This window comes from Lagenorhynchus albirostris, chromosome 12, assembly GCF_949774975.1.
Source record: "Lagenorhynchus albirostris chromosome 12, mLagAlb1.1, whole genome shotgun sequence".
NCBI lineage: Eukaryota > Metazoa > Chordata > Mammalia > Artiodactyla > Delphinidae > Lagenorhynchus > Lagenorhynchus albirostris.
Window position 1 is genome coordinate 49,675,343 of NC_083106.1, and position 288,358 is coordinate 49,963,700.

The 288,358-nt window shown below is 43.4% G+C and overlaps 1 protein-coding gene and 1 pseudogene across 1 annotated transcript; both read right to left on the reverse strand.

The window, feature by feature from the left end:
* Positions 1-1,030: 1,030 nt before the first annotated feature.
* On the reverse strand, positions 1,031-189,287 carry ARMC2 (armadillo repeat containing 2). Its single transcript, XM_060167399.1, has 19 exons — positions 189,233-189,287; positions 149,317-149,430; positions 101,435-101,695; positions 100,880-100,952; positions 92,325-92,496; positions 84,971-85,172; positions 71,759-71,835; positions 67,308-67,406; positions 62,983-63,158; positions 57,823-57,925; positions 56,008-56,231; positions 41,159-41,304; positions 37,116-37,215; positions 22,417-22,732; positions 10,649-10,771; positions 10,223-10,336; positions 8,117-8,249; positions 7,604-7,764; positions 1,031-1,303 (listed from the first exon to the last, which is right to left on the reverse strand). Exons 3-19 carry the CDS (start codon positions 101,650-101,652, stop codon positions 1,146-1,148), a joined length of 2,595 nt encoding a protein of 864 aa, XP_060023382.1. The 5' UTR covers positions 101,653-101,695; positions 149,317-149,430; positions 189,233-189,287; the 3' UTR covers positions 1,031-1,145.
* Positions 133,897-135,796, reverse strand: LOC132530476 (large ribosomal subunit protein eL43-like; annotated as a pseudogene).
* Positions 189,288-288,358: the final 99,071 nt, after the last annotated feature.

The window sequence follows — 288,358 nt, forward strand, 5'->3', positions numbered from 1 at the left end:
GGATGCCTGCCTTCATCCCATTAGTCTTGGTATTTTGTCAGTGTGAGAGATGAGCTTTTTGGTTATTAATGGCTCATCTCTCACCCTACAGAGTAGAGTAGTAAATCTACTTTTATTTCCAAATCGCCTTTGGCTAATATGGGACAACAACGGTTATCTCAATTTCTTTGGTTTTTATCATTTATTCAAAGGCCAAACTTATCCTACAAAGAGTGGCAAACTAATAAACTAACTACCATCATAATTCATTGAGCACCTACTATACATCAGTCACTGTACTGGACAATTTGCCCATTTTGTTTTTTTCCCTTAAACTACACGATATTAAAATATATATTAATGCCATTTTACAGTTGAAGCTAAAAAAAATTAAGTTATTTGCCCAAGGCCCAAGCAGGAGAGAGCTAGGATTCAAATGAGATCTGCCGTACACTTAAGCCTACACTCTTTCTAGTACATTATATCACCTCCCTAGTCACAGAGAGTTATAAGTAGAAGAATTGTCTGGTCTACTCATTTTATTTCAAATGAAAATAAAAAGGTAAAATACTTCCTTTTCCATCTATTTTACTTATTTAGTAAAGAGTAGATGGCCACAGGCAATCTTCTCTAAACGTTTCTGCTTACCCCTTCTCTTAATATGACAACCAGAAAAATACTGGTACCTAACCAGAAAATTATTATTAGATGCTGTAAGAATTAGTGCAGATGCTTATGTAGTAATGTATTCCTAATAGTGTTGACCACCATTATTTCTATACACAAAACCTAATAGTCTTCATTGCACAGTTGATTTACTGAACTGACAAGCACTTAAATTCTAGAATTGTGAAGTCAGGATTTTAAGACTAGAACTAAATTATTTAATAGAGAATAGAAGAAAAAGTCATTTACTTAGAAATCCCACGCATATATTTTCATCTTACATTTCTCATAGCAGAAAGTACAAAATGTATATTCATTTTTCCATAATACCTAACAAGAAGAAATGCTTATTTCTTTTAAAATACTAAGACTACTCACTAAAATCAGTACCTGAAAAACTTTCAATATTTGTTAATACTGAAAAAAAGTTCACATATGTTGCCACTTCTTAAGAATGAAGGAGACCTGACTTCCTGTTTCTGTTGTTAATCTGCATCATGTTAGAAAGAAGGAACAGGCAGGGGTTCCAGGAAGGTGTGATGACTCTGAATTCGGTTTAGAAGCTGCTGTGCCACCGGTTTGAATTCTGTTTCCCAATGTAGTTTGTGATAGTTTTTTAGGTCTTGGTCAAAACTCCCATTCAGTGCTAGTTCTTCATCTGTATCAGAAAAATTAACATTACAGCAATTATTTAGAAACATAATCCTACTGAATTAAGTTTAATTTTTGATGGCATGAGTTAAACTCATCCTGGATCATCTCTAATTCCAACAAGGCTTTTTTTTTTTTTATGGGAGTAGTTCTTTAACTCTTTTCTGTTCTTTACAAAACTTTTAAGTAAGTATAGGTTAGTCTCTTAATTTAAAAAAGATAATAATCTTCTCAAAAAAAAATCCTAGATTGACTTGAGCTCTTACTTCAATTTATCCCTAACGTTTACATGTAAGTCTACATCCAAAAGTCAGATCACAATTCCTCAGAATAAACAAAGTATTAATAGTTTATTTCCTCATCTGCACATTAGAAAAGTTAATTACTTCAGTGGTTAACAGATATAAAAGAAGTTAGGAAATCTTTGGGGAAAGTAGCACAGCTGAATTTGACACTGTAAACTTGATTAAAAATCAAATTGCTCATTTCAGAGCAAGCCAGACATACTTCTTTGAAAAGACAACCCCTCTCCCTGCCACCTTATGCTCTCACCAATAAAAGTGAAAAGTGGGAGACTGAGAATCCTAAGGAGTATCAGAATCCCAAGTGAGTCCATGGATAATGCAGAAAAGCACTTGTAAAAAAAAAAATGCAATATTACAACCTTGATTTGCTTCTTTTTTTTTTTTTTTTTTTTTGCGGTACGCGGGCCTCTCACTGTTGTGGCCTCTCCCATTGCGGAGCACAGGCTCCAGACACGCAGGCTCAGCGGCCATGGCTCACGGGCCTAGGCGCTCCACGGCATGTGGGATCTTCCCAGACCGGGGCACGAACCCATGTCCCCTGCATCGGCAGGCGGACTCTCAACCACTGCGCCACCAGGGAAGCCCTTGATTTGCTTCTTAATCCAAGGGCACTCTGAATTCTGTGAATGTCATAAGTATATCCAACCCACGTAGGAAGACAAATGGCTACTGAGGTTTCTGCACCGACCTGCCACTGCATTTTTCTTTGTTTATATTGGACCCCATGTGAAGGACTTCAGGACAATGCACTGGCCTGCCAGTCAGAAGGTTGCTCTGCTACTTCCTAGGTCTGAGGCCTTCTTAAGTGGTAACCACTAAGTCCTAAAGTGACCACAAATATTGCTACTTGCATAATTCGCAAACTTTTTTCACAAGGCCAATTAAAATCCTACCATAAAATGCTTCATTAGTGTTTACATCGCATTTTCTACCCTGAATATTTTCAGTACACAGAGTGTACTTTGGCACTATTGGTGTTAGTGTCACCATCCAGGATGAGATAAGTCTGGAATCCCAGTCTGTACCTTCCCCTCCTCTCCTCCAGCCAAGTGGACAGCTATGCAGCTCTGAGATAAGTTCCGGGCAGACACACACACTTCAGCGAGGCTCTCCATGGAGACCCCTGTAAGCAAACCTGGCTCTCCCCACCCATTTGATAATCAGGGCCTTGAAAGAAAGAGAATACAGATGGTGTTCAATGCCTTCAAAGTCCTTCACGTTGGGCTACTTCCAAACAAAAGGAGTCTGTGAGACTCTGAGTGCTTTTGAATTTCTAGATCTTCTTCCTGCTCACTCTTCTCCAGATTTTCTGAGCACTAAACTTTCATTAAAAATGAATTCTCTTGTTTCATGCCCTTCTTACCCAAGCAGCTTAGGGCTGAGGGCTGCCCAGGCACCCCACAGTCCTTTCCTCTGCCCAGGGCTTTTGGTTGGATTTGATGGTTTTAGCCAAGTCACTATTTTAGTGTTTTAGGGTTTTTTAATCTAACGTCAAGACTATGTTACTTTTCTTGAGGCTTAGCACATAATTAGTTAATCTACACTCAGACCCTATTAATTGTAAATTGGGTTAGGCAAGATAACAAAAGTGGCCAAATACCTATAGGTAAGATAAAAGCAGTCTCAAGTTTCAAAGTAAATACAGCAAATGCCTAAAATGTGTCATATTGCACTAGGTATTAAATTTTGGAACTTGTACTGCAAAGAATAGCAGAGGCTAATCCAAGAAAAATTTAGGTCTATGATTTTCAAACTTTTTTTTTTACTGTGACCTAAGAAGTCCATATTACATGATGACTATATATGCACACTTAAATATTCATATACAAATAGCAAATGTTTCACAATAGAATACTTGCTTTACTTATTTAACTTATTTATATATTACTACATGTACTATATATTTTTTTAAATAAATTTATTTATTTATTTTTGGCTGCGCTGGGTCTTTGTTGCTGTGTGTGGGCTTTTTCTAGTTGCAGTGAGCGGGGGCTACTCATTGCAGTGGCTTCTCTTGTTGTGAAGCACAGGCTCTAGGCGCACGGACTTCAGCAGTTGTGGCATGTGGGCTCAGTAGTTGTGGCTCGCGGGCTCTAGAGGTAGGTCCAGTAGTTGTGGCGCACGGGCTTAGTTGCCCTCCAGCATGTGGGATCTTCCTGGACCAGGGATCGAACCCATGTCCCCTACATTGGCAGGAGGATTCTCAACCACTGCACCACCAGGGAAGCCCCATGTACTATATTCTGATATTCTGTTTCTTTGCTACTTCATTTTTTAAAGATGCTGGTCACAGTGTGAAAAGTGCTGATTTAGATAACAAATTATTCTTAAACTTTCTTTGTGCACAACATACTTCCAAATACTAGAATTTTAGGTAAGATATTAGAAAGGATTAAAGGACTCAAAACAAGTTTGTCAGTGACCATTATAACACAATCTCTATCTATTACAGTTGAAGGATCCTGCAGCAGCAATAAAAGCTTCCTCTACTCACTGCACCATTTCCTAGCTTGCTGTTCAGCACCAGGTGGCTCTTGAAGGTTCGATTATTGTTGTGACTATTAGAAGGCACAGTCCTTACATGTTCCAGAAGCACCTGATGGCTCTTTGGCATGGCCTTGGTGGTGTGATCCTCTAACTTGAACACTGGGTCCCCCTCTACCCCGTCATATAACCTAGGTGCTAAGTTCCACATACCACAGACGAACGTAAAATAACCTAGTGTCGTTTACATTCACGATAACAAACTGCACACACTAATCACCATTTTCAGGCAATCCTGAGAGAAGCTCACAGTAGCCTAGTGGGCCAGGGCACACCACTTAAGAACTTCAAGATAAACACATTGCTAATGAGTTTATAAGAAGCGGCCGCAGTACATCAGGAAGTTTCAGACAACATTCTTTTTAAGCCACTTTTCTAAAAGACTGTCAACATCCCAACCACATTGAGGACCATTACTTTCTTTTTCCAGTTCCCCATCAAGAAAAAGTTGGTTAACTTATTACATTGCTTTATCAATTACCCTACCATTATTTCTAAAAACAGTGCTCACACTTCAGTGTGGGACTTTTGTGATCTAACAGCTCATCCTGTTTTCAAAATGGCCTGTTTTTCAGCTCTTTTTGTAGAAGAGTTGAAATTTAAGTATACTCTCACTCATATATCAATTTCACCTGGTGCCACCCAACTGGCCAGACGCAGCTACAACCCTGTCAGAAGTAAGGGTCTGATGCCCACACCGTGGAGAGAAGAGCCAGCAAGCAGCCGGTCCTCCACAGTGTGATGACCTGGCTCCCTGATGCACTATGTTGATTTTTGTTCCCCATGCCTCTGTCCCCTTCCACGGCAGGGTAGGGTAAGGGTATACTATGTAATGGAACAGCAGAAAAACACAGGGGCTAGATGTTTACTTTCAGATGAAGAGCCCTGGCCTTGCTACAGTATGATCTTACACAAGTCACCTAACCCTCCTAGACCTACCTACCTCATCTGTCACCTAGCTGATGACCTTAGAGAGATCTTACAAGGATAGAATGAACGTGCTTTTAAAAGTATACAGCACTATTAAAGATACCACTCTTGTCAGTTAATCCACAAGCATCAAGAACCTGCTTTGCACAAGGCAATATCCTTCCCCCAAAGTGTCTCCACCGGAGTGGGGAAAAAGAGATAAAAGTTACAAAACAATAATACAGAACAAGTTACACAGCTCATGATTAATTGCTATATAAGTAGTATAGATTTCTTATGACCGTGGGCTTGAAAAGCTCATGGGAAGGGCCTGCAAGGGCCGGCAGCATTGGGCCAGGTAGGTAAGGGATACGGCACGAGCAAAGGTACAAGGTTAGGGAAGCACGCGAAGCCCAACCCGGCTGTAGGGAAGGTTGGGGGAGGGAAGAGGTAGGAACAGGCCCGTTACAGTCGAGTGTCCGCCCGGTGTGCTGCCCCTTGCCGCGCAGCCGGCCGTGCCCACATCCCTTCAAGGTGCCACACGGCCCCACCATTTTGTTATATATCATTGACTGCCCCAGACTTAGGTGCCAAAGCAAACCACAGACAGCCTGTGGTCGAGGCAGCTGCTGCCTGAGGCACGAAAGCCCGACACCGCAGGAGAGTGACTCACGGAACCAGTCACATCTCCCCAGTGGGACACAGAAAGTCATGCCAACAACAGAGGAGACAGAGTCCCACTCACGGAGCGCGGCAAGAAGAAGACTCAAGGCAGCTGAAGCCACGGCCATGCAGGAGCCTAGAGGGAACGAGGGGGAGGAAGGGCTTTTCCTACAAGAGCTGACAGAGCACGGCTGGGTCTCAGCAGGGTGGAGCAGATGACGCCCGCTACTGAGGGGGCCACTGGGGGGTCTCTGGTTCCACCTGGAACAACCTTCCTGGTCCTGAGTGCCTGTCCAGCAGGCTCTGGGCAATGCGCTTGTTTCCCAGCTTCCTTCTTCCCCAGACATCCTCACCTTCAACTCCTTCATTAACCAGGGCAGAGGTTCTCAGTGCTGCCTGAAGAGCAGACTCACCTGTGGAACTTTTTAATGGTGCAGATAATCAGCCTCCCACCCAGAGCTCCCGAATCAATTCCGGGGGATGGGGCCAGGACAAGTGTTTTGTTGTTGTTGTTTTTGTTTTTTAATTCCACAGCTGATTCCAATGTTCTGCCACAGTTGAGAACTGAATTAAGGCAAGTTGAGCAGGCTTCTGCTCCTGGCAACCTGAGAAAGCTTCACGTCCACGGAGCAGACTGTGAGCCTCAATGATTTAAAGTCACGCTCATTTTTCCTACTCTTATGCAAAATTTTATTTACCTGGAAAAAAGCAAATTTCACATCAACCTAGCACACCCGATTCTTTCAAATAGCTTCAGGTTCCGAGTTCCTGTTTAATAACATGTCGTTACGACACAGCGTTTATGAAGCACTTTCACAACCGTGATTTGAGGCCTTGCTGTCTGTCAGGCTCTGGTATCAGGTTCTTTGTACAGGTCTGCTCATTTATTAGCCTTACAGGTCTGCAAAGTGGACATCAATCATCCCCATCTTAGACATGAGAAATATAAGCTCAGAGAGGTTAAGCCCAAGGTTAAAAGCTTGATAAAGCGAGGCCTTAACTCAGAATTGTCTGACTACAGCCTTCTGGTCTTCCTGGAGTGTTCTTAGGATGCTTGTTTGATTTTCACGACTCTCTGCAACAGGGCAGGGATATCACGTCCCCATTTTACAGACGAAAAGACGGGTTCTGAGAGATTCTCCTGTCGAGTCACCCCCCCCCCCCGAGAGAGGCTGGATTTGAATCCACAGCCTCTGAGTCAAACCGAGTCTTTCCACACGGCCTTGCTGATCCAGCACAGTGCCTAGGCAATGGTAGGGACACCTCCGTTTTGGAAAAGAGATTATTTAAACACTCAAATTCATTTACTGACCCAAACCACTGCTGTTAGACCTAACCCAGGATGAAAAAATTATCCTAAAAATAGAAATTTTTCAAGGTAAGACACTCTCATCTTTCCTTTGGTTTGCATCAGTGATTTCCCACCGTTCAATGTAGGGCCCCACTGTAATGTCACATAGTTTCACAGACCCTCCCTCACATAATTAACATAGATGCTAATGAACACGTACGGGTTCATGAAAAGCGTGACTTAATTCAGAGTAGCTTTCAGCTGTATTTCTCAATTACGACAATGTCTATATACTTTTTAAACAACAGCAATACATTTATGCCTAGATCTTCTATTTATGCAGTTTACAGAAAATGCAAACAAGGGGGAAAAGCCACAGAAGAAATCATGACATCAGGCAATGAGTTAAAAGTCCTTGCATCCCACTGTAAATAACATTCAGCCTCTTCCAGAGAGCTCCAAATTATAATCATCTTTAACATGCTCTTGTTATTTATAGAAACAAAGCCACCCAAATGCCTACCAATCTTTACCCATACAGGTCACAGAAAACAATTTTTTCTCATTTTGATAAAGCTCACAGTCAGGGTCTTACCTAAAAACGATGAGAGCAGGACTAAGAGTGTGTTGGCGGCCTCATCTCCAAAGCATGACGAAGCACTGGTGATATTTTCACTGAAGTTCCATAAAGTTTTGCACACCAAGCAGGCCAGCTGCCAATCAGTGGGACCAAAATCCCTTAAACAATCCACTAACCTGAGTTAATAAAAGTCAAATTGAGAAGTTATTAGGACAGGATCTCTTTAATTTTTATATTTTTAACATGATGCTTAACTTTCTGTGATATTTCATATGCATTATATATAATTCAGTGTTATTAAAATTAATTTCATATCTACAAATTTAAGCAGCTCTAAAGTAGCAATAACCTACTTCTGAATTATTTTAAACATCCAATGGAACCTAAATCCCCTCTTTAGCCCTAGCTTGGCACTTCCAAATGTTGAAATACCTCTGCCTGGGAGAAGTGAGGAGAGGGACCCAAGCTCCCCGGAATACTATGTCCTCTGAATCCTGACAGAGTCAGGACTCCATGCCTTGAACTTACTTTTTAATGCCACCTCCTTCTTTTAGGATGACACGCTTGTCTTTATCCACGGTGAGGTTTAGAAGAACACCACAGGCAGAAAAGCAAATATCCTGACGCTTAGCATCCAGCAGAGCAATCATGAACTTGTGAACTGGGAGGGCAGAGAACGAATGCAGGCCAGTAAAGCTCAGGGGCCCCAGCTGTGTTTCATTTCTCAAATGACAAAGGGGAAATGGGGAGCAGCTTGCAAAACTGGAAACCCTGCTCGGGGACTCGGTCCACTCTTCCTAAGTGGACTTCACCCACTGCTCAGAAGCACCTTCCCCAACATCCACCACTTCAGAACCTGCTCCCCGCCCCCCAGGCCCCCTGTCCCCTGATATTGCTGTATCTGCCGCAGGCATCAGCTCCCCCTCCCAGGCAGTGGTAGAGCCCCCGCCCATGGAGAGGAGGGAACCACGGGCCTTCCAATCACACAGGTGCCATTCATTTCATCTCTACACAGGTGCCATTCATTTCATCTCTAACTTCTGGTTGTTCTCCAGGGCCCTTATGAACCTCCAGCAGCAACTTTGTTTAAATACACAGCCCTGGGAGAGGGGAGCACAGGCTCCAGTGGAGATCTTCCTGGAAGTCTTCCAGAGCCACAGTTTGTAAGAGAAGACTCACGCAGACCGCAGGAAACAAGCCTGTAGTGAGGCCGGACTTCCAGGGTAGGGGATGTCTCGTATCAGGACAGGCTCCCAGCCTTCCCTTACTCCTAGAAATGGAACTGTTTGTCCTGTCTTCTCATCCCCCAGCAGGGGCTCGGCAAAGGGTTGGGGGAGAATGAATAAGGTGTGTGCTCTGTTCTACTGCTCACCTGAGAGGTGGCCACCCTGTGCTGACCTTGGCCTACTGATGTGTCACACAGTGAGCTTGGCAAAGGCTGCATCACATGTAAGTGTGTTTTTAAGAGTCTAAAGAATATACACTAGGGCTTCCCTGGTGGCGCAGTGGTTGAGAGTCCGCCTGCCGATGCAGGGGACGCGGGTTCATGCCCCGGTCCGGGAAGATCCCACATGCCGCGGAGCGGCTGGGCCCGTGAGCCATGGCCGCTGAGCCTGGGCGTCCGGAGCCTGTGCTCCGCAACGGGAGAGGCCACAACAGTGAGAGGCGCGCGTACCGCAAAAAAAAAAAAAAAAAAAAAAAAAAAGAATATACACTAAAATGTTAACAGTTATCTCTGGGGTAGTGTTTTTTTTAATCTGTATTATCCAAAGTTTCTATCACGAACATAAATAATTAGGTATTTTTTACCGTTTTTACATGAAATATTTAAGACATACAAACAGTATGTTTAGTATACACTCTTGTGTACCTGCTACCCAGTTTAAGAAATAAAACATTACAGATTCAATTTTATATTTGGGGGCAACCATTCAAATGTAACTTTGTCTTAAATGTGGAGTTTATCATTTCCAACTACATTTATACCCTATTCCATTACCATGTGAGTATTACATAAATAATATCCAAGGCTGTTTTGCAGGTTTTAAAACTATCTTAATGGCATTATTTCATATATGTCCTCCGATTACTAGCCTTTTTGCTCCTATATTACACGTTTGAGGTTGACGCAGGGTGATACATGAACTTCTAGCTCATTTATTTTCATTTCTGTAGAAGCTTGGTTGCATGAATATACTGTAATGTATTTATCCTCTTACCTGTCGATGGACATTTAGGTTATTTCCAGTTTTCACTATTACAAGCAGTACTATAATAGACATTCCAGTACATGATGGAGAATGTCTTTTGAGTCCATTCCCATGGACAGAAATGATGTGTACAGATTACTTGTTTCTCTTAAACACACGCACACGCACACACACACAGGCACACATGCGCCATCTCAAAACTCAGAAGACCACTTGTGAAGGAGAGGGAAACGCTAAGAACACAGCCTAGGTCCGTCTTGGCATCCTGAGCTGAGAGCCTTACGGATGGACGGAACAGAATGTGAGGCATCACTTGTCCCAAAGCAGAAACAAGTATCACGTTGTCATGACCCAAGCTGCAAAACCGCTCAGCTGTTTATTGGCAAGACATGCCTGTTGATGAATGTGAGTGTCATTAACTCACCATTTTTCTGCACAATGAAATCACAGATGTCATGGTCCTGGGAGAGATTTCCAAAAACGCGCACAGCCTCCAGGATTCCATCCATGTTGTGACTCACAAGGAGCTTTAAGAGCACTGGGTTTTGTGACCAGAGAAATAAAATTAGTGAACTTAAGTTTCAATTTAAAGACTACTAGAAACCAATATCATGCTAAATACTGATAATTTTCAAATTAAAAATGATAATAAAATTCCAACTATAGGGGACTTTAGCCAGAACTAAGAAACTAATGTGTCCCCATATTCAACTTTCTTAGAATTAAATCAGGCTCTTAGATAGTAGCACCAGAAATCAGAAAATATAAATGCCTCCAGTTCTGTGTTTAGTTAGTAAAGTCAAAACCTTAAATGAACATGCATCTACCCAAACCCGACTCTGAACCTTACATTCAGCAATATATAGCTTTTTGTCTTGAATTATGGAATTCTTCACTTGGTAGTAAGATAAGTTGTTGATCGCTGCCGTAGTGTTGATCACCAGCTCCTCACAATCATCAATGGACTTAGATTCTGAAATAAAGTGAGGACAAGGGTGTCAAAGACTCACTGCAGGGCAGAAACCACAACATCCTCACTGCAACCCCAGCAGTGGCAGGGACAAGCCGTTGTCCCAGGCAAGGGCTGTGTGAGGGCAGTGTTTGCCCTCACTGTTTGCTGCTTTATTTCCCATGACTCCTCCTGCAGGGAAATGCGCCAAAGGCAGGGGACCACTCTGGGCCAGGGTTTGGAACACTCTAAGCTCAGTCCCTCCAGCCAAGGGTCTGGAAACGTCGGGCTGATCTAGTTCCTGTGTACAAAGGTGCCAACACCACTGAGCAGAGCTTGTTTGCCCTGACCCAGAGGTCCCCCGGGCCCCCCACCCTGGACGTCTGTTCCCCAGACCTGCCCCCCTCCCAAAAGAATGGCCCTCAGGTCATAATCCATCTACAACTCCTATCAACGCTGCCTTCGAAACACGCAGTCTGATCGCCTCTCAACTCCTCTGCTACCACCTAGTCCATCTTTCACCTCCTTACTGGCTTCTCTTCTTCTGCCTTTGCCTCTCTGAGCCTGTCCTCAACATGGTGGTCCTTTAAAATTCACTCACATAACACCACTCATCTCATCCAGCCCACAGGCCTGACCCAGCTGCCCCAGTCCTTACCTCCCTGGCCTCATTTGCTGCTCCAGCCCCCAGCTCCCCCCATCCCCATGCCAACCTCACCAGTCTTCTTGCTCTTTTTGAGCATGTCAGCCCGATCCTGCCCAAGAATCTCTGCACTGATAGTCCCCCTGTCTGGCATATTCCTTCCTCCAGTTATACAGGCTCACTCCTCATGTCCTTTGGGCTGTTGCTTAGCTGTCACCTTATTGGACATACTTTCCTCAGCCACCCTATATAAAATAGCACTGTTACTCACTTTCCTCTCCCCCTCTTCTCTGTAACACATGTGACCACCTGACTTGTTATGTGTTTAATGTCTGTCTTCCAGCTCTAAGGTGTAAGCTCCACAAGACTAGGGACTTCTTTTATTCATCACTGCATTCCCAGCATCTAGAACAGTGTCTGCACAGAGCGGTGCTCAATAGATAACTAATAAGAACCTACTGTACAGCACAGGGAACTCTACTCAATACTCTGTAATGACCTACATGGAAAAGGAATCTAAAAAAGAGTGGATGTGTGCATATATATAAACACAATATTGTAAATTAACTATACTCCAATAAAAATTTTAAAAAAGAAAAGAAATCATTCCCTCTGGAATTCCCCCCGGAAATATCGACTAACAAAACAGAAAACTGTAGCATTTCAGTGTCTTGGGGTGGATCAGAATAAAGCCTAGATGATAAATTTTTGAAGCAAAATAATAATAAACTTCATTGTTGAAAAAAAATAAGTGTTTGCTGAATGCAAGAATGAATGAATGAATGAACCTTTAGCTTAGCACATAAGACCCTTAGTTATTTTGTCCCTGCCTTCCACTCAGCCTCCAGACTCATCTCCTGGTGACTGAGACCACAGTGCAGAGAAGGGCAGATGCAGGGATGCCAGTCCGGAACCTCCTGTGGTGTTCCAGATGGCAAATAAAGCTGAGGCTGGGGTGACGGCGGAGATGGAACAGGGTAAGCCAGGCTGGAAAACTATTTAGGGAGGAAAACGGACAGTGTGTGGTGAAGACTAGATTGGGGGATGAGGGAGAGGAATCACTCAGGATGAGCTCTGGGTTTCTGGATTACATAATTGGATGGACGGCAATCCCATACTCTGAATTAATGGGAAGAAAGGCCAGGTGGAGGAAAGGTCATGAGTTAGACATCTTGAGGTGCTTCTCAAGTACCCACAGTTGATGAGATTAGGTAAGGCAGGTGGACATACGGGTCTGGGAGTCAGAGGAAAACGCCAGGAGTCTGGTTATACTAAACTAGCTATAGCAGCCTCTGCCTCTCACCTCTGACCCTGCACACGCCCCCTCCACTTCACCCCCCGCCCTGCCCCGTGCCTGGAGTACATTCGCCCCCCTCTCCACCCAGGCATCGGTCACCGCCTGACTGGGAAGCCCTTCCCCAGCCTGGGAGGGAATAACCTCAGTGCCCACGCATGTCTTGGGCCCTGATTTGCCCACTGGGTTTTACTGGTTAAGAAGTGCCTTGTACCTCTTTTTTTAAAAAATTCAAGTATGGTTGATAAACAATATTACCTCAGGTATAGAACACAGTGATTCAATATTTTTACAAATTATACTCCATTTAAAGTTATTATAAAATACTGGCTATATTCCCTGCGCTGCATGATATATCCTCGTTGCTTATCTATTTTATACACAGTAGCTTGTACCTCAATCCCCTACCCCATCTTGCCCCTCCCCCTTGCCTCTGCCTACTGGTAACAACTAGTTCTCTATCTCTATGAGTCTATTTCTGTTTTGTTGTCTTCATTTGTTTGTTTTCTTTTTTTTGGATTCCACATATAAGTGAAATCATTACAGTATGTCTTTCTCTGTCTGACTTATTCACTTAGTATAACACCCTCTAGGTCCCTCTGTGTTGCTGCGAATGGCAAAATTTCATTCTTTTTTATGAGTAAGGAAGTGTCTTTTATCTCTTGTATGAAACCAAAGTTCCTCCGGGATAAGAGGGAGGCTGTGAGCTGAGCAGGAGTACTCTGCTGGCTCTTACATTCTCTGATTTAATTCTCCCTCCTTTCGGCCTTCTTTTCATTAAAGAGAATGACCTTTCTACAGTTTACTCTATTCAAAGGGAAATTCAGGCATTTGTTACGCTACAGAAAACACGTACTGGCCCTTCAGCCAGTGGTTCCTGCACCCACAGCAGCCAGCATGGGTCCAGTACCTGGCAGACACTCAATGAATACCTGGAGAAAGAAAGAATAAATGAGGCCCTAATTGCCTGGTTTGTTAGTTTAAATACATGGGAAGGGAATAAAGAAGAGAGTTATCTTGGACTTCAGTATGGATTCTACAGCAAGGAAATATCCTAGTGGCCTCAGGTTTCTAGGAGATCTGTAAAAAGATCCCAGGTGTTTTTGAGGGAGGCAAGGTAAAAGTAGGGACATAGGACCCCCAAAAGTATCCTCGCTTGCTTCGCTGCGACTCTGGAGCTGGAATCCTGATCTTCTACCTGCTGGCTGCGTGACCTTGTTCAAGTCATTTAAACTCCTTGGGCCTCAGTTTCCTTGTCGGCAAAGTGGGATAATAACTGCACCTACATTACAGATTTGTTACAAAGTTTAAATGCGTTAATACTTGTGAAGGGCTTATAAAAGTGCGTGGCACACTGTGGGTGCTAAATAAACATCTGTTAATGAACAGGAGGGCTGTCCAGAATGATGGCTCATGGGGAATGGCTTGAGTGAATGTCTAAAACTTAGCAAAGAGGAATTCTCATCCCTGGTTCCCTCCATCCCTGGACTGATGACAAAAGATCTTGGGCAGTGTCTAGGAATCTGTTTTTTTCTCTTGCCTTGGTAGGAGAATTTATTAGTTTGCCCAGAAAAAGGAATGTAGCTCTTATGTGTCACCACCCCGCTGTAGGACCTCACGTTTGGGAGCAGGGATAACGTCTGGCATCTGGGGCAAGAGGAGAGACATTCACAGCTACTAGGCATCTATCATGAACAGCACCAAGCACTTTCCATGCATTTAACCCCACAGAAGTTATTTATTAATAACGCTTTAAATGCACTTACATTTAAACCCACAATAATTAATACTCTAAAGGTGCACCTGCTTCAGTCAGCTCAGGCTGCCATAACAGAATGCCGTAAACTGAGTGGCTCAAACAACAGGAAATTATTTAACAGCTCTGGAGGCGAAAAGTCCAAGATCAGGGAGCCAGTATGGCTGGGTTCTGGTGAGGGCTCTTCCTGGCTTGCAGATGGCTGCGTTCTCTCTGTGCCCTCATCTAAACCTAATTATTTCCCAAATGCTCCATCTCCAAATACCATCACCCTGGGGGTTAGCGCTTCCACACATGAATTTGAGGGACACAGTTTAGTCCACAGCAGCCTCCTAATAGCCCATTTTCTCCTCCCAGATGAGAACATTGAGGCTTAGAGAAAAATACCTTGCCTGATTTCATAGAGCACACATGTGAATCCAGGTCTGCCTGACTCATCCATCCTGCTCTTTCCACAGCATCTTGCTGAGTGCCTATCAGAGCCAGTTGGGGCAATAATTTGCCTCCAAAGAGCATGAGGCACCCACCCAGCCCTCTGTAGCGGACTCATGAATATAAGAGAATCTGGAATTTGGAGATTCCACTCAGGCAGCAAATCGCTGCATCTGGGCGCTTGCTGAGAAGGCTGGTCCTTACTAGAAATATTTTTTATTTTAAAACACCCTCTGCAATGAGACTGGCCTCTGGAGGGGAGTCCTGGGGTACAAGCAACTCCTCTGTGAGGGGAGTAGGGCTGGGGAGAGGTGGAGGACAAGGTCCCTAGGGATGCCTTTCCCACGTGCCTGGGGGGAGGGTGCAGTGCAGCAAAGGTGTCAGGCTGGGAGGAGTGAGGACTAAGTGAGCACTGGGGACTATCAGGGCAACAGCTGCCTTGCCCTCAGGCAAGTGAGCAGGTCAGAGTCAAGCCAGCCCTGGCCTGCTTTCCAAAGCCACTACCAGGCTGGCTAAGGGAGGCAGGCGCTCTGAAGACCAGCTCCCTCTCCCAGGATCTGATCGCCCTTCTGCACTGATGCAGAGACTCCAGGTAGGAACCAGCAGAGACCAGTTTCGGGGGGCCTCGTAGGGCTCAGGACATTCGTCCCTGCAGCTGAGCTGCCAAGGGGAGGGTGCAGGCGTATGATCCTCTGTCAAGGTCACTTCACCCCACTACAGCTTTCCGTGGGAGGTCAAATCGTTCAGGAGATAAAACAGACAAGGGATCCCACTGCCTGCCCAAACAACTGCCCAGCATGGCAGGCTAGAGAGAAGGGTTTCTTCACTTGGGCTTAACCTCAGACGGCACTGAGCTCTAACATGCAGAGACTGAAGCATTCTCAAGTGAGACCTTCCACCACCCACATCAGGACCAGCCGGGGAGCTTTAAAAAATGCAGACTCCTGGGTTCCACACCTCACTTGATCAGTCACAACTTCTGAGGGTAGGGTGAAGAATCTGTGTCTTTCATAAGCTCCCTGCATGATTCTACGCACAAAGAAGTTTGAGAAGTACCAGATTTGAGTTTCACTGATCGCTTTAGAGCAAAAGAAAGAAAGTAGGCTATTCCCGAGTGACAGTAACCTCAAGAGGGTGCACTGGAGAGACCTCACATGGGAATACCCCAGTGACCAAGACAGAGCACCTACCCTCCCAGAGGACTTGGTGATGGAGGAACGGAGGGGACAGGCCCTAGCCTCCTAAGGACTCTAGCCAGGCCCCCCTGGTTAACCCTTTCAGCTCTGGCCAAATCTGCTTCTCAGCCTTTCTTCTGCCTCCAAAGCATCAGTTTCCTAGAAGTCAAACACAAATTATCCATTGTACCTTTAGTTCATAGGAAGAAATGTAATTTCTAAGCTCAGAAAATACATATAAGACCAGGAATTTTCTCACTTCACATGTGAATATTAATAATTGCAGGAAAATGAATCATGCAGAGCTTTATTTCTTGACTATCCACAGTGATGTGTCCAGGTGTCTAAGGGCAGGTCCTCAGGCTCTCCCCAGGTAGCTACAGTCAGGTGAAGCGATCTGGCCTGCCAGCAGATGAGAACCCACCGGGTGGGTTTCAGACACCTGCCAGCGCCTCACTAGCCAGAGAGGCTAAAGGTGATTCTCTGAGCAGTGGGTTTCAACATTTAAGGGGCAGAAGAATCAACTGGGAGCAGGGGAGTAGTTGAAATGCATATTTCAAGACCCTAAAACCATCCCTCAGGGGTAAAGCCTTTTTCTGGGTAAGACCAGAAACTAGAAAGGGTATTTTAATGAGCCCCATAGCTGACTCTGAGGCAGCTGGATCCCTGACTTCTGGGTGGAGAAGAATTGATCCTCCAGATGCAGAAGGATCATCAGAAGACAGGGAGATAGTATGGTCCAAGTGCTGGAAGTTTTGAGGTTGTTAGAGAAACTGAATTTCTGGAACAGCTCGATGCAGGTTTGCACAGACGGTTTAACGTGCCGTCAGCAGCTTGGAAGACAGTCCCACACTAAATGTGTAGGTTTTTGAGTTATCATGTGGAAGTGATTAAGTCACAAGGAAAGACCTCAGAATTTAATAATCCTTCCTTAAGACTAGCAACATGTAGGGACTTCCCTGGTGGTCCAGAAGCTAAGACTTGGAGCTCCCAATGCAGGGGGCCCGGGCTCGATCCCTAGTCAGGGAACTAAGATCCCAAGTGCAGCAACAAAGATCCTGCGTGCCTCGACTAAGACCCCGCAGAGCCAAATAAATAAATAAACATTAAAAACAACAACCAAAAAAAAAGGATCAGCAACATGCAGAGTAACCCTGTCACTTACTAACTTTGTGACCTCTAAAAGTCACTTTATCTCACTAAGCCCGTTTCCTCCTCTGTGAAATGGCTAAAATAACAACAACCTACTGTCGCACAGCTGCTGTGAGGTAACAGTTGTGAACATGCTTCTTAAACTGCGCAGCTATGATAGTGATCATTTTGTAATGTACAGAAATATCAAATCACTATGTTGTATACCTGGAACTAACATAACGTTTTCGGTCAATTATACCCCAGTTAAAAAATAAATAAAATAGGGCTTCCTTGGTGGCGCAGCGGTTGGGAGTCTGCCTGCCAACGCTGGGGACACGGGTTCGAGCCCTGGCCCGGGAGGGCCCCACATGCCGCAGAGCAGCTAGGCCCGTGCGCCACAACTGCTGAGCCTGAGCTCTGGGGCCCACGTGCCACGGCTGCTGGGGCCTGCACGCCTGGAGCCCGTGTTCCACAGCGGGAGAGGCCATGACGATGAGAGGCCCGCGCATCGCGGCAAGGGGTAGCCCCCGCTCGCCACAACTGGAGAGGGCCCGCGCAAGGCAACGAGGACCCAACAGAGCCAAAAATAAATAAATACATAAGTTTATTTTAAAAATTAAATAAGTAAATAAAATAAAAATAAATCACACAGCTCCACAACAAGGGAAGGCAGCTCCACTACACTCCCACACGCCAAAAGCTGGGCTCTGTGGCTCTGTCCTCTCAGCTTCCATGTTCTGGGCACCCCATGCTGCTGGCACTTTTCATAAGCTTCTTGTCTATACACCTGATATTCCTCCTCCACGTACCCTGAGTTCCCTGAAAGCAGATACCACCCTATACTTTTTTAAACATTGTGCTGGCCTGAGTGTTTGTGTTCCCCTCCAAATTCATATGTCGAAGCCCGACCCGCAACGTGACTATATTTGGAGATAGGGCCTGTGACGTGGTAAAAGTTAAATGAGGTCGTAAAGGTGGGGCCCTCATCCCACAGGGCTGGTGCCCTTAGAAGAAAAGGAGGAGACACCAGAGCTCTCTCTCCACCATGTGAGGACACAGCAAGAAGGTGGCCATAGACAAGCCAGAAAGAGGATTCCCACCAGACACCAACCCTGCTGGCACCTTGACCTCGGAATTCCAGCCTACAGACTGTGAGAAATAGATTTCTATTGTTTAAGCTACCCAGTCTGTGGTATTTTGTTATGGCATCCTGAGCAAACTAAGACAAACCTCTTTTAACATACAGCATAGGACCGATTATGCAGTGAAGACTCAATAAATGAGTGGCAAAGGGGCAAAGTTCAAAGATTACCCCAACACACCATTTTCATCAGGCATGAATGCTTCTTCCACAACAACACAATCTTTCAGAGTCTGGTAAGTAGTGGCGAAGTAGATCACTCTAGATGGCAGTCAATTTCCTTGCACACTAGTAGGCAGAGGTGCCCATGGGAAATGACAAGGCCTAAAAAGTGGAAGGGGGGTGCTATGGACTGAACTGTGCCCCTCCCAAATTTGTTTGTTGAAGCCCTCACCTCTAACGTGCCTGTATTTGGAGGTAGGGCTGTTAGGAGGTAATTAGGGTTAGATGGGTGAAGTCCTTATCCAATAGGATTGGTGGCATTAGAATAAGAGGAAGAGAGAGAGAAGGCAGCCGTCTATAAGCCAGGAAGAGAGGTCTCACCAGAACCAACCACACCGGCACCCTGATCTCAGACTTTCAGCCTCCAGATGTGTGAGAAAGTGTCTGTTGTTTGAGCCACCCAGCCTATGCTATTTTGTTGTGGCACCCTAAACAGACTGAGACAGGTTTGGGTGCCTAGCAGTGAGGTGCTACTGTAACAAATACCTAAAAGTATGGAGGTGGCTTTGGAACTGGGTAATGGGTAGAGGCTGGAGGAGTTCTGAGATGTATACAAGAAATACGGATGTTAAAGGTTGTGAAATAAAATTCATATTTTATGCCAAGACAAGAAAAATTTAAACATAGAACTTCTTCTCTGCTCTTTGGCCTCCTCTCTCCCCACACTGCGCTTTGTGTATCTGCCTTATGCATCGACCAAACCTCTCCCATCGGTAGGAATACCTGTTCAACCATAAAGAGCAACATTCTCCTAGCATCAAGACGACTCCCTCCTTAAAAGATAACATTCCTTCTTGATCTTGTAAGGGGTCACATGACCCACCAGGATGATGCTTAGATCTGGATTATGTAAACTGTCAATAACACATCTTTGACGTACAGCCTTCTGCCTCAAAAAAACTTATGTAACTGTGCCTTGATTTCTAACCAGTGGAACAGTTCTCAAAGCTTTCTGAGATGCTCTTCCTGGGTTATAATCCTCAAATTTGGCTCGAATAAAATTTTCCAATTCTTTCTTTGATCCACTGATTTTTTTTTTAATATAAACTTATTTATTTATTTATTTATTATTTTTGGCTGCGTTGAGTCTTCATTGCTGCACGCAGGCTTTCTCTAGTTGCAGCGAACGGGGGCTACTCTTTGTTACAGTGAGTGGGCTTCTCATTGCAGTGGCTTCTCTTGTTGCGGAGCAAGGGCTCTAGGCTCACAGGCTTCAGTAGTTGTGACACACGGGCTCAGTAGTTGTGGCACACAGGCTCTGCAGTTGTGGCTCGCGGGCCCTATAGCGCAGGCTCAGTAGTTGTGGCGCATGGGCTTAGCTGCTCCGCGGCATGTGGGATCTTCCCAGACCAGGGCTCGAACCTGTGTCCCCTGCGTTGGCAGGCGGATTCTTAACCACTGCACCACCAGGGAAGCCCTCTACTGATTAATTTTTTGTCAACAGGGTGATTCCGGCAAAAGCTCAAAGACAAGAGAGAGCTGGAGAGAAAGCTTCCATCTTCTTAGAGAACACAGAAATAATCATGAATACAATGCTGTTAGAAAGACGGACATTAAAGGCCACTCTGACAAAGTTTCAGATGGGAAGGAGGAACAGGTCCTTGGAAACTGCAGGAAAGACGATCCTTGTTATAAAGTGGCAAAGAATTTGTCTGAATTGTTTGTGTTCTAGTGTTTTGTGGAAGGTCTAGTTTGCGAGCAACGATACTGGGTATTTAGCTGAGAATTCCAAGCAAAGTGTTTAAGGAGAGGCTTGGCTCTTCCTGACTGCTTACAGTAACATATAAGAAGAGAGGGATGAACTGAAGAAGTTGTTAAGCAAAAGGAACTAGAACTTGAAGATTTGGAAAATTCTCAGCCTGTCCATATTGCAAGAAAGAAGAAAGCATGTGCTGGAAAGAATACCAAGGGTGTGGTTGGCCTATCACTCAGTAAAGAGTTTACGGGATTACGTGAGCAGAAACACTGCCAATTTGAACTGAAGCTAAGACAGGACCAAACGAAGGAAGGCTGTCAGACTCCTTGGATTTGACAGGACAGAGTGTACAGCTATTTGGCTGTGAATATGCACTATTCTTCTAGTAGAGAAGAGAATGTCCCCAGTGGTGATTCAGAGATCACCAGGGCCACTGCCTCAGTTTCAACAGGCCACACTGGCCTCCACCCCAAAGGTTTGAGGGCAAGACTGCCCTGCAGAGCCCTGGTGGCCTAACTGACAGAGCTGTGGAGGAAGGGCCACTGTCCCAGTGGGTCTGCAAGGCAAAGCATCTAACCAAAGAGGATTATTCTCAAGCCTTAAGGTCTGATGGGGGCTTCCCTGGTGGTGCAGTGGTTAAGAATCCGCCTGCCAATGCAGGGGACACAGGTTCGAGCCCTGGTCCGGGAAGATCCCACATGCCGTGGAGCAGCTAAGCCCGTGCACCGCAACTACGGAGCCTGTGCTCTAGAGCCTGCGAGCCATGACTACTGAGCTCACATGCCACAAGTACTCAAGTCCACGCCCCTAGAGCCCAGCTTCACAACAAGAGAAGCCACCGCAATGAGAAGCCCACGCACCGCAACGAAGAGTAGCCCCCGCACTGCAACGAAGAGTAGCCCCTGCTCGCCGCAACTAGAGAAAGCCCGCACGCAGCCAAAAATAAATAAATAAAATAAATAAATTTGTTTTAAAAAAAAAAGATCTGACGGAATTCGCCTTACTAGGTTTGGGACTTGCTTGCGACCCATCACACTTTCTTTTTTTTCCTATTTCTCTCTTCTGGAATGGGAATGTCTATCCCGTGCCTGCCCCACCATTGTATCTTGCATATAACGTGTCTGGTTTCACAGCTTCAAGCAGGAGAGGAATTGTTCCTCAGGATGTATCATATCTATCTGATTTAGATGATATTTAAATGAGATTTTCGACCTTAGACTTTAGAGTTGATGCTGGAATGAGTTAAAATCTGGGGGGCTGTTGGGATGGAATGAATGTATTTTGCATGTGAGAAGGACATGAAATTGGGGGACCTGGGGTAGAATACTATTGACTGAATTGTGTCCCTTCCCCCAAATTCATACGTTGAAGCCCTAACCCCTAATGTGATTATTTTTGGAGACAAGGATTTTAGGAGGTAAAGTTAAATGAGGTCAGAAGGGTGGTGTCCGTATCTGATAGGGTGGTCTTATAAGAAGAGAAAGATCATTCTCTTTCCCATGTGCACATGCACACATTGAAGAAAAGTCACAGGAAGACTTAGTGAGAATGTAGCCACCTGCAAGCCAGGAAGAGGGCTCTCCCCAGCACAGAATCAGCGGCACTTTGACCTTGGATTTCCAGCCTCCAGAGCTGTGAGAAATAAACTTGTGTTGCTTAAGCCACCCAGTCTGCAGCATTTTGTTACGGCAGCTCCAACTGACTCATGTGGGGTGGGCAGGGGAATGGGACCTGAATGACCAGGAGCTCTAATTACTGATAATGTAAAAAGCTGAAAAAATAAAAAGATAAATAAACTTTAATCGTGTGGACTACCCCAGGAAAAATTTGGGATTTTAAACTCTGTGGTTACTTTGGCCAATTTTTTACAATTTGATTGGTATGCTTTCAAAAGAAATTGTGATATAATTCACATACTGTAAAATTCACTCTTTTAAATTGTACAGTTCAGTGAGTTTTAGTAATAATTTGTATTACTATTTTTTCTTTTTTATCTTTTTTTAAAAAAATCTGGACGACTTTTGAGGCAGTTCTGAACAGAAAAGGAATGAATTTTCCTTCACAGCTGAGAAGGCCTGTTAAAGCTAGCCGACTGTACTGCTACAGCCCCCATGGCACCCGAGCCCCGGTCCATCTCCCGGCAACGCCCTTGCCGCCAGGGGGCCTCATTTCTTACCCAGCATGGCGAGGAGCAGGCCCACGATGCGCGGGTGGGCAGCGATGGCTGGGCCCACGCTAGGGTGGATGGCCAGGTTGGCGAGCACGCGGGTCAGCTTGATGAGTACGTCCTCTGCCTGGGCCGGCCTCGGCGCCTTGGGCCTCTCTTCTCCTTCCCCCAGGGGCTTCTGGGAATGCAGATCCAGTTTGTAGAATGTATGGAATAAAGACAGCAGAGTTGGGATGCTCCCTTTCTCTCTGGAAAACTGCTCACGAGCCTGGTTATTTTTCGCTGTCAGGTTGCCAAGAATAAAAACAATACGAACGACTAAATCCTGCAATAAATTAAAGACAAAGAGTCACAAGACCGAAGGAGTTGGGACAAGTTGTTGGGAAGAAGGCAGTATTTAATTAATTCACAATTTAATTAATAGTAAAATGGAACACATCTGGCTTCTTCTGACTTGTACAGTATTTGATTCCCAAGATTGGTGCAAAGTGACAGAGGAGATTAAAAGCATTTGGCAACAATGAAAGAATACAAACTGATTGATGCTGTTAGCAAGGTCTATTAACTTCAGATCCTTCATCTGAAATGCTGCCTGGCCTTTTTTTTTTTTTTTTTCCTGGAGAGCAATTAGTTGAGCAGGATGACATTACTAACAATGTGTCATATAAATCTAAGTCTTGACCCAAACAGGTTTCTTGAGTATCCAAATCTTTTCCTAAAAGTTCACCTCTTGCTGAAGCACTGTGTTTCTAAACCCAGTGTTTGTCCCATAGTGGCTAATCAGCTTGTGTTACAGCAAGCTTTCTCAGCCTGGGCACTGCTGACTTTGGGGGCTGAATAATTCTTTGCTATGGGGGGCTGTTTATGTTTAGTGGCATTCCTTTCCTACTAGATACCAGAAGCACTTCCCCAGATACCACAACCAAAAATGTTTCAACGTCCCCTGAGGGCAAAATGGCCCCCAGGTGGGAACCACTGTTACAAAGTGTTCACCACTTTCAAGCAGTATTTGTCTTTCTTGACCAGGGTAGTGGTTACATGGGTGACACTTTTATAACTGTTTGCTAAATGGTACAAATGTGTTTTGTGCACCTTTCTGTACATGAGCCATATTTCACAATAAATAAACGTTTCTAAAAAATCCCAAGCTGAGAACACTTTACAACTGAACAAGAAGCAGAAACAATTATGTTCTTAATTTGACAATAGCAGGCAGACATACCAGTTCAGTTGTTAAAGGAACACTTACTGAGGGGCTACAACTGGCCAGGGTGCTAATGCTCACTGTGCAGGCGCTGTGCTATTTACAGACAAGAAACTGGCTTGGAGAAGCTGCCTTGGTCACACCGAGTGAGGGGTGGAGTCAGGATTTGAACCCAGGATTACCCAGACCAGGAGTCCTTCCTACACCCATGCCTCTCACGTGGCCTGTTATTTACGAACCTCCTTCGACCTACCCTGCTTTCAGAGCAGTAAAGGAATTACCTCCTTTTAAATGTAAATATGTCACCAGGAGGGATTCTGATAAAGGTTAATTTATCAGATCTGTAGTCAGCAATAGCCTTAAGGAACTGGGACAAAGGGCAAAGGGCTGGGTTGGTTTTTCTCCAGGTGGGACCTGGGGGATGGGAGCAGCACTGAGCACTGTGTGTGGTCTAGAGAGAGTGGATGATCCAGGACAAAGGACAAGACACTGGGGTTTGCCTGGGTCTGCTCTGCCAATACCAACTTATTCCTGCTTGTTCCTGAAAAAGTCTTCCCTGGCCCTGGTGAAGAAGCAGCCAAGCTGCTGCTTGTGAAGCTGGGAATCATTTGCCAACATTAAGAAAGGATGGAGTCTAACACGATGCGCTGGCCCAGGAGAGCATTCACACCGGGGGTGGGGGTGGGCGGGGAACCTCAGCTGGGCAGTGTGCAACCAATCACAGCAGGTGGTCCAGTCAGGGGACCCACTCCTGCCCCCACCCCAACTGGAATGCTAGTCCTTGGGTATATCTTGAATGCTGGGGTCTGGGGGAAATACACACACACAAACAAGGATAAGGCAAGGTGCTCTGAAGAGTTAGAATCGACTTGAGAAGACAAGGCTAGTGCATGAGGGGACACAGCAAAGACTGAAAGGCTAATAAGGAAGAAGCTAGACACCCTAGGGGATTACGACTCCCAGCAAGAGAGCCAGGCAGCCTGCGTCACACTTCACTTAGCTTCTTTGTGACTCGATTAACTCATCTGTAAAATGGGGGGAATATTGTGTTGCAAAATTAAGACAAAACAGATAAAGCACAGGGACTTCCCTGGTGGCTCAGTGGTTAAGAATCCACCTGCCAATGCAGGGGACATGGATTTGATCCCTGGTCTGGGAAGATCCCACATGCCGCGGAGCAACTAAGCCCGTGCACCACAACTACTGAGCCAGCACTCTAGAGCCCGTGCGCCACAACTACTGAGCCTGCGCTCTAGAGCCCGTGCAATGAAAAGCCCGCGCACCGCAACGAAGAGTAGCCCCCGCTCACTGGAACTAGAGAAAGCCCTGCGCACAGCAACGAAGACCAACACAGCCCAAAATAAATAAAAATAAATTCATTTAAAAAAAAGAACAGGTAAAGCACAGGTTGTGGTGAGTGATGATTCAGGCACTGTTTTGGGGTTTTTTTTTTTTTTTTTTTTGGTTACACCACGTGGCTTGCGGGATCTCAGTTCTCTGACCAGGGATTGAACCTGGGCTACGAGAGAGCGCCGAATCCCAACCACTAGACCACGAGGGAACTCCCCTCAGGCACTGTTAAGAACCCTTTACTATCAATAAAATGTCAGTAGCATTAACCATGATAAGTTCAACCTTGAAAAATGAATGAAAGCAGAGATGTGGCACGGGGAAAAGGAGCACGTCTTGAGACAGAGGACCTAGAGCCGTCCCTTTCCGGGGCCTGGGGTCACCTTGTTTGTGTCTGATCACCAGACAGTTCCCTAAAGAAGCTGAAGCCTGTAGGCCTTAAATCTAAACCAAGCACACAAAGTTTCGTTACAATACTCCAGTCTCCCTTCGCATGAAACCAATGGTTACTTCATGTAATTCCCGATGGTGCAGGCTCCTCCCTGGGCTCTGGAAGGAGTGCACTCCTCCACCCTGGCAACACCCAGCAGCAAAGCAGACCATTTTCCAACCAGGACAGAGGCTATTTCTGAGAGCTAGTCTCCCTGAAGGAAAATTCCACTGTATTTTCTAAAGTGAGGAATATGAGCTTTTCACACAAACTGATACAAGATTTCTGATTAAACACACTCTACACTAGTCCTACCTCTGAAAACTGTAATAATTACTATTACTACTGATAGTAGAAGCAGCAACTAATACACTGTGTTTATGAGGCACCAGGCACTGTTCCAAGCACCTAGGTACACAAATTAACTAATGCACTAAAAGTGACAATTTGCAGTTCTTTAATTTGAACAAAACGTTCCCAATCTCCACAATCTGGAGAGCCACCTCCCTCACGCCCCAGACAGCAGTTATGGCCAATATTTTTGGACTTCCCGGTATTCCCTGGATTGTGCTCTTATTTCCACAAAAGCACATTAAGCAGGTCAGGAAAGACATGATCGGTGCTCTTAAATGACTTCACAAAGAATACGATAAATAACTGCATTCTATTGGTTAAATCATTACCAGGACTAATCAAGTTACCTCCTAAAATGTCACTGCCGTCTTCTGAAGGATGCTAGACTCTTTTTTTCTCCTTTCTCCCTCTTCCTAGCTCTGCTGCTTTACCTCCACCTCTGTTGTTTGTTTTTCTGGTTGGTCTAACTCAGAAGGCTTCTCTGACCCTGTACCACCTCCACCTGTCCCTGCTGATTTGCTGACCAGATCCCTGGCTGCAGGTAAAAAAAAAAAAAAAAAAAAAAAAAAAGCAGGTTTCCTTAGAGGTCCTCATTCTTCATAATTCAAATGACCTCTACCCCCTGTCACATGTGGTCAAATCTGGGAAGACTGATGCTGCTTTTCTTGTTTGAAAAATCGCCTCGGGCCCCTTCCACTTCTAAAATTCTTGGATTCAAATATCTCTGTGGGTCCTAACATGGCACAGATTATTGAGCCTGATGTGGGAAGAAGAAACTTTAGGCTTCAGGGCAGGAAGAGTTAACCCTGCCGCAGCACCTCTCTCCCTTCCTTCAGATGGAAAAAGGAGGGGGTGGTTCCTGGCAGCAGTGGTGCCAACTGAAGGATGGCATGCAGAATCAACAAATGGGCTGGCAGATTGCAGCACCAAACTTGCAGCGACTGCTGTGCTTGCTGTTTCTGTCCTCTTTCTCAGGGTTGGCTAAGGCATCTTTTTTTTTTTTTCTCCCCCCATCCCCTCTCTCAAATATATTCTCTGTGAATCGAGGGAATAGGCCACAAGAGCAGCAGTCTCACAGGAGGCTGGCGGCGGTGGTGTTTCCTTACTCCCATGCCAGTGCTTGTCTGGACTCATCTGGAATCTGGAACAAGGAGGCTGACCAAGAGGGCTTAGCAGGGCCCCCTCAGCTCCCTGCGGGTGGCCTCTGCGCCGTGCAGAGCACTGCCCCTGGATGGTGTACAGAGAGGTGGTTTCTTGTTCCACAGCCCAATCTATCTCAAGTCTACCAAACATCACTTAGTTAAAATCCTGTAAAGATTTGAAAAATCAGGCAAAGGCCAAAATCATCAATCTGTAGAGAAACAATGTGCAGAAAACGATTTCATCGAGGGGCCATTCTCCTTTGAGGTACAGAGGCTCTCCTTTATTCTTAGACAACATCTGAGAACCACCTATAAATCAACACTGCACTTTTTATAGCCTTCTTATTAAACTGAACACAAAGTTGCATATTCATACCACAACTATGTAGTTTTGAAACAGCAAAATGAAGATGAATCAGGAGACAGAATCTTATTTTTCTTTTTTAAGAAGGCAGTCTAGTATGACCAGTTCGTATCGACTCTAATTTTGCTTAAAATGGAATCAGCCCAGCAACAGCTCCGGCCAACCAGAGCTCAGACAGGTACACCTACCGGACAAAGCCTGACTCAACTGTGCATCCCAGGTATAGCCTATGGGATGTTCTCCTTGGTTTAGCATAAGCTGTGCCCTCATGAGCAAGCATGTTACTCAGTCTGAATGGGCTCCCCATGCCTGTAAATAAAATTAACTGGAACAGAACAAGGAGCAGGACACTGCTGAAAAGAATGGTCTCTGTCAAGTTCCAGCAGCAGTCACCGTGTTGACTGTTACTTTCCATGTGAGAACGACTGGCCTAAAGTCAACGGAGGAGATTCCCCCCTACTCAGAGATGTAGAAACTGAGGCTTCAAGAGGCTCCCTGGCCCCAAAGTCCCACACTGGTGAAGAGAAGAGGCAGGACTTGGACAATCACTTCTGTACTCACAGATGGATTCCAAAACCACCTAAGCGCACCTGCTCACCTTCCCCAGGCTCAGCCCCAGAGGCATCTTCCATTCCTCCCTATCTCACTCCCCTCAGCAGCCAGTCACCAAGTTCCCTCCAACCTGTCGTCTTAAAATCAACCCTGGCTCCCCCGTCTGTAGACTCTTGTCAGAGACCCTCGACGGGCTCCTCCCTCTGCAACCAAGGTTAACTCCACTTCTTGAAGCGCAGCTCTTACGTCATCCCCTTGCTCAAAAACATCCACTGCCTATTAAATGCCAAAGCCAGCATCTAACGCGCCATCTGGCCCCATGTGACCACTTCTACATTGCCTCACGTTATTCCCCACCCACGGCCCACCAATGGGATCGCACTCCTCCCCCACTCCCACACGCTTCCTACCGTAGTACCTTAAAATAACCCTTCAAACAGCCCATGTGCATCATGTTGACCATGGGGAAGGAACCCTATCGAGCTGTCACAGAAAGAATCAACGATGTTCAGCAGACTCCATTACTTACTTGGGAGAGGACTACTTCTTCTAAGTCAAGGAAAACATTTGAGAAAGGTTTTCAAGAATGGGTTGAAATTGAAAGAGCTGTAAACAGACTTAAAATCAGAACGCTCTCTTAACCAGAAAATTAAACTAACCAAGATGCCCTGTTTAAATCTGGGTTAAAAAGTTCTCGTGCAGTCTGGATCTGACAGCTCAGTCAGGATTTGCAATTTGCAACATTTATCCAACTTCTCACCCTCAAACAAAACCCCAACATTAATTGAGCTTATAGGGGGCTTGAAGAACAGATAAATGTTACCAATCGGGAAGACAGACTGCAGTGCTGCAGAAATGCTAATTAATCTTAGGCGACTGAAAGTGGGTCAATGGTTTGCTGAAGTGCTGAGCCATACAAAGCGAAAGAATCTGAGATGTTGGAGACGCAAAACCAGAATCGAAGTAGAAAATCATCTGAAAACCAGAAGAGATCATTCCTGATGCTTCCATCCACCTATCCATTCCGTCAACAATCGTTTACTGAGCGCCCACTGTATGCTTCTGAAGGCGGCTATCACTCAAAAGCACCAGGACGATGCTAGAATTTCACTGGGCTCAGTTCTTTTCTAAGTCAGCAGACATAAATCAGGCTTTTGGGTTCCGTGCTGAGTAGGGGGAAGAGCCAGTTCCACAAGGGCAAAGCAGCAGGAGCTGGAAAGAATGAACAAGCTAAGGGCTTATTGTGCTGCCCGCCCGGTCAGGGGTACAGACCAAGGCCAAGGCCGAAAGAAGGAGCCAGCTCAGCCAAACGCTCGCGGCACCCACTGGGAATGTGGCTGCAGAGGGGCTGGGAAGAGAGCCACGGGCGCTCCTGCCAGGCAGGAGGCGGAGGGCAAGCGGGGAGCCAAGTCACCATATAAAGGCGCCAGGGGAAGGGGTGGAGGCGCCTCCCTCACCAATCCTCTCCGGCCCCAGAGAGGATGGAGGGGAGGCAGAGAGGTCGTGCTATCTCTGGCCTGCTCCTTGGCTGTGGCTGCATTGGAGGTGAACAGCTCCAAAAAGGGCAGATGTTTTTGCTTTAGCCTATACTCTCCAGACATTCCAGGTCTCGTTTTCGACATCACGCTGCCTGAGCGCTCCAAATCAGACAGTGTTCATCATGGCTGGAGACAGCTGCTTGCCCAGGAAGAGGTCTAAACGGGACGAGAGAGGCATGACTTTAAAAGCAGCACAAGCAAGGACATGTCGGGGGATTCCCAGACAGTGCTCTCTGAGGCGCTGATGATTGCCCTGCATTTGGAGGTTCTGTTTAAAAAAAGAAACACAAGAAGTTGACCATATCTAAAAGTGGAGAGGGTTAGACAGACGGTTGTTCAATGGACACAAGTGATGGGAATGTAGGTAAAGGTTATTCCTTTTGGACTGTGACCTTTGCAAAATAGTGCCAGTCTTATAAGTCTTATTTGAGACATTTTACCAGATCTCCTGCCCAGTAGATATTTACAGGAGAAATGGGGGAAAATCCTTTCACGTTTTTCCAAAAAAGCAAACCCAAACGTATTTTGCTGAGCTGCTAAATGCGGCAATGCTGACGTCAGAGGCACCTCCTGAGGCGGGTCTGCTTCGCAAGGCTGCTATGGCCAGCCCCTGCCCATGCCTTCGACACTAGGCCCATCTGTTTGCACATTTGGTTGTACCAAACGCAGTTTATACCATAAAGCATACAATATGTGCTTGTTTCTAAATGAGATTTGCCATTTAATTGAATTTCAGTCAGCGTTCTAAATAGATGCTTTACCTAATGTTAGAGTCTAGCTTACACACTGCACCCAGCTGATGGAAGTGCTGCATTTTTCGGTCTCAGGTTCTATGTGTGTAGGAACTGGGAGTTACTAGTTGGACCACGGATCTTGGACAAATCAACCTCAGAGACAGACATGAGCCAAAGCAGTTTCCCTTGTTCTCCTTGGGGAAGTCCTTCGTTAGAGCTGGGAGGAGTGGATTCCTTTTCTCTGAGACTGTTGATAACTAGAAACCCTTGGTTCGTACCACAGCCATCATATTCTGACATGCCCCCGTCACTGACGGGCTGTGTGTGGCGGGGGCTGTTATAAACCAAACCCTGCGTTATTTAAAATGAACAAATCGCCCTCAACTTTATCTGTTGCAAACTTACACAGTTAAGGTATGGCTATCTACTGAAATGTTGCAAAGCAGACATAAAGGTGGTGGTTGTTTCACTGACAAATGCATCAACAGCAGCTCGTGCTTGTCTAGCTAACGGAGGATAACGAGCCCTCCCTTCTGCAGCCAATTCAAGGGTCCTGGGGGCCCGTGCTCACCTCTCCCCGTAGCCAACTCTGACCAGTGCCTCAAGCCCCATCGGTGCAATGGCCTAGTTATCAAATTGGGTTTGGTCTCAGGATGACTTGTTTGGACACAAATCTGGCAGAGAAAATTCCTGTAAGGGTCTAATGACCCATCTCATTTTCTCTGGCTAAGAAAGTGCTCCTCAGCTATTGTTGCAAACGGCACAAGGCATGTGGTTATCACCACTCACTGGCGAAACCTACACCAACACCTGGCATGTCTTGCTAATTTGGTTCCTACTTTGTGAGGCAGATTCAGTTTCAGCCACATGCCTGTAGAGAAAGACTGACCCTGTGTGGCTGCTTTTTTTTAATCACTTTAAAATCTCTTGAGGTTTTGCAGAAAACCCTCTGCTGTCGATACGGGGGAAAAAATTGTTTTCAGGAGCCATCTTAAGAATGTATACCACAGGTTCTCAACCTGCTCTTCATTTGAATCACCTGTGGAGCCTCTTAAAAATAGGTTCTTGAGCCCTGTCCCAGATCTGAATCAAGATCTCCCAGGTGGGGCCTGAGAACCTCTATTTTATTTTTTGTATTAGAGTATAGTTGCTTTACAATATTGTGTTAGTTTCTGCTGTACAGCAAAGTGAATCAGCCACACGTATACATATATCCCCTCTTCCTTGGATTTCCTTCCCATTTAGGTCACCAGAGGGCACTGAGTAGAGTTCCCTGTGAGAACCTATATTTTTAAAGCTCCGCAAGTTTAGGAGACACTGATTCAAATCAAGAAAGAATTAGAAATCTCACCACCTTAATACCTACTAACTGTTCTTATAATATCATGTTTAAACATAATATGAATCCATGTTCCTTGTAAATAATTCCCACAACACAGATGTGTAGAAAATAAAAGTGAAAATGCTCCTCCTACCCTTCATTATCAACTGACTCAACAGAGACAGATTAAGGACTTTCCAAAAAGACCCGTTCTCATATGCTGGTCAGACTTTACCCTTGAAAAGAGATGAATATGAATAATGTAAAAAAAAAAAAACTGGAAAACAATTTTTACTTTTGACATTTTCTCAAACAATTTCGTTTCTTTTTTTTTTTTCCTTTAATGGGAAACAACATCGGATGGGGGAGGAAATATCCTACTTCTCCCATCAGCCATCAGCTCTCGTACTACCTAGTTCCAAGCAGGATTTCCTCCCCAGTGGACTGTGGAAGTGGCTGGGCAGTTTCCTGCCAAGCTCCTCACCTGGTTGATAAAAAACACTTAAAGAGGTGTGTGTAGGTGACAGTTCATTTATTGCTAGAGAGGATTTTTCTTTTTCTTTTTGTTTGTTTTAGATTTTTGTTTCTATGTTCTTCGAAAATATACTTAGCCATAACATGAATTATGATTTTTTTTTACATCTTTATTGGAGTATAATTGCTTTACAATGGTGTGTTAGTTTCTGCTTTATAACAAAGTGAATCAGTTATACATATACATATGTTCCCATATCTCTTCCCTCTTGTGTCTCCCTCCCTCCCACCCTCCCTATCCCACCCCTCCAGGTGGTCACAAAGCACCGAGCTGATCTCCCTGTGCTATGCGGCTGCCTCCCACTAGCTATCTATCTTACGCTTGGTAGTGTGTATATATGTCCATGCCACTCTCTCGCCTTGTCACAGCTTGCCCTTCCCCCTCCCCATGATTCATGATTTATGTTACGGCTAAGGCCCAGAAAAATGAAATCTCCCAATTGCCAATGTAGTCTTCAGACTTTTAAGACAAAGGCAACACTAACCTCTCAGAACAAAGTCTATAGACTCTTTCTGATTATTAATCCCTGGGTGATATCTGTGTACATTAAGAGACTATAAAGCCTCCAAAGTACATATGTGTCCACAATCCAAGTTAGCCTAAGAGAAACATTTCCTAGAGCTGAAACAAAAATAGTTCCAGGAAGTAATGACTCTATTTTAAAAGTTGCTGGAGAACTGGTGTATGTTTCAAAGATCAGTTCAAAGCCTCAGCGTCCAAGTAAACCTCAGATGGAGCAAAGTTTGAGCCACCAAAGATTAATACACTCACATCAGAATGTCGTGTGCGGTTTCTGAAAATCACTTTTATCACTAGGCAAAGAGGAAAAACAAATCTTATCCAACTGGTCACCTGGGCCAAGGGGTACAGGAACCTAAGATGTTGTGCTGGTCCAAAGTAATTTAAGATCCATCATTTCTGTTTTGCCATTGTGTATGGCAGCCCACCGATGTGAAAAATGTGGGGAAAATTATTATTTCCTCCTCCAAAGTAGGAAGAAGAAAGTAAACATTTAAGGAAGAAGTACTAGATGACTAGAAAAAAATACTGTATAATACTTTACAGATTCCAAAGCATCTCACATACTCAAAATTCATTCTTTCAGCACTTTTATCATGAGTCTGTTATGCCAAGATTCATCTCAGGTTTATAAAGACAAAGACTGTGTCCTTAGGAAATCCCAACAGTGGGTGAGGTAGCTACGCAAATGATAACCATTTGGAGAATCACAGAAGAAATATTTACAAAGACCTATGAGAGCTTCTGGTTAGTGATTTTAGGAAATAGTTGGGACACATAACTACTTCCTTGTAGCCTGAACAATTTCCCTGCTCTTCTAAAATATTTTGGTTTTGAGGAGAATATGAATTATACATATTTTTTCTTACTAGAAAAAAATCAAAGATGGTTCACAACTGTAATATTTCATTCTTCTACATAAGTAAAAGACAATATAGAGTCAAAGTATAATTTTTAAAAAGTTAACATGGCTCTCAAAGAAATATAAAATTAACACAGTTAAAAAAATTATCTCATTTAATGAGGGAAGCCAATACAATGGTAAAGTGGGCTCCACGAACAATCAAAGAACAGGGGGGTTTACAGGCATTAAAAAGAATGTTAGAATTAAGATTACTAGGTTAGATACACACCTGGCTAATAGCCTAAAGGTAACAAAACATAACTTTGAGGTTATCTTGTCTACCAGAGAGAAATCTACAAATTAATGTGTAACTTTATAGTGTCTGGGTTCTAATCAAATAGTAAACAGCAAGTTTAAACAAAGATATATTCTCCTTGAGAATTAAGCCCTGCCCATTAATGCCCTAGCATGACTTTGTCAGGACATCTAGGCTCCTACCCCACACCCTAGTGCTAAGTTTTTGTTAGTTTTTCTTAATAATAGTGAAATGGTTGAGGTCAGGGACATACTGCTTGGGTCCTTAGCTCTGGCTATACTAACTGGGTGTGCTAGCTACATTAAAGTCTTCAAAATGATGCATGCAGTATGTAAACTTTTGGGATTGGCTTTTTTTCACTCAGCATAATTGGAGATTCGTCCAAGTTGTAGTATGTATAAATAGTTCACTCTTTTTTTTATTGCTGAATAGTATTCCATGGTATGGATATTCCACAGTTTGCTTAGCCATTTATCCAGTGAAGGACATCTGGTTGTTTCTAGTTTTTGACTATTACATATAAAGCTGCTACAAACATTTTAAAAATAAAAATAAAATGAAGCACTGATGAGGGAAAAATTGGCTGGTCTTAGAAGGCTTCACAGAGAAGGGAACATGAGTGCTACATCTTGAAACATGAATTGTCTTTTGAAGATGAGAAGGGACAAGAGAAACTTCATCAGAGAGTCCCTCAAGCCTTTCTCGCTAAGAACCTATTCATGTTCAATTTTTAGACTATTTAGGTGTTACTTTTAACAAGTTTGGTTATGAGGTTCCCCTGCTAATTGCAAATAAATGCAAAAGACAGTTAATGATTACCAAAGGCAAAGTTAACAACCACGGAAAGGGAGAGAGAAATCTACAAGAAGAACAGACATTAAAGAACCTTATCAATAGACTCATGCTCCCAATGTAGGACAAATAGCCTCTAGAGTAACAATTAATACCTGTAATATTGACCTTTGGCATCAAGAAGAGGTTAAATTATTTTTAATATCCTCTAAGAAGGCAAGGAAATATGCAATATATTTGAATATGATTTCACCACAATGATTAAAATAATTTTGGTGATTAAGGGGATAAATTACACATTTCCTTGATGGTTCTGAAAACAACATATTAATGTACTTAGTTTGCAAGGTGCTCTTTATTCTTCTTTGGACCAAAATAACTTTAACAGGAACACAAAATTAAAACATAAATCAATAGAGAAGAATATGGCCTTTAAACACCAATTTTGCATTACAGACAACTATTGGTCCAAAGTGAAAAGTAGTTCAGTAAGAAGTGCGTTAAAATTTTATGCCAATTAAACTTTAAGACATTTAGTCCCTTGAGCCAGAAAAAGCATATCCTTAACCACACTGACATCTCAAGTATCTAATATTAGCGGGATACCAGGACTTTTCACTGTTTATTAAATATGACCATCATCTAAGCTACAATCAGAGAAACAGTTATGTGCTCATAATGCCGTAAGACAACAGGGCTATTTGTCAGTACTGAATTGATGGGTTTTCTTCCTTTTCAAACAGATTACAGGTTACGACATAACTTGAAATCAAACTGTAAAACAGAGGTGTTTTCTTTCATCCACATTTGAATACATCTTCTCCGGTTATGTCTAATCTAAGTCATCCATGATCAAAACACCAAAGCAAAAGAGAAACAATGATGATAAAATAATATTACAATTAAAACCCATAAAGGAATCCCATAAAACAAAACTACAAAATAAAATCCATAACTAAATCCCTTTTTAGATATAATATTGAAAATTTCTTTTAATGTTATAGCAAACTATCTTTTCTACCCTTTTAATTTTTTCCTTAAAAAAGAAAACGAGGACTAGGAGTGCCTAAGCTCCTATGGGGTTAATTCACTTGTCTAAAGATTAGAGTTCTGGTAATACATTGTACCAAAATCTAAATCAATAAATGCTTAATGGACACTTAAATTAACACTCTGACTACTTTAAGGTACATTAATCAAATTCATTCTCCACCTGACACAGCAAATTCTTATACCAGGAAATCTTTCAAGGTATGTAATTTAAAGAAAATACAGAATACATAGGGGAAAGCATTTGTAATCCAAATACTCAGAATCAGGAACTCAAGTGCCTATTTGTGAATCAGTTTTTTAAAGTTAAATAGAAACATTAACACTTTAAGCAAAGTTTTATCACCTTTAAAATGTAGTAATGGTGTAATATGAGCACAGAAATTTCTCTACCATCTATATAACCAAAAAGACACTAGTAACCATTTAATAAATAGCTGATAACAGTGTAAAATATGACAAATTTAGTCATTCTCAGCAGAAGTACTTGGCTGGGTAAGGATAAGTTCAATGCTGTTTGTGGCAAACAGGGATTATATTTTGAGGTGGTTTTGATATGGTTAATATAAATAAACACAAAGCTTTATATTAAAATGGTCTTATATATACATAAATTATTTGGTTTTAAACTGGTGATACCTACTATGTGATTTTGAAAATTTACTGTATTTCAAATGAATATATATTGTCTTCATGTATAAACCGTCTCCACTAAAGAGTTGATGTCACTTTAAGCATTTTATTTATATACTGCATTTAACGAATATTCAAAAACTTCTAATAAAACTTAACATTTGCACTATTATAATTTTATTAAGGGGAAGTCATTTGTGAGTTCTTCCTTTTTTTTTCTTTTTAAACAGCTATACACATTTTTGTCCGATCCATTAAAACCAAATTATTTCCTTTAAATACTTACCTAGAAATGTCATCTTCTAAATACAGCAGTGTCAAGGAATTAGAGAATTTCAGGGCCAGAAGAATCTTTAGACTATATCCAGCGTAGGAGATCCCAAACTTTAGTCTGCATCAGGAGTCCCTGCAGTTCTTGTTAAAGTGCAGATGGCTAGGCCCATGTGCACCCAGCTGGCTCAGCAGGCCTGGGGTGGGGCCTGGAAATAACCCGGTTAACCCCACCCCACCCAAAGATGACTCTCATGTACAGGTCCACAGATCACTGGGAGGAGCAACACTGGGGGGGGTCCACCCACCCTGCACCCCAAATCGTGAATCCTCCTACTGCATCCACATCCTACTGAGGCCATTTCTCCCTCAAACTACTCCCTCCCCACCTCCTCCATGGAACTCTGCCTCCTGGGGAAGCTCGTTACACATCGGATGGAAGCTTCTAATAGAAACCTATACATTCAAAACATAAAGTTATTCAACATGGGATTACACAGGGACTTGACTGGCAGTCCAGTGGTAAAGAATCTGCCTTCCAATGCAGGGGACGCAGGTTTGATCCCTGGTCAGGGAACTAAGATCCCACATGCTGCGGGGCAACTAAGCCCACTGGCTGCAACTACTGAGCCTACGTGCTGCAGCTAAGACCCAACACAGTCAAATAAATAAATATTTAAAAAAACAAAAAAAAACATGGGCTTACACAAATACACCGATGCAAAGACACACTGAAGAATTAAATGTATGAAAAACTGACCTGCTTCTTCTGGTATTTGTTTATCAGATTCAAAAACAAGGCATAACATCTGGAGTAGTTGGCCAAGGCTACACAGCAGTCATGATAAGTAGTAACTTTGCTGCAGAAATGTCAAATGGAAAAAATAAAAATAAACTTTGTTTTTCAATAAAGTTCAACTATACCTAGGGTCACTTTAAATGCAGACCTTCAAAGCACTGTTCTGTGCATGAAAAGCAGTCTGGAAATACTGTACACACCGGTCCAGAGAAGCCTCAAGGAGGCGCACTGTCTGCTCTAGACTCCGGGGGCACAGAGTGGGAGGAGGGAAGGTTTTTTTTCAAGTTCTTTGAAAAAGAGAAACCTGAAGCCTCTAACACATGTACAAGGTATGAATTTACACTGCCCATGTGGTTCAGAAAACACAAGCGAAGAAATTTACACAAAATCTGGCTGGATATCAACCAATCTCCTGGGACTCCAGTAGAAGTAAATGTTAAAATGCTCAAATATACTAGGCTGTTAGTGGTATATTAATATCAGGCAAGATAGACCTTAAGGCAAAAAGCCTTGAAAATAGCTTCAAATTTTCAAAAGTAAGCAAGAAAACAATGAAACTCACAAGGTGGAGTTGACAAACCTACCTCAAATTGGGAGATGTCCATAAATTTCTCATTAAGTGATAGATTAATAGGTAAAACATCACTAATATTTTAAAAACTTGATTATGTGCCAGGCCATTAACAAGTCTCAGTAAATTTTCAGAGAACCAGTGTCTCAGATCACATTCTCTGGTCAAAGTACAATTAAATTAGAAATCAATGAAAAACACATTGTTTAAAAAACTTACTTTTGGAAATTTAAAAACACATAGCTTGTGGGTCAAATCAATAAGAAAATAGAAAAACACATATCTGAATAATAACAAAAACACTACAAATCAAAATTTGTGAGATGCAGCTACAGCAGTATTTAGAGGAAAATTTATAACCTTAAGAAAGCTGAAAAGAAAGGAATTTCTAATCAAAACAGAAGAAAATATAATGTATCCCCAAAGAATAGAAGATAGGGATTATTAAGGATAAGAACAGAAGGAATAAAATACAAAATAAACATACAACAGAGTGGTTCAATAATCTGTTGATTCTTCACAAAAACTAATAAATTGTCAAACCTTTGGCAAGACTCATCAAGAGAAAAAGAGAAACATCACAAATCATCAAAATAAGGAATAAAAATCAATATCAAAATGAAGAGGCGGTGTAACATAGCTTTTAAATGTATGAATTCTAGAGCCATACTACCTGGTTTAAATCATGGCTGTGTGACCCTGGGAAAACTACCAAACCTCTCTATGCCTCAGTCTCCTCATATGTACAATGAAGATAATAGTACCCACCTTTTAAAGCTGTTATAAGGAATAAATGAATTAGTATTTGGAAAGTGCTTAGAACATTGCCTGGCACATAGTAGGCACTGTATAAGTATTTCTTAAATAAATAATATAAACAAAAGGGGCATAATTAGAGCTAGAATAGAGATTAAAAGGATAATAGAATATTTGGGATGACTTTATACAGTTTGAAAACTTAAATGGACAAATTCCTATAAAAATATAACTTTTAGAAACTGAATCAAGTAGAAATAGGAATATGACTAGACATATCACTATTAAAGAAAGTGAATCAGTTGTCAATGACATTCACACATGCATGCATGCATGCATGCACACACACATATACACACACCAGGATAAAACAGCTTTCAAGCAAGTTCTACAAACTTTTCAAGAAACAGGTAAGTTTAATTTTCAGAAATTCTTCTAGAAGAGAGAAAATGTTGGAATATATCCCAGCTCATTTTATGAGGCTGGTATAAACTTGACACTAAAACCAGACACGGACAATATGAGAAAGGAAACATACAGGTCAATGTAACTCATAACCATAGATGAAAAATACTAAACAGAATATTAGTTAAGCAAATCTAGCAATATATAATGGCTTAACATGAGAAAATCTGTTAAGAAAATCCACATAATCAAAATACATTCTAGGCAAGTATTCAAGGAAACTTAAAATCCATTAATGAGAGAAAATTATTCCTTAACTGTCCAAGGGTGTCTACAGAAACCTACAACAAACATTAATTTCAACTGGCAAAACGACAAAAATATTTCCTTTCAACTCAGGAGAAAGTCAGCTGGTTCAACACTCTCACAACTTTGTATTGGACATCCTAAGCCACACACCCAAGAAAAAGGTAGGGACAGGGGCCAAGAGTTGTAATCATCGGAAAAAAACCCAAAAGTAGACTTATTTGCATATAATTTGCATAGAAAATCGAAGAGAATCTATACACTAACTCTTAGACCTAATGTTAATCAAGATGTCCTGGGGCTTCCCTGGTGGCGCAGTGGTTGAGAGTCCGCCTGCCGATGCAGGGGACACAGGTTCGTGCCCCGGTCCGGGAAGATCCCACATGCCGCGGAGCGGCTGGGCCCGTGAGCCATGGCCGCTGAGCCTGCGCGTCCGGAGCCTGTGCTCCACAACGGGAGAGGCCACAACAGTGAGAGGCCCACGTACCAAAAAGATGTCCTGGATACAAGATTAATAAGCAAACATCAATACTATCCATATACACTAGCAACACTCATTAGAATTGTTTTTTTTGAAGACTGCATTCATAATTGCACCGTGAAGAAATGTATCTAACAAAAGATGTACAGAATCTTTTTGGAGAAAGTTATACAATTTTATTAAAAGAAGAAGACATCACAAATGTTTGTGGATGGAAGACTTGATATCATAAAGATGCTAATCAATTATCCCCACGTCTGTCCCAGATACTCTACACAGTCAATGTAGTTTCATGAAAAAAAAATCCAAAGTTCCTGTCATGGACTTTAGCTTATTCTCCAATTCATGAGGAAGAGAAAATAAGAATTTGGATCTTAAAGGAGAAAAGAAGTGAGGGATTCATCTTATCCTACAGTAAGACTTAAATCCAGAATAGTAAAAACAGCATGGAACTGGTCTGAAGACGGACCAAACAGAATGTCCACAAACAGGCCTGCAAGTATATGGAACCTCGTGTTCTACTGACTAGGCATTCAAACACAGTGAAAAAAGAATGGTGTATTCAATAACATGTGCTGGGAAAACTGTCCACGTGGGGAAAAAATAATTAAATTGGATCTCTACATGCCACCATATACAAAAATAAACTTTTTATGATTTTATAGTGCTTCAAAATGGGACTAAGTACCCAGAATGAAGTACCCAGACAGGAAAGCACAGTGCTAAAAGATCAAAGCTGGACTCACATCCTCATATTGGGGTCAATTACCAATTCAGTCTTCAGGAAATTTTGTATTTCATTAAACAACTACAGTATTATAGTTCAAGAAAGACCCAGGTCTCTTGAGAAGGATCATTATGTAAAAACAATGGCAAAGAGCAGTGAGGGAAGAAATATAAATGCATAATTTAAAGACAGTTCCGAAATTTAGCCACATCTTGCTTTGAGGCAGCCTGGATTCAGGTGATCATTGCTTCTGGAGAAAAGTAAGTATAAACATGACTAGCGAATGTGTGAGCCAAAGTTCAGCCAAACAGCTGAAATAAAATGACCTTCAATTACAAATTAAGTCAGATCAGTCTTTCTAAGCAATGGCCTCCGTTTTCAGTTAAAATCTGTAAGCATTGCTTCCAAGCGCACCAGAAGGTTTGCCATGTTTTGTGATATAGCTCTTTATCTCCAATAAGCTGAGAGGAAGTTTTGTTTGTTTGTTTTGTAAAAATACTAGGACAACTCACAACTTTAGTTACAGTAACTTAAAATCAATGAGTTTAGAATCACAACAGAAATACATAAGAAATGAAGTCATTAGTTTAAATCATTTTTTTAAAAACTCAGGCCACTAGGTTTACCTTTTCTTTGAGGTGACATAAAAAGTAAAAACAGGATTCCTTGCCAGTCACACACACAAATATTAAAAACAACCCCCTAAATCTAAACATTAGCATTTTTGTAAGGCTACTTTGTTTTCCTAGTCTACCTACCTGAATATTCTGGCAACATTGGTGCAGACCTCCTTGTCACCTATGTACTGTCCCATCACCGTGCAGAGCTGGGGAAGGGCACTGATGCTTAGCAACTTACTTCTTGCTAGTGGTGAGTCAACCAAGTTTCTCAGCGTAGCAGTCATCTATGAAAAAAAACACATTAGTGTCATTTTTTAAAATGAGAAAATACAGCAACACTAATCGGCACAGCATAATTCATACCATACGTTTCGCTACATAAGTAGCTAAACCGAGGCCCTGTTATGCATCTCCCATCCGAGAACATGGGCCTTATATGCACAAGTAGCACAAAATGAAGACCAAGAAATGAATACAAAGAAAGCCTACTTTGGTTCAAAAGTAATGAATGAAATATTCGTGTTAAGAAGCAATTAGTATACCAAAACCCCAGGGTTAAGCAAATCGTCATCTGGGTTTAGTAGAAGTCATAAGATCATCCACTGACCCTGTGACATGCCACATGAGTTCCACAGGACAGAAATTCCTTGTTCCATATTCTTATAAATACCATCAAATAACAATGCTGTAGCCAAAGAATATTTAAGACTGTTAGTCTCATTCTCTTCCAAGTGGCAAGAACTGATGTCTTGCAAATTTGTCTTATTTTGTAAAAAAATGTTCAGAAAAGCTATGTACTTTAACCCTTGTCTGAAAGTGGAGAACAATTTAATAAATCCATAAAATGAAAGTTGCTGTTATCTAATAATTTTAAATATGCAGGGTGATCTTTCCTCGTGAGATAGTACAGGCAGGCTACTGGTTAAGAGAGTCAACTTGGAAGTTGGATGGCCTGGTCAAATCCCAGCCCTACCACTCACCAGTTTAGGTTAGTTAACCTCCGAGAGCACATTTTTCTCAACAGTAAAGCGGGGATGGTGATAATTGCCCTGGAGTTATTAGGATTCAATGAGATGAGATGCATGAGTGGCATTGCCACTGCTGATTAACTAACAGGAGCTCAAAAGTCATGGGTCCCATCCCCGCCTTTGTTGTGGGTCTTCACACCCAAAATGCAGAAGAAGGGAGATCGCTGGCCGTGGAGTGAAAGGATGGAGATTCAAGTCCGAAATCTCTTCCTAAATAAGTGACTGAGGCACTCACTCGTTCCTCAGCTCCCTCAGTTCCTCATCTGTGAAAAGGGGGTTACAACCCCTGCTCACCAGCCAGGGTTGTGTGTATCAGGTGGAAAAAATGTAACACTGTTTTTGTACACTGTAGAGCATTATGTAAATATAAAGCCATAATTAATAAACTTTGAAAACAATTATTAAGATGACATGTACCTTTGATTAGTTTTCCTTTGTAACAACCGCAACAAAAAGATTTTGTTAAAATATAACCCACTACATTTTAAAGCAGAGAAAATAAAATTAATGTTTCAAATAAATGTGTGCAATTCTTTTGTAGTCAATTCACTTATGTAGCAATTTAGTAAATTCTTCCCGGAAAGGTTCAGTATCCAAAACACTGGAGGGGAAACAAACTATTCTAGCATTCCACTTTACCAGGGATCGACAACGCAGTCTATTAAGCTAAGTCTATTCAAGCCATCACTGCCATAAAATGGAAAACTCTCATCATCGGATCCTGGCTCTACCTGTTCTCCTTCTTCAGAGACAGCCCAGGCACTGGACCACTGCTGGTTTATGTCAATCCAAAGGGAAACTCAGAGGCTTCCCCACTCCGACACCAAACAGCACAGATGCCCAAGTGAATCCTGGCCTGAACCAGACAGACAGAGACCGTGGCAGATCATGGAACATTCATTCCACCCACGGTGCACACAAACGCCTCCCCTTCCCTGGCCCCCAAGGCTTCACAGATTGGGCACCTCAATCTGTTGTCATCTTCTGGCTCCCTAACTCAACCTCTGGCAGGGGGCCCTGTCAGCAGGAGGGACCAGACTTTTCTTAGGAGATTTTCTTGTTTCAACCTCAGTTTTGGTGGAGTTTTTTTTCTGCCTTTCAACCCTTTTTCTCACCTCATTAGAAAAAGTTAAGACAGCTCATGGTTCTTTTGCCCCGAATACATAACTTTTATAAATGGCCCCAATCAAGAGTGGAAGCACACATTTATATGTGACACATCACCTGATTTTAAATCCCTATCTATTTACTGCCTGTATCAAACACATTGTATGGAGCACAGGGAGTTGAGTGAGTTGAATGTTTCCAAATTTGTCAGTTGTGATGCTAGCAGAATAATATACATGAAACATATACCATGCACTTGAAAAATACATAGTGATGCCTCAATATATGACACTAGCATCAACACAGTGTCTCAAGTTGCAAAACTTCAGACACATTCCAGAATCTTGCCTTTCTGCTTTCTGTCACCCTAAGCCCTACTGGCTTTTTGTCTATTGCTCCTAGAATATGACTCCATTTCCTGACCTTGGTGTACAGGGCCTGGTATGGTCTGACTCTTGCCAACCCCTCAAACTTCATCTCATACCACACACCCCCCACAAACTACTTCATGTTAGGTTATTTAATATTATGTTTTATTGTCTATTTCTCTATACTAGAAGCTTCAGTGAGGGGATACACTTTGTCTTTTCACCATTGTGCCCCCCAGGCCCAAATTTAGTGCCTGGCACACAGTGGGTCCTCAATAAACATTTGTTGATGGAATGGACGAATGGATTAATACCTACAAAGGAAACACTGGTATAAATAGAAAGGTTGGGATTCAGAAAACCATGGATGAATCAGACAATATCTCAGGTAGATGGATTTTAAGATGATTTAAAAGGAGCGGAGGAATAAAAAAATAATCGATGAAAGAAAAATGGACTTCCTGGAGGGGGACTAGTGTATTCCCTACTCATCTCATTCATGACAGCAGCTCCTTCCTAGGCTCCTAACTCCTCTCCCTCCTTCCCTTTCAACAGCTGATTGATCACCTGTTCTACCTCTTCTTCCCATCTTCAAGGCTGCTGGTTCTGTTTAAGCCCATTTCATCTCTCTCCCAAACTCTACACTCCCCGCATGGGCTCCTTCCACTCTCTCCACTGTTGGGCTCATCTCCCCACAGCATCTCCCTGCTGCCAGAGGGAGCATCTTGAAACCCAACCTTCCCTGTTCAAAGACTTCCTCTGACTTCCGGTGGCCTACTGGGCAAAATCCATATCCTAAAGGCTATTCACTCTCTAAAGCGCGGTCCACCCCCCTCAAGCTCATCTCCTTCACCTCCCCCTTCCTCCCTCTCTATCTTTCAGACTCTGCACCTCATCCTTTCACAATTCCAAGCCTTTGAACAGACCACTGCCTCTGCCCAGAATGTCCCCCTCCATCACACTCTGCCGCCCCCTCTCCAACCTGCTCACCTCCTGCTCGGGTTTATGGACCCAGCTCAGGCTCACTTCTCCTCTGTGAAGACTTTTCAGCGGTTGATTGCTTCTCTTCCAGGTGAACAGACCTTCCTGCTCCACACCCATCACAGACTCCTAACCACTAGTTTCAGGTACCTTCTCTCCCACTGTGAGCCCCTCCACAGTCCAAACAGTTTCTTATTCCTTTTCCTACCCAGAGGAAAATAAATATGCCCATAAAAAGCTTACTGGATGGGGCTTCCCTGGTGGCGCAGTGGTTGAGAGTTTGCCTGCCAATATAGGGGACGTGGGTTCGTGCCCCGGTCCGGGAAGATCCCACATGCCGCGGAGCGGCTGGGCCCGTGAGCCATGGCCGCTGAGCCTGCGCGTCCGGAGCCTGTGCTCCGCAACGGGAGAGGCCACAACAGTGAGAGGCCCGCGTACCGCAAAAAAAAAAAAAAAAAAAAAGCTTGCTGGATGATACACATCAGGAGAAGGGAAGGAAGAGGGGATGAGGAAGGGAAAGAAGGAAAGGAGGAGGAGGAAGGAAATGAAGGGACAAGGGAGACAGGAGACAGAAAAGGAGGCTTTTCCCCTTTAAGAAGCCTCTGACAAGAAAGTGCCGGCATTAGCAGAGGGCTGGTGGTAAACCAGAGCTTAAATCCCCGGGGAGGAGGGTCAGGAGGAGGTCGCCAGGCAGATGCAGCCATGAAGGCCCCCCATTTGAAAGGCTGGCTGTGAGCCAATGATCTCACTGCGGGAGGGGCTGGGGCTGAACGCTGAGCACAGACAAGTGGCTTTTTCTGGGAAAAATATAAAGAGATCAGTGGGAGGAGAGTCTAGCTAAATACTGTGGTAACAGTAAAAGCAAATTCCAAGTCAACCCACCTAACTCTCAGCCTCGCTCCAACTTTTTAACAGAGATGTATTTGCAGAAATTGTTAATGAGCTGTGTGCTCTGCCGCTGAGTCTTTGTTTTCCACCCCGCAGGAAAGCCCACCCACTGGGCCTGCACCCAAAGCAGGAGTTCACCGAAGTCCGAGCTTCATGCTGGGAGAAATGTATCTGTTCCTTTCTTAACTTTCTATTCTAGTTTATATTGTTCCTAATTCCACTGAGTTATGTACTCTTCTATTTTACTGCATATAATCTTTTAAAGCCATGTCAAACACTTTATGACAAAAAAAAGAAAAAGAAGTAGAAGTTAGATGCATACACAGATGCTTGTTTAGCTTCTAAAGGACTTTACTGGAACAATTCCCAACCTCTTAACTGTCATCTCACCAAGCAATAGCAAACTGAAAAACAGGAGTTTCCATTCTTCTTTTTCCCATCACTTAATGTGCAACCCCTTGGGACAGATATACTGAGTCAGAAGGCGACCAGTGGGAAGAAGAAAAAGGAGAAGAATATGGAACTGGTAATCCACAAAAAGGATTGATAAAAATTTAAGTGTCCTTGCTTATTAGCAGCTGTTAGATGATGTCTGGGACAAAAGGGGACCTAAATGTTTGGTATATATCAGGGAAGAAACATGCTGGTGTGATTCTGGTTGCTAATCTACTGCTGGAAAATGACTGTGCCACACACACACTCTACAGCTTTGTGGTGCTCACTTTTCCTGAGGCAGCTTTTTCTCTCTGGGTTTCCCCAAACTCCTTGATCATCAGGTTGGGCCCCAACCTCAATCAGCATCTCCAGGTAAAACACCTGGTGAGTTTGGCAAAGCTGTCCTATCTCACACTGAATTAGTTGGGCCTCAAAGTCTTCACCATGCAGTCAACATTGGGAGAGCCATTTTAAAGGGAAAAATTCTATCAAGAAGTGATTATTTTATAAGGGCTCAAAAAGCATTTTAGTAAAGCAAAATTAGAATTCAAAAGATTTAGCATTTAAAAAAATCAATGTAGGTACTTCATTATCGATTTTAAATTATGTTTCCAATTATTAATTATTTGAAAAACCTAAGCAAACACATGAAATATTTGCCTTAAAATATGAGGCCCTCCTGATTTAGATCGATGAACTGAAGAATGACAGTGCAGGCCCAGCAGCTGTGGCCTCATCCCCAGCATTCTCTACTGCAGGGGGGTGTGCGCACGGTGGGGAGGGCTGGTTGGTCCACCTGGGCCTCCATATACTGCTCATTTCTCGAGTGGATGACTTCTCTACTCCCTTTGCACTCTCCCTCCATCAGAGTCCTCAGTCCCCAGGGAACTCACCAGATCCTTCTGCCCTAGGAGGCATTCAGCCATCAGAGCTGGCCCAGATCAGAGGGGCTTGCAGCTCACAGCCCACCAGAGAATTCCCGTTTAGGTGCATCAGAAATTGAACAGGCTCTTTGGCTAGCCCAGGAACTTCACCGTCAATCATGGTATTATTCCTCGGAGAAATATTTTCCCAATTTCAAAAAACCGGCTTTCAAAGAAAACTTTGGAACATAATGCAATTGAAAATTGCACTAACAGTCTGAAAGCTATTATGCTTCCTCTACCAAAATTAGCATCATGAGTCATTTTATTTTTATACATTGAATGTTATTATGAAAAAAATATGAGCAGCTACTTTATTTTTTATAAAGCTATCTTGTGAGCTTGATCTCATTTGCTCCCTGAATGTTGTAGACAGGAAAGGTATCCTGAGCTCCAACTTTCAGATGAGGAAACTGAAGCTCAGAAAGTCTACCAGCTCCAGGTAGGTGGGCATCTGGGGCTCTAACGACTCCTCATCTGTTGTCTCCCCTGCTCCATTTGACTGTCTCCTAAAAGCATTCATTTTATTGCTCAATCATCTGGAATATCCATAACCAAAATCCCTAGAGCTTTATCTCAACTTAACTGCCAACTGCAAAATGGTTCACTTCCCGCTGATGATGTGAAAGAATAAACACAGCCGCCAGAGACCACAAACAGTGTCAAATGATTTAAGACCAAAGCCACACCATTTTCCAACCTCAGCAAAACCATCTCCCTCTATTAATGAAAGCATATTCATTTTCTGGATTTGTGCCCGATTGAGACCACATATATGCCAAAACCAGAGCCCATGTGGTAACCCAAGAAGTTTCATATTGTCTCATGTATGATTAGTACAGCTCTGCCTGAGAAAAAGGAAACCAATTGTAAGATGCCACTATATACATGAAACCACTAGTTCCAAAACGTCCTAAGCATTTTCTTGGAGTTAAGGTACATGCATGTGAAAGTAATATTAATTCGCAATCCTCAGCAATGCTTGGTGCCTGGCTGTGGAGCCCATTTGGCACATTCCTACCATGAGTGTCCTACTTCTGCAGGAAATGGTTCTGCCCTCAAGCTCCAGTGCCCTACTTTGAGACTTTTATTTAACATTTGCCTATGTTTGTTATTGTTTCTCCATTTACTGACACTATGTCAGTTACCTTGGTAAAATGAGTAGGTAGCTGATTCTTCCAGTTGTGGCCATTATATGTATCAATACAGCTGAAATTTGAATGTCATCTAGACTACATAGAATGTCAGAGCAGTAAAATAAGGAAAATGGGTCTGAAAAAGATAATGCTTTAAGAACTGCAGAGTAGTAACACTGATTTTCAGAATTACATGTTAAAGTTAGTGACATTTCTTTATTGCCACAACTAATATGTCTACAGGGAAGAGATGAGACTGAGCAGATATGACAGCAGTTGAAAAGCAAATGGCTCTCCCCAGAAGCAGGTGGCATAGGAATACTTACTTCCCACACCTGACGTTCCTTCCTTGTGAGGTGACATTTCTTAGCATAATCCCCTGGTCACTCTCCACCCCTCACTTCCTGCTTGGTGAGCACAGGTATTCTCCTCTGCTCCTCCTGGGGCAGGCGTGGCCTGTGACTGGGTGGGCAAATCTGATTCAGGGGTTCAGGATTAGAAAGCACACCCACCTCAGCTATAAACTACATCCTTCAACTTTCTTCCCCATCTGCCTTAGTCTCTCTCTTATTTCTAATTCAAAGCCCAAGGCGTTACATGTTTGGGACCTCTGACTGCCTCCAAATCTTCAGGTATGCCATCCGTGGAGAGTCAAAGTTGAACAAGAGTTGCCTATATGTAGCCCTTTCCCAGGAAAGGGAAGAGTAGGCTCTGACTGCCCGCTCTCTCATGCCAGTTGGATGACTGAGTGGTCATTACACTACTGGGTATTCCTTTATAGGAAGGAAACCTCATAAGCAGAAATAGCTCCCCTTCCCACTAACAAATACATCATTAAAAAATTAGCAAGCCTAATAACCAAACTAAATACTGTGACAAAAAAAGAGACTCACCTAATCTCAAAAATAATATGCAAATAAGTAAAACAGTTAATTGTATCGTACTCATATCAGTTTCCCCCTTTTAATAATGTCCTACAGTTATGTAAGATGTCATCAATGGGAGAAGCAGGGTGACTGGGTAAATAGGACCCCTCTACTATTTTTGCAACATCTTGTGAACCTATACTGAGTTCAAACTAAAAGATAAAAAGGAAAGCCACACACACACAAAATACACAAAGATGAAATCCATCTTTAACTCTGTCATCTTAATTGTTGTGATTAATTTTTTCTTATCAGAAATAATTGCTCTTTGAAGCTTCAAGTTTTTTTTTGGTTTGTTTTTGTTTTTGCGGTACGCGGGCCTCTCACTGTTGTGGCCTCTCCCGTTGCAGAGCACAGGCTCCAGACGCACAGGCTCCAGACGTGCAGGCTCAGCGGCCATGGATCATGGGCCCAGCCGCGCTGCGACATGTGGGATCTTCCCAGACCGGGGCACGAACCCATGTCCCCTGTATCGGCAGGCGGACTCTCAGCCACTGCGCCACCAGGGAAGCCCGAAGCTTCAAGTTTTGGTAATTCTGACCTCACGTTGTTTAATAAATTTGTGCTGAGTGCCATCTACGTGCCATGTCCTGTTCTAGGTGCTTCAATAGATCATCTTGTTTAACTCGCCTGACTACCCTCTACCCCAGGCACGGCCAGTCACTGGGAGATGAGGAGGGCGAGGCTCACAGAATGTCAGAGCTGAACCGCCAGTTCAGGCCTATGCTCCCATCACTAGTCCATGAGGCAGCACTGAGCCCTGTCCCCGCTGGGCACAAAGCCAGAGGGACCATCAGGGCTCTGGAAGACGACAGTACCATGTGCTCAGGACATGGAATACACAATACAGGAGTGAACTTGCATTAGCCAAGGTGGGGAGTTTACTCTAGGGCTTAGAAATTGAAAAACAAAAACCCAACTATATCAAAACATCTTTTTTTTTTTTTTTGCGGTACGCAGGCCTCTCACCCCTGTGGCCTATCCCGCCGCGGAGCACAGGCTCCGGACGTGCAGGCCCAGTGGCCATAGCTCACGGGCCCAGCCGCTCCGCGGCACGAGGGACCCTTCCAGACTGGGGCAGGAACCCGCGTCCCCTGCATCGGCAGGCGGACTCTCAAACCACTGCGCCACCAGGAAGCCCCCAAAACATCTCTTAATTTAAAAGTGCAGAGATAAAGAAATCATTTAAGATTTAAAGAGAGTGTGGACAGACCCCCTGCAACAGGACGCGACCCCACCTGCCCACTCAGATTGCCCCACACAGTAGCGGAATTCCTCTTCCCCCGTGTGCTTGCCGTAGCACTTGCCAAAGCTGACCAATCCTTGCTCTTAAAATCTCTACCCTCTTCCACACACTGTCCTTTCTGAATTTTCTGGTCACTTCTCTTGTCTCTCCCTATTCCACAAATTTGGCCATTTTATGGAACCTGTCCTCAGCCCTCCTCTAGCCCTACTCTCTCCCTCTACTCTCCCCTTGAGTAGTATCATCGTCTTTCTTGACTTCAACGGTCAACTCCATGTAGACGACGCTAAGTCTGCTTTTTTGGCTTTACCTTCCCTGCTAAGCACGGGGTCTTCTCTCCAGTTTCCCACCGGACAGTCCCGCTTGGCTGTTCTGCTGGCACCTTAAAGTCTTACACGAGGGCTAATTGCATCATTTCCCTCCCTCCTCTCGCCAAATCAGTTCCCTTACGTAACCCTCTAATTTCTGACAATAACATTATCATTTTCTGAGCTACCCAGGGTCAAATCTCTGTTTAACTCACTCTCCTTTTCCCCACACTCTAGAGCCAAAGGGGAGGAGAGGGACTGCCAAGGGGTGGGAGGACCGACCTTCCTGAGAAAGTTCCGCTCAGAAAAAGGAAGAATTGGACAGTGGAGCTGTACTGAGCAAGAAGGGTGAAAGATTAGGACTTGAAGGACCCTCTGGGCGGCAGGTTTGGAGGTCAGAGAAGAGAGACCAGGTGTAAGACGAAGGAAAGAAACCACGTTATCTGGGGGCGGTGGGGGGTGCCAGACAGTTCTAACTTCAAAAATGTTAAATCTGAAGCAGGGAAAGAATATATTTCTCTAAGAATTGAACTCAAGACCAAGTGGGTCAGGCTGCAAAGAAGAAAAGGCTGGAAATACAAAGGAATCCATAAAAATAGGAACATTAGTTTAAATCAACCTGGGTTTAATAGTTACGTTATATACCTACAAATTACCTAACTGTAAATGGGAGTCCCTTGAGATTTTCTTCAATTACGGTAAAGCAGCTTTGTACATAGTGTCCCCAAGACACAAGAGGACAAATGAGACACCAGGGAAATTGGGGCTTGTTTGTGACTGTGACGCATACAAAAGACTCTTCTGCAGTCCCCAGAAAGGGGGCACGATGGAAACTACAACAGACTTTCTGGTGGAGGTGACTCCAGGAATTTTCCTCAGTTCCTGTATTATCCCCTCCCAATTGTTGGGCCTTATAAGCCAGAAAGGAACCCTAACACCTCCTGATAATCCACTGAGATTAATACTGACAAACCCCTATTTCGTCTGTGTCACCTCCTTAAGTGATGCAATTTAATGCTGGAATCTAGAGGGCCTAGCCTTTTATCTGGTCTGTATTTCTCTTTTTCCAGGTTTCAAGGAGCTCTCCCGAAAGCCTAACATTCTGGAATTTCGTGATCATGCACAGATTAACCTTCTTTACGCTAATGATTTTGCAGACAAACTCCCGTCTCCAGTTTTGCCAGACTGGGAATATTAATCCTTCCACTCAGTGGGAAGTGGTGCTGGTCCCTCTGAGCACCAACGATCATCCTCTCCTCAAAATGCTATTAAGCATCTGACAGGTAGAACTGAACTCGTGGAAGTACCAGAGTTTTGTCAAAGAATAGGGCATCAGAATACTATTATCTGGACATGCGGATCATCAAAACGTAGGCCCCCTGGGCTTCCCTGATGGCGCAGTGGTTGAGAGTCCGCCTGCCGATGCAGGGGACACGGGTTCGTGCCCCGGTCCGGGAAGATCCCACATGCCACGGAGCAACTGGGTCTGTGAGCCATGGCCGCTGAGCCTGCGCATCCGGAGCCTGTGCTCTGCAACGGGAGAGGCCATGACAGTGAGAGGCCCGCGCACCGCGATGAAGAGTGGCCCCCGCTTGCCACAACTAGAGAAAGCCCTCGCACAGAAACGAAGACCCAACACAGCCAAAAATAAATAAATAAATAAATAAATTTAAAAAGTAGGCCCCTACTGGCAGCTCTCTTGCCCTCCACTGCCTTACTAACCACCCAAAGCACGCCTGGCACAGAGCAGCCACCGCACAAACACTTGTGAAATCAATGTCTCTTGATGTCAGTGGTGCAGTAATAAACATATATGTACGTGTACACAAATACATATACGTAAGAAACAATGCAAAGGAAACTTTCAAAAATCTCAACACTTCAGTATTTTTTCCTCTAAGCATCACTGGCCCCTATGCTGTGGAGGAGCTTTTTTTCCTTTCGTGCCCATTCCTTGATCTCGATGCTTTAGCTCCATTATAATCAGTCTAAAATCTAATAACTGCAGCAACACCTCTTAATTGGGGCTGCTGTGTGTGAGATCTTAACCCTCCAATCCATCCGTACCACTGACACACTTTCCTCCTGCCACATTTCAGCTTTTCGGCCTTTATCAGTTTAACATCTTGCGCATGCCCGCCTGTCTGCCACTCTGATCTCATCTCCTCCTCCCCTTGCACTGACCTCCAGCCGCTCTGTGTTACTCCAAGCCTGCACTCTGCAGCCTGGTATTCGAGGCCCATGACCGTAGCCTCTGAATCTCACCTCCCACGCCTCCCCCACGGAACTCTCTGCTCTGGACAGACATACCTTTTCAGCAGCCCCCAAACACACCGTATCCCTTTTCCTCGGTGACAGTTTCCCAAATCCTACACAACCTGCAGGACCCAGCTTCACACGCCTTCTACTCATTCAATGGCCTCCAACAGGGCTGCTTTAGGGAGACAGGACGACTCTAGCACTGGGTCGGATGGCAGAATGCACAAAGTTTAACAGCAGTTAAAGTCATAAAGGAGAGGAAGTCCTGCCCTTATCTTTTTGTCTTGCTGTGTTCTCTCTGGCTTACAGACATTATTCTATTAGTACAGCCGCAAGTCATTTATTTATTTTTTCAATTGAACAAAGTTGCTTTTAAAAAATGCCTTGAGCTAGAGTTACCGGTTCTGAAGGCTGGTGTAATTGAACAATTCGGCCCATGGCCAGATCTGTTGGGGTGAATGTGCACATGAGCGAGCTGGTAAAAAGCCAGTCAGTGCGACACATTCGCAAGAGTAGAGATTTTCATCTGTTCTTATAGTGAAGTCAAGTTGCTTACATTTTTATCATTTGGATGATACAAAACAGTTTTTCTTTGTTTTAATTAAACACAAGGGAATGTCCAGTTCAGGGGATTCTGCAAATGAAATACCCTAAAACAACATCTCCCTTCCCCCAAATTTGTAAACGTACATACACATAGTGACAGTGTACAGTTGACACAAATGGCTCTTGGTGACCACAGCAGGAGCACGTTCTCAGGTGGAGGCAATAATGGGCCCCTTTCTCCTGCTGGACTGGGATGTGGGCTGCTGACTGCGCTCCTGAGAGAGGCCTCGGGCTGTGTAAGCCCCTCCCCCGCCAGATCCCAGGCAGGTTCAGAGGAAGGCTCTGGAGATGATGACGGTGCCTGGTGAGTGGGGGTGGGCAGCGAGGAGGGAGTTACTACAGTGCCCTTTCCCCCACACCCTAGAGGGACGCAAGGACCTCGGGACAAGAAAGGGGCATCTGACCCACTGAGTCAGTTTGTGTGTGAGGACGCCGAAGCAAGGGAAGAGGGAAAGGAGAGGAGCGTAGGGAGAAGTGCACTGTACATACTGGCATACCAGAGGTCCTAGCTCTGGATTTGATGTATTTTGGGTCACAATAATACTCAATTCTCCTTTATACCAACTGATTTAATTATATATTTTTATTCTATACAAATACATTTATATATTTGTTTTTATTTTTAAATTTATAAATTATGTATAAATATATAAATGCATATACATATAACCAGTCAGCACTCCTATCTGTAGGTTCCGCATCTGCAGATTCAACTAACCACGGACAGTGTACTGTATCCGTGGATACAGAGGACCGAGTATGGGACCTGAGCATCTGTGGACTTTAGTATGTGGGGCAGGTCCCCCATGGATGCTGAGGGACAACTATATATATATGAAAGAGCTTTTTAAAACAAGACAAGAATTCCAAAAACTTTTACATAAAAATTAAAAGCAGACTATCTCAATGGAAGAATGGTTGAGAATTTGAGGTACATCTCCATCACAGAATATTATGCTGCCAATGAAAAGAATAAGTCTATTGAGTTTTTTTACTGTGTATTGTTAAAATAGAAAAGAGATGTGCACAGAATATTCCATTTTTGAAAACCTATGAGTGGGGTTTCCCTGGTGGCACTGTGGTTAAGAATCTGCCTGCCAATGCAGGTGACATGGGTTTGAGCCCTGGTCCGGTAAGATCCCACATGCTGTGGAGCAACTAAGCCCGTGCACCACAACTACTGAGCCTGTGCTCTAGAGCCCGCGAGCCACAACTACTGAGCCCACGTGCCACAACTACTGAAGCCCACGTACCTAGACCATGTGATCCGCAACAAGAGAAACCACCTCAATGAGAAGCCCGCGCACCTCAACGAAGAGTAGCCCCTGCTCACCGCAACTAGGGAAAGTCCACACACAGCAATGAAGACCCAACGCAGCCAAAAACAAATAAATAAAAATAAATTTATATAAAAAAAGAGAAAACCTATGACTGTATTAAAAGGTGCTGAGCACATCTGTGTGAAGAATATTGGCTAACAGGGAGAACCAGGAGGAGAAACAAGGAGGAAAAGAGGGTGACAGGAAACAAGCAAAAACAACTCTTAGAAAGAGGAAGTTCATGATAAAAAGCAAGAATTATATAAAATTATACATATGTAAGTGTATATAATATATATGCATGTAAAATGCATGGAAGAATGGTTACTAAAATGTTGGAGGTAGATTATCTAAGGGTGAAAATAATTCAGGTGATTTTTACACTCTTCCTCATACTTCTTTTTTTGCATTTTAACAAGAAACATAATAATTATATAACCCAAATAACTATTTTCATTGAGGGAAAAATTTAAATAACTCCATAACACTGTCAGCATGAAAATAATGTTTCTTAAGTCTCCCTAGCCAAAAGGTGGCACATCCAGTAGAATTTTGAATCACTCAGAACTAAAGGAGGTTTTCACAGTCTTTTCTGAAATGGAGACAGACCACAAAGTCCAAAATTAATAATTATCATATACACTTTAAGCATCTTTAAGGCAGGGCCTAAATCTAATTTTTAGCACACTTTCCCCAAGGCTTCGAGCACGCAGTCCTTGATCAAGCCCCATTAACTGACAAGCACATTTCAAATCTCATCAATTATTACACCAAAGATGCTATTATCTGATATACAAATGCTATTAAAGAGTAAAATCTCTTCTAAAGAAGAATACGAGACCTGAAGCAGCTCCAATGAAAATAATTCAACTATGAAATTTAATCTGCCGCAAAAGAAGTAATGAAACTCTAACACATAACACATTTTTTCTTCCTGCCCTGGTCATACTAAATGTATCTGGCTTTGCTACCGCCCTCTACACATGCCCTCAACAACTGTCCACTCAGTGTCATTAAATTCTGTTTTCTTTATTGTAGATACAATATTTATGATATAAGCTACCAATCTTCATGAACAATCTCCAAGCTAGACCTGTCTTAAACTCTGAAAGTTAACACTCTGCCTATTAAAATTCTGATTATAACATGCAATTGTTTTGAAGAGGTGCTAATTTTTCATTCTTCCAGTCTTGCTTTCTCCGTAGGGTAGTGGAAATAGATGTCTACATGCTGGAGACCTGCTCCGTGAAAAGCCATGGAATAGCCTTTCCAGAGGAAATGGGCACACACGGGGCAGAGGTGTGGCTAGGGCTGCCACCCTGATCCCCGAGGCTGGGCACCCTCACCTGGCTACAGATAACAGCCCAACTGTTTCCCGATACACCCACTGGCAGGTAAGTGGTATTAGACAACATGAAGACTAACTTTACACGTCTAACTCTTTCAAGTAAAATACTTACTTGGACTAACAAGTGGCCTGAATTAGGCAAACATGTACCAGACTTCTTGGTGTTCTCGTTTATTTGTGTCATCAAATTCATCAATATTTCTACAGCACCTTTGCCAATCATTTCATGAAGAAATCCTGGATTTCCAGAAATGAATTTGATCACCCCCATGCAGTATAAGAAAGCCTCGGTGTTAGCTTGCAGCTCTTCACTTCTCAGGACCTCCAATAACGATTCTGTCAAAAAGATGAATTATTACAAATGGATGAGTAGAACAGCTGGAAAGAGAGATATTAAAGCACTTGTATGTGAACATCAAATACGATTTGTAAAATGTTAGCCAGAACCTACATTCAAATGCTTGTGAAGAGTTGCTCACATGGCATAAACAGGAAAGCTTACTTTTAGCTAAGACATATCTCTGTAACAGTAATGACAGCAAAAAGATGGGATTATTATATGTAAATAAGAAAATGTTCTTTTAACTGAGTGCCATTCCTTGCCTTTTTTTTTTTTTTTTTTGCGGTATGCGGGCCTCTCACTGTTGTGGCCTCTCCCGTTGCGGAGCACAGGCTCCGGACGCGCAGGCTCAGCGGCTATGGCTCACGGGCCCAGCCGCTCCGCAGCATGTGGGATCCTCCTGGACCGGGGCACGAACCCATGTCCCCTGCATTAGCAGGCGGACTCTCAACCACTGCACCACCAGAGAAGCCCACCATTCCTTGCCTCTTATTAATATTTGCCAAACTTTATTTTTGGTTACAAACAGTTTGAGTTATTATAGAATAACTAATAATCAAAGCAATTTAAGAGTTAAATTTCAACAAACCTTTAAGAATATACTGGTTGCTGTATGAATGGAAAGTTAATCAAGATAGGAACTTTTAAAAGTATCTCAACAGTAGAAAGGGGTGCTTCGAATATAACATCCACCCTTTCCCAAGACAACTTAAAGAACATCCATCCAAATAACATACAAGTACTAGGTTTTACGATTAATCCAGGCAGCTCTGATAAAGTTAAACATGCCTATCTCACATTAATTTTTATTAATGTCAATGTGATCATCTGTCAGAACCTTTCTTTGTTTTTAGTCTCTTACTCTCAATGAGCTGATTCAGTGTTAGAAATTTCTTTCAGTACTGGCTTTGTCCCTGTCTGCTGGGATTAAAAAAAAAAAAAAAAAAGAAAGAAGAAGACCATTTATCCTATGTTGAAAAAGAGGACTTAAAGCCTTTTCCATGTTGCTGCCTTCTCTTAGATCAACAATACTAATTCATAAAAGATTTCTGTTTAGGTAACTATTTAAGCATCTTAATTATTTAAGGGTATATAAAGAATTACACATTATTAGCTAGATAATTAGAATGTATTAAAATTCCTCTACCTACATATTTGAAACACATTTGACACACTGTGATGTCAATTTTATACAACAGTTATAGATGTTTTCCCAGTTCTAATCATTCCTACTATATCAAAAGATCAAACATTTCAATTATGTCAAACACTATTAAATGTATTTTTTCTAGTAGTAAAACCAAGACCAGGAAATGAATTTTTAAATAGGAACCACTTTATAAATTATATATTATTACTACAGGCATTTTTAAAAAAATAGCAGGCTATCCTCCTAGGTTCCAAAGGATACATTAAGTGAAACATGGAAAACATAAAGGACAGAGAAAAAACAGGCATCACCTAACTTCTGCATATTATGAGAAAATAAAATATTCCAGTTATCATTAATTATAACTTTGCTCTCCAAACTTTTCATTCATACTCAAGTACAACATTTGCTCAATGGTAGTGCTGAATAATACTCACCCAGAATGCCATCATTTTGAATCAGAGAATCATTCTTCTCACTCCTGCTAATTTTAAATATAAGCTTGCAGACATTAAGAAGATTCTTTCCACTCACTTTAAGCTGCAGAGAAAGAAATCACATTTCCACTGCAGGGAAATAAAGATATGCCATAATTTTTAAACATAAACATCTAATTTAAAAAGTGCGGCAAGAGAATTTTTAAAACATAAATAAAAGTTCTAAGGAAGTCAACTTTCAAAAGTTTTAGCCTCATATTTGCCAACTATGGTATCTAATTAACTCACTTATAGTAAACAATGTAAGTGATATTTAGAGTAAGCACCTTTTAATGATCAGCCTTTATTTCTTACTTCATAAAGTCTCATGCTTATATGTGAAATTATTATTTTTCAAAGAATATATGAGGAAAAGGGGGGGCTGATGTTGATAAATTTAAGTAAATGGAGTAATTGCCTTCCACAAAAGTAAAGGAAGATGGATACTAAAATTTCAGATTAAACTAACCTAGAAAAGAATACATCATGGAGGTGAAGGAAAGAAAAGAAAGGGGGAAAGTACAATTATATTTATCATTTGTATAAAATAAAATGAAAAAGTAATATTCTTTGATTAGATAATACATATGTATTTATTACAATATTTAAGCCTATTTCTGGAATGTTTTGAGAAAATCGCAAGTAACGTTCAAAGGTTAAAATTACCTTCTAAATCACAGAAAAATATTCAAGTAAATTAAGCAATAAGGAAGTATACTCTTTAAAAGAAAAACACAGTATAGGAGGACTGAATCAAATGGTCTAAATTAGCTGCATATTTATGTAAAGTAGTAAAAATTAAAATAAAAAATCCTAAATACCCAACATTTAAGAATAATTTAATAAATTGTGGAACATCAATACTATTCATATTAAGCAGTCACAAAAGTGTAACAGTGAACACCATGCATAAAAAGACATAACCTACTGTAAGATAGAAATACCATGTGCCCTCATTGCAAGAGTGTAGAATATATTTGTAGGAATGAGGTCATCTGAACAAATAAATATATCTCTGTGAAAAGGATGGCATATAGGTCATTATTTTATAATTAAAAAGTATCCTTAAAAAAAAAGGGTCTTCCCTGGTGGCACAGTGGTTAAGAATAAGCCTGCCAATGCAGGGGACACGGATTCGAGTACTAGTCTGGGACGATCCCACGTGCCGCGGAGCAACTAAGCCCGTGCGTCATAACTACTGAGCCTGCACTCTAGAGCCACAACTACTGAGCCCACGTGCCTAGAGCCCGTGCTCCACAACAAGAGAAGCCACAGCAGTGAGAAGCCCGCGCACTGCAACGAAGAGTAGCTCCTGCTCGCCGCAAGTAGAGAAAGCCCATGTGCAGCAACAAAGACCCAACGCAGCCAAAAATAATTAATCTAAGAAAAAGAAAAAATTCCTTTAGAAAAAAAGTATCCTTAAAATTATCTTCAATATTGTTTACTTATTTTTTAAATTTTATTTATTTAGGGCCACAACTACTGAAGCCCGCATGCCTAGAGACCATGCGCTGCTACAAGAGCACTGGCTCAGTAGTTGTGGTGCACGGGCTTAGTTGCTCCGCGGCATGTGGGATCTTCCCAGACCAGGGATCAAACCCGTGTCCCCTGCATTGGCAGGCGGATTCCCAACCACTGCGCCACCAGGGAAGCCCTCAATATTGTTTATTAATGAGTTTTCAGCTAGTAAAAAAAAAAAAAGATAATGGAATTTGTCAGACATATTTTTAAAAGATTCATTCTATATTTGATCCACAAATATTATTGAGCTCCTATTGTGTACCAGGCACTGTGCTGTTTGCTGTAGGAAATACCAAGGTGAACGTGGTCAGCCCCGAGCTGGAGAGAAAGGGGGAGGTGAGTATTATTCATGGAGCAGCTTCTGTCTGCCCCTCTGCTCTGGTGCTTTTCATGACATCTCAGAGCAAACCCTGCAAATTAGCTGTAGTCATTCCCATTTTGCAACTGAAGAGTCTGCTCCTCAGACAGGCCATGTCATCTCATCTCAGCATCACCTGGGTGTGTATTAGAAATGCAGAATCTCAGGACCCACCAGCCGTACTGAACCAGAAGCTGCATTTTACAACTTTGCCAGGGGATCGTGTGTACATTCAAGTCTGAGAAGCTCTGTTACGGAAGGCTCAGAAACTGTCACACGTGGCAGAATGGAAATTCTTTCCGTTCTCAGGATGAAAAAAGGAAATGGAAACTTAAAAAAAATGTTTTCAATGTTTAGGTATTTTTAAAATGTTGTTTAAAAACCTAGGGAAAAAAAGCTGACTAGAGAGAAAAAAAATCTGCATCAATGGAAATATATATTGCCCTTTATATCTGGGAATATATTTTAATCTGTTGGCAATCTTCCACTACATTATGAGCCTTTGAGGTCAAAACCATGATTTGTTACTCTTTCTACATGTGGAACATAGCATCTGCTATGTACTTCGTGGAACTTGCTGAATAAATGAATGAATACACTAACCTCACTCCCCACTCCAAGTCTTATATTTTTAGGGAAAAGTGGGAAAGAAAACAACAACAACAACAACAAAAGAACACCTGGTATCAGAGTTTTCATTAAAAAAACCCCAACAAACCCCACCATTTCCAGGCCTGCTATAAGGTCAGTTTACATTCAGAGCAAATTCCTATACCTTCTCTTTTGGTAACTGTAAAATTATGACTTTGAGACCAAAAAAGACAATAAAACATTAAATTATATGCAAGGAATACAGACTACCCTGTATAAAACAGCACTTGCCCCAACACAGGCCATTCCCTTTACTCTGCTTTATTTTTTTCCCACAGTGCTCATCAGCCCCTTTAGCACTTGAAGTGTTTACTCTCTGTCTCTCCTGCTACATGGCCAGCCTGCAGGGCAGGGGTTATTTTATTCACTTTCATTCCCTGGCACAAAGTAGGTTCTTGCAGTGGGGTAGTTCACCTTTATGTTAAACATAGGAGTTTATTTTATTTAAAGCCAATTTGGAAAATTAAAGAAAAGGGAAGTTTAAAAATCACTCATAACACTGCCACTATATATAGCCACTGTTGACATACTGCTATTTCTTTTCTGTTTTTCCCCCTGTATAGGATGTTAGATTGTCCTCCCTTCCTGAATGTAGTTGCTTTCACACTGTATATATGTTTGTACTCTAAAAAAATCTTAAAATAGGCAGATATATTTTTGTAAGATTTTTTTGATACAAAGGTTAAAATGAAAATGGCTATCTGGCAAACCCCACTTAACCAAAGAATGCAAGAAATCAGAACTAACATTAAACTCACTGGATTTTTTTTAACTATAAATAATTTTAAATGTCTGAATTATAATATTAAACTGGTAGATAAAATCTTAGCAGAAGTTATTTAAAAAAATTTTACTCCTATTATCTTCAGTTTTTTGTCAAATTTTTTTTTCTTCAACAGCTTTTTATGATGTCCTTTAAAAAAATTTACATAGAACCCCATTACCAAGGTCTAAGGGAAGCGATGTCTTGCCTGGAGCATTATAGAAGATTCACGTGGCAAATGGGAAGTGGGACTTGTTGGTCGATCCTGGCCGCCATCTACACTCGATCAAAAAGGACAGCCCACCCACCTCCGCACTCTGGACTGTAGCCTAGTGGTCTTGCCCAATTCAGCCAGGCGGTCAGTGTCATGGAAAGGGCTTTATCTAAACGTATGTTTCATTCAGAATGTGTTCACTGCCTGGCAGATCGCAGCCTTTTGCCCTAAAATATTTAAATTGTGCCGTGTATATAATTAATTTGAATGGTGCCTTTAATAACCAAGATGACATTTTCTCTGCAGAGCATTAACAAATTCATGGCATTTTCCTTCTTCCTTTCTCTCTCTCTTTTATTTATTTACTTACTTGGTACAGAGCACAATGCCTAGGATGAAAAACAAAGGCAGTCCCTGGGCAGCTGGTTGCTTGGGTCCAGCCCAGGGCAGCTACACCAGTAGAGCCCTCCAGCCTCACACTGGGGTCTCCTGGGCCAGGAGGTGCCCCAAATCCAGGGCTGGAGAAGGAACTGGGCAAGCGTGCAGTTATCTTTTCATCTCTACTTATAACTTCTGACTTTAAATCCTCCCTGTGGTTTATGGTCTTTCTGTTTCATTAAAACTGATCCATTTTCATCAATGAGAGGGGATTAAACTACTACGGAAATCATTATTTCAAGGAAATGTTGCTTTCTGCATCACATCACAGTTTTTACAAAGAGGGTGAATAGTTTAGGGTGGCAGCTAAATAAGAACGTACTTCTCCAAAACACTGCATGCAATGTGTAGTCAGAATATTCTGCTCTTTGAAACACTTCAAAGTAAGAAATAGTGGGCACCCTTACTAAACTATTAGTAAGTATGCCAACACTTACCTTCACTGTGTACTTTAAGATTTTAAATTACATGAATTATGGGTGTTAATAGCTTTTACTTTTATGAAACCAGGTAAACAAAGCTTCATTCATTTGTTTTAGCGGCTCTCTTAGAACGGTCTCTAATAATTGTGTCTTATCTTTTGGTTCCAACTGTTTATGGCTGTGACAACAAAGGGCTGCCTGCCCTCAAACAATGATATCATTTTGCTTGAGACAGAGCTTCTACATACTTTTATTAAAGGTGTCTGGCCTTTTCTTCTAACACCTCACAGGAGCCTTCTATGACCACCAAGCAGCTGGTTCTGTTTCACACAGCCTCATAAAGCACCTGGCCACTATGACCGCAGCCCAAGTTATCTGAAGTTATTTATTAAATCACGTGATAGAACCAAGCACCCAGCAGAAACCACAGTCTGCTCTCCGATACTGATCTCCAGTCAGGTTACCTGAGCGACTGTTTTGACTGTGTTTGCCTGTTGTCACTTTTTTTTAAAAAACCTTGCCACAGTCCATGTGTAAGCGTTTATTTGAACATTTTATCTGTACTCAGCCTTAGTTCCTTAGATGGTACTTTCTGGTCAAAATTCTGGGATGTCAGTTTACCACCTTAATTTTTTTTCAAGATTCGAAACAAACACACTGCATTTCTAATCTTCTTTGTAATATTTACAAATAAAGCATTAAACAGAACTTTTACATGCTACAGTCTACAAGACCAGAGGAAGGAAAAACTTACTGCTAGAATAATTTTTGCAAGTTTAAGGCTCAGCATGTCTGAGCCAACATCAACAAGTTTATATAGGGTCTTCAGGAGAATACTTCTTCTCTTAAATTTACTTCCAAGCATGTTTCCTTCCTCTAAAGCATGGTGAAGCTGTGTGCAAGCAGCACAAACCGTTTCAATGTTTTCTTCTGTCAGGGCAAAGAGAGCAAAGCAGAACTTACTCATTGAGGTCAAGTTTACAAGTGTGTCAAACACAGAAGGTGTAAGTAAAACCCCATAATTAGTTCCCCGGACATCTTCAAATTCCTGAACTATGTTTCTTTTTTTTTCCGTTTCTTACCATTTCCAACTACCTGATTTTTTTTTTCCATTTTGTTGCTCCATCTCCTACCATGTTGACTTCTTTACTAATCAGTTAGCTTATCTAAAACACACAGCCTTTCAAAGAGTGTATTGAGAAGCGGAACTGCACTATCTCAGCTGCTCTCCTTTATTCCTGATGAGCCACCCACCAATGCTCTGCTCAGAAGCATTCCGCTCACGACTCTGCCGTCGACCCTCCGCCACACAGTTCCAAGGGCCCAGAATGTTCTCCTTACCCTCGTCCCTACTGATTTTGGTCCTTCAAGGCTCTGTTTACTTTCTGGCTCCTCTAGAAAAGGTGTATCATGCAACATTCAACAAATACTGTTATTTTTCACATATATATGCATGTTGTGTTACATGTCCAATGCCCTCAAATAGATGTCATGCTAAGTGAGTAGGAACCATGTCTGACACATCTTTGTACCGATAGTGCATGGTGCAGTGAAAATACTGTACTGACAGCCTATACCACAGTTTAATGCAGATTCATTTTCTAATATGTCTGTTGATAAAAACGATGATCAACGTTTTCCTATGAGACTAATGCTCATTATCTGAGAAAGGAAGGCGCAAGTGGAACAAAATCTCAAAATGTCACCACATCCACCATTATTTGGAGGTGCGTATTAGCAAAGAGGATAATAAAAAGAAGACTTTAGTTAGGAAACGGGAGACCTAGACCACTTCATTTTATAATTGGGATTCTGAGGAAAGCAATTTTTGCAAGTGGTAGCCCTACCAACAGGCATACAGGGAAGAAAAGTAGCACACAAACTAGAACAGGAGGGGAATACAAGGATCCAAGGTATAAGGCATTCAGTTGAAAAATATTATCTCTGATAGATTCCATCACAAAATTTAAAAGTAGGAAACCAATCTTAAATAAATACCATAATGTGCTCTTGAAAGCCCGCATAGAGGAAGTGTGCGCCTGCAGAAGGAAATGACTCAGGCCATTTTTAGCTCTTTTCAACAATAACATCTAAGAAAAAATTTTAAACCTCAATAGCTAAGTAACCTTCCATGCCTTTCAGTTATGTGCTTAAATAAATGAATTGATGGGAAATGACTTAGACTAACTTTAAATAAAGGGAAAAACCTGAGCTCTACTGTAAGAAATGGTTTTGTTTTGTTGTTTTATTCTTCTGTTACTGGCAGTTTCTTCACAAAGCCCAAGTCCAGGCTGAGGGCTACTCTGTGTCAGTGGGTAGACGTCAAGGTATTTTTCTAATACTTCCCTCCGCAAACTCTTCAGCCTGGTGGGTTCTACTTAAGAGTAGCTGTTTTAGCTTAAAAGAAATTAAAAAGGAAGGCTCCCGGGTCAAATTTTAAACTGTTGATCAAATTACCTCTTTCTACCAGTTGGTCTGTTAGAACTGCCATGTAGCGTCAAAAGACAGCTTGAATCTAAGAGCCATCAAGATCCTCAAGGGGCTAAAGCTAGTGGGTGAAAGTTTGAGGAGTAACAGAAAGCAAAGCAGACTCAAAGTAACTGCTCCCCATAAGATACCTGTTCACTAGAAAGTGAAAAGCAGTGATTTTACAGTGGAAAAACCTGGCAGACACCACCTTCCCCAAGCGATCAAAGTCCACGTCACCAGTAAAGGACCAAATCAGCATCACGTGCCTCCGGATAGGACACACTGGGAAGGACACAGCCCCGCTCATGCTGCACACTGCCCCAAACACCTAACAAGCATCCAATGGTGAGAACAAACCAGACAAACCCGATTTGTGGGGCAGTCTATAAAATAATTGGCCTTTTCTCCTCAAATACATCAAGATCCCGAAAGAGACATGACAAACAACTGTATTTTCTTTCTATAAAGGAAATCATTAGGATAACGGGCAAAATCTGAATACGGTTTGTAACTTCCAGATACGTAACAGAATGCCCTTGTTTCTACAAATACATGCTGGAGTACTTAGGGATATGGGTATCATGATGGCTATTTGTTCTCAAACGGTTCAAAAAAGGGGAAAAGACAATGTGTGCGTGTGTTGGGGGGGTGTGTACAGAAAAAGAGAGCAAGAGGGAGAGAGGGGGGCAGGGAGAGAGAGAATGATAAAGCTTATGTGGTAAAATGTTAATATTTGGGGAATCTGGGGGAAGAGCATACAGGATTTCTTTGTACTATTCTTGCAACTTTTCTAAAAGTCTGAAATTAGGTCAAAATAAAAAGTCAAAGAAAGAAAGAAAGAAAGAAGGGAGGGAGGGAGGGAAGGAGGAAGGGAGGAAGGAAAGATCTCAAAGGGTCAAGTAACCTAGTCCTACCACCACTTGCTGTTCTTAAAGTTGTCTATGGAAGAGATGTCATCCTTCAGCATTTAATAATCCCCCAAGAAGGGAGATTCATCCACATTTCAAATCCCAAACTCCTGCTAAGTTTTCTCTGTTAGTGCCTGTGGCGACAGAGCCCTCAGAACGCTCTTAAAATCCTTCAAGCTGAAGACTTTCTCCAAGACAGGCCTTTGTGCTGCCCCTAACCTCCCCACTGTGCTCCTCCTGGTATGTTTTTTTCTTTAACCTTTGCCCAGATTGATTGCTCTTCCCATTAGTTTTTAGGCACATCTCCTAAAATAAAGGACCCAGTGTTAATCAGGCTATCATGAGGGTGAAAATGATTGACCCTGGGGGAACAAAGTCATCATGGTCTTATTCTCAGGATTTTGAGCTGCAGTAGACTCTGGTGATGTTCTAGCCTCGGCTATGCCTCACCTGGCAGGTGAGAGCACCTCTGCGCACAGAGATCAGGTGATTCCCAGCCATCTGCTTCGTTAGCAGCACCAGGACCAGAAACCCCATCCAGGGCTCCCACATTAACCAGCAACACTGCCAAGCACCATCAGAGAGCCCAGGAGGCGTGAGGTCATTTGAACCTTTAAGGAAGTAGGTCTTTTGCACAACTTCCGTGGTTCGTTGGTGGGAAGGACTCATTTACCCTGCTTCTCCTAGGGCTTCTTCTGGTGGCTACCATGCTTGTTGGCTCATCTAAGGAGCACTCATTCCACAGTTGTTAGTGAGGGCCTCATGTGTGCTGTGGGCCAGGCACTGGGCTCGGCCCTGGGCCAGGACTGCAGCTCCAGAGGTGCCCATTTCAACTTCAGAAGTGGAATCCCTGAGGAGCAGCAAGGGGGCAGAAGGTGGGATGGGGGGTGGGCATTCCACAGGTCTAGCTTTCCATAGGTCACCTTGGCAGAGACCCATGGGCTGTGAGCCTTCCTTGCTGGGGCATTCCAGAGTGTAAGGGTTGGGCACATCCCAGGCCACTTCCTGTTCTGAGCGGCCTCCCTGACATGCATGCTCAACCTTAGGAAAGAGGACATACAGTCCTCCCTCAGGATCCACAGGGGATTGGTTCTAGGACCCCTGCATATACCAAAATCCGTGGATGCTCAAGTCCCTTGTATAAAATGACATAGTGCAGTCGGCCCTCCATATCCGCGGGTTCTGCATCCTTGAATTCAAACCACCACAGATCAAAATTCCATTTGCAGTTGGTCGAATCTGTGGGTGTGGAACCTGTAGCCATGGAGGGCCGACTGTATATGTTTGGATCTAGAAAACCACAGGCACACCTGCCAAGGATGCCAGTCTATGAGACTTAGTCAGGGTTTCAGAGGCCTGAAATGTTTTAATTTTTCACCGTTTTTCATGAACTGACACTCTACAGTGTTCAAACTGGCATTTCCTTGGGAAGAGGAGGTGATAATTTATATTCCAAAGGGAATTTCAGAAGTAGGTTCTTTTGCTGCATTTAAAGTATAATTTTACTCATTGAAAATTAAGTTTACATGTATTGATAACATCTAATACATACATTACTGGGTAAATAAAATAGATGACTTCATTTGTTTTTGAACATGTTCACAGAAATGATAGTCAAAGTGTGCTGAAAATATCAGGGCAATGAGGAACATATAAATAAGTGCAGATATTTTTAATGTAAAACAACTTTTTTCTTTTTTACCTTTTTCTAATTCACGCAAAATCGGTACGATCCTTGTATTCCAAAAGACTTCACCTACTTCTATTTCTGTATCTTTTTCTTGCAAGTCGAGTTTTGAGTCTGCAATAGAAACCCAGAAGAGGAGAAAGAGCCATGAAAAAGGAGTTATAACTGGAGCACCGCCATGAGACTGTGTTATCCATCCGTATAATTAACAAACTCTAAAATTACATTACGCTTTGCCCCCCAAGCCCAACTAATTCTAATTAGAACTACATTTCTTCTAATCAAATCATCCCAAATTAAACTCAGATAAGATAATGTAAAGAAATCAGAACTTTAAACTCTGGGATACTGCATAAAGTCTTCAGCTTCGTAAATGTTGAAATTATTATCAGTGTGGCAAAGAGTTTGGAGTTGTTTTTTTGTTTGTTTGTTTACTTAGACATATCCCTCTGTAATATAAAATAAATAGAAAACTACTGATATGAAAAGAATAAGGATTTTGAAAATGTTTAATAAAAAATTTTCTGAAAGGGAGGCCTGCAGGGGCTATCCTTCCTATAGAAAATAAAATGTCCACGTTATTGTGAGGCCAGTGCTGTTCACGCCTGTGGCTCTGTGTGGGGCAGTGGGAAGCCCGAGCTCTGGGTGCTGGCAGATCTCATTTCAAATCCCAACTCCATTACTGATGCACTGGGTGACAGGGGTCTGGTTTCTTATCCTTTCTGAGCCTCATCAGCAAAACAGAGATTAAAATATTTGCCTTCAGGGTTATGAGAATTCAAAGACATGATATAGGCAAAGCTCTGAGCCCAGTGCCTAGCATCTAGTAACACTCAATCAATATGGATTTCACTTCCCTGATTAAAAAACCAACAAACAGATCATCACTGTCTGAAGCGTATCGGGCTGTATGATGTCACCACATCACCGAGAAGAGATGCTGCCTGAGGATGCAGGCTGTGGAAGAGTAATAGCTCCCACAGCTTGTGTACTTTAGATCTAGCAGGCCTGTATTTAATTTTTGTCACACTATGAGGAGGTCCCCAAACTGTCACTATTTTCCAGATGAAGAAAGTGGGGCTCAGGGTTATTAAGTGACCTGCCCAAGGTCATAGAGCTCCAGAGCCCTTGCACTTGACCTCTTCAGGGCCATTCTGCCTGAAGCAAACTGGAAAACTAGAAGGTAACTTTGGGGAGAAATGTAAATCACATTAGAAACTGCAAATCATGATTACATTTCATACAGGCAAGATCTCCAGGTCTAAAACACTGACAGTCTAGCCAGAGGGGGCACCGCTGTGCCGGGCACTAAGCAGCAGTGCTACAGACAAAATCCTCAGCCTTCCTTCTCTGAAGGCCACCCCCTAAGGCCCTCACCTGGCACCCAACCTATACTGGTTCAGGGAGTCCGTGCCTGCTTAGAGCAGACCTGGTACCAATTAAGTGCCCCCGCAGTGGGTGCCTGGACCCTAAAAATGTCACACGGAGAGTTAGAAATCATAGGGGCAATCAGAAGGTTCTGCAGAGAGAGACAGAGTAGTGAAAGGGTGTGTGGCTTATATATTTTTAGGATGTTTTAACTCAAAACCAAGACAAGCTGACCAGGGAAGCCTGCTAAGAGCACTGGTTCTAGAGTCACTGTCTGGGTTTGACTCCTAGCTCTGTCACCTACTAGCTGACTCTGGGCAAGTTGCTTCACTTTCCCTCTGTAAAATGGGGTAACAGTGAGCATCTCCAAGTAATGGGATTACAGGTTATTATCTTCTTTTATGTGCTCCTGTATTTTCCCAAACCTCTCATGTACTTGTATTACTCTTGAGAAAAAAATACACAACACATATTAAATTTTCCAAGCAGTGGTGATATCACCCAGGAGAACCTGGACAGCTCTCCCGCCCAGGGTACAGGCCTTTCCCTGACACTCCATGCTGGAAACGGCCGCCCCCAGCTGCTGTGAGTCCAGGCTTGCTTTTATCAAACCTTCCTAATATCAAGAGGGGCCGATGCACACTGGGCATGAAGAGCATTTGAGCAGCCAAAGCAGATAGAAAGGATGTCAACAAAGCTGTTATTAAACAATGTAGGTGCTGTCAATGGTTTTAATAGCAAGGCTGCATAGAATCTGCCCAACCCCAAAGGAAGAATTCACCAAAACACACAGTTGAATTGTCTTTAGGACAAAACCAGTCCATATCAGTTCACAATCCCTTAGCCAAAACCTTTGGGACCAGACGCGGTTGGGGATTCAGAAAATTTTGAATTTGAGTAAGGCAATATGGTGCCCACACTGCATGACATACCACCACCAGCGGGGTCTCCTGAGGCAGCACCCTGCAGCAAAACATGGGAATACTCACACTAAAGAAACAAAGACTATAACTGGCCTCCCATCAGGGCGGGTCAGGCATTGCCACTAAGTGAGTTTGTGCAGTATTTCAACTTTCAGAGCTTTTGGGGTTTCAGAATTGCAGGAAAAGGATTGCAGACCACCATCTCCATCTTTTGGATTATTACTTTTATGAATCTTCCCTCCCATTGATAAATCATGGTTATAGATCCTAAAAGTAAACATGACTATTCAAGCAATATGAAAAAGCCATAGTGGCTCATATTCCCAGGTATCAGACACAGTCAAAGTCCAAAGTATGCGAATAAATTCAACATATATCAAGGCAAGGGGAAAGCCAGGAGATAATAAGCCAGGCAAAAAATATAATAGACAACTATTTATGACACACTTAAATTTATTAGAAAAACAGACCTCAAGTCCAATCAGTTCACAGCAGCCTTTTCACCTGCTATGCGACATGCTCTTTAGCAGGACCGCTCTATGAGAAACCACGATTATCAAACCGTTTGTCAGGACAAACAAAACTGATAACATGTTCACCCCAGGAAGAGCTGAATTACAGGGGTGAGCCAGAAATCACAGAGCAGTTTATTTAGCCTTTGGAAAGGAAAGGCCCTCGCAGGCCCTTCTGAATGTTTCTGAGACTTGTTTCTTCTCAGAACAGCAGTTTGCCAGACACTGTGGTGTAAGTCTGCTTTCAACCCTCTCCCAGGAACCCCTGTGCAAGCAGTGGTGTCCGGCTATGGCCTTTCACCTCCCACACCTCCTCCAACTCTGCTCTCCACAAAACTCCCATTTTATACACTAACCCAGCTTCTACCCTAGAAACTGAAGCCTAGAGTCATGTGACTACTTTTTAAGATCCACAGATGACAAATAAATACAGTTTGTCTCAGTCCTGGGCAACAACCCATTTAGAAAGCACTTTCATCTAGGTTCACAGTTTGCTAAATATAAAAATTATGATTCAACAGGAAATTGGGTAAGTCAAGCAGAAATTTCAGCATGTTTTTGAAGATTTTGCTGTCTCAGTTGTTATAGCTCTTAACCGCAGCTTTGAGTTCTGGACACAAAAACTTGACACAATGTTTATTGGCTGCTGTTTTTAGCATGTACACGTAAGATGCTTAGCAACAATGCTGATGAGGAAATCAGTCTATCTAAGATTTTCCTGAGTACTACAGAAATTCCCACTGGTCACAAAAGTCATTTGATTGATAAGAAATTAGTTCTGAAGGTAATAAAATATTTTTGAACTGAATATTAATTTGGTTTCATAAAAGATCACGTGCACCAAAAAAAGTATGAAGAATGTAACAAACACCTGTGTACCCACAAATAGTTTGGTCAAATGCTAACTGTATTTTCATTCTCCTCCTTATTTCAAAGAAATAAACATTACAGATATTGTTAAGGCTCTCTGTGTGCCTACCCCATCCATTCCCCTCCCCAGGGGTTACCACCACTCTAAATTCAATGATTATTTTTATCATGCTTGACTTTACATGTTTACCACATAGATCTGTAACCATAAACAACACATGTCATTGTTTTTCCAACTTAATTTTTTCATGTAATGTTATGTTTGTAGTCATTTCATTCACTATTATAAATGTGCTCTGGTTCATTTTTCTAACTGCTATGTTCCATTGTATGAATACACTCTGTAGCATTTCTAGCCTGTGATTTATATTGTTATATACTTTCTCAAACAGTTTAAGTTGCAAAGGGCTGATTTCACATAGTTAATATAGTTTCATTTAAGGGAGCCATGATTTTGACTCAAGTATTGAACTTAAGAACAATGTGGATGTCAAGTTTTGCAACCTCCCAAGTGCTTTTGCAAAATAATTTCTGTGCAGTCATTAAGATTGTAATCTACAGATGCTTGAGGCATTAGAGCTGGGTAATGGTAAGAGTGCTAAGACTGTTGTGAAAATAAGAAAAATTTATCAAAATAAATGCTGACATGTGACCAAGCTGGACTAAGTTCCTGGAATTTTCAAAGAGTGAGCCAACATCAGACCTCTTTAGTGCAAACGATTATCCTACAGATGGAGATTCTGAGGATAAGATGAAGGAGTGCTGGGGACCTCTAAGAACAAGGGAGCCTCACCTGTTTTGGTGTCTAGCCTGCTCCGGTCTGAGCTTCGGGAGCATAAGGAGGCCCCTGAACGCCTCTTCCCCTGGTCCCTGGGAGGAAGAGGAATACACACAACACTCAGCACAAAAGCCAAAGCAGTTCTCTTTTTGTAAGTGTCAAGAGTCAAGAGTTGGCTAAATATAATTTCTAAAGAAACCAGAAATGGAGTTTGGTACTCCATACCTCATTTCAAGCAACCTCTGATTTTCAACTGAGATTTATCTTTTAAAGACAAGTCAGATTTGCTTTACAATATGAAATACAGCTACTAGAAACAACAACAAAATAAATCCAAAGTTTATTTTGCAAATCAAAAAAACTGATTAAGGATCTACACCACAAGAGGTCACTGTTGCAGTAAGAAAGAACTCTGGTATGCTTGAATCACAAAAGCCTAGTAGTGTTTAGGGGCTGGAAAACACCTCTTTCTCTCACACTCTGGTACACACGTGCTCCAGGCAAGAAGACTGTTCCCAAATTGGTCAGATGTGGCGAGGATCACACGGCAGGGTCAGATCTGGAACCCACGTCTCATTTTTCCAATTCACTGCTCTTCCCACCAAATCACTAAGTCTCCTGTCTCCATTTTATAATTTTAAAATTAATTAATATTCTCTAAAAAAATTTTTTTAAAGAAATATTTGACATGATAAAAAATCAAAGGTAAATTCAAGCAGTCCCCAGATGACAAATATTTTGTGTTTCAAATGAAAATTTGGTGGCTGGCCAACAGCAGGATTATATGCCTGGGTGTTTTGTTTTGAAGCTTATATACAATGTAGAGATGGTCTATGAAGGACATAACTTCTCTTTAGCTAGAGCTGATACTTAAAACACTTACTTTTAAATATCTGTACAAAATTCCAAGGTAAAAAAAAAAACTACTTAGAGAATAATAGCGCAAGTTTTACAACAAAAATTTCATTTTCGCCATCAAATATAATATTTGCCGCAAAAATCATAAAGAATGCACACTCATGTGGCCAGGGTCACCCATGAACATCTGTGGCTGCCCACTGCTCCTGCTTCCTGAGTAGTGAGATCCGCAGCAAATGTTCAGTGCTGTGTCTTGGCCCTTGGCCTTGACTACTGCCCCAAGGATTCGTTTCTCCAGATATCGTTTTTTCCATAAACATTTCCTTTTTTAAAAAACACCTGATTTAACACTTCCTTTTATCGTACAATAGAGAAAAGATCGAGTTACTCTCCCCAAAAGGGTCTAATTATTTAATACTCTGAAACAATTGCTTTATTTTTATATACAGTAAAATCATAGATCTGGTAGCAAAATGTTCTGGCCAATCCAAGAAAGAAATGGGGATGGGATCCTTCCTGTCAACACTCTCAGAGTAGAGATGCAAATGGAGATCTCAAAGAAGACAGAAATAAATAAAGTCAACACTATGAAAAGGCAGAATACCAGAAGTTTGGCAGGGTGTAAGGCCAAGGAAGTTCCCAGACTTCAATTCTAGAAATAAAGTCTGAGGACCACAGAGACAAGCCTTTCTTTTCATTATGGTCCTAAACAGCTACTGAAATCAAGCAGGATAGTTTGCATCTAATGCAAGTCCCTGATCCATCCTCCCTGAGGACATGGCATCTAATGCAAGTCTCTGACCCATCCTCCCTGAGGACATGGCATCTAATGCAAGTCCCTGATCCATCCTCCCTGAGGACATGGCCGTGATGAGGCTGCCTCCGTAAATACCACAGTTGTGTGTCCCCATTTGGAGGGGCGGTTAAGAAGGGTCCTTCTTATCAAATACCAAACCTTGACAGTGCTGGGTCTTACTGGTTCTCAAGAAGTGCACAGGGTTGGCACCCACTAATCCTCTGTGTGATCATCATGGTAAAGTGGTTGAGTGTGCAGGCTCTGGACCTAAACTACCTGGGGTCAAATCCTGGGTACAAGTATTGTCAGCCATGTGGCCTTGGTAAGTTACTTAACCTCTTGGCCTTGTTTTCCTTTTCTTAAAATGAGGGCAATGTCTCTACTTAGCACAGTGACTGGTACGTTTGAAGAACTTAATAAATTGTCAATATTCTTTCTCTCTTCTGTTCCGAGTCAACAAGCACCTGTCTGAGCAGCCCAGTGCTGGGTGTTACTGTGATAAAGAATGTATAAGACATTGCCCAGAAGTTTAAAATCTACTTTGAGGAACTAAGGAAGTTGTGTTTTTTTTATGGAAAATTCTAATGGATTCTCTAATCAAATACTAGAACGTGAAATTCAGTAGGTTACAAGGACTAGAGGGATGCTGAGGAGGAAGTGATTACTGAGAGGGAGAAGTGGACCACAGGGTGGGACTTAAAAGCATAAAAGTCAAACCGACAAATGACAACACTGCTCTCAGTGGGGGGAGTAGCATGAGTGAAGGTAAAGAGGAGCATGAGAAGCCTGGTGGGTAGCGTAAGGGGGGTAACTGCACAGGGCCAGCAACTTAGGAATAGGTTTCTGCTGGCAGGTATCAGGAACAGCTGTCTGAAACTCTGTGTTGAATCAATGGGCCCAATTAGATGGGCAATAAGGATCTGTCCTAGGTTCTTATACGAGGAAATGGTGAGATTTGGAGTTCTGTGATGACAAAAGTATTTAGGAGACTTGGAGGGAGGTAACAAGGATTAATTCTTTGAAGGTGATAGTGGGACTGGAGAAGCAGGAACAAATTCAAGAGACCCTATAAATGAAAAGTCGATAGGATTCAGTGGATGATTTCAGGCAGAAGAAAGATGAAAAGGCAGACCTGGAGGAACAGGACAGCAGGGTTGCCATAACAGAAATGGGGAGGTTAGAGAGCAGCACAGTTTGAGGGGTAAAGCAGATCTCTGTTTTGCCATGTTGAGTTTCTGATGAAAAACGGAGCATCAGCAAAGGAGATGTGGAGATCAGGAAAGGAGCTCCGTTAAAAGTCAAAGCAGTACACTGGGACTAGAGTTATCAGAAGAGTGGCTCAAAGACCAGAAGCTCAGGACACGGCCTTGTCTCAGATAGTCACAAGTAAAGGACAGAAATAGAAAAAGGAGTTCAAAGCGAGAAGACAGAGAAAACATGCTCTGGTGCAGTCCAGCATGTTGAGAAAGTGAGCGTGATTGACAGGTCCAGGAAGATGAGGACGGAGGAAGAACCGTCCGGTCTGGAGAGGGTAAGCCTAAAAGGGTTTCTGTGGAGCAGTGCAGCTCAGGACCCACAGAAAGCATGAAGTGGGGAGAGAGGCATCCAGAAAAGAAATTCCCTCTCTGCTCAAGACTAGATGCCCTTGTACTCAAAGAAGAACTGTCTCACTGTAAATTCTACCCATTGATCGTGGCTCTACTAATGAAACAAATCTTTATACTTCTTCCTCTTGACCATCCTTCAAATATTTAAATATGTCGTGGTCACCACTTAAGTTCATCTCCTACGGCTTAAATCCTATGGTTCCGCCACTTCTTAGATGTGTGACCTTGGGTTAAGTTTTTAACCTGAGCTTTGGTTTCCTTATCTGCAGATGAGGGGGTGGTAAATAACAGTGCCCCTCAACGTAAGGCTGTTGTGAGGATTAAACGACGTGATGTGGAATCGCTTAGCACAGTTCCAGGCACACAGTAAATACTCAGCAAGTGTTTACTATTATCATGGCTGTCACCACTGTTGTCAATAACAAACTCCAGTTCCTTCAACTGTTCCTCATCAAATCTCTTCGTCAGCCTGTTCAGTTACTCAGAGTGAGTGTCCGTTTGTCTGGAACCCAGCACCGAGCTAAAGATATGGCCTGAGGAGAGCTTCTAAATGATGCAGCCCAGAACTGCGTGAGCGGTTTTGGTGGTCACATCACAGTGTTGGTCAATTCTCGTCTTTTCTTCCATATGCAGCTAAAGGCAGATTTCCCTCATCTATGTTGGACTCCTTCTTATTAAATTTCAGTGTTATACTTGGCAAAGGGTTTCTTGCCTATTAAATATTTCTAGATCTTGATTCAAACATCCAGTATAATTGTTCTTCTTCTCAGCTTTCTGTTCCATGCTGTTAAAGACCATAATTAAATTTTTTTGGAATATCTTTTGATGTACCAAGAATAAAACAATTCCAGAAAATATTCTTTAAAGCTGTTTTGTGAAATCCTTCTTAAAGCCATTTCGTTAGGATATCTTCATCTACAAATAATGGAAACCTGATTCTAACTGACTTAAACAGTAAATGGAATTTACTGGCTCATGTAACCCAAAAGTCAAGCACTAGGGGTGGGTTTTAGGTGTGGTGTGATCAGGGCACTGGCTCCATCTTTCTGCAATTCTCTTAGCTCTGCCCTTCCTCTGGTTCCATCTGTAATCAGGTTGGAGTCCTGAGGAAAGCATAGTGGGTATGGCACTCCCAGGTCTCTCTGCTGTAGCCCACGTTTCAGAGCAAAAACAAGGTCCTCTCTTCCCAATCATTAACAAGAGTCCCATCTTTCACTCTGAACAACCAGAACCAAGCTCTGTAGCCAAGGCAACGTCACACACTGACTGAGTTACTACTGCCCATACACGCATCAGTCACATGGGCAACATCTACTTCTGGATCATTTACACTCCAAAGAAAGAAAAGTATATTTCTTTAAAAGTATTCCAAAATTCAGATTTTGCTATAATTCAGACAGTTCTTCCAATTATTATGACTGAGGTTCTTTAGTCAGGGGTCAGCAACTTTTTCTTAAAGAGCCAGACAGTATATATTTTACACTTTGTGGGCCAAGTGGCAAAACAGAGGCTATTAATGTAGGTACTTTTGTAACCATTTAAAATGTAATGATTTTAAAATGCAGAAAAAAATTCTCAGCTTAAGGGCTGTAAAACAAACAAACAAACAAAAAACCAGATGGCTGGCCAGATCTTGCTCCAGGGCTATAGTTTGTTGACTCCTTCTCTGGAGCAATAGCTAAAAAGATATTAAGAAGCAGACTAAACGGTGGGATTTGGAATTAAGAAAAAATATATAATAAATTTATTTCCATTTGGGAAAAAATTACATGTAAAAAAATGGAAAAGGAAAATTTAAAGGATATATATGATAAAAAGAAATTTAGGAAATTTGAGCTAACATTTTCCTTGCCCTAAGAAGATGACACTTCATTTTTAGAATTAGACTCAAGTTGTATAGATTCCAGTCAGGTAGTAAATATCTTAGGCTCTGCAGTCACTCAGTCTCTGTCACAACTACTCAGTTCTGTGGCTATAGTGTGAAAGCAGCCAGGGACAGTAGGTCAATGAATGGGCGTGGCTGTGTTCCAATAAAACTTTATTTATAAAAACAGGTAATAGGCTGGATTTGGCCCATGGACCTTAGTTTGCTGGCCCCTGCTTTGTAGTCCCTTTGATTTTTTTTTACTGCAATTTAAGAGTACCACCACCAAAAGGTGGTGGTCCCTTTATCATGTCTTCACAGCCTGAAACACCAGATACACAGTTTCTAGACATTAGTACTGTCTTAATAACTAACACTAAAATAGAATTCTACTTAAATGGTTAAATAGAAACACAGTGAAATTAAAGAACATGATTTTAAAGGAATGGTCCTAAGATCAAAATTTTGATAAAGTCCTCAAAGGTAACCACAGCCTTGGGTTGGTGGTCCAAGATTTAAAATATACATTTTTAAAGATTATGCATATATTCTTGTACCTTTGTCAATGATCACTAACTGGTTATTACTCAAGTTCTATATGCAGAAACTTGATTAGACACTGCTTTGTAGCTAACCACATTAGCTTAACTTAGTTAGGCTTAAATTCCCTTAGCTTAGAGTAAAAGCCCACAGTTTCACGCTCCCCTTCACCTTCACAGCTCCAGTTTCAAGGCGCCTCATGTGAAGAGCGCTGTAACTTTTCACCGCGGCAGCTACGGGTACTTCAGCACAGGGGAGAGTTGCTGGCACTACCCTCTTCCGTGGCGTTATTGTGGAAATGATTACACACCGGTTTCCACAATCTGCTCTCCATCCCAATGTCCTAGTGGGCTGCTCCAGCTCACACATCACCATCTCCCACCAGAACTGCTACTGCTCTCCCGTCTCCAATCGTCCTTCACGCGGCTGCCAGCGTCACTCTCCTGAGAACCCCTCAGCACTCCACGTAGTCTACAGCCTTAGGACCCACGCTTCCGCTACACTGGGCCATCTGCCTTTCTTTGAACCTGCCGCCAAGTCAAATCCCCCCTCTGCTTATGCTGCTCCTTTAGCAAAGAACACAGAGCCCCACCACTATTGAAAACCAGCCTCAAGGGGCATCCCAGACTCCACAGACCCCAGGAAACCTTCCCTGATCTTTAAGTCAGAGTTAGGTGCTCTCATCTCTAAACTCCCAAGGCGCTTTCTTTCAATTCTCCTTTCATTCCTCCAGTATTAGAGTCAATCATTGAACAGTGCTTCTAAAACTTTGTGTGAATTCAAATCACTTGGATACCTTATAAAAATGCAGATTCTAATTCAGCAGGTCTGGGGTGGAGCGTGAGATCCTGCTTTTCTAACAAGCTCCCACGTGATACGGATGCTGCTGGTCTAGGGACCGCACTTGAGCCTCAGAGCCTGACATGCTGGTAAGGTTCTCATGGACAGGGTCCATTTGTGTATCTCCCAACCCCGCTAGTGCAGGGCTTTGCTTATCAACAAATTCTTATCGAATGGAAGCTGTCAAATAAGGTGGGATTCTACAAAGTCATTTTGATCAATGACTGTCTTTTCCGAATGCAAAGTTTCTCAGCCACATTTACTTAATTTCTTAAAAGAATAATGGCTTCATTATTTTTGAAAAAATGATATATTTATTATTTTTTAAGGCCAGGCAATATAAGAAGTACAAAGAAGATTTAGAAAACCATCTAAGATCCCACCACCCAGAAATAAATATCGTTAATGTGTGGCAAACATCCTTCCAGACATATTTTGCATATATTCAGATGAAAAGATAAAAGAATGAAAGAACAGAAGGATGACTTGGAGGGAAGGGCAGATAAAAGATACATATAAATGGGATCATACCATACATGTCATTGTAATTAAAAAGTATGAGGTATAAATTTTACTTGAATATGACAGAGAAACAGAAATTGAGGTGAAACTGAAGGAATTGTAGAACTTCAGATGAATGGGTCTTCACAAGAGACATTAGTTTCTAAAAGATCTCTCTAAAGTTAAGAAAAGAATGAAAAACATTAGCAGGCTGAAATCACTCTTTTTTAACTATATATTTCAATTTCAGACTGTAGCTACTGACAAATCTATTCCCTACTATGAAGTGAAGCGATTAGTACTCACACTTCCTCCCAAGTACCAGTTTTGGTTCTTTATGCTAATATTACACTGTCAAGGTTTCTGTTCCGTAACCATCGTTTTCAGAGTTGTTTACGTTTTTGTTTTGTTTTGTTTTGTTTTGCGGTATGCGGGCCTCTCACTGCTGTGGCCTCTCCTGTTGTGGAGCACAGGCTCCGGACGCGCAGGCTCAGCGGCCATGGCTCACGGGCCCAGCCGCTCCACGGCATGTGGGATCTTCCCAGACTGGGGCACGAACCCATGTCCCCTGAATCGGCAGGTGGACTCTCAACCACTGCGCCACCAGGGAAGCCCCTGAGTTGTTTACCTTTAATTCAGTATGAAAACAAAGTCAGTACTCACCATGAATGCTTTTACCATAGCTTCTCCATTTTAGTTCTGAATTTTGACTCACCATTTTGTTGTCAAAAAGTTTTCTAGAAAGCGCATGAGTACCACAGTCCCCAAATCCATTTGCATTTGAAAATGTCTGTTGCCTTTTTGCTGAAGGAACTTGGCTGGCAATATAATGCTTGGGTTATCCTTCTTGTACTTAGGACTTCCTAAGCCTTACTCCACTGTCTTGTGGCACTGAGAGGAGCTCTAACAGAGCCAGAGGCAGCCTGCCTTTTTTTCCTTCTGTGTGACTTGCTTGTCCAGCCTGATGGCCATAGGATACCTTCTCGCATTTACCCACCCAATCAACAATTACTAATGGAGTGTGTACTACGTACTGGGTAGTATTCCGGTGCTGAGCACTACTGGAGACGTCTTAGTGTGGATGACTCCGTATCAAATTTTGTTGGGACGTGATGTGTCCATTTGAGCTTCAAATTCAAATCTTTATTTCAGAAAGTTGTCTTCTATTATGTTGATATTTTTCTTTTCATTCTCTCTGCCATTCTTAATGGGTTGTTGTGAATATTAAATGAGTTAATACACGTAAATCACTTGGAAGAGTGCCTAGCACTTAGTCAAAGTAAGATGGAGGACGGGGAGGGGGAGGATGAGGATGCCTTTCCTCTTCAGGGATGCAAGTGCCGTTCCTTCCACACCTATCTCAATCTCTCTGATCATTTTTCTATTTTCTTATTCACTTCTTCATGTATGATTTCCTCTAGCTTATCCACCATGTCTGACTGCATTTTCAGCTGCTTTTATTCTCACTTTTAATTTCTAATGTGGCTTTTCTCTCCATGTTTATACATTTTTCTTTCATTCTTTTTTGAGAACTGTGAGCATGTTTGCATTCTTTATGTGGGCTTAAAATCTCTAATTTGAATTCTTATAACCCAACAAAGAGCTTTTTTCCTCTTTTTTTAAAAAGAGGGTAACAACATTATCTGTAATTTCTTTGACACTATGGACAATTGTTTTAACTCTCCTTATTCTTGGAGGGTAGTTCCTTTTGCGATCCATTTCCTTCATCTGTCTTTTGTTACGTTCCTTACAAAGCCCATACTCAAGTTCCATGTTAACTCTTGTGCTAACATTACTTATACTTGAAACAGAGCCATGTATTTGTTGAAGAATGAAAATGGTCCATGGAGGGAGAGAACTGGGGTGCTCAGTAGCTTCAACTTTAGTTTTCCTGAACATCCATCCACCAGGTCTTGTTATTTTTCTTGACCTGCAGTGTGTGTTCCCTTGGTTTGTATGTACCAGGTTTCATGACTCACAGAAAAGCCCCTTTACAGGCTAGGTTCCTTGGGTTCTAATCTATCAAACTCCCTCCCCCATAAACACACACACCAACTGACTGGATCACAGGAAACGAGGAGAGCATGTCACCCTCAGCTCCATTCCCCCTGTGTCACTTCACACTCTGGATCTTTTTCTTTTTTTTTGGCCGTGCCGCACAGCTTAGGGGATCTTAGTTCCCTGACCAGGGATTGAACCTGGGCCCTCAGCAATGAAAACACGGAGCCCTAACCACTGGACCACCAGGGAATTCCCCACACTCTGGATCTTGAAGGGGGCCTCTACTGTGGCTTCCCCACTTCTCCTGTCATTTCTTTCATTAAAGACTACTGGATACACCTTTCTTAACTAAGAGACTCGCTTTTAGTGAAATTTGTTTCTTGCTGGAGTCTGAGGAGGTGTCTGCTCTCAAATTACCCCCCCGTCCTCATCTATATTTCACAAAGTCTAGTAGGTTAACTAGACTCTTTTGGTTGCAATATTCCAAGTGACATAAACCTAATCTTAAGTACCATAAGCTGTTCCTGTCAAAATAAATCAATAAAGGAAAGAAGAAAGAAAGATAAAAAAGGAAAGAAAAGAAAAAGGAAGGAAGGAAGAAGAGTGTAAGAGAGAAAGAAAGAAAAAGGAACATATTGGCTCATGAAACAGAGCAGTCTGCAGTGCGGATGTGGTGGCCTCAGGCACGGCTGGATCTAGGGGTTTATATGTCATCCTTGAACTCAGTCACTGTCTCCATTCCTCGGCTCTGTTTGTTTCTACATCACTTCCCAGACAGACTCACCCTCCACAAGGCAAAGAAATAGCCACTGTTGGCTCCAAGTCAACATCATCTTTACAGCTTGTGAACTTGGAGAAAGAGCACTTTCCCCAAAGGCTTTGGCAAAAGTCCCAGGGAAGGATTCAATTGGTCTGGCTTGGATCATGTACCCACCTCTAAACCAACAGCTATCATTCCACAGCCTATAGTGAGGGCTGGGAAGAGATGGAAGTGAAGGAGCACAGTTTTTTCCACTTTATAGATTAGAAAACTGACTCCCTGAAAGTGTTCAGAGACTTGTCAAAGAACACACAGCTGAATCAAGTGGCTGAGAGAGAACCAATCCTAAATCCACAGACTCTGGTCCCCCAACAAAGAGTTCTTGACTCTCCACAATTGAATGCTGTTGGGCTTTCCTCCTAAAAATCACATTTCCAAACCACGAGAGTTTGAACAATGTTTATACAGAAAGCCTTAAAAGGTTTTAAAAAGCAGATGTATAAAGGGGTTCATCAGATAGAACCACTGGATGGATGATGGATGGAGATATACACACAGACATATTCTAATGGAAGCTATTTTCAAAACATGGCAACATAAAGTAAGAGAAGACAGAGTGTTGTTAAGGGCAGGCCTGCCAAACCTTGACTGAATCCTCAAACAGACACACAGACTGTCGTAACTGGCACGCTGTTTGAAGACGACAGTTCAATAGGGGCTAGAGATTGCATTCTCTTCTGGAAAGTGAGAGAGTGCTTCCTCCCCGCCCCCCGCCCACCTTGCTTGCAATGATGCCTTGCTCGGCATTTTTTTTTTTTTTTTTTTGGCGGTACGCGGGCCTCTCACTGCTGTGACCTCTCCCGTTGCGGAGCACAGGCTCCGGACGCGCAGGCTCAGCGGCCATGGCTCACGGGCCCAGCCGCTCCGCGGCATGTGGGATCTTCCCGGGCCGGGGCACTAACCCGTGTCCCCTGCATGGGCAAGTGGACTCTCAACCATTGCGCCACCAGGGAAGCCCAGCAAGTCCTTTTTCCATCATGACCAGCATAAAGTTAAACTCCAGTCCATCCCAGGTCTGAGCTTATTCTAAATTATAGGTTTCCCTAAAATCAATGTGGTTTCATTGAATTAAACTACTCCTTTCTCTCCCTGGCCCAAGAAGTCCTGACATGAAGGTGGAGGCTCCCACGCTGGACTGGCAGCAAGGACCCTGCGCAGGGAGCATGACCTCACTTCCTCTGTCCCCTACACAAGCTGCTCGCACTCCTTCTCAGCCCTCAGCCCTCTGTCGGTTCCTGCTGCCCCCTCTTCCACTTACGCAATGCCTTCCCTCCCTTCTCCTGCCAGCCCAGTTCACTGACAAGAGTCTTCATTTTCCACTTTCTGGTGTAAACATGGAAACATGTTAATTGAGGGTAGGGCTTTAGCATCAAGACTGGGAATACTCCACTGCAGAGCAAAGATCATTTCTTGGAATTATTCACTTAAATGTTTACCAGAAACAACTATCAAGTGTTCCAGACTGATTCACAAATGTAATTAGTGAAAGAACTGCGAATAGTTTCCATTTTCTGGTTTTAATCCTACTGTACAAAAATATTTTGTGGGGGAATCACCTCAACAAAAGTTCCATCCAATGACTAAAGGAGGTGAAGATTCCGAAAGCCAAAATGTTACTGGAAGTTAAACTTGCCAGGGTGTATGGCAAACCCAAAACAGACGCAATCACTATACGGTGCAAAAGCCATGCTAACAAGGCAAAAAGAAAACAATTAGTGCGGCCGCCAGTGCCTCATAATTTTGGACAGTCAGGAAGAAGTGCCTCTAGCCCCTAACTGATTTCTCCTTTGCTGTTCGTGGGACAAAATATGTAACTGAAAATGCCTTTGCTGTCCCAGACTGAGGAAGACATAATGAACCCTGGCTTGCCAGATTATTCTGCAACATCTGAAGGCTTGCAAGAAGAAAAAAGAAAAAAGAAAACAGCTCTTGTCTGGTTTTTCCTAGTCAACTTTAATTACTGTAAGGATGGGTGCAGCAAGATAAATGTTTCCTTTTCAGTTCAGTGCTGAAAGAAACACAAGTTCTCCTGCTGCCTTTTATGTTTAAGCTCTGAGGTCCGCAGCCTATTCTTATTCACTAACTGGAAAAGATTTGTCGCAATGGCTAGTTTGATGTTTTGTGCTCAACTCCCAAAGTCCCAATTTGAAGTCCTCTTCCACTTAAGGAGACATTTCATTTTTACTTTAATTTAAAAAATGTTCTGAATGCAAAGCGACATTACAAGGACTACTAGGTTGCCTAATATAAATTCTGTGTGTGCAAAGCTCTTCAGGCTGTGTCAGCAGACAAGGTCAGTTCAGCTAAACTAACCCGCTGCCAAGCAGCCAGTAGGGGTGGGAGGAGTTTTAAGCACACAACATGTGGACAAGCCAAAGTCAGACCCAAATCTAAGTGAGGGCAACAAGCATTTGGTCTTAAAATGGCCCATGGAATTTAATCTTGTTAAGCAAATTCGAACTGGGCAGTTGCCCACAATGACCCAATGGAAAAGTCGTAGAAAAATATCTCTTAACTGAGTGCCCCTGTCCAGTGCAAGACCTTCTGCCTATCTTAGCATCACTACTGGCTGGGACTGGAAAACAGAGCCTGCTCTGTTCCCCACCCTGGTTCCCCAGTTAGTCAAGGCTTCTTTAGGGAAATACCAGTGTAAGAATTCACACAGTCCATACAGTGAACATTCTCTACAACTTCTTAATATGGTAGGAAAATTGCTCCTCAATTTTCTAGGGGAAGCCTAGAAAGCCCTACACAGGAACACGGTATGAATTTAGGGGTTCCTAGATGGGATGAGGGTGAAAGGATCACAGACTGGGGTGAAAAAAGCCTTATCTAGGAACATGGTATGAAATAGAGTAATCCTCAATCATTCATTTTATGAGGGATTAGTAGTGAGATATCATAGATAAGAGAAATCCATAGGACTCTCCTGTTTTAACTATTAGTTTCCAAAATAAATATTCTAATCCAAGTTTCTACTGGAGAATAAAATAAATCAAGTGTCCACTCTTTGGTGGAGTCAACAACAGCGAACGAACCTAAAGGGAGGTAATGAGACATTCCAGCCCGGGCAAGAATCCCAAGTAACACAAACAGAATGATCAGTCATCACTCAAGGGCTTGCTAGAACAGCCCAAATAAAGCAGAGACGTTATTCTGACAGTCCTATCAAAGCAGCATTTTGGCAGGTATGACTGTTTTCCTGAGGATTAAAGAGGGAGATGTAAAATCAACTCCATTCAGCTGTGAGAAGACATCTCTCCCTACTCATGCATCATTAACTTAAATTTTGTTTATATAAAAGGGGAAAATGCAAATCAATCATCTACATAAGACAGAGAGCAAACTGGTAATTGACATAGTTGTCCTGACTGGAAAGTTAAATGAAAAGAATACTGACCTTCCCTTTCTGAGATGAGATGGCAAGGATGCTGCCCCTTTGAAAATTTCTTGCTCCTTGATTTCACCGAAGTCTCCGTCATACGTTAGCTGAGGTGGGTGACTCACGTGGCCAATGGCATTTGATTCTGTTAAATAAATCCCATGTATTTTCACCATAGAGTCCCCCATCGTAACTGTTTCTTTGGATTCCACTCTCTTTGCTGTAATAACCAAGGAAACGTTTTGTCAAAGCATTTCTTATTTTAGGAATCACTATCTTTCAATATATTTTTTTCAATCCAAGAATTTATACAATTTTAAAACTACATATGGGGCTTCCCTGGTGGCACAGTGGTTGAGAGTCCGTCTGCCAATGCAGGGGACATGGGTTCGTGTCCCGGTCCAGGAGGATCCCACATGCCGCAGAGCAGGTGGGCCCGTGAGCCATGGCCGCTGAGTCTGCGCGTCCGGAGCCTGTGCTCCACAACGGGAGAGGCCACAGCAGTGAGAGGCCCGCGTACCACAAAAAAAAAAAAAAAAAAACTACATATGACTTAAGTGATCAAGTCTGCAATTGTACGGATAAAGCCTCCCTGAACGTATGCAAGACCTCACCACTATTTTAGGTTTGACATCATCAATATAGCAGGTAAAAATGAATAGAATCTTAGCTCTATTAGCTTTGCGTCTACCTGTAGGTAAATACTCTAATTGAGGTTTATGAACTACCTAAGTCCACATAAATACTTCTGTGTCCCATAACAATTCTTCTTCCTGAATTTGATCATGTTAGTAACTTTTCATTCAGAAATATTTACTGAGTACCTTCCTGATGTCAGGCACTGTCCTAAGCACTTGGGATGCATTAGTGACAGAACAAAGATCCCTGCCCTCATAGGGCTTACATCCTAACAATACACCTGTTTACACAATAGACAATAAGTAACAGACCATAATAAATGAAGTGTATAGATAATAAGTGCTATGGAAAAAAAGCAAAAGTAGAAAAGTGGAGAAGGGTAAAAGGGGATTGGGAATTGGGGCAGGTAGCAATTTTGAACAGGTGGGCATGGCAGGCAAACCCTTACTGGAGGTAAGGCATCAAGCCACCAGATGATGAGGGACAGTATTTCCAGCAGAGGGAACAGCTCGTGCGGAGGCCCAAAGGCAGGAGTGTGCCTGGCATGCTCAAGTGGAGTGTGTGACGGGAAGGGGAGGAGAAAGGTGATCAGAGAAGCAGGGGCCGGCTCTTGGAGGCCCAGCAGACGACTCCCAGGCGGGGACACAGGAGGGCACTGAAACACTTAGAAGGCTTTCTAAAAAGGAATAAGATAAAGTTGCAAAAAGGAAGTCCAGTCTCTGAACTGAAACACCTACTGTGTTTACGGCTACAGATCCTTAGACTTAAAATACAACACTGTTTCTTCATCAGCAAATTGACATTAGGAAGAGCTTACCCACGATGCTGCTACTATACTCTAGTCCGTGATAAAATATGTTTTTCAAAGGGGCAAGAGGGATGAGCTTCATATAGAGAAACAGTTTTGCAAGCTTTTCCAAAATGACTCAAGGTTTCCTTTTCTGCACTTGAACCATCGACCAATAAAAACCAACAATAACAAATCCACCTCGTCTGCTCCTCTAAGCTCCGTGCTTTCCAAACACTGAATTTTACAACAGAAAGGAACCTTAGAGATTGGCTAGTCTAACCTTCATTTTTCAGATGAGAAAATGGAGAACCCAAAAGGTAAGGTGACCAGTCTAAGGTCACAGAGCAGGTTCGGGGAGAGCCGAGACTGTATGGTGGGGAGAGCATGGGCTTGGCATTCCATCAGACTTGGGGTCAAGTACAGGCTGTGTGATGCAGGCAGCTCACTCAGCTTCTCTCCCCTTCCTCAAGTGGTCCCAAGTGATAATGGCCTGGTAAAGTGACTTCTGTGGTGCTAGCACACTCAAAACCCAGAAGTTATGATCATTATTATTAATAGAACCCACGAATCCTGACTTCTAGTCCAGGGCTCTCTCCACAGCACCAGACAACCTTAAATATCTTTAGGTCTGAATTACAACGCACATACTTCATTTTAGATTACAGAGCACTGTTAGCCTGTCCCTATATTTTAGTATTTGTTTCTTTTACTCCACAAATATTTATGAAGCATCCACTGCCATGTGCCAGATGCTGTTGCAGGGGCTGGTGGTCTAGTGGTGAACTGAGAAGTCCCAGCCGCCATGGAGCTTCTGTCCTAGAGGGAAAAATGCAACCCTACTTGTGGATGGAGGAGCTGCAGTCCCTCTGTCTTCACAATCTACTGGAGCGAGCTGTCAGTTATTACTACAGCGAAGAGTGGCCCCGGGGGGCTTCCCTGGTGGCGCAGTTGTTGAGAGTCCACCTGCCGATGCAGGGGACATGGGTTTGTGCCCCGGTCCGGGAAGATCCCACATGCCGCAGAGCGGCTGGGCCCGTGAGCCATGGCCACTGAGCCTGCGCATCTGGAGCCTGTGCCCCGCAGCGGGAGAGGCCACAACAGTGAGAGGCCCATGTACCGCCAAAAAAAAAAAAAAAAAAGAGTGGCCCCGGGGCTCACTCTTACTCCTGCTAGATGTCCACCATTCAACTGAACATGAGTAACGATGCTCTAGGTCTCTCTGGAAAATATGTGCAGCACGTTGTACTAATTTTGTAACAGATCATGGTACACTTCAAAAGGATTCTACAACCAGTAGCCTTACCGTGTAGGAACTGTCCTGTTTCACAGATATTTTCTTTGGCACTTACTATAGACTACACCCTGTTTCATGCTCTCGGGCTTCAAACAGAGAAAACCACTTTTCCTACTGAAGTTGTTCAGTCTAGTAGGGGAAACAGAGAGGCAGATGCATCTAGACAGAGATTCAGTACAGTGTGGTCTGTGCCAGGTAAGGACGAGTAAGAGAGCAGGGGAGTCCTGAGGGGTTGGAGTTGGTCAGGGAAAGATTCATAGAGAAGATGGAGCCTGAAAAGCATTCCAAAGCGTTAATAGGAGGCCAAAAAAGAGTTCTGAAAAAAGGGAACAAAAGTCTGGCGTGAGAGTCAGCTTCAAGTGTGTCGAAGCTGTACAGTCAAGCAGGACCCCATGCTTAGAAGGGCCTTGAACTTGGTTTAATGATTTGCTGTTGCCATCTTGAAATTCTAAACAATTTTTGAACAAAGAGCTCCACATTCTCATTATGCCTGTGTCCAGCGAATTATATAGCAGACTGCATGAGGCATGAAACAGCAGGATGGGTGTGGGGAACTGTAAGGGTTCCGTATTGCTGGTGCGCAGACCAGAGGCAGGGGGTGTAGGCAGGCAAAGGAGAGGGGCGAGAAGGGCCTGGAATGTTAGGCTGGGGCAGAACTATGCACGCTGCACAGTGAAGACTTCATCCCCTGGACCAGGAGTCAGCAAACTGCAGCCCCACCAAATCTGGCCTGCCGCCTGTTTCTGTATAGCCTGCAAGCTAAGAATGGCTTTTATATTTTTAAATGGTTGAGCAAAAAAAAAAAAAAAAAAAAAAAAGAAATCAAAAGAACAATATTTTGTAACATGTGAAAATTATATGAAATTCAAATTTTAGCAGCCATAAATCAGTCTGCTGCAATGGCAGAGCTGAGTAGGTTGAACAGAGACTCTATGGCCCACTAGGTCTAAAACATTCACTCTCTGGCCCTTTACAGAAGAAGTTTGCCAACTTCTGCGCTAGGTCGGTGTTTCCCAAACTGTGTTCCCCAAAAGACAGATTCCACAGTCAAGTAGGTTTGTAAAATGCTGGGCTGAATTTAAATGAAACAGGTGACTTTACTAGATGGCCTTCCCCACCCTTTACTATGCTCACGTGCACTGCGGCTCTCCAAGAGGGAGGGAAGTAGGCACAGATTGAGCACAGGACCCTTCCTCCAAGGAAAAGCTATTAATTTTTTTGCCAAAAGTGTTCCCTGGAACAGTTTGGCAAGCTCTCCTTTAAGCACGGGGGGGCCCTCTGAAAGGTTTTCAGCAAGAAGATGATGCAAATCTAATTTTTATTTGCTTCCTGACCTCTTGTCCCTTATGGCACACGGAGAGAAAACCATCGTCTTTCATGGCCCACTGGGATGAAGGGACAAGGCTGCTGCTCACAGCCATGTCTGCGTGGGCGCTTGGTGCCCACGTTCTGCTGGCTGCTCCAAGGGCCAGGGTCCTTGTGCTGACCGACCTGCAGCCCCCCCAGCAAGCGGAGGGTGGAGCAGGAAAGGAGCGCTGAATGACCAGGGACAAGGCAAGAGGTGATAAAAGCAGTGGGGCAGTGTTGGGATGGAGAATACAGACCCGGGGATATTTAGGAAGCCCACGTAGGAAGCCTGTCTATGGTGGCTAAGATGACAGAGATCGTGAGAAGGTGGAGCCTGCACTGAGGTCTCCGTCCAGCTGGAGTATGGGGGGCGTTAGCAACATGGTCACCTCCAGCCAAAAACCCTATTTGAACACAAGTGATTAAATTGCTGGCCCTACAAACACGACGACACACATCTTTTCTTTCACTTTCTTCAAACAGGAATTCCAAACCTGCCACGGCACCAAACCAGCCCTGCCTGGGGAGGTGTCAGCTACTAATGACTTCACACCAGGGGCAGGGACATTCCCTCTGTCTCAGTCTCCACCACAGGCCTTTATAGCCTGTTAGCCAACAAGGATACCTTTTCTAAAGGTATCAAAAGGATACCTTTTCTAAACAATAGGAACTCTGAAACAAGCCCAGGAGCTCCTGTACAAAGGAAAATGAGTCCAAGGCTGGAGCATTAGAATGGTTTTTTAAATTGGGTGATGTGTGCTTTTAAAAGACAATGACTTTTTACTGCCTCTGTTTCCTGGGTGCTGACGCAGACCCCAGGGATGATGGGAGTGGTGAAGGGGGCAACTGCCAACAGGGTGGATGGAAGAACAGAAACAGGGACATGCCTCGGCTGGTGGGGAAACATGTCTCTCCTGTCACCTTCACACACATGGCAACAGCTCAGCAAGCAGCAGGATTTTCAAATGGAAGCCACCGAGAGTTAAATGTGTGCGGCATTCAGGCTCTGAAGCAAAAACATCTGATAAACAACAGCTCAGCAACCCTCACTCCGGCTCTGCCATCCTGTTTACAAGAAGTGACCCTGTTCCTATCTGAGCCTGACCTCACCCTGCACCGTGGCTCCCGAGCCCGTTGCCTCTCACCTTGGCAGGGACTCAGCTCCCGTAAGTACCAATTCTTTCTTATGTAACTGGTCTGACTGGGGCCCTGGTGGTGCAACATCTGAAAAGTCCCTCGGGTGAGTCTAAACGTGCAGCTACTATTAAGAAACAGAAATCAGATGATGTCTCTCCCTTGCTCAAACCCTGCCCTGGCTTTTCACTGCAGGAAGAATAAAGTCCTGGCCATGTCCCCCCTGGCCCGGCCCTGAATGGGCCCTGTGTCCTCAGCTCCCTCCCCCTTCCAGCCACATGGGCCTTGGGGTCCACCAGCCGAGTCTGCGCCCATCTCCGGCCTCAGCTTCAGCCTGGGCACTGTGTTTACAGATTTCCGCCCGGCTGCCTTCTCCTCATTATTCACATTTCAACTCAGAGGCCACCTCCTCAAGGACACCTTCCAGAGGTGACACGATTCCTCCTGCCACAGTCACTCCCTAGCCCAGCATCTAGCTCACCTTCTTCTTAGCACTCAGAACCCAACTGCTGTCTTACTTCTTGGCTTTCCAGTTTATTGCCTGTCTCCCCTCACGAGCTCTTTGAGGGCAGGACTCTGTTGGCCTAGACTGGCACCTGGCAGTTAGTAGGGGCTCAATAAATACCTGATTGACTGTTAGAAAAGAAACAAACTGGGACATCAAGGTAAGGCAGATTGCCTAATTACACACTCCGTACGCCATCGAGGTGTGGCACGCACACCCTGCGCTGTCTCTGTCTTTTCCTTTCTCCTTGATTGTACCTCTTCAGCTGCATCAGGGATCATTAGGGACCAGACAGGAAAATGAGTGCAGTGGGCGGGGGAGACATGGGGACTGCAGATCATATCCCGGGCTAATGGGGCTGGGGGCTACTCAGCTCAATCACTCCCCATGGGGGCTGCACAGAAAGCGGGCCCAGCGCTTGCCAGATCTTCCAATTTTTCACAAAAAGTCATACATCTAGATTCTTCCATGAGATCTTCTACATTTAAATGTTGGTGACTAATTAAAAGAAAAGGCTTGTATGTCAAACAAGTAGGATCCTAAGGTGGTGGCTTGTAACTTTGGGGATCATCTTCAGATTATCTCCTCTCTCTGAGTGTAAACCTATCCCTCCTCTTCATCAATCCTGTTGACTGAAGGAGGGCCAATTCTATCAGCCCCTGTTAAAGGGGATTTCTAACTTTTGGGGCTACATATAGTAATGATAAATTTGTAATGTAAATATAATGTATAGTAAACTTGTAATATGATCCTGAACACACGTGTACGTGACTGAAGTCCTTGAAGCCATACTAGCATTTATTGTCTGCAATGTGCCCTGACATTTTCCATTCTATTTTATTCTACTTCATTGTTTTAAATGTTGGTGTGATCCACTAAATCGATTGTCATCCAACTAACCGGACATTTCCTACAGTTTGAAAAACTCTTAAGTGTGCCCTGGACAGGGGGTGATGCCAATTATTGGGGGCATTCCTCAGGATGTGAGGTTTTTAGCTTCTCTGTTTCCAGGTTTAGATACATGCCAGCACTTCTGTGGCCACAGGATAAGCCCATTCAACCTGTGGTTACATTTTCACATGGGATCAGAAAGGTATTTTCAAAGACCTAAGCTTAGCGTACATTATATGAATCTTAAATATGCCTAATGAAATTAACAACTTTTTGAACTCTAATTTAGAAATGATTTCCAATATATCAATACGTACACGCATTCATTAAAGAACACTTATCCTAATATTCTTTTTCTACCAAGTAACTTTTCTTTTTTTTTTTTTTTGTGGTACGCGGGCCTCTCACTGCTGTGGCCTCTCCCGTTGCGGAGCACAGGCTCCGGACACGCAGGCTCAGCGGCCATGGCTCACGGGCCCAGCCGCTCCGCGGCCTGTGGGATCTTCCCGGACCGGGGCACGAACCCGCGTCCCCTGCATCGGCAGGTGGACCCCCAACCACTGCACCACCAGGGAAGCCCCAAGTAACTTTTTTTAAAAAAACCTTAATAAACACCCATAAAATGTTTCTTAACCAGCTTTTGCACAAGATTAATGAAGTTAACATAAAAAATCATGTGCAGTTTGAAAAACATCATATAAAAATAACTCTTGTGTGCAAACTCAAGAAACATGCTTGCCCCCAGGTTTTAAAGGATGTTATGTGGCCTTACGCTGAGCAGGAGGAAGGGTCATGTCTGGCAGAAGAGCCCCCTGCGAGGCCGCCCTGTGTAAGCGCGCCCGGGCACTGCTTATCCTTCTAATCTTCGTGGGGTCCACTGGGGGTTTTGGAAAGGAATGGCAGGGATCCTCTTCTGTGGCAGGAGATGCTGGAGGTTTTGGTTTCTGGAAAGAGATTTTTTTTAAATGATTGGCATGAGTTTGTCTTGAATAAGACTCACCACGCAGAGCTGGCCCTGACACTTCCAGAGGAGCACAGGGCTTCCTGCCTGGCTTCTCCCCAGCCCCCTGGTTCTCCGTCTCGTTGGCCCACCTTGCTTAATGTGTTAGGTATATAACACTTTTTCATTGTTTTGTCAATTATATTGTATGAAATACTCTACTGTCCTGCTTAGTGTATTTGAAAAAAAAAGGTTTACCCATGCCAGCAAACAGATCTCTACAAGAGACTATAAAATATGGTATAGTACATTCAACATACTTTGTAAATTTTTGTGTTCGATTCAGCTCAGAAAACATTTATTGGGCACCCACATGTGCCAAGAACTGTGTGGAATTTAAATACTACCTTTATATATTTTGGACTTGACAGAAGTATCTTTTTAATGATATAAAAAAATTTTTAATAATGTAGATTAAAAAGTCACAAAACAGAAGAGCAATAAGTAGTCTTGGACTTATGATATGAAAATGTTTTATTTGCTACATCTCAAAAATTCTATGCTGATACCCTTAGAAAAGGGACATTACTAGCAAAATTCCAGTTCCTTAAAGACTTAAAACCACCTGCATCAAGCACTGTGCCACCCAGAGCACCCTCTGGCCTAACCTCCAGGTGGCAGTGGCCTCCAACCCAACCTGGGGCCGCAGCCTCACAGGGGCCTAAACTCCCACTTTTTGCCTGGTGGTGTTGCCTGGTGGCCCAAGGCAACAAGATTATCTGTCTATGAAAGCACAATCTTATGCAGCAAGTGCTTCTAGCTCTCTAGCCAAAAGTAATCAAGTTAAAGTTCCTCAAATCACTTACATACTGTGTGAAGTGAGTGACTCTCAATCCAATAGGTTAATTAACAAATTTTTAAAAAATCTAGTGTGACATTCAAGTCAGATAATATAGAAAAATGGGTGAGGTCATCTATCATATATGACACAGAATTTCACTCATTTTCTCATATACATTAATAGAACACAGACATCTATATTAGTGTTCTCCTCTCAAGAATCTGCTTATTTCAATAACGGTAACATTTTTCAAAATATTTTTTATATCCTCTTGGTCATTTACATCTGTAAACGGTTCATAAACCAGACCCAAAAAAACCGGTTTTATGACTATAGAGATACATTCTTCTAAACACAGTTAAAAAAGCATAAATAAAATAATCAGCATAATAGACAGGAAGAGTAAATGACTCTGAGATCAAACCCACTTACTAGTTATGTGAACTTGGGTGGGCCATTTACTTCTTTGAACTTGCCCAGCTATCAAATGGAGACAGCAGTTCCCTTCTTGCAGGGACACTGATATATATACAAGTCTTCTTATGGAGACTCAAGATATGCTAGCTCCCTCCCTAGCATATCTCGGTAAGCTGCTCACCCTTTACCAGATTTGGTTCCACGTTACTTTTAAGTCTCAAAAGCTAAGGCCCTAGATCCTGAGGCAACCTTGCTGGAAAAAAGATCCCGAATTCAGAGGGGTTTATTCTGAAGGAGGCAACACTCATCTATCTGTATAAATTATGTTATATTTGTTTAATAAAGAGTCGGTTTACTTTACAGCCTCCTTAATTTGTTGCAAAATATTCATAAGAATGTGACTTAGGCCATGAAACTAATAGCAACAATAAAATCTAAGAGTATGATATAGGCAAATAAGTGCTCTACATTTAATTATGAAAGATGAAATACATAAGTATAACCTTCTCAATACTGAATGTGGATTCAAGGTTTTCTTATCTCAAAATGTCTGTACTCTGCAGGTACCTTGCATCTGAAACAAAGATTGAGAAGTCTGCCAAACAATAATAACGCAGACAAAGTAAATGGCTGCTTTTACAGATGCCGTAACTATTAGAAATGTTTTGGGTACTAAATAAACGATCTTATAAAATAGAAAATGTGGTTTTGCAATGCTAATTTTTACCCAGAAGGAAATAACTGAATTATCTCTGGATGGCAAGATAAATCCCCTTAACTGCTCCTTGATAAAAGGCATTATTTTCCTAGTGCAAAATTAGTCATTGCTTGCATAATAAAAAATTAGTTCCATTTTACTACTGACCTTTACTAAATTATGTATCGCATTTAAACCTATACCTCATTGGACTACTTAAAATATAAAGTGATGCGTGTGAAGCATTTTTAATTCTCCAAGGGAAAACGAAACAAGCCATCAATTTCTATCATGTCAGGTTCTACAAAATGTTCTTTCACTCTGTGGAGCAAAATGGCTTTTTTGAAGCACAAGAGTAAAAATTTTTTCTTGTAAAATTCACTTCATTTTATAATTCAGAGAATGTTGCAAGTGGGTTTAAATCTTCACTTGAGAACCTTACCTCCCTCAAGTTTTGTGTCATAATACTAGCCAGTGACTGGCGTATAATCAAGGTACTGGAAAAGTCAGATTTCAAGATCTGTCCTGTTAGAGAAAACTGCTAGAGTCCCTTGAAGACTGAAAGACTATTTTCATAGAACAACCCAATCAACGAAGACAAACCCCCTAGAATATTTAAGGGGTCTGGCTGGCCTTGACTCTCATCCCAGCACGGTGGGCCCTGACCAGCTTCTGACCTGGCTCCTCCGGATCACCAGCTGGGAAGGTGGGGTCCCACTCTACATGAGGACTGGAAAAGGGGGTCCAAGACCTCCCATCTCAGAAGGTTGCTGTAATTTAATCTGTAAGGCAACAGAACACACACACACACACACACACACACACACACACACACACACACACACACACACACACACACACACACACACACACACACACACACACACACACACACACACACACACCCCTCTTTGGATGTGGCAATTGTAGGTGCATTTCTATTACTATGATTTTCTCCACAGGTCCCCTGGCCTCCTCTGTCACTCCCAGCATGTGATTCACTGCTGTAATGTCACCCTTCCGTTTCAGAAACAGTGAAAGAAAAAACACTGCTTTGACATTCGCATTCTGCTCATTCTTACCCTGGACCTCCCCTAGTCCAAAGGTATATATGGGCTTCTAAGTCCCTTTCTTTTTAAAATATATTCAGTTTTGTTTTACTTGTCAAATACTTGGAACTCGGTTCCTATAAAATACAAAAACGGGCTGAAACTAATCTATGCTGTGAGAAGTCAGGACGGTGGTCACCCTGGGAAGGTGGTTTCTGGGGCACTGGTGATGACCTGTTTCTTTCTTCTTCAATGCTGGTTACCGAGTCTGTGGAGTTTGCGTAAATTTATCAAGCGGTACTCTTATGATCTGTGTCTTTTCAGTATGTCAGTAAAAAGTTTAATTAATAAAAATACCTGGGGACTTCCCTGGTGGTCCAGTGGTTAAGACTCCATGCTTCCACTGCAGGGGGCACGGGTTCCATCCCTGGTCGGGGAACTAAGATCCCACATGCCACATGGTGCAGCCAAAAAAAAAAATACTTGGAGCATAAATAACTAGGCTTTGTAAGTTTCAGAAACATAAGGAGAACTCTGTTTTGACAATGATAATGATGAAAGACAAAACTTCCTATTTCCTCAATCTCTTTTCCTACTTTATACAACCCTGTAAATCGGAACATCAGCTAACTAACCCGAGTGGCAGAACGGAAATAACTATCACTACACAACAGCCCCACGTCTCAGAGCTGTCGTGGGAAGGGGGAGAGCTGCTGAGAAAGAGAAAGCTGTGCACGGCACACCTACATAGAAGGTGGATATAAATGCTCATGGCAGACTGCAAACCGCAGTGCTTTCCCCTGACTTGTAAGATTACAGGTGCTAACGGGAACCCTGGTGAGCTGGGACCAGGAGTGTCAGTTCTCCTGTCATTCTCAGAAGCCCAGGGCGCTTCTAAGTGTAGGCAGCCCACACCTGCTGGAGGCTGTGGGAGGAGCACAGGCCAATAAGGGGAGGGGGTGGGCGGGGAGGGGACAGAGAGCTGTCAGCCTACAGGTGCAAAGAGTTGAGAGGATTTGTTAAATGTAGGAGCTGGAATGGGTCCCTCTTCCCTGCCTGAGGGCTGCATGAGGAACTATTAAAAGGCAAACCAGCCTGAGAAAGTGTCCCAGATCCAAAAAGTGCTGAAATTCAATTGTTTAGGTCTTCACAAATTCTTTCAGCAACTGCATCCTTAAGGAACTTAAGTATGTACCACCCCTCCCCCACCCTCTAGGGGTCGTTACCTCCCTCCCCCTCCCTGGGCTCCCATTGACCCTGATCTCCCCTCTTTGTCAATTTAGTGGTCACCAGAGTCAAAGGGTTCTTTAAAAGGTCTAGTGGAAAGGAGGAGAAAAGGTGGAAGGGGAGGTAGTTATGAGGCCACTTTCAGGTTTTTTTGACCGGGAGCTCCAAACTTTAATTATGGTTTAAAACGAAATATACCTGAGACCCTTAAATAATCCACTCCAACAAAAAGACTCAAACTAACGGAGTTATTCTTAGCCTGATTTGCACATAGCACCCAACCATTCTGCCGTAAAGAAATTTAACTGCAGTGATCCTAAACAGAGGCAAATGCCAACATTATCTTTGCCTAACACCTAATCCTGCAGTCCAAGAACTATACTTTGACAGGGACCATGTGAACTCTAAAAATTTAGATTTTTAGGAAAGAGTGAGTCCCCCCAAATTACAGCAATATTAAAAACAAAGCATAGGAGTCAAACGACAGAACTGTAGAATGGAGAGCCACTCTGCAACAAGTCAGACCTACTGGGCTGCTAAACCGGGGGCCCTCTTGCTGTTGCTGGCTCAAAACCCAAGTGGTTTCCAAGGCTGTAGGTACAAGAAGCCATACGTCAACGATGGCTGACAAAATACAATACTTATTGCACACTGGTTCATGCTTCCTATTCTGGAATCTTATTTTTGTCATCTGCAATATAAGAACAAGTATAATCTTCCTCACAGAGGCATTTTGATGAGTACTTTGGGAATATATGATGCATTTTGAAACAATCGGGGTCATTTGGGCACGGACTATACATTAAATGATACTACTGAGTAACGTTAATTTTCTGATCTGTGATGATAGCATTGTGGTGTAGGAGACTGTCCCTGTTAATATGAGATGCATGCTTAAATTTTTGTGGAAAAAGTCTTATAAGGGCTACAACTTACTTTAAAATAGTTCATCAAAAACAAACATACGGGGCTTCCCTGGTGGCGCAGTGGTTGAGAGTCCGCCTGCCCATGCAGGGGACACGGGTTCGTGCCCCAGTCCGGGAAGATCCTACGTGCCGCGGAGCGGCTGGGCCCATGAGCCGTGGCCGCTGAGCCTGCGCATCCGGAGCCTGTGCTCCGCAACCGGAGAGGCCACAACAGTGAGAGGCCCACGTACCGCAAAAAAACAAAAAAACCCAAACATATGCACACACAAACATACACACACATAAACAGTAATAAAAATTGAGAAGCAGCTTGACTGACGCCCCAGTTCCATGAAAGTCTAAGGAACTGGTATCACCAGGTACTTGCGGTAGCAGGGGCATAAAGGCAGGGGTGCCTAAGGAAAATTGGTTGAAAGTCTGTGTAACTCCTTCCCTCCCAGCTCTACGCAGTCAGGCTACTGAACCCAGGATTAGATGGGGAGTGTGTTCTTCGGAGAGGATGAAACAGAGGGTCTCTGAATCAGGCTAACCAGGCACAGTCAAGAGTCAGGATACTTAATGTAAACATAGATGTTAACTGAATATTGACATACTGAATGCTAGGCATTCCTACCTTCTTCCTCCTGGCTCCTAGAAGTCAGTGTATGTATGGTCAGGCCACTCAAAATGACTGATCTCTTGCTCTCTGTACATCCCCTGCACGAGCAGCATCTGCTTCACCTAAACCCTACTCACATGACTGACCTTCCTACATATTCGCCCCTGACCCAGCTGGTGACTGTTCTAGTCTTTAGATCAGAACATCTCCACCTGATAGCTTATCAAAGGGGAAGTGAAGGGCATGCACCCCTGCTGGTTCCCCTGGTAACTAATGAGCCAGAGAAATTGCCCCCTATAACTGATGTCTCTATTGCCGACTCTGGGCTCTTTCTTCAGTCTTAAAGCTGGGCAAGCACAGGCGTTGCAGGCCTGCAGGGTACAGCCCAACAGTTAGCAACCAGTCTTTATCCTCCAAGAAATATTCTACAGAGAATTGAGCAGCCCACAAGGAAAGCCCTAAAGATATTGCTATTGAGGGTCTCACAAACAACACAGCCCAGCCAAATCCCCCTAAATGCAGGTTTGCGTAGATATCACCTGTGGGTTGACCAATCCATTCCACATGCTTCCCCTCTCAAATAAGAACAGCCAAACAAGCAGCGTGAGCTATCAGAAGAGAGTCTCTTACGAAAAAAAGAGAGACCAAGGCAAATATAAAACTGCAACAGAGACACAGAGGACAGACCATGTGAACACAGGAAGAAGATAGCCATCTATAAGCCAAGGAGAAAGATCTGAGAAGAAATCAACCCTGCTGCCAGCTTGATCTTGAACTTCTAATCTTCAGAACTGTGAGAAAATAAATTTCTCTTTTTTAAGCCCTCCCCCCAACATACACAAAAGCAACAGAGATTTTAAAAGAAGCAAACAATTAAAAAATCAAAACTACCATTAATATACTGAGATAAGATGCTGCAACCATTAAATAAGAACAGAATACTATACATTTAAAAAAAGATAATTTAGAGGGGGAAAAGCTTTAGGAAATTAAAAATATCATAGCAGAAATGAAAAGGACTCAATAAAAGGATTAGAAGATAAAGCCTCATCCAAAAAATGATGAGAACCAGAAAAGAGAAAATAAGAAAACTGAAGGGCCAGTCCAGGGGATCCTATATCCGAATAATAAATTCCAGAAAGGGCAAAAAGAACAGAAAAGAGGGGAAGACACATCAAAATGATTCCAGGACATTTCCCAGAGCTGAAGGGTACAAGATTTCACATTGAAAGTGCTCAGCATCAGGACATTTCAGAACACTGGGAACAAAAAGAAAAAATCCTATAAACTTCCAGAGAGAAAAAACAGCAGTCAAGGTCTCAAATAATTCATTTCCCATACACCCTTTCTCAAGAAGCTATTGGAGGGAGTACTCTGCTAAAACAAGAGTAAATCAAGAAAAAGGAGGACTTGGGATACAGGAAATACAAAACCAGCACAGGAAGGAGTAGCAAGCTGTGTGCAGATGCCCAGGGCAAGTGGTCCAGGAGGGAGTGTGAAAAGTTCTCCAAGGAGATGAATCAATACCTCATGTGTCTGAATATATGAAGGAAATTTAGGCCACTGGAGAAGAGTTTGGAGTTGAAACAATAATAATACAAAACTAAAAGAGCAAGGCAATTATTAACACCAGGGAAAACAAAGAGTGGTGCAGGGAAGGAGAAGTAATCATCATTAATCATCATTAGTTCAAGGCTCAGCTATAAACAGAATTTATATAATCACACTCAGAGAAAAGGGATCCAACCAAAATTATGATATATCTATACTGGGAGTAGCAGTGGGGACAGAAAGGGTGAATGTGTTGTAAAGAGGTGTGTGGGAAGACAAACAAGGGTTAAATCTTCATCTTCCCCAGCAGGAAGTCATTAGATAATTCCTCAAGCTCCTAAATCAGAGAACAGCAAGACACTGTTATTATTTAAAAATTTGGATGTAGGGCTTCCCTGGTGGCGCAGTGGTTGAGAGTCCGCCTGCCGATGCAGGGGACACGGGTTCGTGCCCCGGTCCGGGAAAATCCCACATGCCGTGGAGCGGCTGGGCCCGTGAGCCATGGCTGCTGAGCCTGCGCGTCCGGAGCCTGTGCTCCACAACGGGAGGGGCCACAGCAGTGAGAAGCCCGCGTACCGCAAAAAAAAAAAAAAAAAAAAAAAAAAAAAAAAAAAAAAAAAAAAAATTTGGATGTAAATACCAAAAGAATGTGCCAAAACAGTTTAAAGTGAGAGCCACTGGGGAGTGGAGAATGAAAAATAAGGGGATGGAAGACTGCTGGAGGGTTTTTTTGGTAACAAATCTTTGATTATGTACATGCATCTATAATTTATTTGTATATGTAACTACTGAAAATAAAATACATATGCATAATTTAAAAGATACTGTGAAACATTTCTGTTTGCCAAGTTACTATATATCTCTAAAATTCCTCTTTGTTATGAAACTATAGGTGAATAATAAACGTGTTTTATTATATACAAACCATTATATTTGAAAAAGTATAAAAGAATTTGCTTTCATATTAAATTATTAATACATTTAGGTCTATGTGATCATTTTCTTAGCATATAGAAGTGCTCATTCCAAGTACTGGGGCCAATTCCATTTCATAGCACCCGTGGTAATATAAAGTACTCACAAGCTCTAGTGGACTGAGACGTGTGCCAAAGATGGGCCTGGAATCAGAGGACTCAAAACTGGATGCATGGACGCTAGCATAGGAGACAGAATAGAAGTGTTAGTTTGTAAAGAATCATTTTTAAAAATTTCTAGTATGTTAGTTAACTCTAGACCCCAAACAAGTAAAAGCATTCAATGCATAAGCCTTAAGGAAGGAGCGATTTTTAAAAATCATAGTACTTTAAACATTTTATTAACAACTCTTTTCTTGCTTTTAGGAGGATTGTAAATATTGAATAATGAAAAGAAGGAATGTATACTGTGGTTTTTTTAAAAGCTTTGTTCATATCACTTTATAAAGTTGGTATGACAATCATTATTAACCATTTCAAACCAAAGCAACGTCTTGGACCCAAAGTCTGGAAATATCTTTAGAAATCTTGAACAGATATAAGAGGTATAATTAGCAGAAGTCACACTTAGAAAAGCAACTATCCATAACTAGAATTAAGGGAAAATGTCATCTTCATACATATATATACTTGAGTGTATAGGCAAGAGACATTTTAAATACCTGAAGGAAGACGGGGGTCTATTTTCTGGTGTTCTTGAAGATGCACGTCCAAATAGTTTTCTTTGGTCTTCCCGTGGTGTAAATGGTCTTTGGGTCCTAACCGTTCTTAAGGCATTTCGTGCTTCACTTATGATTTCTGCACTAGTCTTCTGCTCGGACACTGAAGGTCGGTAAAACGGATCTAGCTTTTCTAACTTTTTATCATTTGGAGACAGCATCTTTCCTTTTAAAGTGCAATGTTCTTCAGGCAGACACCACAACCTGCAAATATAGGGTACAAAATATCAACTATTTTCATCCAGTCATTTAGAAAGGAGTGCTCAAACCCAACCATACATACTTAAACCATTCCTGTATATTAAACTTGAAAAAAAAATCACAACTTTTAATTAAAAACCTACCACGCAGTTACACTTAGAAGATCAGGATGGGAAAAGAGCTTTCAAAAAAATAGGTTGACATGCACAGTGATGCCTTTGGGAATACATGCGATTAAGGGAAATGACGCGCAGGGAAGAGACCTAGAGTGAAAGCTAAACCTGGAGAGAAAGAGGATAAATCGTGAAAGAAGACACCCCAGGAAGGGAAAACCATCTCATAGTCTCCAATCTATAAAAAACACACTGGGTGGCAGGGCAGAGGGGTTCTGCTAAAATGTTTAACTGAAGTTTCCCTTTTTTTTCCCACAGCCCTCCACATAAAATGCTAGTATAAGATTAAAGTTAGGGCTTCCCTGGTGGTGCAGTGGTTGAGAGTCTGCCTGCCAATGCAGGGGACACGGGTTCGTGCCCTGGTCCGGGAAGATCCCACATGCCGCAGAGCGGCTGGGCCCGTGAGCCATGGCCGTTGAGCCTGCGCATCCGGAGCCTGTGCTCCGCAACGGGAGAGGCCACAACAGTGAGAGGCCCGCGTACCGCAAAAAAAAAGATTAAAGTCAATCAGATGGGGCCTCTATCCAAACTATATCAGCTTTTATGAATGTACATTTTTAAAAATGTAGCTTTTATAAATGTAGCCTCAGAGAAAGGTTCAGCCTTATATTTGCCTATGATATATTTGAATGAGTTGATTCAAATCACCTTCAACTTGAGATAATGTCCTACATGAATAAATACCGAATATCGATATCAAATGATCCTTTCCCAGGCCACCGCCCTCGGTTAAAAAGTTAAAGTCACACATAAGGGCCATGAGAATGCAGATCCTTCTTTATGCTCGTGTGCCCATGGAGGCCTGGCTAACCTGGCAACACACCTCTGACAGCTCTACACTTTAAAAGAGTCGAGATTTTAAAAACTTAATTCTAATCAGTACATTCAGTGTTCATTAAAAAAAAATGTTGTATCTCCAGGGAGACTGAGGTCTGTAAATTATTCATATATCTCAGTTGCCCAATTTTAGAATAACTTCTGCGAAAAAGAAAAAAGTTTTGTGACATATGCCCAAGGAAACTAAAAAGACACCATTTTTGTAAGTAGAATCTACAGGTGATTCCTTAGACAACTAAAGAGGGCTTAACTGTATTATGATTCTATACATTAAGGTGTTACTTAACAACAGACAACAAAAACATGTGTTTAGTTCTACCCTGCATAAGAGTTTTTGAGGAAAAGAATATGATAACTGCAAACAATATGCGGTTCCTTTCATATGGAAAGGCCAGGTGTTGAAGTAAAACAGTAATAAATTACTAGATAAGCAACACTATTCTAGGAATTTTTGATATAGGAGTTCCAATTTAAGCAAGGTCTCCGGGATTATGTACATTAGAACAATTAACAAAAACTGTGGCAGGCCTCGTACATTTACTTCTAATATGATATGATATCCTCTTTACTAAAAAATATTCAATGTTAATTATTAAAAATAAATATAAAGTGTTTCATACACACTATATATATGTGTATATATATATATAATTTTTGGATGCATAATAATACAAATTCAGAACCACAACATCTAACTTCAGTGTCCATGGCAAGTTTGTTTGCTGGTTTGTTTTTAAAAGGCCCACTGAAGTAAGAAAAAAAGACATTTCAGTACAATGAACAAGTTTCTTCCAAAGACCAAATGAGGTTTGTGATGCCTTAGCCCCACACGGCACTAATAAGTTTAGGGATGTCCAAAGGTGATCTGGCAAAACTAATTAAGATTAGAGAACGTGCTTTGGATGAGTAATAATGGACCATCACTCCTGACTAAGGTTGTCCTTGGCTGTATTTTAGTTTACATTGAAAACTATACCCTTTCATAGAGTAATGAAGGAGGTCAAATTCTAAGACCTCTGTAAATTATTTGGGCATACAGGAGTTTAGATTGATCAAATACTGCTGGAAACGATGTACATAATGGGTTTAAAAACCTTTTCGTCTGTAAATTTTTACCACAAATTCTAACACAACTTTCTCTCTCCCTTTGCCTCTCTTCCCCGCAAATCCCACTTTAACAGCTATATTGTGAAAAACTGTTTCAATAATGTAGTATCTGCTCAGTTAATCTATTATATCAATATTAATATATTAGTAACTAACTCAAACATGGAAATGTTCAATAATGCAAGTGAACTGAGTTAGAAGTGGGGGTTTTTTCAGGGGGAGAGTATTTTCTTTATAATTATTAAATTACAAATTCTTATTAGAGATGGTTTTTGCCAATTTAAAACAGTTTAAAACACGAGTTTGAAAGCTTGTCTATTTATAGTAAAGTATGCCTGAACCATAACACAATAGTATCACAGAAATTTTAACTTTACAAAAATTCTCCTGACAACTAGAACAAATCCATTCAGCTAGCACAGATGAACTGTTTCCTCCCCGTGGATCTCTGGGAACACAGAATTCACTGTGTTCACTCTCAGGCAAGGACCAACCACTAATGCTATTCAACATTTACTTTAATACCAAGCAGTGTGCTAAGTACTCTCAAGTACATCATCTCAATTAACTCTATGAGGCGGACAGTCTTAAGCAATAGCATGCACACACACAACCTAAGACATACGCCCAGGGCTGATACTGAAACTATTACCCACTGGATGGAAGGTGGGGACTCAGAGGCCCTGGGGCTACAGCTATTTACACACCAATATAGAAACATGCCGGTGTTTTCACAAGTAGAGCAGCTTTCTTGGTGTGAACCAGCTGGGTATCAGTCCTGCTTGTACCCACCTGCTTTTAATACAAGGTAGAAACTGATGGGGACAATACAAAAAATAGAGATAAACTACCATGTGATTATGAAAGAGAAAGGGATTTCTGATTGGGAGGTGTCAGGCAGACATCCTAGAGGAGGTGATGCTTGAGCTAGGTTCTGGAAAATGGTCTGAATTTGAACAAATGACAATGGCTGACATTGGGGCTGGAATAGAGGAGGAATTTCCAACCAAGTCAATGAGTGAGGCAAGGTAGAGTATCAAGGACATATGGGGTGTGCGCTGGAGAGGAAGGAGCTCTGGAAATGAAAACTGGAGTTGTAGCAGAGACAGAACTGAATGGCAGGTCAGGAAAGAAATACAAGCTGATAAGCAAATTAAAAGATGTTGAGGCATGATGTGATGGCAGGAATGGGCAGGATGGAAAAAACTAGAAGGGACAAGATCAGGCAGTTTTTATATAACCACCCAGCTAACTCTTAGAGGTCCTCAAGAAAGCTTTCCTGGACATGCCTCTCCCACCCTCAACTAGGTGTCCCTCTGCCATACTCTGCAAGGTCCCCCGTGGTCTCTGTTAGCACACCCCACCCCTCACTGGGTTAGAATTGCCCGCGCACCTGGTGTTGCCCCACCAGACTCTGAGCCTTAGCTCTTCACATGAAGCACAGCTTAAAGTCAGCATTTGTGTAATCGCTGGACTCCATTTTCAAATACAGACCCAAGCTAGAAAATATCCAGATGAAGGCTGCATGGCTTCTGAATTGGAGGCATTTGTTACAGTGGATTAAGAAAGCACATGGGGGCTTCCCTGGTGGCGCAGTGGTTGGGAGTCCGCCTGCCGATGCAGGGGACGCGGGTTCGTGCCCCGGTCCGGGAGGATCCCACGTGCCGCGGAGCGGCTGGGCCCGTGAGCCGTGGCCGCTGGGCCTGCGCGCCCGGAGCCTGTGCTCCGCAACGGGAGAGGCCACAGCAGGGAGAGAGGCCGCGTACCGCAAAAACAAAACAAAACAAAACAAAACAAAACAAAACAAAAAAAAGAAAGCACATGGGACTTTATTTCAAATGGCATCTGATTCTTGATGCCATGGGGTAATATGAGATCAAATTTAGCCCCTTTTTGCTTTCTTGCTTTCACTTCAAGTTGCCCAGCATGGAGTAAGACTTGATAAATGCTGTGATTAGTGGATGGGGCACTGAAAGCCCGAAGCATAGGAGTGAAGGTGAACTAGAGTAAGAAGAGAGATGAGAACGAGTAAGGTGCACCAAGAACACAAGAACCAACAGGATTTGGCATCTGAGAGGGCAGGAAGGGGGCAGAGGTGACACTGGGTATGCAAACTTAGGGAGGTTGGGAGGGCAAGGTGACCTTTAAAAAGAAAACAGGAGGGGCTTCCCTGGTGGCGCAGTGGTTTAGAGTCCGCCTGCCGATGCAGGGGACACGGGTTCGTGCCCCGGTCCGGGAAGATCCCACATGCCGCGGAGCGGCTGGGCCCGTGAGCCATGGCCACTGAGCCTGCGTGTCCAGAGCCTGTGGCTCCACAACAGTGAGAGGCCACAACAGTGAGGCCCGCGTACCGCAAAAAAAAAAAAAAAAAAAACAGGAGGAGGGTCTTCCCTGGTGGTCCAGTGGTTAAGACTCCACACTTCCAATGCAGGGGGCCTGGGTTCAATCCCTGGTCGGGGAACTAGAACCCACATGTCGCAGGACCCAGCACAGCCAAATAAATAAATATTTTTTTTAAAAAATAAAAGAAAACAGGAGGGGATGTGCACTTTGAAGGGAAAGAAGCAGCTGAGTTCTGTCTTGCATCACTGTCTTGAGTTTATGATGTCCACAGGACCTCTAGCGGATGACCACCACCAGCGGTAGGAAATTTGAAACTGGCGACCTTTTCAAACAAAATATTTCTTATTGGTTAGGGGAAAAGTTGTGCATTGTCATTTATAAGTTTATACCTAATTATAAAGATCTGTCTTTACCTCTGCTGCTAACAGTCATCTGAAACAGGCTTCTTGCTAAATGTAACACGGCACTATCAGGATGTTTGCAACAGGGGAAAGACTGGCCATCTCCATACTCTTTTTCCTGCAAATCAAATACTCAAGACCCTTACCATGATTCTGAATGACTTTCGTGTTAATATGAGTATCCAAAGAAGCAGTGATTAAATGCTTAGACGCTGGAGTAAAGGTTCAAATAATCTGACAATGTGCAGCTATGTAACCTTGGGCAAGGCTTCTAACATCTCTAAGCCTCAGTTTCTTCAGCTGTAAAAAGTGCGTAGTAATAGTAATTGCTTCATAGGATTGTTTTGAGAATTAAATGACAAAATTAATGTAAAGTGCTTTAGCATGGTGCCTGGCCCTTAAAAAACATTAAATACTGTCCAAGCACTGTGTGATAAAAGGATACAACAAAAAATTTACTCATGAATGAAAAGCTGCATTTAAAAAAAAGAAATTGCAAAAGAAAGGAAATGACATTTGTTCAGTGTTGTCATACATTTTATAAGTTTTAAAATTTAAACCAGGGTGTTTTGCTTTGTGAAAAAAGAATCTTAAGCATCTTACTGAATATCAGCTATGTCAAACAACTGATCAGAATTTTATAGATTCACAAAATAGGATACAAATAAAGAGTGGTACTTGCTTTTCTACCAAGTAAAATAATTCTAAATCAGGGTGAGATGGAAGATGTGCTGTGATACTCATAGGAATGGATTATAAAAGGCATTATATGTATGTACAATATATTTTAGTGCATATTGTTACATATACACTTATTTATTAAGACCCTATGTACTGGGGCTTCCCTGGTGGCGCAATGGTTGAGAGTCCGCCTGCCGATTCAGGGGACGTGGGTTCGTGCCCCGGTCCGGGAGGATCCCGCGTGCCGCGGAGCGGCTGGGCCCGTGAGCCATGGCCACGGAGCCTGTGCTCCGCAACGGGAGAGGCCACAACAGTGAGAGGCCCGCGTACCACAAAAAAAAAAGAAGACCCTATGTGTTGCCTAGAGGAGCCCAGGTACAATTTGTGTGACCTTGGCTGGGTCACTGTATGCCTAAACAAAGTCCCTCAGTCTATCACTCTCATTCAACAACTACTACTGAGTTTCTACTAAGCACCACGCGCTTGGCTAAATGCTCAGTGTATAGCAATAAAGACAGCCGCGGCCCGACCCCGACAGGCGTGCACAGGGCACTCTCATCACCTCTCTCCCCATAGAGGGACAGAAGGCGGACGACAGCAGGAGGGGTGCCGGGTGAACCGGCGGGAGACGCCTCACCTCCCACGCAGACAGCGGCTTCCCCACTCCCGGCAATACCCCCTCCTCCACCGGTCCAGGCCAGAGCAGAGCGCAACAGCATCTTCACTCTGCCCGCCAGCCAGCTAGCCGGCCTGCTGGCTCGTCCGCTCGGCCGGGCCGGCCAGTGTCTCCATGGTAACCGTACACAAACTATTTACCCGGGACGCCCAGGCCGCCTCCCTGCAGAGCCAGGAAGCTGCTGGACAGGCGGAGTGGGCCAGGGAATGAGTTGGGAGTGGGCGCAGGGAAGGGGGCTTCCGGCCAGACCCAAAGCACCTGTAGGTAGCGGTGGAGACAGTGACAACTGCGGAGACTCAGCTCATCCTCCAGCTTTCCCCAGGCGGCGACGGCGGCAGCAGCAGCCACCGAGAGCAGGCGGGGCCCAGCAGGGTGGGGCCGGGCGAGGAGGGTCCGAGAGGTCCCTCAGCCCCGGCTGGGCCACTGGACTTGCGCAGGTCTCCCCAACGCATGCGTAGAAACACTGAGGCGTGGGCGCCAGCAGGCGGGGAGTGGGAGGAGCGTGGGCGAGGGCCCGTGGCCGGGAGTACGAGCATCAGGTGCTGCGAGAAAGGGCGACCGGTAAGCTTGGAAGAGCGGGGGTGGGAAGGCGTCTGCTTTTAAATCAGCAATTTACGGAACCGCGTTTGTTGAGCCCCTATGAGATATCAGCGCCTGTATTAAATCGCAATAAGCAGGACAGCGGCTTAGTTGTTTAGGAGTAAGAGTCAGGATTTACTGGTTCAAGTTGCGGTTCAGTATAATCTTGAACTAGTTGTTTAACCCTTTCAGTCTCTCCTCATCTGTAAAATGGAGGGAATAAAAGTACCTAGCTAGGTCTTGGGGTGGTTGTGAAGATTGAATGAGAAAACAGATTTAAAGTGCTATGCATGTGGCAGTCAACGAATGTTAAACTGTTGCTATTATTAAGACCTTGCACTTGTGAAGCACTTTAGAGTTTACAAAGAGTATTTCACTGTGTAGTATCTTTTTGAGCGTCCCTGGCACTCTGAGGTAGCCAGCCTGGCATCCCCATTCATAGGAAACAAAATCGGGGCCCGAGGTCTAGTGAGTGACAGCGGTAGATTCAAGTCTAGGCCTCCCATCAGCAGCCATTTTTTGCTCCTACTGCATTATCACAGTTGACTGGCAGAAGAACCCCATTTATATGTTTCTGGTTTAAATTCTGTTCTCTCCTGTTAGACCATTCAGCAACACTTTACAGTGTTAAATACAAGTGAGACCATAATCACTCTCCATTCAGGATTGCACCACATTTTATAAATATGGGGATTTTTCAGCTGAAGTGTTGTTGTCAACATTGGAAAAATGCCACATCCCTTGGTGCTAAGTATCTTGTAAAGAATAATTAAATTGAAAGTATTTTTGAGCACTTACTATGCGTAAGCCATGGTGTTAGGTGGGAAATGATACTAACCTGAACTAAAGGAATCTAATTATTCTTCAAAGTACCCAACAGGATTTCACATATAACAAACAATAAATACTTATTAGATTACTGGGTAATTTTAGGGCCTGAAACAAAGCATTTGCGTTCTTCAGGGTTGAAATCTTTTCTAGTGACTCGACCTGAATTATCATATCAAGTCCCTTTTACTGGCCATTGGACTCTATTGTGCAAAGGGACTTTTGCCCATTTAATATAAACCATAACTAGTACTTTGAGTTCACAACTTGTGAGATATGACCCAAATGCTACTTTAGTTTTGTGTCTCACTGCCATTTAAAAACATATTCAGTGTTGGTTATCTTCCCCTGCCCCTGGATGGAAAGCTGGGTAGAGTTGTATTTTCTGCTCATTTATAGATAACTGATAGTCCTCTAGTAACTAAGTCTCAACCACAGCTTCGTTCCAAAATTCTAATGTTGGGTACAAGATATAAACAAATGCATCAAACTTAACTTGGAAGTAAGGCCTCATCACTCTCTTCCCTTCTCAGGCTTAAGGTCTGTAATTGGCTTTCCCAGAGGGGATGCGGTTGGCTTAGGCTCACCACTTCCCCATTGAATAGAGGCTCCTTAAGACCCAGCCTGGGTGGAGGTGGGCAGGAAGTTGGGAAAGGAGAAGCCAAGAGCTAGAGCACTCGTTCCTGGAGCTGATGGCTTTGAGCTTGCTGTGCCTGGCCTGTGATTAAAGCAACCCACATGGGTCTTTCCTGAGTCCTTCAGAGTTTCCTGTTAATGGGGACCTCTCTCCCTGAGACTCTGGGTGGGTGCAGTACTATTCTACTGGTTGCTTGCAACTCCTTCCCATCCCCTAGAAATCCAGGGTTCACTCCAGGCCCTTCAGATGGATCCCAAGATGGCCCCACATCTTGTCCCAGGGAAATCCCACACATCTCTTGCCCCTGAGGCTCTGAGAGTGCAGGCCCATGCAGTCCCCTCCATGCTATCCCAGGATGGAGCTTTAGTTTTCCCAGGACCACCTAACTGCAGTCTCTGGGAAGCCCCTCTTGCTGAGTTCGAGATGAGGGAATTGGCAACCCCACACTCCAAAGAAATTTTCTCATACATCCTCCCCCTCCTCCACTCTCTGCCTCCTTATTTTTAGCCTCAGCCTGGACCCTTAGGTCCAGGGAGTCTGTATGTTTCTTTGTAACTGGCCCTCTGGAGACTTTGCCTCACCTTCATTTTGGAACTGATGATTATACAATTACCATCCCATTTGAAACTTCAGTTTAAAAACCTGTTGTACAGTCAATTACTAACTATGGTCTTTGCACCCTAGGATCTTGGGCTAAAATAGACCTCGTAAGCACACTACTGGAACGTGAAGCTGACCGGCTCAGTTGGCCAGGAAATGTCTGCCAGGCAAGTCAGAACGATTGCAAAGAATGACAAGGGCAGAATTATAGGCAGCAGTTATTTGAAAGCAATAAAGCTGCCCAGCTTACCTCACTGAAGGGCACAACATGGGAAAGTCTTGAGGATATCATAGCAGTGGCCTATTATATTGACCTGGCTGTTCCTCCATGGTTACCTGATGGCTATTTAACCGAATTTGACATAGTTAAGCTTATAAGTGGAATTATTTTAGAAACAAAATTGTTGACATTTCTTATACCTTAGAAGTATTAAAGAGGAAAACATTTAGGGCTTCCCTGGTGGCGCAGTGGTTGAGAGTCCGCCTGCCGATACAGGGGACGCAGGTTCGTGCCCCGGTCCGGGAAGATCCCACGTGCCGCGGAGCGGCTGGGCCCGTGAGCCATGGCCTCTGAGCCTGCACGTCCGGAGCCTGTGCTCCACAACAGTGAGAGGCCCGCGTACCGCGCAAAAAAAAAAAAAAAAAGAGGAAAACATTTAGTCTCTAACATTTATAAAGCACTTTATAGTTTCTAAACTGCTTTCATTTGGAGCATTTCCTTTTTATTGTTTTATTTAGAGTTTACAGTAAGCCTGAGAGGTAGTTGGTTTGGGGATTATTATCCCAATTTGAGAGTGGACAAAACTGAGGTTCAGAGAGGGTAAGTGACCTGCCCACAGTCACACAGCTAGTAAAGTGATCTGAGACCTGGTGTTTTTGATGCCCAGGTCCCATGTGTCATACACCATTGTACACATGTAATTTTTCAGGCTGAGGCCTCTTGTTCACAGCATTGAGAGGGACCTCCTAGGCTGCCGACGCTGTTAAGATATGCTCTTCATTTTCTCCCCTCACTTATCTCAAAGTATATCCTGTGTGGGGCTATAGGGAGCAAGAGGAACTTAAGAGTCTTTACATTCACCTGAAAATGTCTGCTGGATTTCTGGATTAGGGGTTAAGGTGAGAATTATATAGGTGGTAGAGCAGGTAATAATATAATTTTACGTACCCTAAGATGCAGAAGTACAACAGAATGATAGCTACTTTCAACCACAGACGACCAGTGTGTTTTATAGTTTATACTAGTTTACATTACATATACTTCATATTTAATATCTGTAACCTGTCTTTATTTGTACATTAGACATATTTTTGAAAAGATACAAGTTAAATAAATACTTCTTTCATGCTCACAATTCCTTCAATGGTTTTTATGACCATAACAAAGATGTGACTCACAGAGAAGAAATAATTGCTTCTGGCTTGAAATAAAAATCACCAGTTTAGAATTCTAATATTCCGTTTGAGATACTTTCTGCTTTTGCCAATATGGAATCTCGGTGCTTTGATTATTTTTACCACGTATCCCCATGAGGCGTTCATCAAATTGATAGCCTATGCAGACTTTGCACGCAGATTTAAAGGTACAAATACATTAGAATGCAACTTGGTGAAAATTTACAGTGCAGTGGAAGTCAACTAATTTCATGGAACTGGATAGACACAAGACTGTGGAAAGGTCCTGAAGTGTATTCACTGCAAAAAAATTACATGAAAAGTCTATTTAATGGAGCTCAGCTCTAATCTGTGCACCTTCGGTCTTTGCCTTTAAACACATTATCTTACCATGGAACCTGCACCACCTGGGCCACTCTCTGCAGGAGCAGCCAAGTCAAGCATTAGGCTGAGGATGCTAACAAAGAGGGTCCATTTAATTACCAGGTGATCACAAAGAGTCTCTAACTACCTAGTATTTCATTGGATGGGAGAGGGTTCTAGTTTTCAGGGATTGAGTCAGGAGTCTTAGCTACAAATTGCTTCATCTTAAAACAACTGCTGAAGTACCTCCTGTAGAAGAGAGCATCAGAAACCCCCATTCTTTGTCAAACTCACCTGTGAGGCATTACTAAGTGAGGATGCCTATATCTTTTGGAAGCTTTCAGCTGTGAATAACAGGATACTCTATGAAAAGTAGCTTCAATACCAAGGACGTTTATTATGTTGTTTAAATCTCAAAGTGGGCTATTTCAGGGTTGGCCCTGAAGCTCAGGGATGGCATTAAGGAGTGTCAGTCATGCCTCCTCCCCACATTGTCACAAGACAGTGGTGGCAGCACTGACCTGTGCGTTCTCACATGATAGCGTCTCAGAGCAGGGAAGAGAGAGAGAAGGGGCAGAGTGCTCTCCATACACTCTTTACACGGAGAAGGAAAAAATGTCCCAGCAACGCCTCAGCTGTGTTCTCCTTACACCTCATTGGCCAGAACTGTGTCACGTGTCCCCACAGCAGTTGCTGGCAGAGATGAAGAGGATGACTATGACTATGATTGATTTAGATCAATCGAGTTTCGTCCCCTGGGGGTTGGGGGAGGAGCCCATCTTCTCTCAGTATTTTGCCGCCACAGCCTGAACCAAACTGGAGGCTGTTCATCAGGGAGAAGGGGCAATGGCTGTTGGGTAGATGCCGACAACATCTGCCACAATGTCTGGGTGAACTAATGAAGAATGTCTCCTGATAGGCAAGAGATTTTGAAAGTTGCTCGTCCTGATTGGAACGAGAGAACCAAACGAGTAATGCCCAGACAGGGTGCTGTGGTGCCAAGTCCTGAAGTGAGGCTGTGGTCCCTGGTCTCACTGCTGCCCAATCGTGGCTGCCATTAGAATCACCCGGAGAGCTTCAAAAAGCATATCTGGGGACTTCCCTGGTGACACAGTGGTTAAGAATCTGCCTGCCAATGCAGGGGACACGAGTTCGATCCCTGGTCCAGGAAGATCCCACATGCCGCGGAGCAACTAAGCCCATGTGCCACAACTGCTGACCCTGTGCTCTAGAGCCCACGAGCCACAACTACTGAAGCCCGCGCGCCTAGAGCCTGTGCTCCACAACAAGAGAAGCCACCACAATGAGAAGCCCACGCACCGTAACGAAGAGTAGCCCCCGTTCTCCGCAACTAGAGAAAGCCTGCGTGCAGCCACGAAGACCCAACGCAGCCAAAAACAAATTAATTAATTAAAATAAAAAAAGCATCTGTGCCCAGCACCAACCCCGATGTTGGTCCAGTTGCTGGTGGAGGGGAGCACAGGGCAAAGGGTTCGGCGTTTTTTAGAGCTGCTGAGGAAGCTATAACATGCAGCAACCAGCATGGAGAACCCCAGCCCCAGTGAAGGTCAGAGCTCCCCTGTCTGAAGGCCTCAGCTGGGATCCAAACAGGAGGCAGAGGTGTCCCAAGAATCCTTGGCTTCACAGCAGAAGGAAAAGAGAGAACTCTTACGATGCATGACTCAGAGATGAGTCTCAGAGCCTCAGGGTGCTATCCTTGATGTGCCCCCACCCTGTTACCATGCCATCCTGGCACTTTTTGTATCTGCTCTCCACCTGGTCCCTCTGACCGCACTCCATTCTCCTCCTGCTCCAAGTCCATCCTACAGGCAGCAACCAAGTAACTGTCATAGACCACAGTCCTGGGTGGGCCTGTCTCTGCTCACAAGCTCTCACTGTGTGCCCGTCGACCACCAAAGTATATCCCAGATCCTCTGGGTTCTGTACTGCAGCTGCTGCTTCTACCTTTTTATAATAACTAGGATTTATTTGGGGGGTATAACAGCACTTAGCCGTGTGGTAAGTGCTTCGATGACTTTAAACTGGCAAATCTTTCAACCCTGAAGTTCTGCAATTATTCTCACTTTACATGCAAGCAAACTGCGGTTTAGTTCATTTGCCCAGGTCACACAGTTGGTAAAAATGATGGATCTAGGACTCAAGCCCTGCTCGTGTGATTCTGGAGGCCATGTTCCTACACATACCATGTACTCAGACAAACCGGACTGCTGCCATTCCCTGGACGCTCCTACAGCTCCCCACCTCCTTGCCTTGGCTTTGAATGGTCCCTTGCCCTTAGAAAGCCAGGGCACTGGGTAGGGATATTTATACAAACCAGGCACTCCTCTGGAAGGATTGCAAGGTGGAACTCACCCTGGGGTGGCCCACAGGAGAGAGGAAGACGATGACATGTATCTGCTCATTCCCTCCTGCCTCCTGTTGTCCACTGGTCAAGTTCATGGTGGATCTAGTCAGGACACTTCTGTGGCTTTCTGTACAATGCCCCGTGGCCCAGGAAGAAGAGCAGAAATAGTGTGTATGGGGACAACCAGGACCGGGGTTGGCCCAGAGGCTTAAGTCTGAAGCTGAAGGGACGGGCTACAGGCCTAGGCTGTATGAGGGAGTAAAGGGAGAGGAAAGTGTGCTGGTCTGAAGGTTTGGGGGAGGGTAGAGGACAGAGGTAACGCCAGGGCACAGAGCAGATGAGGTGGCTTGAGGGAGGGAATGAGGAGTGTGCTGCGGTAGAAAGAGTCCTCGACCAGGAGTCAGGAGACCTTGCTTCAAATGCTGCCTCTGCCACTCCTTAGCTTCGGCATGTCCCCGAACAGCTGCGCTTTTCTCACCTGTGAGATGTGGAGGGTGAACTACATGACCCTTGAGATACAGCCAAGCTCCAGCATTCCATGGCAGGAGGTTGTAGTCAGAGAGAGGGCTGAGGGCTAGATTTTAGAAGTGGCTCAGTTGTGAGAGCCAGACAATGAGGTCCAAGGTGTGGCCTGGCTGGCCACTGCCCCGGGGAAAGTCAGGGTGGCCGGGGGCCTAAGGAGGCCAGAGGAAGTGCTGACAAGGCAGGGACAGAGGGAGAGAAGAACTTGACCCATCACGTAGTTTGTTCCTCAAGACTCTCGTGCTAGTAACACCCGTGTACAAGTGTCTCCCCACAGAACCTGGCAGCCCCAGAGAAGGCTGCGACTCCAGGGCTTGAGGCCCTAGGAGAGAGAGGCTTCTCAGCGCTCTTGGGTGATGATGGCAATGAGTTGCCCTGAGAAGGAGCCCCCTAACCAGTCTGGAGACCCGTGGGCCTAGAGGAGCTCACCCAGGAGGCTTACTTTGCCACTTCTTGGGGCTCTCAAATTCAGTTTGTTTGATTTTCAAAACAATGTACTTCTGTACTGAGTTACCAGCCCAAGAATATATTATCTTGGCAATATGACAAGAAAGAAAATTTAAATAGAGGGAAAAACGTTTAATTTAGCTGTGGGAATTCAGGTGATCAAGGAAATGTAGAGTTTCAGCATTCAGGCAGAAGGAATCCTAGCAGGTCCCAAATCTAGCTGATAGTATCTGGGCTGCTAATAGCAATATCTTTAAGAGCTAAAGGTGCTAAGCACCTATGTTCATTGAGGTGAGAAGAATCACACAATTCTTTATACTATTCAGATAAAAGATATTACATAAATTGGGTCCACAATATTATCTACCAGGAAAGCAAAAGTAAAAGCCACAAACCAATGAAAACCTCATCATAATCACTGTGTACTTGCAAAGCACTTTGCATCAGAGCCCCAGACACTTCACATTTCATAGAGCTAAATACACACACACACACACACACACACACACACACCAGTACATGTGAAACAGGAAATCTGACAATGATGGATTTTGTTAGTGACAATGTCATTGTCCTGGCTGTGACGTTGTACATAGTTCTGCAAAATGTTACCACTGGGAAACTGGGTAAGGGGTACACAGGACCTCACCATATCGTTTCTTACAACTGCATGTGAATCTACAAGACCTCAAAGTAAAAAGTTTCAAATGAACCACTTCACCCTCTCACTTCCTACTTCATCTCTACAAGGCTCATAAAGTGAAAAGCTATGATGGGAACACAGAGGAAATATAAATTCAGAAATAAACAGGATGATTATCCCATGATGCAGTGTGGATAAAACAATTTCTGTCTGAACTTTGAAAACAGTGCATTGGCCTTGACTGATCAAGAAGCGTGAAGTTTCAGCACTGAAAGTCTCAGTGAAATCATTCTTTCTGGGTGTTTTCTAAGTTCACACCCAGATATTGTTAAAATAAACAGTGTGTCAATCAGGTTTGTTGTCGTTGTTGTTGTTTTTAACTTCACTGTGACAGTTCTTATTAGGGTATGGATAGAAACAGAAGCTTTTCAATTTTTTAAACCATTTTGATTTTGAGAGCTCAAACTCAAACTAAGAGAAGGAATTTTTGGCATAGATGGCCGTGTTCGAAGCAGCTCATTTTCTACTAGGAGTGGAGACCCCCTGGCTCCTCCAGGCCCCTGCTACTCTCTGCCCATTGGCTGCAGCTGCTCCAGACCCCCCCCCACTGGTCCTACCTTCCCCTGCCCTCTAATTAAGCTGCAGGGGCCAAGCCCCTAGCCAACCATTGCTCACCACGCACTGTGCCACCTCCTGTTTCAGCCTAGCACCCAACACTAAAGATCTGCCAGGCTTTGCACTAAGTGGCTTAAGTTCTTAAGAAGCCATGTGATTGCATCTTGTACCAGCTGGTCTCCTAAAACAGCTCCAGGCAGAGCACACTTCAGTTCTCTGGCCAGGACACACTCTGAGGTCATGGTTTGCCATGAGGAAAGCTCATCCGGTGTGGAACAGCATCATTTCATGTTCCCCGAGCCCTCAGCACAGGTGTCCCACACCCAGATAGTCCTTGTTTTCGAGAACCTCACCAAAAAGAAAGATTAATGCCTCTGTAGCAAGTTTTTAAAGATGCTCCAAACCATCTCTTTCTTGGTTATTATTTTTCTCACTGCATATTATACTCTTGTTCATTTGGGTCCTAGAGAGGAGAACCCCAAGGAGAAGAGAATGGAACTGCACAGCTAAGCAGGATGGTAAGCACTTGAGAGCAGAGGGTTTGTCCCTCTCGCTCACCTTTGGGTATCCTTGATACGAGAATGGTAGCCAGAACACATAGATGTTTAATAAATACTTGTTGAATAAATGAACAAGTGAATGTGGGCTTGAGAAGATGATATTCAGGGCCAGAGTGTCATGATGTGTACCATGTATGTTCCACGGTATCAGTCCACTGACAGTCACCCCCAGCCCCCTCTAGCCCCGCCTACCGCCAGTCTCTTGTCAGTTATTTCTGGGAGTGCCTGTGGCTATGCAATCTCACCTCCGATCAGAAACAAGCCCATCACGCTCCTCAGCTCCCGCCATCTCACTGCCCCAGCTGTGGGAGCCCTTTCTTTGGGAGAGTGTGGTCTGGTGCCAGCCTGGAGTGGGAGCATTGGGGTGGGCTCTCCTGGTCCTCTGTGCACCTCGTCTCCAGGGCCCGGGCCAGCACTGCTTCCGCCCAGAGCCTCACACAGCCATTCACAAACAGAGGATCCTCACTTCTCACCTGCTCCTCCCTCGGGGGCTCAAAACCGGTCCACAGGCCTGGCTAAGGGTCAGAACCCCTTCATCCCTCTTTTTCTTATTTCTCTATTCTTTTCGGCACCAAGAAACTCCTTCCTTTCCCGTCAGTGTCAGTGTGAGCCGAAAGCTCTCCTGAAAATCGGCTCCTGCAGACAGGCACCTGCAGGGGTCGCCAACCTCCCAGGTCTCCAGTTAGCAGAGGTCTGGTGTGAACTACCCAGGAAAGAGCCCTGGGCTTAGGGCCCGGAGTCTGAGGTCAGGCCTCACATCTTTCCCCTGACTGCTTTGTAACGTGGGAGAAAGAATCTGTGGGAGTTTCTTGGGCCTTCCTTTCTGGGTTGTGAAGGAAAGTGGGTTCCAGCAGTCTGTGGTACCATGAGCTATTTGAGGGAGAAGAAAGTGAAGGCGAGAGGCCTGGGAAGGAGCTAGAGGCATGGTAGTCAACGGTTAGCCAGGAAAGGCATGTAAGGGAGCGCCCCTCTGGTCATGCGGAGGAGATGGCCCACCCCAGGAGCTAACAGGGGAAGCTTCTGTAGCAAGTGCAGAGATAAAAGACACCTCTTAGGTAGGGTCACCTTCCTGGAGTTTCCACGGGATGAAAAGCAGATGTGGTTCTTTTGTGCAGTCATACAGGATGGCTGGCCACACTCCTAGTCAAGATTATTTTTTTCCTTTGTTGCTTGTGTTTTTGGTGTCATATCTAAGAACCTATTGCCAAATCTAAGGTCATGAAGATTTTTTCCTCTTTTCTTCTAAGAGTTTTATAGTTTTAACTCTTACGTTTAAAAGTCTTTGGTCTGGGGCTTCCCTGGTGGCGCAGTGGTTGACAGTCCGCCTGCCGATGCAGGGGACACGGGTTCGTGCCCCGGTCTGGGAAGATCCCACATGCCGCGGAGCAGCTGGGCCCGTGAGCCATGGCCGCTGAGCCTGCGCGTCCGGAGCCTGTGCTCCGCAACGGGAGAGGCCACAACAGTGAGAGGCCCACGTACCGCAAAAAAAAAAAAAAAGAAGTCTTTGGTCCATTTTGAGTCAATTCTTACATGGTGTAAGTAATGGTCAAACTTCATTCTTTTGCACGTGACTATCCAAGTTGTTCCAGCTGTTGAAGAGAGGTGAGAGACTTTTTCTGAGGCAATAATAACACTGTGTCACTTAAATGTCCTTTGACCTAGAGCCAAGGGAACCTGAGTAGAGGTTTTCAGGAAAAGGGCCTGTAAGATTCTGAGGGCATGAGCTCACCAGAGAGTGACTGCGCAGTGGGTGCTGTAATGCATTGAAGGAACAAATTCCTTTCCTTCTCAGCGAGAACAGCTTCCGCTGACACCTGAGGCTGGCAGGAGGGTGGGGGCAGTGACAAAGGGCAGGTGGCTTTCGGGCAAAAGGTCAACCTATATGGAGGCAGCAATGGCTGACTGAGCCACCAGGAGGCAGAGCAGAGGGGGGTACCAAGTGGGAGCACATTAAATGGCTACCACTGATGCAGGTTTTACCCAGAGGGTCATCTGGGAGGGGAAGAAATGAACTTAAGAGGACATGGGTTACAGCATTTCCATTGGTGGGCACTTGGAGGCAAAAACTATTATTGTTACTGTTTTGTTTGTCCTCCCCCAGGATGGCAAGGCCTGGAAAAGCAAGAGTTACAGTTAGTCTCCCTTTTCAAAGTGCAGTTCAAAAAAGAACATTCTGTTTTCCAGGACCCCAGCTTTCTGTGAGAAATTCTATACTAGCATTCCAAATTAAGCAGTGTTTGCCAAAATGTAAATTTCTTTTAATGGCTAATTTTTTTTAAAAAGTGACTGTTTATGTTTGCAGCAGAGAAAATAAGAGAAAAAGAGGAGGAGTAATTTATCTAAAAAACAGCAATTCTATTTTTGGGAGGGATGCCACAGAGAACTAATGCAGTTCTGTAATATTAATCTATTTCAAATTTTTCAAATGTCAAAACTACAGTTTATATTTACTGCCACAAATTCAGTGAACACTTTTCATTATGTACTAAGCAGAAAATTTGAAATTAAATGTTCAGCAATGTTCAAACAAATGAAGAAGTCCCCTCCCCCAGGCCATCCTTTGACATAACTAGGACAATCCAATATAATAACCCTTAAAAGGATTAATTCTGCCTAAAACCATCTCCTGAAGAAACCACATGGCACCTTCTGAAACATTCTTGATAATATGCACACCGCTATTACATTTACAACCCATGATCCTGGTGCTGACTCTGTCTTGGAACATTCTATGATAATGCTGAACGAGGGAATCTTCACGATCAGAATCGTAGGAAAACCTCAATAATAATTAAAATATACGAAATAAAAGAGCAATAAGGTTGCATTTTGCTTCTATTAAATTAATAAGATATTTTAAACACACTCGTTGCTGGCGATGGTGTAGCAAAACGGGTCCACATGTACACTGATGATGGCAATGCAAAACAGCAAGGCCAGGCAAAGCCATTCAAAATGTTTATCTGATTCAGTGATTTGCATTATTCAGAGGAAGAACAATGTTTTGCACCTGCTTAATGCAAAATTAATAGAAGAAAGTCTGTAAGCTTGGAAGCCTCCTAAATATCTAGTGAGTGTAGTTGGTGGTTAGGTAAGATATGTTGTACCCACTTAATGAAAGGCATTGGTATATGCAAATAATAGTGTTAAGAGGCACAAGGAGTTCTGTCAAGGCAGCAGGAGGGGCAGAATTATAAGTGCAGTTTTTCCTTCTGTTGTTGAAAGTTTCATTAATGTTACCATAAATTTATTTGTTTGTTTAATAAAAATGTTAAATAAATTGCAAGGAAGGTTCATTACCTTCTAGTTATTTGTAAGAGGATACAGAATCACGCATATACAACGTCTCTTTTTTTTAACCGTTTTATTTATGCTCGGCTTGACTTGGCTAGACTGGTCTGTGGTTTCTTCCACACAGTATTAAGTTACACCTACCCATTAGGCCAAGGGGGAAAATTCTCAGGGTATGAAGCCATTTGGAACTGCTTAAACAGAGAGGCAGTAAGAGCAGATTTCCAGAAAAAGGTAGTAATCATTGAGTTATCCCAAGGAGGACAATGGAGAAAGGAAGCCAGGTTCAGCAGCAGGGCATCGTAAGTGGGGTGCACCCCACAGAATACAGCCCCCTGGTGGTTTGCAGTGCTGACTACCTACTGATCCCCTGCTGGAGTAGACATGGTTTTGCCTACCCAACAGCTATTCTTCACTTCTTCCTTGCAGAGTTCCTGGTCATAAACAACAGCACCAACTCAAGCTAGTTTAAGCTAGAAAGGAGTTTCTTTAAGGACACAGGGAGCTCACAGAATCCCCAGGAGGGCTGGAAAATCAGGCTTGAAGACTATATAACCTGGAACAATACCCAAATTATACCACCAGATTGCTCCAGTGGAGACCCGTGGCCACTGCCACCTATAACGTGGATGCAATGCGTGAGATGTTACCACTCAGCTGTTTCAGAAAACGGCATTGTCTATCTGAAATGCTCCTCCAGCTTCACTGGAAAAAGGAATCTGCCTGGCATCTAATCCCTCACTTTGCTCAGTTCTAAATCCAAGTCTTGTGCTGGTGTATCTGGTTGGTGGAGTTCAGGTAACATACCTGCACCCAAACTTACCTACCAACTAGGAAGGTGAGTTCTGCTTCCATCTGGGACTCATCATGTGGGAAATTTCTCAAATATAGGGAGCCACAAATGTGACGTGTCCACAAAACTTAACCCAACTTTGTCTAGTTGTCCATTTTACTTTTTTTGGCCATGAGCTCTGGGGGAGGCTGGCCCCATTACCAGCTATCTCGATTAAGCCAGTTGTGGAAATGCCATTTTCCTTCGTGGTAACTGGCCAAAAAAGTTGTGTGACCCAATTCTGACCAATGAGGCATGAAAAGACATCTGCTGAGGGTCTTCTGAGAAAGGTTTCTTAGCTCTCACGGAGAGACACAAGGACACAGTAATCCCTTTGTTCTGCCTCTGGATAGTATGTAGGGATTTGAACTCTGGAGCTGCCGCCACCATCCAGTGACTGACACACTTAAAATGGCAGAGCAGAAAGATGGAATTCATGTGGATCCTTGATAACATTGCTTAGCCACTGACTCAACCCATCCTATCTCAGGACTACTTGCTATGTGAAATAATACTTTTTTGTCTTGTCTGAGCCAGTTGAGGTTTTCCTTGCAGCCCAAAGTATCCCGATCTACCCACTCTGTCCAGTATTGCAAGGATGATTGAGAATGAGTGGGAACATAGGCATGGTCATCTTCTTGTACTGGAGGAGCCTGAGGATGTATCCGTGAAAATGAAATGGGTGGGTAACATGTGGCCATATTAGGAAAGTCCCTTCTGAAGAGCTTTCCCTCTCAGAAGTGAACCCATCCATCCCCCGACTGCAACAACATCCTATTTCCTTTTGTGAATTTCATTTCCTCCAGTAATTGAAGACACTCTGTCCTGACACTGAGAAGGCTGAAGGAGTTCCTGGAGGTTCCTTCTGGCAGAAACCTCCTGTCACAACCCCACCCGCATCCCCCCTCACTCCCACAGCCAGGGGCAGGCTCAGGCCTAAGCGCAGGAAATCAGACTCTTTTTCTCAAGACTTGATCTCTCCGACCAAATGACTCAATGACGGAAAGTAGTAGTAGGTGTTCATTCATTCCAAAAACCTCTCACTCCAGCCCTACTCCCTGGCCAGGACTGCTAAGTTGTTCCTGCTGCCTGGTTGCCCAAAGCTACCCTGGAGGAATATCTGTTCTGTCTCTAAAACCACTGAGTTCCCAGGAAACAGAGATTTCAAAACCACCGCAGTAGCCCAGCCAGAGACATTCCGGGTGTGAAAGCTTATACGCTTGAAGAAAATCCGAATTAAAACATTACGAAAAGTTGGTTCTACAATGCCGCCTCTTTCTGTAAGGATTGCTTCAGTGAATTTATACTGAAATGTTCTTTATGCTTGAAAGCCATACTATTTCTTCTCCTTCTGGCCCCCCACCCCAAAATTGGGGTTTTATATTATGAAATAAAAAGGCTGATATAAAACAAGCTGCTAAAATTAAACTCATCAAGAAGTCTACAGATGACGCAACTGTTCGTGAAGCATTTCTGTTTATAAATTTCAGTGAATACTGGAATCCTGGATCTTTGCTTGTTGGAAACTTGAAGACAATTATTGGAAATATTTTTAAAAGTATTTTATTTCCAGGAACTGTGATACTGAGTAACATGTGACATCCAAAGGCAAAAGAAATAAATATTGAGTATGTGGAGGGAAAAAAAAACCATTTTTTCTCTTCATCTGGAACATTTTTCTTACATAAATTTTTTATTGTGGTAAAATACACATAGTATTCTAACCATTTTAAAGTGTATAGCTCAGTAGAATTTTTAAAAAATTAGACAATTGAATGTTTTGGGTTTATCAAATTATATGCTCATACAAGTTGCTACCATGAACACTTGTGAATTTTCTCATAAAATTAGAATTCTTTAGTCTGCTGTCTGCAGAAATGTTAGTTATAAAGTTTACTACCGGGCTCCGGCATTCATCATGTTTAGGCTGAGTGCGGCTTGGAGGGCGTGCAAGTTTTTGCTAGCAACAATTAAAACGGCCTTGACTAGTGAAGGAATGTCAAAAAGGAAGCAGATGTTGATGTGTGCAGACCGATTCATTGACCTGTGTGCTGGATAGGTGTCCTGTTTCTATCCTACCATTTGAAGGAAGCCCCAAAGTTGAACATGCAGCCTGCAAAAAGGAGACCCCAAACACAGTAAGATAAGCAAAATGAGAAGACAGAAAAACAAACAGCAGATGAAGGAGCAACATAAAAACCCACCAGACGTAACAAATGAAGAGGAAATAGGCAGTCTACCTGAAAAAGAAATCAGAATAATGATAGTAAAGATGATCCAAAATCTTGGAAATAGAATAGAGAAAATGCAAGAAACATTTAACAAGGACCTAGAAGAACTAAAGAGGAAACAAGCAACGATGAACAACACAATAAATGAAATTAAAAATACTCTGGAAGGGATCAATAGCAGAATAACTGAGGCAGAAGAACAGATAAGTGACCTGGAAGATAAAATAGTGGAAATAACTACTGCAGAGCAGAAAAAAGAATGAAGAGAACTGAGGACAGTCTCAGAGACCTCTGGAACAACATTAAATGCACCAACATTCGAATTATAGGGGTTCCAGAAGACGAAAAGAAAAAGAAAGGGACTGAGAAAATATTTGGAGAGATTATAGTTGAAAACTTCCCTAATATGGGAAAGGAAATAGTTAATCAAGTCCAGGAAGCACAGAGAGTCCCATACAGGATAAATCCAAGGAGAAACATGCCAAGACACATATTAATCAAACTGTCAAAAATTAAATACAAAGAAAACATATTAAAAGCAGCAAGGAAAAAACAACAAATAACACACAAGGGAATCCCCATAAGGTTAACTGCTGATCTTTCAGCAGAAACTCTGCAGTCCAGAAGGGACTGGCAGGACATATTTAAAGTGATGAAGGAGAAAAACCTGCAACCAAGATTACTTTACCCAGCAAGGATCTCATTCAGATTTGATGGAGAAATTAAAACCTTTACAGACAAGGAAAAGCTGAGAGAGTTCAGCACCACCAAACCAGCTTTACAACAAATCCTAAAGGATCTTCTCTAGGCAAGAAACACAAGAGAAGGAAAAGACCTATAATAACAAACCCAAAACAATTAAGAAAATGGGAATAGGAACATACATATCGATAATTACCTTAAATGTAAATGGATTAAATGCTCGCACCAAAAGACACAGACTGGCTGAATGGATACAAAAACAAGACCCATATATATGCTGTCTACAAGAGACCCACTTCAGACCTAGAGACACATACAGACTGAAAGTGAGGGGATGGAAAAAGATATTCCATGCAAATGGAAACCAAAAGAAAGCTGGAGTAGCAATTCTCATCTGAGACAAAATAGACTTTAAAATAAAGACTATTAGAAGAGACAAAAAAGGACACTACATAATGATCAAGGGATCGATCCAAGAAGATATAACAATTGTAAATATTTATGCACCCAACATAGGAGCACCTCAATACATAAGGCAAATACTAACAGCCATAAAAGGGGAAATCGACAGTAACACATTCATAGTAGGGGACTTTAACACCCCACTTTCACCAATGGACAGATCATCCAAAATGAAAATAAATAAGGAAACACAAGTTTTAAATGATACATTAAACAAGATGGACTTAATTGATATTTATAGGACATTCCATCCAAAAACAACAGAATACATATTTTTCTCAAGTGCTCATGGAACATTCTCCAGGATAGATCATATCTTGGGTCACAAATCAAGCCTTGGTAAATTTAAGAAAATTGAAATTGTATCAAGTATCTTTTCCGACCACAACGCTATGAGACTAGATATCAATTACAGGAAAAGATCTGTAAAAAATATAAACACATGGAGGCTAAACAATACACTACTTAATAACGAAGTGATCACTGAAGAAATCAAAGAGGAAATCAAAAAATACCTAGAAACAAATGACAATGGAGACACGACGACCCAAAACCTATGGGATGCAGCAAAAGCAATTCTAAGAGGGAAGTTTATAGCAACACAATCCTACCTTAAGAAATAGGAAACATCTCGAATAAACAACCTAATCTTGACCATTGCAACAAAAAGAATAAAATATCTAGGAATAAACCTACCTAAGGAGACAAAAGACCTGTATGCAGAAAATTATAAGACACTGATGAAAGAAATTAAAGATGATACAAATAGATGGAGAGATATACCTTGTTCTTGGATTGGAAGAACCAACATTGTGAAAATGACTCTATTACCCAAAGCAATCTACAGATTCAATGCAATCCCTATCAAACTACCACTGGCATTTTTCACAGAACTAGAACAAAAAATTTCACAATTTGTATGGAAACACCAAAGACCCCGAATAGCCAAACCAATCTTGAGAATGAAAAACGGAGCTGGAGGAATCAGGCTCCCTGACTTCAGACTATACTACAAAGCTACAGTAATCAAGACAGTATGGTACTGGCACAAAAACAGAAATATAGATCAACGGAACAGGATAGAAAGCCCAGAGATAAACCCACGCACATATGGTCACCTTATCTTTGATACAGGAGGCAGGAATGTACAGTGGAGAAAGGACAGCCTCTTCAATAAGTGGTGCTGGGAAAACTAGACAGGTACATGTAAAAGTATAAGATTAGATCACTCCCTAGTACCATACACAAAAATAAGCTCAAAATGGATTAAAGACCTAAATGTAAGGCCAGAAACTATCAAACTCTTAGAGGAAAACATAGGCAGAACACTCTATGACATAAATCACAGCAAGATCCTTTTTGACCCACATCCTAGAGAAACGGAAATAAAAACAAAAATAAACAAATGGGACCTAATGAAACTGCAAAGCTTTTGCACAGCAAAGGAAACCATAAACAAGACCAAAAGACCACCCTCAGAATGGGAGAAAATATTTGCAAATGAAGCAGCTGACAAAGGATTAATCTCCAAAATTTACAAGCAGCTCATGCAGCTCAATAAAAAAAAAACAAACAACCCAATCCAAAAATGGGCAGAAGACCTAAATAGACATTTCTCCAAAGAAGATATACAGACTGCCAACAAACACATGAAAGAATGCTCAACATCATTAATCATTAGGGAAATGCAAATCAAAACTACAATGAGATATCATCTCACACCAGTCAGAATGGCCATCATCAAAAAAATCTAGAAACAATAAATGCTGGAGAGGGTGTGGAGAAAAGGGAACACCCTTGCACTGCTGGTGGGAATGTGAATTGGTACAGCCACTATGGAGAACAGTATGGAGGTTCCTTAAAAAACTACAAATAGAACTACCATATGACCCAGCAATCCCACTACTGGGCATACACCCTGAGAAAACCATAATTCAAAAAGAGTCATGTACCAAAATGTTCATTGCAGCTCTATTTACAATAGCCAGGAGATGGAAACAACCTAAGTGTCCATCATCAGATGAATGGATAAAGAAGATGTGGCACATATATACAATGGAATATTACTCATCCATAAAAAGAAACGAAATTGAGCTATTTGTAATGAGGTGGATGGACCTAGAGTCTGTCATACAGAGTGAAGTAAGTCAGAAAGAGAAAGACAAATACTGTATGCTAACACATATATATGGAATTTAAGGGAAAAAATGTCATGAAGAACCTAGGGGTAAGACAGGAATAAAGACACAGACCTACTGGAGAATGGACTTGAGGATATGAGGAGGGGGAAGGGTAAGCTGTGACAAAGTGAGAGAGTGGCATGGACATATATACACGACCAAACGTAAAATAGATAGCTAGTGGGAAGCAGCTGCATAGCACAGGGAGATCAGCTCGGTGCTTTGTGACCACCTAGAGGGGTGGGATAGGGAGGGTGGGAGGGAGGGAGACGCAAGAAGGAAGAGATATGGGAACATATGTATAACTGATTCACTTTGTTATAAAGCAGAAACTAACACACCATTGTAAAGCAATTATACTCCAATAAAGATGTAAAAATAAAATAAAATAAAGTTTACTACTGAGACTGCATTACAGTGATGACCTCTCTTGTATTTTTGAACACTGAAACAAAAGAAAATGATCCAAGAAATAAAGAGAAACACATTAATGATGAAAGCCACTTAATTTCTCATTTTTAACCTCCAGCTAATTAAAAATGCTGGATAATGTTCAGTGGGTCTTGCTGTAGTCAAAAGGAATTATATTTTAGCTCTTATATTTTTTAAAACTTCTATTATGGAAAATTTCCAATGCATACAAAGTGAACAGAAAATAACCCCCATGTACCCAACCTCCAGCTGCAACAATTATTAATATTCTGCCATTCTTGTTTCATCTGTATCTCCACTGCCCGCCCCCCCCCCGCACTCAGTTACAACTATTATTGTTCATTATTTTAGGTGATTTCTACACATTAACATACACAAATCTTAACCATGTAATACTGGCAAATAAACACTCCCACATAACCTCCACTCCTATCACAATACAGAACTTTCCCATCTCCTCAGAAAGTTCCCTCATGTCTCCTCTTAGTCATTCCCCAATCAGTGCTAAGCCACTGTTTTGATTTTTTAACTTTTGATTATTTTTGCCTGTTCTAGAACTGCACATAAATGGAACCATCCTCTTTCAACCTGCCTTCTTCCACTCGGCATAACATTTGTGAGGGTCATCCATTTTGTTGAGTAATTCCTTCTCGATTACTGCTGCGAGGCATCCCATTGTGAGCATACTGGTTCTTAAGTGGAAGGACCATTGTTAGATAGGTCTTACTATTTGGTTGATGGACAGTGAGTTGCTTCCAGCTTTTGGCTATTGTTTTAAAAAAAAAAAGCTGCTATGAACATCCTTGTACAAGCGGGGTTTTTTTGTTTTTGTTTATGTGTGTGTGTGTGTATGTTTTCATTTCTCTTGGATAATGCCTAGGAATGGAACTGCTAAGTCAAAGTGTAGCTCTATGTTAATTGTATGACACTGTCAAGCCATTTTCCAAAGTGGTTGTACCATTTTGTAGTCCAACGTATATCCAACTTTATACATCAACATATGAGAATTCCAGTTACTCCATATTCTCACTAACGTTCAGCTTTCTTTTAAATTTTAGCAATTCTGTTGGGTATGTGGTGGTATCCCATACCAAACTCTGCCAGCTAACTCCCTGACCCAGTGAGAGTGTGGATTTTTGCTGCCTCTGAGCTGCACAGAGATTGGGAAGTTATCAAAAGCAAATAGCTGCTGCAAATAGCAAATCTCACCATGGTAGATTCTTGTCTAGTTTCTCTCAGCTTTTGATCATTCTTCAGTGCTTTCTGATAGTCATTTTCATTAAAAATCTTTTCCCAAATATTATAGTTATTATTTGGGAAGGCTTGTCTAACCAAAGTACTCTGTCACTGTTGGTGATTATTTTAAAACATATTCAGAATATTGGGAATTGTTTATTGAGAAGCTCAAAATTACCCAGGTGCTCATATCTGGAACCTAGCTATACATAGGGCAAAATAAAGCACAATTTGGACCTCAATACAAAAAAGCACATAGAATGAACATATATCTATGTATATACACATATACATATATATATATATATATCTCCATTCACAAGGTGCTATCCCTGGATGGTTGCTGCTGACAATTCTGCTCCATTGGCAACTGACGTAGGACAAAGCAGTTTGGGGCAGGGGGGGCATGGACCATCTAAATCCTGAGTGGTTAGCAGTGAGTACTCCACATCCAACCCGTTGGCACAACTAGCCAACCATCAGGCGTATAGCATTAATTATGAGACAACACCAATAGGAGAGATGTATGTGGAAGTTGGACAGTGGAATGATACATGAGCAGACACTGTATACTCTCCAGAAACAGTGCAACTTCAGGCAGGGTGGGAAGGAAAGTGCTTTTGAGGACATACAATTTCAAGCATGAAACCAGTTGTTTAGTAGGTTTACATTTGTCGAAGGCATGAGGGAGGGAGGGTGGCTGATAGCAAAAGAGGGAAGAAAAAGCACTCCTATTACTTTCATGTCCAAATTCCCTAAAGTAACTTCTACTGTTATTCCTCTTTATTAATTAAGACTGAGGCTTAGTGAGGTAACTGCTTAAGTGACTCCAGTGTGTCTCACATATCACCAGGGCAACAGTAGTCAGTTTTTAGAAGCTGGAGGTCAAGTTGCTAAATCCTTTGTCTTTGATGGATGACAAAATGGTCACTAAAGGCATGAAAGACATATAAAGAAGGTGTCATCGTTTTAAAATCTCTCACTCTGCTCTACACACACAATCTATTAATCAATCAACCCTCCAGTCAGTTAATTCGAGTTTTAAGTGGGTTAAAAAGCCACTCTTAAAAAAATACAGTCTATTCCTGGGTGGCGTACATTATCAGTCATGCACATCACTGTATTAATTATTTTACTTACACGGCTATCTGAGAGAGAAGCATGTCATCTTTCTTTTTTCCCTTTGGAAAAGGAAGAGAGGCAATTGTGGAGCCAGGGCACTTGGCAGAGGACTCTGGGGAAAGCAGGCTGGCGCTTTAGGCACCAGAGAATATCATGGCTTCTGGAGGGCAGGAAGAGGAAAATGTTAATTGTCAAAAAGATGTTAAGGACTCTTTTGGACTTTTGTAGGGTCTTTTTGGAGGCAACTCTCATAACTTTGATCACTACTGAAAACCCTGCATGTGATGCTGGCGTGGAAATGAGTTCTTCTTTTGACTTATTTTTCTCACCCTCATTGGGCTGACTCTTGAAAAGAATGGGCATTGTGCTTACAGACAGCAGGTCCACAGGCTAAACTGAGGACTCCCCTCTAACCCATGGTTTCAAACACATGTGGCTCATCACGGCAGGGACCAGACTAACTAACCCAAATGAAGAAAACCACTGAGAGGTGGGCACGCAGACACTGAGGAGCTAAGCTTTGACACACTGTGAAATTTGCAGTGAGTTGTGTTCCTTTCTTTGCTTTGGTCCCCAGGACACCCGGATCTAAACTCAAAAGTTCAAAAATTGCTGACATACATTTCTACAAACTAACTTTATCCTTGTCTTTATCTTTTATTTTCCTTTTTCCCTACCTCTATTTGTTTATTCTTAGTTTGATATATTGTGTGTATTTGTATAAAGCTGACTCGATTCCTTTTGGGAGTAAGGTGGGGAAAATAAGTAAGTAAGGCCTCTTTGAATAGCCAGAGTATGCATCATTATTTGGCAAGAAGAACTAGAGCTGTTTGGTATCCTTCATCAAATGAGTTATTGAGCAAGCCATGAATCTTGCTTTTAAGTAGGAAAACAATTTTTAAAAAAATAAATTTACTTATTTATTTTTAAATTTTTGACTGTGTTGGGTCTTCATTGCTGCACACGGGCTTTCTCTAGTTGCGGCGAGCGGGGGCTACTTTTCGTTGCGGTACGTGGGCTTCTCATTGCGGTGGCTTCTCTTGTCGTGGACCATGGGTTCTAGACCCACGGGCTTCAGTAGATGTGTCTCCCGGGTTCTAGAGCGCAGGCTCAGTAGTTGTGGCACATGGGCTTAGTTGTTCCGTGGCATGTGGGATCTTCCCGGACCAGGGCTCGAACCTGTGTCCCCAATCCGCATTGGCAGGCGGATTCTTAACCACTGTGCCACCAGGGAAGTCCTTAAGTAGGAAAACAAATTTTAAATGTGCCCATCTCAAAGTCGAGTCTTCTTCTTCTTCTTTTTTTTATTCCTTCCTATTTAGACCAAATTGCTTACTAGCCTTTTTTAAAAAAAAAAAAAAAACTGACTTAATATCCCTCTCCAAGTTTATAAAGGGTCAACAAGCTTTTCTGTAACTTTATGAAAGTTGAAATTAGAGAAAATGTTTAAATTTGCAGAAGCATTGTCTTCCAGTTTGCCAAAATAATAAAAGCTTTGTTCTGAAAGTGATTCAATTAAAAGGTGGGCTTACCTGGTAGGTTGTAGAATTCCTGTTGCCTCTGGCTCAAAAAATTAGCACAGGTAACTCCCATGGATGACTGAGGTACGACTATCTTCATAATGTCCTTATAAAAAATTTCTGACACGCCACTAACCAACATATAGTTATCAGCTCTTAACTATTTCAAGATATTATTCTCAGCACTCACAGAATTGCAAAGACAAGTAAGCACGGTCCTTGCCCCCCGAGGCCCTACGATGTGTGGTCTGGGAGACGGTTTGTGTGGAGAAGTAGGCAGAAAGGTAAGTAAATGCATCTGCTGCAAGACAAAAGGAGGGCAGGGCCATGAAAAGGGACACGCACTGTGAATGCAGAAGAGGACGGGGTCTGGTTTGGGGGCCAAGATGGGCGCTGGCTTCACAGAAGAAGAAGGTGGTTGTTTCCATGTGGGGAACAGTGAGAAAGAACCAGAGAGGCCCACTGAGGCCCTCCATAGAGATCCTGGAACTCGGGGTCGAGGTATTTGTCCTCAATTTTGCAGTAAGGGCGATGGGGTGTGGGCACTGAAGAATTTGCGTCTGACAGCAAGGACATTTTAACTGCCTTTTTTTAGATACCACATACCTCCAGATTCGGTTTTGTGGTGGCTTAAGACAAAACATAAAACTGTCTTTTAAAAGAGAAGTGGAATGAAGAGCCTAAGTCCCAACTTACACTCCAGCAAACGGATAACGGACCAGCCTCTTTGTGAGCTACCATGGCCTTGTTTGGATTCTACAAGGTACCTAAACAACTTGAATCGTGGAGAGAAGTAACCATAAGTCAAACAACATATTTGCGAGGGCAGCTCCTCATAGCTCAGCAGCCTGACATTTTAACCTGCCTGCTCTTATTTCAGTTGCCTGAGTTCACCTCCAAGAAGAGCGCAGACATTGTAATAGCACTGTCACACAACAAACCTCTTCTGATTTTACCAAATTTTCCCTCTGGCTTGCAACTTTCCTGACATGACCGAATTCCCCATCAGGAATAGCCCTCAAATTAAACTGCTTCCTTCCCTTCTCCAGCCCCTGGAGTTAAGGAACAATATGTTTCTAATTCCTCTTTTGGGTTTTTAGTCTCAAGTCAAGGTTTCTGCTCTAGTTATATTATTGATGGGGCATTTTATGTCCTCAAAATGCCTTGTGGACTTCCTATAAAATAATACCTCTATTAACAAAAAGGATGGTTCCAATGACATTTCCTTGGCAGACACTTTATCAGTAGAGGGAAAAATAAAATCAGAGGAGAGGGCTTCCCTGGTGGCGCAGGTATTAAGAATCCACCTGCCAACGCAGGGGACACGGGTTTGAGCCCTGGTCCGGGAAGATCCCACATGCCGTGGAGCAACTAAGCCCATGCGCCACAGCTACTGAGCCTGTGCTCTAGAGCCCGTGAGTCACAACTACTGAAGCCCGCGCGCCTAGAGCCCATGCTCCACAACAAGAGAAGACACCGCAATGAAAAGCCCACACACCGCAAGGAAGAGTAGCCCCCACTCGCCGCAACTACAGAATGCCCATGGGCAGCAACAAAGACCCAACGCAGCCAAAATTAAATAAATAAATTAATTAATTAAAAAAAAATCGGGGGAAAGGGGAGGTAAGGTATAGGAAATAAGGCCAGGAAGGTTGTAGAAAGAAATCATTAAATATGATCTAAAATGCTGTCACTTGGATGATAATGTATGTGTCTAGGAGTCTCGGGGTCAAAGCAGGCAAGGCAGGGACAGATGTGAGGAGACGGGAAGGAAGTGGGTCTGTCTTTAAGTAGGAAAGTGAACATGAGAGGCTCGCAAAAAGAGGCCCAAGTTCCCCCTCTCATCAGCTCTCCCGGGGTCAGGCCCCATCCCGCTGGACCACACTGATTGGAGGAAGCAGGGGACTCTTAGGCGCTGGTTCACTACCCAGGGTTCCCTAAGGGCCAACCTGTCACCACCAGGCCTGGGACAATTCTGGAGCACCTACTGGCCCATAGCCATTGCCCTGAAAATGGACCTCTCCTCCCCTACCTACGGAGACCTGAAACCCTGTTAAAGAGGAAAAAGGTAACGACAGAAGGCTTGAAATGAAAGCTTGGCAGGGTCACACCTCCTGTGGAAGAACCGGTTACCTTAACCTTCCCTCCAGCCAAAGGCGGCTACAGGGAACTGGACGTTCACCTGGGGGTGGGCTGTCAAGAGAGAGGGAGGAGCTTGTGAAGTGGAGAGCCTGCGACAGAAGAGGGACCTGGAAGGCGTCCCGACTCTGGGGAGTCCCCCTGTTACCCTCAGTGGACCCAAGACAGCAGACACCGTGCCGCGGGTTAGCCTAAGGAAGCAGTGCGTGGCCCCAGGACCCTTCTTTGCTTGGTTACGTAAGTTCGCCCATTTGGTCTAGCTGTCGGCGTTTCCGCTGGGGCAGTCTACCGGTCCTTCAGTCCCTTCAGTCATCTGACGGCTGCCTTCACGGTGACAGTGGAGGTGATGGTGTTGCTCCAGGCACCACAGCACCAGAGCCCCAGCGGCTCACCTCTTGCTTTTGGATTTGCCGCAGAAGGAGCAAGTGTACTTGGCGTGCAGGTTGATTTCAAATTCCTTCACCATCTTCCTGAGGGAGGTGCCATAACCAGCTCTCTACTTGCCAATGACGCCCGCCTTCCTGGCGCCTTCACACACTGCGTCCCAGCCCGGAGAGGAAGCCACGCCCTTTATGGCAATGTCGACCGATCACTGTAAACTGACTTCATCCCCAGGAGATTTGATAATTGAAGTAACATAAAATTTGCTATTTTTAAAAATGACTTATTGGCCAAATCAGAGGGGGGTATTTCAGTCACTGAGGCATTGATAAACAGACTCAGAAAAAGCAGGAACTGGTACATGCCCAGTTCAGGTGCTGCATGGGGATGGGGCAGGGGCAGGATGAGAATTCTTAGGGAGGAATCCTACCACCCGCTGCTTCGCTAGCAAAGGATACTTCTTTCTTCTACGCGCTAGCTCTCCTGCCTCAGAAAGGAGCTGCTTGCTTTACAGAAAATCTCATCGACCATCAGCACATCCTATGAGGTGTGCATCCTTCTCCTGGTTAGGCAGCGGTCAAGGCCCTGGCCTGAAGCCATACCCCCGTTCAGTACAAAGCTGGGGCTGAAGCAGGCCTGTGAGACTGCGGAACCCTCAGTCCTGACTGCAGTGCACACCCCCAAGACCTCCCCTGTTCCACCGGGACTTGAGGAGGCAGCACGCCGTCTCCGGGGGGGGGACGTCTACCCCTACACCCCACCTCCGAGATGTGAAGGGCACAGCAAGAGAGAGGGTCTAGCTTGCGTCTGGAGCGCCTTTTTGCCCCCTTGAGCCAGGAGATCTGCCAGGGCCCTAATGTGGCGGGGGACAAAGTGACCCTGCACCCAAGGCTGTGCGGGGCAGCCTGGCTGGGGCCCAGGGGAAGAGGGTGGCGGAGATTCTGAGGTGTCTGTGATGACAGAGAGGCAAGGGGAGCCCAGATCCACAGGGAGGGGCAGCGAGCCCACAAATAGGCTGAGAAAGAACACACCAGGAGTTCACAGGCAGCTGAGACCAGTGAAACATCAAACCAGCCAAACACAGCTTAGGGGTCCCGGAGAGTGTTCACACGCACAGACCAGCATAAGGCCGGGGGCCCATCCTACCCCCAACTGCCATGACATCCTGGGAGGCCTCTGCTGCCGCCCCTCCGCTAGGCAGCTTCTAAGATAGGAGCAGAGGAGTGGGGGCGAGCCTGGAAGACTGAGCAGCATGGAGACAGAAGTCACCCTAAAGACAGCGTAGTGATCACTGCATCGAAGTCGAAACTGGTCACTCAGTCTGGCTTCTCTTTACCTCCATCCAGTGGGTAGGGGCCTCACAGAAACCACGACATACATTATTTTGGACATGCAAGCACAGTGAGCACAACAGAAGTCCTGCTTCTCACTGCAATCACTCCCTGGGTACCACCTAGGCTACACTTGGCAACCTCGTCTTGTTGTTTTTTCCATAAAGTATGTCACATGCCTCTCCTAGAGGAGGCCCAGCTCACATCTGAGTTTCTGTGCAAGTTGTCAGGCCTCCCCCGGTGCCAGTGCCGGGGCGGAGGGCAAGATCTCTCAGGGGCCTAATCCTCCCCACTTAGCAAGTTATGTTTTCAACACGTGGTCTCATCTTGAGGCACTAGGGGCCCTGTGTGTCCCTCCTCCTTACTTGGGTTTCCAGAGAGTGAGGGTAGAGGGTGTAGCGAGCTCCAGGCTGCAAGGCAGGTAGATGTAGGAGGCCCAAATCACCAAGAATTCCAGGCCTGGGGGGGTTCATCTACTCCAACTCTGCCACTTGAACAAACCAGGAAACTGAGGCCCACCACGTCATAAAGCCAAGACTGAGTCCGTGCATGGGGCTCCCTGTCCTTTGCAGCCCTCCCCTGGGGTCCGGGGCAGGGTGTACGTGGAGGCCTCCCAGGAGGGCTAGTGGAGCACACCGGTTCTGCTCACATCCTTCAGGCCAGCCTTGACTTCGAGACCCACCTACAGTTCCAGTTTGTTCTCCTTCTTGCTTTCTTAAAGAAAATTTTAAATGAACTTTACAAGTTAATTAACCTTTCCCACTGTTTGGCCTCATCCTGGTCCCTGTGCTCTATATTCCCCCAGCAACAAATCCCACTGTTTGCCTATTGATCAGCTGTAAATCGAAGCTTTTACAACCTATTAAGTCACACCAGATCGACTAGGTGGTTTTTGCAAAGTCAGCATTTTGGACAAGCAGGGTTGTTCCTTCTTCTCTACCAGCTTCAGAGATGGGGGAGAGTGCTCTGTGGCGGGGATGGGGGCTGTTGACTTTGGAGCTGACCAGTGTGTAAGGTTCCAAGCTAAATTTAGCTGGACCCTCCCAGCTGGTTGTTATTCCAGCAACTAAGTATGGGCTTGCCCATCTGTATTTTAAGCTGAGCCCCAAATTTCCCCCTGTTTGGTTTTGTTGTGTTCTGCAGGACTTTGGTTTAGCTACCAAAAATATAAAGGGTTTTCTTGTGGGCTGTGAAGTAAGTTCAACCAGAGAGAGTCAGAACAAACTGTGTGGCACTGACATGGGAGTCTGTGATTTGAAGGGACCTGTCCAGCTAGTGTAGAACATTCTTGACACGCTCCCCCCATGCCCACAACCCTGAGTTAATTGTCTGAGACCAGGCAAGAAGGAAGAGCATGATTGCTAATATGCACATGTAGAAAACTTACTGTTTTTATACATCAACTATACCTCAATGAAACAAATTAAAAAAAAAGAAAGCTTACTGCTAAGAAGCACTTCCAAAATTTTCAAAACCCTGTGCTTAAGTACCAAACCGTATACAACAGTATGCTACCATCTGTGTAGGAAAATAGAAAATACATGTTTGCATATGCAAGTACTATTTCTGGAAACATTCACAAGGAGCTGGTAATGCCAGTTGCGTCTGGAAAGAAAAAACGAAGGACTGTAGGCCAGAAGGGTAGTGTTGGAATTTTTTCCTGTGTGCACAGATTACTTACAGTTTTTAGGTTTAAAAAAAGTATTCTTCGGCCAGTGCATTCTGTATACTGACATGTGAAGTCATGGCTTCATGATTTCCATTATTGCCATAGCAGTTTATAACACAGCACCTACCAACTCGGAAACTCCAGGAAAGAGCAAGCAAAAAGCCACAAATGTGTGAGCAGGTATGTATGTGTGAGTTCACAGTGTGCACACACACACTGGAACACATCATGTTTTTTAGCACATAATTCCACCGTGTAGGTTTTAAAAACAGCATCGAATGAAAAGGCTGGAAACAAATATGCCCACATGTTAATAATACTTAATTCTGCCTGGTGGGAATGTGGGTCATTGCTATTTTCTTCCCTATATTTGTGTGCCCTTAAAAAATTTCAACCCAAAAGTTTCCACTTAAAAATAGATCCTGACCCTGTGTTGTTAAAAAGCAGTGTATTAAGTACAGGAAGACGGTAAAGGAATCCCCATAGCCACAAGTCTCCAAGTGTTAATGTTCAGTCTCTTATAGGAAGCATCAGAATTTTTTTCTCATTTCACTTACTTGACATCATTCAGGGATGATGGGGATATTTGCTCATGTCTTACCCTTAGATCCGCTCATGTCAGTTCAACAAATGCTTATCAAATGAGTATGATGGGCTGGGTGCTGGGGGATACACACCACTGCCATTTCTCCCATCTTAAAAAAGAGAAAAAAGAAAGAAGATACTTTCTTGGATTCATCTCTCTCTCCAGGAGGCTTCATGCTTCCTATTCTCCTTTGCAAGCAAAATTCCCTAAAACAGTTGTTTAAACTGTCTCCGATTCCTCTTTTTGAATTCTCCTTTGAACCTCCTTCAGTCACCCCACCTCCCACCCCGCACCTCCACCACATTGTTCTTGTCTGGTCGCCTGTGACCTCCACCCGGCTAAATTCATTGGACGGTTCTTGGTCTTCATTGCCCTTGACCCTGCTGTAGCAGGTCTTCTACCTAGAAACACGCTGGGACGCAGCTGACCTCCTCCCTCACCGACTACTCATTCATTCTCCTTTGCTGCTTGGTCTTTTTCTCCTCTGCTTTAAAGGGTGGGGGGGCTCCAGAGCTCAGTCCCCAGACCCCTTTTCTCTCTGCACTTTTTCCTAGATGATCTCATCCATTCTCACAGTTGAAACATTACTGATCTGCTGAGAACTCTCCCATGTACGTATTTCAGCCTGGATCACGCCCCTGAACTCTAGGCTCACATAGCCAACCACCTACTTTCCATTTCCTCTTGGATATCTAAGGGCATCTCAAAGTTATCATGTCTACAACTGAACTCCTAAATTCCTACCCCAAACCACTCTCCCTGAGGTCTTCACCTCTCAGCAACTCCATCATTCCTGTTGCTCATGCCCAAAACCATGGAGTTATCCTTGCTTCCCTCTTTCTCTCATGTGCCACATCAAATCCACGAGTATATTATGTTGGCTGCACTTGCAAAATATATCCAGGACCTGACCTCTTCTTATCTCTTCCAGTGCCACCACTCCAGCCCACACACCCATCACCTATTACTGCCATAACTTCCTTAATGTTCTCCCAGCTTCTCCCTTGCCCTTTATCCATTCATTATCAAGAGAGGAACCAGGCTGGTCAGTTTAAAACACAAGTCAGGTTATGCTACCTACTCCTCTAATCGAACTTCAGGAGCTTCCCATGTCACTTAGAGTAAAAGTCAAAGTTCCTCCAACAGTCTGCTGATGAGGCCTCATGGGATCTGTCCACCACCTCCCTTCTACCTCTCATTATCTCCCTAAACTCTTCTACCACTGACCCCCTTACTCATCCAGACACACTGAACTCTAAACTGCTGCTTCTCTAAACACAAGCATGTTCCCACCTCAAAGCCTTGGCCCTCTCTGTTCCCTCTATCTGGACTATGCTCCCCAGTAGTCACAGTTACCTGGTACCTCCTTAAGGTCTTACACTCAAGTGTTATGTCCTCAGCAAGGCCTACCCTGACTTACCCTGTCAAACATGGCAACACCTGGAGTTCCCTTTCCCCTTCCATGTTTTTCCTCCTTATCACTATAGAATACACTCTATATTTTAATTATTTGTTTCACTATTGCTTGTTGTCTACCTCTCACCGTAAAACATAAACTGCTCGAGGGCAGAGACATTTGAACATTTCTTGTTCACTCCTGTACCATTAGTGCCTGGTATGTGGTAGGTGCTCGGAAAATTGCTGTGGAATGGGTGTCATTGTTGAAAAATATTTGGACTTGGTCTTGTGGGGAGGAGTGGGGTGAAACTGAAAGCCCATGCTCCCACTCTATACCCACATATTCAACTAATCACCTCTCTTCAGAGGAGCTTCATATCTCCATCTCTGATCTCCAAATTTGTATTCCCAGTGCCCAATTAATGATCTATGAGAAACTCAGAATGCAGACATTCTGAGTTTATACCTTTTTCATGTTTCTCATCTCAGAGATAGTAGGTCATTACCTACTATCCATCGAGCTATCCAGATAAGGAACCGTGATCAATTACATTTTTGTAAACATGCGTTGAGCACCTATCTTGGGGCATCCAGTAAGCCAGACCCTAGTCGCACAGGGCAGAGCATGTAGCCCCTTCCTTCAAGGGACCAAGTTTGGTGCAATTACCATTGTAACAGAAAAATGTACTATTGTTCAGTTTTCCGAAGTGGAAATACCTTATTTTTTAATGATTACTAAAATAATATATGCTCATTATTATAAAGAATTTGATTAAAGAAATAAGAGAAATAAAAATTGAAAGTCACCTGTAGCTAATCCACCAGAGGGCAGACAGCAGAAGCAAGAAGAACTACAATCCTTCAGCCTGTGAAACAAAAACCACATTCACAGAAAGATAGACAAGATGAAAAGGCAGAGGGCTATGTACCAGATGAAGGAACAAGATAAAACCCCAGAAAAACAACTAAATTAAGGGGAGATAGGCAACCTTCCAGAAAAAGAATTCAGAATAATGATAGTGAAGATGATCCAGGACCATGGAAAAACAACGAGGCAAGATCGAGAAGATGCAAGAAATGTTTAACAAAGACCTAGTAGAATTAAAGAACAAACAGAGATGAACAATACAATAACTGAAATGAAAACTACACTAGAAGGAATCAATAGCACAATAACTGAGGCAGAAGAATGGATAAGTGACCTGAAAGACAGAATGGTGGAATTCACTGCTGCGGAACAGAATAAAGAAAAAAGAATGAAAAGAAATGAAGACAGCCTAAGAGACCTCTGGACAACATTAAACTCAACAACATTCGCATCACAGGGATCCCAGAAGGAGAAGAGAGAGAGAAAGGACCCAAGAAAATATTTGAAGAGCTTATAGTCAAAAACTTCCCTAACATGGGAAAGGAAATAGCCACCCAAGTCCAGGAAGCGCAGCGAGTCCCACACAGGATAAACCCAAGGAGAAACATGCCGAGACACACAGTAATCAAATTGGCAAAAATTAAAGACAAAGAAAAATTATTGAAAGCAGCAAGGGAAAAATGACAAATACCACACAAGGGAACTCCCATAAGGTTAACAGCTGATCTCTCAGCAGAAACTCTACAAGCCAGAAGGGAGTGGCATGACATATTTAAAGTGATGAAAGGGAAGAACCTACAACCAAGATTACTTTATCTGGCAAGGATCTCATTCAGATTCGACAGAGAAATCAAAAGCTTTACAGACAAGCAAAAGCTAAGAGAATTCAGCACCACCAAACCAGCTCTACAACAAATCCTAAAGGAACTTTTCTACATGGGAAACACAAGAGAAGAAAAGGACCTACAAAAACAAACCCAACACAATTGAGAAAATGGTCACAGAAACATACATATCGATAATTATCTTAAACGTGAATGGATTAAATGCTCCAGCCAAAAGACACAGGCTTGCTGAATGGATACAAAAACAAGACCCATATATATGCTGTCTACAAGAGACCCACTTCAGACCTAGGGACACATACAGACTGGAAGTGTGGGGATGGAAAAAGATATTCCATGCAAATGGAAATCAAAAGAAAGCTGGAGCACCAATACTCATATCAGATAAAATAGACTTTAAAATAAAGAATGTTACAAGAGACAAGGAAGGACACTACATAATGATCAAGGGATCAATCCAAGAAGAAGATATAACAATTATAAATATATATGCACCCAACATAGGAGCACCTCAATACATAAGGCAACTGCTAACAGCTATAAAAGAGGAAATCGACAGTAACACAATAATAGTGGGGGACTTTAACACCTCACTTACACCAATGGACGGATCATCCAAACAGAAACTTAATAAGGAAACACAAGCTTTAAATGACACAATAGACCAGATAGATTTAATTGATATTTATAGGACATTCCTTCCAAAAAGAGCAGATTACACTTTCTTCTCAAGTGCGCACGGAACATTCTCAGGGTAGATCACACTGTGGGTCACAAATCAAGCCTCAGTAAATTTAAGAAAATTGAAATCATATCAAGCATCTTTTCTGACTACAATGCTATGAGATTAGAAATCCATTACAGGGGAAAAAATGTAAAAAACACAAACACGTGGAGGTTAAACAATACGTTACTAAATAACCAAGACATCACTGAAGAAATCAAAGAGGAAATCAAAAAATACCTAGAGACAAATGACAATGAAAACATGATGATCCAAAACCTATGGGACACAGCAAAAGCAGTCCTAAGAGGGAAGTTTATAGCAATACAGTCTTACCTCAAGAAACAACAAACATCTCAAATAAACAATCTAACTTTACACCTAAAAGAACTAGAGACAGAAGAACAAACAAAACCCAAAGTTAGTAGAAGGAAAGAAATCATAAAGATCACAGCAGAAATAAATGAAATAGAAACAAAGAAAACAATAGCAAACATCAATAAAACTAAAAGCTGGTTCTTTGAGAAGATAAACACAATTGATAAACCATTTGCCAGACCCATCAAGAAAATGAGGGAGAGGACCCAAATCAATAAAATTAGAAGGGGTAAAGTGGCAGGGTGTGGGTGGGGCTGTGATGAATTGGGCGATTGGAATTGACATATATACACTAATATGTATAAAATGCATAACTAATAAGAACCTGCTGTCTAAAAAAATAAAATTCAAAAAAATATATAAAATAAAATTAGAAATGAAAAAGGAGAAGTTACAACAGACACTGCAGAAATACAAAGCATCCTAAGAGACTACTACAAGCAACTCTATGCCAATAAAATGGATAACCTGGAAGAAACGGATAAATTCTTAGAAAGGTATAACCTTCCAAGACTGAACCAGGAAGAAACAGAAAATATGAACAGACCAATCACAAGCACTGAAACTGAAACTGTGATTAAAAATCTTCCAACAAACAAAAGTCCAGGACCAGATGGCTTCACAGGTGAATCCTATCAAATATTTAGAGAAGAGCTAACACCCATCCTTCTCAAACTCTTCCAAAAAATTGCAGAGGAAGGAACACTCCCAAACTCATTCTGTGAGGCCACCATCACCCTGATACCAAAATCAGACAAAGATACTACAAAAAAAGAAAATTAAAGACCAATATCACTGATGAATATAGATGCAAAAATCCTCAACAAAATACTAGCAAACAGAATCCAACAACACATTAAAAGGATCACACACCATGATCAAGTGGGATTTATCCCAGGGATGCAAGGATTCTTCAATATACGCAAATCAATCAATGTGATACACCATATTAACAAACTGAAGAATAAAAACCATATGATCATCTCAATAGATGCAGAAAAAGCTTTTAACAAAATTCAACACCCATTTATGATAAAAACTCTCCAGAAAGTGGGCATAGAGGGAACCTACCTCAACATAATAAAGGCCATATACAACAAACCCACAGCAAACATCATTCTCAATGGTGAAAAACTGAAAGCACTTCCTCTAAGATCAGTAACAAGACAAGGATGTCCAGTCTCACCACTATTATTCAACATAGTTTTGGAAGTCCTAGCCACAGCAATCAGAGAAGAAAAAGAAATAAAAGGAATACAAATTGGAAAAGAAGAAGTAAAACTGTCACTGTTTGCAGATGACATGATACTATACATAGAGAATCCTAAGGATGTTACCAGAAAACTACTAGAGCTGATCAATGAATTTGGTAAAGTTGCAGGATACAAAATTAATGCACAGAAATCTCTTGCATTCCTATACACTAATGATGAAAAATATGAAAGAGAAATTAAGGAAACACTCCCAATTACCATTGCAACAAAAAGAATAAAATACCTAGGAATAAACCTACCAAGGGAGACAAAAATCTGTATGCAGAAAACTATGAGACACTCGGGCTTCCCTGGTGGCGCAGTGATTGAGAATCTGCCTGCCGGTGCAAGAGACATGGGTTCGAGCCCTGGTCCAGGAGGATCCCACGTGCTGCGGAGCAATTGGGCCCATGTGCCACAACTGCTGAGCCTGGGCTCTGGAGCCTTTGAGTCACAGCTACTGAAGCCCACATGCCTGGAGCCCATGCTCCATGGCAGGAGAGGCCACCGCAATGAGAAGCCCACATGCAGCAACGGACACCCAAAGCAGCCATTAATTAATTAATTAATTTAAAAACCTATAAGACACTGATGAAAGAAATTAAAGATGAAACAAACAGATGGAGAGATATACCATGTTCTTGGATTGGAAGAATCAATATTGTGAAAATGGCTACACTACCCAAAGCAATCTACAGATTCAATGCAATCCCTATCAAATTACCAATGGCATTTTTTACAGAACTAGAATAAAAAATCTTAAAAGTTGTATGGAGACACAAAAGACCCCAAAAAGCCAAAGCGGTCTTGAGGGAAATAAAACGGAGCTGGAGGAATTAGGCTCCCGGACTTCAGACTATACTACAAAGCTACAATAATCAAGACAATATGGTACTGGCACAAAAACAGAAATATAGATCAATGGAACAGGATAGAAAGCCCAGAGATAAACCCACACACCTATGGTCAACTAATCTATGACAAAGGAGGCAAGGATATACAATGGAGAAAAGACAGTCTCTTCAATAAGTGGTGCTGGGAGCACTGGACAGCTACATGTAAAAGAATGAAATTAGAACACTCCTAACACCATACACAAAAATAAACTCAAAATGGATTAGACACCTAAATGTAAGACCAGACACTATAAAACTCTTAGAGGAAAACATAGGAAGAACATTCTTTGACATAAATCACAGCAAGATCTTTTTTGATCCACCTCTTAGAGTAATGGAAATAAAAACAAAAATAAACAAATGGGACCTAATGAAACTTAAAAGCTTTTGCACAGCAAAGGAAACTACAAACAAGATGAAAAGACAACCCTTAGAATGGGAGAAAATATTTGCAAACGAATCAACGGACAAAGGATTAATCTCCAAAATATATAAACAGCTCATGCAGCTCAATATCAAAAAAACAAACAACCCAATCCAAAAATGGGCAGAAGACCTAAATAAACATTTCTCCAAAGACATACAGATGGCCAAGAAGCACATGAAAAGCTGCTCAACATCACTAATTATTACGGAAATGCAAATCAAAACTACAATGAGAAAAAAAAAGAAAAAACTACAATGAGGTATCACCTCACACCAGTTAGAATGGGCATCATCAGAAAATCTACAAACAACAAATGCTGGAGAGGGTGCGGAGAAAAGGGAACCGTCTTGCACTGTTGGTGGGAATGTAAATTGATACAGCCACTATGGAGAACAGTAGGGAGGTTCCTTAAAAAACTAAAAATAGAACTACCATATGACCCAGCAATCCCACTACTGGGCATATACCCAGAGAAAACCATAATTCAAAAAGACACATGCACCCCAATATTCATTGCAGCCCTATTTACAATAGCCTGGACATGGAAGCAACCTAAATGCCCATCGACAGATGAATGGATAAAGAAGATGTAGTACGTATATACAATGGAATATTACTCAGCCATAAAAAAGGAGCGAAATTGGGTCATTTGTAGAGATGTGGATGGATCTAGAGACTGTCATACAGAGTGAAGTAAGTCAGAAAGAGAAAAACAAATATCGTATATTAACGCATATATGTGGAACCTAGAAAAATGGTACAGATGAACCAGTCTGCAGGGCAGAAATTGAGACACAGATGCAGAGAACAAACGTATGGACACCAAGTGGGGAAAGCGGCAGGGGGTGTGATGAATTGGGAGATTGGGATTGACATGTATACACTGATGTGTATAAAATGGATAACTAATAAGAACCTGCTGCGTAAAAAAAATTCAAAAAAAATTAGAAAGTCACCTGTAATCTCACATTCAAGAGAGAACTGTTGTTTAACAGGTTAGTGTATATTCCTCCAGACATTTTTGTGTACCTATTTAAAAATAACTAACACTAAATTCTTATTATGAACTAAACATCATGTAAAGTGCTTTAAAATCAACTTGTTTTAACCTCACAATGATCCTCTGAGGTAGATAGTATTATTTTTCCCATTCTATAGATTAGGAAACTGAGGTTTAAAGAAGTTATATAAGATCCCGTTCGTTGCCAGGTGTCTCTCAGTCAACCCAGACTGAGTGATGCTATAGTAATAGCATCTTCAACATCTCAGTGTCCACACTAACAAAGGTTTGTTTCTTGCTTATGCTAATGAGCCATGTCGACCACAGTTAGCCCTACTTCATGCCGTCTTCATTCCAGAACCCAGGCTGAAGCCAAAGGAGCACCTCTAGTCGGACTTACCTGATCATCAGAATACAGAGAAAGGAGAACACGGCTGAAGCAAATGATGGCTCTTAAAGTGTGTACTCAGGAGGCACATACCTCATTTCTGCTCTTATTTCATTAGTCAAAGCAGGTCACAGGACCAGCCTGGTATCAATGAATGGGAAAGAATAACCTTCCCTCAGGGAGGCACAGAAAATATTTTCAACAATGACACAATTCATTGAAAGTACTGAGTTTAGATTTTAATCCAGTCTGTCCTTAGAGCTTAAAATAAGCTCAACTACTATATATATATATATATATATATACACACACATATATATATATTCTAGTTCTACATACACTGCTAAGTGACCTCCATTTATGTAGTCTATATTGGACAGCTTGCTCTATTTGTGCATATAGACTCAGGGTATTCTTTTTTTAAGGCTGCGGAGTTTCACATGCGACACCCCACATTCTGCCTGATGAGATCCTCGTCATCCCTAAGGTCCGACTCAGAGGCCTCACCCCTGGAATGAGTCATTGCTTCTTCAGCTCTCTTCAGCTCTATGGTTTACACTTTTACTTTTGTCACGTACGTGCCTTGTCTTACAGTTATTTGTATACATGTCTGTTTCCTTCGCTAGATTTTGAGCGCCTTGAAGCAGGAATTGTATCTATATAGAGATAAAGATTTTTATCTCTCTGTGCCTGGGCATGCCTGACAGAGAAGAGATACTCTGTTTATTTTGTAATATCATGGAATTATGCTCTTTTCCATCATTTCGTTACCTATACTGAATCATTTAAATATAGTGACCTCTTCAGAATTCATGCAGAATTTGTCTCAATTCTGCATGAGACAAATTAAAGGGGTTAAAGGGGTTCTCAAATATTTTGCCTTCCCATACTTGTTAAAATTACAGCAGCAATAAAAACATTAGGGAAACAAAATGGCAAATAGATATTAATACCTCCCTGCTTACTCCTTAAAGGAAGAGCATTGCAGGAGAAACACAAACCAAATATAATAATTGCTCTAAGTTCATATCATCAAGTTTTCCCCTCCCCTCTCTACAGCAAAAGTTACTAAATGAATGGTAGTTAATCTTTAAGAACAGAGCTGTCGGAACAATGCTGGGGTGGAAGCAAGGAATAATTCCAAAGTGCTGGGAGCACTTGCTCATTATCTAAAAGAGGGTCTTGCCACATGTACACCAACATCCAGAACACTCTCAGGGTTGAAAAGCTCCCTTTCTTGTGCCCAGAATGTTTATTTTTTTAAGAGTGGCAAGTAAAAACGGACCCCTAATCTGCATGGCAACTGTGGAGCACCAGCCTTTGAAGGAAAGCCCTTCCCTGACACAAAGGCCACGGCCATCTGGAAGAAAAGCCACCCTCCTAAGCAGATCAACTGCAGGTCCCATCACACTGGGCGGATCTGCCCGGAAACAGGCATCTCGCCGTTATTAACTTACCCCCTCATTAGCAGTAATCAGAGTGTCCTCTCCATCTAATTCTTACTGAGTACCTGTGTAAGTGGCATTGTGTGGCCTCTCCCTGAGGGACCCTAAGGAAAAATGCCGCATCCCCTCTTGTCCCCAAGCCAGCTTTGTCTACGGCAGGTGCTTTGGAAAAGTAGGAGTGAGCAGGGCCCAGAAAAACCAAAACTGACACAATTTTTTGAAGTGTGATGTGTGTACAGGGGGATCGTCAAGTCGTTGCTGATAAGAAGGTGCTCTCAGGAACCTCACCCTCCTTTCTGAGGGCCTGTCCCCTGCCTGGGCCCTCCAGGGGCATGGCCAGATTTCCGCTCTCACCCCGGAGTCTGATGAGGCTCCTGCTGGAGGGGGGCGTTGGTCGGGCTGGGGTGTGAAACCAGCTCCCTGCCAAGCCCCAGGGGCTGTTATCACCACTCACCACGCTGCTTCCATCATATATCCTGTGCCAGCGCTGTGTCAGGCCCATCTTACATTTTTCAAAATGTCTTTAGCATCATTTCCTGAGCCTGAACATTTTGCTCGTGCTGCAAAACGGCATCTAAGCTGAGAACCATTTCTGCAAGTTTCACCCGGGGTTACGGGGACCACAGACTTCCAGAGGCGGGAACAAATGCTTTTCTCTTATCAGCGGGTGAGAGTCAGCCCAGCTTTCCTGTAAAACCCCAGCAATTTGCAAACCAGAGATGGTTTGTGCATTTTCATCTAAGTAGAGACCTGCTCTTCCAGTTAAAAAAAAATCATGTAAGAATTAAACTCTCCCCACATAATTTAGCATCAGGTTATCTTCTGCAGCCATTCCTCCTTTCTCGAGGCTGGGAGGAGGCAGTTCGGAGGCACTGGGAGTTGGGCTCAGGGCACAGGTGGTGGGTGTGTTAGTCTCTGCTTAGCCTCAGCCCAGCTTTCTGTAATAATACAGCCTGACAAGATTTCTCCTCTCCGTTAGCCTTTCTCCTAACCCTTTCAGCTCTGCTTGCTGACATCATCCTGGCTGGATTTAAATAGCTAACTGTGCCATGTTCTCCTGGATACAAACCACCCGATTGGTCACCTCCCCAGCTGGTCTCTACCTACTGAAAGGCAGGAGGTAGAGCTTTGGGGCCAATGGCTGCCAGAGCTCGGCTGCTGCTGGAATCCAGTGGGTTTTCTGTCACTAAGGGAGGGAGAAATGTAGAGGTACCAGAGGTCTGTCCTGTGCATGGCTATACTTGCATGCCCAGGCAATGAACTGTGATCTGCTAATCTTACTATGTTCTGGGCATAAAGGGAAAAGATAGTGCACATCCTTTGCTCCCTCCTGTTGAACTGTAAGTAGATTATAAAATCAAACTCGGTGGCTAACTGATGGGATAATTTCAGTTCAAAGAAAAAAGGGAAATGAAAGAAAAGATGGATAGGAAATCTCAGAAAACTGAAGCCTCTCCCTTTTTATTTTGAGGATAGGTTAGCTACATCCTTGCGGTAGAGAGACATTGCATCAATATCAAGCTGAGTTTAACTCCACTGTGCTTAACAATGAATGCTTTTAATTATGAGGGGTTTTTTTAAAGTAATGAATTATGGGTTAAGCAGTCTGCTAGGCTGCAGTCATCTTCAATAATTCTTGCAAAGAAAAAGGTTATAAGAGAAAACTGATTGAAGAAGGTAAGAGTAAGATGAATGTAACCCACTGGAATCATATCATTCTAGAATTTTAATTAAGTAAATTTAAAAGCACTGGAGAGCCATCTACACAAATAACGGGCTGAACGTTATGAGGCTGTGTTTAATACTGCAATCATTATTCAAAGGAAAACTGAAAAATCTTAACCCTGTATGTGCAACGTGCAAAGAAAGTGAACACAGTGAGAGCAGGGGATGGGGCATGGAGAGAACCCTGGCTTCCTATTCAGAAAAGCATTATTAAAATCCCTGCAGAAGGTATGAGGTCTACAATACAGTATAATAGAAATTATGCCTACACATACACATACATATGCCTTTACGAAGAGATTAAGCCACAATCAATTCAAAAGATAAGGATAAAATTGAAAGCTCATTCCATTTTATACGGGCTAGAATTAATCCCTGTAAAGTCATTTACTCGTATGGCTGGATACTTGGAGTGGACTCTGCGTGGTGCAAGCAGTCACCTCTTAGCTAATTCAGGTCTCTCACCAGCCCCCACTCCTTGTCAGGCTAGGCCTCGGTCGTCTCACTGTTTAGGGTCAAGTACACCAAAGAATCGTATTCAGGAACACACACCTGATGGGTTAGAAACACAATCCACTTGGGACACTGATGAGGCCACTAGATGGAATACATTTACAATCCTAGCAACATTTGAATTCAGGCTTCCAGATCGTAAAGCAAAATCAGATAACCTCCTTATTCCAAATCATTAATACATAACCCATGAGTTAGTGACTGTACATTTCAGTGCTTCCTAAAGGAAATGTGATTTTCCTTGTTGAGATGTAATAACGCTGGGTATAGTGTTAGTTACATTATTCTTTATACTTTTTGTATATTTAGATTATTTCACAGCTTTTAAAGTGTACATGCCATTTGACCCAATAATTCTACTATAAGAGTTTATTCTATACATATGCTTATATATAAGTATTCTTTAAAATAACAAAAGATTGCAAACAACCTAAAAGAAAAACAACCTTTAAGAAGAACTGGTACAGATACTATGCTATATCCATACGGGGGAAACTACGCTGCCCATCCGTACGGGGGGAAACTACGGGGGAGACTACGCTGCCCAGGGACATGGAATCATCTCCACGATACGTTATTATGATGGCATACAGGGAATATCTCTGGAAGCCTATACCCTGCTCCCTGACAGCAGCGGCCTCCAGGGAGGGATAGGGTGGCTGGGGACAGGAATGGGAGAGGAACTTGTTTTTAATATCATAACCAGTTTTTTTCCAGTTTTATAAGTCAGCTCTATTGGAATATACCATTTGATGAGTTTTGAAGAATGAATGTTATGCTCTTTTGTACTCTTCGATTTTGTGCACGTATTGCAAAAATTAATTTTAAGGAAAAATTTCTGTTTGAGCTAGATTCTTCAGAAGTTCTATGGAATAAAGTATTTACATAAGATACCTCCTTTGGTCTATGAACTAGTGGTAGAAGGCAGCTACTTTAGGAAGATTAGTTATTCTGATCTGAAAGGTAAATGTCCCACATGCTAGTGAATTACCTGGGAAAGGTGTGAAGACTCAGCCCATGGAGGAAGGGTAAGCGGGGGAGAGGAGAAGGAAGGTGACCAGGAGAAAAGAGAGACTGGGGGCTGCTCTCACTTTGATTGTAACATAGGTAGAGGTGCTGCTAAAAGCACCTCTACCTATGTTAGAATCTGAATGATTGAGTCCCCCAAGATTCATGTGTTGAAGCCCTAACCCCCCAATGTGATGGTAATAGGAGGTGGGGTCTTTGGGAGGTGATTAGGTTTAGATGAGGGCATGAGGGTAGAGCCCTCAAGGTGGGATCAGTGGCCTTATATATAAGAAGAGGAAGAGACATCAGAGCTTCCTCCCTCTGCCGTGCGAAGATACAGTGAGAAGATGGCCATCTGCAAGCCAGCAAGAGGACTCTCACTAGAACCCAACTATGCTGGCATGCTGATCTCAGACTTTCCAGCCTCCAGAACCATGAGACAAAGTTCTGTTGTTTAAGACACCAGTCTATGGTATTTTATTGTGACAGCTCAAACGGATTAACATCACCTAGTACAGAGGATGAGACTAGAAATCTATTTTATAATCATGATATCAAAATTTAAGGAGGTCCTTCTGAAATGCCTGCTTGTGGCCCAGTGTTTCCAGAACCCTCTAAAGAAATATAAAAATTAGTCTGTGTGCTAATGCCAGTGTAATGTTCTAATTGTACCTTCCATCAGCTTAGGAGGTGGAATTCCATTTTACTGCAAGTGGTTTGAAATTTACGTTGTCAGCTTGGTCTGGGTACTTTGGCTCCTGCTCTACCAGAAAGGCCCTATGAGGTACGGGCAGCAAAGGAGGAAGACAGAGCCAAGGCAAGGGGCTGGGAGGGCCACAGCACGGGAACATGGCGCATTAACTCCACCAGAGAGAGGCAGGCCAGAGGCCAAGTGCGTGTGAGGAAGAGGCTGGAGATACCGTTATGGTCCTGCCTGTGCTACCAGTGGCATCATCAGCATGTCCCCAAACACTGTCACGTCCTTCTCTGCTTCGCATTTGTGCACCTGTTTCCTCACCTAGAATGCAAGCTTCCCAAGTGGAGAGGCTCTTTTCGCCTTCTTCTCCTCCTTCTCTTTTTATGCCCAAGCCCTCAGCAAACATGAAGAAAGAAAAAGGAAAGAAGGAAGGGCAGAGGGGGCAGAACTATTGGCCTAAGTGTCAGTGGAGTTAAGGTAAGTAAAAGGTAAGGTAATTATACAATTTAAATTAAGCAGAGCTAAAATTTCTGAATTTCAGTCTTTTTGACAATATATCTAGAGGTGTTACATGGGAGACTGGTGAGTAGAAGCATGGCCCCCGAACAAAGAGAGGGCAGCCCTGCACCTTCAAGTCTCACCATGTTCATATGGTGAAGGTAAGATGACTTTGCCGGTGGCTGCAGCTCCACCACTGCCTAGCTGTACAGGCTTGAGCACCTAACTCCCTGGGCTTCATTTTACTCATCTATAAAATGGGGCTAATAGTACCTTCCTCACAGAGTTATGGTGAAGACTAAATATAATATATACATACAAATATATATTAATATATGTGTGGGCTCAGCATACTATCAGGCACGTACAACAGTGGGTTGCAGTTAATAGGATAATTGATGTCGTTTAATAAAGATGAGATTTATTCTACATTCCGATGGCTGTACAATCAAGGTCCATGAAAAGATCTGAATATACTACACATATAGGGATGCTAGTCACTAAAACGTGCTTACAGGAAAGATCCCATTTCCTGCCATAATTATTGCTAGAGAAAGAATTCATGAGAACAGCCTTGTGAAGGCAATATTTGCCATCACCCCGTGAGTGCAAGGCAGCCTCACCTTTTGGAGATACTGAGCACCCCCACCAAAGGCAGAGTAATTCCTGCATCAATATATTATATTCATGCAGTGGACTCATCTATCTAATGCGAATTCAATTTAGAGGACACTGCCAGACAGAATTAAATATATTAGTTTGAAAAATTACAGAGAAAGTATGTTTATAGCAGTTCCATTTGACTGAATCAATTTTCTAAGTGTTTTTCTTTTAAGAGTCCTAGAAATCTTGCTTATAGGGTGTGCCTCCAAGATAGACTTTGCATTACACCATCTGCTGCAAGAAAGAACCCCAGAATGTTTTATTTTTGGCCTTCAATAGCTGCCCAAGGGGACTGCCGCAGGAGAAAAGTGCGTGAAATATCACTTATCACAGACATTTCCACTAGCAATTATTCCAGCCCTTACCTGGATTATTAATCCGTGTATTTTAGGGAGATCAAAGTTATAGCAAAGGGGTTATGATTGGTCATGACTAATGAGAAGATCTCAAATACTAAATGGGGATAGCTCACATGATGGCACTAGCTCTAATTAAGATTTTTATGCAAGAAATAACGATAATCTTTTAGGAAGCACCTGCCATTGGCCGGACTTCGCACAAGGCACTTCACATGTACCTAATCATTCATTCCTCATGTCAGGGCTGAAGGGTTTATTTTATAGATGATGAAATTAAGATTCAGAGAGATTCAGCAAGGTTAAAATAAGTTGTCCAAGTCCCACATCTAGTCAATGGCAAAGCTGGCATTGGAACTCAAGTCTGGTTGACCCCAAGCATATGCTCGTTGGCATCCTACTGATCTATCAGGTTCAACAGGTAAAATCATGAAATATGTGATTTTCCCCTCCAACATTTTCAGAGATATCCCCTTAGCATAAATCCAATCATTTAACAAATATTTATATTTAAAAAATTATAGCCACTTAGAACAATTCTCTATATTTAAAGGGTATATTTGGAGAAGGTATAGTGTCTTCTTAATGGAAAAATTTCCCACTGGATGAAACTCAAGTCCTCCATTTTAAGATTTAATATTCTTTTTGAGGAGAGTTATCTCCTTTACTTTGTAGTAAATAAAGAATCATAACAAAAAACTAGAATATGGATCTGAGAAGTATTCAAAATACAATTCAGAATGAGATTCTTTATGGCAAAACTAAAAACAATGGAGAATAAAATGAGAAAATATAACATTTACAGAGGTCTTGAAAGAGATTAGAGAGAATGCAATATTAAAATAGGTAATAGCTGGGAATATTGTAGAATTAATTAAAAAACACAAATCCTCACTTTGAAGAAGCACAACAAACACTGAATAGAATAAATAAAATAAACCTCACTTAGATACATATGGTGAAACTAAGGAAAACTTCAATAAAAAAAACTTAGGAAAACTTAAAACAACCAGTAAAAAAAAAAGGGGGGGGGACATTGTTTGTCAAGGAACATCAATTAGACTGAGAGTTGACATCTCAGCAGCAAAAACTGAGGCCGAAATAAAGTAGGAAGAAATCTTAAGAATTGCTGACCTACAATCCTATACCCACTTAAATTATCATTTAAGAAAATAAAGACATTTTCACACAGGGGCTAAGAGAATCTTCCATTCACAGATTCTTTAAGAAAGAACTACATAAAGATGTACTTCAGGGAATAGGAAAAATGAACCAGTGAGAAAGGATTCAAGAAGCAAAAAATTCACAATGAACAATCTAAAAATAACATTAGGAAACAATTCAATTTATACTGGCATCAAAAATAGTAAACTACTTAGGAATAAATTTAACAAAAGTACAAAAAAAGTACAAAAGTGCAAAACTTGTACTCTGAAAACTATAAGATATTTTTAAAGGAAACTAAAGAATCCCTAAATAAGTGGAAAGACATCCCATGCTCATGGATTAGAAGGCTTAATATTATTAAGATGACAATACTTGCATATTCATCTACAGATTTAATGCAATGCCTAGCGGGCTTCCCTGGTGGTGCAGTGGTTGAGAGTCCACCTGCCAATACAGGGGACACGGGTTCGTGTCCTGGTCCGGGAAGATCCCACATGCCGCAGAGCGGCTGGGCCCGTGAGCCATGGCCGCTGAGCCTGCACATCCGGAGCCTGTGCTCCGCAATGGGAGAGGCCACAACAGTGAGAGGCCCACGTACCAAAAAAAAAAAAAAAAAAATTCCAGCTAGCTTTTTGTTTAGAGCTTGAGAAGATAGTACTAAAATTCAAATGTAAGTCCAAGCGATCCAGAATAGCAATCTTGAACGAGAAGAATAAAGTTGAAGAACTCACACTTCCAGATTTCAAACTTATTACAAAGTTACAGTAATGAAGACAGCGTGATACTGGATTAAGAATAGAACTGAGTCCAAATATTAACCCTATACTTATAGTCAACTGATTTTCAACAAGGGTGCAAAACATTCAAAGGGGAAAGAATAATTGTTTTCAACAAATGGTACTTGGATAACTGGATAGCCACATGTAAAAGAATGAAGTTGGACCTCTTCCTCACCCTACACACAAAAATTATTAACTCAAAATTATCATAGACCTAAATGTAAAAGCTAAACTATAAAATTCTTAGACGAAACATAGAGATAAATCTTCATGACCTTGGGTTAGGCAAAACGTTCTTAGATATGATACCAAATGCACAAGCAACAAAAGAAAAATATATAAACTGGGTCATCAAAATTAAAAACTTTTGTGCTTCAAAGAACACCATCAAGAAAGTGAAAAGACAACCCACAGGATGGGAAAAAATATTTGTAAATCTTGTATCAGATAAGATTTGTATCTATAATATATAAAGAGCTCTTACAACTCAATAATAAAAAGACAAATAGCCCAGTTTAAAAATGGGCAAAGGATCTGAATCTCTAAAAGAAATATACAAATGGTCAATAAATACATGAAAAGTTGCTTAACATCATTAGTCAGTAAGGAAATGCAAACCAAAATCACGAGATACCACTTGAAAACATTATGTTAAATGAAAGAAGCCAGTCACAAAAGACCATTTATTATATAATTCCATTTCTATGAATGCCCAGAATGGGCAAATCTATGGATATAGAAAGCAGGTTAGTGGTTGCCTAGGGCTGGGAAGACTGGAGGAAAATGGGGAGTGACTGCTAATGGGTATGAGGTTTCTTTTGGAGGTCATGAAAACGTTCTAAAATTGATTCTGCTGGTGGTTGTGCAAGTCTGTGAATTCACTAAAAACCACTGAGTTGTAAACTTTAAATGGGTGAATTGTATAGTGTGTGATTTATATCTCAACACAGATGTTTTAAAAAGAAGCAAATGGAGAGTAAAAATATTGATAAATATACAGTAAATCTAAGTAAGCATTGAATGTCCATAATGATCGTAACAAAAGCACTAACAGAAGTTATGAAAAAAGATGGAACTAAAATACTAGAAACAATAATATGTGAGAAGAGAAGAAGAATGATTAGAGATGACGCGTCCTACGGTCAATATTTAGTTTGAAAGGAAGTTGAGGTGTATGCATTAACCTACCAGATTGTTGAACAGTATGCTTGCTAAATTTAACAGTAAGTAGGAAAAAGTAGAAATATAATCACTTGAAAGAAAAAGAATCGATCAGTTCTGTAGAAGTCAGAAAAAGAGAAAAAAAAACAACATGGTGAATGGAAAGCATGAAATAAGCTTAAAGAATAAATTCATCACAATATGTAATCACAATAACGTAAATGGGCCAGTTAAAAGACTGAAGCTCAGATTTAATTTAAATAAATCCAGCTATATGTATTTTTTTTAATGCATTTCTGGGCTTCCCTGGTGGAGCAGTGGATAAGAATCCATCTGCCAATACAGAGGACACGGGTTCAAGCCCTGGTCCGGGAAGATCCCACATGCGGCAGAACAACTAATAAGCCTGTGCGCCACAACTACTGCAGCCTGCGAGCCTAAAGCCTGTGCTCCGCAACAAGAGAAGCCACTGCAATGAGAAGCCTGTGCACCACAACCAAGAGTAGCCCCTGCTCGATGCAACTAAAGAAAGCACATCTGCAGCAATGAAGAACTAATGCAGCCAAAAATAAATAAATAAATAAATAATTTAAAAAATGCATGTCTAATTGTTTGTTCCTGGTAATTAGGATGCAATTGCACCTGAATATTTTTCCTTTTCTTGTTCCTGACTTTAACTGGGATGCTTTTAGCATTTCACCATAAAGAAAAATATTTATTTAGGATTATGCTAGATACTCTTTTTCAAGTTAAGGGATTTTCCTTCTATTCCTAGGTCATTAACAGAAATACATTCAGACTGTTGACAGAAAATACTTGTTAATTTAGAATTCTATACACAAACTATCATTCAAGAATGAGGATAAAATAAAAAGATATACCATTTACAACACTCTAAAAAACTATATGATACCTAGGAGTAAGTTAACAGAAGATGTGAAAAACTTTTATGGAGAAAACTCTAAAAGTTTATTGAAATACATAAAAATAACGAATAAATGGAGAGATGTAACATGTTCATGTATGGGAAGACAAGAGCTTAACAGTAGTAGTTTTCCTAAATTTACACCACAAACTTAATAAATGTTATTAAAAATCCTGGGGGAATTTTTTTTTAAACCTACTCAGAAGAGTAAAGGGCCAAGAACAGCCAAAACTATTTTGAAACGAGAAAGGATTCACACTAGCAGATACCAAGATTTATCACAAAGTTATAGTAATTAAAATACTCTGATATCAGCATTTGGATAAATAGATCCATGGGACAGGTTTTCTGAAAAAACAAGAAATACTAACATATACATAGGAATTTGGAATATGACAGAGGTGACATTACAAATCAGTGGGGAAAGGATGACTAATAAATGGCACTGGGACTATTTGCTAATAATATTTTCAAAGGGAAAAATTAGATTCATACCTCACAGCATGCACAAAAGTAAATTTCAGAGATGTTAAGGGAAAGCTGTATACATTTAGACAGACTATGGAAACTATATACAACATCCTAGAAGGGCACAAAGTGAAAATCATCATGGAAAAGTGATAAATTGAACAACATAATTTTTAAAACTTGTCCATGACAAATGACATCAATAACAAAGTAAAAAGACAAACACAGAGTTAGAAAAAGTACCAGCAACCTACATTTCAAAGATAACTACAGCCAACATTACAAAGATAACTATCCAAATTATATAATAGGTTCCTAAAAATAAGCAAGAAAAAAATCACCAAACAGCAAAAAAGGCAAAGGGTATGAAGAAGCAATTAGTAGAAAAGGACATTTAACAGTCAATAGACACATGAAAATACTCTTGACTTCACTAGTGGTCAAGAAGGTGCAAAACAAATAGATACTGTTTCACACCTATTAGAGTGGAGAAAAAAATTTTAACTCTGACAATACCAACAATACCAGTTGTGAGAACGGAGAAATGAAAACTTTCATCCACTGCCAGTGGAAGTATAAAATGATCTAACTACTGCAGAAAGCAATTTGGCAATACCTGGTAAAGTTACTACATGCATAACCTATGATCAACAATTCCACCTTTATACATGAGATACATTGGCCCAAGGAAATACAAACAAAAGAATGTTCTTTTCAGCATTCCATGTAATAGCTTAAAAGTGGAAGCAAGCTACCTGACCTTCAGGAGTAAAATGGGCAAATAAAATGGGAATTATTTATACAATGTCACCTTGCATAGCAGTTAACATGAGTGAACTAGATCTGTATCATCTACATCGATAAATCTAAAATACATGTGATAAGCTAAAATGATGCAAAGTAAATATCTATATGTGATATCATTTATATAAAATTTTAAATAAATGATACAATCATACATATTATTTACCAATACTACACTAAAGACACCAAAATCTTCCTGGTTATGATTCACATCTCTAAGGTGGAGAGAGAGGTGCCTTCTACCCCAGGTGTTCTAATACTACAACATCTAGACAGGTCCTTGAATATACACATCATAAAAGGTAACAAGAATGACTAAGCTGCTTATGAGAATTTAGCACTATTATGTGCCTAAGTACAAAGCACCCTAAAGGACATCTTGGAGGTTCTGATATCAATGGCTAGTTCCTCTTCCCTAAGGAACTGATAATAATAACCCTCAACCAGTGGGGCTAAGAGATTGGCTCTGGCCCTGCTTCTTGTCTTCTTCTACAGGTCCTGGGTGGTTCTCCCTCACCCAGCCTGGTGTGCGCTGGGAAATCTTTCTCCCGCTTCGGATGGATTCATTCCTGTGTGTCCTCTGGCATTCACCAGAAGTACAGACCTGACACCCCAAGTTTCACCTGCTGATTTCTGTAGAAAGTTCTACAGCCTAGCTCTGCCTCTCTGATCTATGCCCAGGGCCTATACTTGTGCCTATTCGAGAGTGCTGCTTCCCTGGGTGTGCTTAGCTTTCCTCTAGGTGCTGCAACGCTGGGCATAGGGGCTTTAAACCCCCCTTTGGCTTGGAGTTACAGAACAATATTCCTTCCTGGGTTCCTCTATTAAATACACACACACTTTCATATATACACAAACACATGCTTACATACACAAACACATTTATATAAACAATTGCACACGTGCACAAACTCATATACACAAAGAAACACACACACACACATACACACCTACACCACTCCCTTCTCTGCGACAGAAGCCGCATCAGTCAAGATCCACTATTGTGTAAATATTGTAGGGCAGATCTGATTTTAGAATGGAATGGAAATAATATAACTTGCTATTCACAAGCACATCAAATATCAAAGGACAACTGTGTGATACTGTTGGAACCACTATAACACAATAGATCCCCCCTCATACAAGCTCAAATTCTGTAAATTTTCTTTTTCCACTTTGGGAGCAGAGTTGATTCAATGATACTCTTCCATTACCATTACCACAGGCGAGGCCCCTCTCTAGTTTTATTTTACTTTATTTTCTCCTTTGTGCCCCATTCCACTCTCATTTCCCATCCCTCCCGCCCCTCACAGGCATCCTCTGTAATGTGTTTGATATTTGCCCGATTGTTCTTATCCTATTGCTTTTCTACTAGGATGGCACAGCAAGACGATGCTTGTCTCTGATCCATTAGGCTGATTCATTTTTATTAAGAAGCCATAAAATTGTAGGTGTTGTGCGGGAGTGACGTCTGCTGTGCCACCGAGCGGCCAAATGATGTGCACAGCTGTTTAACGTGGTGGTGGGTCCAGATGTGTCTATTATATACACAGAACTCAGCTCCCAGGATCATGCTACTGTGGGGGAAAGACACTGTTTAAATCAGGAAAAGGCTGATTTCTTGTGAATGAATTGAGAGTGTTTTTGTCTGAGAGCAGAGGGTGCGGTGACTAACTGTTCCACGAAGCCTCCTTTCTGTGTGGAGTCCCTCTGGCCGAGCCCCACGTGCGGGCTCCCCTGGAACCTGGCCCATAGGTGGCAGTCTCCCTTCATCATTCCTGGACCGCAAACCTCCGGAGGGCAGACTGCCATATCGGGCTCTTTTGCTTTTTCCTTCGGTTTCCTAATATTTAATGTTCCCTCTGCTCAACTTCCCCTCCTCCCCACACAGAGGGCAGAGTGAGCAGAGCTGATGACAAAAGAAACTTCGTGTGGAATCAGCCAAATCAGAAGACCTGGGTTGTGCCCCTCTCCTGGCAGTTGTTCTGGAGTTGCCCTGAAGCCCTTTTGCAGAACTGCTCTGTAAATTACAAGGAGTGCCTTTCACTCTAAACAGACAGTAAAGCCTTCGCAAATTGTCATATTTTTAAAAAGCAATCATGTTGATGCAAATCTTTATCCTCTGTTTTGTCTCGCCCCCAGCTCTCTGCCGACACACACCGACAGATTTGGGATTAATCTTTAAGAGTGGGTTGCAATCAGACATTCTCCCCACAGTGTGCCCCAGCCTTCACCAGCCCCTCACAGAGCCTATTTGACAAGATAGAGAACAGTCACAAGCAGACATGTGGAGCGTGTGTGAGCGCGCGCGCACACGCGAGTGTATGAATCCTCTTGCCCCTCTCCCCTGCGCAGAGAATTCTAGATGGAGGATTCAGAAGAAAACCGAGACATCAAGAAGAGGCACCACCTTCTCACCTTCCTTCCACTGCACTCACCCTGCACCCAAGAACGAAGGCAGGTGGAGAACTACCCCAGCCCCAGCCTGCCCAATGGGCTTCTAATCAGCCAGCACTGCACTGTCTGGCCCCCACTGTTTCTGGAGCCAAAGGGAGTTTCAATCATTAGCAAGTGTCAAATCGCCTGAGGATTGGGTCTGTCTGAGATGCCAAATGGAGCGGTTCATTAGCATCTGTAAAAACTGCCTCAACCAAAACTGTAGAACCCAGTGCTAGGGTGGGTTTTGTGTATTCCACTTGAATTAGCAAGTAGAATGCCTTATTAATCTCATCAACACCTGGGTTCTGAAAGGAAAAGACTTCCTTATCTGTGCTGGAAGGAGGGTTTCCCTGCTTCTAGGTGCTTCTCTCCAGACTAGAGACCTGGTTAGACGCCTTGTCCCCTCTTCCTTCCCCAGAGGTGGGGAGGGCTCAGAGACTGTTGCTTAGGCTTTGGGATAATGAAGGTCATGGAAGCCCTGAGTGTTACAGCCAGCTTTCCTGAATCAGAAGTAGCCAGTGGTTGGCTTATTCTAAAGGTGGCCAAATTCATGTTCCTCCAAAGGACTAGACCCTGGGGTAGGTGTGGGGGCAGGGTTGGTGGAGGGGGTGGAGGTGGAGGGGCGGGAGGAGGGATGGAACCTGGCTCAAGTTGGAACTTGACAGAGCAGTGGCCATGACAGGCAAGCCTCTGTCACCACAAGGAACCTTCTTTTGTCATACTGTCTTGGATGTTTGGCCACTCTAGGGCATGCATGTGCATTCACTGGGTGTGGTTCTGAGGAACCAAAGCCAGTCTCTTCTCGCCAGGCTGACTTCAGGGAAGACAGTCTCTCCAGTCTAGCTGGGCGGTGTTCAGACGCGCCTGGTGGCTGGAAGCCTGTGAGGGGGCCCAGCCTGTCAGGAGCACTGCCCTCTGGGCACATACCCACAAGGGAGCTGAGGCCACCTCACTTTCACTCCTAGTTATTTTTGAGGTGGAAAGATCTGATCATTTATGAGATAGTCTCCATCAGGAAGTCCCATTGGCTCAGCGGCCACGTTCATTTATGACACAGGAGATCATCAGTTGAAATCAATTTGCAAACAGCTGTGGATGAAAGTGTTGTAAAGAAACTGGATTTCAGGTTAATTTCTTCTATCTGAATCAGAACTTAGTCGATTACAATTCCATATTGCTTTACCATTCTCCATCCTCCGCTGACCTTGGGGGTGCCTACCAACGTGGGAAGCGAATGCAGAAGATCTAACGACATACAATCTTTCCTTTCTTTAGACCCTTTTCCTTGAAAAGCTAGCTCTGTGAATTCAGATTTTCTTTCCTCATATGAAAAAAGAACTGCTTAACAGCACCACCAATCCTCAAAGTCTATAAAGTAAAGCCTTAGCAAGGTATTTAAATTCTGCTGGAACCGGAGCCCGGCAGCCTTTCCCACGTCATCTCCCGCCACTGATGTTTTATCAGACTCATCCCAGTTCTGCAAATACCAGGTGTGTTTCCACACCTCTGTTGTCTCTGCCCGTCCCTCAGCCTGGGTGCCCTCTCATCCTACTCCATGTGATGGGATCCTACATATTCCTCAAGGCCTGTCTCACTCATGAAGACTTTTCCATCTGGAGTAAGTTAACCAGCACCACTCTGTGCTCTCAAGGGCCCTTTGAACCTCCATCCCATCTGTGCACACAGCCTGGTGGGTCAGCAGCCTGCATGTGTGCCTGCCTCTCTCCTTCACAATCCTGAGCTTCCTGTGAGAGGCAGCCACATCTCACTGTATCTCCTCTAACACCCAGACCAGCATCACCCAATGAGTAAAGCTCAACGATTGTTGGTGGAATTTGCAGTCAAACCACGTTAGCTTATAAAAGTAAACATAGGGGCTTCCCTGGTGGCGCAGTGGTTGAGAATCTACCTGCTAATTCAGGGGACACGGGTTCGAGCCCTGGTCTGGGAGGATTCCACATGGCGCGGAGCAACTAGGCCCGTGAGCCACAACTACTGAGCCTGCGCATCTGGAGCCTGTGCTCCGCAACAAGAGAGGCCACCATAGTGAGAGGCCTGCGCACCGTGATGAAGAGTGGCCCCCACTTGCCACAACTAGAGAAAGCCTTTGCACAGAAATGAAGACGCAACACAGCAAAAATTAATTAATAAACTCCTATCCCCAACATCTTCTTTAAAATAAATAAATAAATAAAATAAACATAAATGTCAGAACTAATCCTCCCCCATTCAATGCAAGAGGCCCCACGGATTCACATTAACAGAAAAAAAATTAGTAATTTAAAACTAGAAATGAATTAGCTAATGAAGAGAAAGATAGAGTGCTCAGCCTCTCTGGAATTCAAAGATTTGTTTGTGAAAATAAGGAAATGCCAAATTTGGCAAATCAAATTAACAATTTAGAAGAAATTACAATGGTCATTGTTGCCAGGGTCACAGTGAGACATACACTCTCAGAGCTGCTGGCGATGCCATGAGTACAGCCTCTCTCAAAGTAATTTTATGAAATGTCTCAAGAGCCTTACAAATCTTCACTCACTTTGACCAAGCAACTCCAACAAGAATGTATTGTAAGGTGACAAGCTGTGATACAGATGAAGAGTTGTGTTTATTAAATGTTCATTGCAGCCAGCATGATTTATATATTAAGTTGATAATAACTTAAATATCTAATAATATATAAATGGTTCAATAAATAATAGTGGATCTGTGTAACGTATACTGTGCATAAGGATGATTTTTTAAAATATTTACTGTCATGGGAAAATTCATATGATAGAATGTTAACTGAAAAAATAGGACATAAAACTGAATATGCATTAAGATCTCAAATGTGATGTTATATGTGTATACATATCTACATACATGTATACGTACTATCTATGTGTATATAACTTGTGCTATCTAATACAATAGACTCTAGCCACATGTGCTCATTGAGCCCTTGAAATGTGGCTAGTCCAAAGTGAGATGTGCTGTAAGTATGAAATACATATGTGATTTCAAAGACTTAGTAAGAAAAAATAATGTAAACTACTGTGTTAATAATTTTATATTGATCATATATTGAATGACAATATTTTAGATATATTGGGTTAAATAAACTGAATTATTAAAGTTAATCTCACCTGTTTCTTTTTACTTTTTAAAATATGGCTTCTAGAACATTTAAAATTACATGTGTGACTCACATTCTATTTCCATTGGACAATGCTGTGTTGGGCAATTACATTTAAAAAAAGATGAAGAAAATTGCTAGTTGAGGTTATCCCTGGGTTTTAGAATTATAGGTGATTTTAGTTTTGTTCTTTAAACTCTTCTGTACTCTCTGTTTTTTCAATGAGCGTATACTTCTAGTGTTTCACTTCTTTGGGGGAACCTTCTCCAACCTTCCAGATTGGTGTTAGATGCATGCATGACTCTATACTTTTTCTCTATGGCACTTACTAGAGTTTGAAATTATATGCTGTCTGATCACTTGATTCATGTCAGCCTCCTCAGCAGACCATACAGTTCACAAGTCTGGGACCTGTGTCTGTTTTGCTCACCTTTGCATCCCCAGCACTTAGCTCAATGCATAGTATTTAGTAAGTATTTAATAAATACTGGTTGGATCAATGAATGAATGAATGAGCGAATGATTAAAGAAAAACATGTTAGTGTTCAAAAACAGAAAAGTTCAAGTCACTGCAACTATAAAATCAAAGTAAATCATCGTGTAAGAGAAGTATTTGCAAAAAAAAAAAAAAAAAAAGGAAAAGGGCTTCCCTGGTGGCGCAGTGGCCGGGAGTCCGCCTGCCGATTCAGGGGACACGGGTTCGTGCCCCAGTCCAGGAAGATCCCACATGCCGCGGTGCGGCTGGACCCGTGAGCCATGGCTGCTGAGCCTGCGCGTCCGGAGCCTGTGCTCCGCAACGGGAGAGGCCACAACAGTGAGAGGCCCGCGTACCACAAAAAAAAAAAAAAAAAAAAAAAAAAGGGAAGTATTTGCAAACTTCAGTAAAGGGATGGTCAGAACAGATTTTGGATCTGCTGCTGGGAATGCCACTCATCGAGGGCCCCGTCTGCTGTGCTCTGAGCCCATCAACAGTTCTGAGGCTGCCTTTCCAGGTGCTGCTCCCAGCCATTGACTAAGCAGGGCAGGGAGACTAAGGCACACCCGTTCTGTGGGAGGTGGGACTCTTCCCACTGGTGATTTTGGCTTAAGGACTCCCATTGGCTTTGTCAGAACTTCCTTCCTTCCTTCCCTCTCTTCTTCTCAGGGGTCAGACCTTCATCACCATTTGGGGGCTTTCCCTGCTGCTTCTGGCTCCCTCCCCACTTTCTCTAATAAGTCACTTGCATGTCTGATTTCACCTTGTGGTTTGCTTCTCGGAGGACCCAAAAAACACATTTGCTTCCAAAATCTAAAAATATATATTATTTACTTTTTTAAGGGACCATACATGTACATTGCACAAAATTCAAACAGTGCAAAAGGTAAAAGGTAGGTACATCAGGAAACGAAAGTTTCTTTTGCATCCTTTTCCTACAGCCACCTGTTTATCTTCTAAATTCCCATTCCTTTCCCAGAAGTCAATCTCTATTCTACTCTTCCATACAATTGTAAAAACAAGACAACAGACCCCAAATGGAGTCACTTATGTCACCATAATGAGATAACTACAGTTGCAGCCACTCCCAGAAATGGAATCTTAAACCAGTCAATCAGGAATCCCTTGAACAGCACTAGTTAGGTAATCTGCCTGAGAGACCCCTGCCAGCCCCTAAAGGAGAGCGACCTTGCCATAACCAATCCGATTTTTGCTAGTATAACTTCCTTGTTCCTGCTGCCTTCTGCCTACAGAATCTTAACATTTCATACAGCTCCTCAGAGTTCCTTTCTATCTGCTAGGTTAGATGCTGCCTGATGCATGAATCATTGAATAAAAATAATAAGATCTTTAAATTTTACTCAGATGAATTTTTTTTAACCCTGTATATACTATTCTTACGTTGCTTCTGTTGCTTAAGAGTGTATCTTGACTAGTATTCCATGACTTTATATATTACAGCTCACTCTTGTTATGGCTCCATAGTACTTCCCTGTATTTCCACATTGATGAATATTTAAGTATTTACAATCTTTTGCCATGACTATTGTACTACTGTATATTTACTGTCTTTTCATTTATGTATATCTGTACATAAATTCCTAAAGATAAATGCCTAGAAGTGGACTTGCTGGATCAAGGGTAAAGATGTGCTAAATTTTACTGTTGAATTGCTTTCCACAGAGGTTAGACCAATTTATACCCCCAGCAGCGTGACTTTACACCCTTTTGCCAACACAATGCGTTATCCATCTTTTCATCTTTGCCAGTCTGACAGGTTAAAGATGTAGCTTTGCAGTTCTCTTATTATATAAATGAAGGCAAGAATCTTTTCATACTTTTAAGAACCATTTTATTCCTTTTCTGTGAACTGTCTGTTCACATCCTTTGCTCATTATTCTATTGGGTGTTTTTGCTCTTTTAAAATTCTGAGAGTTCTTTATACTTTAGGAAATTAACACTTTGGTTGAGATAGCAATGTGCTAGATTTTTCCCAATTAGAATTTGACTTGTCTTTCCTTTATGCTGTTTTTCTTTTGTTTTGTCAGGAAGAATTTTTAAAATTTTAAAATTAGTTAAATTTATCATTCTTTTTCTTTTATAGCTTCTACATTTTTAGTCAGTTCGAAAGGCCTTTTTCATTCTGAGATTTTTTTTTAATAATTATAATTTTTTTTTCTGAAAATTACTTTAAAAAATTTTTTAAAACTCCCATGTTTTCTTTTTCTTTCCTTCCTTCTTTCCTTTCTTCTCTCCATTTTAATATTTTACTCTTTCATCCCTCTATAATTAATTTTGGTGTAAGGTGTGAGGGATTTGGGGAAGAGCCTATTAGTTATTAACCCAATATATTTCCTCTTCTTCTTGGGTACACAAGTAGACTACGTTTTCCCTCTTCCCTTGAGTTAGGCATGGTCATATAACTGAGTTCTGGCCAATGGAATGTGAAGGATTCATGTGACCCTCCTATCCTCTCTCTTTCTCTAGCTGCAATGTCTATTTACCATGGAGAAGGCTTTGAAGATGCAGGGGGCTTTGTGGCCCGGAATATGGGAGGCTTCTAGGACCTAACAGTTCCTGGCTGACAGCCAGAAAGGAAATGGGGTCCTCAATCCTACAACCACAAGGAGCTAAATTCAGCCAACAATCTGAGTGAGACTGGAAACAGATTCTTCCCTAGTCCATCCTCTAGAAGGGAATGCCACCTCACTGACATCTGAATTCCAGTCTTATTAGACCCTGAGCTGAGAACCCTGTCATGCCATGCCTGGGCTTCTGACCTACTGAACTGTGAGCTAATTAAGTAGGTGTTACTTTAAGCCACTAAATTTGTAGTAATTTGTTTTGTGGCAATAGAAAACTAATACATCCCTTATATCTATTTTTTTTCAGATTTTTTTCAGACTACTAATTATTTTTGTTCAAATAAAGTATAAAAGTATATAATCAGCTTATCTAATTCTAAAAGAATATTCTGATAGTAATTTTATTGTTATTGTTTCACAGTTACAGATTAACTTGGGGAGAATTGACATCTTTACAATGTTGAATATTCCTATCCAAGAACATAACATCTTTCCTTTTTTAAAGACTTCATTTGCATTTGAAAGTTTTCTCTACTTAGTCTTTGCACAGTTCCCTTTTAAATTTGTTCCGAACAATTTATTTTTTGTACAACATGAGGTCTTTTTTCCATCACATTTTTAAACGGTTATTGTTTCTACATAATTAAATTATTATTTTCCTAATGTTAACTTTATACCAAGCTTTCTAAATAAATTTTATTACTATTTATAATAGTTGAATCTCTTGGATTCTTCAGGTAAACAATACTATCTTCAAAGAATGATAATTTTACCTCCTACTTCCAAGTTTTTATACCTCTTTTTTTCCTCTTTAATTATGTTGGCTAGTGTTTCCAATATATTGTGAAATAATGGTAATAATACATATTATTATCTATTTCCTGGCTTTAATAGAATTGTTTCTTTTATTATGGATTTTTATATCTTATTTGTAGGTAAGATTAGGCTATGATTTTATTTACTTTTGGTGCTATTTTTGTTGGGTTTTAACATCAATCTTACACTGGTTTCATAAAAAGAATTTGCACCTTTGATTCTTTTCCTTCATTCTGAAACAATTTAAATAGCATTGGAGTTACTGGTTTCTTAAAAATTTCATAGAATTTGCCTGAGAGACTATATAGGCCCATTGCTCTTTGGGGGTTAGGTCATTAAAAACATTTTCTAATTCCTTCATGTTAATTGGTCTGTTTAGATTTTTCTTTCTGTTCTGACCAATTTTGGCAACTTATATTTTCTAGGAAAACATCCACTTAGCCATTTATTTGCATAGTTAAGCAAAGCAGCTACTTATGGTTCATTTTTTAAATTTTTGTATATTTGTGTTTTTGCCCCTTTTCTTGATTAGATTACCTAACATCTATATATATTTTATAATTTTCCCCCTAAAGAACCAGATCTTGGATTGATTGATTTGTTAGTATTGCCATCTTTCTGTTTTCTAATGTAGTAAGTTAAGCTTTTATCTTTAGTATTCTTTCCATCTGCTTGCCTTAGCTTTGTTGTTGTTTGGTTTTTATTTTTTAATTTTTTATACAGGGGGTTCTCATTAGTCATCCATTTTATACACATCAGTGTATACATGTCAACCCCAATCGCCCAATTCATCCCACCCCCCACCCACCCCTGCCATTTTCCCCCCTTGATGTCCATACGTTTGTTCTCTACACCTGTGTCTCAATTTCTGCCCTGCAAACCGGTTCATCTGTACCATTTTTCTAGGTTCCACATATATACGATATTTGTTTTTCTCTTTCTGACTTACTTCACTCTGTATGACAGTCTCTAGATCCATCCAAGTCTCTACGAATAATAAGTTAAGCTTTTATCTTTAGTATTCTTTCCATCTGCTTCCCTTAGTTTTGTTGTTCTTTTACTAACTTCCAGAACTTGATTCTTAATTTATTTTTATTCTTTCTCGCTTACTGATATAAATATTTAGGACTTCAAATTTCCTTCTGAGCACTGTTTAGCTATATACCAGAGGTTCAAATATGTAACATACATGTTACCATTACTCTGTAGATTTTCTATGCTTTCTAATTTCCTCTTTGATCAAAAAGGAAATGGAGAGCTTAAATCCTCCAAACGATAAGGTTTTTAGATTTGTATTTTTTAACAATCAATTTCCAGTTTTATTGAAATATTGTCAGAGAATTTGACCTGCACTATTTCTACATTTTGCAAGTCAATGAAGTATTCTTTAGTTTAATAGAGTCACGTTTTGTGACTACTGCATGAGTACCTTAAAGAAGTTGCATTCTCTGATACAGTATTTGAATATGTGTTCATTATGTTCCTTAGGTCTTTAATATTATTTTTATGTACTTGTCTGGGCTCAGATAAAAGAATTAAATTTTTCTACCATTAATATTTTTCTTTCTATTTCTCTTTGTATGTTCTGTACCCTTTGCTTCATAAATTTGTTGCTATATTATTTACTAAATATCTAATTATAATTGCTAGGTCTTTGTTGTGGTTTACACCTTTATCATTCTAAAACATCATGCTTCTTGCCTTAAATTCAACCTTGTTTAATTTTAGGAATTCCAGTTTCTATTTTCTGTTATTTGCCTTTGCTTTGTATGATCTTGCCTATCCTTTTATTTTCAAGCTTTCAAAGACACATTGTTTTACATGTGTGTTTTATGTATAGGCCACAGGGAATTTTACTTTGAGATCTAGTTTGAGTTTCTTACTTTATCTGAGTAGAAAATCTGGTCACCTCTAACCAGACTCTACTGGAACTGGAACATTCTCCTCCCTGTCTTCTGTTCCTTGCTTCCAGCACCATCTCCCCTACATTCATTTCTCTAGTCCTTTCTGTTCTGCCTTCCAGTGACCTAGCATGTTAGCCTCCCTCAGCACAGGCCTCATACTAGACCACAACAAACACCCTCTGAGCCTAAATCAAAATGAAGAACGTTTACGTGATAGTTGAGTATGAAAGTGTTATGTGTATGCTCCTACTTCAGCATAATGAGTAATATTTATATAAACCATACCATACACATGTATACGTATTTGGTATTTTGGGTGGAAGGCCTGGAAAGAATATTGTATTTGGGAGCTTTTAATTTGCAGAATCCACTAAAATTTACATCCTCTTCCTTATTTAGGGTAAATAAAAACTATTAGAGATAAAATAGACATATATTTGAAACATAAAACCCTCTGTTTATTCATGGTAAGAGTAGTTACTGCAAACCGTGTTCAGTTGCAATGAAAGTGCATCATGATTAACTGTCTCAAATATCTATTTCCATATAACAAATTATCTAAAATTCAGCAGTAAAAGACAACCGCTGCATTATGTTCAAAGATTCTGTGGGTCAGGAATTTGGAAAAGGCTAGGTAAGAACAGCTTTCCTCTGCTTCAAAATGTCAGTCTCAGCTGGAAAGACCTGAAGCAGAGGAACTCGGCAACTGGGGACAGGCATCGTCTGGAGGCATCTTCACTCATGTGTCTGGTGGTTGATGGCAACTGTTGGCTGGGATCTCAACTGGGCCTGTTAGCCAGAACACCTACACCTGGGCTCTCAATGTAGCTGGGACTTCTTCTCCACAGCTAGTGACCATGGCAGCTCAGGGCTCCAAAGGCAAGAATCCCAAGAGAACCAGGCAGATGCTATATTGCCCTCTGTAACCTAGCAGCAGAAGACATAAAGTATAATTTTGGCCTTACTCTGTTGGCCAACAAGTCACTACAGTTGATCAACAAGTCACTAAGGCCCAGAATCAAGGGGAGGGAATATTCACCCTACCTCTTAGTGGGAGAAGCATCAAAGAATTTTCAGATGTTTTAAACCCACTACATTCTCACTGCTTGTCACTGGGTCTCTCTATCTGTGTCTCTCATTCTCATTTTCTCTCTCACACACATACAACATCACATACAATCATACCCATACTCACAAACTTACATATAGTTGCTTGTCAATACTAGCTATCAGTATAAGGAACTAAACTGTAGTGACAGTTGTTGTGGCATTTTGTAAGCAATAAGAGCAAAACTGAAAAAAGTGAATATATCAGCTATTGACTAATAGCAAATATAAGATTATTCCATTTCCCAAAATATCTACAAATCACAAGGACAAAATTTTTTTAACCTTATGAACATTAATTTAAGAAAAATGTTTGAATATTGATAAGAGCAGTGATCTTTGTGCCATTTTGACTTTGCTTAGTCCCATTCCCTTTCCCCAGCTCAACAGTAGCCTTGAAAACCAGCAATGGACAAAAATTTGAATGAAGTTACACAAGAGAAAGCCCAGAGTCATAAGAAGAATATAACTTGCTTCCTGTTTAATTTTCCATGCACTGGGCCACACTCCAGCCAGAGCCTCCCTGGCTTCACTTGTATTAGCCTTTTCCTCAAATCTCCCATGGCTTCTTTCTTTCTTGACATAAGGATTATGTATCCTTTGCTAAAATTTACTCTAAAAGGATGCAGCGTTTCTCTCTCTCTGATCCCATGACTGTTACCTTTGCTGTACCCACACCAACCTCTCATCCATTATTATCGCTTTGTTTCCTATATTCAATACTTCGTTTGAAATGCCAGGACCCATGACCTATGGTAAGCCATTCCATCCAAGTCTGGAAGTGGTGGGAGGAGCCAAAATCTACAACATGCTGCCACTGTGAGGTGGCAGCCAAGGAGGAGGGTCTGGCATAACTGCCTGAATGCAAGTAGCTTCACTCAACCGGTGATGGCCCCCTTTGGAGCAGAACAAGTGGTTGAGGGTCCAAGAGGCAGTGGCGCCAGAAGAATGTGAGACGATGGGACATAATACGCATGTCCCATCCATCTGGTAGCTCCCAAATCTATATCTGCTTTGACTTCCCTCCTCATCCTCAGACCTGCATCTCCAATAAAAGGTCCCAACAGCAGTTCAAAATCAGCGTGTCCAAATCCTAATTATTTTACCCCTTCTACCAAAACATGCTTCCGTACCACATACCTTAACCCAGTGAAGGGTGTCACCATCCATTCATAACCAAGCCACAAACATAAACGTATTATGAATTCTCTTTCTCCATCACTCCTTATCAAATCATCAAATACTCCATATTTTATCTCCTTAATGGCTCTCAAAGTAATATAATTGTTCCTATCCCATTTGCTATCATGGAGGTATAGCATTTAAAATGACATCTGGCACCTAGTAAGTACTATCATCTCTCAACTGTATCACTGAAATAGATTTCTAACTGCTCTCTCTGCCTATATACTTGCTCTCTCTGAGCCACTCACCACACTCCAGGAGAATCTTTCTAAAATAGACATCTTATCATATCACTCTCTTTAATAAGTATTTAGTGGTTCCCCACTGAAGTTTAGGATAGAGTCCAACTTCTTTAATGGGGCTGACAATCATCCTTAAAGGTTGACCTTGGCCTACGGCTCAAACTTCAGCTTTTCCCAATTCTCACTCAATGCCTTAGCCAAACTAAATTTTTGTAATTCTCTACAACTGTCACGTCCTCTTTCACCTCTTCTTGTGCTTCTCCCCTGTTTGGAGTACCTTCTCTCTGCCACGACCACTCCCCCAGCTTACACCTGTTCATCCTGCACACCTCAGCTTAGACATTAACTCTCAGGGAAGACTTCCCTGACTACCTGCCATCATCGGCCACATGATCAGTTATAACTGTATCCATCAGCTGCACATAACAGAATCCTCACTGACAGCAAGCTAAACAAGTTGGGGGTTATCTTACACAAGCCATGAGAAGGTAAGTGGCTGCTGATGTTGGTTTAGCTTCTCAGCGATGAGGTCAGAGACCCAGGATCCATCTATCTTTCATTCTATCATCGCTACAGGTTAGTATTTTACTCCAAATGTGTGGCCTCATGGTGTAAAGATGGCTCCTGACATCACATCTATGTTCAAGGAAGAAAGAAAAGAGGGGAAAGCAAACACTACACCAATAACTCCACAGTAGACTTCTGTTGATCTCTCATTGGGCACGGCTATGTCACATGGCCATTCCAACTGCCAGGGAAGTGGAGAAAGTGAATACTTAGAATTTCTTAGCCTCCACAGTAGAAGAGAGCCAGCGAGAAGGAGTTCAGCCATGACTGGTATGGTCTATCACAGTCTACTACACCCCAGAGTGGGTGGACACCCCAGATCTGGTGTCCAATTTTTGCTTATTACAAATAGTGTTGAGATGAACACGCTTGTAGATATCTTTCTGTTGAATATATACCCAGAAGTGGAACTGCTGATCATAGGGCATCTTCAGCTTTAGTGGACACCACCAGACAGTTTTCCAAACTTGTATCCTTTTCTCCCCACACCCCCACTAGTAGTGTCTGAGCATTTTAGATCCTCCAAATCTTCAACACCTGTTTGTGTCAATTATTTAAAATTTAGTCATTCTAGTATTTATATGTGGAGTGCTGTGGTTTTAACTTGTATTACATTTTCACTTAATTTCCCTGATACTAACGATGATGAACATCTTTTTCTATGTCTGTTCACCATTTTGATTATTCTCTTTCGTGAAGGGCAATTTAAATCTTTGGTTTCTTTTTAAAAAAATGAGCTATCTATGGTCTTCTTATGGACATATAGGAAGTCTTTATATAGTCTAGATACAAGTCCATTGTCAACTATATACATAGAAAATATCTTCTTCCGCTCCATGGCTTGTATTTCCATTTATTTAATAGTTTCTTTTAATAAGTGAAAGTTTTACTTTTAATGAAGTCCAATACAGTCAAGTGGTTGATTTTTCAATATCTTGAATTGAATTTTTTCAATACTTTTCAGTATTTTCCTTTAAGATAAATAGGCCAGAGAACACACTAATTAAGAAATAAGTGCCTACGCCAAGCCCATGAAGATATTCTAGATGATCTTCCAGAAGTTTACTATTTATCCTTTACATTTAGCTCTGTGATCCAGCTGAGATTGATTTTTGTGTATAGTGTGAGGTAGGTGTCAAGTTTTTCTTAGATGTATACCCAACTGACCTAGGATATTGTTTATTGAAAAGATCATCTTTCTCCCACTGCATTGCAATGGCACTTTTGTTGAAAATAAAATGACTGTGTATTTCTGGGTCTGGAATCTTTACTTTGTTCCTTTGGTCTATTTGTCTATATTTGAGACATTCTGTTTTAATTACTGTAGCTTTATAATAAGTCTTCATATTTGATGGTGCTAAAAAATGATTTTTCTTCTTCAAGGTAGTTTTGCTATTCTTGGCCTTTTGCCTTTTCGTATAAATTTTAAAATTAGCTTGTCAATTTCCACAAAAATCTGGGCTTTTGATTGGAATTGTATTTCATTCTCTCAGAGATAATCGCCTCCAATCCTGGCTGCCTTAATGTTTCTCCATGCTGTCAGACAGCAGTGTTTTAAGCACAGATTTATGGTTGTTCTTGACAGAAGGATAGTCTGATATCTGCCATTCCCTGGAGCAAGAAGCAGAAACACTTTGCAAACCTTCCCAATTCTATGAAAAAAGAAGTTCCATTAGAAGAAATTTATATGACAAACCTTGACTCTGCTGATAGTTTATGTAAAGTATTATTTTATGAAACTGGGTCCAGTTGACTGCAGTTGAGAGAAGACAGGACCCAAACTGGGTTTAACAACAACAAAAAACAATTGGCTCACATAACTGAAAACTTCAGGAAGATCATTTTATACAAGATTTCAAAGGAAGTTTATCAGTGTCCAATTTTATCTCCATCTCTCTGCTCACTTCTTGTTGAATGTTGAAGCCATTCTGAAACAGGTTCATGCCCATCAGACGGCTGTCAGCAACTCCCAGAACTACACACTTCCAGGTCCACACCCAGTAGAAAGTGAGTCTTTGTCCCAGAATATCTGGGAAAATATCATTGGCTCTAACTGGACCACTGCTCATTCCTAAACCGATCACTTTGCCTAAGGAAATTTGATAGAATGATTAGCTTAGGCCCAGGTCAGGTTCTTGATTCCTGGGCTAGGGGTAGATTCAGTTCCTTCAGAGATCTATAGATCGAGAACAGGGTTAGTGGTAGTTCCCAAGTAGGAAGTTAGGATGTGATTAACAGGAGAAAAGTGAACAGATGCTGGACAACTAAAAGGACAAATTCCACAGGCCAAATCCAGTTGTTAAATGCACATTGCCTGAAGGTACTTGGAAGATCACTGTCTTCCTGCTCTGGTCTTGCAAGGCCATTTCCATGATCCTGCTTCTGGGACTATGACCCCACTCTCTTCACACTGCCACCTGCTTTACACCCATCCTCTCCATAACACACACTCCACTCTTCCATCCCTGGCATGACCCTCCTCATGTATTTTCTTCTTCCTTTTACTCTGAAGTCTTAGCAAGAGTTGGGGTAGGAGTAGAAGGAGGATGAGATGGTTTCTATTCCTTCATTGTCACCTTTTTCCTTTTCTCTCCTTATCACTTCAACAGGACAAGAGCCAGATGATCAGACTTAGCTTCCCAATTCTACCATTTACTACTATGATTCTGAAAAAGTCACTTCACTACTCTCTCAATTTCCACAACTGCAGATGGAGCTAATGATATCTACTTCGCCTCTTTCCAGGCAATAGCTAGAAAATGAGCGAGAGTAAGAGGGTGACAGGTCTGGAGACTGCATCCTTTTAAATGGCTGTTGAGATTGCTGGTGATGCTTCTGCAAGAGAAATCTTAAAATGTGGGTTTTTTCCCCCAAGCATTTCAATGATTGTGAAGGTTAAATGAAATTTTTTTTTTTTTTTTTTGCGGTACGCGGGCCTCTCACTGTTGTGGTCTCTCCCGTTGCGGAGCACAGGCTCTGGACGCACAGACTCAGCAGCCATGGCTCACGGGCCTAGCCGCTCTGCGGCATGTGGGATCTTCCCAGACCGGGGCATGAACCCGTGTCCCCTGCATCGGCAGGCAGACTCTCAACCACTGCGCCACCAGGGAAGCCCAAATGAAATATTTTGAAAATGTTTATAGACTCTGAAGCTCTTAAGAGATGCTGAATTGCATTATGGGCCCCAGACAGATGATTATAAAGCTCTTGTCCCACCCCAAGTATTGTTTGTGTGCATCACTTGTGAAGGGCTTCCACCTAGGGAACAAAAGCACAACAGTTTCACTGAAGTCCTCTGGCCTAATCCTCTTAAGAATCATTGAAGCCTCTTTGAATTGATCCAAAGGGGGTCAAGTACCTTCTTAAGACAGAAGGTTCTTTCAGATTTTCTTACTGTTCCTGGTTCTGACAAACACACTCAAGTGTTCCCTGCTATACACCACTGTTGCCCATACACCACTTGAAGCCAGGGATTTTTGCCCAAGGTCACAGTGCCAGGAAATGGCTAACAGGGATTTTTCTAGAATCCACCCTCCCTCCACATGGCCAGCTAATCCAGCAAAGTCAAAAGGGGTACTGTGAAGTACAAGGCTGCAGAGGCCTCTGAGAAACAGATTTTGACTGCACACTGCAGGAGGAAGAAGACAGTGTCTGAGCAAGTGTTGTGTGCGCAGCAAGGAGTGGCAGGTCTGGACAAGAAAGCAGGGCTGAAGTCGTAAGACCGAATGCTTTTTTTTGTTTTGTTTTGTTTTGGGTTTTTTTGTTTTTTCACGGTACGCGGGCCTCTCACTGTTGTGGCCTCTCCCGTTGCGGAGCACAGGCTCCAGACGCGCATGCTCAGCGGCCATGGCTCACGGGCCCAGCCGCTCCGCGGCATGTGGGATCTTCCCGGACCGGGGCACGAACCCGTGTCCCCTGCAACGGCAGGCGGACTCTCAACCACTGCGCCACCAGGGAAGCCCAAGACCGAACGCTTCAATGATCATTGTACATGCAGAGCTTAGCACAGTGCCTGACTGCAGGGATGCTAAGCTGACCCGATGGTGCGGGTGGAAAGCAACAGAAAGACTTAAGAGATAGTCTGGAGACTAAACCTTGTGACTGGCTGAATGTGAAGGATAAAGGGTACAAGAGAGTAAACTATGGTTTTGGGTCTGGGGAACTGGCAGACACAGAGACGTTTGGGTGGGATGATTAAGAGTTCAGTGAGTGGCTTTAGTTTGAAGTGATGGTAGGTCAGCTATGGAAATCCTATCAGAGATTGTACATGATGTGGTTTTTTAATGAAAAATTCATATGAAATTCTAATAGGTTTTGACTATAAAATGTTAAGCCAATAGAATATGTCTTAGAGAAATTTTCCTTTCTGTAGAGCACAGACCATTAGACACTCTCCTGACTTCTTCCTTACTAATGGAACTCTACTTTCGTCTGAGGTATCAATAAGCCTGACTCAATATTTTCGTGTTCCAGCCTCCCTTGCCAGATGACCATGGAACTAAATCTAGCCAATGAGACATAAGTAGAAGCTCTTGGGTGGGACCCAACCAACTGGTATGTACATTTTGCTCTTAGACTTTTTTTTCCCTTTTCCACTTACCATGTGGACCTGATGGCTGGAGCTCCAGCAGCCACCCGATGACCACAAGGATGGAAACCACATGCTAAAGATGGCAGATGGAAGGAATCTGGGCCCCTCACGGCATTGTGAAGCCATCATATCAAGCCCTGGACACTGCCCTAAGACTTCTATTTAACATGAGAAATAAAGCCTCTAATTGGTTATGTCTCCATTTTTCGGGTCTCTGGCCCTCACAGCCAAATGCAATTCCTTGTTGATAAACCATTGTCTTAAAAATTATGAAAGACCTTTAATTTCAGAGTGAGTTTTAGTGTTCTGCAAAAGTAATGACAAGAATAAAGCATTAGCCCTTGATTCAAAATAATAAGCATCAACTCTACAAGCATGTCTATCATTAACAAAATCTGAAAGGAAGCTTTTGGGAGCCCGGTGAAAATACTCATTAGCATAGCCCATGGCCTACTTATACCTCTTTTCAAAAAGACTGAGAGAACAGCATGTCTCAAATACTATACAAGGCACGATTATAAACCCTGCTCATGACCATCACTTTGCACTTAAAACCACTCACTACTTTTAATGCCAAAGAGTCTAATAAATTCTAAGAGCATCCTGGTTCTTGTTGTGGTGGAATCTGTGAAAACAAACTCACTCTTAGCAATCACATCCCAGGGAGATCACGGTTGTTGAGGGGAAGGAGGGAGACACCAGGCACCCACAGTCACATCAGGCTCCCTCTCAGCTACGATAACTGAATGGGAAGTTTTTGTTTGATTGAAAGCACATGTCAGAAAATGGCTGCTTCAACCTTGGCTCTGCCTCATGCCCAGCTCCAGCCAGCCACTGACCACCTGACTGACCAGGACTAACAACATTTTCCAGGAGACAGTCTTTGCTTAATCCAGCCCAATTTGTAGATGGGTTCCCCCAGGTCCAGGATTGGGCAGGGCTTTTTGATAGAAACTTGGCTAAGAGCGCCCCCTGTGCTTGGTCAGGGGCAGTTGTGATCCTTAGAGTGAGGCGGCTTGGGTGGGCCCGGGGAGGGAGTCCAGATGAAACCCAACTGTGGGTTATAAGGAACAAACAGCAGAGGTGTGTGTGCCACAGGTATTTTCCTGCCAAAATGCAAATACCCACGTCAGGAAGGTTCCTTAGTCAGAAGCCTATCTGGTTTCATGCCTGAAGCTTTGGGCATCATTCTCACCTGTTCTCAAGCCTAAGAGCTTCTCAAGCCTAACAGCCTTCGCGGATTGTTTGAAGGATACATTTCTGTTTGAAAGACAAATTTCTTTTCTCCAGATTAGTTCAGCTGACCTATTAGGTAACCCAGAAACTTCTAAAAAGAAAAAGAAAAGAGAAAAACCTCAACCTTAATTCTACAGATCCCATAAATAAAGATACCCCAGTAAAGCCAGACTCACAGAGCGTCCGGCTTACTAGATGTGCTAAGAACAGACTCCCGCTCAAGGATGGGCCCCTTCAGGAGCTGCCTCTGGATTTCTCCCCGACCCTGAAGTCTTTGATACTTCAGTGTCCTCAGTTGTGAGACGGAAATAAAACACACTCAGAAGTCTTGGCAAAGCAACATCCTTGTCTCCAGGCCTATTCAGAGGGAGGGGCAGGGCCTAGAGACCCACTCTAGACTAGTGAAGAGTGAGTGTAGACACACTTCTATCCCTTGCCTGAGACAGTGGAAAGCGCGTGTTGATGAAGGAAGGCCTGGACAGTCTCCCCAGCTCCTCAAGCAGAGTGACCTCACCTTCACAGACCAGTTAGAGTTTGTATCACATGCATTCTCTCCTTTCTTAGATCACTGGTGTCGGTCAAGAGGTCCCCTAGCTCCAGCCCCACACGGGGCAGGAACCCCCATCAGGAGGTGAAGCTGCTGCACATCTGATGGGCAGGAACCACTGCCTTTCAAGGCCTCCTGGCCCCATTTTTACATCTCAACTCTGCATTCCTCCAGTTTCCATCCACCAGCCTCGTTCCAGCCCTGCAGCTTTCCACGTAGATTATGTACCTCCTCGTCCTCCTGACCATTTAATTACGTGGCGACCACCATCGTGTCACCCCAATGAGTATTCTTCTTTACAGGTCATATGGCCCCTGACATAGACCACGATTTCCCCACCACTTACCCTGGCTCCAGTTTGTTTGATCCTCTTACAGAGCATTGTTATGGAGCCCAGTGTTCACTTGGCTGTGCGTGCAAGCTCAAGGCGAGCCCTTCTAGGCTCTATACCTTTGTCAGTAGAGCCCATGGTTGCACTAAGGTCTTTGTCAGCCCCAGTTACATTGAGCCTCCAGTCAACTAAAATTTATAAATCTTCTCCAGTCCAAACATGTGCATTTTGCTTTCCCAAATCCTTTCTAAGAGTAGAAGAGATGTGAATCGATAACAAATGCTGCCCCTGATGCAATTGTTGTTAAACCCGAGTACAACTGTGTCCATTTACCTTAGAGGTTCCATCCCGATGTTCCAGCCAGTCTCAAGATCTTCTAGAAAACTGATCTGTCACTTGTCATTATTAGCTACACATTCTAGCTTCGTGGCATTCACAAACTTGGTGGACCAGCTATGTATTTCTTTACGCCAGCCATGGCTACACTGCGATGGAAGCTAGCTGTCTCTACCAGGGGGTGAGCCGAGGTGATCGAATCTATCTTACACAGGGTTTGCTCAAGGTCACACAGTAGACCTATGCCCTGTGGAGCTGGCACTGGAACTCCAGTCTCCTGAAGCCCAGGGTGGAGATTTTCCCACAGTGCCATTGGGCTGCTGCGTGGGATGCTTGCCTCCCCCAGGCCCTGCTACACCTGCTACATGCTCATCAGCCACTCAGCAGGTAGGGTCTCCACACTGTTTCCAGGATGAGAAACTGTGTTCATTATTTTGTGTTGGCTGACACAGAAGGCCATAGCTACCGACAAAGCAGCTCTCCATTTGCATTCACTTCTGGACTTCAAGGGTCTCTGACCAAACCCAGCTAGATCCTTCCCCTCCAGAGACTTGCCTATACCACCCAGCTCGCCACCATGGCATGGACATGCTCTGACCTAGGCGCTAAGAGACCTGGATCCTAATGCTCATTCCATCATGTTTAATTCTTTGACCTTGTTTGACACAAGCCGTTTAATTTCCCTGAGCCTCAGTCTTCTCACCTAAAATAGAGGACACATCACCCTTCCTTTCAGAGTAAATCTGAGCATCAAAGGAGAGAATGAATATAAAAACTTTTTGAAAACCATCCAATGCTTTGCAAAGTATATTGTTATTATCAAATGGGTACAGAGAACTCCAAAATGAGTCAGAACCACTTAAAATTCCTTTTTACAGCAGTTCATTGTATCCTAACCTATTTATTCATTTCTTTCTCTTTTTTTCTCTTAAAGTCCCAATAAAAACTGAATATTAAGAATGCATGCGGGGAGAGGACTGAATACAAATTAACTATGCAATGTTCTTCAGTCACTTTGGCAGGGAAGCGATACACCTATTAAAATACCCCAGGCAGAGCTGGCCCGTACTCTGCTGATAACCCCAGCAGGCAACGACCTTGGCACCATTACAAGGGCAATATTTTCAAATGGATGAACTATTCCTGAACAAAGTGTCCAGTGTACTAGGAATAAACAGGCTTTTTGTCAACAAAGCCGTGTGTTTTCTGGTTCCAACAACCTTGCCCAGAGACAGCATCAGAGACTGGGGAGGACCAGGAAGCAGCACCTTCCAGCAGCCTGCCCAGTCTTGTCATCTCTCCTCGAGAATCCTGTGACTGAAAGGACCTTCAAACCTCCCTCCTCTCCTCTGAAGTTTCCATGATTACTTGCCTACAGTTTTTCAAAAGTAGAAACCAGTGCTGTCCATTGCTCTCCTGGTCAGACCTCAGAGTGTGCCTGGTAGGAGAGCAGGTGGGGGAATCACGCCTCCCTGCAGTGTCAAACGGAGCCCTGGAGCCTCACGAGCAAAGGCCTGTGCTGGAGAGTCACATACGATGCCACCAAGTGTCTACAAGGCCAGTTCTATGAGGAAGAGACAGGTCTCCCAAGACAGTCCAAAACAGGGTACACAAGAGGCTGTGAAGACAAGATCCTTGGGACAAAATTCACTGGGAGAGCAAGAAAGGACTCTGATTCTCCAGAAATAAAGCGCACATGCACAACTCAACTGGCGAGATTTGCTTCTTCTCCTGGGCCAATGAGGCTGCAGCTGGCTCGCTTAGCTGTTCATTCTTTCATTCATTCTACAAATATTTATTGAGCACCTACTGTGCACCTAACATTGTTCTATGTTCTGGGGACACAGAATGAAGAAGACAAAGTCTGCTCTCCTTACATTCTGGTGAGAATTGGCAAACAATAAACAAACAAATAAGAAAATGTCTAGTGTGCCAGGTGGTGGTAAGTGCTAAGAGGCACAGGGGGTGCAGGGGTGGGTGGGCATGAGTTTATATCAAGGAAGGCCACACTGTGAAGGTGAATTTGACCAGGGGTTTGGAGGAAGTGCAAGAGTGGGCTATGACTAACTGGGCGAGTGTATTCCGGGCAAGAATATGCTTGAAACAGCAAAGAAGATAGTGTTACAGGCGCAGAGCCAGCCAAGGAGAGAGTCAGAAGAGATGAAGTCAGAGAGGCGATGGGGAGCCACTCATGGAGGGCCTGAGAGCCATTTTAAGGACTTTGGTTTTAATTCTGAGCGATCTGGGAAAACACTAGGGGTGGGGCAAGACTGGAACAGAAAAGTGACGTAATCTGATTTTGGTGTCTAAAGATCATCCTGGATATTCTATTGAGAACAGCGTGGAGACAGGACAGAATGTGCGCAGGGAGAGTATTAGGAGGATAGTGCAAGAGTGTAAGCAAGAGAGGGCAGCAGTGCCTTGAACCCTGACAGCACCCATGCAAGGGTGAGATGAGCCCCGGGATATTTTTAAGGTAAGATCTATAGGAATTGATAATAATGGGATGTGGGAAATGAGAGACAGAATCAAGGATTAGTCCATTATTTTGACCTAAGCAAGTGGGAGGATGGAGCTAACATTTTTATTAACAAGGGGAAGATGATGCGTGAAGCAGGACTAAAGGCATCAGGAGTCTGGTTTGGGACATGTTATGTTGGAGGTGTCTGGTGGATACCAAGTGGAGATGCCTTGTAGGCAGTTGGATAAGCAAGCCTTGGGTCCAGGCTAGAGATATAAACGTGGGAATCATTATTGTAGAGAAGGTGCATAAAGCCAAGTGCAAGGATGATATTAACGGAGGAATGAGTACTAACAGAGAAGAGATCCAAGGACTGAGGGCTGGGAGGCAGTTAACATGAAGAAGAATTAGCAAAGGATATTATAGTGAGTTAAGAATTTTTTTTAAAAGTGAAAAAAAGAGCCCTCAAGAATATATGAAAAAAATTTTGCAAGAAGGAACCATTGTTCAACGTTGCCAAATGCTGCTCTTTGGTCACATGGTAATAACAAAGAATTCACTATTGGATTTAGAAATTTGGTGGTCACTGGTAATTTTATTATGCAGGCTTACTTCTGTAACAAATAACCCTCAATCAGTGACTTAGTAAGAAAATGCTTATCTCTCACTTCTGTCACAGTCCAGTCAGTGCTTGGTGGATGGCCTTCCATGTGGTGATTCAGGTACCCAGCCTCTGTCCATCTTCAGTGTGTGGCCTCCATGGTTACCTTGGAAAGGGAAGGGACAATCTACATCGAAGCACACCCTTGCTCAAATGCCTCAGCCTGAAGGTCCATACTCCCATGCCAAGAACTAGTCACCGGGGCTCATTTACATGCAAAGAAATTGGGAAATGTCATTTAGTTGTGTCGCCAGAAAGAGGGGAGAGTTGGGTGACCATCTAGCCAATTTCTGCCAAAATGGCCTTAACAAGTTCATTTTGGGGGATGGTAGGAGCAAAAAACTGATTGAGGGGATTTCAAGAGAAAGAGGCAAGTAGAGAAATGGCGTGGTAGCTAAGGTGGGATTTGGGATCAAGAGAGGTTGTGTGTTTTGTCTCCAGCTTGTTTATAGGATGGAATGGACGATGATCCAAAAGAGGAAAAAGTGCGACGATGCAAAAGAGAGAGGGGACCACCCTGGAGGCATAACCCCTGAGCAGGTGACAGAGAAAGGGATCTAGCTCAGCGCTTCTTAAACTTCACTGTGCCTAAGAATCACTTAGAGAGACAGTTCCCGGCCCCCACCCCAGAAATTCTGATTCAGCAGGTCTGGAGTGGGGCTGGAGAACTGGTACTTCTCACAGTCTCCCAGGTGATGCTGATGCTGCCAGTCAGGACTGAGGACCACTGCTGATCGACTCTTGGGAAATTCATCCCGGTACTAGGAGGGAAGGCAGAGTGGATAGGCTCTGATGAGGGTGGGCGACTGGGTGTGGTGGTGGGAACGTGGAAATTGTCAGCTCATTGTTCTATTTTCCCACTGAACCAGGAAGCAAGGCCATCAGCTGAGAGTGAGGATGGGGGAAGAAGAGTGAGGATGGGGGAAGATGACTGAGGGTTTGAGGAGGGAGGAGAAAAATGTGAAATCAGTGTCTTCAAGAGTGGGAGAATAATAGTGTAGGGAAATGAAGTAGGAGTGCCAGGCAAGCACCAAGGACCCACCTGCAGGTGTGGTGATGGACTTAAAGTAAGACCAGGTAGCCACGCCTGGCCGTGCAGGTGCTGACACAGTGGGCAGAGGGAGATTCAGCCAGGATCCTGGTCTTGCCAAGAAGGGACAATGAAAGGAGGGGTCGAAGGGAATCGATTGTATATTAATGGGCAGGGTGATAATGAGGCATCACATAATCTAAGTGGGTAAGGAGGGCAGTGAGGGCTCATGGGTGATGATGGGGTGGTGAGGAACAGTGAAACGGTAGTAGATCCATCAGTTGCAGATCTCCGTGAGGTTGAAGAATCATTGGAGAGAATAGAAGACTGAGCTGGAAGGAGAAATCGTGATGGGAGAGTGGGACATTTGAAATTGAGATTATGAAGGGAGCAAAATTGTTAGTAATGGCAAGGTCAAGAGTATGGCTATGGGTGTGAGTGGCCAAGATACCATAAAGGATCGATGGAACAGGATAGAAAGCCCAGAAATAAACCCACGCACCTATGGTCAATTAAGCTACGACAAAGGAGGCAAGATCATACAATGGGGAAAAGACAGCCTCTTCAATAAGTGGTTCTGGGAAAACTGGACAAGCTACATGTAAAAGAATGAAAATAGAACACTCCCTAACACCATACACAAAAATAAACTAAAAATGGATCAAAGACCTAAATGTAAGGCCAGACACTATAAAACTCAGAGGAGAACATAGGCAGGACACTCTTTGACATAAATCGCAGCAATATCTTTTTGGATCCACCTCCTAGAGAAATGGAAATAAAAACAAAAATAAACAAATGGGACCTAATGAAACTTCAAAGCTTTTGCACAGCAAAGGAAACCATAAACAAGACAAAAAGACAACCCACAGAATGGGAGAAAATATTTGTCAACAAAGTGACCGATAAGGGATTAATCTCCAAAATATACAAACAGCACATGCAGCTCAATATGGAAAAAAACCCCAAACAACCCAATCAAAAAATGGGTAGAAGATCTAAATAGACATTTCTCCAAAGAAGGCACACAGATGACCAAAAGGCACATGAAATGATGCTCAACATCACTGTCAGAGAAATACAAATCACTAATTATTAGAGAAATGCAAATCAAAACTACAGTGAGATACTACCTCACACCAGTCAGAATGGCCATCATCAAAAAGTCTACAAACAACAAATGCTGGAGAGGGTGTGGAGAAAAGGGAACCCTTTTGCACTGTTGGTGGGAATGTAAATTGGTACAGCCACTATGGAGAACAGTATGGAGGTTCCTTAAAAAACTGAAAATAGAACTACTATATGATCTAGCAATCCCACTCCTGGGCGTATATCCGAAGAAAAACATAATTCAAAAAGATACACGTACCCCAATGTTCATTGCAGCACTATTTACAATAGCCAAGTCATGGAAGCAACCTAAATGTTCACTGACAGAGGAATGGATAAAGAAAATGTGGTACACATATACAATGGAATATTATTCAGCCATAAAAAAGAATGAAATAATGCCATTTGCAGCAACATGGGTGGAACTTCCTTCACCTAAGTGAAGTCAGACAAATATCATATGAAATCACTCATATGTGGAATCTAATTTTTAAAAAACCATATAAATGAACTTATTTACAGAACAGAAACAGACTCACAGATTTCAAAAACAAACTTACGGTTACCAAAAGGGAAATGTTGGGGGAAGGATAAATTAGGAGCTTGGGATTAAAATACACATACTACTATATATAAAATAGATAACTAACAAGGACCTACTGTATAGCACAAGGAACTCTACTCAATATTCTGTAATAACCTACATGGGAAAAGAATATGCAAAAGAATGGATATATGTATATGTATAACTGAATCACTATGCTGTACACCTGAAACTGATACAACATTGTAAATCAACTATACTCCAATAAAATTTTTAAAAATAAATAAATAAAAGCACTATTCCATGTGAGATAGGAAAAAAAAAGATTCCATAAAGGAATTCCTTCTATCACTGGGAGGAAAGGAAGTTGAGGAACTGGGAGTCTAAGTATTAGAAAGACTGCATGTGGGGGCTTCCCTGGTGGTGCAGTGGTTGAGAGTCCGCCTGCTGATGCAGGGGACGCGGGTTCATGCCCCAGTCCGGGAAGATCCCACATGCCGTGGAGCGGCTGGGCCCGTGAGCCATGGCCGCTGAGCCTGTGCGTCTGGAGCCTGTGCTCCGCAACAGGAGAGGCCACAACAGTGAGAGCCCCACGTACCGCAAAAAAAAAAAGAGAAAGACTGCATTTGAGGATATTGAAATTACCAAGGATTATTATCAAGAGTATTATTGGAAGAGCACCGAGAGCTATTGTTTTCAAACTCTCCTTACAGAATCCGGTGCTCTAATGAGGGGAAGAAGTTCTGAAATATAAATCCTGGGCCCCCAAGCAAAAATTTCCCCATGAGTCTCCTAATGCTAATTGAAGAATAAACAGGTGAGCCAGTAGGGGCTGCTGGTGGAGAAGCTGAGCCAGCAGAGAGGATTCGCTCTAGCTGGCCGGTGCTGGCCTCAGAAGAGCCCAATGTTCCCCAGCTCTTTCCCTGCTTAATTTGAAGAATTAAGCGAGATGCTGAGATGCTGAGAACCTGAGGTGATTCATCACAGCCCCTGAATGCTTGTGATGTCTCCCCACACATTTTATATGGAATAGTAGTAGGCTGCTGGTTTATGACATCTTGGATTTCATGTTTAACTGCTGTGCATGTTCTAGTGCAGAAAAAACTAAATATAGACTTCAAATTAGGAAGTCTAAAAGGAATACCAAAGCAGCATCAATGGTGAGTGCAGGAACCAGGAGTTAAAAGTGGCAGATACTTGGCCGAGAGGGTGGTATTCCTGCCTGAGGACCCCACTCCACAACATGGGTGTCCCAAGAGAAAAAATAACAGCTTCAATACATGATGGAGAACGGACATCCTCCCTCCCGTCACTTGCCTGAGCAGAGCTACAGTTCTCAGAATCCTCACTGTGTGGGACACACTGAACTCTACCCAGAGCTGTGGAGTGGGCTCCTCTCCTCCTCCCCTTCTTGCCCCCCATCAGATCCATCCATCCCTGAGGCAGAAAGGGGCCCAACTCCATGCTGTCCTCTCCATTTACCCTCTAAGCCTGAGAATTCACACACAAAATCTGGCCCCTTCTGCTGTGTAGACCATTGCTGCAAATCAGTGGAAGGAGGGGAGGGTGGAATAGTGGCCACTCCTCTGGCCACATATGGACCCCACCTGGGACCTTCCACAGGTGTCAGTAGCTGCCTAGGAAGCGAGAGATAGAGAGAGAACAGGAGGGAAGGAAGGATTCTCATCTAATGCTGGCTGTCCTTATCTCTGGGTGATAGGATTATGGACAACTTTTCCGTTTTCTCATCTGTATTTTCTAAAAGGAGTATGTGTTACTAATGTATGTGGGAAACTCCTAATAAAACTTGTTTTGTTGTTTCTAAAATGCTTAGTTGGATGGGTTTGCCTTGATGAGAAGCACACCAACCGTGCAAGCCCGCTCCAAGCAAACAGCTAAGGACTCTCCCGGCACACACCTGGGGCTCCAGTGCACCATATGGTACACGGCAGTGGCAAGTATAAGAGCTGGTGATTCAGTGTTAGCATCACCTGGCAGGAGCCCCAAAACCGAGAGGATGGAAAAGACAAAGAAGCGTGGGATGTGGTGCTCTTCTCAAGAGGGAGAGGACACTTACTGTCCCTCCAGCTGGTGATTCTCCATCTGGTCCCAGATTGTGGGGAAGGGAGCATTCTCCCGCAGGGTGACTGCTTTGTAAGCAAAGGACATTACATTGCACTGGCCAGTGTTACAAAGGAGGACCCTGTGCCACCCAGTCGGACATATATTTCATTTTTCCCACCTGGTCTGGGTTTCTCCGAATGCTGCACTGGCTTTGTCCTGAAGGTTGAGGTCAGGTTCAAAGACCTCTGGTCTAGTATAAATGCACAGTGACCTCAGATCAAGGGCAGACCCCCGGTAAAATTGTTAAATGAATGAAGTGCACCTTTGGATATCTCCCTAAAAAGGAAAGAGCAGCTACTTCTCATTGGGGCACCTCGCTTTCTAGCGTCTCATGCAGGTAGCCGCTGCAGTACTTCCCCATCCTGAGTCCCAGTCCCTCAGGATTCTCATCCAGGACGAGCTTCCTAATCTGAGCCACTTGTGCAAAGGCTCAGGCGCTGTAGCCCAACGTGTCATACCTCCCGCCACATCTAAATCGTATCTGAACTCAGGCCTCTTTCTAGAAAGACATGGCTTTACCCAGATAAACAAAACTCTAATGATAGAAATTTCAGGTTGACCTCTAGGGTGCAAGTCGAGGAGAATTGGGTGAAGGGTCAGGAGCCCCGCGAAAATAACACTTTACTTATTCTTAAATACATCTCTGTCAACAAGAATGTTGACTCACTGGAAGAGTAAGCTACTTTAAATCCTTTATGGAGCAACAAGGACTTTTTAAATGGAAAGAAGAGAGGGAAGAGAAGATAAGAAAGAAAAAGGGAAAATAAGGAGTTAGTAGAATGAGAGACCGATTCTTAAAACACACCTATCTTCTTTCATTTGCTTTTCTCCTTGTCCTTTACAAGGGTAAGTTGATAATTAGCCCATGATCATGTGCTTCAAGTCTTATTTTTAATATATTATTTTCTAGGACATCAGTTCTCAAAGTGTATTCCAGGGAACCCTGGGGGGTATCTTTGAGTCAAAACTATTTTCCATTTTAGAGGATTCTTCAGGTCAAAACTATTTTCGTAATAATAAGAAGTCACAATTTGCCTTTTTTACTCAATCAAGTTTTCCAGAAGCCACATGGTTGTGTGATGACATCATTGCATGAAAAAATGTTCTATGGTCCAAAATGTTTAGGAAATGCTTTTAGACTCTCTTAGAGAATTCACAAGGTCCATTAGCATATTAAAGGCCCTGAGAAGTTCTGTGGTAAAAACAATTCTGTTTAACTTGTTTTAATACAACATTGCAAATTTATTTGACCATGGAATTTATTTTTGTTTTGTTTTAGTTTTGGTTCATTGGTTTAGTACCACTTGCTATCATGTTTTGGGAAACGTTCCTCCAGGGGTAAGATATCAAGCCAGGAATCCTCTGGCCAAGGAATTTATTAGAGATCCCTCCCCTGGACCGGAAGTGAATAAAGACTGGGCACTAGTATGTCAGGGTAGTGCAGTGCTCAAGAGAAGAGCCAGACTGCCTGAGTTCAAATCCTGACTCTGTCACTTACTAGCTGTGACTTTGGGCAAGTTACTTAACCTCTCCATGCCTTATATTCCTCATGCATAAAATGGGAAAGATTGTACTCACACACACACACACACACACCCCACATATATCCTACACCAGCACCCCGTACACAGTGAACACTAGATAAGAAATCTGTTACTGGGACAAACATACTGGCCTAAGGTCAAGACCTAAAGCTAGGCCACTAATTAGTAATGGGACTCGAGACAAGTCATCTCTCTGCTATGGACTTCATTTTACCCATATGTCAAATTAGGAAGTGGGGTGAGGCAGTCCCTGAAGCACCTTCTAGTGCTGATATTCTCTGATTCCACACATTTCTTGCAGAAGGTGGCACTAACCTGGAGCACGACCGGAGAAAGGGTGGTCTAAGAACCCTCAGGTCCTGGGCAGCACCATCAGCGGATGAAGGGGTCCACAAGATGCGATGGTTGGCCCTTGAGGATGGAGTCCATCTGTTCCACAGTTGTGCCTTCCACCGACCCAGCTTCTCACCCTGCCCAGGTGTGAAGGAGAAAGAAAGTGGGGTTTGCTATTCCTACCACCACCCCGATGACACCACTATGGCTTAAAACTGGCTGCTTGAGATGAGGGCCTCGCTACAGTGAGGAATCGGCTCTTTACAAGGGGTTAAGAGGACACGGGGCTTCCAGCTTCCAGCAGGTTTTCCTGATCTCTTCTAACCACCCCAGCCCCAGGGAAACCTATGGCTAGTAAGATACAACAGTGACTGCCTCTATAAAAATTCCTCCAGCGTGACTTTACCACCACTGGGAATGAGGAGAACGCACAAACTAAAAAAACTGAAAATGTCTGTATAAGAAAGAGCTTTGAATTGCTGGCAGCTGTGGGCCAAGGTAGAGGCACCCAACGTAATGCTTAAGGGCTAAATTGGGAACATTTGAATGCTTGGTTTTACTCGTGCTTAAAAAAGCCAGTAGCAGCTCAGCTGCCAGATGTTGGAGAACTTCAACATGTAGCTCACAGGCATGGTATCAGCAATGCTTTTACCAGGTGACCACACGTCAAAGGGAGATGATGACTTGCTTTCCTAAAGCTGCTTATCTAGGGAGGGAGCCCGGTGGCTTTCATGTTTCATTTTCACTGAAGAAGTTAAATTTGGGAATACCACAAAGATCTCACTTAACTCAGAGAAGATTGGCACTAGGGCTTGTCAGCAAAGGAAGAATTTCTGAGAACTGTGGCTTCATAAGAGTTCAGCTCCCTGTAACTAAGGCCTTTGAGTATTCATTGAGCTACCCTCTCTCTAATTCAGTGTATCAATTAGGAATTGCTTTCAGTTGCTAGTAACAGAACTGACTACAGTGACTTGAACACAATGGTCTATTTTTTTAATGTGAAATGCAGGTGTGGATAATTACTGGCATTCGTTCAGTGGCTTAAGAATCAAAAAAATTAGTACTGTGTCTTTGTGATTCTTTTAGTCTTTTCTTTGTGACCTCAATATGGCTGTTGCAGCTCCAGCCATCACATCCACATTTCAAATGACAGGAGGCATGTAGGATGGAATAGCAAAAAAGTATTTCCCAGAAGTTCCATCCAACAATTTCTGCTTTCATCTTCTACAAGAGAGGCAGAGAATCATAGTCTTTTTACTGAATACATGCCATCTGGAATAACATTGTGGGTCTGTTTCTAAGAAAGAAGGAGAGAGTGGATACCACATAGGAAACTAGTGTTCTCTGTATGGGGCTTTGTAGAGATGTGTTTAGACAAGAAGTTGCTGTCCAAACTGGTTTTTCTGGGACAGCTTGTTACGTGAAAGGGCAAGCACCTGGGGGAGCCTCAGTTACCCATGAAACTGACTTCCAGACCTCTCTCACTATGAGAGGAGGGGCAGCTAGTTCCCTAGTTCCCAAAGCAACTTGGTTAGGGAATAAGAAGGGGATTCAGAAAACGGGAAAATCTCTGAAAAGTGGTGGATTCATTTCTTGATCAAAGGCAGTGTGCTCAACATTAAGCCTAAAACAGATGAATGTATGTGGACACGGGGGGTGACAGCACTGCTTGCTGACAGAGTGAGGCAGGCAGTGAATAAAGAAAACATGGGGGGCTTTCCTGGTGGTGCAGTGGTTGAGAGTCTGCCTGCCAATGCAGGGGACACGGGTTCGTGCCCCAGTCCGGGAAGATCCCACATGCCGCGGAGCAGCTGGGCCCGTGAGCCATGGCCGCTGAGCCTGCATATCCGGAGTCTGTGCTCTGCAATGGGAGAGGCCACAACAGTGACAGGCCCGCGTACCACAAAAAAAAAAAGAAAGAAAAAAGAAGAAAACATGGTTCACACCCCTGTTCTCAGTAAGTCTTATGTGTCCAATAGCTGTCATAAGCCTATATTAATAGGCTGCATATTTTGCTTTGAGGGACATTATTTATTCTACTGTGACTGTGTATTTGATGGGACTGGAGATTGGCAGTTTTTTATCTTCTCTTCTCATGGACCTGGAATGTCCTCCCTCCCACCATCTCTCCTCCTCCCCTTCCCAACATCTGCACATTGGCCTATGGAAAAGGCTCCTACCCATCCTCCAAGCCTCAGCTTAAAACTCACTTTTCATGACCCTCCATGGCAGAGTTCGGGCCCCTTTCTCTGACTCCCCCAGTCCCCTTGCAGCCACACTGAAGGAGTGCTTCTCACGCTGTGTTACCGTGGCCTCTCTACAGGAGCTTTCCTGAGCCCCTTGGCTCAGGAGTCCCTAGACTCTGAGTCCCTTGAACTTCAAGGGAAGAGGCCAAGGCACTGGGATCTTTGTAACTCCTGGTGCTGGACACATAGAGGCTAAAAGCATTTTAAATTATTTTAAAATCTCTTTTATTGCAGTGTAATACACAGAGAGAAAAGTGTGCATGTTAAAAGGGGATAGCTGAATTGATTTTTATAAACTGAGCACATCTCTTTAACCAGCACCCAGATCATGAAAGAGATTATTCCCAGTGCCCCAGAAGCCCCTTGCATATCCCTTCCAGTCATAACCCCTTCTGCTATCCTGACTTCACTCCTCTGGAGGCGCCTAACACAGCTTTCCCTGTCCTGCCCAGATGCCCATTTCATTCATGCCCATTGTCTGGGAAACTGCATGGCAGAGCCTTACCCCTGCCAGTGGACATAAGAATGTCATGGCTATGCTGTCTCTAGATGCCCAAACTCCCACTTCACAAGGTGCCAGAGTCAGGGAAGACGGCCCCTAACTTGTTCCACACTACTAGCTACGGGGCAACTCTGCCCGTGACCCAAGTCTAAGTCCCTCATGGGCAGTTCTGTCATTTGATCTCCACTTTTATCAAGTTGGATAAGGTTCCTTCTGTTTCTAACTTGCTGAAATTTCAGATGAATGTGTATAGAATTTAATGCTTTTAAGCCTCTGATTAATTACAAAATCATTTCTTTTTAATAGATAAAGACTCCAGGGTTTCTATTTCTTCTTGTGTCAGTTTTGGTAAGCTGCATTAAAAAAAAAAGAAAGAAATTTATCAATTTTATCCAGATTGTCAAATTTATTGCATAGTTACTTATAATCACTGCTTTGTTTTTATTTTGTGAACTCTGTGATTCTTGTATCTAATTGTATTTTCTTCATTGCTTTGACTAGTTAGAAGCTTGGTCAATTTTTTTGTGTAGATTCTAGAAACTTTAGGGAGTCATATGGCATTATGTGAAGATCTTAAAAAACAGATATGATTAAAAAGAAAGAAAACATGATTCAGACCCTCCAGAATCTTATCATTTAGAAGAGACAAAACATGTAAACTAGATAGTGAGAGAGGCTGCTAGAGACTGAATATTTGTCTCCCCGCCCCCCACCAAAATTCAAATGTTGAAACCTATCCCCCCAAAGTGATGGTATTAGAAGGTGGGCCTCTGGGAGGTGACTAGGTCATGAGGGTACAGCCCTCATGAATGGGATTTGTGCCCTCATAACAAAGACCCCAGGCAGCTCCCTCAGCCCTTCTGCCACGTGAGGACACAGCAAGAAGACACAGCCGGGGCTTCCCTGGTGGCGCAATGGTTAAGAATCTTCCTGACAATGCAGGGGACACAGGTTTGATCCCTGGTCCGGGAAGATCCCACATGCCACAGAGCAACTAAGCCCACACGTCACAACTACTGAGCCTGTGCTCTAGAGCCCGCGAGCCACAACTACTGAAGCCTGCATCCCACAACTACTGAAGCCCGCACACCTAGAGCCCATGCTCTGCAACAAGAGAAGCCACCACAATGAGAAGCCCGCTGACCACAACAAAGAGTAGCCCCTGCTCATCGCAACTAAAGAAAGACCACGTGCAGCAACGAGGACCCAACGCAGCCATAAATAAATAAATAAATAAATAAATAAATAAATAATTTTAAAAAGAAGACACAGCCATCTATGAACCAGGAAGCAGGCCCTCACCAGACACCAAATCTTCTGACATCTTGACCTTGGACTTCCCAGCCTCCAGAACTGTGAGAAATAAACTTCTGTTGTTTATAAGCCACCCAGTCTATGGTATTTTTGTTACAGCAGCTTGAACAGACTAAGACAGGGGCTAAGTGGAGTCAGCACCAGGCCCAGAGAGGGGGATGGACGTCACCACCAGGAGGCACCCAAAGGAGTCAGAGAAGAGGGGAAAGATTCAGAGTTTGTTGGATAACCAGGTAGGGGAGGGGGTGGGTTTTGCCTAGCCACACAGTGGGGCTCCCTCAACTGGCAAGGGAAGTAGCCCTTGGCCTGAATTCCCAAGGGCCACCATGGATCTCAAACAAAATGTCATCCCCACATTTCCAGCTCTCCATCCAGCCCTATAAAACAAAGAGGTGGAATTTAAGATCCAACCGAAACCAGGAAAGGGCACAGCACATAGAAATACCATAGCCAAGAACCAAAATGCTAACTTCTGTTACAGGAGAGGAAAAACTCTTTTACATGATGTGTGGGGGATGGATTGAAGAAGAGGAGATATCTTGTTCTGGACTTTCCTCTTGGGTCTTCTTCAGATTTGGGAGCAAAAATGGGTTGTGGGAAAAGGTGACGTAAAGTGAAGGAGTAGTACAAGAGAAAGACAAATACTGTATGTTATGACTTGCATGTAGAATCTAAAAAATAAAATGATAAAAAATAAAATATAAAAAACAGACTCACATATTAGAGAACAAACTAGTGGTTACCAGTGTGGAGAGGGAAGTGGGGAGGAGCCAGATAGGGGTAGGGGATTAAGAGGTACTACTACATATAAAATAAATAAGCTACAAGGATATATTGTACAGCACAGGGAATATAGCCAATATTTTCTGATAACTTTAAATGGAGTATATAATCGATAAAAATATTGAACCACTATGTTCTACACCTGAAACTAATATAATATTGTAAATCAGCTATACTTCAATTTTAAAAAATAGCATGTTCCCTTTCAAAAAAGAAAAAAAGAGTAGCTTGTTTGTTCCTTAAGTCTATGGTTTCCAACTGCTATTCCATGCTTCCAGCAGTTACCATATGCTCACAGATTTTAAAATCACAATAAACGTCAGGGAGAGCTGCGGTGCAATAATTCCCACCTTTGTTCACTTTCCAGCACCGCCTTCCCATCAGATCACATTGCTTAAATAATGACTGGCCCTCCCTCCCCCTGCACATTAAGGTCACAGCTCCTCTCTGTTAACAGCAGTGAGAACAGCCAGTTGTACTCTTGTGGGAAGTTAGCAGAATCGGAAACTAACCGCTGAGGTTTGAATGGGTCATGAAACTTTTTGTTGCTAACACTTGCTTTTCCAATGGTTAGACTTTAAAAATATTTCTTCTCCCTAGTAGCATCTTTTATATTATCACAGCACACAAGAGCAAAGACTGATTCCACCCTGTCCTCCGTGTTTAATTTGTACCATGAGAGGCTGGTAACGCGGGAAGCAGTTGAAGGAGTGACTCTGGAGGTGAGCTATCTGGGGTCAAATCCTGGTTCTACCATTGTTCGCCCTATGAAATTGGGCACAGTATTTACCAGTCTGTGCCTCGAGTTTCTCATTTGTAAAATGGAGCTAATCTAAGTGTCTACCTTGTAGGACTGTGAAGATTAAACGAACTGACAAATGTAAGCTGATTAGAACCGTGCTGGGAACAGATGCCAGTTATTATTACCAAATAACTAGCCGTGAATGTAATCATGTACTTGTTTACCTTGGTAGCTTCTTAAGAGTTAATCCTTAAGGCTCAAGTCCTGCAGGGACCTTCAATGTGTTCGCCCACTTAGATTCTGGGCAACGAAGAGGCCTGCTCTTCTTTATACCTCCCCTCCCTCTCTCCCTTGCCCTTCCCACCGCCAGCATCTTCTATGGCACATGGAGCAGGCCTAAGGCCAGAGGGAAGTCACTGGCTTCTCTGTGTCCAACAGCAGAGAAGGATGGAAGAGAGATGGAAGGACGGCACAGACCTGAGGGGCAGAAGTGTCCTCAGCTGAGAGTCGTTCTTTCTTCTTTCCTGCAAGCCTGGTAAGGTGGCTACCTTACACCACTGCAGTCTGTCCAAGGCATCCAATTATCTGTACATCTGTTTGAGAAGCAACCTGCTCATGGAGGCGAGGCGAGCAGGCCTGGCCCAGCTCCTCATGATGCCAAACAGGCTAGCACTGCTCTTGGGAGCCTTGCCGAGTGGTCTGGCCTTGGAGGAGCTGCCAGCTCCCCAGAGAGAGTTGGACCTTTTCCACGTAATGAGATTGACTCAAAAAGAACGGAGTTGCTCTCAACACCTGCTCACCCTCTCACAGCTCTGAAGGCCAAGAGGGGAACGGGTAATTGCAGACCACAGGCAATGAAAGAAAAAGAAGGAAAAAAAGTCAGCAGCCCTTAGTTCAGCATCTTCCCCACTGTCCTTTCATGGGAGGAGATCAATGCAGGACTCACCATGTCTGTCTCTGAGTGGACAACCGGGAAACAGAAGAAGGGCTCAAAGGGGAGCAGGAGGGAAAGGACAGAGGGATCCAGAAAAGCAGCCCCAGAATAATCTCCTTTTTTTGCTGAAGCTATAGCTTAAAATGGGTTTCTATGACCTGTACCCACTCTCATTTGTAAAATATTTTGTGAGAAATGCAACACGGACCCCTGGGCACAAGCAGAACAGCCTGGTCCCATTTCAGAGGAGCTGCAGGGTGGCTTCAAGGCCCCTGAGGCACCCCACAGGCCCAGTCCCACTCACTGACAGGCCTCCAGCCTCACCTTGGTTCACTTTGCTTGGCCTCAGTGCCCAGCTAGGGCCAGGCTCCACAGAGCTCACAGGACAGGACCCACAGAAAACAGCAGAGACAGGGACACTATGAGAGGAGGTTCTTAAAATCATACCTCACTCTTCCGTTGACTGCTGTAATCAGGCCACTAGATGTTGCCATCGTGTTTGTAGAAGGCACCTCTCCTGCTACCTGCCCAGTTCATACCAACAGGGATGGACAAAGGTGTGACCCCTGCCCACACTCACGGCTCGTCGGACAAGGAGTGCACCCCCAGCCCAGGCTGAACCGATGTGAATGAGGACCTGGGAGAAAAGTCTGGGCTCATGGCTTGAATGGAGGGTGTGCAATCGCAGGTGCCACGGGGTGACCATATTTGGCCTGCAAGCCAGAACAAAAGAAGACGATCTGCAGAGAGGGAGGAAAATGAGGACAGGTGAATGTGCAGAGGAGCCAAAGGGAGTGAGCTGCCTGTTTTCCCAGCTCTCAGACCCTCACTCCCTGCCCGTGGTTTCTGAGAGATGTCCCAGTATCCTCTCAACTCAGCGCCTTCTTTTTTTCCGCTCACTTATTAGGTTTTCTATTATGTGCGCCCAGAACAACTTCCACAAGGGCGGCGATTCACAGTTTACTGAAGGCTCACTTTTCCTGTTGTTCGGATTTCACTTCTCACACGACTCCAGGCAGAAGACATGGGAGGTATCAGCAGCAGCATTTTATGGCCAAAGAAGCCCAGGCGACGACCCACCAGCCGCTCAAAGTCTCCCAGGAAGGGAGGCAGTCTTTGACCCAGACCCAGCATCACCTCTACCACGCCCCCTTGACCTTGAAGGTGTGCCTCCAGGAAAAGGGACATTGGCTCCAAGGCATAATCAAAAGAGATGTGCTGCATTCCTAAGCACAATCAGATGCTTCATGGGAAAATGGGAGCTTCGCTTGATCTTTAATTGCCACACCTTCATACCAGCCACACCAGCCTCTACAGGCAGAGCTGGCCACGCCTCCGACTTTGAAAACAAAGTACATAGAGAGAGCAGAGAATCCTCCCTCTTATAAAACTATTTGAAGCCTGTACTATTATGATATTGTTTTAGCATCCATCGTACTTTACATCTTTCTCCCTTCCTCCAGGGCATCTGTAAACAGGGAGCAGACGTGTTACATTTCTCCTCCCTACCTTTGTCTAGTCCTCACTCTGACGTCTCCACCCAAAGTAGATTAACTCAGAAATTGGCAATCTCTCCTGCTGTCCTGTGTCTGTGCTCATGTGCAAGTGCACACACACACACACACACACACACACACACACACACAGCTCATGGAAAACAAATTTTTGAAAAACAGCTTTATTGAGATATAAATTCAGATACCATACAATTCACACATTTAAAATGTACAGTTCAATGGTTTGAGGTATATTACACTATTTATTTTTAACTGTGGTAAGTATATACATATAACATAAAATTTGGCATTTTAACCATTTTTATGTGCACAATTCAGTGGCATTAATTACATTCACATCGTTGTGCAGTCATTGCCACTATCTATTTCTCGTGGGTACCATTTTTGGCTCTATCTCTTTCTCCCTCCCTCCCTTACTGCTTTCCGTCTTTTTATTTATTTAAGGAGAGAGGGAGAGTCGATCTCTCCTCTAGCCCTGGCTTTCCCATGCGCGCGAATCCCCACTGCTTCACTTTACATCCCTCTATTAACCAACGGAAGCCAAGACTTGAAGGCAAGATGTTGACTTGATCAAGTGGGAAGTTCTGCCTACTCTCAAGTCCCCATGACACAGAGAGAGCAACCTGCTTCTGGGAAGTCTCCTGGGTGCCAAGCTCCCCTGCCCAAAGGGGAACTGCTGGAGGGCAGGGCTGTGTATCCTCAGGGGCTCAGCAAATGTCTGCAGAGTGGCCTTGGGGGCTTGGTGGGCTGTCCTCTGCACTGGCCTAGAGGCAAGCACCTATAGGGTTCTTCAAGGAATTTCTCCCCAGCTGAAAGTGAGGTTTTGAACGTTTTCTTCCTTCTTCATCACTTTTGCTTGCCTCCTGTTACTTTGTACATGTCCTAACTGGTGTGAGAGAGAACCTTCTGGAAATGCAATCTAATTGGATGCTAATGTGGGCTCAGCATTTTCATGCTCTCCCTCATGGCCTGTGGGGAAAAGTGGGTCCTGAAAGGGTGTTAAGTGCCAGATTCTTACTTCTGGGTTCTGGGGACAGGCACTCCCACCCCAGAATCCACTCCGAGGGGAGGAGAGGAAGGAAAGAAGGGCTTTCCGGAGGGAAAGCACAGCTCTCAAGCAGAATCTCGTGATCTCTCTGCACAGGACTGACTTATGAACCTGAACGGAAGGCTCCCAATGAGCCCCATCTCCTCCACCAAAAGCCATCGTTGGGGATGTCATTACTGTCATTCATCACGCACGTGGACAATCAACAGCCCAGTCTCCTTGTGAGAGTTTTCTGTGTAATTAAATGCGCTACACTGACAGCCCCCAAAAGAAAGGGTAATATTTCCTGGATGTAAAATGGCTTTTCTTTAATCCCAAGCGGCAGCATGTTGTTGCTAAGTGCCTATTTTTCTACCTTTCAAATATAAAGTGACTAATGGGGTATATTTCATAACACATTTGCAAGTATGTAGGTATTCTCATGCTTCAGTGCTCTTTAAGATATTATTATCTGCCGACACTTGGACTATGTGCTAGTATGCCAATGAGACATAATAAGGAAGAAGGGAGAAGTTCTTTGCTCCTGAAAAATCATATTTATAAGGTTAACGAGATTTAGATATTACATCTGGGAACTGGGGTTAAAATGCAAGACTTTTTAAATGGAATAGTTGGCAACACTAAAGACTCGCTGGTGTTTTTCCCTGCACAAGATCAAAACTGTTCGTCTCTGCTGAGGTTTAATGAGATGGAAAAAAAAAAATCCCACAAAATCAAAACACATAGACTCCAACTTCAAGAACAAGGCAGACATTCTAAGTTGAATGTTTTTGACTGGCAGTGCCAAGAACAGGAGCAGGGTTTTAAAAACACATAACTTTGCATTAAAAAAACCAAGTTAAATTAAATATTTCAATGAGTTATCCATTGAAGTCAGGAAAGTGGGCACTTTTATTTTTTTGGATAAAAGGGAAAATACCAGGAAAATGCAATCTAATAAAATACACATGCCCCCCAAAAAACTGGAAAAAATTTACATACACATGTACATATGCACACTTTATAGAATTATGATGTACTCTATAAACAAACAGGAAAATGTTCTGAACCCAGCCTGGTCAAATCATGGGAAGTTATGATTTAGTAAGTATTCTGATTATAGGTAACCATCTCTACCTTAGAGCATATGTCTATTTAGTATTAAAATAGAAACATAACTAAGTTTGTCCTTGCTAAAGAATCAGATATCAGCAAAATACAGTCAACACTAAAACAATGATGATGATGAAGTTATCAGTGATGATTCAAAGACACTTTAGGATCTTGCGGCACTTGGGACCATTATTACAAACATGAAGTTACAACTGTCTTTGAAGCCGTCATGTATCAGTGCTGAATAACAGAGTTCCAGTTGATAGGGTATTGGATTAATTAAATGTAGATGTACTGGAAAGGTTTCAAGAGGCCAGCAATGGTGGAGCTACCCAGCACACCCAGAAGGAGGCCAGGGCCAGGCCAGTTTTGCCCTTTACTGGGTACACCTAGGTATAGCCCTGGGCACATAGTACACACTGGATGAGTATTTGCTAAATAAATATTGTGGATGAATGAATTAGTGAATAACAGAGGGTTAAATTGGAAATTTTCTGTTGTTTGAGAACTTCTGCTGATGCCCAAAACTGAGATGGGTAACAAGTGGCCCAAAGAGAGATACAGCTTCTCTCCACGTAAGACTTGTTAGGAGTTGGCCAAAAACAAGAGATACAGATATATAGATATAATTTTAGATTGATTGTAAGGGAGTTTTAGTAAGAAGTATTGTGCATTCATTTATTTTCCTTTTCCTCTCATTGGAGGAGGGGAGGAAGTGCTTCCCCCATGTTTGAGCCAAGTGAGGATGGACCATTCAGAGAGTGGGGGAGGAGCAGAGATAAAATCTCCCTTCTTGGTGGATGCTTGCTGAGCTACAGGGACTTGAGACAATAGGTGGAAAGTTTCTCTGTGCACGTGAACCCTGAGGATGGTAGCTGGGCTTGAGTCTTCTACAGGACCAGCCAAGGGCCTTTCTCTGCTATGGAGAGGCGAACCTGGCATTAGACGGCCATGTGGGGTATCCCATTGCTCTGAAGCTGAAGGGGAGTCCTAAGAGTCAGCCAGAAAGGGCATCATCGCAAGTCCAGGTACTGCAAGGCACAGGCCCTGGGGGGGGGGGCGGAGAGTGGGGATGGGGCACGTCCAAGGAACTCACTAAAGTGCCTTCCAAGAGAAAGAACCTGTACCAGAACATCTGTATTCAGAGGACACCAATGGCTGTTACAGCAGACCCCCCAAGTAAAAGGACATTTTTGCTTCTTCCCCTCTTCTCCCCTCTCTTCCTCTACCTCGGGGAGTCATGAGCAGCTAGTGAAAGGCAAGAGACAATGCAATCATAAAAGACTATGCAAATTTTTTGAGCTTGGGTCAAACCTGAGCTGAGGGAAGAGGCAGGAATTTGCATTTGACAGGAAACAGTTGTAAATGTATATTGGACTGGACTTTTTAATACTCTAACAAAAGGACAGTTCATTAATACCTGAAAGGGACTGAATAGTTCTGGGATCTGCCTGAGATGTCGCCCAATGAAAGAAGATTTGACAGCAGTTTGGAAGTGCAGTGATAAGAGAGAGAGAAAAAAAGAAGCAATTTCCTGGTTATATCCCACCAAGTCCAGCACACTTGATAACTAGTTATAAGTGAATAGAAGAATGAATGAATGAAATAATTTCTGTATAATTTAGTTGGCACTATGGCCACCTGTCCCTGCTCACCTTATCTGTATCCAGATGATGTCCTCCCCTCAGCTATAGGTAGAGGATGGGATGAGACCTCTCCACCAGCTGCAAGGTGTGGCTGGGAAAAGTCATCCCACCAGTGAGTCAGGGAAGGTTGACCTCTTGCATTCCTGACTTCTCTCTGGTGTGCTGTGGCTTGATCACTCATTATCACCTTATCAAACACTGTGACTGCTAAGTGTTACTTTGGCCCCAATAAGAAATGACTTTCAGTGGGCAAGTTAGCAAAGCGTCTGGGTGTTATATAACCCTACGTTTGGTACAGGACGTCTCCACTCCAGGCTGCTCAGGACACTCCCCAGACAATAGGCCTGAGAACCTGGTAAGAAGTGTGGAAACCTCTCTCTCCCGGGTCTCTGGGTGTTTCGGGGACCAACCCTCTGCAAGAAGGCTGAACGGTTCCTGCTCTCACCACCTCTCCCTCAATGAGCACAGCACAGGTTCCTTTGTAGAGGTGTCTATGAAATTATGTTGGCAAGAAGATCCCTTCTAACCCTGCTCTAAGTGTAGGGCTCACCGTAGCCTCCATGGCATTGTCCCCATTCTTCTTTTGTAACCTAACTGCATTGCCCAGAACTGACTGATCACTGGTCTCTTCTTCTAGGGCCGGAGTTTCCTTTCATTCATGATTCTGCCTTAGGGTACAGAGTAGAGCTTCAATAGATGCTGGTTCAGTGAATGAATTTGATTTGCTCTGATAGGTCTCCTCGAGATAGGCAGAATTAGGGAACAGACTCATCTTCCAGAGGGAGTAGCAGAGGCATAGATGGAGGGGTGTGGGAAGTGTTCGGCCAAAGGTCGCAGGTGATGCAGGAGGACAGGTGAGAATACAGCAGGGTGATGAGCCTCAACAAATAACCATGAAGCCAAATGTCTTGGTAAAGTCAAGTCAAAAGCTAGCTGCCTGGAGGTCAGGGCACCTTCTCTGAGTACGGACTCTTAGCCCAGAGCCCCAGATAGTCATGAGGCCACCACCTCTGTTTAGTGGCATTTTATAGGTCATCAACTCACTTTTCACAGCAACCCAGAGGGAAGAGAAGCAGATGCTTTTCTCCACATTTTACAGGTCCAGAGAAGTTAAATGACATTCCTGAGGATGCAGAGCTACTAAAGGAGGAAGTGTGATGACCTCAGGTCACATGATCCCAAACCTGTGAGCTTCCCACTAAACCTGATCAAACCCAACTGTACAAGCAGGTACAGCGCATTTCAGGACCCCCCAGGCGCCCCTTTTAGTTTCAGGGCCATGCTAGGAGAGATGTCTCTCTATTTTTGTGTATTCTTTAGAGGTTCCTTCAACTCTTCCCCGGAAGGGCCCACCAGGCCAGGCAGTGGTCTCATTCCCAGGAAGAGCCACACACAGTCCCTCCTCCTGGGTCCCCAGTAGTGCGGGAGCCTGTCTGCAGAGTCTGGCTCCAGGTTGGGCTCCACAGCTTGTGCTGAGCCTGGATGGGACAGATTGCTGGGATCCAGAAGTGACTCTGCAGCCAGCACACTTGTCGTATGGAAGAGGCCACCGTGCCAAGGTTGTCACTTTCTGCTCCAAAATGTCGGGCGAGAAGCGAGGTCGGCAGCATCCTGCCCTTGGTGCCTCAGATGTGCAAACTTTTGTTTGCACCAGAAAACCCAATGTATTTCATTCTCTCTGGAGTCGTGTCTCAGCATAAAGATAAAAGAGTTCCTGAAATTTGGCATACTCAGGGGTCTAATTAACAAAGTTGGGACCAGAAGGTGGAATGGCTTTCGAGGTTTCGTTCAGACTGTTAAGAGACATGCCAAAAGATGTCTTTTTAATGTTCAGTTGGCTTCCTCTTTTAATGTCAATACCAGCTTACTGATGAAGGTAATAAATGACACACTGTGATATCTTGCCCAGTTAATTTGTAAAAGAAAATTTAGGGGGAGGGCCTGAAATTACTTTTTGTTTTTTAATGACAAAGCATATTTAGACAGGCTAAATGTGGCAAAATAAATAAGTAAATATCAGTTCAGAGACTTGGATTTACCGAAACTCATTTTAAAAGCAGGAAGAGACATGAAAGGCAAAAATTCTACGCAAATTCAAATAGTTTCCAGGGAAAATTCCTGTAACCTTGAAGAAAAATAAAGGCTCACGGATATCTTTGCAATTTCTGAATGGTAGGACTGTTTCCCGAGAGCGTTTAAAACATCCCAAGTGAAAAATGAGAACAAGGCCTAAATTGTTTGGTAAAGAGCAAAGAACCCTTTGGTTTAAGAAAAAGAGAGGGGGGACTGTAAGAGTCAAAAATGCTATAAGGGGCTGGAGTTTCACATGAAATATGAATGATGGTAGCTTTTTGCCAGAAAACTTTTACTAGATGCCGTATGCAAAAATGTATATTATAATCATTTTTAAAAGCCCATTTCATGCCATCTTGCACTCTCTGAGCTTTCCCTTTGCGTTTTAGCCCCGTAAAAGGTGTCAGGGTCTGGGGCTCTGCTGGGTGGGGCCTGCCAGCCACACAAAGCCAAGCTCTTTTCATGTCTTTGCAGGACTCCAGGCATCTGTCGTTTGCAGCCCCCTCCCTGCCCAGATCCCTGTTCATCTCGAGGCAGGGGAGCTTCTTTGCCATTATCATCTATTCTCTCCAGCATTGCTAAGCCCCTCAAACCTCAAACTTGGACATTATCCTGGATCCTAAGGAGGATACATGGTAGAGTGACATACATGGCTGACCTCAAGTAGCTTATAATCCATTGGTGTAGATGGCGTCACGTGACACACAGGAGGTGAAATAATAGCCACTATCATCTGATGCGCGTAATAAAGTCAAAGGACTTTGAAAATGCTAACAAGAGAGCAATCACTTCTATCTGAAAGGCTGCGGAAGCCCTCATTCAAGCAGCATCAGTGCAAAGGAGCCCTGAGGGGTGAACTGGGATTTGGCAGAGAGAGAGAGAGAGAGAAGCAGGCAGAAGGAGCACAGGAGGAACACAGGCCTGGGGTCTGGATGTGCCCGGCACCTTCAAGGAATCTCCAAATCCTCTGTGCCTGGTAAAAACGTGCAGTGGGACATGGCGGGAGGGGGAGGTTGGGCCATGCCTTGGGAGGTTTGAGCACTGGAATAAGGACTCAGAGTTGATTTTGGAGGTGAAGGGAGGCCAGACCATCGGGAGCAAAGGAATTATGAAGCTCAGGGGACCCGGGATTCCTCTGAAACTGCATCTATTCCTGTGCTCGTGTGTGGTATGTATTGTGAACAGGAAGATGTGTCCAGGGGAGAGGGGGAAGATGGCAGAAGAGTAAGACACGGAGATCACCTTCCTCCCCACAGATACATCAGAAATACATCTACACGTGGAACAACTCCTACAGAACACCTACTGAACGCTGGCAGAAGACCTCAGACCTCCCAAAAGGCAAGAAACTCCCCATGTACCTCGGTAGGGCAAAAGAAAAAATAATCAACAGAGACAAAGAATAGGGACGGGACCTGCACCAGTGGGAGGAAGCTGTGAAGGAGGAAAGGTTTCCACACACTAGGAAGCCCCTTCGAGGGCGGAGACGGTGGGTGGCGGAGGGGGGAAGCTTCGGAGCCGCGGAGGAGAGTGCAGCAACAGGGGTGTGGGGGGCAAAGTGGAGAGATTGCCGCACAGAGCATCAGTGCCGACCAGCATTCACCAGCCCGAGAGGCTTGTCTGCACCCGCTGGGACGGGCAGGGCTGGGAGCTGAGGCTCGGGCTTCTGTCGGAGCGCCGGGAGAGGACTGGGGTTGGCAGCGTGAACACAGCCTGCAGGGGGTTGGTGCACCACGGCTAGCCGGGAGGGAGTCCGGGAAAAAGTCTGGAGCTGCCGAAGAGGCAAGAGACTTTTTCTTCCCTCTTTGTTTCCTGGTGCGCGTGGACAGGGGATTAAGAGCGCTGCTTAAAGGAGCTCCAGAGGTGGGCGCGAGCTGGGGCTATCAGCGCGGACCCCAGAGACGGGCATGAGACGCTAAGGCTGCTGCTGCTGCCACCGAGAAGTCTGTGTGTGAGCACAGGTCACTGTCCACACCTCCCCTCCCAGAAGCCTGTGCAGCCCGCCACTGCCAGGGTCCCGGGATCCAGGGACAACTTCCCCGGGAGAACACACGGCGCGCCGCAGGCTGGTGCAACGTCATGCTGGCCTCTGCCGCCGCAGGCTCGCCCCGCATCCGCACCCCTCCCTCCCCTCAGCCTAAGTGAACCAGAGTCCCTGAAGCAGCTGCTCCTTTAACCCCGTCCTGTCTGAGCGAAGAACAGATGCCCTCAGACGACCTAAATGCAGACGCAGGTCCAAATCCAAAGCTGAACCCCGGGAGTACGAACAAAGAATAGAAAGGGAAATTTCCCCCAGCAGCCTCAGGAGCAGTGGATTAAATCTCCACAATCAACTTGATGTACCCTGCATCTGTGGAATACCTGAATAGACAACGAATCATCCCAAATTGAGGAGGTAGACTTTGAGAGCAAGATATATTATTTTTTCCCCTTTTCCTCTTTCTGTGAATGTGTATGTGTATGCTTCTGTGTGAGATTTTGTCTGTATAGCTTTGCTTTCACCATTTGTCCTAGGGTTCTGTCTGTCCGTTTTTTTTTGTTGTTGTTTCTTTGTTTTTGTTGTTTTTACTTAAAAATTTTTTTCTTACTAATTTTTTTCTTTTAGTAACTTTATTTTACTTTATCTTACTTTATTTTATTTTATCCTCTTTCTTTCTTTCTTTCTTTCTACTTTTTCTCCCGTTTATTCTGAGCCGTGTGGATGAAAGGCTCTAGGTGCTGCAGCGAGGAGTCAGTGCGGTGCCTCTGACATGGGAGAGCCAACTTCAGGACACTGGTCCACAAGAGACCTCCTAGCTCCATGTAACATCAAACGGCAAAAATCTCCCAGAGATCTCCATCTCAACACCAGCACCCAGCTTCACTCAATGACCAGCAAGCTACAGTGCTGGACACCCTATGCCAAACAACTAGCAAGACAGGAACACAACCCCACCCATTAGCAGAGAGGCTGCCTAAAATCATAATAAGGCCACAGACACCCCAAAACACACCACCAGACGAGGACCTGCCCACCAGAAAGACAAGATCCAGCCTCATCCACCAGAACACAGGCACTAGTCCCCTCCACCAGGAAGCCTATACAACCCACTGAACCAACTTTAGCCATTGGGGACAGACACCAAAAACAACGAGAACTATGAACCTGCAGCCTGCAAAAAGGAGACCCCAAACACAGTAAGATAAGCAAAATGAGAAGACAGAAAAACACACAGCAGTTGAAGGAGCAAAATAAAAACCCACCAGACCTAACAAATGAGGAGGAATTAGGCAGTCTACCTGAAAAAGAATTCAGAATAATGATAGTAAAGATGATTCAAAATCTTGGAAATAGAATAGAGAAAATGCAAGAAACATTTAACAAGAACCTAGAAGAACTAAAGAGGAAACAAGCAACGATGAACAACACAATAAATGAAATTAAAAATACTGTAGAAGGGATCAATAGCAGAATAGCTGAGGCAGAAGAATGGATGAGTGACCTGGAAGATAAAATAGTGGAAATAACTACTGCAGAGCAGAATAAAGAAAAAAGAATGAAAAGAACTGAGGACAGTCACGGAGACCTCTGGGACAACATTAAACGCACCAACATTTGAATTATAGGGGTTCCAGAAGACGAAAAGAAAAAGAAAGGGACTGAGAAAATATTTGGAGAGATTATAGTTGAAAACTTCCCTAATATGGGAAAGGAAATAGTTAATCAAGTCCAGGAAGCACAGAGAGTCCCATACAGGATAAATCCAAGGAGAAACATGCCAAGACACATATTAATCAAACTGTCAAAAATTAAATACAAAGAAAACATATTAAAAGCAGCAAGGAAAAAACAACAAATAACACACAAGGGAATCCCCATAAGGTTAACTGCTGATCTTTCAGCAGAAACTCTGCAGTCCAGAAGGGACTGGCAGGACATATTTAAAGTGATGAAGGAGAAAAACCTGCAACCAAGATTACTTTACCCAGCAAGGATCTCATTCAGATTTGATGGAGAAATTAAAACCTTTACAGACAAGGAAAAGCTGAGAGAGTTCAGCACCACCAAACCAGCTTTACAACAAATGCTAAAGGATCTTCTCTAGGCAAGAAACACAAGAGAAGGAAAAGACCTACAATAACGAACACAAAACAATTAAGAAAATGGGAATAGGAACACACATATCGATAATTACCTTAAATGTAAATGGACTAAATGCTCCCACCAAAAGACACAGATTGGCTGAATGGATACAAAAACAAGACCCATATATATGCTGTCTACAAGAGACACACTTCAGACCTAGGGACACATACAGACTGAAAGTGAAGGGATGGAAAAACATATTCCATGCAAATGGAAATCAAAAGAAAGGTGGAGTAGCAATTCTCATTGAGACAAAATAGACTTTAAAATAAAAACTATTACAAGAGACAAAGAAGGATACTACATAATGATCAAGGGATTGATCCAAGAAGAAGATATAACAATTATAAATATTTATGCACCCAACATAGGAGTACCTCAATACATAAGGCAAATACTGACAGCCATAAAAGGGGAAATCGACAGTAACACATTCATAGTAGGGAACTTTAACACCCCACTTTCACCAATGCACAGATCATCCAAAATGAAAATAAATAAGGAAACACAAGCTTTAAATGATACATTAAACAAGATGGACTTAACTGATATTTATAGGACATTCCATCCAAAAACAACAGAATGCACATTTTTCTCAAGTGCTCATGGAACATTCTCCAGGATAGATCATATCTTGGGTCACAAATCAAACCTTGGTAAATTTAAGAAAATTGAAATTGTATCAAGTATCTTTTCTGACCACAACGCTATGAGACTAGATATCAATTACAGGAAAAGATCTGTAAAACTACAAACACATAGAGGCTAAACAATACACTATTTAATAACGAAGTGATCACTGAAGAAATCAAAGAGGAAATCAAAAAATACCTAGAAACAAATGACAATGGAGGCACGATGACCCAAAACCTATGGGATGCAGCAAAAGCAGTTCTAAGAGGGAAGTTTATAGCAATACAATCCTACCTTAAAAAACAGGAAACATTTCAAATAAACAACCTAACCTTGTACCTAAAGCAATTAGAGAAAGAAGAACAAAAATCCCCAAAGTTAGCAGAAGGAAAGAAATCATAAAGATCAGAGCAGAAATAAATGAAAAAGAAATGAAGGAAACGATAGCAAAGATCAATAAAACTAAAAGCTGGTTCTTTGAAAGGATAAACAAAATTGATAAACCATTAGCCAGACTCATGAAGAAAACAAGGGAGCAGACTCATATCAATAGAATTAGAAATGAAAAAGGAGAAGTAACAACTGACACTGCAGAAATACAAAAGATCAAGAGAGATTACTACAAGCAACTCTATGACAATAAAATGGACAACCTGGAAGATATGGACAAATTCTTAGAAATGCACAACCTGCCAAGACTGAATCAGGAAGAAACAGAAAATATGAACAAACCAATCACAAGCACTGAAATTGAAACTGTGATTAAAATCTTCCAACAAACAAAAGCCCAGGACCAGATGGCTTCACAGGTGAATTCTATCAAACATTTAGAGAAGAGCTAACACCTACCCTTCTCAAACTCTTCCAAAATATAGCAGAGGGAGGAACACTCCCAAACTCATTCTACAAGGCCAACATCACCTTGATAACCAAAACCAGAAAAGGATGTCACAAAGAAAGAAAACTACAGGCCAATATCACTGATGAACATAGATGCAAAAATCCTCAACAAAATACTAGCAAACAGAATCCAACAGCACATTAAAAGCATCATACACCATGATCAAGTGGGGTTTATTCCAGGAATGCAAGGATTCTTCAATATACGCAAATCAATCAACGTGATATACCATATTAACAAACTGAAGGAGAAAAACCATATTATCATCTCAATAGACGCAGAGAAAGCTTTCGACAAAATTCAACACCCATTTATGATAAAAAACCCTGCAGAAACTAGGCATAGAGGGAACTTTCCTCAACATAATAAAGGCCATATATGTCAAACCCACAGCCAACATCGTCCTCAATGGTGAAAAACTGAAACCATTTCCACTAAGATCAGGAAAAGACAAGGTTGCCCACTCTCACCACTATTATTCAACACAGTTTTGGAAGTTTTAGCCACAGCAATCAGAGAATAAAAGGAAATAAAAGGAATCAGAATCAGAAAAGAAGAAGTAAAGTTGTCACTGTTTGCAGATGACATGATACTATACATAGAGAATCCTAAAGATGCTACCAGAAAACTACTAGAGCTAATCAATGAATCTAGTAAAGTAGCAGGATACAAAATTAATGCACAGAAATCTCTGGCATTCCTATACACTAATGATGAAAAATCTGAACGTGAAATTAAGAAAACACTCCCATTTACCATTGCAAAAAAAAAGAATAAAATACCTAGAAATGAACCTACCTAAGGAGACAAAAGACCTGTATGCAGAAAACTATAAGACACTGATGAAAGAAATTAAAGATGATACAAACAGATGGAGAGATATACCATGTTCTTGGATTAGAAGAATCAACAGTGTGAAAATGACTGTACTACCCAAAGCAATCTACAGATTCAGTACAATCCCTATCAAACTACCAATCACATTTTTCTCAGAACTAGAATAAAAAAATTCACAATTTTTTTTTGTATGGAAACACAAAAGGCCTCAGCCAAAGCAATCTTGAGAACGAAAAACGGAGCTGGAGGAATCAGGCTCCCTGACTTCAGACTATACTACAAAGCTACAATAATCAAGACAGTATGGTACTGGCACAAAAACAGAAATATAGATCAATGGAACAGGATAGAAAGCCCAGAGATAAACCCACGCACATATGGTCACCTTATCTTTGATAAAGCAGGCAGGAATGTACAGTGGAGAAAGGACAGCCTCTTCAATAAGTGGTGCTGGGAAAACTGGGCAGGTACATGTAAAAGTATTAGATTAGAATACTCCCTAACACCATACACGAAAATAAGCTCAAAATGGATTAAAGACCTAAATGTAAGGCCAGAAACTATCAAACTCTTAGACGAAAACATAGGCAGAACACTCTATGACATAAATCACAGCAAAATCCTTTTTGACCCATCTCCTAGAGAAATGGAAATAAAAACAAAAATAAACAAATGGGACCTAATGAAACTTAAAATCTTTTGCACAGCAAAGGAAACCATAAACAAGACCAAAAGACAACCCTCAGAATGGGAGAAAATATTTGCAAATGAAGCAACTGACAAAGGATTAATTTCCAAAATGTACAAGCAGCTCATGCAGCTTAATAACAAAAAAACAAACAACCCAATCCAAAAATGGGCAGAAGACCTAAACAGACACTTCTCCAAAGAAGATATACAGATTGCCAACAAACACATGAAAGAATGCTCAACATCATTAATCATTAGAGAAATGCAAATCAAAACTACAATGAGATATCATCTCACACCAGTCAGAATGGTCATCATCAAAAAATCTAGAAACAATAAATGCTGGAGAGGTTGTGGAGAAAAGGGAACACTCTTGCACTGCTGGTGGGAATGTGAATTGGTACAGCCACTATGGAGAACAGTATGGAGGTTCCTTTAAAAACTACAAATAGAACTACCATATGACCCAGCAATCCCACTACTGGGCATACACCCCGAGAAAACCATAAATCAAAAAGAGTCATGTACCAAAATGTTCATTGCAGCTCTGTTTACAATAGCCAGGAGATGGAAGCAACCTAAGTGTCCATCATCAGATGAATGGATAAAGAAGATGTGGCACATATATACAATGGAATATTACTCAGCCATAAAATGAAACGAAATTGAGCTATTTGTAATGAGGTGGATGGACCTAGAGTCTGTCATACAGAGCGAAGTAAGTCAGAAAGAGAAAGACAAATACCGTATGCTAACACACATATATGGAATTTAAGAAAAAAAAAGGTCATGAAGAACCTAGGAGTAAGACAGGAATAAAGACACAGACCTACTGGAGAACGGACTTGAGGACATGGGGAGGGGGAAGGGTGAGCTGTGACAAAGCGAGAGAGTGGCATGGACATATATACACGACCAAACGTAAAATAGATAGCTAGTGGGAAGCAGCCGCATAGCACAGGGAGATCAGCTCGGTGCTTTGTGACCACCTAGAGGGTGGGATAGGGAGGGTGGGAGGGAGGGAGACGCAAGAGGGAAGAGATATGGGAACATATATATATGTATAACTGATTCACTTTGTTATAAAGCAGAAACTAACAAACCATTGTAAAGCAATTATACTCCAATAAAGATGTTAAAAAAAAACAAAAAAGATATGTCCATAGCTTTCTCTAGTTTTTCCAAAGGTCTCACTGTTCCAAGGTCAAGTCCCAGGGCCAGGCTGGAGAACAGTCTCACTGCCATCCTTCTCCCCAGCTCCCCATCTACAGCCCAGACACAAGCACAGAAGATGCCTCCAGCTCACCCACCACTGGACAGGAATCACATTAAAATAGAGACCTTGTGGGGGGGCGGGGGCGGGCTTCCAGACACAGGTGGCCCCATTGGCCCTCCTGTGGGACCTCCCTGTGGTATTACATTTCCAAACTACCTAAGGGTGTTTATTTACACCACATTTTAATGTCAAATAAAAGGAGAATTGGCCAGTAACTTCGGCCACGAGGTTCAGATTTCAAACTTTCCCCCTTTGGCAGCATCATCTCAATTGTTTAAAACAAAGCAGCAAACTCTGTCCACAATTTCCGTGCTCCTCCGGTGGCTCAAAACCAGACCCCAGCCTCCGTCTGTGTCCCTCACCACTGTTGCCAGCTAGCAACCAACAGAATCCTGCTGGCCTTTTCCATTTTTTATTTAGTGAGAGTAAATGTGGCCCTCTCCCCTACACCCCACTCCTCTCACGCTTTTCATTAGCGGGCCAGGCTACAGATCTTGTCCTCGGAGCCCTTTGCTCTATAGACCAACAGTAGCAATGGAGTTTTCCAGAACAAAGCCCATGCTCTACCTGAGATTAGTTTTAGCCGTTTTACTACAAACCACTGCTGCGAACAGCACCAGGTTGGTCACTAGAAGGTCTCCACGTCGAGAGCTGTGGGCTGTGGGAAATGGGGATGAGGTGTCACAGAATCTGGGGGAGGAAGGAGGCCGTTTGTTGGATCCAAATCAAAGCGTCCTCAAAGACTGGAGAAAGAAGGGCCTCACAAAGGGCAGCTGGCAGAATGCTATGGCTGATGTTAGAAGTATGGAGGCTACAAACCTGAAACACCATCAGAAATGAGTATTTCCTGGATTTAAAACATGCAGACTTCACCAAGAAGCAAGGATCAGATTTAGAGGCTCAGGGATGTGTCTGCACCCCTCCGCAGGTGCCTTCCCTCTCCCTCACCTGACTGTGACCTTGCAAGGTGCCCGACTCACCAGTGACACCCCCCAAGCCCCCACTCACAGTCCTGAGTACGGGTCTTGCATGTGGTAGACGTCAGTGACTGTGTGCTGAAGAGATCTGGCTTGTTCAAATGCTTGTTGAACTCTCATTAGGTACCAGATGCTGTACCAAGCCCCGAAGACAGACTTAGATAAATAAAGCCTAGTCCCTGTGCTCCAGAGGCTAAATGACCACGGTAGACAGGAAGGGAAGACCTAACGTTTAGGTAAAATGACCTAAGACCTAAACAAATGAGGAGGTAAACAAATGAACAGGCATAGCATGGGTCTGGTGAAACTTTGCTTTGGTTGCAGGGCAAAACTGCTCACATTACCTGGACCAGGGCAAGGAGCTCATCTACTTACTTCCTCCCCTTCTGGTAAAGCCAAAGGAAAGAGAACCGCACCCTTGCCCCAGCAGAAGGAGAACTTGCCTGAACACACACCCCTTCTCTTTCCCATCCCATCTCTGCAGCTCTGGCAGCCGGATACTCAGAAACACAGAAGCTGGGACACACACCGCCATGGATTTGCTCAGAAACACAGAAAGGTCAGGACGCCCCAGTGTCCTGGGGACAAATACACTGGGAAGAAGAAGATAAGAGGAGGTTGATTTGCAGGGAAAGTTCAGAGGTAGAACTGCAGGTTTTCAGAACTTTCCCGAAGTTAAGTGCACACACACACATCTATCTACCTACCTACCTACCTATCATCCATCCATTGCCCTTTCCACTTTGCTTTTAGAAGTGAAAATGAAGACACAGATGTCCAAGAAGCACATGAAAAGATGCTCAACATTGCTAATTATCAGAGAAATGCAAATCAAAACTATCAATACAATGAGGTATCACCTCACACCAGTCAGAATACCCATCATCAAAAAAGTCTACAAACAATAACTGCTGGAGAGGGTGTGGAGAAAAGGGAAACCCTTCTACACTGTTGGTGGGAATGTAAATTGGTGCAGCCACTACGGAGAACAGTAGGGAGGCTCCTTAAGAAACTAAAAATAAAATTAACATATGATCCAGCAATCCCACTCCTGAGCATATATCCAGAGAAAAACATGGTTCTAAAGGATACATGCACCCCAGTGTCCATAGCAGCACTATTTACAATAGCCAAGACATGGAAGCAACCTAAATGTCTGTCAACAGATAAATGGATAAAGAAGATGTGGTACATATATACAATGGAATATTACTCAGCCATTAAAAAAATGAAATAATGCCATTTGCAGCAACAAGGATGGACCTGGAGATTATCATACTGAGTGAAGTAAGTCAGACAGAGAAAGACAAATATATGATATCACTTATATGCAGAATCTTAAAAAAAATGATACAAATGAACTTATTTACAAAACAGAAACAGACTCACAGTCTTAGAGAATGGAATTTATGGTTACCAGGAGGGAAGGGTAGGCAGGTTGGGAATTTGGGATTGACATGTATACACCACTATATTTAAAATAGGTAACCAACAAGGACCTACTGTATAGCACAGGGGACGCTGCTCAACTCTGTAACAACCTAAATGGGAAAAGAATCTGAAAAAGGAGAGATACATGTACAACACTCACTTTGCTGTACACCTGAAACTAACACAACATTGTTAATCAATTATTCTCCGATATAAAATTTAAAAAATGTTTTAAAAAGAAGTAAAAATCAAGAAAACAGAGGACTAGAATATTTATGGGGTGAAAGGAATTGGGGCCAGGTGGGGGATAGGGCTTCCTGCTTTGTTACAAACTGTAAACCAAGGGCCACAGCTCTCTCCTCACACTCTCCCTGGAAGCGCACCCTGCACCCCACCCCCTGCTTGCTCCTCTTATAAAAATCCCCAGCTGTGTGAGAAAAATAAAACAAAACACATATTACAACATCTGTACAGTCCCATCTAATTTAAGTTTCTTCCTGAGTAACTACCATCATTCCTACACTCATTGCCCTCCTCCCACCAAGACTTTCTAATTTTAGAGTTAACAGCATGGAACTTGACACTGGGTATGTTTCCCTTTACCATGAAAGGCATGTTTCTCCACAAACAACTGGAGGGCAGGCTTGGAAAACAGGTTTAAAGACCAGACTTGTAGAATTTTGGCACGGCAATTCTCTGGACATGTCCACCCGGCAAGAGGCAGGGAGCATCGAGAACGAATGTGTGTTCTGGCTTCTTTCAAGTGAAATGATTTAATTTTAAGAGTTTCAGTTCAAAAAATAGCCTCAGCTAATTTTCCAAGGAAAATGAGCATATTTTGTTTTTCTTCATTCTTCAAAGAATATTTGGGCCGTGAAAAGAATTTATACTGAATTTCCTTAAAAGACTTAATTGAGTACTGCCCCAGTGCTCTATGAAGGAATATAGAACAGTGAAAGAAGCCAGTTCAATAGGGATAGAAACTTTTTTTGTGATTTAGAAATTAGAGATCCGTGTAGCCTTCATGATATTCACAAATAAAAAATAAACTGGAAGAAACCCTTCAGCATGCTCTAGTCCATTTGTGTAGTTTTGTAGATTTATAGATTTAGAAGTAGAAATAGCTTCTGTTTCTACAGAAGGAAAGGCCAAGTCTTCGGTTGTGAAGCTGACATTTTTATACCTACATGCATGTCCTCTTTACCTAAACTGTAGGTCAGTTCCTTTTATTGCCACTTATATAATCAAATTATCAATATTTTCCTTTAACCATCATTTTATAAGAGGAAAAGTCAGAAAACATTCTCAATGTAGTTTTAAAAATCACACGGGACTCCCACCTGTTCAGTGTCCGTGTCACCTCCCTCTCACCTGCCCGCCCCCTCCATCACCTATCCTCCCAGGAGGACAGCACAGCTCCCAGCACGCAGGCCCAGGTGTTCGACCTGCTTTGCTTTCCACTCCAGAGCTGCTACCACCAACAAAGAGCACTTTCTTCCCCCATGACCAGCTCCTGGGCAAAGCACAGTCTCCCCGACTCCACTTTTACCTCATCCCTCAAAACAAGCAAATCAGCAATCAGTTCCCCTTTCATTTAAAAACTTACTGCTAATTCCTCTGTGGAAACGGATGACGGACGTTGAAAGTCACAAGCATGAGGAAGCTATGAAAGCTTAAGGAATCTCCTCAGCTCCCAAGGCTCTCCCTGATTAGAGGAAATCTCTTACGTGGCCTGCAGGAGCTTCTTTCAGTCTGTATTGGATTTTGAGAAAACCTGTAGAGATTGGAGGCCAAGTTAAATTTGATCTGGCTTCCCTGCTGGAAGAACTGATCAACAGAATTCTCAGCTATTGTCTAAGACACCTACCCAGGATGCTAAACTCTGCTGCCTCTCCATCCTGTGCCCGAAGCAGACTTGGCTAAACAATCACAGATCTGTTTCCTAGTGAGCCTGGATGCTGCCCCAGAATCCTTCTTAACAAGGAGCTATAGGTGGCCACTAGTAGCTCTTTGGATTTGGCATGTGAGATGGACTTATTTGTCATTTCTGTCCTACCCTGTCCCATATCCTGGGTGCTCTGAGTGAGATACAGTCATCAGCCATTTACAAAGGTTGTATCCACCTTGCAGGAAAGCTTGGCTTCTTTGCCTCTTGTCTTAAGGAAGCGTCATCCAACAGATAGGCATTTGGCCTACTGGACCCACTTCCGCACCGGGTTGCGTTAGGCCTGAGGTTTTTTAGCAAATCTTAACGTTTGCCCAATTAGTTTGTGCATATGAATTAGTCAGGGGCTAACTACCTGCCTATAAGAAATTTGAGACATTGGTCTAAACGTGGAAAAGGTAGTTCACTTGTGCAGATGGGACAGTTTATTCAAGTTAATGGAGAGGCAGGTGGGCCCACTTTCTACTGGGTCCTCATCAGAAGGCCTGTGAGCCTGGTGGCTGAGGCTCCTCGAGGGTATGAAGAGGCGGAGTGATTAAGGCAAGTGATTTTCTTCACGCTCATGCCCTCCTCTGCAGCCACTTATGGGGCACTTGGAAGACTGTGCACATCTAGTTTATTTTAATGCAGGCAAATGGCTAGCTTTTAGGACCTTGGAGAAATTTCCTAAGCGCCTTCCAAAGATGCATGTCTTGTTAGCATTAACATGCTCTGACGTGGCTCACATGGCCACACCTTCTTACGATGCTATAAATCATCTGAATGCATGGAGCTGGGGCTCCAGGGAGGAGAGCATTTCTCATGTGAACACGGAAGTACAGGTGTCCAGTTCACACAGGCATGTGGCTTCAAGAGGAAACAGAAGCCTTTCTTTCCCATTCCTGAACTGCCCCGGGTGCCACTGTCACAGGTTTGAACCACTGAAGGGTTATTTGATGGAAATGAAGTCACAATTTAAGGAGACAGTCACAGATGAAAGACGTGAATCACGCATACGTTTCTCTGGCTGCCTCTGGGGTTTAAGCCTGGGGGTGTGGCCAAATTATCAAGCATGTGCCACATCATAGTGACTCAGTTTCACTGGACTGGCCACCTAGATGACTTGATATTTCTGGAAACTTGGAGATCCACTGCAGAACATGAATTATCTGCTATGAGCCAAACTCTATGCCTCACTTATATAATAAATCAGCTGGAATGAAGTTAAAGATCATCACTCGTAATGTAAACCTACCTCCAGAACTAAGATATGGTTTTGATTTAATACATACCATAGTCCTGAGCATAGTCCAGACCTCTAAATGCCGATAATCTCTCGACTGCCTCTGATTAAAGACTGATCCTGGGCCTCTAACTGTATATTAGGATCTGAAAAAAGGGCTTTGTTTTTGTATTTCTGATAAATATCTACATGTTCAAATAGCTAAAATCATCTACCATTTAAAAATTTCATGCAGCAAAATGCACCACATACGGATTTCTGATGGAATGGTTTACAAATGAAAAAAAACCTAAACACACTCCTCTCTTAAGGTAATGACTGGGCGGGAACCCACAGACTCAACTATTCCAAAAGTGTTTAATCCTTTTAACTCACTTTTCTTTCAATTTCCAGCAAAATGTTTTTTATTTAAATTCAAAATATCCTAAGGCTTAGGTTCCTGATTCCAGTGTGAAAGAAAGTCCTTCTAGGTTCACTGCCATTTGCCAAGCTGGAATAACTGACACATCCTGTGACTAAGGCCTCATCTTCCCTGAAACAAAGCATCAGTCCCCTCCCCCGCCCAGTCCTCAGTTTTCAGCAATGACTCACTCCCCTTCTCCTCATAGGCCTCTCCCCTTCCTGCAAGTGATCCTTGAAATTCCCCATTTTAATGGGTAAAAATAGAAGGAAAAAAAAAAAAGAACTCTGCCAAGAGAAAGAGCCTTCTCAGCGTATCTTTTACAGAGATACCTCAGTCTTCATTCTGAAGCTCCTGAGGACTTAGAACCATTCCAGTGGAACATTCTAAGGACCTTGACCCATTCCCTCTGCCATCTTGCCCTCCATTCCTGGACACTAGTGAGTCCTGAGTGGCATCTTCTATCCTCCCAGGCTGGGTTCTCTGGCTTTTCTGTGTCCTTCACTGCCACATGAGTCTTGAGTGTCCAGAAAAGTTGGCACCTTTTTCCATCCTGGTGTATAACAGGAAGAATGGGGAAAAGAGAATTTATTGAAAAAGAATCCCAGACAGTTCCTTCCTGGATCTGGCACTGACTCCCTCTGTGGCATTGAGAAGGTCATGTCCAGTGTCTCTGGTTTCACTTCCTCATCTTGCACGGGATGGGTGGGACCATAAGACCTCCAAGGCCCCACCCAGGTCTAGCAAGATAGAATCTACCCTCCCTCAGTGAGCCCTGGAAGTGGCCTCCATGAAACTGACCCCTCATGGCTGGGGCCAAGTGGCTGGTTCTGCTCTGAGAATGTGGCAGGAGGGGCAGGGAGAGGGAAGAGCAGAATTACAGAAGTCGGTGGGGCAGCCAGCTAACACTTTGCAAAAGGACAGATAGAACAACAAGGAGGGAGAAAAACAAATACTGTATACTCTCATTATACGCGACATCTAAAAATACCAGACTCATAGAAACAGAGAACAGATTGGTGGTTGCTAAAGGGCAGGGAGTGGGGGAAATGGGTAAAGATGGTCAAAAGGTACAAACTTTCAGTTATAAGATGAATAAGTTCTGGAGATGTATTATACAGCGTGGTGACTATAAATAACAATACTGTATTGTATATTTGAAAGTTGCTAAGAGTAGATTTTAAAAGTTCTCATCACACACACAAAATTTAACTGTGGGAGGTGGTAGATGTGTTAACTAACCTTATTGTGGTGATCACTACCTAGTATACCTTAAACTTATATGATGTTGTAAGTCAATTGTATCTCAATAAAGCTGGGGGAAAAAGAAGTAAGGACAGCCAATGGGCGCAGGAAAAGATGCTCAACATCGTTAATCATCAGAGAAATGCAAATCAAAACCACAGTGAGATATCACCTCAGACTGGTCAGAATGACTATCGTCAAAAAGGACACATAACAAATGTTGGCGAGGATGTAGAGAAAACAGAACACTTGTACACTGTTGGTGGGAATGTAAATTGGTGCAGACACTATGGAAAACAGTATGCGGATTCGTCAAAAAACTAAAATTAGAACTACCATATGACCCAGAAATTCCACTTCTGGGTGTATATATATGAAAGAAACAAAATACTAATTCAAAAAGATACATGTGCCCCAATGTTCACAGCAGTATTATTTATACTAGCCAAGGTATGGAAGCAACCTACGAGTCCATCAATAGAGGAAAGGATTAGGAAGCTGTGGCATATATATATATATATATATATATACACACACACACACACACATATATACATATACAAACGCACACACACACAATGGAATACTACTCAGCCATAAAAAAGGAATGGAATTTTGCCATTTGCAACAATATGGATGGTCCTGGAGAGTATCATGCTAAGTGAAATAAGTCAGAGAAAGATAAATACTTGTACGTGGAATATAAAAAATAAAACAGGGACTTCCCTGGTGGCTCAGTGGTTAGGAATCCGCCTGCTGATGCAGGGGACACGGGTTCAAGCCCTGGACTGGGAGGATCCCACATGCCGCGGAGCAACTAAGCCCGTGCGCCAGAACTACTGAGCCTGTGCTCTAGAGCCCGCGAGCCACAGCTACCGAGCCCGCATGCCTAGAGCCAGTGCTCCGCAGCAGGAGAGGCCACCACAATGAGAAGCCCGCACACCCCAACGAAGAGTAGCCCCCACTCGCCGCAACTAGAGAAAGCCTGTGCACAGCAACGAAGACCCAATGCAGCCAAAATAAATGAATTTATTTTTAAAATAAATAAATTTATTTTAAAAATAAATAAATAAAACTAGTGAATATAACAAAGAAATAGATATAGAGAACAAACTAGTGGTTGCCAGTGGGGAGAGGGAAGCGGGGGGAGCCAGATGGGGTATGGGATTAAGAGGTACAAATATATGTGTAAAATAAATAAGCTACAAGGATATGTTGTACAGCACAGGGAATATAGCCAATATAAGTATAAATGGAGTATAAACTTTAAAAATTGTGAATCACTATGTCATACACCTGAAACATATTATTGTAAATCAACTATACCTCGATTTTTTTAAAGTATGCTATTAAAAACAAGAAACAGAAAAAAAACCCAATAAGGATGAACATTTATATGGCGCTCCACAGCCAGACAGGCTTTCACTTACATTATCTCATTGTTATATTATCTCATGAGCAGCATTTCTAAAATGTAAAAAGTATGTCTCTCCGTTTAAAAAAACAAACAACAAACCCTCAAGCCTCTTAGCATCAATTTAAATTATTTCACTGTGTGTCTTGACTTCAACCAAACTAAATATAAGCTAGATATGAAACTTAATAAAAGCCCCTTAAACCTATGGCACGTAGGTGAGCGTCTGGTTTTGTTGAAGCTAACTTGCCAACACCGGATTAAATGGCAGATTTAATCTCCCATTAGATTAAATGGTCTGCATTGGCTTCTGCATTTGGCCTTGGGAATACTACTGGCAGAGGATGCCTGTGTACCGCGTACATGGTGGGAAACAGCATTAATAACTGCAGAGCTCTTTTGCCACTTCAGGATCATCATTTTAATACTTAACCAAAGTTCTGCCAGGAGCAAGCCTTGAAAGCCATCTCTTAACTGTGGCCATCTAGACCTCTGCCTCTTCCACTTGAAGATGAGGTTCACGTCTTGTTGGACAATTCTCTCCCACGTTGCTCACGCTCCTCCCTGCCGTCCTGTCTCTTCTTGTTATTATTCTCATTATCACCATCCACATCCTCACCCTTCTGCCCCAGAGCCTCCTGACCTTAGGCTTAAAAGACTGCCACCCTACGGTGTCCCGGAAAGGTTAACCACCAGGGAAGGAAAGGGGGCATTTCCCAGAATGGCATGGCTGCCTCAAAAAGGCAGATCAGGCCATGCACTGGTGTCCAGAGGTGGCACTGGCGTGTACATTGTGAAGCCTGAAAGATGGCAGGCAACACAAGAAGCAAGTTCTTCCTCCGTGTCCGTCCCCTTCTCTGGCCTGGAGGTGTGGCAAGTACAGCCTGAGCTGGGCAGAGTGGACAGCAGCCAACCCACAGCCTTTGTCGCTTGGTAACCACCGGTTGATCCCTCTACCCAGATTTCTCTCTTAGGTGGCTCCAGCCACGTACCTGCCCAGGTTCAGGCCTCTGAGATGGGTCATGTGGGCTCAGCTTGTCTTCCCTGGGATGACTCAGGGCCAGCTGGCTGACGGCCGCCCTCAGCTCCCCTCCCAGTCGTGAGAGGACGTCAGATTCCTTCCGGTTTAGTAAGGGCACTCTTTGAGGCTGCCTTCTGTTACCCATCCATAGTGGAAGTTCTCCTTTAATGAGCAAAAAGACACACCCTTCCCCCAGGTAGGAGGTGGGGTGGCCTTTCACAATGGCCAGCCCACAGGTGAGGGACTGGCCCCAGCAGTCTGAGTGGGACGTGGCCTCCCAAACCTGCTGGGTCAGGCCTCCCCTCCACCCGGCTGCACCTGCTCGGCACCCCACCTGCCCAAGCGGCTGGAGCGATGCTGTGGCTGCAGTGGGAGCAGGCAGAGGAACGGCGGGAGAGCTGGGGTAACCAAGCGCTCTGTGACACTGGCTGGAGCCCAAACGAAGCTGCAGCCGGCCGGGCGGTGCTGGACCACTCCTGTTCCCTCCACTGCTCCACTGAGCCCCGGCCCTGCAGAAGCTGCAGCGCCCCCCAGTTTACAGGCACGCTCGTGTACTGTCTCACCTTCTTTAAACCTACCAGCAGCAGGAAAGCGATATGAACCTTATCTGCAGCTCAGGACAGTTAAGGGACATGTCTGGGTCACGTGCTGCTAAGGGAAAGAATGTGGACTCAACCCCGTGAGGCCTGACTCCAAAACCTCTCCAATTTCTGGTTTTTCAAGCTTCTTTTGAAGAAAGATTTTTTTAACACTGAAAAAGAATATAAAACTCTATGTTCCTCGCTGTACTATCTTTGTGGCTTCCTGTGAATCTATAATTATTTCAGAATAAAAAGTTAAAAAAAAACCTATGTGGGGCCTCAGTGTATAGAAATATCAATGAGATACTGTTAAAAATCAGGAGCGTGCCCCTTTCAAGGGCAGCACTGAAAAAGAGCACAGGGGCTCCCGGGGGCTGGAAATGTTCTAGAGCTGGGTTGGTTCCACAGGTGTTTACAGTTTGTAAAAATCACTGAGCTGCACATTTAGGATAGGTGCACTTTTCTATGTAAATGTTAAACTTTAAAAGTTAAAAATATATCAAAGTGGAGGTGCTCTGGTTGAACAGGAAGAGGGGCTGGGATTTGCTCAGCTTCTCTCACCTTCCCCTTAACCCCCTGAGGACTCCAGGGTTCTGCGGGAAAGCAGTTTGGAGTCTGGGTCCCGATTCCTCCACATGAGTGGCTGGGTCAGAGGACCGCAGCTCTCCAGGGCCTGAGCTGACTGTTCTAGTGCCATTTTCCATTATCTGGTTACAAACCGTAGCCCTCGGATAAAAACCACCATTCAAATGCATGCGAAGAAAAGTGTAATCCTGGGTGGGGAGGAGACCCCAAAAGGATGCTGAGTGGGAACGCAAAGAGCAGGCTGTAGGTTTCCCACTTGGGTAGGGCAGCCTTACACTGAAACAGTAAACTTAGAGGGAAGGATTTCCAAAGAAAACTGGGTTGTTGTTGTCGTTGTTTAAAAAGGCTTTATGCCTTGAAAGGAACCGATTCAGACATAATCATAGGAGCTGAAAAGAATGGCCATTCAACACATTCTGCAAGTAAAAAGCACCTGACAATGTAAAACAGACAAGCAAACCTCCCTCGTGCTCTGAGTCGGCCATGTACTTCATTTCCACTTGATCTGGCTTTTATGAAGTTTTCTGGGTGGACTGTACACTTATGATCAGCATGCTTTAGCAAGTTATTGTTCCCCTCATGCTTGGAGGACATGGCTAACATTTTTTCCTTTAATCCACCGAGTTAATTTCCACTGTTACCTGCCCACTACTGTACCTGGAATGAGCGGTAGCTGCCAACACACAGCTAAGGGCAGAAGTTAGCCCAGTGTGAGGTTAACTGGACCAAATTGAAGCCTTTACAGTTTAACAGATCCTCTCAGAGGTCTATGGGAGGAATGCTTAAGTGGGCTCCCCGGAGACTTAGGGAAGTTTGCTATTGACTGTAGCAGGGGCCCCAGTTTTATGTGTCGAACAGTCACTCTCCAGGCTGCAGTGGGATGAAACTGTTAGACGAAAGAGAATCTTTTATGGGCTCCTGTTTCTAGAAGAGGCTACTCCCTGAGGCGTTTAGGAAATGATAAAAAACAGTGAATCAGACTAATGACCCCACCGAGGAGGTGAGGGGCAGTGAGGAGCGGAGAGGAGTGAGGCATGCAGATGTCAGGGCCTCTCTACTTGGTGACGTGGCTTTCCCGGGAAGTTCTTTCCAGTTCAATAACACTCCACTCCACCTCAAGGAAAGCAGAGTTTTGTTTTACTGAACTTTTAGGCTAAGTGAAAATTATTTTTTGGTACATCATTTATCATCGGAGCACCTCAGTCTCTGTGACTTCTACCCAGAGCACTCTGTTTGTTGGGACCCCTCGTCTGTGGGATAAAGGCAGGGAGGTACCAGCTGGTCAAACACACAGCTCTTGTTATAAAAGCCAACCCCACAGAGACAGCCTTCATCAAAGGGTTCATCTAGTCCAGGAAGGCAATAGCATGGTCCCTCTGTGCTTTCAGGACATCTGGTTTGTTGGGTATAATTGTGAGAGGCTTATTTTAATGACACGCTAGAATCCTTCCAGCAAAGAGACCAGCGTGGTAACATGTCTGGGAGCTGTGTCAGTTACAGAGAATGGGCGTGTATAGCCCACAGAATAGAAGACTTACCTGGGGGTAGGGTAGGCCCTGGGGGAAGAGCTATGACCTCTGAGTGGTGGTTCTAATGCGGGGATTGTTCAATACCAAACTCCTAGATAGGGTTTCCCCATGCCCCAGTCACAGATCTAAACACTGCACATACTATGAATTCATTTAATGCTCATGACAGTCTTACGGGACACTAAGTCTTATTATCATCCTCATTTTACAGACGTAAAAACAAACACAGAGAAGTTAAGTAACTTGCCCAAAGTCACACAGCTACAAATGATAGAACTGGAATTCGAATCCAGCTTTCTTACTAGCCCAGGGTTTCTCAATCTTGGCACTATTGCCATTTGGGGCTGGGTAATTCTTTGTTGTGGAGGACTGTCCTGTACAATGTAGGATGTTTAACAGCATCCCTGACCTCTATCCACCAGCAGCCAGTATCAATCTTGAGTCATGACAACCAAATGTCTCTAGACATCGCCAGATGTTTCTTGGAGGGCAAAATCCCTCAGTTGAGAATCACTAAGCAAGAGTCTTTGGCATGGGACAGCCTGTGTCATGCAGGAGAGGGCATCCTTGATATCCCCTCCAGCTCAGCATGGGGGCCACTGAGGACCTCTCCACCTCGAGGCTTTAATGACGTTCATCCAAATGGAACAGGGTGATTGCACTGGACCTTGTATCTGCCTAGAGACGCCCTGGCCCTAGAAGCTAATGTGTAACATTTCCAATTCTGATCTTTTACATTTACTAATTTTGTTGTCATCTGTCCCTGTGTCTCAAATGAAGGCCAGAAAGCAATTCTGACTCACTGGGGCAAAAGCTGAGGAAAGGCCTAAATTTTACACAATAAAAAGGCTTAAATCCTCACAATAATCCCTCCGGGGCAGATACTTTTATGCCCATTTTATAGAGAGAAAACGGAGGCTCAGAAAGTTTAGAAACTTGCCCAGAGTCATAGCTAATAAGTAATGGAGCCAATATTTGTAGGCAAATCTGTTGACACCAAAATCCACATGCTTTTTTAAGGGGCACAGGTTGGGACAATCAGAGATAAGCTCAGACACACGATGCTCACTGTCACAGAGCAGGGTGGGCAGAACCTGAGCTGGAGAGCAGGGGTGGACCAAGGGGCAGGGGACCTGCTGCCTCCACCCTCCAGGGAGACGGCATGGTGTCACAGGCTACTGTCGCAGGGGCTGATGCCAGGGCTGGGTAGCACGTTTGGGAGGCTGCGTGCGTGGCCCCCACCCCTTGTCCAGCTCAGGCCCCGTCCTCTCTCTCATGGGCCCCCTGCCTGCTCTACCTTCACCATCTCCCCTCCAGTGTCTGCAGAAGTCAATTCTAACTGCCAACCTGCCCATGTCACTCTGTGGCTCTAATCCTCTTTGCTGCCCTCCTCTCAGAGCCAAAGCTCAAACCACCCAAGGCCAGACTCATGCAGCCTCTCGGGCCCCTGACCTTATTTGTGAGTATGTATGTCTCACTGCTTTTCTTTCTTGTTCAAGCTCTAGGCGGCCCAGTTGTCTGCTCCCAAGATCTATCTGTGCGGGGCCAGCACAGTGCCTGTCATGTTGTAGGACTCAATTATTTGCTGTAGGACTAGATTATTTGCTGAATGTATATTTAACAAGCATATAATTTATGTTCTCATTTAAGTCACGGATGAAAACGCCAAGCAGAAGTGGGCCAAGGCAGGGGCAGGTGGCTGTCAGTAGACACCACCCTCTGGGTGATGTCAGGCCCCTCATCCGCACCATCTGGGTCATTCAACCTCCCACCGCCATCCACCTGCCTCTTCATGCAATCAGTGCACCTCCGCACCTCCAGGTCCTGTTCACCAGGCACCATCAGAGCACAGCAAATGCCTGCTAACATCCCTTCACAGGCGCCTACACACTCCTTTGCTTTCCCATGCTAAGAACCCTGTTTAAAAAGAAAATGAGTCTAATCTTGATGGAAACTCCTGCCTTTGATGGTCCTTCTTTAAGTTCTCAAAAGTCCCTCCGTTATTTTACTACTTATGATCTGATCCTTAGGAAACTGGGAACAAGCTCTGAACACATGGGCCAGGACAGGTGTAATGTGTTTCAACTTTACTAAGGTAACTGACTTTACCACAGAAATTAAAACTGTACAACTTGATGAGTTCGGGCAAATGTTTACCCCATGAAACTATCAACACAATCAAGATAATGAACATTTATTTCCATAACCCCTGAAGGTTTCCTTGTGCCCTTGTGTAATCCATTCCTTTCTCTACCTCCTTCCTGAAGCAGCCACTGATCTGCTCTCTATCACAACAGATTAGTGTGCATGTTCAAAACCTTGAAATAAATGAAATCATACTGCATGTATTTTTATGAGGAGGTAACTGGCTTTTTTCAGTCAACATAATTATTTTAAGGTTCATCCATGTTTGTGCATGTAGTGATTGTTCCTTTCTTTGCTGAGAAACATGCCATTATATTGATATACCATAGTTCCTTTATCCATTTACCTATGATGGACATTTGTGCTTTTACCCATATGGAACCATTTCAAATAAGGCTGCTAGGAACATTTCTGTACAAGCCTTCTGTGAACACGTTTTCATTTCTCTTGGGTAAATACCTAGGAATAGAATGGCCAGGTCATTTAGTAGATGGATATTTAACTTTTTTTTTGTTGTTTTCGGTACGCGGGCCTCTCACTGTTGCGGCCTCTCCTGTTGCGGAGCACAGGCTCCAGACGCGCAGGCTCAGCGGCCATGGCTCACGGGCCCAGCCATTCCGCGGCATGTGGGATCTTCCCGGACCGGGGCACGAACCCGTGTCCCCTGCATCGGCGGGCGGACTCTCAACCACTGCGCCACCAGGGAAGCCCTGGATATTTAACTTTTTGATAGACTACCAAACTATTTTTCAAAGTAGTTGCACTAAGCTGTCCTGATTACTATAGCTATATAATGTCTTAAAATCAGGTAGAGTAAGTCCTCCAACTTTGTTCTTCTTAAAGTTAGCTTTGGTTATTCTATGTCCTTTACATCTTCATATACATTTTAGAATAAGCTTGTCAATCTTTACAAAAGATCTTCCTGGGATTTTGATTGAGAATATATTGGATCTGTAGATCAATTTAAGGAGAATATTGAATCAATTTTGAATCAATATTCTCAATATGAGAATCAATATCATTGATTCTTCCCATCAATGAACACAGTATAGCTTTCCATTTAATTATATCTTTAATTTCTCTCAGCAGTGATTTGTAGTTCTCAGCATGAAAGGCTTGAGCATCTTTTATTAGACTTATTTATAACTATTTTATGTTTTGTGGTGCTATTATAAATGGAATTGATTTTTTAAAATCTCATTTTCCAATTTTTTGCTGCTAGTGTATAAGAATACAATTGATTTTCTTGTAATAATTTTGTATTGTGCAACTGTACTAAATTCATTTATTAGTTCTATTAGTTATTTTGTAGATTCTTTGGGATTTTATATATAAACAATCATAACATCTGCAAACAGGGAGAGTTTTATTTGTTCTTTCTTGATGTTTATGCCTTTTATTTCTTTTTCTTACCTGACTGCAATGGCTAGGACCTCTAGTACAACACTGAGTAGAAGTGAAAGCAAGCATCCTTGTCTTGTTACTGATCTTAGGGAGAAAGTTTAATCTTTTACCATTAAGTAAGGTGTTAGCTATTGGATTTTTTGTAGATGCCCTTATGAACTTGAAGTTTCTAGTTGCTAAGAGTTTTTATCATGAGTGGTGCTGAATTTTATCAAATGCTTTTTTTGCATTGATTAAAATGATCATATGGTTTTCCTCCTAAGTGTTTCAGTCCATTCAGCCTGCTATATCAAAATGCCAGAGTGTGGGTGGCTATTAAACAACAGAATTTATTTCTCACAGTACTGGAGGCTGGGAAGCCCAAGATCAAGTCACCAGCAGATTCAATGTCTGGTGAGGGCTCACTTCCTGGTTCATATATGTGTATTTGCTGTGTCCTCACATGGCAAAAGGAATGAGGGAGCTCTCTGAAGGTACTAATCCCATTCATGAGGGCTCCACCTTCATGATCTCATCCCTTCCCAGAGGCTCCACCTCCTAATACCATCACTTTGGGGATTAGGTTTCAATATATGAATTTTGGAGAGACACAAACATTCAGTCTATAGCACTAAGACAGGTGTAACTTTACGGAGGTAAGAAAAGGTGTGGAATATGAGATCCTGCCACCACAGAAAGTTCCAGACATCTTAGGGAAGAGGAGTGAAGGTGATATAAGGATTAGAACGAGCACAAGCTTTCTGGTTAGCCAACATGGCTTTTGAGACCCAGTTCTACATCTTACTATAAGCAAGTTAACCTAAGGACTTTGAGCCTCAGCCTTCTCATCTGATGGAGGAAATAATACCTACATTGAAAGGTTGTGTGGAGGATTAAAAAGAAAAACACATGCATAGCGGGTAGCATATATAAACAACAGACCCTCTTGCATAAGCTGCTGGATGTGAAACTCTGGAGGCTTTTGTCCTTGGGTAAAGACAAAGTGTTCACAACTGTGATGACAAAAACAAACATCCCAATCCAGCTTCAGCTGAAGGTGGCAAAAAATATGTGCATATCTGGATAAAGGTCTCTCTACTTCTTTCTTGTGTGCCTTGATGATCCTGAGTAGCAGACATATTAGATTTAAAAATCCATATACATCAAAAATGACATTTTTTTTTGGTTAAACAAGATGCTGGTATATCTGAATCCAGAAGATACAGAACCCATCTTTTGTGAGAAGTCCATCTTTTTCAATCATAAGTTAAAAATTTTCTGATGACTAAGTGTATAGTCACAGAACACCCCCATTTTGATTTCCAATTCAATTTAAAATCTGTCCCTAAAATTATCACAGCAATTGGTGTCATCCAATTCTTGGTTAGCCTACACTAGGAATAGGGTGATTTAGCATATCTCAAAGTGTGTTACATCGAATCAGGAATATGAACAGTGTGACATGAATAAAAGTGTCTTTATTAAGTGGTCAAGTAAATGTGAAAATACCAAGTTTATCATAAACATTCTTTTTAAATCACAGGACTTTAAGATACTAATGTGTAACGTGAACCTCCAAAAGGAATATACAGACGGTGGAGTTTTCCAAACATTTGATTTCAGGGCTCTTTGTCAGTTTACTTTCTCTTTTGTTTTTGTTTTTGTTTTTGTTTTTGCTGTACATGGGCCTCTCACTGTTGTGGCCTCTCCCGTTGCGGAGCACAGGCTCCGGACGCGCAGGCTCAGCGGCCATGGCTCACGGGCCCAGCCACTCCGCGGCACGTGGGATCTTCCCGGACCGGGGCATGAACCCGTGTCCCCTGTATCGGCAGGCGGACTCTCAACCACTGCGCCACCAGGGAAGCCCAGCCCTGCCCAGTTTTAAGCTGAATAAGAGGGGAAGGGGGGTAGCCCAAGCCTTGAAAATACAGGAAATTGTGGGTAGAGGAGAGTGAGGAAAATGTTACCCTGACATTCAAAATGAAAAATTGCCGTAAGGTGGTTACTTGATTGTATTAACTGGCAAGTAATTGCCAGGGTGTGGGGAGGAAAAGACCTCATCACAGGAAGCCAAATGTAATTTAGTAATCCCACTGAGACACTCAAACAGACACTGTCCTCAGATGTTTGTTAATCTGACTTTAAATGTAATCTGTGGGTGGAGGGGGGATCTCAGGTTTGCCTTTATTTTGAAGATGATGAACATGGCCACACTATTCCAGGTTTAGATTTGAACATCTTAATGTTGGGCAAGGAGGGGAGAAACTGGCACTGAGGTGTTAGCTTCCCAAACAAATGATACAGTGTCTTTCCTAGCTGCAAAAACAGTTTGATAAATCAGCAAGTAGCTTTTTTGGTACAGTGGTCCACTTATAAAGGCCACATAGAGTAAGAGGATAAAAGCAGAGATCAAAATGAAAAATTAATCAGAGACTGTAGAAATGGACTTATAAAATAAGTGGCACCCAAAATCCAGGTTGGCAGTTTTATCCTCTGTAGGGTCCTGGATCCATTTGGGAATTTGATGAACACGGATGTAAATGCGCACGACTTTGTGTAAACCTAAGGTTCTCACTGTCCCACTGGGGCCTCACCATAGACCTTCTGGGCATGTAGAGCCTAGATTTAGAATCCCTAATCTTGGCAGAAACCATTTTTAAACTGTCAAGTGGCATTGATTCTCTCCTTTTGAGATAATTAGCTGAGACAACTTTTAGAGCTACGTCTGGGACTGCTCCAAGAAATCATTTCACTTAATCATCTGAGGTAGTCTATTAAATATTGGCTGTTCTGAAAAACTGGCCTGCAAACTGCCAATACTGGTGACTTATTAGAATTGATAAAAGACAATCACCTACAGGGTGGATTTGGATCCCATTAACCCCTCTTTAGCTGTGGTGCAAATATTGAACACAGTGGCCTGGTGTAATGAGGTGAGGTTTGGGATGGGATCTTCAAATGCCACCAACTATTGATTCCCAGGGAATTGATTTTGTCCTTAGCAAAGCATACAGTGAGATAGGCTGTGTCTCCCTTGTGCCTAATTTGATGAAAGTCATCTACTCCCACGCAGGTCATCAGCAAACAGTGGGGTGGGGGACCTCGGGCTCCAGGGGAAATATTCATGGATTCTCCATCCTGAACTGGGGTTGGGGTACCCCCCGCATCCCTAGACTATGGACTCCCTGCCATGGCCAGGCTCAGAAGGTGAAACTGATGAGGTTTAACACTCTACTCATAGGTCTTGCCTGCCTTTTGGGTTCATTTAAGGAGTGCTAGAGAGAAAGAAGACTTCGTTGACCAGCAACAGAGTCTCTCTCCCTATACCCAAGCAAGGAAGGCACTTCCCAAATCCTTTTGACGTTGCCAGGTCATTCCAGAACAACATCCTCCGAGATGTATTTGGGTCATCCTACCTGGAGCAGGTTCTACTGCCTGCAACAACAATGTTTACTGAACCAAGATGGGGGCTGGAAGTCTCCTGGTCTGGTGTGTAGTAGTGTACGTGGAAGGTCAGACAAGTTGGGGCTGGCCGAGTCTGGGAAGCTGAGGGTCACCATAACCACACCTCACAGTGGCTCCCCTCCTGGACCAAAATCTGAACGGTACACAGCTGGCGTCTCAGCACACGTCTGCAGGCAGTGGTTTCTGAGCTTGTTTTAAGGGCAGAATGACTGGAGTCCTGCCACTCTGTGGCACACCTTCAATTATTCATAAGTAAACTCAATGATAACTCAGATCTCACCTCACACAAGAGTCTAGATTCTAGTCCACATAAGTGTTTCAGCTTATTTTTAAGAAAAAGTAACACAAAAATTCTTAAAATTGAGAAAAATTATACCATGAACCTAACTTCCCACCCTCTCCACCCTTCCCCACCTCCCACCTCATGAATTAGGAAAAGACCGGAGTTCTTTGCCTTGGGAACGAATCACCCCAATCTAACTTGTGATGTAAAAGCATCATCTCAGAGACATTGGTTTAATGTTTTAAAAGAGAAGTGAAGGACAAAAATAGGGAAGGAGGGAGAGAGAGAGAGAAAAAGGAAGAACTATTTGCATTGGTATTAACTGGATTAAATCTTAATATTGTCTTATTATAGCAGGTATTTCCTTTCAGCCTGGCTTCTTGTTTCTCAAAAATCATAGTGTCTCACCCAGATTTCCATTAAGCCTAACAATTTAAATCTATTCCTAGCAGTCTGAATGGCAGTCTGGTGTGCACTCTGAGATTTCTTTCTATTCAGGTTTTCTGAAAATACTTAAAATGAGAGTTTAAAAACTTATATTTATTTAGGGCTCCCTAGAAATAAGGAGAGGCTGCTGGAGTAATTTTCAGAAGCCAGAGCCATCCTCACCCCAGAACTCTCCTTCCACTGGCTTCTCACAGTGCATCTAATGTTTCCCCATACAGTTATCCAAGAAGTATTTCCAGATGGCAGGAAGACATATTAGAAAGAGAATAGTATGGAAACACAAAAGACCCTGGATAGCCAAATCAATCTTGAGAAAGAAAAATGGTGCTGGAGGAATCAGGTTCCCTGACTTCAGACTATACTACAAAGCTACAGTAATCGAAACAGTATGATGCTGGAGAGGGTGTGGAGAAAAGGGAAACCTCTTGCACTGTTAGTGGGAATGTAAACTGATACAGCCACTATGAAGAACAGTATGGAGGTTCCTTAAAAAACTAAAAATAGAACTACCATATGACCCAGTAATCCCACTACTGGGAAAACCATAATTCAAAAAGAGTCATGTACCACAATGTTCACTGCAGCTCTATTTACAACAGCCAGGACATGGAAGCAACCTAAGTGTCCATCAACAGATGAATGGATAAAGAAGATGTGGCACATATATACAATGGAATATTACTCAGCCATAAAAAGAAACGAAATTGAGTTATTTGTAGTGAGGTGGATGGACCTAGAGACTGTCCTACAGAGTGAAGTAAGTCAGAAAGAGAAAAACAAATACCGTATGCTAAAACATATATATGGAATCTAAAAAAAAAAAAAAAAAGGTTCTGAAGAAACTAGGGGCAGGACAGGAATAAAGACACAGATGTAGAGAATGGACTTGAGGACACGGGGAGGGGTAAGGGTAAGCTGGGACGAAATGAGACAGTGGCATGGACATATATACACTACCAAACGTAAAATAGATAGCTAGTGGGAAGCAGCCGCATAGCACAGGGAGATCAGTTCAGTGCTTTGTGACCACCTAGAGGGGTGGGATAGGGAGGATGGGAGGGAGACACAAGAGGGAGGAGATGTGGGGATATCTGTATATGTATAGCTGATTCACTTTGTTATACAGCAGCAACTAACACACCATTGTAAAGCAATTATATTCCAATAAAGATATTTTTTAAAAAAAAACAGTATGACACTGGCACAAAAACAGACATATACCTCAATGGAACAGGACAGAAAGCCCAGAAATAAACCCACGCACCTATGGTCAATTAATGGAGGCCAGAATGTACAAAGGAGAAAAGACAGTCTCTTCAATAGGTGGTGCTGGGAAAACTGGACAGCTACATGTAAAGGAATGAAATTAAAATGTTCTCTAACACCACATACAAAAACAAACTCAAAATGGATTAAAAATCTTAATGCAAGACCATATACTGTAAGACTCCTAGAGGAAAACATAAGCAGAACACTCTTTGACATAAATTGCAGAAATATCTTTTCAGATCCATCTCCTAGGGTAATGGAAATAAAAACAAAACTAAACAAATGGGACCTAATCAAGCTTATAAGCTTTTGCACAGCAAAGAAAACCATAAACAAAATGAAAAGACAACCTACGGACTGGGAGAAAATATTTGCAAATGATGTAACCGACATGGGCTCAATTTCCAAAATATACAAACAACTCATACAACTCAATAGCAAAAAAACAAACAACCCAACCAAAAAATGGGCAGAAGACCTTAATAGACATTTCTCCAAAGAAGACATACAGATGACCAAGAGGCACACGAAAAGATGCTCAACATTGCTAATTACTAGAGAAATGCAAATCAAAACTGTAGTGAGCTATCACCTCACACCAGTCAGAATGGCCATCATCAAAAAGTGTACAAATAATAAATGCTGGAGAGGGTGTGGAAAAAAAGGAACCCTCCTACACTGTTGGTGGGAATGTAAAGTGGGGCAGCCACTATGGAGAACTGTGTGGAGGAGACTTAAAAAGCTAAAAATAGAGTTATCATATGATTCAGCAATCCCACTCCTGGGCATATATCCAGAAAAGACTAAAACTCTAATTCGAAAAGATACATGCCAATATTCATTGCAGCACTATTTACAATAACGAAGACACAGAAGCAACATAAATGTCCATTGACAGATGAATGTATAAGGAAGATGTGGTATATATATATATATATATATATATATATATGTGTGTGTGTGTGTGTGTGTACATAAAAACAATGGAAAATTACTCAGTCATAAAAAAGAATGAAATAATGCCATTTGCAGCAATATGGATGGACCTAGAGATTATCATACTAATGAAGTCAGACAGAGAAAGACAAATATCATATGATATTGCTTATATGTGGAATCTAAAAAAAGAAAAAAGATACAGATGAACTTATTTACAAAACAGAAAGAGACTCACAGACATAGAAAAGAAACTTATGGTTACCAAAGGGGAAGGGGGCGATAAATTAGGAGTTTGGGATTAACATATACACACTACTATATATAAATTAGATAACCAACAAGGACCTACTGTATAGCACAGGGAACTATACTCAATATTTTGTAATAATCTATAAGGTAAAAGAATCTGAAATATATATATATATCATACTGTACACCTGAAACTAACATGACATTGTAAAAAAATATTCACAACAACAACAAAAAAGAAAGAGAATAGACTTGGGAGTGAAACAAACTTAGACTCACATCCTAGTTATTCCACCACTTATTAGCTGGTAACCTTAGAAAATTATATAGCCTCTTAAGACACTCAGTGTCCTCTCTATATAAATGACTGTTACATGTATTAGTTTGGGTCTGAATAATAAAACTGATGCTATATGAAATCATCTAATAGGTAATAGTACTCAATGCATGTTGATTTCAGTGTTAGTCAGGAAAACAGAAACTGACATGTCAGGATATAAAACAGGAGGAATTTAATGCAAGAAATTGATTACACAGGTGATGGAAAAGGTTAGGAAGTCAACCAGGGACAATGAGGCAACTCAGAGATCAGCAACAGCAGGAAGCCACCACTGCCTGAGGCTGGGAGAACACAGGGATGAGGCAGCTCTCCAAGACCAGGCACCAAGGTCACTGGGAGGAAACTGGGGCCACAGCAGGAGTCAGGGTCATAGGAAAAATGTGGCAGTTGCCAGAGATGACATCCAAGGCAGAGAAGAAGGGGAAGAAATACCATGCTTCCTCCCACCCCCATCCACCCTCCAGTCTCTTGCCAAAGCCTCCAGTTGGCAGCACCAGGCCAGCAGCCCACTGACCCAGCACCCGGGGAAGCACAGCTGCAGAGCACACCGCCTGCCATGCAGAACAGAGGGGAGGATGAGGAATGGGCCCGGGGGCAAGCAGACCCAGCCAGCAGTGGAGACCAGAAGTCCTGAACGGCCCTGGCCTCCCCACGCTGGAGCCTTTCCAGGCTCAGAGCTGCCATATCCCTGGCTGCAGGCCTCAGGCATTGCCCCTGCTCTCCTTCTCTCTTTAGAGCTGTCACCACCTTCTGTCACCCTCTAAACTGACCCCGGGGTACACAGAGCTCCCTCCCTCTTTCTAAGCAGGGCTTCCAGAAGGCAAACACACAGCCCCCACTCCAAACCCATCACGTTGGGCAGGGTGGGCTGGGCAGCAGCTAGAGTGAAGGCATATGGAATTTCAAGGGCCAACAGGCACAGTGCTGCCCTCAGGCCTGGGCTGGGGGGGCCGCTGCTCTGGACTTCACCTTTAAAGTCCAGGATTCCAAAAGCCAAGGAGAACTGGCTACCACCCCCATGCTCTGGGTGTCCAGGACACCCGAATTCCCTGCCCGAACAGCCTGGAGCATGTTTACAGGTCCTGACAGGCCTGTCCCCTGGTCTGGCCTCTCAAGTGTAGACCGTGCCCACAGCCCATCGTTAGACCCACGGGGTGACCATCTACAGGGGCGTGGGTGTCGTGGCTGTGACATAGACTACACACCACGGCTGGGGTGGCCACACCCCTGCATGTGAAGCCCCATGGTGAGGGATGTATCTGGGGCATGAAAAGAAGGGGCACAGTCTACACACCAGGGGCTGGGGCCACGGCCAGCTCTTTCTATGCATGATGCTCCAACACAGAATTTCAAGGAGTTCCAGATTTGAACCTGGCCTTCCAGGTGGTTATGAAAGTGCAGCTTTTGAGTTTTGAGGCTAGAACATATTTATTTAGCAGTTGCTAGCTTGATTTGTAAGTTTCACATATCGGGGCCGGGGGGGGGGGGCTGTCATTTATACTCCTGCCACACGTGTTTAGGGTACGCCTGGGCCAGAGTGGGCTTGTTCTTTAACCAAAGGTTGGGCTCTAATAGTTTGGGGCTTAGGCAAAGAGGGAAGAGGAGGTGGGCCCAGAGCCACAGATGCTCACAGGCCAGGGACGAGGGAGGGCTCCACGCCCAGGAGGGAGGTAGGTCTAAGGCTTCTGAGTCTAGGGTCTGCAGCCCTCTAAAGGGAACTCCCTTAGGCTTTGAGAGACGGCATACTCTCTGGTTTTTTTACACTAACATTTATGGAATATGGCAGACTTTGTTCTAAATATATTTCATGGACTGTCACATTTAATCCTCCTGTAAGGCGGGTAATATTATCATTCCATTTCACAGATAAGAAAACAGACAAGATTAAGCAACTTGACCAAGGCACAGCCGGGATTCAGGCTGGGGAGTCCAAGTCTCAAGTCAGGCTCTTAACTGTACCCTACACTGCCTCCCACTCTGTGAGAACCGTGTGTGCATGTCCAGGGCTCCATTGAGAACCTGAAGAAGCCTCTGACCCTCCCCACTCCCCAACCGTAGAGAGACCACTTGCTGTCATTCTCCCACACATTTAAAGACAGTTTTTGCGTCCTCATCTGAGCATTCTCTTTTCCTGGCTGAACGTGCCCATCTTTTTGCTTTTCCTCATGTGACAGAGCTCCTACACTCTTTACCACCCAGATTGCTCCTTAGTGGGGTCCCTCCATCCTGTCTCACTGTCTCTTTTGAAGTGTGGGGCCCAGACCTGAAACCCATATTCAAGTTGTCTGATCTGCCCTGTGTGAGCAGAATTAGGAAATCGTTTCTCTCCATCATCCCCGTACAAACACAGCAAAAGACGGGATTAGCTTTGGGGGCAGCCAGACCCTCTTCACAAACATTTGCTGGACACCCACTCTGGGAATGAGGGAGCCCCTGCCCTCAGGTAGTGCATGGTCCTGTGAAGGAGACAGGTGGGAGAATTGGTCATCTGAACAAAACGTGGTGAGTGCTGCGAGGGGCCACAAGGAGCGAGTGCTCTGGGACAGGGTCCTCAGGATCCCGAGAGGCTCCACCCAGATGGAGCTGCCAAACCAGGTCTTTAAGAGTAATCTATCAGGTGATCTAGAGGGAGTGGGAACAGTGCGTGCAGAGGCATGGAGGTGTGCAAGGACATGGCACACTCCAGATCCCATCCAGTGACTGGTGGCCAGACCACATCTGGATCTGACCCTATGGAAATATAGAGCATCCTGAAGGCAGAGGAGGGCCATGAGCCTCTTACCGTGGCTTGATTCCTATTAACTCAGATGGAGCTTTTAGTCCACTAAAAGCCTTGAGTCCTTTTCACCCTGGGTCATAGACTTGTTAGACCAAAGTCCATAATTTTCTATTTGTCCCAAGTAAGTTTCATACTATTAGATCCTGCCCATTATTTCAGTCTGCCTGGGTCCTTATTTCTGCATCTAAACTGTTAATTCTCTCTCCCAACGCCGCATCATCTGCCCTTGATGTTATTGATAAAATATCCGAAACAGCAGGCTCGGGGCAGAGACTTGGTGCCACCACTACAGACCGCCTCGGAGTTACCATCAATCAGCAGCCCTCAGGTTATATAGTTAATCAGCTACCAGTTCTTCCAAATAAAAGCATCTCTAGCTCAGTTTTCCAATTTTGTCTAAAAGGAAGTCATGAGACATTATCACCTGGCTTGCTGAGATCCAGATATACCACATCATCAGCATTTCCCTGATCCAACAGCCCGGCAGCCCCATTAGAAGAGGAAATGAGGTGAGACCCACATGATTTGTTTCAAGTGGACCCTGTAGCTCTTTTGGGATCTGTGCTCCTATTTTTAAGGGGCACAAACCGTTTGCTCAATGGCATACACTATAATTTTATTGGGGCTCCCTCATACCTGTGGGATTCTGCAGTTTGCAGAATCTAAAGTGTCCTCCCTTTTGAAAACTAGGACTTTTGCCTGCACTTGGGGCTCTCTCACATTTGCTATGGTCTGTGAAAGATTAACAACAGCCACGGAGTAAGCTGGGTGCCCTCACTCTCCCAGGCCCGGGCTTGGGCTGGGTGCACTGGTTGGGGAAGGGGATCTGGACTCCCTTCCAACCCTGTCCTGCTCCTCAGGTATCTTCTCACAAACCCTGGGTTCCAATCCCAACTCATTAAATCTATTTTTTTCCTCTCCAGATGGAAGATTATTTTTGAAAGAGAAAAGGGCAATAGGAGTTTGGCATTTTGTCATACTCTCTTTGGTGCTTTGTACTGCAGGCTAAAGAGTTTGAACCTGATGTGGTAAGCAAAGAAGTCACTGAAGATTTTTGAAAGACGGAGTGACGTGATCCTATTTTAGGTGAGAAGTTTTAAGGTTTTTGACTGTTTCACATCATTAATAATTGCTCTTAGCATCAACACTGAACACTAGCAGTTGCCTATAAGCATGACAGGCAGTGCAAATATATACTAGCTAAGGTGGACTATTTTATCTTTAGAGTGAGGCAGAAAGGGGAAGGGGCTATAAGTAGGATTTGGAGTCCGACAGACCTGGGTTTAAATACCAACTCCATCATTTAAAGGCCGGGGACCTTAAACAAGCATCTTACCACCTCTAGGCCTCAGTTTTCTCATCTGTAAAATGGGAATAAATAATTGTACCCTCCTCACAGAGTGGGTTATGAGGATGGAGATAATGAGTGTCAGTGCCTGGCTCCACAGAGAGAGTAAGTGCTCAATAAGCTGTCCTTCATTGGAATCCTTCAGCTGCAGTGTTATGATTACACAGTAGTTACCCTGCACGATTCCCAAGAGCCCCAAGACCAGAGGGTGTACTCCTAAAGCAGCCTGAGGGGAGTGGGGCTCCGTGGAAGCAGCTGCCGCCCAGACGTGGAGGTGTTGCCTGCTTGCTGCACGGCTCTGAGCGGATGCCTGCCAAGGCAGGGCCCCGACCCGAGTGACCTGCAGGGGAGGCTGGCACCAAATTTCTAGAGTCCTGGTCTCCCGTCCCACCCTAATTGGCTCCACCTGGGTGTGTGTTTTGTCAGGAGTGGTAGGGTTAATGGCTGGAAGAACTGGTTTTAAAATGCACTCTCAGGAGTTGGTCTGGGTGACTCTTCAGAGGAGACTGGAGCCTGAACGGGAGGCGCCAGGCCCTAGAACTGGCGTGCACCACAGAGCCCTGCCTGAGGTACCCACAGCTTCCTGCACGTGTGGCCTATCACCCCCCACACACCTGCGTTACCTCCTCCCACCCGGTGTGGGTGTGCAGAGAAGGCAAATGAAATAGGCCTGGGGAGGACTTGTTGGGGAGGTGCCAGCCACCCCTCATCCTACTGTCATCGCAAGTTGAGCAGAATGGCTTTGGATAGTGCACGAGCCTACTCCGACTTCTAGCCCGGGAAGGGCCCGTTCAGGCCATCAGCTTATCCTGGCCAGAAGTAGCCACATTTTCTTTTCACTGAACAATCTCCATCCCAATGCTCAGTTCTTTCACTACAACATGAATTCTCCCATACCCGCTTCAACCCTGTCAAGAATCCCGGAACTTTCTAAACACTAACATAGCATACTGGGCAAAACGCCGAGGGCTTCCACAGGATGACTCGTTCCGTCCTCACCCTATGCCTATGACGTGAGTACTATTACTGCCCCCATTCTACAGATGAGGAAACTGAGGCACTTGAGAGCTCAGGTACCTTGCTCAAAGCCACATAGCTAAGCAAGTGGTAGAGATAGGATATGAACTCTTGAAATCTTGCCCTACACTGTATTCTATTTCCTCTCTTGTGATAAAAAGTTGGGGACTTGGAGACCTGGCAGGGACAACTGCCAGTCACTGAGCCTCAATCCACATCCTCTAGGCAACTTATCCAAGTAAAAATAACCCCAGACTCTCTAGTGACCAGGTTAATTTGGACCTCCAGGACCTCCGGAGCAGGATGTAGGCAGAGCAGAACCCACTCTGTCCCCGACCCTCACTGCACGCGTGCGCGCGTGCGCGCGCACACGCACACACGCACACACACACACACACACACACACACACACACATCCCTCGTTCTCCTCCTCTCGCGTCCGGGCGGCAGCCATAGCCCTTGGCCACTGGAGCATTAACTCTTTTTTGAAAATGTGGTAAAATAAATATGTATATTATATCTATCTATCTAAATAGATAAACAGATATATAAAATATACATATGTAACAAAATTTACCTTCTTAACCATTTTTTGGTGGATAGTTCAGCAGTGCTAATATATTCACATTGTTGTGAAACAGATCTCCAGACCATTTCCAACTTGCAAACCTGAAACTATACCCATTAAACAGCAACCTCCCTTTTCCCTCCCCCTTCACCAGACCCTAGAAACTACCAGGCACCTTTCTGTCTCTATGAGTTTGACTACTTTAGATACCTCATATAAGTGAAATCATCTGGTATTTTGTCTTTTTGAGATGGGCTTATTTCATTTAGCATAATGTCCTCTGTGTTCACCATATTGTAGCATGTGACAGGATGTCCTTCCTTTTTTTTTAATGATTAATTTCTTTTATTGCTGATTTAAAAACATAATATGAAAAGACTTTTCACTCTCCCTTCTCATAAAATGTCTATTTAAAACCGCTTCCAGCCAACTTCTACACTATCTTCCCAACACCGCATAACCACACTCTCCATCCCCCCTACCCCGGCCCCCCAAGCTCTATGTGACTGCACAGAATCACAGGACACTCTCTTCTGCTAAACATCTAGAATGCCATGGAATGCTCTCGACACACCGTTTACAACCCACAGACCTCGAGCAAAGCGTCCTTTCGTTTGGCCGCATCACAGAATTTCCTGGCTTGTGATCTGATCTTTTTCTAGCATGTGATTCCAGCAAACTGACCCATTATGCCTAAATTTAAGTTGCAAATATTTCTATGCCCAGAGCCAATTTCCTCTAATTGCATCTTGTCTTTTTTTTTTTAACATCTTTATTGGAGTATAATTGCTTTACAATGTTGTGTTAGTTGCTGCTGTATAACAAAGTGAATCAGCTATACATATACAGATATCCCCATATCCCCACCCTCTTGCATCTCCCTCCCACCCTCCCTATCCAACTCCTCTTGGTGGTCAAAAGCACTGAGCTGATTTCCCTGTGCTATGCGGCTGCTTCCCACTAGCTATCTATTTTACATTTGGTAGTGAATATATGTCCATGCCACTCTCTCACTTCATCCCAGCTTACCCTTCCCCTTCCCTGTGTCCTCAAGTCCATTCTCTATATCTGCATCTTTAACCCTGTCCTGCCCCTAGGTTCTTCAGAACCTTTTTTTTTTTTTTTTAGATTCCATATATATGTGTTAGCATATGGTATTTGTTTTTCTCTTTCTGACTTACTTCACTCTGTAGGACAGTCTCTAGGTCCATCCACCTCACTACAAATAACTCAATTTTGTTTCTTTTTACAGCTGAGTAATATTCCATTGTATATATGTGCCACATCTTCTTTATCCATTCATCTGTCGATGGACACTTAGGTTGCTTACATGACCTGGCTATTGTAAATAATGCTCCAGTGTACATCGTGGTATATGACTCTTTTTAAATTATGGTTTTTCTCAGGGTATATGCCTAGTAGTGGGACTGCTGGGTTATATGGTAGTTTTATTTTTACTTTTTTAAGGAAACTCTACACAGTTCTCCATAGTGACTGTATCAATTTACATTCCCACCAACACTGCAAGAGGGTTCCCTTTTCTCCACACCCTCTGCAGGATTTATTGTTTGTAGATTTTTTGATGATGGCCATTCTGACTGGTGTGAGGTGATACCTCATTGTAGTTTTGATTTGCATTTTTCTAATGATTAGTGATGTTGAGCATCCTTTCATGTGTTTGTTGGCAATCTATACATCTTCTTAGGAGAAATGTCTATTTAGGTCTTCTGCCCATTTTTGGATTGGGTTGTTTGTTCTTTTTATATTGAGCTGCATGAGCTGCCTGTATATTTTGGAGATTAATCCTTTGTCAGCTGCTTCGTCTGTAAATATATTCTCCCATTCCAAGGGTTGTCTTTTCATGCTGTTTATGGTTTTCTTTGCTATGCAAAAGCTTTTAAGTTTCATTAGGTCCCATTTGTTTATTTTTGTTTTTATTTCCATTTTTCTACGAGGTGGGTCAAAAAGGATCTTGCTGTGATGTACGTCACAGAGTGTTCTGCCTATGTTCTTCTCTAAGAGTTTTATAGTGTCTGGCCTTACATTTAGGTCTTTAATCCATTTTGAGGTTTTTTTTGTGTATGGTGTTAGGGAGTGTTCTAATTTCATTCTTTTACATGTAGCTGTCCAGTTTTCCAGCACCACTTATTGAAGAGGCTGTCTTTTCTCCACTGTATATTATTGCCTCCTTTATCAAAGATAAGGTGACCAGATGTGTGTGGGTTTATCTCTGGGCTTTCTATCCTGTTCCATTGATCTATATTTCTATTTTTGTGCCAGTACCATACTGTCTTGATTACTGTAGCTTTGTAGTATAGTCTGAAGTCCAGGAACCTGATTCCTCCAGCTCCATTTTTCTCTCTCAAGATTGCTTTGGCTATTCCAGGTCTTTTGTGTTTCCATACAAATTGTGAAATATTTTATTCTAGTTCTGAGAAAAATGTCATTGGTAGTTTGATAGGGATTGTACTGAATCTGTAGATTGATTTGGGTAGTACAGTCATTTTCACATTGTTGATTCTTCTAATCCAAGAACATGGTATATCTCTCCATCTGTTTGTAACATCTTTAATTTCTTTCATCAGTGTCTTATAGTTTTCTGCACACAGGTCTTTTGTCTCCTTAGGTAGGCTCATTCCTAGGTATTTTATTCTTTTTGTTGCAATGGTAAATGGGAGTGTTTCCATAGTTTTTCTTTCAGATTTTTCATCATTAGTGTATAGAGATCTCTGTGCATTAATTTTGTATCCTGCTACTTTACCAAATTCATTGATTAGCTCTAGTAGTTTTCTGGTGGCATCTTTAGGATTCTCTATGTATATTATCATGTCATCTGCAAACAGTGACAGCTTTACTTCTTCTTTTCTGATCTGGATTCCTTTTATTTCTTTTTCTTCTCTGATTGCTGTGGCCAAAACTTTCAAAACTATGTTAAATAATAGTCGTGAGAGTGGACAACCTTCTCTTGTTCCTGATCTTAGTGGAAATGGTTTCAGTTTTCCACCATTGAGAATGATGTTGGCTGTGGGTTTGTCATATATGGCCTTTATTATGTTGAAGTAGGTTCCCTCTATGCCCACTTTCTGGAGGGTTTTTATCATAAATGGGTGTTGAATTTGTCGAAAGCTTTTTCTGCATCTATTGAGATGATCATATGGTTTTCTCCTTCAATTTGTTAATATGGTTTATCACATTGATTGATTTGCATATATTGAAGAATCCTTGCATTCCTGGAATAAGCCCCACTTGATCATGGTGTATGATCCTTTTAATGTGCTGTTGGATTCTGTTTGCTAGTATTTTGTTGAGGAGTTTTGCACCTATGTTCATCAGTGATATTGGCCTGTAGTTTGCTTTTATGTGACATCTTTGTCTGGTTTTGGTATCAGGGTGATGGTGGCCTCACAGAATGAGTTTGGGAGTGTTCCTCCCTCTGCTATATTTTGGAAGAGTTTGAGAAGGATAGGTGTTAGCTATTCTGTAAATGTTTGATGGAATTCACCTGTGAATCCATCTGCTCCTGGGCGTTTGTTTGTTGGAAGATTTTTAATCACAGTTTTAATTTCAGTGCTTGTGATTGGTCTGTTTATATTTTCTATTTCTTCCTGGTTCAGTCTCAGAAGGTTGTGCTTTTCTAAGAACTTGTCCACTGCTTCCAGGTTGTCCATTTTATTGGCATATAGTTGCCTGGAGTAATCTCTCATGATCCTTTGTATTTCTGTAGTGTCAGTTGTTACTTCTCCTTTTTCATTTCTAATTCTATTGATTTGAGTATTCTCCCTTTTTTTCTTGATGAGTCTGGCTAGTGGTTTATCAATTTTGTTTATCTTCTCAAAGAACCAGCTTTTAGTTTTATTGATCTTAGCTACTGTTTCCTTCATTTCTTTTTCATTTATTTCTGTTCTGATTTTTATTTCTTTCCTTCTGCTAACTTTGGGGTTTTTGTTCTTCTTTTCTAATTGCTTTAGGTGTAAGGTTAGGTTGCTTATTTGAGATGTTTCTTGTTTCTTGAGGTAGGATTGTATTGCTATAAACTTCCCTCTTAGAACTGCTTTTGCTGCATCCCATAGGTTTTGGGTCATCGTGTTTTCATTGTCATTTGTTTCTAGGTATTTTTTGATTTCCTCTTTGATTTCTTCAGTGATCTCTTGGTTATTTAGTAGTGTATCGTTTAGCCTCTGTGTGTTTTTATTTTTCACAGATATTTTCCCTGTAATTGATACCTAGTCTCATAGCGTTGTGGTCGGAAAAGATACTTGATACAATTTCAATTTTCCTAAATTTACCAAGGTTTGATTTATGACCCAAGATATGATCCTGGAGAATGTTCCATGAGCACTTGAGAAGAAAGTGTATTCTGTTGTTTTTGGATGGAATGTCCTATAAATATCAATTAAGTCCATCTTGTTTAATGTATCCTTTAAAGCTTGTGTTTCCTTATTTATTTTCATTCTGGATGATCTGTCCATTGGTGAAAGTGGGGTGCTAAAGTCCCCTACTATGATTTTGTTACTGTCAATTTCCCCTTTTATGGCTGTTAGCATTTGCCTTATGTATTGAGGTGCTCTTATGTTGGGTGCATAAATATTTACAAGTGTTATATCTTCTTCTTGGATTGATCCCTTGATCATTATGTAGTGTTCCTCTTTGTCTCTTGTAATAGTCTTTAAAGACTATTTTGTCTCAATGAGAATTGCTACTTCAGCTTTCTTTAGATTTCCATTTGCATGGAATATCTTTTTCCATCCCCTCACTTTCAGTCTGTATGTGTCCCTAGGTCTGAGGTGGGTCTCCTGTAGACAGCATATATATGGTTCTTGTTTCTGTAACCATTCAGCCAGTCTATGTCTCTTGGTTGGATCATTTAATCCATTTATATTTAAGGTAGTTATTGATATGTGTGTTCCTATTACCATTTTCTTAATTGTTCTGGGTTTGTTATTGTTAATGTTTTCCTTCTCTTGTGTCTCCTGCCTAGAAAAGTTCCTTTAGCATTTGCTGTTAAGCTGGTTTGGTGGTGCTGAATTCTCTTAGCTTTTGCTTGTCTGTAAAGGTTTTAATTTCACCATCGAATCTGTTTGAGATCCTTGCTGGGTAGAGTAATCTTGGTTGTAGGTTTTTCTCCTTCATCACTTTAAGTATGTCCTGCCAGTCCTTTCTGGCTTGCAGAATTTCTGCTGACAGATCAGCTGTTAACCTTATGGGGATTCCCTTGTATGTTATTTGTTGCTTTTCCCTTGCTGCTTTTAGTATTTTTTCTTTGTATTTAATTTTTGATGGTTTGATTAATATGTGTCTTGGTGTGTTTCTCCTTGGATTTATCCTGTATGGGACTCTCTGTGCTTCCTGGACTTGACTATTTCCTTTCCCATATTAGGGAAATTTTCAACTATAATCTCTTCAAATATTTTCTCAGTCCCTTTTTTTTCTCTTCTTCTTCTGGGACCCCTATAATTCCAATGTTGGTGCATTTAACATTGTCCCAGAGGTCTCTGTGACTGTCCTCAATTCTTTTCATTCTTTTTTCTGCTCTGCACTAGTTATTTCCACTATTTTATCTTCCATGTCACTTATCCATTTTTCTGCCTCAGTTATTCTGCCATTGATTCCTTCTAGAGAATTTTTAATTTCATTTATTGTGTTGTTCATCATTGTTTGTTTGCTCTTTAGTTCTTCTAGGTTAAACTTTTCTTGTATTTTCTCCATTCTATTTGCAAGATTTTGGATCATCTTTACTATCATTACTCTGAATTCTTTTTCCAGTATACTGCCTATTTCCTCTTCATTTGTTTGGTCTGGTGGATTTTTACCTTGCTCCTTCCTCTGCTGTGTATTTCTCTGTCTTCTGATGTTGCTTAACTTACTGTGTTTGGGGTCTCCTTTCCGCAGGCTGCAGGTTCGTAGTTCCCGTTGTTTTTGGTGTCTTCCCCCAGTGGGTAAGGTTGGTTCAGTGGGTTGTGTAGGCTTCCTGGTGGAGGGGAGTGGTGCCTGTGTTCTTGTGGATGAGGCTGGATCTTGTCTTCCTCCTGGGAAGGAGGCACGTCCAGTGGTATGTTTGGGGGTGTCTGTGAACTCATTATGATTTTAGGCAGCCTCTCTGCTAATAGAGGCTGGGGTTGGCGTTGTGTTCCTGTCTTGCTAGTTGTTTGGTATAGGATGTCCAGCACTGTAGCTTGCTGGTTGTTGAGTGTAGCTGGGTCATCACGTTGAGATGGAGATCTCTGAGAGAGCATTCATCATTTGATATTACATGGGGCCAGGATGTCCCCCACATCCTGAACTTGGCTCAATGTCCTGAACTCAGTGGACCAATGTCCTGAACTCGGCTCTCCCAACTCAGAGGCTCAGGCCTGACACCCGGCAGGAGCACCAAGACCCTGTCAGCCACATGGCTCAGAAGAAAAGGGAGAAAAAGAAAGAAAGAAAGGAAGGAAGGAAGGAAGGAAGCAAGCAAGGAAGGAAGGAAGGAGGGAAGGAAGGATGGAAGGAAGGAAGGAAGGAAGGAAGGAATGGAAGAAAATAAAGTTATTAAAATAAAAAAATATTATTAAAAATAAAGAAATTAAAAAGTAATTTAAAAAAAGAAAGACGGAAAGAAGAGAGCAACCAAACCAAAAAAGAAATCCAGCAATGATAACAAGTGCTAAAAACTATACTAAAAAAAATACAAAAACAAAAACGGACAGACAGAACCCTAGGACAAATGGTAAAAGCAAAGCTTTTGGGAAGTCTGAGGTCTTCTGCCAGCATTCAGTAGGTGTCCTGTAGGAGCTGTTCCTCATGTAGATGTATTTTTGATGTATTTGTGGGGAGGAAGGTGATCTCCATGTCTTACTCCTCCACCATCTTGAAGCTATCTGTGTCCTTCCTTTTTAAGGCTGAATAATATTTCATTGTCCGTATACACCACCTTTTGTTTATCCATTAATCTACTGGATTTATCCTGTATGGGACTCTCTGTGCTTCCTGGACTTGATTGAGTATTGACTGTCAATCTAGAGCATCTATTGATGGACACCTGGGTGGCTTCCACCTCTTGGCTATTGTGAATAGTGCTGTTGTGAACACTGGTGTGCAAATATCTCTTTGAGACCCTGTTTTCAATTCTTTTGGCTATATATGCACAAGTGGGGATTGCTGGATCATATGGTCGTTCTATTTTTAATTTTTTGAGAACCTCCATATTGTTTTCCATAGAAGCGGCACCATTTTACATTCCCACAAACAGTGCATAAACTTTCCAATTTTTCCACATCCATGCCAACTCTTGTCATTTTCTGGAGTGTGTGTGTGTGTGTGTGAGTGTGTGTGTTACCATCCTGTTGGGTGTGAGGTGTGGAGCCTTAACTCTTGAGCATGGAGTCCTGCACACCTGACTGAGGCTTGGGTCTCCCAGTGACAGGATTGAGACTCACACGTGACAACAAGAGCTCCTTTTACGTTTTCCTCATGACCAAAGAAGTCAAGTGATTCTTGCAGACTTGCTGAAGAGCCTTTTTTGGGCATTACAGCTTCATCTTAGAGAATCCCTGAGGAACTGCTATGGTTCAGTAAACTTTCCTGGATGAGCAGTGTTTTCAGTGGGTGTTGGGTAGACATTCATGATCATAGAATGTAAGCTCCATGCGGCCAGAGACATGCGTCTTGGTCATCTCTGCATCCCCAGCACTTGGCACATAGTATGCGCTCAAAAATATTTGTTGAATAAACAAAGAAATGGGTAGCTTTTGAAGACTGTGGAAAGTAGTCCCTCTGAGCTAACGTGGTCCACAATGGGGGCCTTTTGCAGCCTACCTTTGGCGGCTTGCAGACTGTTTTTCATGATAGCCCTGGATGTCCCTCCCTCATTGCTCTAAAGCATCATGCACCTGGCTTCCAGCTACCAGCTCGTTCCTGTCACCCGCTTCTCCTGAGAATGACTCTGGACTTTGTTGTTCTGACGAGGCCGACAGGGAGAGAGTTTTTAAAGTTTGAGAAGGGATGCCTTAGAGAGAGGTTTTGGCAGGCAGTGATAAATTGTCAGCTTTCCTTCTAGAAAAACAAAGTATATCTGTCCTCACTCCTTGCAGGGAATGTTTTTAAGGATCTCAGCACTTTTTTGTGCAAACAGTGAGATCTAGCAGTCCACCAACCCCACTGCCAGACACAAAGACACTTTAGTGGGGAATGAGAATGAGGGGGTTTCAAGCTAATACAGACACAACAAAATTTGTTTCCTCCAGGATAGTATGAGGAAAGGGCAACAACTGTGAGGAGAATTTATGCCAGGCCCGATGTCACAGTCTAAGGAATTCAGTGAGAGAATCCTTATTGTGGGCTTGGCATTGTTCTCAGTGCTTTACACGTACTAACTCATTTAATCCTCCCATCAATCTTGAGGGATGTATATTAATGTCACGCCTATTGTACAGATGGGAAAACCAAGCCACTGAGAAATTAGGCCACCTGCCCATGGTCACACAGCTGGCTTGATTTGGATCCAGATGTGTACTTCCAGAGTCTGGGCTCTTAACTGAACTATGCTGGTTCTCTTTAGTCTGTTACCAATTCATTTGTTATTTCAACAACCACTTAGAGAGAGCCTACTACCTGGCAGGGACCACGCCCAGCAGTGAACAAAACACAAGCCTCAGCCTCCAACGTTTTCTGTGTAACAAGGAGGTCTGCTCCAAAGGCGTCTGGTAGGAGAAAGGAGACCAGGGTTAGTGGGAATCCAGACCCACAAACTGCCAAACCAAATTCAAATTCATTTGGCGATCAAGAGAGTCCTGACAAACTACTTCTTAGGAGCCAAAATGTAATCTTCTTTGAAGAAAACAGCAGTAAGTATAGGTGTGTTTTAAATGGTGACTCTGGCCTCGGGAATAGACGTTGGAACATACCAACCGATACGGGGCGCTGCTGACACCACTGCCACACCCTTCACGCCAGCCCCACCTGCCCACCCAAGAACCAAGTAATGCCAAGGCTTCCTCATGAATATGCCCAATGAAGCCATGAGAACCATCACCTGAGAGTAACTTCACCCGAATTCCTGCACTGGAGTAGGATGAAAGGAGCTTCTGGGGCTGCCCTTCGCTTCTCTGGGGAGACCAGCCAAGCAGCACTTTCTCTCAACTCAAATAAACCATGGGTTGTGTGTGTGTGCAAACTTAAAAACCAGAAAGGCAAATACCCTGCATTCCACAGACATGCTGGGGAGAGAGGAACATTTGTGTCTCTGCTTGCGGGGCAGCGGGCAGTTTGGAGCGCACACCTGGGTTTCATCCCCGCCCCACGGCTCACTCAGGCAAATCCCCGTCTCTCCTTCAGTCTCCACATCCGTAAAATTGGACGAATTTCTAATCCTATACCTTCTGCATGGGGTGGATGTAAGGATGAAAGGAGAGAATCTTATTGAGTACTTAGTACAGTGCATGGCCACAGAAAGGCACCAGAAGTGTTAGCTATTGTTATTATATTACCTGCAAATAATTTCACCGGCTTTGAAATTCACTACATTTAAATAAATACGCTGTGAACACCTTATGAGAGCATTTGTTCTATGTTGTTCGAAGTTAAAGCATTATCCCCATCAGAAACATGGTAAAGCTGAGGCCCATTTCTTTCCATGTTCAATCAGGTGGCCATAGGAGCAGGACCCTCAACTTCCTGTTCAAGCTTCTATCCAGTACCTTTCAACCTGGCTTCAGTCCATTTCATATATTCAAAATCAGAGCGCTGTGCCCACCCCACTCATCCTGACTTCCATGTCCCTCTTAGGTTGGCTTCCCCAGAAAGCAGACTTTTTTGGGTACAAGTAATTTATCAAGGAGATTCTCCTAGAGGAAACCAGTAAGGGGAGCAGAGCAAGGGAGGAGAGAAGGCCCAACCATGGTGAGGTCTCAACAGAGCCCCACAGAGGGCGGCTTTAGACTGACCCTGCAGGGGACCTGGGCGTGCACCTGAGTCTTCCCTGCCCGAGAGGACAGAGCCTGAAATGCACACAAGGAAGGGCAGGTGGTGGAAGTGGGAGTGGCCCTGTTCACCATCTTTCCCAGTGACCTATTTGGAGGAAGTTGTGTTTCCCACTGTCACAACTTTAGGTTCTGTGGGTCCAGAGAGCCTAATTTCCAGAAAGGAGACACAGAAAGGGTCTACTCAACCTAAATCTATGGCAACCACTTGGTCATTTGGGGGCTTCTCATACTGTAGAGCATCAGGCAAAGAAAGAAAGTGCTGTCCTGGCCGGGATAATTAACCCTGATTGTTAAAAGGAGGCTACGTCCCTGCTACCACGGGCCAGGCGGGAGTATGTGCAGAACTCAGGGCAACTGGAGGTTAGTCCTATGCCCAGTGTTAACTGTGACCCAGCAGTTACAGCCAGCGTGGCCATGGTAACCGGGCTCAGCCTCCTCACAGATGAAGGGCTGAGACACCCCGTCAAGGGAGCAACCGGCAGAAGCGCCAGCCGGCCGAGGCTGAAGGTTCGAGGAGGGTTATGTAAACTTCATCAGCCTCCGGTCCAGCTGTAGCAGGTGAGGACTGTGAATTGTCCAACTAACTCACCTCTTGTAAGTTTTCCTATAAATTGTGGCCTGTCTCCATCGTGAGGGCTCCGTGGGAAGGTGGGGCGGAACTGAATGCGGGATGCAAGTGAGCAATGTCTGTGCTCCACCAGGTACTCTCAGATCCCTTTTTGTGGTTTATGCTCACCTGGTCTCAGTGCGCTTAGCTCCCCAGCCCCACTTTGAAGCCAACTGTCATAGGTTGGGTTCCCCAAAGCAGGCCCCAGGTGAGGATTTGTGTGCCTGTGACGTGAGGACACTGGGAAGGAGTGGAGGGCGAAGGACAGGACTGGGGAGGAGCGCAGGCCAGAGCTCAGAGAGGGCAGCTGGGCCTGACCCTGGCAGTCGTGCTCCAGGCTCTCTCTCTGTGCAGCCGAGGCAGCTCCAGAGCCCCCAGGGGCCATCTGCCAAACTCATCACAGAGCTGGCTTTTGGAACCAAGGCCTGGGGTGCGCAAGAAATGGTAGAACGGGACTGAGGGGAGTATGGGCGGAGCACTGGTGTTTTCTGTTACCAGCTTTACTACATAAATGCTTTTCAAGTTGCTTTACTACGGGTAAGAATGAAGTCGGGTCAAAGAAAAATAAACGGAACCAAGGGAACAGTCAGCCTGTTCCAACAGGACGGGAAGACCACGTGTACCCAGCCTTGCCTCTAAGGTCCAGGGGTACAAGGCAAGGCGGATACACAGTCCTGCCCTCCGGAAAGTCCCCTCCGGCTGCAGAGAGGAGAAGCCACCTGTGGACTTCTTAAACCACAGCCCAGCAAGCCCCCCAGGCAGCCTATTATTACAGGGCAGAAGGGAAGTGCGTGCCCCAGGAGATTAGAGACTGGTGAGGTCGCTCTGAACCCAAGAGGTGAAAAAACAAGTCAAAATAGACAGAGAATTGGCATTGACAAATTCAAGACACAATTTGTTTCTTCAAATTACACTTCCTTAAGTTTTGCTTGGACTTGGAGTTATTTTCAAGCCAGGCAGGTTTCCAAGAGTCAAAAGCTGTTTTGAGAGCAAGCATATTCATTGGTTCATTCACTGTGCCTTTCTTTCAGTACACATTTACGGAACACCTGCTCTGTAAACAAGCAGAGGGACGGGCATGCAGCTGGTGAAAAAGGAGACACTGGCCCTGCCCTCATGGAGCTTATGGTTTACTAGGGAGACATTTGCTACATAAATAAATAACTCATAGGTATTGAAGTACAAGTTGTGATGGGCATCTTAGAGGAAAAGTGTAGAATATCACGAGAAACAACAGCAGGGTGAACTCAATCAACTTCATTTGTCAGGAAAGATGCCTCTGAAGAAGTGGCCTGCGGTAGATTGAGGCCCGAGGATGAGTAGGAGTTAAATTATGGAGGGGAAGGAGGTTGGGCTTTGGTGGACTGGCCTTCCTGGGCAGAAAGAACAGCCTGGAGTTGGGTAAGACAGGGGTTGAGCTGAGGATCAAACAAACCAGAGCAAGCAAGCAAGCAGAGTAGTGCATCCAAGTCCCCCGAAAGATCCAGGCAAAAGCTTGAGCATCTTTCTGTGCATGTGCAGTGGGAGTGGGGTTTCGGGAGCGGTAGGGGGCCTGGAGTAGTGATAAACATTAGCCCAGAAACCTGCCCTGGGTCAGATGCTTACATCAGACCAAAACAATAAACCTTTTGATAGAAGACAAGGCAGAATGTTCTCGGCTTATAGTACCGCACAACTCCAGGGGGCGCCGTACACGCTGTAATCTGTGAAGACGGCCTCTGGGTGTAGGCAGCCTGTACAGCTGTAATGTGAGTTTAAAACCAGAGCTAGTGGGAAAGAAGCTCTCTGGAGAAGTCAGTAAAATGGTTTCATCACTGGGGAGAAAAGAAGAGGTTAACTTAAGTGATGAGATTTTTATTTTGTGCAGAAGCTGCAGAAGCAGTGAGGCGAAACAACAGAAATGGAAGTGTAATTTGTATTGAGAAGAAGAGATTTTTCTTCCTACAACAAAAAAAGATTTGTGGAGCTTTCGGCTAGACAGATAAGACTGAGGAAAATAGACAAGTTCCTACCCTCATAAAGCTTACAATCCAGTGGGGAAGGAAAGGCATTAATATAAATAATATAAAAACAGATTGGTCCTTGTACGTTGAGAAGACGCATGCAGGGGAGGCCTGCGGGGGTGTGGTGGTCAGGGGTGTGCACGGGGGTCCTAAGTCTGGAGTGTGTCAGGACACCTTCCTTGAGGAAGCAGTATTTTAGCTGTGATCAAAAGGATGAATGAAGGTTAATCCAGCAAAGGAGGTGCAGATTCAGAGATTCCTAAACTTTTTTGACAACAGAATCGTTCTATCTCAGGGCATCTTACTGCACTAGAAAAATCTTTCTGGCAGTAAACTAAGGTAACCAGGGCACTATGTTTTTTTTTTCCTTTGAGGACAAAACCAATAGCCTTACCTTATGTTTGAACAGTGCCTCACACTTGACTGAGTGCTTTTGTATCACTTCTTTTTTTTTTTTTTTTTTTTTTTTTTTGGCGGTACACGGGCCTCTCACTGTTGTGGCCTCTCCCATTGCGGAGCACAGGCTCCAGACGCACAGGCTCAGCGGCCATGGCTCACGGACCCAGCCGCTCTGTGGCATGTGGGATCTTCCCGGACCGGGACACGAACCCGTGTCCCCTGCATCGGCAGGCGGACTCTCAACCACTGCGCCACCAGGGAAGCCCTGTATCACTTCTTATTCAGCTTCCCAGACAACCCTGTGTGGGTGGTAGCAGTATCCCCATGCACAGACAAAGCTCAGGTGCGTTGAGTGGCACGCCCAACGCCCGTTGTCTCGCAGCTGGTGAGGGGCAGACCTGCAACTAAAGTTAGAGACTACCAGGTCACCAGCTCCCAGATCATGTTAAGTTTTATGACCTTGACTGCTCCCACATGCAAACACAGTGTTATTAATTGAATAGTTATGAGGCTGATGCTTGGATCCTCAGAGCCTTCAACTGGTAGCTGAAAAGCCTATGCTTCTGAACCAGACCTGCTGCCTTTTAATAACCTAAAAATGGCGACACTGAGTCAGACCCAAGGTCCACCGCAGTGGAAGCACATGGCTGTCCTCACAGAGGTCAGCTTTAAAGGCCAGAGCCATACTCCAAGCGTCCTGCTTCTCTTTAATAGCCAATTATGGATCTAACACCTTCAAATTTATCTAAAACTTAAAAAAAAATGATTTATTGGGCTTCCCTGGTGGCGCAGTGGTTGAGAGTCCGCCTGCCGATGCAGGGGACACGGGTTCGTGCCCCAGTCCGGGAAGATCCCACATGCCGCGGAGCGGCTGGGCCCGTGAGCCATGGCCGCTGAACCTGCGCGTCCGGAGCCTGTGCTCCGCAGCGGAAGAGGCCACAACAGTGAGGGGCCCACCGTACTGCAAAAAAAACCAAACAAACAAAAAACAAGGTAGTAACCATTCCTTCTTTATTCTCTAGGAGAGTTTATGGTTTATGTAAGATTGCTACTATTTCTTCCCAAAATACTTGAAGAATTCACTGATGAAGCCATCTGGGCCTGGAGTTTTCCCTGAGGGCAGGTTTTAAATTATAGATTCAATATACATAGGACTATTTAGATTTCTGTTTTTCCTTGTCTCAGCTTTAGTACAGTGTCTTTCTGAAGAATTTATCCATTTCACATTTTCCAATTTTTTGGCAGAAACTTATTTATCACCTCCTCATATTCTCTTTTAAATATCTGTAGGATCTGTGCTGAGGTGCTCTTTTTTATTCCTGATATTAATACTTTGTTTGCTCTCTTTTTTCTAGATTATTCTTGCCAGAGGTTTATCAACATTATTGATCTTTTTGTATTATAGAACAAACCTTTGGCTTTGTTGACTCTCTCACTATACATTTGTTTACTATTTTATTAATTTTTGGCTTTTATCTTTATTATGTTCTTCTACCTTCTTGGGTTTAATCTGCTGAGTTTTTCCCCCCTAATTTCTTGGGATAGATTCCTACATAACTGATCTTCAGCCTTTCTTCTTTTTTAACATATCTTTTCATGATATAAATTGCTGCCCCCAACTCCCAAGCACAGCTTCAATGGAATCCCTTATGTTTTGATTATATACATGCTTTGATTATATATAATACATGTTATATTATATTATCATTTAGTTAAAATACTTTCTTTTTTTCTTTGATCCACAGATTATTTACAAGTGTATCACTTAATGGTGCTGGGAAAACTGGACAGCTACATGTAAAAGAATGAAATCAGAACATTCTCTAACACCATATACAAAAATAAACTCAAAATGGATTAAGACCTAAATGTAAGATTGGATACTAAAAAACTCCTAGAGGAAAACATAGGCAGGACACTCTTTGACATAAATTGCTGCAATATTTTTTTGGACCCACCTCCTAGAGTAATGGAAACAAAAACAAAAGTAAACAAATGGTACCTAATTAAACTTAAAAGCTTTTGTGCAGCAAAGGAGACCATAAACAAAACAAAAAGACAACCTATGGAATGGGAGAAAATATTTGCAAACAGTGCACTGACAAGGGGTTAATTTCCAAAATATACAAACAGTTCATACAGCTCAATATATAAAAAAAAAAAAAACCAAATAACCCAACCAAAAAATGGACAGAAGACTTAAATAGACATTTCTCCAAAGAAGACATACAGATGGCCAACAGGCACATGAAAAGATGTTCAACATCGTTAACTTAGAGAAAGGCAAATCAAAACCACATTGATGTATCACCTCACACCAGTAAGAATGGCCATTATTCAAAAGTCAACAAATAATAAGTGCTGAATAGGGTGTGGAGAAAAGGGAACCCTCCTGCATTGTTGGTGGAAATGTAAATTGGTGCAGCCATTAGGAGAACAATATGGAGGTTTCTTAAAAAACTACTGAAAAAAACAGAGTTACCATATGACCCAGCAATCCCACTCCTGGGCATATATCCAGAGAAAACTCTAATTCGCACCTCAATATTCATAGCAGCACTATATACAATGCCAAGACATGGAAATAACCTAAATGTCCACTAACAGATAAATGTGTAAAGAAAATGTGGTATATATATATACACACACACATATAAAATGCAATATTCCTTTTTGCATTTTCTTGATTCCTTCTGGGATTCTTTTCCTTCTACCTAAAAAACTCTGCTTAATTTTTCCTTTGGTATCTGTCAGCTAGCTAGAAACCATCTCAGTTTTTGTTTGGCTGAAAATGTCTTTATTTCACTTTCGTTTTTGAATGGTACTTTCTCTGGTTATAGAATTCTGGGTTAGCAAGGGTTTTTTTAGCCTTTTAAAAATGTCATTTTATTATTTTTTTAGCTTCCATTGTTTTTGTTGAAAATTGGCTATCTTCTTATTGTGTCTCTAAGCAAAGCATAGCTTTCTTGTTGTTTGTTTGTTTTTTAACATAGGCTGCTTTTACAGTTTTTTCTTTGGTTGTTTTCAGTTACTATAACGTGCCTAGTTATGACTTTCTTTGTATTTGCCTGCTTGGGGTTTGTAGCACCTTTTGAATCTGTGGCGTTATGTTTTTTGTCAGTTTTTAAATTCTCAGATAATTTTCTCTTAAAATCTTATTTATGCTACATTATCTCTCTCCTTTCCTTCCAGGACTCTAATTATACAAAGTTTACGCTGGGTTCCATATATATCGTAGGCTCTTGTCTATATTTCATAAACTTTTTATCTTGTAATTAGAGAGAGGTCTGCATATTTTCTTCTGGCTTATATTCAAGTTCATGAATTATCTCTTCAGTTGTGTGTAATCTGCTTTTAAACCCTTCCACAAGTTCTTAATTTCAGTCCTAGAATTCTTATTTGATTCTTTTCAAAAGAAATTCAACATATATGTTTAAATTATATCATTTTTTTCTCGTAGTTTTCAGTTATTTGGTCCTATCCTCTTGTATGCCTGGTATTTTTTAAAGCACATACTGTGCATGAAAAATTGTAGTGATAAATTTGAGGCTCTGGATGATGTTAGCTTCCTCCAAAGAGGATTTACTTGGTTTCTGGCAGGCAGTTAGCTAGGAGAATATCTCCTTAATCTATTCTGAGATTGAATTGATTCAGATCTGAGTTTTAGTCTCTGTGAGTGCTAGTCTATTTTCAGGCTAGCTTTACTACCAGGATATATAGCCTTCAAGGTTTCCAGCTAAAAGACTGGGATGTTTACTAGAATCCCTCCTTTTGGAAAGACTTAAATCCCAATCTTTGTTTCCTTAGCCCTGTGAAATTGCCAACAACCCTGTTCAGCTGCTCAGCATCTCTGTACTCATTCAGAACTGCAAATGCTTTGTGGAGAAAGGAGCAGTATGTTGAGCCACTCACCTCTCTGTGTTTCCTTTTTCTCTACCATCTTAGACCCTGTCTTTGTAGCTCTCCAATGCTTCCAAATAGATATTTTACCTAGATATAAAATCTAGGTCTTTCTAATTGTTCTCGTAGGGAGGAATGGTCTGCTACAAGCTAGTCCATCATGTCTAGAAGCAGAAGTCACCCCCTAAGGAGTTTATAACTAGTACTGCTCTATTTTATCATCCTTGGTTCCTGCCCTTGAGGAACCTTTGCTTTAAAACTCAATCTCAAAAAAATAATAATAATAATAAAACTCAATCTCAGTTGCTATAGTAAAAATCTTAGGATAACAAAAATAATTGATGCCTTGGATGTTGAGTATTATTTTTCAAACAATATAATGTCAATGATAATTATAACCAACAATTATCGAGGGTTTACTGTGGGTGAGGAAATGTCCTAGGACCTTACATGCATTAATTCATTAAATGAGAGACAGTGAAAACCCAGTGCTGTCCATATTCCTCAATCACAGAATTTGACCAAGGGTGGGTCATGGGTGAAAGATGACAGATAATTCAAGAAACACAGCCAAGGCCCAACTAAGAAAAAAGTTTAGACATTAACTAGGCTATCAGATTACAGGGAATGCACAGGCAAAAGTGTAATCTACAAGCCTCAGACTTCTTCCCCACTAGTCTTTTTCTAGTGGTAACTACTAACTAAGAGTTAGTTGACAACAAAAGACTAACAATGAGCATGCTTTCCTTCCACTTGAGTGCTTCCTGGTGGAGGTGATAAAATTTCTAAAGTAAGTAGCAGAAAAGAAGTAATAGAAGGAAAAGAGGGAATAACTAAGAGTCTAAATCAACTGCCACTGGGTATCAAGAATCAGCTTCATATGCATTCAGCAGACACCAAATAATTGCAGGTTTAGGCCATGGAAATGAGCTGGGTGACAGATACGAGACAATAATGGAGTGGAGGTGATATGGTACTGATGGCTCAAGACTCCACCAAAGAGAAGTGAAGGAGTTATTTAGGCTATTTGCCCAGAAAAGCAGAAATGTACACCAAACACCAGGCATAGGGCGTAGAACATGGCAATCCCAGCCTAACTTCTGCTCTCAGCCAGACGCTCTCCAGGGCCTGATACTCCTCACCATTTGGTATCCTCTAGCCTGGGTAATAAACAGTGTGGGCCTCATTCTTGTTATTGGATAAAATTCTATTTACCTCCCTCTATATGCCAAAAAATTTTGTTTCTACCAGTGGAAGCAGTCTGGGGTAGTTGAAACATAGGGTGCAGAATAAGTCTGCCTTGGGTCAAGTCTTGGCCCTACCTGGGTTACTTTGGGCAAATTACTTAACCTCTCTGAGCTTCAATATCCTCATCGTGAAATGGGGATGATGACAATAGTAGTTAGCAAGATGACATGAGGTAATGCTAGTGAAGCACTTGGCCAAAACATAAATAAATAAATGTTGGCTATGGCTATCATTTAACTTAATTTAGGGTCCTGTAGTGCGTAGGAAGAGCTTATACTATTCTCATCTGTTGGATTCCTCATTTGAGAGGCAGCCTCAGGAGTGCTGTGGGAGCGGAAGGAACAGGTGGAAAACATAGGCGTTTCTGTGATTTCATGGGTGAGCGTAAGTTTAATCCAACAGTAATTGTACTTCTAAGGCTGGTATCTAGATCTTTTTAGAGAAATGTTGCAAAATTTATGAATATGGGTGGTCATTAGCTAGATTTCCTGTTATCATTCCTCCCTGGGAGGAAACTGATTCTATTTCAGAGACATCACAGGTCTCAGCTTCCTCCCACCTATGCCCTCCAGAAACACAAAGGCTGGAATGGCCTTAAATTGATCACGAACAGATCGAGACAGGCTGGGACCTGGGATCTGGGACCCTTTGCTGCAGTACTTGCACCTGGACACACGTCTCCTCAAGCAACAAAATACAAAGAAACTATATGGGACTAAAAACAGCTGGAGCAAATTATGGACAAGATGATACAAAAAGACCAAGAACCCAACTGCCACTTTGAAAAGCCGGGAGCAAAAGCAGGGTACTGTGCCTGCCCCATGCACACACCACCACCAAACGGGTAGGCAAGTCACCTAAGCCACCCCTCTGGTCCAACCCCTGGAACCCCCGTATAAGGAACCAGCTGGTCCCCCCTCAGGGAGCTAGCAAGGGAACCTGTTACCTGTTTTCACTCCCTCCTGCTGCAGCAGGGACCCCGAGGAATCCTTGCCTGAATATCTTGTCTGGTCTCTTATCAATTTCTATTGATTTGGGAAGGCCAAGAACCCTGGTCAGCAGCAAGACGATGCCTCCCCACCGTGATGGTCAGAAGTGCTCCACCATGGAGCTCGGGGGCCTCCTCATCAAAATCTCTCCTCAGTAAAGTATTAAACATCAATTATTTACCTCTTAATGTGAACTGAATTAATGTGTCATTTCACCCAAATGCATTTGTACATTCTGCCTTACCTTCACTCTGCTGTGTCTCCGTAAAAGCCAAGGAACAGCACCAAGAAGGGGAGCTAGTGGACAGCCAACTTAGGAGTCAGAAGACCCCTGGCACCACTTCCAGGTCTCATTAGCTGTGTGGCTTCAGGTAATTTATTTTTCCTCTGTTGCCCTCAACATCCGCCTTAAAGGGTCTCTAAAACCCCTTCCAGCTCTAAACCTCTACAAAAGTAGGTTTAGGTGGAGGACCTGAAGGGCGCCCAGAAACCCTCGGGCACAAACAGCCCTCCCGCTCCGACCTGACCCAGGAAGCTTTCCACGCCCCCGCGGCGCCCTCGTGCCGGCCCCTCCCCTCCCCCAGCGTCCTCCTCCGCGTGCGTCTGCTCCCCCGCGGGCGGGGCCCCTCCTGAGCCAGGCGCCCAAGGCGCTGGTAACGTGGCCCCGCTCCGGCCTCGCTGGCTACCCCCACGTCGCCCCTCCCCTCCAGATCCCCGTTTCCTGTCTGGCAGATTTACGATGCGGTTCAAAGAAGGAAGGATGATATAACGCTTTCCTGCTCCCTCCCTCTCCCAACCGACTTAGGCTAACTGGCTGGGGGCCAAGCGGTTTTGTTCTCCGCAGCCTCGCATTTGTAAAAATACTCCAGGTCCCAACCTCCCGCCTGTGACATGGCGTCAGCTCCCAAACCCACTGGTCAGGCCTTCGCTCGTGGGCGGGAACGAGGCAGCCTTGCGCCGCGCTGGAGTCTAATTAAGTGCTGAGCAAATAAACCATGGGCTTCAATTTTAGCCCTGAAAATGGCTGGGGCCCAGGATTCCTCTCTCTGGCCTGAGCTGTGAGACTGCCCACCCCCCTTCCCTGCAGCGACCTCCGGGCCAGGACTGTGGGGTTTGTGGGAGGGCGAGCACAGGGGTACCAGGAGCCGGGAGCGCACGGAGGCGCAGGGGTGCAGAAGCCAGTGGGCGAAGCAGGAGAGGGAGACTGGAGCCTGGGGGACAGGCTATCCTGGACCCTCCATCTCAACTTGGCATCCTGGCCACTGCCTCTAGACTGTGCTGGCTGCCGGCCTGCAGGACATCCAGGAGTTCTGGGTCCCACTGAACGCATCTCTGAGCCCTGTGTGGCTAAGAATGCTGAGCTCTGGCCAACGCTGAGGTGATTCTCTAGGCAGATCGTAGAGTGCACATCACGGTTTCATGCATAATCAGTCCTCTTGGGCAATGAGGAAAAACATCAACAAGTGAACACATGGAAATAAAAACTTATGCGAGTCAACCGAATGTATTACTGGCTCAGTTAGACTGGGTCCTGAGCATCTACCTGCCCACGCCTGCCTGGAAGTCTCGAGAGAGACCAGCCTGCTGAGGGAGACAGGCAGGGGACAACTAACCACACCAGTCAAGGTGAACAGGAGGGGCGGGCTGTGTGAACTAGGGCATGTCCAGAGGGTCATCAGCTTCACCATCTGGGCAACTCCTCCGTACTTCATCCCGTCCCAGCTCTTCTCACACTGTACCCTTGTCGGCTGTCTCCTGATTACACCACGGACATGGACGGAAGCTCTGTATTATTTCCTCCCCTCCCCCACTACCCAACGCATAGGAGGCTCCTGGCTTAAGTGCTTTTGTTCCTTTTCAACCTCCCCTCTGTAACAGCCAGGACTGAATTTGATTTGTATGGTCATCAGCACTCTTACCTCAGCATCAGAGAGGCAGGGCGTGAAGCCATGACCAAGGACAAGCTAACTGAGTTCAGGGAACAAGCTTATTTGGTGCCATCTGCACACCTGGACGACCCAGAGGGACAGGAGACCTGGGGCGAGGCCTCTTGTGCCAATGGTGGCCGTGAAGACAAACGTTACATGTGCCTAAAACTAAGCCAGTACTGCTGCTCCTGGCTTAGCTTTGGAATGCTCCTGTGGAATGGCTGGAATAAAATGGAAGGCGCAACTCAAAGGAAATCAGACTCAAAGGGCAGGAGTGAGGGCTCTTACCTGCCACTCCTTGGTGAGAGCTTTTCCAGCAGGACAAAAATGCCGAGCGGGCGAATCCCTGGACACAAGCCCCTTCAGCTCACTCCTGGAGATGTCTTCAGAGTCCCTTCTTCTCTTCAAATGCACTGAGTCACTCCATGAGGGTGTTCAGAGCATCTACCACAGCTGCACGTGGCCCGTACAGTGGGGACACAGCCAGTCACACGAGTAATTACAGCACACTGTGACAATTACAATGTAGCTGACGAGGAGGGGACGGGGGCTGAGGGCGACACGGCAAAGGCGCCTACGGCTGCCTAGCAGTCCTGGAAGGCTTCCCGGAGAGGGTGAGGGTCCCTGGGCCTTCTCCAGGCCGCTGCCCCTCCGCTGCTCTCTCCCCACTTCTCCAACCCCGCAGCACCAAGGGTCTAGGAAGGGAGTCCTGTGCCACGGGAGACAGATGGGCAGTCAGAGGACACATTTCATCCTCCAGAGACCCGCTGGTGCCCCCGTCTCCTACTTTCCTGCTCTCAGGGGGCTCCTCTGGGGCCCGCTTGTTCCTAACGCAGCCCCTCCTCTTGGTGGCGCCTGAGGCCACAATATGGGCAACGCTGGGGCAACAACAATAATAATAATGCCGAGAGAAGCTGGCAGAGAGTGGAGTGGCGGAGGAGAAACACCACTTCACCCTCAGACCCCACCCTGCGGGTAACTGTCTCAACCCCCAACTGCGCTTGTGGAGAAGGCAGCTCCGTGTGGCCAAACCACAAAGTCCCCATTTGGAAGATCCCGTTTCCTAACCACCTTGGCCCAACATCAATAGCAATATTGCCCCACAAGGAGCGGCGAGCCATTTACTGCAAAAACCACCAGCGCCAGGGCTCAAAACCCAAGTTCAGACACGAAGAACTCCCCTCTGGAGTGTAAAACCGAGTTCAGAATGAAGAAAAACAATTTTCAGCCCAAGTTGCCTCCACGGAGGCACCCTCAGCGCCCCTTTTCACCGCTGCGAGGCCTCCTTCCCCGGGCTGGGCCCTCATTAGGAGCTAATGGGCCCCAGCTGTGCCAGCTTCCAGGCCTCCTCCTTAACCCCTTGGTTTCCTCCATCGTTTCCAGAAAAAATTGAGGCCTCAGAAATCCCGTGCGGGGCTCAGAGCAGAGGGTACCCACTGCACGGAGTCCATGGTGTGCATGATCTATGGTTTCTCCTGATAAACCAGATAATTACCATTTGTGGGGTGCCTTGTATGCCTTACCCACTTGCATTATTAGCCCCTCTGAGACCTCTCATCTTCGCAAACACAGTAGGAAGTAGGAATTGTTTCACCCATCTTATGGATAAGAACATCAAGGCCAGCAAGGAGACGTGATTTAAACTTGCTCTGTTCTCTTGCTGCTTGCTACCCACCCTATCACTTACTCTGAGCAAGAGTTGATTCTTCACTGTGTGGATTAAAGAGATAATCACCACTCTTACATTGTCCATCTGTAGAGGTTGTAAAACTTTAAAACCAGAAAACACCGGGTTGAGAATCAGAACAGCTGGGTTTTCTCCCCAACCAAGGGCCCTTGTTGACTTTGGACAAACACCATCTTCCTTTAGCTCTCACAACCTTATCTTCAAAATAATGCAAGTAGGGCTTCCCTGGTGGCGCAGTGGTTGAGAGTCCGCCTGCCGATGCAGGGGACATGGGTTCGTGCCCCGGTCTGGGAAGATCCCACATGCCGCGGAGCGGCTAGGCCCGTGAGCCATGGCCGCTGAGCCTGCGCGTCTGGAACCTGTGCTCCGCGACGGGAGAGGCCACAACAGTGAGAGGCCCGCATACCGCAAAAAAAAATAATAATAATACAAGTAAAAATACCTGCCTTTCTTCCTCTTGGGCTTGTTGCAAGATCAAATACATTCAGTTGGGCAAAAGCATCATAAACTGTAGGGAAGAAGGACTATGACACTCGAGGACTCCTCCCCACCTCCCCACGTGACATAACACATTCTAAGAGAAGAGAGGTTCACCCCAATGGTTTCAGAGTGAATTTGGGGGCCTGATGTTCCAAGGCTTTTTCATTTCATTTGTGAGAAACAGACTCTGAGGCACTCTGTCAGACCCTGTTATTTTTATGATTTTGGAGGACCAGAGGTTTATTATGATGACAAACTTTAAGTCCTCCCTGGCTGAACCTAGCCTGTTAAAAAGGTGACCCACTGGCAGGAACCACGTGTAAACCAGTCTTTAATTCACCACCTACCCCCTCTTACCACACCGGCGCTATGTCAGACTCTTCCTCCTCCATGGAAAATAATTTACATCATTAACATCATTAGGTTTATTGCCAAAACCCAGAAACCACCCAAATGTCCTTCAGTTGACCCTGAATGACTCTGGTACCTTCATAAAAACAACAAAAGGAGTGAAATACTGTTACCTGTCACAAATGCTTGATGCCAAGTGAAAGAGGCCAGACTCCAAAGGGTGTGTATTATATGACTGTATGGTTAAGTGACATTCTGGGAGAGGCAGAACTACAGGGATGGGACCAGATCAGTGGTCACCAGGGGTAAGTGTTCAGGAAGGGTTTGACTAGAAGGGGGTTGGTAGCACAGAGGAGTTCCTGCCAGGTGGTGGAACTGTTCTGTATCTTGATTATAGTGGTGGTTACAGGACTCAAAGCATTTGTTAAAACTGTATAAAAGGGCTTCCCTGGTGGCGCAGTGGTTGGGAGTCCGCCTGCCGACGCAGAGGATACGGGTTCGTGCCCCGGTCTGGGAGGATCCCGCATGCCGCGGAGCAGTTGGGCCCATGGGTCATGGCCGCTGGGCCTGCGCGTCCGGAGCCTGTGCTCCGCGGCGGGAGAGGCCACAACGGTGAGAGGCCCGTGTACCGCAAAAAAAAAAAAAAAAAAAAAAAAAAAACTGTACAAAAAAGGAGCGAGTTTTACTGTAGGTAAATTCAGACAAATTCTTAAAGATTAAAAAATAAACTACTCCGAGATTTTTTTACAAAAGGATCATTGAGAAAGTAGAGCAATTTAACAGGGAGTCCAGCGGTGGAGTGTAGTGTAGCACAATGTCACGTAGTGTACAGCGAGGGGTAGGGTAGTGTCTAGGAATCTGGCCACTGGTTCTCTACCTTGAGTTGGCAGTGATGGCCTGGGGAAGGGGTTAAGAGTCCAGGACCCCCACCCCTCGATGATCCGATTCCCTGGATCCAGGGTAAACTTGGGAGTTTGCATTCTAAACAAGCTTCCCAGGTTGTTTTGGTTCAGGTGGTTAACAGCCCATACTTGGAGGCCCACTATTAGACCTTTCTTCATTATTTGGGAATTCAATTCTTTTGTGAGCAGGTCCCACCAGTAAAATGGGGACAATTCACCAGTCTCCTGCTTTATAGCGATCTGAGATGGCAGGTCACTGAGGTACGTGCTAGGGGCGCTCCAACACTGTTACCTGCATTCAGTGGCAGTAGGCTTGGCCTCTGGGGCCTGTACCTTGAACATCTTTTCCTGTAACCTGGTGTCTTGGAATTTACCTCTTGGGAAGTGGTAGCTTTGACCTTAAGGGGATACTGTTAAGATGAAATTTTGTTTCTCTGAAATGCTTTGAGTTTTCTCACAGAAAGAAATCCAAAGTCAGAGGCATGTCCTCCTGGGATGACTATAATTCTGAGCTCTAGAACCATTCAAATAGAAGACAGGATGTGAACCTGAGGTCAAGTCCCTGTTCCACCACTGACCATCTGTGTGATTCTGGGCAAGTAATTTCATTCTTTGAATCTCAAATTCTTACATTCGAATTTTTCAGGTGTAAAGTGGGGCTGATAACTGTACTTTGCAGGGATCCTAATGGGGTTTGAAAGATGCATGCTGAGGTATTTCGAGGGGACGAGCTGTGATGGCTGAACTTTCAAAAGATTTGGCAAAACAAAAACATATATATGTATACACACACACACGCACACACACATATACACCTACTACAGAAATATATAAAGCAAGTATGGCAAATGTTAGGAATTGTTGAATCTAAGTGACAGGCATGTGGGTAATCATTTTTTCAACTTTTCTATATGTTTCTAAATTTTCAGAATGAAATCAGGAAGAAGAGATGGTATGTGTCAGACCAGCACAGTGCCTATTACTCAGCAGGTCTCAGTAGGTTGGAGAGCAGGGGAGGCGAGGATGGCAGGGCAGGGAATGGGCGAGAGAAAGGCCTAAGGTTCGTCCAGTGCAGGAAGAACCCAGGGAGAGAATGAAGCCAGGCAATGCCCACCCACGGGGAAGGTGTGGGTGTGAGAACTGCCCTTGTGTTACCATCTCCAGAGAATCTGGGTATGGGGGAGGGGCACCCCACTCCAGTCGGGAGGCTCTGCCATGTTTCCTCCCCTTTCCTTGGGGATCTAAGAAGAACCAACTGCACTGTTTCCAGGTGCTTCCAGCCCTCTTGGCGGGGGTGGGAAACACGATAGAGATTCTTCGGGCCTCTGGATTGTTTGCAATTTATAGACTCTCTGAGCCCCCGTGATGTACAAGCATCTTGCTCAACAGCTGTTCTGAGCAGCAGAGTGGAAATGAACAAGGTACAAATGGCAGAGGAGGGTCAGCAAAGCTGTGAGGACAGCCTGTGAACCCGGCAGCTGGTCCCCCTTCCCTTGTAGCTCCCCGCAGCCAAGGGCTGCCACCCTAGCCCATGGCTGCACCTCTCGGGTCTTCCAGATCCAGTGGCATGAATCCAACCTGGTTGAAAAGGACATACTTGTTTCCTGTTGCTGCTGTGACACGTCACCATAAACTTAGTGGCTGAAAATAACACCATTTTATTATCTTGATGGTTCTGGAGGTTAGAGGTCCAGGTTGGGTTTCATGGGCTAAAATCAAGCAGGGATGAGTTCCTTCTAGAGGCTCTTGCCTTTTTCAGCTTCTAGAGGCTGCCCTCATTCCTTGACTGGTGCCCTTCCTCCATCTCCAGGGCCAGTCGAGTATTCCTCACAATGCCATCTTTCTGGTTCCAACTCTTCTGTCTCCCTCTACTCCATGTAAGGACCATTGTGATTACATGGGGCAGATAATCTTCTTCTTTTGAAATTCTTAATTAGCAACCTAAGTTCCCCCTTGCCATATAACCTAAGACATTCACAGGCTCCAGAGAGTGGGACATGGACACCTATGGGGGGCCATTATTCTGCCTACTACAGAGGATGCCCCAAATGGATGAGCATTCTTACCTTCTACCCTCAGGAATTTTCACACTTTAGTGTACTTTAGAATCGTGGAAAATACTCGAAAAGCCAGAATTTTAGGCCCCGCTGGATTCTGATTTGGCACTTTGGGAATGGATCCCAGGAATCTGAATTTTTCGTAAGCTCCCTAGTGCCTTCCTGATAGACATGATCCAAGGAGCACATTTTGAAGATCTGCTGTCTTTTGTCTTTGGACAGAGTATAGTGGCTACATTTTAGCAACTTAATGACAAAATCTATGATCTGTGATTTATTGAGCAATTCCAATGTACTAATAAACATAGCTAAGTGTAGCGAGCACTTACTATGTGCCAGGTCCATTCTAAGAGGTGTCCATGCACGATCTCCTTTAATCCTCACAATAACATGACAAGCTATGATTATTATCATCATCTCTATTTTGCAGATGAGAACATGAAGACACAGGGGTTTAAGTTCCTTACCTAAGGCAAATCACTTACAAAGGCAAAACCAGATGCCTGTCCATCCCGCTCCTTTCTTTTCTAAAGCCTGAGGGGCAGCTCCACCTCCAGGGGTGGAGTGACCCCTGTGTATAGCCAAGGGGTGGGAGTCGGGGGGCCTGAACTTTTACACTCAGGGAGGTACAAACACAGCAGGTAGAAGCCTCACTACCTGGTTAGCTTCTCTTTAATCCTCCAAACACCCAACAGAGCCACAACAATGCCGGTGGGCAGGAAGGGGTCTGTTGAGGAAAGGCCATCCTGGCCCATCCTGGAGACAGCAACATCAGAGGGCCTCTCTCTCTCTCTCTCTCTCTCTCTCTCACACACACACACACACACACACACACACACACATACACACACACACACTTGCCAGGAGACAGTTTCCCTTTATTACAAGGGCAGGTTCCAGCCTGCTGCCATTCCCTGCACTGTTCAAATTAGCAGCGGGTCACCCTGGCCTCCTGTCTGTGTCTGAGAGACCTTCCAGCTGGGCCCTTGTGGGCCCCTGTATCATCTCACTTCTTTAGGACAGAAACTGGAGAGACTCATGTAACACCAGATGGGTTACAGGGCTGACATCTCCATAGGGTGCACCACCTCCTCTGAAATAGACACCACAGGGCAAGCCACCCTCCCCCCACACCCTACCTCCCCCTTCCACCTCCCCCATCTCCAGTTCCCATTTCCTCTTCCATCCTTTCCTCTTTCTCCATCTCTTTCCCTATTTCTTTAGGATGCACTCTCTCCCCTCTCTCCCCAGGGTCTCACTGCCTTAAGCATGTGACTTTGGAGACAGAGGAACAGAGGGGTTGGCTACAACCAGAAACCATGAACCTTTAAGCCCACTTTGGACTCTGCCTCAGTTTCCCTTCTGGAAAATGAATGTATGAACATTTGCCAATTTCCTAACTCAAAACAGTGTCTGTGGTTCTGATACCTGCTTTGTGGTTTGTAAAGCACGTGCTCCATTTCCAGGCTGGTCCTGATGCCTTATGAAGTCCGGTGGGTTCGTGAAGTGGATGTTGCAGATGGGGAAACTGATGCCTAGAGAGGGAAATGACTCACTCAAGGCCACACAGCGTTTAGTGGCCGAGCCAGGGCCAGAAACAAGTCTTGCAATCCTGTCTTGCCATGACATTTGAGTTCTTCGTGATGATGATGATTCTATGGTACACAGCACAGAGGACATGGACCACGAGCGTGGCTGCTGCCAACAGGTCCTGAAGAAGATGAGAGCAGAAAAATCTTACAGGTCGGTTACCTTAACTGCTTAACTGCTGTGCAATCTAATTATACTGACAGGGTTCATTACCATGTCGAATTTTGTTTTATGTCATGAGAAGCCATCAAAGAATAAAGACGCAGACATAGAGAATGGACCTGAGGACACGGGGAGGGGGAAGGGTAAGCTGGGACGAAGTGAGAGAGTGGCATGGACATACATACACTACCAAATGTAAAACAGATAGCTAGTGGGAAGCAGCCGCATAGCACAGGGAGATCAGCTCGGTGCTTTGTGACCACCTAGAGGGTGGGATAGGGAGGGGGGGAGGGAGACGCAAGAGGGAGGGGATATGGGGATATATGTATATGTATAGCTGATTCACTTTGTTATAAAGCAGAAACTAACACACCATTGTAAAGCAATTATACTCCAATAAAGATGTTAAAAAAGAAAAGCAGACAGCACCCCACGGGGTGTGGAGCCAGTGGGCTGTGTGTAAAGAGAGGACTTCTGACGCAGGGCTTGCTGCTGACTTGCTGAAAGCGCTGCAGTACTTCCCACGTGCCCTCTCAGGTCATCCTCACGACCCGAGACACAGGCAGCCTTGTCCCATTTGACAAACGAGAAAACAGAAGCCCAGAGAAATGAAGGGACTCGCCTATCACCATTCAGCTAGTGAAGGGCAGGGCTGGCTCCAGTCAAGGCCTGTCCCTTCCAAAGTTGTTTCCCTCCTCTACTCCGTGACACCGGCTCCCCACAGAGACGGAAAGGGCTTCTTCGTAAAATGACTCCGCTTCCTCTTTGTAAAATCCTGCCTCCCGGCTTCTGCGTTCCCTAAGCAGAGCCCCCTCTCACCCCACGTGCCAACCTGCACAGCAGGGCAGGAGGAGGGCTGGCGGGGCACCAGCCCGCGGGACAGTGTCAGAGCTTCTCCTTTGGAGGAGCATGTTCCCCCCACTTGTGAGGAGGAGCCGCTGAGACCCTTGAGGTCCCCAGCCCCACCCCCCCACCGCCCCTCCTGGGGACAGCCCTGCTCTGAGAGCTGGAAGCCTTGCCCAGGGGCACCAGTGGGCCAGGGCCCGGCTAAGGAGTAGCACCGTTCTCCCTGTGCCCTGCCAGGCTGTTCTCCAGCCGGTTGTGCAATCTTGCTATGAATAGGTCTAGGTGTGTGGTTTGGTGCCAAGGAGACCAGACTTGATTCCTTCGGGTGACAGCTCCCCTGTGGAATTCTGGGAGGTGAGGGAGCACAGCTGCGAGGTCAGGCTGATGACCCTGAGCTGGGCGGCTCCAAGCTGGTGGCGTGAGGGGAGGGGCCCGTGGCCAGACTGGATGGGCAGGCTGGCAGCACGACACCGGGAGCTCTTCTTCCTCCCTGGCAGTCACCAGGCCACCCTGGGTCTGCCTCCCAAGCCTCTCCCATCTTCCACCCCTCACTCTCACCAGGCCCTCATGGCCTTAGGTACAGACTTAAAACAAAGAAGCTAAGAGGGGCAAAGGCAAAGACAGACCTGCAAGTTAATTTTTTAAACTTTAAAAACACGAGGCTGTGGGAAACCAGGGATCCGCATATATTTTGGTGTTGTGAATTGGTACGTTCGAGGGCAGTTTGATCCACCTTTCAAAATTGCAAATGTATATGTACCTCTTGCCCCAGTAATTCCACGTTTGGGCATTAATCCTACAAAGATTCTGACCTGTGTACGTAATACATGTATAAGGTTAGTCGCTGCAGTGTTGCTGATAATAACAAATGTTCAGTAACAATGTCCAATGTCTATCAATAGGGGACTCCTGGTTAAATGAACTGGGATACAATGAACAGTGGAATACTATGCAACTCTAAAAATGAGGAGGCTTTCTACGTACTGATATTTCCTCCATGTGTGAGAAAATCATTAACAAAGCAAGATATCTGACAGTGTGTATAATGTACTTTTTGTGTAATAAAAAGGGGAAAGTAATAATTTGTACTTTTTTTCCTTGTAGGTGCATCAGAGATTCTGGAAGGATACCCAAGAAACTTTAGGGTGGGAGGAACTAGTCAAGAGAACTAGACAGGGGTGGGAGGAAAACTCTCCGTTTGTGTGTATCGCGATATGCTTTCTAGCATTTTAATCATGGGAATGCATTGCCTTTCAAAAATACAGTGCAACAAATGAAGATAATTTTGACAGAAAATTCCATAACCAGTTGCCAGCTACAATGGACATTTGTCTTTTGGGGACAAGTCCTGGCATGAGGACACCCTTCTAGCTGGGGATTTACCCAATGGTCGCATCTTGGGGTGGGAAGAAGAACCCCTTCTCCCCCACTGGAGCGGGACTCGGAGTGGCCAAGGAACAGCGTTAGCTTATTCACAGTGGCAACAGTTGAGTTCCTGAGTCCAGTTTTGAGGCCAGAAGTGTCCAGGACACAAGAATTATTTCAATTTTAGCATTTTACCTTTTAGTACCTCTCCTCAGCCACAGTTTACACTGGCATATACTATTTCTATTCTGCTCTTTATTTTTCTTATATTAATATAAAAGTTACAAGAGCAATAGATAATTACGTTTCTAAGAGTGCATCCAATATAAGCATATAGTTTTTATAATTAACAGGTGCATAAAATTCCTTTGTTCTGATTAGGTGACTCCTGTACTGATATTCAAGGTGTTCATAGGAGGAAATTATGGAAACCCAAAGTTATGAAGACACAACTTTGCAATGATATCATTCATTTATCAGTCAGATTCCTTTCAAACAGTATAGTTATCTCACTATCTCCACTTCTATTCCCTAACCCCCTTCTCCCACCTTATTCCTTCCAGTCTCAGAAGAGGAGTCAAAGCCAGCCTCTCCACCGTGGCTCTTCAGAAGCCATATTTATCTTTATACTAGTAACACTCTCCCATTTTGATAACTTAAAATAGTACATAAGGAGAAGAGTTGAAAGCCAAAGTCCCTTGCATCCGTCCCTGGACTGAACCATTACCAAGTTTTCTGTGGTTTCTTCTAGATCAGGGCTTTCAGTTCGGTTGGGAAGTTACAGGGGTGCCGAGCTATTGACCCCTCAGCCTTTGGGTCAGCCTCTCTGGCCAGCGGCCATGAGAAGCCTGAGATGGGAGCAGTTTTCTCTGCCATCCCGGTGCCTGGCACATCCTGGTGCTGGTGGGATGGATGAATGTAGGACTCACGGAGGTGGGCCTGTGCTAAGGCAAGAAGAGCATCGAGACTTTTCTTCCCTGCGTGGGAGTGGGGATGTTTGTAGTGTGTCTAGTAAGTCCTCTGAGAAAGAAAGCAAAAACGAAGTTTTGAGCCATTACTATGTGATGGACACTAGGCAGAACTACAGACACACACACACACACACAATCTAGTTTTCTTCAGGTCTTAAATATTGCTGAGACTCCTCCTCTTCTAATGTTCGAATAAAGAAAATTCAAGGGGAAGGACCCCTCTTCCTTCAGCTCCAAAGGTGTCCTCAGGGCCCAGAACCAAAGCTTCTCCCTGACGGCAATGGAGCAGAGGGAGGGTGGGTCCCCTTCTAGATGCTCCTCTCTTCACCTCCACCCTCCAAACACACTCCCCTGCACATGCCCACCATGGGCTGAGCTGAGGGCACCACAGCCATCACCCTTTTTCCCCATGTCCCAGGGAAGTGGTCATGGGGACGGGGGTGGAGTGTCTGCCAGATCGACCGTGGCTGTGAACTCTACCTTCCTCCACCCTTGACCTCTGTATTCCAGCTGTGATGTGCGTGGCTAGGCTGATACACGTCACGTGTGCTGTATTAAAGCTTTGCCCTCACTACTCAAACATTTGCGAAATCAATTCCCTAAAGTGTTAGCAAGATTAACCAGTTCAGATTCTTCCTCTTTTAAACAAGAAGCTGAAGCAGGGAGAGCCGGCAACAATGAACTCTTTACTCCTCAAGGTGGAGCAGATAGATGATATCTTGAGTATAAACTCATGGAGGGCAGGGTCTAGCTCGACTGGTGCCCATCACAGCCTCTGGCCCACTGCCACACTTGAAATTGACTTAGTAATTGTTGTTCATTAACTTCAATTAATTTTAGTTGAATTTTTACCTGGTTTGGGAAAACTCTCTACTGAGAATCTTGTGAAGCTGGTTTTGGATTTCCATCTTTAACCTTTTGGGAGACAGAATCAAAACTTGAAAGCAATCGCAAACGAAATACCTTCTCCTAGTTGGCTCTGGTATTAGAAGATGAAGTTTTACCTGTACAGGAAATTAAAACAATGATAAGGACAGACTTAGGAAAGCATGACTCTTCACCAATGTAGAATTTATCCCAAAGGGCCAACTTTAAAATCTTTTTTACCTACCTGATCTGAAGTAAGAGTCCATCGTGCTGCTTAGGACTTTGAACCCAAAAGCTGAATGATTTTTATAACGGCTATTAATAGGAAAACCACAACCCAGGCTACTAAGTATAGTTTTACAGTAGGGTGGAGTTCCCCCTAACTTAGCTAAGAGGAAATATTTATGCTATTGCCACCAGCAGCCTTAGGCGTTGTGTTTGACTTTGATGTGAAGGAGGGCACCGTGATGACCGACACTCATCTGCTGGACTCCCGTGAGCAGGACCTCCTTAGGGCCAAAACTGTGACAGGTCAAAACCTCTGACACCCCAGGAAGACAGAGTTTAAATCCCTCCTCCCTATGTAGAAGCTCCTCCGGGGCAACCTGACTCAGGGCAGGCCGAAAGTGGCTATCAGCCACCATGAACAATGCCATGAATCTGCTTTATTAAATTGTACGGGTGCCCGTGAAGGTCAAAAGTGGGTCAGAGGAAAAGTCTGCAGGATTCATTGAGTTTAGAGATCTCAGGATAGAGTCTTAAAGCTTTGTGCCTCTTCCACAGGAAGACCTTGAGATAAACTCAGCTATTTCACTCCTCGGGTTAAAGAAAGGGGGAAGGAGAACAAAAAACTTCTCGGAGTAAGATAGTGTCATTGATGCTTTATTTACATGCGTCACCATCTCTTTTACAAACTAGATTATGGTTTTAAATGGAATACACAAGGCAATATCTACAAACACCAAGGAAAGTTAAGTACTGCATCTCTATTTCATTTGGAAAGGAGAAGATTCCCAAATCAAACTGGTTTTGATTCTTGAGAGGAAAGGTGGTAGAGATAATTCATGGCAACATATGGATAGACAAAATCCTCAGTAAGAATGCAATATGATAGTGTTCGCTTTGAAAGAAAGGATGAGGTGCTTCAAACCAAAGTATCAACTGCGTGACTCTTAGGTGTTTGAATATGGCCAGGCACCACGATGAGTTCTAGTTTGCATGGGTTATGAGCAAGAAATTGAAACAGATAAGACAGTTTTACAGATACTGTATACAGATTTTTTTTCCATTCATGCAGCTTTTTTTCTTAAAAAAAAAGTTAAACATGTGAAGCCAAAATGTACATTTTTTTAATATTAACTAATTTTTCTGGTCCTCCTTCACATCTGTTTACATTTTGCATGTACATAATGTACTAGGACAAGTGTATTGAGAGAAGGCTGATTGCCAGGCAATGAGATAATTTTAGAGAAATAAGTGACCAGACATGTAGTTGTTCTTTTTTTTTTTTAAAGCAGCCGCACAAATATTTCTGGAGTGTGGCAGAGGCCTCGGAACCAATCATTCAACAAAGAAAACTACACACAAATAAAACTAAACAAGAGGAAAATATTTCATTCATTCGAACTGCATAAAATGTTACCCACTAAAGATCTAGATCAAATATAATACACAGTCACCCCTTGGTATCCGTGGGGGTTTGGTTGCAGGGCCTCCACAGACACCAAAATCTGTGGATGCCCAAGTCCCTTATATAAAATGCTGTAGTACAGTCGGCCCTACGGATCCGTGGTTGGTTGAATCCGAGGACGCTGAGCCCGTGTATGCGGAGGGCCGACTGTACTCTTCAGTTACTTGAGCATCTGCGTTAAGATCTTGTCTGACAGACATGATTTCACAAGGACTTCACTCTCCCCTCGCTGTGCCCTGCCGCCCCTGGTCTCCAGGAGAGGCTGGCTTTTTCATACCTCTTTGCCAGTGATTGTATTTCTACAAAATTTTTTGCTTTTCTTAATTAAAAAGAATACATTATACCTAATCGTACAATGTTCCCCAAATACACCGAGAAAGAAGAAATCAGAGTTTGGAGCTGTCAGGATTTTATTTCTGCTTTCAGAGAGAAAGGGTAACTTTTTAATTTCCCCTCACCAGCCCTTGGCATCAGCATGGAAAATGGGCCTGGGTGTTTGACTGCTTTCCTCTTGACGGCCTTTCCAAGAGATTCAAATATTCCTTATTCTTTAAGTGGGGTTCATTAGATAGACTCCCTACCATCTTTAACAATTTCAGAAGCCGCCTGAAATGACACCCTGAGACTGGGCATACCTGTCCTGACCAGTGAGCCAAGAGGTCCTCTCCTCAGGGTCGGGGAGCAACACACACAGGGCAAAACTCACCACCACACACACACACACACACACACACACACACACAGAGTCCACCATTACTACACGTGTGTGCACGCTCTTCCCGTTAACAGGAGAGACAAACTTCTGAAATTTAAAAAAATATGTTTCGGCAGTCATTACATTGCAGGGGATGCAATAAAGGATAAAGGAAATCGACCTCAGATTCATTCACAGTTAACGGGATACTCTGAACCTGGCGGTCAGGCCTCACTCACGCCAGGACAGTGAAGCCTTGTGATAAAGCTCTTTTCTAACTTTGGTAAAATGTATCTGGTTCTGGAGCCCTGAAGAGAACAACAGAACCCCGGAGTTCGGGTCATGTTTTCAACATTGTTACTCTTCTTTCTAAATTTCCCATCAAAAAGTGGAAGGCTCCCTAGCTTATTTAGAGGCTGAGTGTAGACTCCGAAAGTTCTTATCAGGATGCAAACATTACAACCGCCAGACTCCCGGAGACTACCAAGTATTCCACTGAGATACTCCAGGTCAGAAGACTTCCTGTGAGCGCCCCTGGCACTCAGAACTCCACATGGTGGCCATCGGTAGGCCCCTCCTGAAAGCAGGGTCTTCAAATACAAGAGGGAGAGGGCTTAGGTGGCACCTCTGCCCTGTCTGACTGCCTTCGGACTCAGTTAGCCTAAGGGATCCTGGCCTCTGGGTGGGCGGCCAAGGGTGAGAGTGGGCCTGCTGTGATCCTGGACAGGCTTAACTATCCCATTCTTGCCTGACGCTGGCGCTACACTTTGCCCTGATCTCAGCTGTCCGCGACACTCTACATGTAGACGCTGACTTACTTTAAAAAAAAAAAAAAAAAAAAAGGAAAAGAAAAAAATTCCAGGCACCCCTCCCTCTCCGTTTTCCTGATCTGCTCTGTGGCTATCCTGCTCTCATACCTCTCTGTCCCTCCCTCAGCTGTTTTAGATTAAATTAGAATCCGGTTCTAGGACATTTTGTAAAACATTCTGCCTGAAATCTAACAAACATTGTGGGGGGGGGAAAGAATAAATGAGATGCCACATGTCTGAAAGGAATTCAACACTTTAAAAGTCAAAACACATTTGAGGGTTGCCTTTCTTACTCCCAAAGTATTTCCCACGGTGTATAAAACTGCAAAGGCAAGTAGCTATTTTGTTAGTTTTCTTGTTTCTTTGAGCTCAGGAGGGAAGGTCTCAGGGCCCTCGTGTTGGAAGCACTCGGATTCTCCCCATATCCAACACCCCTCTGCCACTCCCCACCGTCCCTGAGCTGCTGCCACTGTCTCTGAACTATGTCTCCACCCAGGGGGCTGCACCACTTAGGGACCCAGAGAGGCAGTCCTCTCTTGCTGCCACTTGACAGTTCTTGTGTACAGCAGACTACCAAAGAAATCAAGGAAGTGGCTAGCTTTATTACAAAAGAATACAGTAAGCAAAAGTCTGTCTCACTGACAAGCAGACCACGTGAATAGAATACATATTTTTAAAAATTATACGTACTTTCAAAATGAAGATTATAAACTTGTAGCAGTTTAGAAAAGGTGATATGCTACAGGTCTACTATAACCACAAATTGCACAACAATTTACAGATTCAGTAGGGGGCAGGGTGAAATCAACAGGGCCATCGCTCAAACATGACAGCCCAAGCGAGGCGGGAGGGACACGTGGCAACACCAAATGGAACGTTCATTATGCTAGGAGCTGTTATCACCACCAATGTCACCCCCAGAGGAATCAGGAAGCAAAGGTGCACAAAGGGGCCCCTGGTGGCTGGTGATGGGTGCAGGGGGTCGGGTGGCACGTCTGTGTTGGTGGAAGGGAATCAGTGCCCACTGCACGGTGCAAGCATCAGCGAGAACTCATGCAGGGAGGTCTGTGCTGAAATACTAGCCTGTATCCCTAACATCCATGCAGACTGTTCCATTTTTGTACTGTACATGATAAAATATATTTATACATTTCTATGCCTAATGCTTTTTATGCAACGAAAAGAGTCTTCATATATCACTTTGGAGAAGTATGCATATGCTGTGCTAATCAGAGCATCATTACACCAGTTTCATATGTACCAAAGGTGTTCCCAACTATTCTGTCTACCAAAGAGGGTAACTAATATACTCACACTTCTCAGGTTAAACAGAAAGCACCTATACAGCACCATAACTTTTTGAAAAGAAAAAAATGAAATCCATAGAAGCAGGAAAAGTGTGTGGGGGGAGGTCAAAACTGCCCTATCTTGTACTTCCATTGTGACACTTGTACAATTACAATCTAAGCTTATTTATATTAAAAAGAAATCAGTTTGTATGCTATTGCTTGTCACTCATACACGTCTACTAGATCAGATTATACAGAGCAAGACTGAAAATCATCAAGGGTGCACATTTAGAAAAATAGTGACTCGGGTTTGTACTTTCCACACATTTCTCACTGCGGGCTTAATGTTCACCTGTAAGTTCACTTCTTCTGCAAAGAAAAACACGACTACTTTTTTTTCTTTTCTTTTCTTTTCTCCTTAAAACTAAACCTGTTAGTGGCATTTGGCAATGAGCGGACAGCTGAGCTGATTTCTTCCTTGAAAAATTCTAATTTCTAACCAACATACCATCACTGTTGACTGTGTTAGCTGAGGATACCGACAGGAGACCACAGGCCCTACTGATCTGGCAACTGCAGACCAGGTGCCGGGGTCTCATCCCCCGACCACCCTGACTCAGAGCCAAGCACGTGGTTTGGTTCTGAGTCAGGTTTGCCGATGCAGGGCTCTGTCCTGGACCGGTGCACACAGAAAACACTTGTGCCACTGTTCAGTTTTTAGAAAAGGATAGTTTTCTACCAAACGAAAGAAGAAAGAAACCCCCCCTCTAGTTTATGTGATGTGTTAGTTTGGGGAGTTCTACGGGCTCGAATGCTTGTGACACCCAAAGCCAGCAGAGCAGCTGGTACAACATTTTCCTTCTGTGTTTAAATTTGCCAGGGGAAGCATGATTAATATTTTAACATAAAAAGACTGCAAGTTAATGCATGTGAGAAACTCAAAGTCAAAGGAAAACAAACACAAAAACAACACTTAAAACATCCCATAAACCATCACGATATTAAAACACCACAGAATGGCCCGCGGGCTCACGGTGTGCTCTGAACAGGGTGGGTGGTGCTGGCAGGGTGCTGTCCTTCGCTGGCAGGTGGCTGTCACCCCGTACAAGGAAGGTTTTGCATACTTTATAGAGAGAGTTCTGTGCGAGGGTAAGTGCTTCACCCGGGGTAAGGGGCCGATAACAGTCTCTGCTGGGGTAGGAAACGGCAGGGGCTCACAAAGGTGTTAAGCTGTAAACGGTATCACTGTCCACTTGCTGAGAGCAGATTTGGCAAAGGGTTTCCTCTGTAGGTCTTGTGTCAGTTTGAGGGTCTAAAGGAGGAGAGAAGAAAACCAGAGACGGTTAAGGACATTCAAACGGCAGCAGTGGGCCCTCCAGGTCACGTCTCCTCAGCCTCCGGTCCCTCACCTGCCTCTGGGCCAGGGGTGCTGCAAGTCAAGCTGTTCTGCTGCACTAGCTTCAAAGGGCTGAAAACCTAAGGACAAAGCCTGGAGATCACTTACCTTATTTCCGTGCTTGATAACAAAACGCCCTCACGTTAAAAAGCCTCGAGGAAATGGGGCCATTCGCTTGTGGAGGTTAACAAAGCGAGGCAAATCGGGGTGCCTCAGCGGGCCCTTCCAAGTTAGGGAGGCCTGGGGTGCAGATGGGGTTTTACTCTAGATTTTTGGATTGAGGGGCTTCCTGGGACACGAGACTTACATGCTAAAACCAGGGGAGCTGGTCACCCCAAGCAGACCAGCTATGCTCTTCTGGTTCCCCCTCCCCCAGCTATGAGGACTAAGTGACCTTGCTTACCACCCTTCCCATTGATAGCCCAACATCAGGGGAGTGGAAATGGCCACTTTCCACAAAGGCTTCATCGGTCTGCACTGCTGGGTTGGGGTAATCTTGACTTCCCTCACTATAAAAGGAGAAGTAATCTCTAAGTGGGGTGTGCTAGGAATTTGCTTTTTATGTTAAAAATCTGCAGAGGAAAAACAATTGTATCACGCATACATATGGCCCAAGAAACCTCCCACAAAACATCCCTTTAAAAATTAACAACACTATTATTGTTGGTATTATTATTATGCACTCAGCCACCTTCAAACGGTAAATCCTCTCAAAGCATCTGAATTTACACAAATCTTATCAGATTTCTTGCGACCACTGAGCCTGGAAAAGTTAGAGAATTAAATATATATATATATATACACACATACACACATACACACACACACACACACACACACACACACATAGTCATAGAGATGTAGCTAAAGGAACTGACATGACAGGCCTCAAGACCTTTTGTTTATGGAGACAGTGTCAGCTGTCATGGTAGGAAAAAAATGGCTCTAGGCCAAGAAATGGAAAAGTGGTAGGGAAGCAACCTCAGGATCTTCTCACCAGATAAGGTGAACAAGTAATGAAAAATGCATCAATAAGCTCTCTCTCACACTCACACACGCACACGTTATGTACATCTGCTTCTCTCTCCTTTAAAAAAGACAGTATCTTAAATTCACCTGGAGGTTTCACAAGTGTACAATTCTGTTCTGTGGCTGGACTGTTTGGCAATCTTACCTCTCACCACCAATATTCAGAAAGACAGCAGGACTTGGTACTCGTAATATTACATACCTACGGTCATAATTACTCTTGCTATAGCTCCAAACAGAAGAACTTAGGTTGTTTTATTAGAGGTAGAGACAGTAAAACAGGAAAAGGCCCCTTCTTCCCACCCCTTCCCCAAGTATTTCGTTTCCCTGGCTGATGGCGTTTTTTGAAGGTATCCTTTGCTTTGTAATGATACTAGACAATATTGGCCTAGACTATAAAATAATGGCTTGTTGATTTCAGATGGAGAAAAGGTAATAAAACGATACCAGATCTCAGTACCTGTGAGGTATTTAACCTGCCAGAGCCAGTGCTATTCTAGCTACTCTACCTGGGACCCCTGAGGCATGAAGAAACAGGGGTGTAGACATGGTTCTTTGGGAGGGGATTTGGTTCTTTCCTTCACAGTAACACTTAATAAACCACCACCTAAGATCACCAGGCAATTAGTCATCAGGTGACTATGGTCCCCAAGTCCCGATCCTGACTTAACTCTAAGTGCCAAGAGAGAAGGTGTAAAGTATTACCTAATCCAGACCCCATCCCCCCGTTCCCTCTGGTGTTAATTATTCAGCCACAGAAACCAGTGCATGCTGGGAAGGTGACACACTTCATTCTCCAAGTACAAAGGCAGGGCACGCAGCTTGCTCTAATGCTGGCGCCGGGTCAGCACAGGAGGGAAGAAGGCAGAGGGCACCTACAACCCCCAACGTGGCATCGTTCTAAGCAGAATAGGGCATCGGCCCTGAAACCAGGGGCAGGAGGCCAGAGTGGGCAGTCTAGAGCAACAACCATCACAGTCTCATCCAAAGGTCCAGAACCTTCAGGGAACTTCATCATTAAGAAGGGAATGCACTGATCGTCACTCTTTCCTTCTTTGCAGAATGGGCTTGGGGCCCCTTGTGGCACTACATCCTGGAGCTCCCCCGAGGCCTCACAGGAAACGGCCTGTGCCTGGCGGTTCAACTGGGAGACGCCTGGCCCAGGTTTAGAAGTTTAAATTTGTCACAGAGGACAAACTGTTATTAACAGAGAAACCCCCGCTCCACAGGACAGAAAGGCAACTTGTTTCTCTGTGATAGAAGGCAAACAGTTTGTTTGTAAAATACTGGGAAAACAGAAAGGAAATGCAATCACTCTTCTAAGAGGAACACCAGATTCACCATTCACTAGGAAGACCTTACGATCAAAAATCGTCACAAGGACAGCGGCTCCTCACCTGCCTTAGACTTTTAACCTCTCTTTGATGGCTCAGTGTTTGCACATGTTTACCTGACTCCATCAAGGACTGAAAAAATGGAGGGAGCACATTAATGGGATTTAACGATACTTCGTTTGGATACAAGTTCCCTGCTTCTGATTGGTGCTCTCACCACTCTGACATTCTTTCAAGTAAGACGCTTTAGTTAACTGTGAAGTTTACGTGTGTATGTTGATGCCCTTATGAGTCTAAAAACACATCAGATTAAGCAAAATTTTTGGAAGGAAAAAGAAGCCTACAGCTGATGGGAATTACAGCTATCACTTCACAGTTACTAGGCAATGGGCCAACTAACAATAAATAGGCGAACACCGTCCCGTCCCATCAGCGACTTTCACTAACGCGGAGAAAAATCTCTTCCCTCTCTCTCCCTGCCCAACACTTAAGTTTGAAATCAGGCTGTTGATGCAGGGAAAATGAAATGGGGAAACCAAATTATCGCCACTAACTCACATGATGTTCTAAGAAAGGGCAGCACCTCCAAGAAACTGTACACAAAACGTAACAACCCCCATCAACTTTAAACTGGGAATAAAACATGAATGTTCCTGCTGCTGTCCTCCCACAGCTCAACTCCACTGTGACAAATCTGGATTTCTCAGCAGTGTTTTCATCTTCCTGGCAGAGAGGAAAGGAATAGGACCCCCAATACCAAATATGACAGGGAAGGAAAAAGAGCCACAGGGATGAAACTCTCCTATCTGCAAATCCATACAGGTTATCCACGGCTTTCCTAGCTAAAACGGAAAGATCTTTGGAGGAAAGTCTGCCTGAAACTCAACATTAAAGTGAAATATCACTTTCCTCACTCTTTAAACGTAATTTAAGCCAAACTTGCAACCCCTGGGGCAAGCTGGGAACTAAATATGGAATGTTTAGGATAGAAAAGGAAATGAATTGATATTCACTTGATCTGACAAGGAAACTTCATGTGTTCAGAGAACAGGTGTGGGTTTCAGAGTATGAATGTTTCTACCCGAGTAGATGGCAAAGAAATGCCTGCCTGCCACCATCTCTACCTCCCCCCAGAGGGGTCTGAGGGACACCCAGTCCATCACAGGCCACAACCGCCAGCATCCAAGCTTCTGTTGGTGTCACCCCAGGAAAAACAGCATTTCTGCAGGGCTTCGGTAAGGCAGCCACGGCCAGTGTTGGAGAGCCAAAATGAAAGCAATTCCCTCGGAGCTCATCTTCACGGCCTAAACACGAAGCAGCTCAAGAAACACCTAATGGGCAACGACACTTTGGCTTAATTTGGTTAGTTTTTCAAAATCTTCTGGGTTGGAATGGGCGATAACAAGGACTTAGGGAAGTGCACGAAAACCAACCTGGGGTTCAGGGACTGCAGGGGCCTTGCTGATTAAAATGCAGCCTTCTGCCTGCAAGGCTGGCCGAACAGAGCCATCCTCCAAGACAGCCCAAGAAGGGGAATTAGGAGGTGCAACTCTATAAAAATCCATTTTAGCAAATGCTGTCAACTTGCCATTTTAGAAGCTGAATAGTTTACGAGGGGAAAGAAAACAGGTATGGAAATTCTGGCCAAATTTGTACACAGCTGAGGAGCCTCCCTGAAGGAAAATCACGGCAAAAGGGCAGCTCACAGGCTTTCTAAGGGGCAAGTAAGTACTTATGGAGAACGTGGGATGTTACAGGGAAGCTTAAAATAAACTTTTCACGGCAAAGGTGACACTCAGGAAGATACTGGAAAGACACTCAGCTAGACTTTTTTTTTTTTTAAAGCTTAGTTTGTGTAAAAGCGTGACCTGTGTAAGCACTGCTTGCAGCTGCCTCCTCCTGTAATTCCTGGGCTTCTCAAGGTGGCAGCTGAAGCCTGTCCGCGAAGGCTGGCGACAGGCCACTGAAGAGCTGTCGCCTCCAGGATGCTTCAGGACCCGGATCTGGTGTGGACTGCCCTTCCAGCCAGCCTGTGTGCTGTGCTGATAAACACAGGAAGAGGAGAGAAGCTGCCACCCTGGCACTCCACAGCTGAGGGACACAGAGCAGGAGTGACCTGCACAGAGACGCAGACCTGCTGCTGCTCAGACTGTAGGGATTAATGATGATTAATACAAATTTAAGAATGTCCTGTTTCTGTCTTTCCTTTGGGGCAGAGATTATGGTGACCAATATTCTTTGTGCATCCGGGGTCAAATATGGTGACTGCAATAGCAGAAACATGATACTTGTTAATTTACTGTCAGGAGCAAAGTCGCAGAGATTTCCGATTTTCTTAAGATTCTTAGATTTTCAAACCACACAGCACAACTTGCAAAGTTCTGGATTACAATCTTGTAAAGAACTGTTTTTAAGGCCAAAGACTTTAAGGGGCTTTTGGATCCTTTCTGGATGCATGGTTACTTAGCCTTAATTATAATACTCCAAAACCCTGGCTGGCAGAGTCCTGGGGGTCTGGCTCCGCTGTCCTTAACACGCTTTAACACCCACTCCTGCTTATCCGATGGGTCAGGTTCAGTGCCTTTGCCTGGTTTGCTCTCCCCATCCAAACATCCAGATGGCTCTTCCAGCCCCACCGGCCCCAGGCCGTCCTCTGCTAAACTCCTAAGCCACTTACCTGGCACCTCATCACATAGTGCCCAGAAATGGTTACTTTTTCATACACATTGAAGTCCCAATATATTGAGGGCAGAGCAAAGCCTTCAAATCAAACCAAACACTTACGGAGCATCTACTGTTTCAAGAGCACTGTCTTAGACATGGTATTTACCCACAAGAAGTGCACATTCCAGCAGGGACACATTTTCTTGATGTCCCAAGTAGCCTGGAAAGTTGAAACAGAGGAGAGGCACACAATAAATGTTGGCTGAGTAAATGAATGAGCCAACTCCTGGAACAGCCCTCTCTTCCTCTCTGCCAATTCAAATGCTTAACACCCTTTTAAGCCTTACAGCTTCCACAAAGCATTTTAAACAGACTCTCATTTGCTAAGAGTTAATCTCATTTGAATCCAAGCAGTACCTACTGCTTATGGGACAAGACCTAGAATTTTAATGATCCCCTTTTGGGAGGAGGATGGCTTCTGATGAAGTTTCTATTCAGAAGAATATGAGAAAAAACTCATACTTCTTATAAGATGAAACCTCCTAAGGACCAATACAAGGCACAGTTTTAACATCCAAATTATTTCATTTTTAAAATAAAATTTTAAATAGGATTTCATAAAGAATTTACCTTCTGCCCTCCTACCAAACCCATTCTTTATTACCAGCCCCCCGAATTAAGAGTCACGCTACTCTCTCAAATTGCTGTCACTGCTAAAGTGATTCACCATTTAGAAACACAAGGGAAATACTTAGAGGAAATAAGTATTTCCAGGAGGAAATACTTAGAGCCATAAACCATGACCTGAATATCACAATGTTTATGTTTACTGGGTGTGCCCCATCCTGTGTGGCTCCTCACCGCATTCACTGGCTGGAGGAGGTATGGGGACAGTTGGGAGTGCACAGCTACCCCTTTGGGCTGGGATGCCCTACCTCCCTTGGGACTGAGTGCAAGTGTGGCCGTAATGCTCCAGCCCGTCTAAGGGTCCAGCTACCAAGCACAAAAGAGGGAGGTCTCCAAAGCCTTTTTCCTGCTTTAGATATGCAGGGTTTTGAAGACAATCTAAATTTTCCAAAAGTGATTCTGAAATCGAAAACACAAAATCAGCTGTTTTAGTTCCACAAAGTCCAAACCACTCATCCACCTGTGAGGCATGACCAGGACATGCAGGTAACACAGATGGCAGCAACCACACCAGTGCAACAGAGGAAGGAAACCAAGAAGGAACAGAAAGGAGGGTCTCAGGGTAGCTCCAAGATCGACAGAGACAGAGGCCCGTCTGTCCTGAGGGCGGCAGGCCGGTGGGAGTGCAGACCCAGGAGTGAGGTGGACCCACACGGTCGGTGGCCCTCCTCTCCCCGCTCAGCCTGACCAGCACCTGGCGGTACGTGCTGGGAGCTCCCCACTTCGGCTCTCCACCCCCCACCCCGACCTCAGCCAGCAGGACAACCTGAGTTGACCGGGGCTGGGCAGCGAGTGCATTCAGGCGGTAGGGACACTACCAACTAAGGGATACCTTCTAACAGGTCTATCAGTCAACACATATTTTCTGATTACTTATGTTGGGCTCTATTGCTTTCCAATCATTTCTGAAGACACAAGTGATCAATGGAAGTTCCAATTAATTACAGTGGCATGTACACCAATAGAAGCCCAGTGGAAATTAATTTATAAATTCAACCTCAGAACTTCCGGCCTCTTCCTGGCCATTAATTTCCACTAAGGAGTCAAACTGAACACTCCACACAGACATGAATACTTAAAACAAAAAAATCTTATGGTCCAGATGTCTTTCAACAGAGAGAAAGACAGAGGAGAGAGGAAAGGGGAGGGGAAGGGGGAGAAGGAGGGAGGGAGACAGAGAGAGAGAACATACTGATATGCAAACCGTCAATCAAACCAGGACTGGCAGTTAAAGTTTTATCCTTAGAAACACTGGAATTATGCTCTGAGGGCTTCATGACTAAGTAATTCTCATCCTTTAATAAATGAATGTCATAGACTTTAGCAAAAAAAGAGGTTATTAAAAACAGGAAAGTCTAGAATTACAGAGTAAGGTTCGCATCTGTTATTGGCAACAGAAACAAAACAAAACACCTGCAACCAAGTAGGCAGTAGCTCTTCTGGGTGGTATGTTTCACCTCCAGGCTTGGTCTCGCTTCTCTGGGAGGAAAGCTCCTGGAGAAGAACAGCCCAGTTTCTCTGGGTTTTCACTGAACTTAGTTGGCAGATCTTAAAGATACAGTGACCATATTTTCTGAACCCCAAATTGTGTCACGTTAGCCAGTGACGGCGGGGGTGGGGGCAGTAAACCACCAGCTCTTGGGGAGGTGGGGTCCATGGCGAGACCACTGCCAGCATCCTGCCATTCGCTGTGTGGCAACGTTTCTGCTCCCAAGAAGTCCTAGGAGAACTGGAGCAGCTTTTTATTTCTCTGTGTGGCCACGGTGGCCTGGCAGTGGAGAGGGAAGATCAGATTTCCAGGCTCCCTCCCAACAGGAAGAGGCTCCACGCTGAGGAAGCAGAAACGGGGCAGGGCGAGGCTCCCCCCTCAGCACAGAGTGGATATGACAGCCTCCCTAAGGAAAGAAGGCGGAGGCCAGACAGCTAGGATTTCTCAGGCAATCCTTTAAAGATATTAATGGAACACCCTGGGTACCATATATGAACCTCCCCAATCCGTCTGTGGCAGAAGGTCCTTTTTATTAGTGAAAATATAGCCCCTGTCCTGGGTATCCCTAAATTGGCAGGCAGGACTTCTAGGGGACATCAAAGGTTTCACACAACAGGCAATTGCTATACCTTTGTAATGAAAAGAAACCTAATTGATTCTAGTTTATTGAGGAAAGTAATTGCTCTTTGTGCCAACAATGTTAAGACTGGCTTGGTGCTTTCCTTAATTCTGCATTAACCTCTGGAACCATTTTAAGTAACAAAAAACATTAAGTAACTTTTTAAAAAGTTGACAAAGGACATTAGGTCATATCAGAGATAGTCCTTACAAGAGCTCTGTGGGGTAGGTTTTCATTTTAGCCCCATTTTACAGACAAGCAAACTGAGACTCGGAGAAATGGAGTGGCTTGACTCAATGACACACAGCCATAAAAATGGCAGCCTTCTGCTACAGATTCATAGGTCCTCTGCTGTACCACAAAGACATTACTTAACTTGGGGTGGGCTGCAGGGGAGGCTTTTTAAATCCACATCTCCCCTCGGAGCAGAGCCCCAGGGACAGTGATCTTGGAGTGGGTGGCTGGCTCACATTCAACTGCGATGATGAACCAGTTCTAGAAATCAAGCATAAAAGCAAGTCTCCTGCAGGGCTTTTAACATGAACCAGCATCTGGATTTAGTCTGAACTCTGCCCTATCAGCATGGAGCCTATGTTTTTATCCCCCAAAGACAGGTGGAACAGACCACGTGATAACGGAACAGAACATCTGAAAAAGCAGGGTTGTCCCAGAAAACCAAGCATGCAAAGTTGCCACTGCCCCATGGGTCCTTTGCTCCACCCCTGCATGGAAAGCAGTCTTTTCCCCTGGGACAATGGTCACCGTCACCACCACCACCACCACCACCACCACCACTGCACCACATCCCCAGCCAGGCCATGCACACCTTGAGGGTGAGACCCTATTTTATCTTCCTCTATCCCCTGTGCCCAGCACACTGCAGGTACTCAATAAACAAATTTTGTTTAATAAATTCAGACTTTTCCTGAGCACTTCAACCAACGTGGGACCTACCATTTTGCCAGGCAGCTAGCTCATCCAAGAGTAGAACCCACCCTGTGGCTGAGAAAGGCTTGATGTATGACAAGGTTGTACAAAAAGCTCCAGTAAGAATCAAGAGGAAAAAGGGCAAAGAATCCCTCGTTCTTAAGAGGTTGCTGACCTCTTTCAGGATTTCTTTAGGGGGGGTTCCTTAGGACACTGGTCCTATGGTTTCCGGGAGAAGAAGGATTTGATTCGAGATGTCAGATAAACTTAGGAGACACTGCAATCCGATCCTAGAAGGTTCATAACATACATTAACTTCTAAGGCTCTGAGAAGTCCTGCAGCAAACAACCCTATTTAACTTTATTTAACATGGCGTTCCTCAGACATTTGACCACAGAATCTATTTTCCACTTAATACCCATGAATATCCTGAGGATTGAGTATTCTGTGAAATACTCTGAGAAACACCGACCCACGGGACCTCTGAATATCTGAAGTGTCTGTCACTAGTTCACAATACAAAATTTTAATTCATTTTAGTTTTTAAAATTTTAAACTTCAAAATAATTTGGATGGGGGAAAGCAGTATTTTCAAATTAAATGAACATACCAACAAAACCAGGGTGAAGTCTCTTGCAAGGTGGGGAATCTCCATCTTGGAATGAAAATCCAGCATTAAGACACGTGTCTCCAAGTTGGGAAGAGAAAGCAGTGAACAAACATCCTTCTACCTGCCCCAGGGCCATGGGGGACCTCTGACAGGCCAACCTCTCTGGCCATGGCACAGAGGCAGGTCCCAACAAGCCCCCTTCTCCCATCTCTATACAGAAAGGTATGCCTATGAGAAGCAGGCCCCTGGGGGAAGACTCTACTTACAGAAAACATTATTTATAAGATGAATATTGAGCATTATGAACACTCCGAAAAGAAGCATTTAACGGGAGCTTAAAGTGTACATGAAGTTCCAGTAGTAATTCTGGTGATTTTCATTCCACTTATTTATGTTCCACACAAGCTCTGTGGCCAAAAGAGACCTGCCAGAAAGCCATCTATAAATGCTACTGCATGAAGAGCAGCAGTCACTCAGGCTCTGTCCCCACGCTTAGCAGGCTGGCCAGTGGTGAGCAAAGGCGCATTAAAAACCCGACAGACCCAGGAAGAGCAGCCTTAGTGCTGGACGTCACTGCTTTCCAGGGAAACGGGTGTACGTAAGGAGTGTACCAGCCT

What these genes read in the sequence shown, in the direction of transcription:
- ARMC2 (XM_060167399.1), bottom strand. Translation starts at nt 101,652, where the DNA reads ATGCTGTCTCCAAATGATAAAAAGTTAGAAAAGCTAGATCCGTTTTAC. An exon ending in AGACCCCCGTCTTCCTTCAG is followed by an intron (nt 100,953 to 101,434) that starts GTATTTAAAATG and finishes CTCCTATGCTAG; the next exon opens with CGTCCATGCATCCAGTTTTG. An exon ending in GACCCTTCCTCCTGCTCAGC is followed by an intron (nt 85,173 to 92,324) that starts GTAAGGCCACAT and finishes TGGTTATTACAG; the next exon opens with CAAAGAGAGTGGAATCCAAA.